This window comes from Cydia fagiglandana, chromosome 17 (assembly GCF_963556715.1).
Source record: "Cydia fagiglandana chromosome 17, ilCydFagi1.1, whole genome shotgun sequence".
Lineage (NCBI taxonomy): Eukaryota > Metazoa > Arthropoda > Insecta > Lepidoptera > Tortricidae > Cydia > Cydia fagiglandana.
In genome coordinates, this window is record NC_085948.1 from 6,481,059 (window position 1) to 6,724,851 (window position 243,793).

Consider the following 243,793-nt stretch of genomic DNA (forward strand, 5'->3'; position numbering starts at 1 on the left):
AAATTAACTTTTTAACCCAATCATTGTTTCATTTATTTATGGTGGTTACCACCTTAACTTTTGGTATGCTTAGGAGCAGATCTGCTCCCATGTATATACTTACCTATATTCAACTTTAAAAAAATGCATTAATTTTTAAAAGTTGTCTTTAAAAAACGACCGGTCTGGCATAGTGGGTATTGACCCTGCCTGCTAAGCCGATGGTCCTGGGTTCGAATCCCAGTAAGGGCATTTATTTGTGTGATGAACACTAATATTTGTTCCTGAGTCATGGGTGTTTTCTATGTATACAAGTATGTATTTGTCTATATAAGTATGTGTAAGTTATTTATTTTATTTTATTTAATTATGATTGATATATAAATTACAAATTTTTGACAGGAGCATACAAAAGGTTAAATATGAACAAAAAGCAAAGACAGTAGGTAATAAAACAATAATATTAAGTAACAATATGATTTATTAGTTTTGGTTTCACAGGCAGCTTTTATCTTATCTAATGCATAACATCTATGTATTCAATGTCCGCTTGACTTTTGTTAATTTCGAAAATGTTTGAAGTCTATGAAGTAAATGATTTCACTGAGGTTACACTGATTCGGGCAAACCTGTCCACAATTTCACTTCACGGTTTGAATCATTACTAACGCTTAAAGTATTGTCTCTTCTGGTCAAGTAAGCCAGCAGTGCATGTCCTTAGCACTGGTAACTGTCATGAAGATTGCAGCGGCAGCTTTGACTGTACTGTACTGCCAACTTGGCGAGGACTTCTCAGCGTGGAAGAAGAGCCCGCGGAGCCCGCTCTTGCCCGCTCTGGCTGCGCCGCCGCCTTGGTTGGGGCTGCGGGGACGACGGCTGTCTGAAATTGTTAAACTTTAGGTCAAAATTATATGCAATTAACAACACACTTTTCAAATATTACACTATATAGAGTTATTTTATCACGAAATTGTGATTAACTAAGTTAGACAAATACCAAAATATTTAATTTGCTTACCGATAAAACAATTATTTTCTCCAAAATTAGATTCGCTGTTCACTTGACACTCTTGACAGCTGACAGATGACGTTTCTTGACGGTTTTGAACGAGAACCACAGACAAAAATTAATTTTTACCGACTTGGCGCGTAGCTTGAGCGTTAACTAAAAAGATTGCCTCTTGGCTAGGTTATTATAAACATTATCGACCAGTCGCTCGCGAACGTAGAGATCGAATCGACACGGAGCGAATGTAATTTGGCTACGGGCCCAGATTACTTAATACCATAATTCTAGCAAATACAATACCATTTTTTATACTTATTTCTTCTGTGAAATATTCACCGCGGTGTCGCACTTTTCGGAGATCTTTTAATAGATAGACCAAAAAAAGTCTGCAGCGATTTTGATAGCCAACGCAATGCAAGTGTTATCTTAAACGTCATACTTTTATGAAATTATGACATATAAATAACACTTGCACTGCGTGGGCTATCAAAATCGCTGCAGACTTGTCTTGGTACATTCCTATTTTTAAGCAATATTTAAATGATAAAACACTCCATCAATGACTTTTTTCGACGTTTATGAAGTTCCCGTCAAAACTGCCACAGGCATGTTTTCATACGTCAGAAGTAAGTCATTTTGTATATATTTTTAACTTACACGAGAAACTGGTTTCGTAAGATGTTTATTGAATTCCTGTCAAATCTGCCACAGGCATAATCTTCGGGAAATGTTTCGATGTTATAAAGTAACATTTATTAATGCATAGGGAATCAGAAGGATTTCATTTTCTCACAGTCTATTACAATATTTTCGACGGTAAGTCATCATCATCATCATCATCTCAGCCATAAGACGTCCACTGCTGAACATAGGCCTCCCCCTTTGGCCTTAGGCCTCGACGGTAAGTAAACTGCTTTAACTTTGTCAGATTTTTGTTTAAAGAGAGAAGAGTTGCAAGACCGAAGTGATCCCATAAATGTTCCGTGAATAAAGTTTTGTACGGAACACTAAAAATTATGGTGGCCAATTCAAATTTACATTCTTACATAAAATGATGTTATGGAAGCGCTGGTGGCCTAGCGGTGAGAGCGTGCGACTTGCAATCCGGAGGTCGCGGGTTCAAACCTCGACTCGTACCAATGAGTTATTCGGAACTTATGTACGAAATATCATTTGATATTTACCAGTCGCTTTTCGGTGAAGGAAAACATCGTGAGGAAACCGGACTAATCCCAATAAGGCCTAGTTTACCCTCTGGGTTGGAAGGTCAGATGGCTGTCGCTTTCGTAAAAAGTGCCTACGTCAAATCATGGGATTAGTTGTCAAGCGGACCCCAGGCTCTCATGAGCCGTGGCGAAATGCCGGGATAACGCGAGGAAGAAGAAGGAGATAAAATGATGTTATTTTAACTTATTTTGTTAAATGTGTTATCATTTGCCCATGCGTCCGGACAAGTAGGAGCGAAATGCGCGCACGAATGATAACTAAATCACAGTGTTTAGATATCAGAATGTAGGTACGTTCAAATCAGACTCGTGACTGCTGCTGTTTAATTATTGTCCATCATATTTTCACGGAAGCGTACGAACGTGTCTTGCTATTTCAGTCAATCTCGGTGCAAAAAGTACTAAGGTTGACTGAAGTAGCATGACAGATACGAACGTTTCCGAGAAAACACGATGGAAAACAGTAATACACTATATCTTTAAATGATATTTAATAAAAATATAGCAACCGCCTCTTCGCCGCTTTTCGTGCAACCGATTGAATTGATAACTTTACAAATATTGACTATGACTTAAAAATAATTGTACAGCATTTGGAAAAGGCCTGAGTTAAATTCAAACAAAAATTCTAAGTGAAATTTACTCTTAAGCCAAATTAAATTTCAAACGCAATTGAATTGGATTGCGCACATAAATTAACTTCTCTAAGAGGCGTATTTAGATTTTATAATACGATTTAATTTTAATAACCTCGGTGCATGTCACTCGGATTCATATATTATTAGTGGGATTATACAAATTATATCAAATCATAATCATATTTTTCAATTCTGATTGCGCTTCTAATTCATTCGATATTCGCAAAAAACAAAATTAGATCATCCCTTTCATTGTGCGGGTTTTCAACGAACACAATAATGAAGGATGAAAATCGCCGAATTTCAGTAAAAAAGTGCTTATAAAACTGACGGTTCAAACGTATTTATATGTAGGTAAATAAATTAATGCTGTGAAATAAAAATCCCATGATTTACAAACATTAATTAGGACGGTTTTTTTAAACGTGTAAATGTTGTGAGATTTAAGGTGACGGTCCATTTCCAACGACAGCTGCATTACTGTTCCTTTTACTATGGAAATTGACAATGACAGCGACGCGTTCAGTGCACCGTACACCGGTAGTGCAACTGCGGTTAGAAATGGAATGTTACCATTAAGATGCGCGCTACGTGATGGTACCTAAGCGGCCGCCATATCTTATGGACGCTTGAAACTCCAGCGGAGTCACATAGGTCACCGACTAAATGAGATTAGCTCAGAACTGGGACAAGTGGCCAACTCGAAGGGATATACTCAGCAGTAGGCGATAAGAGGCTGATATGATGATACCAGGTTAAGGGTCAAAAAGATCACTGTGTTACATTCTTTCCTGTAGACATACACAAGAGTTAAGGGGTATAAAGGTTAATTTTCTTATTTAACCCTTACCCACGTAAAAAGGTCCTCCTTTTATTGACAGAACTATGATAAAATCATTACTTACATGCCCACAAGCTGTTAACTATTGCCCACAGGAGAGAAAAATGTACAGTTCGCGCGAACACGCTAGTTTTCTCTCCTGTGGGCAATAGTTAACAGCTTGTGGGCATGTAAGTAATGATTTTATCATAGTTCTGTAAATAAAAGGAGGACCTTTTTACGTGGATAAGGGTTAAATAAGAAAATTAATCTTTATAGCCCTTAACTCTTGTGTATGTCTACAGGAAAGAACGTAACACAGTGATCTTTTTGACCCTTAAGTGTCAAAACACATGCCCACAGCCAACACAGTGCATACAAATGTACTTAGTGCATAATTATTATCCATTGTTTTTTCACGAAAATGTACGAACGTGTCTTGCTATGTCAGTCAGTCTCGGCACCTACAAAAACTACTGAAGTTGACTTAAAGTGACATTCCATTTCCAACTGCAGCTGCAATACTGTTCATTTTACTATGGAAACACGTCGCTGTCACTGTCCATTTCCATAGTAAAATGAACAGTATTGCAGCTGCAGTTGGAAATGGAATGTCACTCTTAAGCAGAATGACGAATACGAACGTTTCCGAGAATATATTTACGACCGGTCTGGCCTAGTGGGTAGTGACCCTGCCTGCGAAGCCGATGGTCCTGGGTTCGAATCCCAGTAAGGGCATTTATTTGTATGATGATACAGATATTTGTTCCTGAGTCATGGGTGTTTTCTATGTATTTAAGTATTTGTATATTATATAGGTATATCGTTGTCTGAGTACCCACAACACAAGCCTTCTTGAGCTTACTGTGGGACTTAGTCAATCTGTGTAAGAATGTCCTATAATATTTATAAGAATGTCCTATAATAATATTTATTTATATGATGGAAAACAATTATGCACTATCTTAATCTGTACCCACCGCCAACATAGTGCATACCTATACTTGCAAAGGCGTTGGTGGCGTTGACAATAGCTTGACATCAAGAGTAGGCAATATTTGAAAAGCCACATTTACAACTACAACGCGGTCGATATGAACGGATCTAATACCAACAAAACACGAAGGGTTAATTTGACACAATAAAGACCCCTTGCACGCAGGGCGTCATCATCATTACAAAGTAATGATGTTAGTAGCACTTTTTGTTTTATTTCGCTGGGAAATTGTACAATATCATACCAGGACAATCTCGCACAAATCAAACAAGTTTAAGCTAATTTTAAGGATTCACTCACGTGTTTTTGATTAAGCTCAATAACGCTGTATTTTTAAGCAAAATAGCATTGGTTTGAAGTCCCGTCGGGCATAATCCTTCGGAATTAAACATTAAAGATCAATCATTCACGGAAATGACAAAACAAAAGAACATCGATAGTGATCTAAAAAAGCAATTTTGTTAAGGTAACTGGGTCAATTGCGTCTTTGGGTAAATTTCCTTTTTTATTGTATATCAAATTACACAGTTTGGTCATAAAACTTTTTGGCGTTAAGATCTTTCCTTATTTTCTTTCCGGACCCTTGTAAGTAGTTACGCGTGTTAAAACCACCGATTTCCGTCTTTTCCATCACGGAACAATGCTGCTTCTGACATTTGGGAGGCGTACGCTTTTTACACTTAATGAAATACACCGAGGATGCTGCCCTTGCCCGTGCCATCGTAAATATGTAAGTTGCACTTAAAAGAAATTAAATTTGATTTAAAAACTGTAAAAATATACTTGAATCTATCCACAGGTAAAACACCCGTTTTAAGAAGTAAAGGGATGACAATAAATAACATATAATCCTAATTTATTGAGCAAAAAACTTCCTGAACAAAAATTATATTATTATAATAATTATAATTTATTAAAAATATTTATTTCATAAACTCAGAACATGATTTTCCTAGCTTGATAACATTATAACAGTTCTAAGTTATACTGCAACAACAGTGTAAAGTGATTTTTACGTAGGTTCACGTTGGGCGTAGAAAGATGACACTTTCCACCACCCCCTACAAAAATTTCACGTCCCATGAACAGATGGAAAAAATCATGACATTAAACGATATTAATGAAATATAAATTGAAATTAAAAAAAAAACAGAGTGAAAATAAATAGCCTAATTCCATAAAAATATATGTGCATCTGCCAGAGTAATTTCCAGAACTTGGAAATAAAATTGAGTAAAGAATACGTATCGAGCCACTTTGCAAATATTAACCACCTGTGGCTTCATTGTAACGGAAATCAGTGAGTTTATAAAGCAGACAATAGACTGGTTTCTCGACGATCCATTTTGTTAAGTAAACTGACGGTTATCAGAGTATATTAAATTTTATGCTGAGTAGACCATTTTTAAATACATGAATAGGTAAAGTATGCAAAAAATAACTACAGATACGCTCGCTTTTTAGCTATAAGATCGCTGTTTATTGTTGTTTGCGCGCATTAGTATTGTTTTGTTTAAGAAAGATTTTGAGTTGTGTATTATCACAAGGACACCGCTTCGCTAAATAGAAGGAACTCACGCAAAAATGTATAGTAAATAGTCTTTATATTGAACTCTTACATTATGCGCTAATGCCTTGAAACAAATCACAAAAATCAAACTAGAATATATTTTCAAGTCAATTCTTTAAGACCTAAGTTACAGATGGCTCAATAAAATGTTTTTCGTTTCCTTCTAGTTACCATTTTTTTCTGGCCTTACAGCCTCTCCGATCTGTACGAGATTTAGCCCCCTAAGAATTACCTAACTACTTAAATAAATGGTAGAAAGAAGCCTACTGTCATTGTATTTATACTGTGTTGTAGTAGGATAAAGCCGACCACTGACTAACAGTCCGCCGGACGATATCGGCGTGTCAGTTGTTCGGAACTGTCAAATTTTTGTTCTAACTGACAGGCCGATATCGTCCGGCGGCCTGTTAGTCAGTGGTCGGTTTAAAAAGGACCCCGGACCTAAAGTATGGAAAATGTGGTTTCAGTTAAATATCTTGAGATTTTGATATGTTACAGATTTCAGAGTCCTGAACAAAAGTCTCTAGGGGTGCTACCACTGTTTTCAGGTCCCTTTCAGAGTTTCGAATGATTTTGAACCAGAATTAGTGTAACAAAGTATTAGTGTAAGTTCACAATATGAATAGGTATTTAATTAGAAAATTGTATTTTTTAAAAGCGGGGAAAGTTGACCAGTTTAACGGTAGTTAAAACCTTCATGGCCTTCATAGCATATTAGGGTAATTATTGTTCAATTTACACTGGCCGTCATTTATAATAGATAACCATAATTTATGTGTTACACAAACAGCTGAACACTAAATTAATAGCCCATATAAAGCAATAAGGCAAATAATGATAAAAAGGACCATAACATTTATGAGTATTCCATTTCGCGAAGCACCTAATGTAATATGTCAGTTTACTATACATTAAAATCTAACGAGTAAATATTAAAGGGAGTCTGGGCGACTTGCTATGGTGAAAGACATTTATAAAAAAAGTGGGAAAGACATTTACTTTTTTTTGGCATGCATTGTTAATACTTAAACGCCCAAATATATCTAAATATATCAAAGTGACATTGAGTGCTCATACAATATTTTAGATCTAAGTTTTAAGAACAATAAAAGTCAAATGACATTACTAATGAATCCAAAATGAATTGACCCTTGTTCTTGGGATTGAAGATTTGTTTCTACAAACTTTTATGTTTATAATTAAAAAATAAGTAGGTAAATAATGTAAACAATCATCCAAAATATTTGCGTGTCTAAATGGAAATGGTACGGAAAAAAGGAACGTTGATTGCAAAACGGACCTTAAAATTCAACAATGACAGTTAAATTAACCCGTAATCGCAATTTTATAAAGTAGGGTCTTCAAAAAAGGTAAATCGTTTCAATTTATTCAGTTCTCTACAATGGCGCTCTCTCCAAACCGTTTAGTTCGTTAGGCAAACCCGCAGCGTATGAGTGCTCTCCAAATCTGTTTAGGGATTTCAACAATGTTCATGCGGTATTCGTACTGTAGAAACATGTACCTAATTCTAAAATAAAATTATTAACAAAATAATTAAACTAAATTTTTAATTAAATTCTTAATTTCATATTAATTTGACAGTACCCACTGTGAATCATACTTATTAATCTTATTATACATATGCGTGTCAAATGCAGTTAATATCAAATTAATAATGAAAATGGAAACCTAGTGTAGGCTCTTCGAATCATGTCTGAGTGTTAAAAAGGACATGAGCCGTAAAATTAGCTTTATGTTACCTATAGTATTTTTCAAACTCGATCAGATTTGTTGTTTTTAGCTTATAAATTATAAGATGTCACCTGTCACTTTATCCACCGAGTATGAAAACTACTATAGTATGACTCAATGGCAGTTTAAATTCAATAAATGACAAATATCAAATCAAGTCGAAAAAGTTCGAATCAGCCTGCTATTTATACTGCTGTTTGAAATCATTTATTCCGAATTTTACGTGAGTAGTATTTATTTAGTGAAATTGAATGGTGAAATTAACACACGTCGATATTTAAACTAGGGATTCGTATCTGTTTTTATATAAGCATTACTGCAGTCTACGTAAGTACGTATTGGCTAGGTGTACAAAGGAACAATTATTGGCCTTTCGGCTCGATTCGGAAAATGAATTAGATTTCTACTAGACTTCAACAAGTTACGATATGGATAAATTAAAGATATTTGTAAGATAGATATGTCAAATTTGACGTTTCCGCGATTCTGGAGGTCCTCTTGAACGAATTCGACAAGTTATGACTTAGATATCCAAGTCACATCTAGTCGATATCTAATTTAGATCTAGTTGATCTCTATATCGTCTCTAGATCTTGTGATTATCTTGAAATCCGAATAGGCCTGTTCAGTTTGTGTCTATTGCAGACGATTTATGGTGTAAGACATTACACCGCCTGGGATGGAATTAAGGAAACGCAGGGATGCCCTTTATTGTCAAGCACCTGCATTATCCTCTCGGATTTACCGTCTTATCCCACAGGAAAGGCGAGCCAATACGTGTGGAGACAGGTCAGCTGCAGGAATCTGCCGCTTATTTCAGGTTGGACCCTACTCGCACCTTACGGAAAACTCCAACCCGGGTTTTATTTTGGAGTATCCTTCTCCTAGAAAACTGCTCTTGCAAACCAATGCTAAGAGGACTATCTCGTGACGAAATAGCTTTTTGCTTTGTTTGTGGACTTACCCGATTCAAACAAAAACGTCACTTTTGACACTGACACATCTAATCCATATCGTCTCTAGATCCATTAATTGACGTGTATCTTAAAGTTAGAATCAGGCAGGTAGCCTCGTACGACACCCTTATCCAATGTGAGAGTTGGCGCTATTATAAAGCCGGCCACTACACGGCCAAAAGGAACGATAAGATGCACAAAACTAAATAAAATTATTTCAGATTCTGGCTTTTTTTCAGAATTTACAGGTTGTACGTCTGCGTTTGCACATTTACACTAAAATGTCACGTTTATCATGAGATTTTGCAAACGCCCATGGAGCATTCCATGAAATTGTCTACCGTTGTCCCGTACAAACGCGAAGTTTCTGAAGATTTAAAGGTATAAGAGTTTCTTTTTCTATGACAAATGGTCAAAAATACGCACAGAAAAATAATCGCCTGCTTTAAATGCCGAGAAAAAAGTCGCAACACAGGAAATACAATGCGTTTGTACGGGACAGCCCTTGGAATGCTCCCCATAAGCTGTTACGAGTATGGTCACTTACCTGTTAACATCAATCCCCAAGTAACACAACGTAGCTGAATATTGTTTGAATAATAGGGCATGCCGTACTTAATGCTGAATAAGGTAGCTGTATAACAGCTGAATAAGCGTTATACAGACGTTATACAGAAGGTTTGGGCGCAAAGTGGGCAGTGCCCACGCCGCTTATTTCTGAATAACAGTAATGTAATAGCTATATAAGTGTATGCCCACACATTGAATCGCTGAATAACACTTGTATAGAGGCTGTCAAAAGCTTATATACCGCTTTTAAACCAAAGTTATCCAGCTTTGTACACAATGAATCAGTTATTCACACGTTATGAAGCTTTTGGTTCCAAAGTGCATTTTTACAGAAAATATATTCAGATATTTGTGTTAAATCAATGATTTGTCTTCCATTTTAATTTGTGAACTCGTGTCAAAGTGTAGTTTATGCAGTGAAAACTTACAAAATAAGGAGGACATCACCCATATAATTATTTGATGTTTACATAACTTCAATTTCATTGCGCATGCGACTTTACTGTTAATATATATATGCATTTTATTTAAAATTTTAAAGCGCCGCGTAAATAATGCACCGTTTCAAAAGTAAATATAGAAAATTTACTACTCCACATTTAAATTTGTAATTTTTCTGCGGTGTTTAGATGTTTTAGTGATAGAAAATGTACTTTAACAAGTTATGCTACGATAAAACTAGTTTTATAAATGAATAAAATGGGTGTTTCAGTTCATTTTCAATTCCTATATAATTGTAGAGGTTATAAAGTGAGCAACCGTAATGGCGTCCGACTGTGATGAATATAAGCTGCTGCCACAGCTATTATTGTGCTAATTTCTGAATAAGCATTCACATTATTCGCGTTACTAAGCAACATGTTAGATAATAATGGTCTTAACACAACAAGTTTTGAATAACATCAGTATAATAGTAATTGTTTTCTCAATCTTAAAGCCTATTAGGGTTCTATACACAAATAGTAAAAACCACATAGATCCTTACTACTTTGATGATAAAACATTATAGGTATGTAACACGGGCAATATTCAATCCTACTTCCCACTAATATTATAAACGCGATATAATATATAAGTTATATGATAAATCTGGGGGCACGGCAGTTTACACAGTTATTTTTTCCGTTATCAGTTCCGACAAATATGTAGTAGGTAAAGGTAACGCAAAGATGTACGACGTGAGTACGAAGATGTATATAGTATGAGTGGTATGGTTACGAGTATGGTATGAATATGAATATGGTATAGGTGCGAAGGTGAGGGTATATCATTCATTCATTCATATTAGTAGCGGGTATCACGGGTATGAGTACAATTAAGTATAGTTTGATATGGGCAGTATTGTTTAGGTATGATTACGAGTACAGTGTGGGATGGGTATGAGTAGACCCACTTGAAAACTAAAAACAGTCTGTTCAAAATCGACAGGAGAATCGATTTCGCTATGAGGGTGATTATTTTATTTTTCTCATACCCAGTCCAGTCTACAACTTTTTAATGCAACAATATGAATAACTAGCATTTGACACATTGTTTGCCAACTAACAACAACCTTAAATGGCCATTGGTAAACTTTATCTCGTTGCAGTAAGGTATGAAAATGGTCAGTTAACAGTGTTTACGATGGTAACTAGCAATTGTTGTACGTCATTAAAAGTAGAGATGCAACGGATAGTTGTTTGGTCGGATTCCGGATATCCGGCCTGGACACTGGCCGAATATCCGGTATCCGGCCGCCGGATATTCGGCCGGCGGAACTATACCTACATTTCGGTTTTTCAGTAGCGCATTCTGCAGGTTTGACCTGTTTCCTAGTAAACGTTCGCGCGGATTCATTTCTAGGTTCGAAATGAGTGCGCGTGCAAGTCAGTGGAATGATTAAATAGTTTTAAAAATAAACAAGTACGATAATGACCGTGTCTGTTTCTTAAATCCAATTTGTTTACTCCGAAATCATGCAATGTTACTATCCGGTATCCGGCCGAATAGAAGGTCACTATCCGGTATCCGGCCGGATAGTAAAATAGTGGCCGGATAGGCCGGATAGTAACCGGATATCTGGTGCATCTCTAATTAAAAGGACTATGCATCTTGTGTAAAATAACCAATCGAAGAGAATTGTTAAGAAAACTAAACCTCGATTTTTTTAAATAATGGTTGGATTAAAGAATATGCGTATTTATTCTTGATGCGTTCAAAATAAAATAAAAACTCGCTCAAGCTCAAAGCAATCAGACTCAAGTAGCACTGTTGACCGTGTATACAGCTACGGAACCCTCTCCACTGCGCACTTGTTGATACCAAGCAGTAGTTTGAATAGCGCTTCTCATTGCGTTCATTTTGCAGCTTTTAGCAAGAAAATATAGTATATGTGTACTAAAATCGCTATAACTTAAGTATAAGTGTTGTTTTAGTATTTATTATTCAGACGTTATGTCAATAAAAGCCATAATTAACCCATATATGCAGCTACTGAATAACAAATAATATGTGGATTTTATTACAGCTTCCAGTAATAGCGTCCACCTTTATTCAAAAACTAGCGTTAAAACAGAAACTGCAACGGCTTTTATACAGTTGAAAGTCTTCACCGACGCTTCTTTTCAGCATTTAGTAGCCACTATCACATTTTTCTTAATATTGTCTGCTTAAAATCATACAACACAGAATATATACAGCTAATTGCTGCTAATGCTGCTATTATGCAGCTTTTAGTAACCACAAATGCTTTAAGCTGAATAATGTCTAAGTAACTGTGTAAGAAATAAGTATTATTCAGCTTTAATATGCAAAACCGATACTATGCAAAATTTATTCAGCATTTATTGGTATAAAGGCCCCACTAGGCCCACATATTTTCTTATTCCGAATTTAGTAATTTCCACCGCATATACACAAAATTTATGCAATCTTAATTTGAATAAGATGATAATTTTACTCTATTATCCTGCTTGTGTGTTACTTGGGTCAGGCTTAGCTTGTAGCCATCGTTGTGGTATTAAAAATCTAACTATTGAGTTATACCGATCAGAGAGTAGTTTATCTACTCTCTGATACATAAAATATATACCTATACGAAGTAAAGTAAAAACATGAGTACAAGAAAAAAAAACAATTTTGGCAATTCACCAGATACAATAAGTTTCAGCTACAGTTAGTAGCTTTGTACGCAGCCAATTTTCCCGCAATAAAATAGTAGATTACACAGAAAGGGCGTAAAGCCGAGAATAAAATAGGTTAAAAATATACCCGTACTACCTTTATTCCGTAGCTTTTTAATTAAAATAAGAGAGAAGCCAAGATCTAAATAGCAAGACTTCAAATCATACGTTCATAAACGTATGTTAGGTTACAAGCGCTGCTTTTTACTCAATTGGAATCAAGATGTATAAGGCAAGACGCTACATATCTTATATTTAAACATATATTTTTTAATTATTAAACCTTAGAACCTCAACTTACTGGCAATAATACTATTCTGCCTATTGCATCGTCGTATACTTAAGAAATCGTTAAGGATGACTCATGTTAGACCGGGCCGTGTCCGGGTCGGAGCTGCCGGCGCATCGTTTTCTATGGAAAGCATCACGTGATCGCCAGTCCTGTCATAGAAAAGTAAGCGCCGGAAGCTCCGGCCCGCTTTAACGTGAGTTATCCTTTATGCGTTGTAGCACAAACCCATATTTTTAAAACATGACAAGAGAGAAAAGCGGCAAAGACATAAAATCATGCCGTTATGTTCATAAAGCAACTGATTATAACTGCTATAACATCGGCGTGACAACTCGCATAAAACAAAACGACTCCCAGCAATCACCGAAACGCGTGACAACTGCTATGCAATAAGCTTTGTCCCTATCATGCCTTCAAACAACAACCAGCGAGGCGTGAACTACCCGTCACAGGTACTCTATTGACGACAAAGCTTTTTCATAATTGGCCATGTTATATATCAGCTATCTAATTTACAGCGAGCAGTAAAAATGTAACACAGAAAGATAACCAAAATGTGCACGCTTAGGGGAAGTGTGTCAAATACTTGTATTTATTAGTATCGAATTTTACGTTGACTTATGTGGATCAATTCGGACGTTTTTTATTACAGTTTTAGGGATGCTATAAATTGAGAGCCGCCTTTTTTACTCTTATTAATATTTAGGAGCTATGAATTCTGTAACAGAAATTATACGGTTCAATTTATTATGTCGGTCAAAATGTAAACTCAATGTATTAAATCCATTTTCGTCCGAATCATCCATAATTAATGATGATGAACATAAATTAATTCATCTTAAAATTATTAAGCAACGAAATTACTGTAAATATATTTAATTTTCATTTATAGATTCATGTAATAATAGGAGGTACCATGGTGTATCATATCATACCTTCCTGGCCGGTTTCGACCACGGCGACTGTATAGTACTGATTACTGAGAGCGACGTTCGTGAGCTCTCAGGTGGCTGACATAACCGATCTTAGCAGTAAATGTACGGCCACATTCACTGCATGTCAGCACCCCTCCGACAAATTGTAATTGATATATAATAAAATTAAAATATAATATTTTATATAGTAAAATTGTATTGATTATGGTGTATAGGCACAGAATAAATAATAGTACTAGGTACAGAAGACTCACTCTCTAACAAAACGCGTCTGTCACGATCAGCACAGATATGGCCGCTAGGTGGCGACAGCGCCACGGGCGGCTTATGGCAAACCCCAAAATTGGGGTCGAACGGATGGACTTTTAGGTACCTGTAGCAAAGCGACGAAATCGCGGAGTGAGTTACGCCTGGTATGGTAGGTTGGAGAGGTCCAAGCCAAGTAAAAAGCACACTTACAGTCTACTATTGGCACGCAAAATTAAATTGAAATGTCTTTTCGTGATTTTAATTATAGTTCTGTTACCCTATAGTTACCCTTTCCGAAGCCTTATTTAGAAGTGTATTGAAATATATTCTCGTATTCAATACAACGCTCAAGATTCACACTGTACAATGTGCAATGTCAAGCTAAAACCGGAAATAGCTGTCCCAAGCCTTGTGGTCGGCGGTCAGACAGCTAGGCAAGGCGACCGCGAAGAGAACATGTAGGATAGTCTGACAGCTTCCTATGTTAGCAGAACAGTAATACGGCGCAATTCGGGAAATGAGTTAGAGATTAACTAGATACGACATAGTTAAGATATATGACGTCCCACGGGTAAAGGTACCTTATGTCGATTGGCGCTTACGCTATTATTAACGCCGCTCCAATATTATTGCGGCGTTATGTGACGTAAGCGCCAGCCGCCATAAGGTACCTTTTACCGTGGAACGTCACATACCTTCACTATTTCATATCTAGTGAATCTCTAATCCATTTCCCGAATCGCGGCGCCAGCCGCCATAAGGTACCTTTTGTAGTGGAACGTCACATATCTTTACTATTTCATATCTAGTGAGTCTCTAATTCATTTCCCGAATCGAGCCGTAAGTTTAGCTAACCGAGATTTCGATATATGCTAGTTGCATTGAAAAGCTTGAACATTCTGAATTAAGGCGTTCTTATACTCGAGTTTTACGTTTTCAAGGGGGTGAAGCAGACGCAGGGATTTTAAATCCAATACTCAAAATTATATTATCAGGAGTCTCAATACCCTGATGGTACTGGTACTTGGTGATCATTTTTTTATTTATATAATAAGTAATACAGCATTACAGAAAACACAGGCACTGGGAAACTACAAAATAAAATAAAATACAAGGAGACAAAGAAAATCTACTATATATACACAAAAGTATTTAATACACTACACTAATATTTTTATAAATACAAATAAAACCACCTTAAAAAAAGCACGCTTTATTAATACACAATCCTACTTATACTATCACCCCCACCCAGCCCAAAAGTGCCAAAGATTAACGAATTGAATATTGGATCAGAAATGGATCACATTAGATTTTCACGTCAACTTGTGGTAAAGCCACGATATTTTGATGATATCGTTACATCACCAATATCCGGTGTTGACCAACAAAACCGCGATTAGTAGGTCAAACGGGTTCCAGTAAGGTCGAGGTTCCTTTAAATAGTATAGTCGCGGACGGTCTAGAACTAAAAATGACTAGTGTAATATTTTGACTATATCGCTTTTAGTCTACATCGCGAACGCAAAATGACTACTTGCGCAGAATAGGACGTTTTTGCGTTCTAGACCGTCCGCGAATAATTCCTTTAAATAGTATATCCCAGATATTTGCGGTTTTGACAGCCCTGGTCCCGTAGACAACATGCCAATCGCTAACGCTACGTAGCGAAAGAAACGCAACTGTCACTGTCACACTAATATGGAAGAGTGATAGAGAGACAAAGCGATTCGATGGCGAAGCGCAAGCAATCAAGATTACAATCAAACGAATATTTATTTATTGGATAAAGTGGCAGCCCCATGGGCCCTTGCCAAAACACAGTAGACGTAGATTGAAGTAAAACATTTCAAAAGGAAAGTATTAATACATGATACGAACGAATAGAAAAATGTATCTATTTAGTTGACGGATGCTACGAAAAATCACATCGTTGGCTGAGAGTGTAAACCTGCTATATCCATTATAGAATATAAAGCATTTTGTACCTATTTTTAACATTAAAGTTCAAAAATCTTCAATAAATTTCAAAAATGGATTTAGCAGGTTGACATTTACACTCTTAACCGATAACATGACTATTTAAGTTTCGATCGCCATTTTATATAACGATTGTCAACTTGGCTAGGCCACCTCTATCTAACCATGTTTTTATTGTATTTATTTGGGGCATCTTCAGCAAAACACAAAAATAATACATAGCATATATGTGATTCTGATTATAAAACATGTTATACCTTTAAACGAGCAATTCTTGTGTATTTATTTATATATATCGGGGATCTCGGAAACGACTCTAACGATTTTGATGAAATTTGCTATATGGGGATTTTCGGGGGCGAAATATTGATTTAGCTAGTTTTTATCTCTGGAAAAACGCCCATTTTTGAGTCTTTATATGTTTTCCGAGCAAAGCTCGGTCTCCCAGATATTGTTCATAAAATCAAATCTCAAAAAACATAACTTCTTATTTAAAACATTTTAAATCGGGGCAGAGGAAGACCAAAGCGGAGATGGCGGAAAGACCTTGACACATTTTGCAAAGAGTGGCGGGAGTGTGCATCGGATAGGACCAAATGGCGGGAAAGAGGGGAGGCCTTTGCCCAGCAGTGGGACACTCCTACAGGCTAATAAAAAAAGAAAAAAAAATTTAAATGTAAAAGAACTCTGCTAAATTTCAAAGCGTGTCCTTCCGTAGATTTCCCGCAACCGTGTATCTTTTGTTACGCAAGAATTGTCGTAAAAGGACTTTACCGTCCCAGCAAAGGATTTCACGACATTACCTCAAGCGACATGGCGTTGATAACTGTTGCAGTGCTTTTGTGCGTCTACACTGTCACGGAGAGTGCCCGGGAAAATGAAGGTAAGAATATACCGAGAGAAGTCAAAGTCTGTTAAACCATAATAATACCTAATCTGTCTAAAGTAAGAACTGATGCAAATTAATTTTAAAAACTCTAAAAACTTTTTGGATTCGATAATGAAATGAGCTAAGAGTTCTTAAAAGCTTCGTGAAGTGTAGATTCTGAGTCAATATAAAATAATGAATAAAGTTTCTCGTGCAAATCTCTTTTTCACCTCACCATCTCGTAAAGGCTGTCTTTATTCTTTCGGATATTCTTCGTGACAAACTCCTTAGCATATTGCTTTCAAGTCACGTTTTTATAAAACTTCCGTTGAAATTACTTGCAAATTTAATTTTGCTAAACAAAGTAATGCGAAAATTGTTTTTGTTTATCCAAGCTTTGAAAACAAATGACGAAGGCACGGCTTGAGATTACTAATTTGCACCGCAATACCCGCAATTGCGCCCCCTATTGTCGAGCGCCACAATTCTGCAGATAAATGGTCACCCTTCAACTGTCCACTACGTGACGTGACACAATATGACGCGTAATAAAAGCTTCTATTCAAACAAAACACAACTGCAGCTATAGCACTTTGTACCTTTTCTTTACGACCGCCGTGATTAATTTATTACGTCTGGGAAACAAAAGGTATGTGCTAATGGTTTAATAAATGCGAGTAGTTTTCAAAAAGGCAGCACTAGAGTCTAGTAGTAATATATTTAATAACTTTAATGCACAGTAAAAATTGTACAAAAGGCAAATTTAATGCCAGAAGGCATTACCAGTTAACCTTATTTAAATTCTTATACAGGGTGATTCAGGAGACGTGAGCAGGACTAACACTGCGCATTTCGTAAATTATAAGCAACTGTTTCCTATCAGTATTAGTGAGGTTAACGTTAATTTTCTAGTCGTGTTGAAAAAAAAATTTATTTTATTTACGACATAGATGGTCACCCTAACATTAGAATACTAAACTACCGATATTCTGTGTCAAATTGAATGTCATCACTGTCATCCCGGTCTGGTTACTTTTGAAAACTCGTATCTGACTCAGGTTTGACATTTTATTTTCTTCGTAAAAGAGGTTTTATGTTTATTAATTAGGTCTTGTAGGGTGACCATGATTGTAGAGAATTAAATTTGCTCCCCACCAAAAAGTTGAAACATAGGAAAGAGTGTGGTTGTTTCACCTAAATACGACGGTGATCGATCAATTATCAGTTACTGAGTGTGCAGGATTAGTCCTGCTCACGTCTCATGAATCACCCTGTATAGTTCGTTCTTTAACGTACATACATCACTCTTCTACATATAATATGTGAATCTCATTTCGAGCCTTCATTTGGCTGCCGTTTCGGTTTTTGTTTAGTAAAAATTTATTACTAAAGATAACGAGCAGATAATATGATTAAGATCGCCGGTGTACGGGACTTTAGAAGTAATGATAAATGAGGATTTTCCTTATTTATATAGCATTCTGTTTCTCAGAAAATTTGTTTTGTTTTAGAATTTAGAATATCTCGTTAAGAAAGGAAAAGGTTCAAAAAACAAAAATAAAATGTTGGGATGTCCTTCATAAAAGCCTCTAATTACAACTCTTTAAAAAAGAAAAAGATCTCTTCGTGTATTTTTGGATGTGATTAATTGTAGTCACACGTCGCTTCGTAAAAGACTAGAGCGTAAGAACAAAAGAACCGTAGACAAAAAAGAGTGTTCTATTGTTTTAAATGGGATATTCAAGAAAGGAATGTTTTAAACGGTTTTTTTACAAAACCGTTGTATGATTTCTCTGCTTTTTAGGATATATCGCATCTATAGATGTTAATTAAAACAATAAGATACAATAAATAGGTACCTACCTAGGTACTTACTATTAGAATAATTAGAACAATTTTTTTTTAGCCTATTGTAGTGTCCCACTGGGCAAAGGCCTCTCCCCTTGATTTCCACAACTCCCGCTGACCCTTTTTTTTTTTTTTTTTTAGGGGGGAAAATGCATTCCGCATTCCGCATACCACCCGGGTGCGGGGGGTGACCCGAGTGGTTATGTGGGACTCCCGTCTAGGCTAATGAGGCCCACGGTATACCCACTAAAAACCCCCCATATACCGCCTCGCCGCCCTATTGGTGGGGTTACGGGGACGCTTGCGTACTCATCCGCGACCCCACCGGCGGCAGCCGCCCACGAGCGGCTCCTTCGCAAATGCCCGAAGGCCCTTCACGCTAGGCGCGCCAGATGGTTCGACGCGCCTTCCTCCTCCGCCTCCGTTCTGCACTGTAGCGGACCCCCCCGAGCCCGCCACAAGGAAGCTACGGGCACCAGAAAGTTCTCCGGCTCCCGGCGACAGATCAGGTCTATGGTTCTGTCGCAAGACCACAATTCGGCTGCAGAGGACAGGGAGAACGGCACATCGTAACACCGACACTCCTCTTCCTCTGCAGCCCCACCAACGCCGCTACAGCGGAACGGCACCGCCAAGTTCGCAGGGGATAGGGCGAGTGGCGATCGTAATACCATCACGCCTCTTCCCCTGCGATCCCACCTCGGCCGCCGAGGATAGGGAGAACGGCTCACCGCAATACCGACACTCCTCTTCCTCGACGGTCCACCTCCAACGCGTCACAAGCGGGCTTAACAAGCCCACTTGGAGCGTCCTCCTCGGGCCAGCCCGACCGTCAAACAGGCCGGCCCTGGTTGCCTCTTCGCTTCACCGTGGGTGACCAAGCCACGGTTACTAAGCCCCTCCACCACGACAAGGTGAGCAACCCGCGGGAGGAGAACTCCCGCTGACCCTAACCTAACCTAACCCCCCCTACCCCCTACCCTACGTTGCCCTACACTACGATGCCCTACCCCTACCCCCGTTACCCTACGTAGGTAGGGTAGGGTTGCGTTACCCTACGTTAGGACCCTACGTTGTCGATTTAATTATTTTTAGAAAATATTTTAAGTAATTTGGTTGTTGTGTTGTTGTTATTGTTTTGTCAGGCCTTGGTCACCTTGTCATAGTATATGACATTTATTTCAGTTTAAAAGTAGGTACTCACCTAAACCTTACAAATTGAAAATAAATATTACAAGATGCTCTAAAATAATTAAGCTATCCAGTATCCTTCGACATCTAATGATTGCTAAGTATGTATGAAGATTCTTACCTCTATGACTTTTAATAAACATTACTAATACATATAACATTATTTTCAAACACTTTAATCACATTAATACAATTCGAAGTTTTTAAGTCGAAACAAAAATACACATTAGTATCTATTTAACTTATATTATTGCTAAAATCTATACATTTTTTACGGAAACATTTCTGCACAATAAGCCAATATCAAATATTTACCCCGGAAGATGCCAAAAAAACCCATCAAAAGATCAAATATTTATGAAAAGACTACTTATGTGCCGAGGTGGCCTGCGGCGCATAGCAAACATGATTTTTGTTTATGTTTAGGGATGTTATTTTTATTAAAATATCGTTTATATATCACCAACGTTTAATTAGTTCAGCTACAGTACTGAGTACAGATATCCCTACCGGGGCCCCTTTGTTTGACATAATTATTGAAAGTCAAAATCTAATGATGACCATTAGTCATAAAGTCATAATTCTGAAACTGTTAACTTTTTAGGATTTTCGTAGGGTTACCCTATATAGATAGGTTAGGTTAGGTTTGTTTTATAGCAATCCTGAAAAGTTCCGCGTTTCTGAGAAAAACCAAATTATAACTAACGAAAATGTGGACAAACAACACATGACTTAAAACATTATGGGAAATAGTAGAGACCACTACCTAATACATACATATAGTCAGTGTGATATTTACAACCAATATCTAACAATAATCGAGGTGTTTAAGCGAACAAAAACAAACTACTAATGCAGATTTATTTTAGTACAGTTTCATAATGACCGGGTGTTATGTCAGCTTCTTTCGTTATTATCGAGCATCTTTGTTAAATAAGCTTTGCGTCTTACAAAATAAAGTTCATTTTCCAATACAACTTAAGATCTTTTTAGGGGTGCAATAATTTTTGAATATTATTTCAGATATCAGGATCGCTGCACCGTCTATAATACGTTTGTGCCATGACGTCAAACATAAGGTATAAATCTGTTCTGTTCTTATTGCATTATAATGATCAAAAGTTGGTTATTGAGAGAATTGAATGCCTACTCATTGCTGCCCGCCGGTTAACCTACATTTGGAGTCTGTCGTTTCAATAGTACATTGATTCAAAACGATGTGTTTTTTCTGACTCAAATACATACCTATATAAAAATAACAGTCTGTCAAAATAATTTCTTAATGGCGGTAAATGTAGGTACTATACGGAATAAAAAAGGCAAAAAGTTAGTACTAAAATATTTATTTACCTTTAGTAAATCTCCGTGTGTTTGAGCGCTTTATTAAGTCAACTTTCCTGTAGACTGTAACATTTGGAGCATTCCATTAAATAGTCTACCGTCCTCCCCGTACGAACGCGAATTTTCTGAAGGACTTTCCTTTTCTGTGATAAATGGTCAAAAATATGGACAGAAAAATAATCGCCGGCTTTAAATGCCGTAAAAAAGTCGCAAAACAGGAAATAAAATGCGTCTGTACGACACAGCCCGTGGAATGGTCCATTTCAGGTAAAAGTTGACATACAAAAATAATCTTCATTATTAATGGCACGGAATGTTATAAAAATCCTATATAAGTCACGGTAATGAAGCGTTCAAACCCTCAGAAAATTATCCTGAAAAGAAAGCAATGAATCATACATCATCTAGACCAGTACTTTACACGAGCTTATACTTTGTCTGAAGGCCGTATGTAACTATTTTATTCTCAAGGGATAATAACATAAACTTATACCTTACCAAAAATACGGGTCAGTCCAGGCCTGGGCACATTGCCAAGCTTGAGGGTAGCGAATGGCTGCTTCGATTGACAAAATATTTTTCTCCTCTATTATTTCTGTTCTTCGTATTCAGTGCTCAAACGGCGTGTAAACAACCCGTTATGAAAATCGTGGTATAATTTATCATACTTTAGAGATAGAATAAACAGACCGGCACAATATTGGATACATGATGTACTATTTTTAACTTAAGCTACCTGCTAAATAAGGTCGTCTTAGCCAACATTAAACATTAAAAACTTTCACACGTTGAATACATATCTATTAATCATAAGTTTTATCAGGTCTATCGCAGATTTCCTTTAATTTTATGTGTCAGCCAATTATTAATTACATTATTATTTGTTTTATCTTTTCTTAAATAAATGGACTTTAAGCAGGCTTTTATATATTTTAATTATCGTTTCTTATCAGTTTAGTACCCCTCCAATCTTTCCAAAGAATCAAAAGGGTTCGATCTGAGTAATGGACGGAACATTATAATCTATATCGAATCGTGTCTGAGCCCTTATGAAAATTACGTCTTTAATTAAGCGTTATATCTGCCCGCGCCGCATAAATATGAATTTAGACACATTTAAGATATTAAACAAAAACAACCTAGCTTTGAAATAACGGTGTATTAGTGCGATCATTCCGCAATATGCGTTGTATATGTTAAGAGGTGCACAGATTACCAGTTCGCCGGACGATATCAGCCTGTCAGTTGTTCGGCGCTGTCAAAATTTGTCTGCCGATATCGTACGGCGGACTGCCAATCAGTGGGCTTTATAGAGGGCCCTTTAGTAATGCCAAAAATATTGTTTACAGCCATTATTCTGCCTGATCTGCAACGGTTTCGACTTTTCCTGCTTCTCATCTGCGGAAACTACCCAACGACCGACTGAGCCCTCTACCCAACCATCTACTACTGCCATCACCACTGCCGGCACAACTGCCGCCCCTACTGAAGAAGCAATGGAGTAGACATTGCAAATATTGCAATGACCTTTATGCAATAAAAATTATAACATGTATTGCGTTAACGAACGAATGATGATGAAAATGATGAATGATAGGGCTCATTTAGACGATGCGAGAATTCGCATGCGAGTTTCATTACATTGCCGGTTTTGATCGGTCAGTTAAATTGGATGTAACCAACAGTCCGCAATGTAACTAAAAATCGCGTGCGAGTTCGCGCGCCGTCTAAATCAGCCCTTTTACTCGTAGTCTATATTACCACGAAAACATTTCTTATAGTAAATATTTGAAAATAAATATTAAGAAATAATCTATAGCTGTAAGATTTACGGATTAGTTACATACATTTTATAAATATGATCAACGTTTAAATATTGAATAAAACGAGTGAAGATCAGCATTGAATGGTATTTTTTTAGTATTTATCTTCTTTAAAAACCAAAAGCAATACATGTATCAACAAACTACAAACAACAGTTTCATCGTTTATTTGTTAATAGAACCAGCATAATAATATGATTCGGTTACGTTATGTTCTAATGTATGGCATTTTATGGCGAAGACAAACAAATTATACCCCTGTATATACGAATCATTCAATCCCACAATTACCTTTTACATGTATTGTAATAAAAGCATGTATCGGTTTCATATCAATAGCCAACTTAAAAGTATGTTATCCAATTTAATTTTATAACCCCGTACGAACAATATATGTGTGCAGTATGAATAAAATTGTTTACGTTTAAGGTTATGGGCACCGTAAAGCAATAAACTTCCACAGAAATTATGCTGACATTATTACCCAATGTTTACAGAGATATTTGCCCCTTAATTGCCGTTTATTGAAGCCTCTGAGTGTTATTGTGTCTGTAATATCGCGTGGCGAACGCGGATAAAATAAATTAAGGGACGCCAACGCCGCAGTCGCCTAGACATAACACGGTAGAAAGAAAACAGTAGTCTGCACACTACACACTTACACACACACACACTAAGTACACTTTTTTTTTTGTTGAAATGGCACTGACAATCTAAAGACTTAATTCTAATCAAGCAGAAAACTATACTTAATTTTTATAAGTTAAAAGAGAAATTTAAAAAAGGCATAGCAACCGACCTGACCTGACTGAAAATCTAAACAAGTACAATATACATAATATGACTAATAATATTTATGAGTAGAAACGTACAAAGTTGAAGCCCTAAAGGCAGAAGATTGGTGGTGTTGGATTGTACCTGCATTGACCGAAAATCGCTCAGCTCTCGATATTTTTAACTTGACTACTACAGATAGGAGACAGATTCTTAAAAAACCGTTTTAAAACCGTAACACAGGAGATGGACTCTTAAAAAAAATTGCCAGTCAAACTCTTATTTCAACGGGTCGGATTGCTAGTATATTACAATGTTTTATGCCCCTGTGTTAGCCCGAAGCAAAATATTAAACATAGTCTAATAAAACATGGTCTTCTCTTCCCAGAGTGACACAAGCCTACGTCACAATAACATGGCCGCTATATATAGCGCTATCGCATATTATCATATAGCGCTGTCGCATGATGACGTAGGCTTGTGTCAGTCAGGTGACCTAGAAAAGACGGGAAGAGAGTACCAGGCGGAGTATATTATTATACCATGATATTAAAGTAAATGTTGAATCTACCTACATAATATAATAATATTGCAACTACTGATCTGTTCCTACTGTGTTTCTATCCGCCATGTGTAAATACGGTGATACAGCAACGATTTTGTTCCCTAATTATGCTTGCGTAAGAGAATTTGTCTGAACATCGAATAAATAAAAGAAAACCAATATAATATAGACCTAATATGTTACTGTTTCAATATGTTGTTGTATGTTGTTTGTTACGTGTTGAAGCCAGGGAATGATAATTGAAACGCCGGTGACCAATCTATAAACTATAATAAAAATACACAAGTACACTAAATGCTAGAATTCTTATATCTAAATTAAAACTAAGTGTTGGACGCCAAGAGGAGTTTAACCCGCGACGGGTTGGGATTCCTGCTAATCCAAAAGTACGCCGGCTAGCGTAAATACTGATGAAATGCTAACTTGCTAGGTTCGAGACGGTGTTTAAAACCGACCATGAAGGGCATGTCCATAGGCTAAAACAAAGGATTAACTTTAACTATGCCGATGCCGCTCACCTTTTATAAATATTATTTTATAAAAAATGTACTTTGTCTGATTGTTTGCTTAGCCTCTAGCACTTACCCCTTCGCTGTAATGTCACTCACAAACAAAACAATAAATAATGTCTATCATTTCCTTATCCTCTTGGGGTTCAATGTCCTAATACTAGTACAAATTACCTCCAATGAAATTTAAATCTTAATGAAATGGAATAGAGTTGCTTTTATTTTGTTTAGTTAGATTTTAAAACAAAACAAATTCAACTCTATTTTCTAATACGGTAGATTCAAATTCGATTGCCAATTTTCCTTGTATGGTGGGCCGCTAGAGGTTATAACTTATAACTGTCTCAATTGCGATTGCATTTTGCATCACATTTTACATTTGCAATTTCAATTACTCTGGCGGGTACATTATTCGCACAACCACCGTATTTATCTTTCAAAGACATGAGCTGGAATGACTTGCCGAATGTCATGCATCAATATAAGTAAGGTAAATTTCCTTAAAAATATAGAAAAAGATGATGCGCCACCGGGATTGGAACCCTCATCCATCCGATCGCAAGTCTAACGTTATACCGCTGAGCCGTCGGTACTGTTAGTAAATCGCGCGAATTAGTTGACTGCTATGCGCTCCACGTTGCGTCGGCCTAAGCTACGTAACCCATGCAAAAATAAACCTTATTACTTGCTCACTAATATTCGATTTTCTATGACCCTGTTAAATATGACTTACGATAACATAACACGTAATATGTTGTTGTTATGAGTTTTTCGGAAGTTATGTACGAAATATCATTTGATATTTACCAGTCGCTTTTCGGTGAAGGAAAACATCGTGAGGAAACCTGCATACATCTGGGAAGAAATTCAAAGGTGTATGTGAAGTTCCCAATCCGCATTGGGCTAGCGTGGGGACTATAGCCCAAGCCCTCTCGCGCTCGAGAGGAGGCCTGTGCCCAGCAGTGGGACGTATATAGGCTGAGATGATGATGATGTTACTGTTTAATTAGATAATATGGGGCCCGATTCGGATTTTGAAATAGACATCTATTAGATAATCTTTTAGACATCACCAAGGTTGCCGGCTTAAGAATAGCCCACTCCGTGCTTATCCATGGATGTCGTAAAAGGCGACTTAAGGAGTAAAATGACAGTCACCTAAGTCAACTAGGGATTCCCAAGGAGGGTTAGCGTCAGGCAGGCGGCCGGTTGTAAAACTCATGCCAAATCCTTTTAGCAGCATGATTATCGGACTAAATGAGATGAGCGACAGGGCTAGGGCGTACCCCGCAGGCGACGCGCAGGGGCAGCACCCGGCTCCTGTGGGAAATGGACAAGGGTTGTCGCACCAGCCCGGGCGGGGGCGACGTAAGAAGCGAGCCCGGGAACCTAAGTATGTGAGATTGAGGTATGCCAGCTGGAATATAGGGACGATGACTGGGAAGGGGAGAGAACTTGCAGATGTAATGAAAAGACGAAGGATAAATGTAGCTTTTCTGCAAGAAACAAAGTGGAAGGGTGCGAGGGCTAGAGAGATTGGAGAGGGATATAAGTTTTACTACTGTGGGAGTGACGGCAGACGAAATGGTGTTGGTATAGCACTCGATCGCCATTTGAAACAGAATGTCACAAACGTTGACAGGAAGAGCGATAGAATCATCGCTATGAAAGTGATGTTAGAAAACGTCACACTCAATTTAATAAGTGTGTATGCCCCCCAGAGTGGATGTGACGATGTAGCGAAAGAGAAGTTTTGGGAGGATTTTGACGCAGTGACCATGACTATACCAGCAAATGAGGAGATATATGTGGGAGGTGATTTTAATGGACATGTTGGAAGAATGAATGTGGGGTATGAAAGAGTGCATGGGGGTTTCGGTTTCGGAATACGTAATACGCAGGGTGAAGCATTACTACAAGCAGCTACTGCCCTGGACATGGCAATCGCCAATACCTGGTTCCAAAAAAAGGATGAACACCTGATAACCTACAAAAGTGGCAATCACACCACGCAGATTGATTATTTCCTCGTGAAGCGAAATAAGATCAACTGCATCAAAGACACAAAAATAATACCAGGAGAACACCTTACTTCACAGCACAGGCTGCTTGTAATCGATGTGAACATTAAAGTCCAGTCTCGTATGAGAACCGAACTGCCTCCTGCAAAGATAAGATGGCATATGCTAGAGAAGAATGAATGTGCTATAAAATTTAAAGAACGTGTAATAGATAAAATGATAGAAATGAAAGGAATGGAAGGATTGAATGCAAACGAATGTTGGAACGAGATGGCAAATTGTATACGGAGAGTAGCAAAAGATGTGTTGGGAGAGTCGAAAGGGAAAGGTGTGATAGATAAGGAAACGTGGTGGTGGAATGAGGAGGTGCAGGAAGTATTAAAGAAAAAGAAGCAGGCATTTAAAGAATGGCAGAATGTTAAAACTGGGCAGGAAATTGAGAAGGAAATAAAGAGGACAGAATATAAAGAATGTAAGAAGAAAGCAAAGCGTGCAGTTGCTATAGCCAGAACAGCAGCACAGGACCATTTGTACGAGTCTTTAGATAGTCCTAAAGGCGAAAAGCAGCTGTACCGCCTAGCCAAAGCGAGAGAAAGAAGTTCCCGGGATATGTCTCATATAAAATGTGTGAAAGATGATGCAGGTAAGGTGATTACGAAAGATGAAGCGATAAAAGAACGTTGAAAAGCCTACTTCGAAAGGTTGATGAATGAGGAAAATGAATGGAACAGGGTGCTACAGCACAGGATGATAAATATGGGTGTAGTGAAAGAAATATGTATGGATGAAGTAAGAACGGCTGTGAGAAGTATGAAAAATGGGAAATCTGTAGGACCAGACGATATACCAGGAGAGGTATGGAAGTTACTGCGTGAGGATGGATGTAAGTGGCTGACTTTGTTCTTCAATAAGTTGTTGCATTAAGAAACCATTCCCGACGAATGGTGCGACAGTTTGCTGGTGCCCATTTTTAAAAACAAAGGGGATGTACAAGAATGCAGCAACTATAGAGGAATAAAGCTCATGTCACATAGCATGAAAGTATGGGAAAAAGTGATAGAGAGACGCCTGAGAGATGAGAGTGATATAACACAAAACCAGTTCGGGTTTATGCCGGGGAGAGGTACAACAGACGCCATTTTTGCACTTCGCCATCTGTGCGAAAAATACAGACATGCCAAAAAGAACCTGCATATGGTGTTTGTTGACCTCGAAAAAGCATACGACCGAGTACCCCGAGAGGTTTTGTGGTGGGCTCTGAAAGAGAAATGCGTGCCTGGGAAGTATGTAGAGCTAATCCGGTCAATGTACAACCGATGCTGTACACGCGTCCGGTCAGCTGCTGGCACCACCGACAAGTTCAGTGTCACGGTAGGCTTGCACCAGGGATCGGCTTTAAGCCCTTACCTCTTCCTGCTTGTTATGGACGCTCTGTCGTCAGACATACAGGAGGAGGCACCCTGGTGTATGCTGTTTGCCGATGACATTGTGCTTGTTGGTGAAAACGAACTTGAGGTGCGGAGCAGACTTGAGAAATGGCGGCAAAAATTGGAGAATGTTGGCCTAAAGATCAGCAGATCTAAAACGGAACACATGTTCTGCGATTTTGGCGGTCTCTCCAGTTTTGCTGCCATAGAACTCGACGGCGTTACACTGCCGGTCTGCTCCGACTTTAAGTACCTCGGTTCGCTCGTACAGTGCGATGGCGATATTGACCGTGACGTGAAAAACCGGATTAGCACAGGATGGATGAAATGGCGACAGGTCACGGGAACCATTTGCGACGCCCGAATGCCTCTTCGGTTGAAGGGTAAAATTTATAAATCAGTCATAAGACCTGTCGTCATGTATGGATCAGAGTGTTGGGCCCTAAAGGTGACGGATGAAAAGAGATTGCATGTAGCGGAGATGAGAATGTTGAGATGGATGTGTGGCGTGACGAGAATGGATAGGATAAGGAATGAGTATATAAGAGGAAGCCTGAAAGTTGCACCCATAACAGAAAAAGTAAGGGCAAATCGCCTAGCGTGGTACGGGCATGTGATGCGGAGGGATGAAAGTCATGTGACGAGAAAGGTATTACGAATGAATGTGGAGGGAAGTACGAGGAAAGGAAAACCGAGGAAAAGGTGGATGGACTGTGTGAGAGATGATATGAAACGAATGCAAGTGAATGATGAAATGACGGGCGACAGAGAGGTGTGGAAGAGAAAGACATGCTGCGCCGACCCCAAGTGAATGGGACAACGGCAAGAGAATGATGATGACATCACCAAGATACAATAACGATATGTTTAAGATCTAACCTGTCAAATTTGACATTTGCGCGATTCTGGACATACTCTTGAACGATTTCCACAGGATATGACTTAGAGATCCAATTCACATCTAATAGATATCTTACTCTATCTATAGTACAAGTGACATTGGTTGCCCGAATTGCGCTGCAAAAGAGAACTAGTTGATATCTAAACTATAACGTATCTAGAATGGATCTAGGACGTGTCGTCTCTTGTGAATATCTTGAAATTCAAATACGGCAGAAGGTGTTTCTGTTTTGTTGATGATGAAAAACCGTATAATAGCGAACCGTATTTATACTTAATGCAATGATAATTTAGGTACACTTTATTTAAATAATATGGAGGTATGTATTATGAGTTTTCCTAAGCCACATCATTAAACAACCAAATGCAACCACAAAGCGACTGTTACACATTAATTAAAATTAGGTACATCCCAAACGGCGTGATAATTAAATTTTAAGCAAATTGGCTTTAGTTTCAGAATGTCATACTATAAAACCAACCAATTCCAGCGCTTCTGTGACCGTGGTCGCTTTGCTGTCAATGTTGGAAATTTACTGAAATAACGTGCGATGTTTTAATTAAGAGTGGGGTCTGGGGGGCTACCGCGAAAACTGAAATTCGCAAATTGCGGAGATCTTTCTCTTTTACTCCAATGAAGGAGTAATTAGAGTGACAGAGAAATATGCGCGCAATTTGCGAATTTCGATTTTGGCGGTAGGCCAGCTGGCTGTCGAACTACGGACGTAGTGACAGCAGCCGTAATTATATTAATCGAAACATTTTAGGCGTAAACAGGCTACACAAATTTAGGTGACGGCTTTGAGCTGCTAACTATGCCTGAACTATTACTCGTATGTGCATTTGAAGGGTTATAATATCCTTGATAAAGGTCAACTGTAGTTCTACTGCCCTATTCGTACTTTAAGATATGTCAGCTAATATAACACTTTAAACTCTCGCGTTTTGTACACATATTCAATTACACAAACGAGTCTACCGCGATATAATTTCATTGTTTTTACCGGTAGACCCGTTTGTGTAATTGAATACGTCAGCTAATAGATCTAGAACCGATATGGATGTGTCAGTGTCAAAAGTGACATTTTTGTTTGATGAAACGTCACATTTGACACTGACATATCTAATCCATATCGTTTCCAGATCTATTAGCTGACGTATCTTAAAGTTCGAATAGGGCCGCTATTCTTATGACAACAAGCGTGTACGATGAGTGCGCGACAGTCCTCGAAGTACAGCATACTTTTTGTAGGCGACGCATATATGTTATGTGTACTGTACTTTAAGTTTATTATTTTTTATTGCTTTTGGTTAACTTTGGTACTTGTAATGCAATCTAGTGAAAACCATTCTAATTAAAGCTAAATAAAAATAGCGGACGGTGGCATAGTCTATATGTAACCGTAAGGTAGTAATACAGTCGCCTGCAATGATATGTTACACAATGAAGGCCGCTAAAATATCTGACACGATCTTATTTGTAGAGCCATAAGAGCGTGTCATATATTTTTGCGGCCGTCGAAGAGTAACATATTATTGCAGGTGACTGTACATTTCCAAAATTCACACCCGCCTCGTTCACTCCTCGCTCGTACCGCAGTTTAGGCCTTGTATTTTGCGAATTTACGTCTTTTACCTGTCACCTACATTATTTGCCTGATACGCTGAGAGCGTTTCGTGATTAAATCCATTTAAGTTATTTTTAACAGGGACCAATCGTTATTGGCGAATGTTTGAATCATTCACCTAATGCTTCAAAAACATAACATAGATAACGGTGAATTAGAATGTCTTAAGTCGATTGAAAAGAAAAAGACGACTGCGTAACTGGATCACATACATCAAAAGTGTCGTTTTGTACATGAAAGTTGTTTCAATACTGTTCACATTTGTATCACTAATGTTCTACACTTTTGAGAACAGAAAAGACATAAAGCGTCTCGCTGGATACTCTTGGGAACATAAATTCATGACATTGTTTTGAAATTCATCTACAATGTAACTCTAACAGCATGAACTTAGAACCTATCCTATTCCACATTTCCCCGATATAAGGTAAGTACCCCTATTAACGAGGGGGTTAAGCAAGTTTCCCAAAAAGAGCCAAAAATTAAGCATAAACCGGCGGTGTATGGACCAAGACATATTTTTTTATGTTAGTTTGTTAATTAAAGTTTATATTATTTTAGTTTCTGGCCTTGTTTTAGAAAATTATAAAGGAAAAAATAATTATCAAAACCAAAATGTCGAAATCGCCTATTACCGTGGTAATGGACCACTGTTACCCAAATACCGCGGATGTGGGTTCCTTTTTACGAGGGTAAATAACTCGTTGCATTTTTAGTTCCATAATTATGATAAATATTATTTATTTGACAATAATGGATAAAATATGGTATATTCAATACCTACGCTTTTCATATTATAAGACTTATTTAATTTATAAATTTAAAATAAAAATAGTTGGTTCCTTTAACGCTAAAAACATCGTGGGGTACCTTTTACGAGCAAGTGTGATGCTGTCGAAATTCTTGTTTAATTTATTACCTATCTACGTTAAATAAATAGGTACTTAATTATTTCAACCCGACGTGGAGGGCAAATTGCGCCAAAACGTTCAAGCTATCACAATTATATTCTACACAATACATATACAAGATCTGTGTTAGTTAATGTTAATGTTGTGTGTTTGTGTTGTGTGTCTATTTTATATATTTAACATAAAATATATTTTTTAATACAGTTGCTCAAAAAGTGCTACTTTACGTAGCTGTTTAGCGTGCGGAAAGTTGGTTATCTCGAACTAGTGCTTTTTACTTTTCCAATTTTTTTAAATTTATACTTGTTCCAATTCACGACTACTTATTGATGAGTGTTAATATTAGTTTCCTTTAAACGTCGTAATCAGCATAAAAACCTACCGTTAATGTAAGAATACGAAAAATATTACATATTTCATATTTAATTACTTACCTCTTCATCATTATAACACGTTTAATTTTTAATATTCAATATTGAAAATTCCGTTCTTAATAAGTTGACTGAATGGAACGGAATAGCTGTCAAACGCCCATAGATATAATATACTTAAAGACGACGTCTAACCGAGCTGTCACTGTTACCACTTTTGTTTAGTGTACGATTAACAATGTTTTTCTTATTTTTTCGCAACTGTATTAAAAAACGTCGTTCGATACACGTGCGGAAATGTCATTCTTCACTCGTCCCGAGTCTTGCCACTCGCCTGCGGCTCGTGGCAAGATATCTCGGTACTCGTGAAGTAATGACATACCTTCCGCACTAGCATCGAAATGTACTATTTCTACTCCAGCACTTTTATTTGTCGATTAAACTTGAAGCGCGGTGCGTAGGGGGCCGTGTCCTTTGTCTATACCTACTCTATATGATCACAACTATCACAATAGCCAAGAGTTGTAATAAAAAAAATCTATTTTCTAGGCAAAGATCTAAAAACCAATATTTAGTTTGACTTTATATATCATTTTATGTTTGCTGCCTTTTAAAAAATATTGTGTGCAACGGTACAACATTAGGTCTGAAAATTCTCGGGCCTGTCTTCGGCCCTTGAATTTTAAGAACCCTTTTATTATGTACCTGGTATACAAAAGAGTATCAAAAGTATTAGGTATTTTAAGAACCTATTAATTTCGAACCCAGCCAAAGTTTTGGGTGGGTCTGTATTAGGTTCTCATACAGCTTATTACCGAGTGATGTATTTTCTAACCATCGTTAAACGGTTCAATTCAAATAATTTTAAAACTCATTTACGACTGATCAAAATAAATAGCAATCTTGTATTTTTTTAATACTATTAATATGGATGATTGCAAATATTACAAAACAATGGTTAAATTAAACTTTATAACCATACTTCTGTTTTTATATCAATACTTGAACGAGTTTCTTATATAAGGGTTTCTAAGAGAACGTGTGAGAAGGTTTCTAAAATTGTAATCAAAATTAAGAGTTCTTGCATAGATTTCATACCACGTTAATAGCTCTTTAGTTTTATATGTGGTTAAATAATTCAATAACATCAAAAGTCAAGGAAATGTGCATTTATATATGAATATAAGATCGCTCTAATCTAAAATACCGTTTCCGTTATTACCGAGGTATACCTCGAAATTAGGTGTCACACAAAGAAAATGGAACCTAACACCGAGGTTTTTAATTTTCTATTTTTTTCCCTATTGGCGAGCAAATATCGCAAATAAAGTATTTGGGAATCATAAAGATAATAACTAAGAATCAATCTCAAGTCTTAGTCTTTCCATAATATTTACCATTATTACGCTAATCACTAAATAAAATACGCGTTTACTTACTTGAGGTGTTGCGTGTTAATATGGAGCAACCAAATCTTGCGCTCTTGATACGCTAGTTTACATTTTTCGACTTGTTTGTGTGATGTTTTCGTAGTAGTGTTACACTTATTCGACAGTCAAAAGATAAGGCTTTATTTCTGTGTTCTTAGATTCAAAGAAAGTTAATAAGCTTTCTTATTAAACGCTATTTTGTACATACCGCGGTAATGAATGCCAATTTTAATGGGGTCGTTAATAGGGGTACTTACCTTATGATTCCCAGCAGAGCACAAGCCTGAATTATTTGTCGCATCGCACGAATTTGTGACGATTGGCTTGTATTTATTCCGAGAAGAGTTCGGTAGCATACGGGCACGGACTGGGAGTTACAAATAATCCCAGTAGAGGCAAGCACGGAATCGTAAGCGAATAGACTTATCTGTAACAGTCGTGCTTAATGTAACTTTAGGCGCTATTTTCCGCAGCTCTCGCCATCATGAATTTTGTGAACAAAGCTTAGTATAAAGAACGGATCAAAAAGTGTAGAAATGGCGGGTGTAATGAATATAAAGTTTGTATATCTACTTAATTATTTCACGAGAACTGTTTCGTTTAAAACAATAACTTTTGACACCAAATGCGTTTATACCGTGGTTTCAGTGGTACCTATTATTGTGTATGGGCTGTGTACTCGTATCTATAGATTTGTGCACACGTCAGTTGGTTTATTGCCACCTTATACAGTCTAAATAAGTACATTTAAACAGACACATATAACCAAGACAATATACAATTAGATAGAGGTAACATCACATACTTTAAGAATGTTAGGTGATTCGAGGTGATATTATTTAGGGATTAGAGGTATCCCTAAAAACAGATACCGAAAGCTTTTAAAAGTAATCCTTAGTGCCTAAGTATTTAACTCAATATATAGTATATAGCTAATACCTATTAGGCAAAGTTAAGTTAGATACAACATTGTTACATTACCTAGCCAGATAAGAATCATGACTAGAAACTAAAAAAACTCAAAGCGAAGATTAGAAGTTATACACTACTCCAGCGCAGTTAAAAGCGAAATTAGAGTTCATAACGATTGGAAATCAATAATTACTAGAACAATAAACTCTCTAAGGCCTGTAGGTATTGGCGAGAATCAATTTAAAGGTAAGTAATATAAGAGCATAGAATCCGGAGGTTCAAGTCAGACTCGGGCCAATCTTTCTCATCTTTTTCATAAAACAATACAAAAGATCTCTTTAAGCATTAAAATAAAAAGGCAACTGTTATGCACTAAAAATAAAATGTACATGGCATTAAAACGTGGCACGTCGCTCGTCGAAAGAGTCGTTTTAAATATTTTATAACTCATTCATGTACCCGCTAGTTTGACTAGCGTAGCGAGTGCCTGCGGGTATATAAACCTACATTCTGTTTTTCTCGTATAACTATCCCATGTATCTTTAACATGTTGCATAAATTTAAACTTACGCTAAATGCTTACGACTTATAATACAATGTAAATATTGAAAACCTATAGTTAGAAGGAAACTCCTTAAACGAATAAGAAATTTTTGGCGTTTGAATTATTTCAGCGTTAGAATTTCAAATCTTAATTACCCACGCTACAATGACGTGCTTAGTGGCCGACGATTAGTTAATATTCAATCAATTAAATTCATTACTTTATTACCCTAATGGTGAAACCATTAAGCTTTTTATACAAAAAGTTTGATAATCGTTTGGATAGCCCATAGTGATCGAAAATGACATAAAGGATGACTTACGTTAGACCGGGCCGTGTCCGCGCCGGAACTTCCGGCGCTTACTTTTCTATGACATGACAGGTAATCACGTGATGTATAGAAAACGATGCGCCGGAAGCTCCAGCCCGGTCACGGCCCGGTCTAACGTGAGTCATCCTTAATTTTAATGCCAAGGCTAACTTCGGAATCGGAAACGACTATTTATTGTCTCGCGATTTTAGCTTCGCCTTCAAAACCGACGCGCTTTAGAAATGACGCAATGGATTTCTTTTATTTCCGATATTTCCGCACAATTGAAGACAGTTTGGAGGTGATCTAATGCGAAAAGTATTTTTGTCATATAGCTATAATTTGTATCTATGACGTAACTATTGATGTTTTTAATGTGAAAGTATAAGTGATTGGATAGCCTGGTGATATCGAAATTGAGGCCATCCTATAACAACAATTGAAATGTTTTTTTTTTGTATTTTTTCCCATATACTGTTGTCGCATGTCAAACGTCATCTGGCCGCGTAGCCAACATGCCAATGGCTTACGCTCCGTAGCGATCGAAACGCTGTCATTGTCGCACCAATATGGAAGAGTAATAGAGAGACACACAGTGTTTCGTTGTCGTAGCGATAGCGTTTGTCACCGCTAGGCCGGCTGATCTTCAAACCCAGAGAGGAAACTAGGCCTTGTTGAGCTAAGCTCGATCACTTAAGATTATTTCCTTCACGAATGTAATTCACAAACTTTTAATGTCATTAATTAAAATCTAATTACGCGAAGAGGAAAAAAGCTGGAAAACTTTAATAAGCGGAAGCAGAATTAATGAGAATCAGGTTTAGGCACTATTTACTTTAATTATCCGTATTTATACAGGCTTTTCGGCTAATGGTCTAGTGGTGACGGCCGGACCTGGGGTGGCGTCTTGGAGGCTGAAACAAAGAGAATCAATTAATATGATTTAATTGATAATTTTAGCAGAACATGCTCCTGAACTGTTGAATATATTTATGCATTGTTATTAGTTTATGCAAATGCAATTACAATATTAATGAACTTTAATGTAATCAGTTGTGCAATATAAATATTAATATTTTGTATTTAAGGCAGGTGTCAGACTGCCACCGATCAGCGAGTAGCGAGAAGGGATGGGCACGAGTTTTCATGATAAGTACACCTTTTGGACATCACCTTCGCTGCGGTAATTAGTATAACTCGTAATTAACCATACTTTGTATAGGGTCTTTCGACCCCCTACCGCAATGAACATGTTAAAAGTATGGTGTTACGGTTAGATCTTCCACTGATCGTTAATATGCACATTTATTTAAAATGTCAATATGTGTTTCATTCTTAATTCCTGAATACAGTATTAACAGTAGCTAAATAAAACAACGCACATAAAGCGCCTGCCATCCTATAAAAAATACACAGAAGATATTTATAGGTATATAAGGTCAGCAAAGAAAGTGGTCTACCACTTTTCGACTCTATCAATCAGATGATGGAGTCGAAAAGTGGTAAACCAGTTTCTTGGCTGACTGTACATATAGAATATCATGACAGTTCGCGATCAAAAGGATCTGTCGCAATCTAATTGTTGTAGGTACAGTCGACGTCAAAGATATGTTTACACTTTTTGCCTTATTACAAAGTAGTAAGGTGCAAAAGTGTAAACATATTTTTGACGTCGACTGTACATCATATATCGTACAACTTTTTTTGTAAATAGAAAATAGTTTTGACGAATAGTCTCATCTACTACTATTGATGCGAACTGTATGGTATCGCAATACGAATGTACAATATGAATATAATTTATTTGATTTAGCAAAGCAATTAATAGGGGATATTACTGCAATGTCCTGCCGCCAGAGTGCAGCACTACCGACTCAGTATATTCATAGACTAACTTATACATACTGTGCCTTAAACTGTTTTTGACAAGTTTTCACAGACAATCAAATATGACATTGATGCATCAAGGCGGTTTGTTAACAAGGGCCTACCGATAAACGCGAAAATCGAAATTTAGTTATCTGCCTCTTTATCGCTCGAATATGCAAGAGTGATAGAGATTAGATAACGAAATTTCGATTTTCTTGTTTCGCGCTAGGCCATGTGATTGACGTGACGTGTGATGTGTCAATGTGGTTTGTTTACTGTATGTGCGACAAAGGTGCCACCTGCACAGAGCTTTGCCTAATATTCCCTATTCACTGACTGGCGGCTCGATCGGGAAATGAATTAGACACTCACTAGATATGAAATAGTAAAGATATGTGACGTTCCACTGCAAAATGGCGGAAGTGCCGCGATTCGAGAAATGAATTAGAGATTCACTAAATATGAAATAGTGAAGATATGTGACGTTCTACGGAAAAAGGTATCTAATGGCGACCGGCACTTACGTCGCATAGCGCCGCAATAATATTAGAGCGGAGTTAATAATAGCGTAAGCGCCAACCGCCATAAGGTACCTTTACCAGTGGGACGTCACATATCTTTACTATATCGTATCTAGTTAATCTCTAACTCATTTCCCGAATCGGGCCGTGAGACAAGTTTCGATCGCTCACTTGGGTCTTAACTTGGTTTCGTAAAGTGCACTCAAGTCGAGTCATAGCTAGTTTCAACGTAATATCGTTTATGTGGATAATGCACTTCCCTTCACGAGTATCGAGAAAGGCAGATTATCGAATGATATACAGACCTAGTAATATTTTTGAGGTTAAGGAGTGTTCGAGCCGATATAGTTTAATGTCTTAATTTCACCAAAGATGGCGCTGTTACAAACGCAAACTAGGTAACAGTAGTTCATCATGGAATGTACATTTATTATATGTATAATATCAAATTTGTGAATAAATGATTGGTAGAATTGTATTGGTAACTTAGCAAGTTATTCAAACAAGGCGCTTGATGAGCAAAGTGACACTAGCCAAGTCAAATTAGATATTCAACCACTTCTTAGATCATCATAGTCGATTTCAACGTCATTTATGTACAACAAAAATTTACTTATCCTGTAACAGCCCAGAGACCTATAAAAAGGTCTCCTGTTCCATTCTAATTTGAATCTTTGTTTTGACAAAAATTAAAATTGCATTTTTCTTGGCAAGTTTCGACGTCTGGGCGGCTAGAGGATATCATTCGAATTTAGGTACCTACTTGTTTCACTCTGCCTTCTTTACAAATACAAATATATAGTACATTTCGATGCTAGTGCGGAAGGTATGTCATTACATTAGGTATGTTATTAATAAGAATGACATTTCCGCGCGTGTATCGAACGACGTTTTTTAATACAGTTGCGAAAAAATAAGAAAAACATTGTTAATCGTACACTAAACAAAAGTGGTAACAGTGACAGCTCGGTTAGACGTCGTCTTTAAGTATATTATATCTATGGGCGTTTGGCAGCTATTCCGTTCCATTCAGTCAACTTATTAAGAACGGAATTTTCAATATTGAATATTAAAAAATAAACGTGTTATACCTAATGATGAAGAGGTAAGTAATTAAATATGAAATATGTAATATTTTTCGTATTCTTACATTAACGGTAGGTTTTTATGCTGATTACGACGTTTAAAGGAAACTAATATTAACACTCATCAATAAGTAGTCGTGAATTGGAACAAGTATAAATTTAAAAAAATTGGAAAAGTAAAAAGCACTAGTTCGAGATAACCAACTTTCCGCACGCTAAACAGCTACGTAAAGTAGCACTTTTTGAGCAACTGTATTAAAAAAATTATTTTTCACTACACCTATTCGGAAAAGAGCTTTTTCTTTCCTGCTAGGAGGGATCAAAGTGGCACTTTGTCTCCCTGCTAGGAGGGATCAAAGTAACACTTTTCTGTTATTATTACATTTTTTGCACATTATTTTTTTAGCTTAAATAATCTGTTTAAGCATCAGATTTTGTCAACACTAAGATTTTTTTATTTTCCTCATAGTTGATGTGAAAAGCAGTATGTGTCACACGGTATCAAAATTATTTCGTCTTGGGCGTTAACACTTGAATCCCTCATTACGCTCAGGATTCTACTTTAGAATCCATCGGTTCATTCTGGATTCAATGTACGCCCTTGACGGAAATATATCATTTTGATCCCTTGTAATACAAACTACCTACTATATTTGCCAGAATACAGTGGATATGTAGATGGTGACTTAAAATTAGAATTACAGTGTACTCTACTCATAATCAATCCATTTTATTCTTTGTCTGCTTCTTCAAGCCTTTCATATTCATATCATATCCCATATGTTTTACGTACACTTCATAATACATCGGAGTCATAATTCTTTGCAAAATACTTATTTCCCTGCAAAGCTACAATATATTCAAATAAGTGACACTAACTGTGAATAAATCATTGGAGTTGTGATAATACAGGGTGATTCAGGAGACGTGAGCAGGACTAACACTGCGCATTTCGTAAATTATAAGCAACTGTTTCGTGTCAGTAGTGAGTTTAACGTTAACTTTGTAGTCGTGTTGAAAAAAAAGTTATTAATTTATTTACGACATGCATGGTCACCCTAAAACTAGAATACCAAACTACCGATATTCTGTGTCAAATTGAATGTCATCACTGTCATCACGGTCTGGTTACTTTTAAAAACTCGTATCTCACCAAGTTTGACAGTTCATTTTCTTCGTAATCAAAATGCTGTCATTACGGTAAAAGAGGTTTTATGTTTATTAATTAGGTTTTGTAGGATGACCAAGATTGTAGAGAATTAAATTTGCCCTCACCAAAAAGTTAAAAAATAGGAAAAAGTGTGGTTGTTTCACCTAAATGAGGGATGAAAGTCATGTGACGAGAAAGGTATTACGAATGAATGTGGAGGGAAGCACGAGGAAAGGAAAACCGAGGAAAAGGTGGATGGACTGTGTGAGAGATGATATGAAACGAATGCAAGTGAATGATGAAATGACGGGCGACAGAGAGGTGTGGAAGAGAAAGACATGCTGCGCCGACCCCAAGTGAATGGGACAAGGGCAAGAGAATGATGACTACGGTGATCGATCAATTATCAGTTACTGAGTGTGTAGGATTAGTCCTGCTCACGTCTCATGAATCACCCTGTATAAGTTGCCCGTAAAATATTCTATGATACAGGGCTCTCATTTTTGAAATCAGAAATTTCTTTTCCACCGTCTTCATTATCACTGATACTTAAATTATAATGTACGTATTGTACAGTAAGTAGCTAAGCGAGCGAAGTGTTTAAAATGATTTAAACACAACTTAAAACTTTCAAGGAAACCACAAGCCTTATTGAGCTTACTGGGTCAATTTGAGTAATATTGTCCAGTTATAACATATTTTTATTTAAGTCAGTACTGGTCACAGTCACCGGCGTATTATGGATGGCTTTATCCATTTTTATCCACATGTTAAAACAACTGTCACTTTTTAACACTTTAGGATAAAAAGTGACGGACACCGTATTATCACGCTGTCACGTAGATAAGAACGACCATCATATCCGTACTGGTCCACTTATCTATTTCTGCTAACCTTAAACGCAAAACCAAGAAACAGGTGTAACTTTTCAAAAGTTCAAAATATGAATCAACGATAAAATCCATATACCTACCTATGGAAACCCCTCACAAAATATCACCAGAATTGGTTGAGGAATACGAAAGCAATTTTGCCTAAATTGAAACGGACACACGTCGCATCACTCAGTCAACTAAATAAAAGCTTAATTAAAGACTTAATTAATCAGCTTAATTAATTCTTACATCATTGCCAGCTGGAGGTGCAGGCTCGTCCCCGTCAGTAGGCGGGGGTCCGCCGTACTCAGGCGGGACATTAAATTCTCCGATACTGTCCGGTCTTGGCCAATCGGCTGAACTCTCTGGCTCATCGTTGTCGCTCGCCTTCGTCTTGTGTTTGTTGCGGCTCGCTAAAAATTTACAAAATCAGATATTATTCATGTAGAAGTAAATAAACGTTTAAGTATATTCCTATACAACAAAAAATACTATTTAATTCGTTATAGTCAGTATGTATAAGAATTTTTTTTCAATATTTGGAAGATCGCAGCTCAGTTCTGGATCAAATCAGCTCATAACTACTTTACTGTAATTTAATGTAAATTATGTAATTAAATTATATTTTTGAATTTATTAAATAATGTAAATAATATTGACGATCGTAATATAAATTCCTGTAGATTAGTTTACGATAATTTATATTGTAATTTTAGATTATGAGAATAAATATCTTTATCTATACAACTTCCAACCAAATTCATTTGACTTATGTCCCAAGGCGAAACTATAGTCTGAAGGGAAATCTCTCAAATGCCCTCTCTCTAAAGTTCTACAAGACCTCAAGCTTGTAAGCGCTTTATTCATCCAAGCATTTGGTGTAATTAGTGTGGAGCAAACTAAAGTAGGTATTTACGCTCAAGTGAATCTCGCGGGACGGCGAGTTAGGTCAGTCGAATGTTAACACTTGCTAACTTTACTAGACATAAGCTTATTATGTGTGCGAGTTATCACTTAAACGCTTCAAAAATAGGCAATATAATAAGGTCTTATTGTAGCCTGTTTTCTTTGAATAGGAATCAAATGTTCGTCCCCATTTACTAACCATTCGTATAACAGTAGGTACATAATCTAACAGTGTTTCTGTGAGTTGTAGATCTCACGAACCCCAATGACTCCGCAATGCAAGAGAAACTGAATTAAAAGATAAAACATTATATCGAAACTGCTGACAAAATATCGCGAGAATCGGTGTTACTGTAGAGGAGAAAAGTCCATGCTAAAACATTTCGGACGCTTCGTTGGCGCTCTGTCGCTCAAAAATAATTCTCGCGGGTGCTACTATCATCGCACCGCAAGCGGTCATCTTCATATCCTCAAACGTCTCCATATCAATCAATCAATTAATACACCTTATAAAACAAAGTCGCCCGTCGCGTCTGTCTCTTTGTGTGTTTGTATATTCGAGATAAACTCAAAAACGACTGAACAGATTTTCATGCGGTTTTCATCTATAGTTCGTATTTTTAGCATTAGAAATAAGGTAAACAATCTTGACGTGTCTTTTAATTGAAAAACATATTTTAAAAATAAGTTGCGGCAAATATGTAACAAATATGAATATAATACGATCATTTATATTCTTCTGCTTTCATAAGTAATAGTTACTGATTTTTAAAAAGCGTTTTTCAATTAAAAGACATATGAAGATCGTTTACCTTCTTTCAAGTTCTTTCTAATGCTAAAAGAACGAACTATATCAATAGAGTGATTCTTGAGGAAGGATTAGGAGTATAATTTGTTAACCTGTGCGAAGTCGGGGCGGGTAGCTAGTTATAATGTATGGGATGATTGGCATGGATGTTTTATAGTAAGTTCAAACCGTCATCTACTTCAGCCATAGCAGTGGCTGCCATATTTGACTTTACTCGTCTGAGTACTTCCTTACTGCCGTATTCGAACTTCAAGATATTCAGAAGAGACGACACGTACTAGATCCATTCTAGATACGTTATAGTTTAGATATCAACTAAGTTCTCTTTTGCAGCGCAATTCGGGCAACCAATGTCACTTTTACGTTAGATAAGTAAGATATCTATTACATGTGAATTGGATCTCTAAGTCATATCCTGTGAGAATCGTTCAAGAGTATCTCCAGAATCACGCAAATGTCAAATTTGACAGGTTAGATCTTAAACATATCGTTATCGTATCTTGGTAATGTCTAAAAGATATCTAATAGAAGTCTATTTCAAAATCCGAATCGGGCCCTTAGTATTTCCTTATTCTCTTTAAGCTAAAGCCAATTCCTTATTCCTTGGTATTTCGGTCTTATCTTTAAGCTTAAGCCAATTTTAAGTAATATATCAACCAGACTTCAAGAAGTGTTGACTTTCGGAGTGCCACTGAAAGCTGGTCTAATTATATCAAAACAGGCAGCAGGAAGAGGCTAACCTAGTTTATTTCGCGGTTTTATGTCACAATATAATTATTGTGAGCAGTGTTCTAACCTCACGAGCACTTACCTCCCCATGTCATGAATAATATGATTAATATGATAAGTAGGTACATATAGTTTTGACTATGTATACTTACAAAAGTTAAAATTTAATTAAAAATGTACGTCACGTAAAACAAAACAAAATATTAAAAAATAAATCTTTGTACAATATGTATGAAATAAAATTAAAAATTTCTTAAAAACAAAAACTCGAGTGATATTTTAAAAGGCTTATTTAAATTTTACGTCATATGTGTGAAACAAATAGGAGGCTACTAGACTACGAGTAACATCTCAGTAAGTTTGTTTGAAAAAAAATACCTCTTAAAATGTTGACTTCAAAGAGAGTGCTGTGAATGTAAGATAAGTTCAATTTTACTAAGGGCCATTTGCACCATCCCGCTAACCCGGGTTAACGGGGTAAACCTAGAGTTATCATGGTTACCAGTACAATTTGACACTGGTTTAATTGGGTTATCCCCGGGTTAGTGGGGGGAGCAAGTGGCGCTAAGAGATAAATTAACCGTACCATGTGATATAAAAAGTCAAAGTACTGTGAAGTACTACATCGCGCTGACATCATTAATATTTTAAGCTTAAGCGTCAAGAATTTTAATCATGAAGCAGCCACGTTCTTTGAGTACGCGGTATATGCTCGTCATTTAATACACGTCAGTTTTGCCGTAATATGTCTTGAGTGAAGGCAGCGAAAGAGGTAGGTAGGTATGTCAGGATCGTAGCCAGTGGAAATACGCGGTCTCTGCCTACCCCTCCGAAAATAGGCGTGATTATATGTATGCGTGTATGTGTCTCGAGTATCTCAGGTCAGCATAATAAAAAGGAAGAGCATGGAACGGCTTTCTTTTAAGAAAGTCGTCTTCATCTGCCATGAGAATAATTTACTTATACCGTTATAGAGTTTTTTTTTTACCTTTATAGGTATATGAAAATGAATAGGCTGGCTTCTTGTTAGTAATGTTGACGACAATGCGCTAATCTACAGTCAAATAAATGTTATGTATAATGTATATGACCAAATAGTCAGGTCATGAGATGTTACTTTTACAATTCAATCGGGATTAATTCGACCGAATAAGGCCACACAACATCACGAATGCAACGACCACCAGCAGCGAAATTATGACAGACACTAAGTGGCGTACAAGAGGAAAATTCGATTTGTTTATTGGCAGCTTGTGGCAATTCGTGACATGACCGAAGGTAGGTATTCGTATTGTGAAAACGGACGATGTCAACGAAATAAAGGTAAAAAAAATATTGTTCAATTTTGCTACAAATGTTGTTAATAAAGTTACAGCAGAAGGGCTAACATAGTCGGCTCTTTATCATTTGTCGCCATGCCTGTCACGTTCTATCAAATATGTAGGTGAGAAAGTGACACATGGCAAGAAAGGTGATAAAATTGCAACCATGTTACCGCTGCAGTTCAGGCTGATAATACAAATTATTTTATTTATATTTAGCGAATGTCATATAAGGTCTTTATTACTGTTATATTATTTTATATTTATATTTTTTGTCATGCAATATGAAATGTATTTCCAATTTGTCAAAGAGATTTCGTATATCTTCACTGGATCCTTTACACAAAAATGCGAACGGAAATATAGCCTTATTAATAAGGATACCTAGTTAATATGAAGGTTAGTGGTAGCTAAATGGGCAAATAATGTATGCAAAAGACTTGATATCATGTAGTGAGTAACAGAAACTTTAAGAGCACTTTGAATATTCTACGAATAGTTTTGATGGTATGCTTCAGACTCGTGATGTAGGCAGAAATGACATAAGAGTGTAGGTTAGTATCTAATATCTAAGTGAGCGACATGCATAATAATTTAATGATAGTTATAAAATAACAAGAACCAAGATGAAAATGAATTTTAAGTAAGCAAGGCAAACGATTAGTGGTCTTTAAGCTAAATGTATATGTGTATATGTGTGATATATGTAGTAATGTCGGCTGAGTTTACAGAACGCTAATAGAATCATTTATATCATAGAAATGAGAACGCACGATCTCCTACCAACGTAGTTAGGTACTTATCGTAGATTAAAATTAGACCGACACAAGTCTGCAACGATTTTGATAGCACACATAGTGCAAGTGTTACCTATTTTAAAAACTTCGAACTTCTACGAAATTATGATTATTGAATTATGAATAACACTTGCACCGCGTATGCTATCAAAATCGTTTCAGACTTTTCTTGGGATAACACTACCCGGTTATTGCGAACCTTGATATTTTTTTAATGGTTTACCTTTGTGTCCCGCTCGAGGAAGTGCTGTAGCAACATCAAACGTAAGAGTTCTACACTTTTTCAACGCCACGAAAATTGTATTTTGTATTTGTCAGTAACAGTGTGCTTTCCCATACCAAACGAAGCCACAAACAGAGCCATTTGCTAACGAAGTTGCATAATTGCACGATTGTATTAATCAGCTAACAAAGAAAAGCAAACGTTTTTTAAAAGGATGTTTTACCCCATTCCGCAACGAAAACTCTTTTACTACAGGATCAGAATTTATAGGACTTTAAAGACGCGATGACAATCGAATCGTGTATTTATTTAATTGTTTCCGTTAAAGGATTTTCTCTTTATAGGGCACACTGACATTGTATATGGCAAAAATGACCATATTTATATTATTCAGAATTTTTTATTCTTTAGAGTTTTACTTTAAGGAGGCGAATCGTGTATTTTTTCTAATGACCATGAAAGGGTCTTAAACGCAAGAGTGAGATAAGAGTGAGCTAATTTTGTAATCAGTTAATTTAATTATTTTACTACCACTACTTCGCAGATAGTAAGTATCTATCGCTTTGAAAATCGCGTACTTTCAGCACACGTGGTAGGCTGACTCCAATTAAAAGTTACGCCTCGCGTACTGCAAATCCAGATGTTAAAATAGTATATTAAAACGTTACAAGTATTTCAACAGTTAAATATTGTGGTGAGTTGTACATTTAACAACAATTAACAACACGTCCGCCGCTCATTGTTATCATATAAACGACGCTATTAGCGACACGGCAAACAATAATTCACCGCAACTCATAAAAGTGTCACTTACCAGCTGCGAATGCGACAAGCAGAAAGAATAAAACAATTGTCTTCATTTTCACTGTCTATGGAAAAGTGTACAGGTATGTGTTATAGCGAGCCTTTTATATTTTTAGACCGGATGAGTGGAGAATTAGTGAGATAACAAGCGTTTAAGAAAATTACTAAAGTGCAAGTAAGCAGCCGTTTCCTAGAGTTATTAAAGAAAATCGATATTTTATAATTGTAGCTACTAGGTAATACACAGATTTTAAAACAAAAGTTACTTTTCATGTGGATAATAGCTAACAGCTTTTGCGGGTTTAATTAATGATTGTATCACACAGCAAATTTTTAGAACAGGAGTATCCCTTTCTGAGTTCTATTAGAAAATTATGTTTAATAGCCCTTAATTTTGGGATATCCACAGGATTGATGTGAACCTGATTATAAATAATAATACATATTATAGGACATTCTTAGGCAAATTGATTAAGTCCCACAGTAAGTTCAAGACATCTCGTGTTGTGGGTATTCATACAACAAGATATCAGATCATTTCATAAAATCTTGATAGCTAACACTGACATTACATAAGTTCGAGAAAAAGGAACTCTTATGCCGTTATTCTGCACATAATATAACCTCTATTAGATTTACGACGAAATAGAAAGCACCAATATTAGATATGTACCTATACCTGCTTCGCAATGTCGGATTACCTTTCGTTTCTTTTCTAAATGTCAGCAGGAGATTACTAGAGATTTCCCCAATTAGGTACTAATTGCTTGGGGCCCATAATCTCCTCTCATGTGTAGGGATCTACGCGAATTATTTTGGCACAGAGTTAACTAGGTTTGCACCTCACTTTATTAATTGAGTGGAAAACGTTAACATAATGATTAGGTACTCTTCTATTTTTTTTATATTATTAGGTACTGCACATTTAGTTTAGACGTGCCGTTGCTAACTAAATATTTTATCCCGCGGGTTTGGTGTCGAAATTTTTTCATAAGAAGACACAAAAACCTTCAACTTCATTCACAACAAACATTCCCCAGTCATGTTTCCGACCCTTGCCTACCTCAGCGTAACTTCTTTTCTTCTTCTTTTTTTAAATGTATTAATATTAAATTTGTCATCATTGTTGTTACAGTAAATAGTATCTAGTCACCGAAAGATATAAATAGACACCACCTAGATATTACGCCCCTCTTATAACGAGATAAGATTAAATAAAGGAAAACGTAAATTAAATATAATAAAGTTCGAAACTTTTGCAAATTTTTTCGCAGTCGCTTCGCTATGAAAAATCTAATCAACGGAAAGCCACCGACGTTGAGATAAAAATAATTCAAAAATTGTTTCAGTTTATAAATAACTTTTTTAGGTAATTTTGTATATAGAACTGCAAGCCTATTATGGATCGCTTTATCCACATTTATCCACGTGATAAAACAACTGTCACTTTTTAACTCTGCGGGATATAAAGAGACGGACACCGTTTTATCACGCTGTCACGTAGACAAATACGACCATCATATCCGTACTGGACTAGATTAGATGAAAATATTAAAGATTCTCCTCATTTTTATGATACGTAAAAGGATCATGCCTACTAGTATAATATTGAAGTAATTGCCTTACACTGATTAGTTATTTCGGCATCTAGACCCTCATTGTAAACCCACATTAGATGCCAACTTTGAACGGCCTTGAAAGGCACGAAATAGTTTCAGTTTGATCAGAGGTTGACCTAAATCTCTTTAATTTAGGCCTCGGCTGGTAGTCTCAGCTTATAGGCATGTCATCCCAACCAACGCCTAAATAATCACACATCTTGTTCGACTCAGTAAATTTATTTTTTCTTGAGTGTTAGCGGCAACACAAATACACAATCTATGAAACTTAAAACTGTTTACCTGTCTTTTAAGGTTCAGGAAACACAGTAAGACAGTGAAAACAGATAGTTGTATAGACTGACGGCGAGAGAAATTGGTTCCATTTGTCACAGTTATTGGTACGGAACCTGGAATAGTGGCAGCCGTTTAATCTATGTGAATTGGAATATTTTGGAATATATTATCTATAAATTATATGTGTATGGATTAAATACGTAGGATGACCTAGGGAGGGCGACTGAAATGACATTCTTGAGAAGTCCTTTGAGTTAATAAGAATTTCTAAAATAATTTCTCGAACAGCGTCCAAATAGAGATTACTTATTTCAGATAGTTTTTGAGTAATATGTTGTTTTTTTCATAAATCCATGAGAATACCTAGGTACTCATAAGTATTTGTTGCTATGCTACATACATTTGTTTCATAATGTCCTATGTCCGAAAAACTGGTAGTTTAAACTGAAGGACTTTAATCCCTTACTGCAAGTAATAAAAAATAGGTATTTGTTTAAATTTGAACATTGGTAGCTGTCAATCGAGTTGAATATCATATCCATCATATATGGCTCTGTATGCGGTGATGGGTTAAAAGTTAATGTGATTTCGGGGCGGTTCTCGTAGTAAAAGTTTTAGGTACTTTAAAATCATATTCACCTATGAGATTTTCTTAGAGAAGATTCTTCTGAGAGAAGTTTCTTAAGGGAAGAAAGCGTCTTAACCGAGAAAAAAATATGTAAACCCCGCTTAGAAAGCTAAAACATCTTAACCGTGAAAATATGAATACCTACCTATATGTAAAAGGTTTTAATTCTACTGTAATTGAATCAGGTAGGTAGTCTAATCAAAAAGCGAATAGGTAATTGCACCTGGGATACCTCATTCATGAATCTATTAAAAGCCCTTTATTGCTTTGCCCATTTGCCTCAGTTCATAGGTATGCAAATTAAGTCCCAGTCTATTTTCAGGCTTAGAAGTAGAGTAGAGGTTCCGGGAATTGAACGATCAAATTGTCACAAACGAGTACACACCAATAATAACCATATGTGGTCTAATTAAGGTTCAAAGTCAAATGATAAGGTATAGAAACTGTGGGTCAAAATAGTTGGTCGGTTTTCCTAAACGAATAAATTACCGTGGTTTTGTCTTAATGACTAAGATAAATGTATTTACCAATTGAAGGCATTGGTAGTTAAGTTATAAATTAGGTGTCCGTTCTTAATGTCTGCCAATTTGGCGTTTCAGTTATTTGATATATATTGAATAGTCTTCGGTATATTTAAGTGCCCAAAGCAGTGTGAGTAACAGTTTTCTAAGTTGTCTAAGGACTGTGTTAAATACTCATTTAGACGGTGCGAGAGCTCGCATGCGAGTTTCATTATGTACCACAGACAAAACATCCTCCAGACTGAGCATATTCGCGCTACCCCCTCTGCCACGCATACGGTAATTTTACTCCATGTTCAAGTCGAAAGTGTCTTTGTGTGACGTCCGTGTCTTTGAACGGACCAATCACGGCACGAGACTTCGCTCACCTTGTCCCCTTGTCCCCCGCTTTTTTGGTATCATCGGTTGCATGAAATAATTGCTCTAAACTCGGTCTAGAGGATTCCTAGTCTATGTTATGTACATTGCGTTACTTGATCGATCGGCTGAGTTGATGTAACCTCAATGGTCCGCAAATACAGTTATTTTATCACGTGCATAAAACCATCCATAATACGGCAAAAGACCAAAAATTTTAAACGAAAATATTTTCAGAGTAAAAGAGATAGAAGGTACCTAAAAACCCGTGCGACGGCTATAGCTTCCGTCACAAGTCTCCTGCGGCGTGCCATATCTTTTGTTTCTTGTAATTCCCTGCCTTAATGCCCCCCTTTAAAACTAGAATGCCTCCAACTTGGTTTTGCCAAGTGTAACTTAACCTAGATTCTTTGATGCCATAATTAGTCTCTCGCTAAGAAAGGATAATTAAAATGGCTGAAAACAAAGACTCACTGCTTTTTGTTTAGTTTCTTAGCTCGTATAGGGAACTAAGTTTCCTATAAATAAGGTTATTTTATGACTAGTATATAGTTACTTACGTTGCACATAACTTAACGAAGCGCAATCTCAATGGGATTTAGGCATGCGTTTATCAATAAGGGAGTAAAGAATTTATTTATATATACGTATATAAATAAATATCGATAGGCAGCTGATTTACAACAACAATTAACTGGTGACCGAAGAGCTGGCCGCTACCTCGCACAACGTATCAGCATTGCGATACAGCGAGGAAATGCCGCCAGCATCCTTTGTACAATGCCTCAAGGGCCTATTTTAGATTTAAGCTAGTTATTAATTTCTTTTAGTAATACCACTGTATATATCTTGTTTATTTATTTATTTATTTAAACTTAATTGCACGATAACAAAATGTACAAATGGCGGACTTAATGCCTTGAGGCATTCTCTACCAGTCAACCATTGGGTCAAACAGAAAACTTTATAAATAAATAAATAAATGACCTGTTTACTAAGTATATATATAATTAGTTCTACCAAGCGGAAGCGCTGGTGGCCTAGCGGTAAGAGCGTGCGACTTGCAATCTGGAGGTCGCGGGTTCAAACCCCGGCTCGTACCAATGAGTTTTTCGGAACTTATGTACGAAATATCATTTGATATTTGCCAGTCGCTTTTCGGTGAAGGGAAACATCGTGAGGAAACCGGACTAATCCCAATAAGGCCTAGTTTACCCTCTGGGTTGGAAGGTCAGATGGCAGTCGCTTTCGTAAAACTAGTGCCTACGTCAAATCATGGGATTAGTTGTCAAGCGGACCCCAGGCTCCCATGAGCCGTGGCAGAATGCCGGGATAACGCGAGGAAGAAGAAGAGTTCTACCAAATTCTGTTGCTAACCTACGTATGGATAAGTATCACTCGTACCGAAAAGACAAAGTAAGCACTTTGACACTAAGTATGTCCAAGTCCTCGAGAACCTTGGTTACAGCGCCCAAAGCCTCAAACTAACGATGTGCAAACACCGCTGTCATTCTTAATACTTACCGAGCACGGGTGCACTACAAGCCTTTATTGCTGACTGAACTTTTCTTTCCACAGGTAACTAATACCAAAAAGAATAGATAGTATAGAGGGGTCCTGTCATTGTTAATTTTGTAGTCACAGTAAATTTACTGCCATCTATCGACACACGACTAAAACTCAGAATGAAAACGTATAAAATTATCAAAAAAATGTATACATATGGATATAAGATTTTATTATTTTTATATCATTTTGATCCATGTTCATTCACTGATATCTATGTGTTAAAATTGTTAAATATGAAACGGTGTCGTCACGCCATCGTCACGCCACGCCACGTCATTCGACAATGACTTTTTCTTGATTTCCGAGGCACGTTTTTTCCTTAGACTTTATTCGTCTTATACGAAGTTACATATGTCTTTGCTAATACTCATCGAGACAATTCTAAAAACCCATAACACAATTTTATTAGGTACTGGACTCGGCCGGAAAGAGCTGGATGCAACCGCTCAGGATCGCGACATTCTTCGGATTCTTCTATGGCCCTATGTCCTAATTTTTCATATTAAAAATCATGGAGAATGGAAAATATTTAGACGTGGAAAAACATTTTCTCTTTTTGTATGGGCGAGTACGTGCTAAATACTTACTTCTCTCTTTATATACAAGTGTGTTCTTTCCTTATGCATAGTTGTTACGGATGGCCAGCCTTCTGGGCACCCTACCTACGGACCATGACTAAGGAAATTTTTTTATTTAAGTATAAGTTTCAGTGTATTAGTGTGTAAAATGCTATTAAATCAGTTGTTACAGATATTGAGATCACATTATACAATAAGTTCATTAACACATTCAGGGCCAAGAACCCGACTGTCGGGTACACTCTTTGTAGCGACTACGCGCTACATACGGCGAAACCGTGGCTACGTGCTACGAGCGTAACCCGTAGCACTTAGTGGCAATGGATGTGTTAACCTTTTCGACGCCGTGTCAAACCCAAAAGCTGTCACTCAGACGCCACGTCACTGAAGTGTCACTGAAATTGAACTTTATGCATATGCACGTAGGTCTATGCTGCCCTGTGGTGTATGACCGATTAATTGCTGTGTGGATAGGGTTTGCAATCCGGATCCGAAATGTATGAAATTATCCGGATCTGGATCCGGATCCGCGGATCTTCCCGTACATTTCGGATCTGTCGTGCAAACCCTATGTGCGGATATATCGGTCATTGGCGACCAAAAGGTTACAATTCGATTTGCTAGCGCTCGTACATAGTTTAGGAATCGTTTCAAGCTCTGAGTAAGCAATGGAAACAAATGACGGGGCAAGCGCCTCGAATTTGGTAAGATCTAAGTCCACATATCATTTGTCTGGAGAGCTTGGTAAAGAGGTGATATTATTAATACTTGTGGATACATGCGATAGTTTATTATGCTTTTTGGTTGGTACTAAAATATTGAACACCTCGTACTTATTTACAATTTGGGCTTCGATCTATGATAAAAATACTAGAATCAATTTTACATCATAAAACTTTTATTCGCTCTATTTTCATTATATTAACTAACTAGCTTTTGCCCGAGACTTCGTCAGCGTGGAATTAGTGACAGCAGCTAAAGTATGTATAGCGCCTGGATAATGCTAACAGCAATCATTCAATTCGCGCATTGCTTACTTCATTTATTAGGCAATTCATTAACTCTTTCAATTCCACTCCCCTTGCACTCTCTTCAGGGATGATTTCCAACATAAAAACTATCCTATGTCCTTCCCCGGGACTCAAACTACCTCTATACCAAATTTCAACTAAATCGGTTAAGCGGCTTAAGCGTGAAGAGGTAACAGACAGACATACACATTTTCGCCTTTATTTATTTATATATATAATATATATGGATTTAGTATAAGGTATGGATTCGTAGAAATGAAATCTAGTGGCTGATATATGTTAGAGTCCGTCTAAGCACCGATTTGAACAGAACATGAGAGAGTGTCACTTTAAAAGTCATACTTTCATAGAAATTTCATAGGGTTTGTGCGACTCTGTGAGTTTTTAGGATACCGTGTATTTCTCCGCACCGCAGAAATGTGGCCGGGCCCTTAACACTTTCAGCGCCATGAACCCGACTGTCGGGTACACTGTTCTTAGCGACTACGCGCTCCATACGGCAAACTACGAGCGTAACCCGTAGCACTTAGTGCCACTGAATATGTTAATATTGTACGAAAACTAGTAGGTAAGAATCTCGGGAACTCATTAAATAGCTATCAGACTAAAACTCTAGATTATTTCCAAAAAAACAAAGAAATTGTAACTATGATGGATTATAGAAGTTAGAAACTTCTTCGTCGGGTTAATGTTATTACTAAATAGTTGTTCAGCATCAACTTACGAATACATTAATATTATAGTAGATCGTACATATTATTTCATATTCCTTATGTTTTGTAACAAAATACCTACGGAACAAAATGCTGTATTACTGACGTAACGTAATGTGTAAGTAAAATAAATGTGCTGAATAGTAGATTTCATGCTAATCTACTTGCAATTTAAGACATTAAATATAAGGCGGTGTAGGTACTTAATAATACTTAAGACTTATAAAAATATATAATATGCAAATTTTCTCGGATTTTCTAAAAGTACAAAATGTAAGTAGCTATCTATATCGAATCAATTTCATAACCTTCGCATTTTCAATTTGCTTGTAATACCAGTATAATCAAAATTGGTTAGAACCCACAAAAGTGACGTTAAATTTAATTTCGGCAAACATTCCCCTCTCATATGTCGGTAGCCCAATAATAAAATTAAATTAATTCACTAACTTACCGTTGCCATCTTGCGTTAATTATGCGCGAACTTTCCGAGAAACGTTCATATGTTATATGTTAATGTAGTGAAATAAATTGCTTGGCAATTGTTTCAATTAGTGCCCCGTCAGTAAAGGCTTGTTTTGTATGACTAGCTTTTGTTTTAAGTAACGTAAATACTCGTACAATTATTACAAGTACATTCAACGTCAAAGATAATTATATTTAAATTTTTCGCCGTATTATACCATTATTATCGCTGTAGTTCGTAAATAAAAGTTTCGCCTTATAGTTAGCAAAAGACATATAACCAAGCTATGAAGCGTAACAACAGTAATTAAACCGGTTAGAGCGAATATCAGCAAAATTTTAAAATCCACTCAAAATGTTTACTGTAACATTTTAAAATAGATAAAATAAACATTTACGGGCAGTACTGGTAAATATACAGTTTATACGAGCTCGTGAATTGAAAATATCTGACAGAAAAACTCTGAACTAAATCAAAACTACATACTTAATTGTTCCAACCAACACAAATAAGATATAAAGTCTCGCTGGCCAAACATGGCACAGAGAGCAGGATTAAAACAACAAACAATTTAACCCCGAGTTAGTGGCTAACCCTGGATGGCGCAAGTAGCCCTAAGATTAAGCTCTCCTGACAACGCCTTTTGCTAAACTACGTACTAATTGAGTCCGTCTAAGCCATTGACGTATATCTCACTGGCCTTATGGGCACTAAAAATGGTACTAGATCAGCGCGGCTCGATTCGGAAAATGAACTAGATCTCTACTAGACCTCAACAAGTTACGATACGGATAATTTAAAGATATTTGTAAGATAGATATGTCAAATTTCACGTTTCCGCAATTCTGGAGGTCCTCTTGAACGATTTCGACAAGTTATGACTTAGATGTCCAAGTCACATCTAGTCGATATCGAATGTAAATCTAGTTGATCTCTATATCGTCTCTAGATCTTGTGATTATCTTGTTTCCCGAATACGCGTGGCGGACTAGTTGCAACCAATCGCGCGCATGATGCGAACTCATCAACCAATCGCGTGGTAGCGGTGTCACATCGCTGTATTGGCCCCATTCATGCCCTATTCTTATTACCCGTAAGGCCAATCCTGAGATATACGTCAATGGTCTAAGCTAACTTTGAATACAACAAAGTGAGGGAGTGTCGTTATGTTATAAACTTCATAATTTCATAGACATTTCACATCAGTAGTGATCACTCCGCGATTTCGTCGCTTTGCTACAGGTAGCTAAAAGTACATCCGTTCCACCCCAATTTTGGGGAAAGCAATAAGCCGCGCGTGGCGCAGTCGCCACCTAGCGGCCATATCTGCGCTGATCGTAACAGACGCGTTTTGTCAGAGAGTGAGTCTTCTGTACCTAGTACTATTATTTATTCTGTGTCAATAGTGACATTGGGGTCGTAATGGTCGAATCAGAACAATCCACCATCTCAATGTCACCCAATTTCTCTCCGGATATTTACAGTGGAGCAAAGTCATGACAATAGCAGTAAAATAGGGGTCCGGCCAAATTACACGCCGAATTCGTCGCGAGGATTACTCGCGCGTAAAAAAGATATAAAACGAACCTTGATAACACGAGCCTCTAAATACTTTATGATCAATTTAATCACGATACAATGATGCTGGAGCTTTATCAGGGCACTTATTTAGGGCACCAGCTGTTTTTATACATTCATAAACCTCAGTGATCTTGTTTTAGGTAACAATGTAATAAAGTATACGTGGCTACGGTTTTAAGGACCTTCGCTAGCTAAATGTATACCTGCGCTTGTCAAACATAACGATCATAATCGAAATCAGAATATTTTACAGCGATGGCTTGTTTTTTAGGTATTTGGTGAGAATAATTTTATTAATGATTTATTTATATTTGGGATCTCCGAAAGATAAATCCAGGTTGAGTATAAAATATACATAGAAGATAAAAAGCAGGCTAGAAACTGCGCACCAATGTGTTTATACGCTGCAAAAAGTGTACAGCGTAAGCGGATTCGCACGGCGCTTCGGAGTGTAAATGAGGCAGCAATGTAAAGACCTCTTAGCTTAGAGATGCGTGGTACGGAGCACACACGAGTAACACTGGCGTCTTCACTCGGGCTTACCCAAGTTTTTTTATGTCAAAACAGCTAACAGAGACATTGAAGTGATTGAGATTTTTTAAGAAAGTTAAGAATAAAGTGTAATATACGGGTGCATATATAATAACTTACTCAAAAATATGTCACATAGTTCTTAATTCGAGGACATAAGAGCTATGGAATATATTTTTGAGTATGATGCGTGCACCCGTATTTTTACACTTCATTCTACAAAGTGATTTTATTTTATTATTATAGTAATTTATTATACTAGAAGTTACAACTTTATTGTTACATACAACTCCACAAAACTACATTTAGTTTGACTGTGGAGTCTCAGTATACTATAATACTATACTTAATTAAATTTAAAAATTAACATAGGTTTACATTCGTAGTTGAAATAGGTAGGTATATCATGAATACACTATAGGGTAACAATTAGGGGGTAGGGTGTTTTTTATGTTTGTATGTCTTTGTTTTCTAGATGTAATATGTTGTGGCGTTAAATAAATGTATTTTCTTTCTTTCTTTCTTTAACACATCCCCTATAGAGTATTCGGGAGATACCTTTTTAGACTGATTTTAAATCTATTTATTTTGGACTCTTTTACTATATCCGTGGGCAAAGTGTTCAGTAAATAGGGTAAACGTTTCTTTAGTGTCCTATCGCCATAATAACTATACATCCTAGGTACTTCATATTTGCCCGCAGTTAGTGCTCTGGTATTATGTTATTTAATCTCTACTTCGTCCTCCAGATACGAACCTTTATTTACATATTATTATGTAGGTATACAAAATATTATATATAATTATAATTACATTTATTACATATATACGCATGTACTTAAATTAAATAGTAAACAATAAACACCTTATAAATTAAACCGGAGTTTACTTTAGATGGTTTGATTTACTTGGAACAATGGAACATTCGTTTTACTTAGGTATTTCTGGACTATTCATACCCATTATATGTATGTATGTATGTTGTTGCTTTCTTAGCTTTAGGTGTCATACAATACGGTTAATTTATTGGTCCGATGAAACTCCGATGACGGCATAATAATGTGGCATTTTAGTTTCTTCACTCTCGCCATATATATGTTTTGGAACACCACTCAAGGTTTTTATATAACCATAATTATGTTCTTCAATACTCTTTAGTGTTCTGTCGTCATTAGTATGTCCTGAAATACCATTGTGTAAGTCGTCATTAGTACGTTCTAGAATGTTACTCAAAGTATGATCATAGTTGTGTTCGTTAATGCGATTAAGTAATTTGTGGTCATATGTACTGTCTAGAGCGTCACTCAATGTTAAAACCTTAAGTAATTTTATTTCATCATTAGTATGTTTTTCAGTGTTCCTTGATTTTATATCGTCAATAGTTCGTTCTAGCAAATCACTCAAGGTTTTTATATGATCATAATTGTGTTCACCAATGCGATTGAGTAATTTATCGCCATTAGTATGTTCTAAAACGTCACTCAAAGTTTTTATTTGATAATAATTATAGTTGTTAATCTTTTTCGGCACTTTGTCGTCATATCTACCTTCTAAAATTTCTCTCAATGTTTTAGTATTACCATAATTGTATCCGTCAATGCGATTGAGTAATTTGTTGTCATATGTGCTGTCTAGAACGTCACTCAAAGTTTTTATTTCATCATAATTATGTTTGTCAATGTTCTTCGGTGTTTTGTCGTCATAAGTTCGTTCTAGCAAATCACTTAAGGTTTTTATATGATCATAATTGTCTTCGTCAATGCGATTGAGTAATGTATCACCATTAGTATTCTGTAAAACGTCACTCAATGTTTTTATTTGATAATAATTATACTTCTTAATGTTCTTCGGTGCTTTGTTGTCATTAGTGCGTTCTAGAAAATTACTTAAGGTTTTAATATGATTATAGTTGTCTTCGTCAATGCGATTGAGTAATTTGTCTTCAGATGTACTCTCAAGAACGTCGCTCAAAGTTTTTATATGATTATAATTATGATTGACAATATTCTTTAATGCTTTCTCGTCATTGGTGCGTTGTAGAAACTCACTCAAGGTTTTAATTTGATCATATTTGTGTTTGTCAATACCATTCAATATTTTGTCACCAGATGTTACTTTTGGAACGCCACTAAGAGTTTTTATATGATCATAGTTGTGATCGTGTGTGTCTTCAGATGTACTTTCAAGAACGTCGCTCAACGTTTTTATATGATAATAATTATGTTTGTCAATGTTCTTCGGTACTTTGTCTACGTTAGTACGTTCTAGAAAATCACTCAAGGTTTTTATTTGATCATATTTGCGTTTTTCAATACCATTCAGTGTTTTGTCACCATAAGTTACTTTTGGAACGCCATTCAGAGTTTTTATATGATCATAGTTGTATTCTTCAATCCGATTGAGTAATTTTTGCCCCTGTGTATTTTCAAGAACGTCGCTTAAAGTTGTTTTATGATTATAATTATTTTTGTCAATATTTTTCGATGTTTTCTCGTCACTGATGCGTTGTAGAAAATCACTCAAGGTTTTGATTTGACTATACTTCTGTTTATCAAGAACATTCAATGTTTTGTCACCATAAGTTACTTTTGGAACGCCACTAAGAGTTTTTATATGACCATATTTCTGTTCGTCAATGCGATTGAGTAATTTGTGGCCATGTTTATTTTCAAGAATGTCGCTTAAAGTTGTTTTACGATGAAAATTATGTTTGTCAATGTTCTTCGATGCTTTCACGTCATTGGTGCGTTGTAGAAAATTGCTCAAGGTCTTTATTACATTATATTTGTGTTTATCAATACTTTTCAGTGTTTTGTCACCAAAGATTACTTTTGGAACGGTATTCCGAGTTTCTTTATGATCATAGTTATATTCTTCGGTACGATTGAGTAATTTGTAATCATATATATTTTGAAGAATGTCAACCAAAATTTTTATATTATCGCAATTAAAGTCAGCAATGCTTTTCGGTGCTTTATCGTCATTAGTACGTTTTAGAAAATCACTTAAGGTTTTGATATCATCATAGTTGTGTTCTTTAATACGATCCAGTAATTGTTCGTCACATATATTTTTAAAAATTTCAATCAAGGTTTTAATATTTTCTAAATTAAAACTGTCATCATTAGTACGTTTTACAAAATCACTCAAGGTTTTTATACGATCATAGTTGTGCTCATCAATTTGATTAAGTGATTGGTCGCCATATGTACTTTCAATAACGTCACTCAAAGTATTTATATGATAATAATTATGTTTGTCAATGTTCTTCGGTAATTCGTCTTCGTTAGTACGTTCTAGAAAATCACTCAAAGTTTTTATTTGATCGTATTTGTGTTTATCAATACCATTCAGTGTTTTGTCACCATAAGTTACTGTTGGAACGCCACTCAGAGTTTCTATATGGTCATAGTTGTGTTTTTCAATCCGATTGAGTAATTTTTGGCCATGTGTATTTTCAAGAACGTCGCTTAAAGTTGTTTCATGATTATAAAGTTTGTCAATATTCTTTAATGCTTTCTCGTCATTGGTGCGTTGTAGAAAATCACTCAAGGTTTTTATTTGATCATAGCTGTGTTTGTCAATGCTCTTCAGTGCTTTGTCGCCAGAAACAAGTTCTAGAACGTCACTTAAAGTTTTTATATGATCATCATCGTGTTTGTCAATGCTTCCCAATGTCATATCCCTAAAAGAACGGCTTGGAACGCCACTCAAGGTTTTTATATAATCATAGTTATCTTCGTCAATACGCTTCAGTGTTTTTTCACTATTAGTAACTTTTGGAACGCCACTTAGACTTTTTTCATGATAATTGTGTTTTTCAACTCTTTTTAGCGTTCTGCCGCCAGAAGAAAGATTTAGAACATCACTCAAAGTTTTTATATGATCATAGTTATGTTCTGGCACGCTGTTCATGACTAAAATGTTATCATATTCTTGGCAAATGACAGATGCAATCGTAACTGACAGGCACAGAAGACTCACAGGTAAATGCGGCATTGTTGGCCTGAAATTTAAATTAAGGTTAAAATAGGGAATCCGTACAAACAGCTGATAGGAATCACGGCTTATTTTATAATAATTGGCGGTGCGGCCGCCATATTGTTAAATATTTGGTAAGCAGGTATAATCTGTCCGCTTTTCTAAGATCAAGTTCGCCAAAGCAAAGTTCAGTAAATCTATGGTGAACTTGATCTTAGAACCCCAGATAGGCTACAGCATCAGGATGACGAGTTTCGGTATATCAACCGATGGTTATGTTAGGTATATATTCATGTACGTGTAAAAGCAAAATGCCAAATAACCGTATAATTTGAAGGTATACGTTATTCAGTCTTGATTTAAAAATAACAGAAATAAGTTAATATAATATTTTACATGTTCACCTAATTAATTTATTTAATTTAGATATCTAAACATTTCTTTTGGTCTAAAGAAGCAAGATCTCATAAAATAGACAAAAACAGGTACTGGGTACGTTAATTCGTGTGTTGAAATGACTTCCGATTTTGACCTGGGGCCCGATTTTTGAATTTCAATACTAGGCATTTAAATTCTACTAATAGAATTGAAAACGAGTGGTCAATAGTCTAGCAATGTACAAATTGCAGAACATTCCCAAAAAGCGGAAACGTTCTCGAGAATGTTCTCAGAACATTCCTGCAACATGGAAATTATTGTTTAAACAAGAGAATATACTTGAAATAAAGTTTAAATAGGCATAACTTAAAACTAAATGTTATTATGCATATATTATTGTCTATTACAGTTAGCTATTTTGTTGATGTGATAAATTTACCAATAAGTTGCTTAAATTCTCACTTTATATCAGAGAACATTTCGACTTTCGACAAATTTTTCCAAAATTTTTTTTAGTTTCATTAGAATCTAGAGGCCTCTATCTCCCGCCATGCCAAATCTCAGCGCGCTCGGACCAACTTGAATTTTTTTTTTTAAAAAGTCGGCCATTTTGTTTTTTTTTAATGCAGTTTGTTTTGTCTCGGGGCCCTCTATGACATTTGGTCGAGCACCCCCCACCTATCACGCACCGTTTAAAAGTTGCCATACAAAATAAAAGTGGCCACTTTTCCCGCAATTGTAGAATTTTTCCAAAAAAAATTTTTTCATAGGTATCTAGGGGACCCCGAGATTCCGTGACCAAAATTTCAGCGCGCTAGGACAAAATTCAAAAAGTTTAAAAAAAAAGTCGGCCATATTGAAAAAAAATGGCGGCGTCAAAAACTGCCAGGGTCCCTCTATGACATTTGGTCGAGCACCCCCGACCTAAGTCTGACCGTTTAGCCGGGCCGTCATACATTTTTCTGACCGGAAGCGGACTACCAAAAGTCGGGATTTTCTGGGGGTAAGGACTACACCTAAACTATCGTGAATATTCATGGTATAAACTACGATAAATAAATAAATTCTCGTTCTCGAGAACATTCTCAGAAGTTACCGAGAATTTCTCATGTGGAAAGTTTCGCAACTTTGGAAAGTTCTCGTGCGTGCATTGCTAGTCAATACCAATAGATTCCAAATTTCTATCCAAATTCTATTTCAAAAATAAGCATTTCGCCGTTTCCCACTGATTTTCGAGTGGCGAAATCGAGCAATCGAAATTGAACCCCTGAGCACACCTTTTGTGTTTATTAAATAATTTCAGGCTCCCACATATTCCATTGTTGAGCATACGCCTCTTCTTCCCATAAGAACGGTTGTGCTGTAGTCACTACGCTGGTCTAAACTAAAGTGAATCTAATACTTGACATTGTATAGGTAGGTACAGCTTTTAAAATGTTTAACGGATGTAACTATGCGGACTTCCTCCCCCGAAAAGCTGTTAGATATTAAATATACAATCTAAATGTCAAATTAAACTGAGTATGAATTTCACGGATATCTGCCCAACGGTATTTAGGATGACCAACAGGACGGCGTCCAGTTGGTTGACCCAAGAAGGCCCTTTTGGCTGCCCGATCTTCACCCATCCTTTCGAGGTGGCCAAGCCGAAAGTTTTCGGGATACCGCTCTGGACCGATCTCATTTTGGGGACATCGCGCCAACCAAGTAAGTAAGTATGAGTTCCAAATCGATATTGATTTTTATGTGAATAAGAAAATAGATCAAGCATTTGCAGTCTTAAGAACATCACTAACCAATAAATAAATTGAAACATTAAAATGCAATATACTCTTGTTATTCGAGGCAACAAAGTAGAAATGATTGTTCATTTACCTGTGAATGAGTAACTTCCCGCCAACTTGATGTTTGATACTACGATAAATGTCGCTAACTCTTGCTTTTATATTTATAGTGAAATTGGTATGTACGAGCGGGCGATATACAGGGTGTTTGGTACATCGTTTGCCAAATTAAAACGGCAGATAGCTTGAGTCATTTGCTATCTTCTCATGCCTAGAAAAACAAAATTGGCCATGGTTTTTTTACTACTACGCAAGTAAAAAACTGAAATTTACCACCAAATTAAAATTTTCTAGGCCTGAGAAGAAAGCAAATGACTCAACCTATCTGCCGTTTTAATTTGGCAAACGATGTACCAAACATCCTGTATTATAAGCATACAGACCTGAGCACCAGATTTGAACATATAGGTAATGTATTCACCTGCCACAGGTAATGTAGGTATACCTACTGGAAGAACTTAGCCATTACAAATAACCTGTATATGTTTTTCAGAAATAATCATTTTTTTAAGTTTTTTTTTCATTTTTTCATGTTTAACCTACAACTTAATGGAAGAACAAGTACAATAAGGAACTTTTCTATCTATGGTGTAAAAAATTAACTCGAATATCTTTGTTCAGTTTTTAATATTACTCGAATACTTAATACCGCATAGAACTTTGTGGACTATAGTTGTGGTAGTTACTATAGTAGGTTCAGCATTTAAGCGCAAAGAGGTATTTATTTTATGATATACTTAAGTAGTATAAGTAGAGATTAGTAGGTATAAAAGAAACGATGCTTGAGAGTGTTTGGATTCCATCGTATTAATGTAGCACGGGTAACCCTTATCTAGTTTGATGGACGTATTACTTGAGTCACAAATACGCCGCCAAAAAGCGACTCCCATACGTGCGATTTTTGAAGACCAATTTGCTTTTTTGTTTGGTTTTCGTCAATGGCATCTCTACTCTACACTTTATAACACAGTTCCCCGCCGAGTCTGTCTATTTGTAAATATGTATGTTCGCGATAAATTGAAAACCTACTGAACGGATTTTCATACGGTTTTCACATATCAATCGAGTGATTCTTGAGGAAGGTTTAGGTGTATAATTTATAATTCGTTAAGGTTTTGTATAGCCCGCCCGCGGATCGCTAGTTTAAAATACTTACGACCGTAGGCGACATTGCAAAGTCGTTCAAATTTGGAATTTAATTCGAGATGCGATTCCGATTTTACGCTCTCATTTTAAAACAACATGCAAGCGTCAATTATGTACATGATACTTGGCATGAACATACTACGTAACATGTTTGGTACTATTCAAATTACAAGTTTTGTATGTAGTATTCTGTCTTCATCATTTAATCTTAGGTACTCCTATTCGTACTGTCCAAATGAGGACACCGCTTATAAATAAAATAATAATTGTGAAATTGAAATATGATTGTTAAATTGCAAAACAAAACCCATGCATGAAGATATAAAATTCAATCATGTAACTTTGTAATACTTCAATTCGATAAATATATTTAATTGATTTGGTTGTAAGTAGAAAATATATTTAAATTTACTGTGTCATAGTACTCATAGTAATAGTCAATTACCTAGTTTCTGTTTCTTTCGTTTCACAATATAGTTATACGTGTATTTTTTATTTACATGTACATAATTATATACGTGATACTTACCATACTCGTCACTACTTTAAATATCTCGTATCTCACACTGCTAGTCAAAGTTGAAAGGCATCTATGTGCATCCCATTCATGGATACCACATATTTCCTATGATTGACAGAACATAAGATACAAGTTTTTTTCAAAGTAGTGCCGATATATGTACAGTCAAAAGTATCAATCATGCTTTAATAAATGAACAAATTTCGGCATGTCGTTTTTTCCGCTACTATGGATGCTGACTATAGATAGGGTTGCCATACGTCCCGTATATACGGGACTGTCACCGTATTTAAGTATCACCTCCCGTATTTTTACTGGTCCCGTTTATGTCCCGTATATTAGTTTCCCGTATTATGTCGACTGGATTGGCCTAGTGGGTAGTGACCCTGCCTATGAAGAGTATGAAACCGATGGTCCTGGGTTCGAATCCTGGTAAGGGCATTTATTTTTATGGTGATACAGATATTTGTTCCTGAGTCAAGGTTGTTTTCTATGTACCCATTAAGTATTTATAATATATTATAATATATACATCGTTGTCTGAGTACCTACCCATAACACAAGCCTTCTTGAGCTTACCGTGGGGCTTAGTCAATTTGTGTAAAAATGTCCTATAATATTTGTTTACTTATTAAAAGCGCTCTAGAATACCACTGTCCCTTATCAGTTCCGACTAATTATGGCTACCCTAACTATACATCACATCATAGATAAAACCCATAGGTAAACATTAATTAACAGCCAATGGGTAACTTTATGAATAAACAATTTTTTTAATTATTTTCCACTGCTTATTGAGGGCTTTATACCTACTTACTTAACCTAACTACCATTAAGATCATAAGCCGCTTAATTTAAAGCCAAGAAATTACCTCGTGGTGTAAAAGAAAAATAAATTTCACGTTGTAAAACAATTTTATCATGCAACTTTTTTCTTTGTTACCTGGCCGCCAAATTAAAAACGTGAGAAATTTAAGGTGAAAAAGTTGGCAAGGAATGAAAAATACGAGTAAAAAGGGCAAGAATATTGTAGTAGCCTACGTCTTTGTCAGGGGAGAGTTCCTAAACCTGAACCAACGAGAGACTTTTTAGGGCTCCATATCCAAAGGGTAAAAACGGGACCCTATTACTAAGTCTCCACTGTCCGTCTATCTATCCGTCTGTCACTAGGCTGTATCTCATGAACCGTGATAGCTAGTTGAAATTTTAGACGATGTATTTCTGTTGGTCCTACAACAAATACTAAAAATTACGGAACCCTTCGTGCGTGAGTCGGACTCGCACTAGTAAGTAAGTAAGTAAATATTCTTTATTGCACCAATAATTATGCATCTTACATACCTACATGCCACTAGGCCGGTTTTTTGGGTTATTATCTCGAACATATTTTGCTCCTGAGTTATGGGTGTTATCTATTTACTTCTGCCCGCGACTTCCTCTGCGTGGGATGATGATGATGATGATTGATTCAAACTATGCTATGTTCTTCCTCGGTTCGAGCTATCTCCATACCAAATATGTAAATGTTGTTGCATTTAAGGATGACTCGCGTTAGACCAGGCCGTGTCCGGACCGGAGCTTCCGGCGCATCTTTTCTATGAAAAGCATCACGTGATCAACTGTCATATCATACAAAAGTAAGCGCTAGAAGCTCCGGCCCGGACACGGCCCGGTCTAACGTGAGTCATCCTTTACCCGTAGTCTTCATCCAGCAGCGTTCATATTGTGGCTAATATAAATAACAAGACCGAAGTGATCCCATAAGTGTTCCGTAAACAAAGTTTTGTACGGAACCCTAAAAATGATCACCTGAGAAATCTGATTTCACCTCAAATACAATTATCTATATGCAGTGACCCGGCCCGGCCGCTTACACCCAATGGAAACTGAAGATAGATAAACGCCATTAAATAAATGAATTTCAGACATTCTTTGGCCATCTCCAATATCTTAAAAAACCGGGCAAGTGCGAGTCGGACTCCCGCACGAAGGGTTCCGTACCATAATGCAAAAAAAAACCAAAAAAAAAAGCAAAAAAAAACGGCCAACCATCCAAGTACTGACCACTCCCGACGTTGCTTAACTTTGGTCAAAAATCACGTTTGCTGTATGGGAGCCCCACTTAAATGTTTATTTTATTCTGTTTTTAGTATTTGTTGTTATAGCAGCAACAGAAATACATCATCTGTGAAAATTTCAACTGTCTAGCTATCACGGTTCGTGAGATACAGCCTGGTGACAGACAGACGGACGGACGGACGGACGGACGGACAGACGGACAGCGAAGTCTTAGTAATAGGGTCCCGTTTTACCCTTTGGGTACGGAACCCTAAAAAGGCACTCATTTTACGCAAACATAAATATTTTACTCTCATGTAGGTATCTATTTTTCGTCTCAAAACTTTACCCGTCAAAAGTTTCACAAGATTTCATCCGATGTCCTTTAATTTCTGTTTGAAATATAGTCAAAGTTGCGGGCCCGACGAGATACCATCACAACTTCAGTGGCTTACAAAATATCACACAAACGTGAAGTTTCAAGTCGGAATTACTGAAATCAAATTCAAATACATTTTACTTTATTCGTATAAATACCTTTTGAATTAACTACTTTGTCTTGTCTTCTTCAAGTTTGATAACTTTGTTAACATAAACATTATTAATCACTACATGTAAAATAAAACAAAGTCCCCCACCGCGACCTCCTGTTTGTATGTTCGAGATAAACTCAAAAACTATTCAACGGATTTTCATGCGGCTTTCACTTATCAATAGAGTGATTCTCAAGGAAGGTTTAGGTGTATAATTTGTCAAGGTTTACCCGTGCGAAGCCGAGGAGGGTCGGTAGTAATAAATAAATACGATGGGACAATCTTTCACAAATCGTTGTTAGGTTTTTACTAACAGACAAGCCGCCACTTCAATTGTTGTGGTCCCTTATTTGTGTTATAAAACGTAACTTTACTGTGTATTATTACGTTAAAAAAAAATTGTATCTAGGTACTGCCGTAGTTTTTTTATATGAAGGTTTTTTATAAATAAAACATATTCTTATTGCACAAAAAAGGTGGTTTTATTTGTCCCTTTTTTAATGTGAATTTAAATCTTAATCATATTTAAATAAGGAAATGCGGTTCCTCAATCTTTTTAACAGTTCCGCGTTTGGAACTTGAAAGACATTTAAAAACCATCACGAACTATTCTCATATTTCAGTCACGTTCAGCAAATCTTCGGGTTGAATCTGAAAATATTAAAACCACGTAACGCAGAGTAAATATAACCAAAATAAAGGTTATAAAGAATTTCAAGAACATAGACTTAGAAACGTAAAAACACGAGTAAATATATTCTAAAACCTACTTATAGGCTGTTCAAGAAATAATCTGTTCTCATTTTCCGACAGCTTTTAATGAGTCTTAGAGTTTTTTAATACTTTTAAAACATGGCCAGGAGATATTTTAAATGCAAAAATTATCATTTATATTAATAAAGCTTGCTAATTAATTTTATTATTGTCTGTCTTTTACAAAAACTCGGGAATTTTAAGTCAGCAACTTCCACTTTCGTAAGACTGTTCGCCGTTCTAACAATGCAATAACTTCAGCTCAGTTAGGTAATGGAACGAAATAATAACTATGGCAAATAGCAATAAGAACACGTGTTAGAAAATATAAAGAATAATCCTAATTAAATAAATGAACTGATTAGCATAATAAAAAATGGTTCCTATATAATACATTAATTATAAGTAGTAAAAAAATCGGGTCATAATCTAAAATTTGCTAAATTGTTAATCTTCAAAGTAAATCATATAAGTCTAGGAACCTACATTGCATGCTCGCGGTCGATGATTATTATAAATATACAACGAAGGACGTATGTTACTTAATCAATTAGTAACGGAATACCAAGTAGCTAAGAATTACAAAGATTACCTACAATACCATTAGGAAGGTAATGTGTATTTAAGTCCTAAGATTCGAATGTGTTCCGCATTATACTGACAAAGTACATAAGATGAAGACATTCATTATATGTAAGTATTCGTTTTGTTTTGGAATTTATATGAATATACCCACAGGGTGGCTAAAAAATAACTGCATTCCCGTTTGCCAAGGAGGTTTTGGAATTATACTGAGCAACTTTTACTATAGGACCAACCCCGAAATCGTAAAAATAAATTTTTGGCTGTGTCATACATTTTGGCTGGTCCATTTTCTATGGAAAGGTTAATTTTTTTTATATCACCGTGTATAGTACCAATAGATATCGGTACCTACATAATTATATTTGTAATTAATAAAACTTAGCATGCCTCCTTAAAATTGTGTCTTTTCCTAACAAACACAAACGTACTTATACATATTTGGATGGGATGGTAGTCGCTTCCGTAAAAACTAGTGCTTACGCCAATTCTCGGGATTAGTTGCCAAGCAGACTCCCGGCTCCAATGAGCCGTGGCAAAATGCCGGGATCACTCGAGGAAGATGACGAGTTATCCTTACTCGTCATCTAAGTGTGTGAAGTTTAATAAATTGAAAAATGACAACCCATCGGTCAATAAATAAATACATATCTCCACTTAAAATAAATATCTCCACTTCGATAGAGAGGCAGATAAAGAAATTTCGAGTTTCGCGGTAGGCCATCTGTAAACAAACCGCCTTGATGCGTCAATGTCATAGTGAAAACTTGTCAAACAACTGTTTACTAAACAAATTAGTGCTGCACTCTGGCGGCACAACATCGCAGTAATACTATATTGACTTGTGCTTAGGAAGTTATCCGGTTTGATTAGTGCTTTCTCATTGCTCTTGAAAGGATACGACATTCTCACTACGTTTATGTTAGCTCTTAACGTACAGTCAGCAGCAGAAGTTGCTAAGCGGGCGAGCTGTTCAAAATGATCTTGACGCGACTTTATTGTTAAGAGAATAAGAGCGTGTCAGATCAGCGTGTGCCTAATTGTGCCTTAGAAGTCATAAACAGAGGTGACAAATTAATCAGTAATGGTTCCTCTACATGATGGGCCAGCGTCGGCCACTCCAAGGGACGGATTTATGCGTTAGACGGAGCAAGTGATATTGCTATCTCATTCTACCGCAGGGCTGGGTCCCTTGGAGTGGCCGACGCTGGCCCATTGTGTAGAGGAGCCATAATACATATAAAGCTATAAGGGCGCTCGCAAATCGCTAGTGTGCTAGCGCCCTAAAAGAAAAAATATAGTTAACAGGTTTATTACATTTACACGGAGGTCGTTCGTCTTCGATTTTTTAGTCTCCGATGAAACTAAAAACGCGCCATTATCATCCTTCAGCTAATCTCCCACACTATAATCACCACTTTGTATTCAGCCCGGCAAACAGGCGCTTCCGGCGGGTTTCGGCCATTTTTCCGAGGATTTATAAAGGGATCTGCTCTTGTAAGGTTTACTGAAGAAGGCCGAGAATAAATTTGCCGAAAAGTTGTATAGACAAACAGGAATCATTAAAATAGCGAAGGCTTACGGCCCGATTCGAGCAATGCTCATAAAAAAAATAAAAATAGTGCAATAGTGTTTAGTTTTAAGTTTATAAAATACATATGTATGTTAGTCTGTAAGGTATTTGTAATATGGGCCTTGTTGCCTGAATTAAATTTCTAAATAAAAATAAAATGTCACATCGATACGATATCGATCTGTCAGTGTCAAAAGTGACGTTTTCGGTTGAACAAATGTCACTTTTGACACTTACAGACCAGTATGATCTTAAAAGCTTTGTTCGACTAAAAGAAAATTTACACATCACAACGTCCTGCACCATCAAAAATTATTACCAAGTTATTCGCATTATAAACAAACGGAACTCGAAACGAAATTGTCCCGAGTTTACCTTTATCAGATTAGCCAGTGGATACAAAGTTTGTGGTAAGAGCGGATAACAATTTGTAACTCTTGCTGCCGCCTTGATAATGCGGGAGTTTGGCCACAAGTATGCCGGAATGCTTTATGCCGAAACAAGCCAAGAATGTTTTAATTGCTAATGAATACTTTGGGTCTCTAAAGATGAAATATGAATGGTTTAGTACTGTAACATACTTAAACTAATAAATATTTTTAAAATTAATTTTAATCGGCATTTTGTTCTCACAAGTTCAATACAGCTAATTTGTTTTTGTGACTGCCTTAAAATTAACTTTCATCACACTACAATAAATATGCACAATTTCTATTTGAGTCAATTTCAATAATGAGCTAACTCAGGTAAGTAAAAACCACAAGAACGTAAACTTTAAGGCGTAGAATTAAATAGGTATCAGCATCTTAACTTAAACATTAGGAACCATAAGTAACAACCGAATTAGTGCTACTAGACAAATGTCTCCCCAAGAATCTATTAGACGAAAACCATACGGAGCTCTCTCACCTTTGCCCAACGATTTCGACGAAACAAAAAAAATTGATCAAGCAAAAATACAAAACTATGTCACTTTTTGTTGAACACCATCCATCATTTGCTTAAGTATGAGACAGTATAATGGCGCATATTTTAACTCGTGTTAAAACTCGCGAGAGAGGATTATATGCAAATAAAGCTTCACGAACCCTTTTTTGACACCTTGACTTCATTTAAGTATGTTAGTCTGTAAGGTATTTGTAATATGGGCCTTGTTGCCTGAATTAAATATCTAAATAAATAAAATAAATTTAAGTTTACTCTTTCAGTAGTTTTTATATTCCTTGTTTTAGGGCCCGATTCGGATTTTGAAATAGACATCTATAAGACATCACTAAGATACGATAACGATATGTTTAAGATCTAACCTGTCAAATTTGACATTTGCGCGATTCTGGAGATACCTACTCTTGAAAAGAGAGCGCTGCAAAAGAGAACTAGTTGATATCTAAACTATAACGTATCTACATAGTATGGTATGGATCTAGTACGTGTCCTCTCTTGTGAATATCTTGAAGTTCGAATACGGCAGTTATTTTACATATATTTGGGGTTGTTAGTTTTAATTATTACGCGCGCAACATGCTCTCGCGGCGCACCTGTGCTAGGGAGGTTGGAATTGCAAACAGTTTAGATTTACCTATGATGTCATTATCACTAGAATAACAACAGCTAGCTCGAAATAGCAGAACAATATATTCCTGTAGACCAACTACACAGTAGGTCGCGGGTTAATATGTCCATGGCGCACAATATGTACATATTTAGTTCATAAATCATTTATTTGTCTTTTTACTGTCTTTTTCAATGAAATATATTTTTATTATTTTAAGTTTACAGCTTACAGCTTGATTTAATAGAACATTTGCTCGAGTTTATAAACTGATGAATCCTTATACATAAGTAATTATTACCAAGATCCCAATCTCTATTTACGTACTTAAACACTCTATTATATGTGTTTACTAATTACCATATTCCTGCCTACTTTATTAACTAACTCATAAACATTACTATCATATACTACATAACATCTCATCCAACGAAGCAAATAATACTAAATTAACATATAAAATAAGTATCACGCAAAACGAGATCGTAAAAACTTTTGTTTTGATATAAAGTATTTTATGTTGCGTTCTCTAATTTTGCGGGAACACCTTGAAAATGAAAGCGGTATAATTTACGGCCCCATAAACACTTTGTTTTCGCGATAATATTTATTATATTATTATGATTTAAGCCTTTTATATACAGTAGAAGCTTTAATTAGATTTCGCTGTCTGATTCTTAGAGGATATAACCAAATGGAGTAGCCATTAACAGGCGTTCCCCTCTGTCGAAAATAAGCGACCAATGGTCATACACATTGTATGGACTTTGTTTGACATGGCAATTTTTACGTTACGTATATATTTTACGTGCCCCTCCCCCGCAAAAATCGGCAGACTATTTTGTACCGTTTGATATACAGGGTGGAAAGATAAGTCGGGCCCTGGAGGGAAACTACCTTAAATCCTTAAGCTGGGTCATTTTACTTAAAGGAGACATTCCTTTATTTTTAAAAAGAAACAAAACTGCATTCAAAGATTTTCTAAAACTCGCTTGCCTCGCGCGGGACTCGAACCGACTAAAAATTCCAAAAAATAAAAACTCGCAATTTTATTGTACTAGTCGATACAGTTAATGTTAATGATAACATTTCTCCAAGAAACATTAGGTCTTACACTCGTGTGTCGTACAAAATATCCATAAAATCTAATATTTAGTACTTAAGATTTTTTTAGACAAGCCAAATTGAAGAAAAAAGAAAAATACTTTGAATGTAGTTTTGTTTCTTTTTAAAAATAAAGGAATGTCTCCTTTAAGTAAAATGAGCCAGCTTAAGGATTTAAGGTAGTTTCCCTCCAGGGCCCGACTTATCTTTCCACCCTGTATATCCTCTAAGGTCTGAATTGAAGTGGTTTTTGATAAATTTACTTTATAAAAGTAAGTTTTTTCAATACTTAATCATTCAGTCAAAAATTGTCATGAATGTTGTAATATTCACTAAGGGCCACTTGCACCATTCCACTAACCCGGAGTTAACCGGTTAAACCTGGAGTTACCATTGTTACTAGTATAATTTGAGACTGGGTTAACGTTTTAACCGGTTAACCCCGGGTTAGTGTGATGGTGCAAGTGGCGCTAAGTAGATTTTTTTGCAAGTAATAAATAGGTTGTTAACCACAAGCCTTAAGGGAAAGCAGTGAATATTCGCACGAAAGGAGCATTTGTGTAATAGTGGCTATATCTCAAATATGAAATTAAAATAGAAGATATATACAGTGGCAGGTACTACTAAACGAAATCAATAACTAAATACCTAGATTAAATCTTAAATCGGCCCTTGAGGCATTGTACCAAGGATGCTTGCGGCATTTCCTCGCAGCATCGCAATGATGAATACGTTGTGCGAGGTAGCCGCCAGCTCTTCGGTCACCTGTTACTTCACGATTTCTGGGCTATAACCGCGAAAATTGAAGTTCGCAAATTGCGGGGAGATTTTTCTCTGTCACCCTAATTACGCCTTCATTGCGGTAAAAGAGAAAGATCCCCGCAATTTGCGAATTTCGGTTTTCACGGTAGCCGCTCTGCGAACAACTTGTCCGCGACCCATGAACCTAGAGTTTCAACTACAAACGGTACAAAATGGTACTCTCTACCGAGGGTCTTATATTTATTACGTTTTAATATTTCGGCGCTTTGCGCCGCTCGGCCCGCTTTTACATTAGTACGTTGGAGGCGAGACGGTAGCAGTGTATCTACGCAGATAGCATCCCACACTAACATCCGTCCCAAGCTCCCAGGAACTAAGGACACCCCATTAAAATTGATGCATACGTTCATCAAAATTTACATTTAAATTACAGCCTTTAATGATAATACTTTGTTAATTGGTTTCTAAGTGAGTAATCAGCTCAAATAATGGCCTAACTAGGCTTCAATAAAGCCAACTTTCACAATTAGGATATTTTATGAGCACAGATCACTTCAGATTTTTAGGGTTCCGTACCCAAAGGGTAAAACGGGACCCTATTACTAAGACTTTTTATGTTAGATACTGACATGACGAAAGCGCTGGTGGCCTAGCGGTAAGAGCGTGCAACTTTCAATCCAAACCCCAGCTGAGTCAGCCCAATGAGTTTTTCGGAACTTATGTGCGGAACATTATTCGATTTTTACCAGTTTCTTTTCGGTGAAGGAAAACATCGTGAGGAAACCGGACTAATCCCAATAAGGGCTAGTTTCCCCTCTGGGTTGGAAGGTTAGATGGCAGTCGCTTTTGTAAAAAACTTCATACGTCAAATCATGGGATTAGTTGTCAAGCGGACCCCAGGCTCCCATAAGTCGTGGCAAAATGCCGGGATAACGCGAAGGAAGAAGGAAGGATACTAAAATGACATGACAGGACACAGGACAGTACATCGGTTCAGGGAAGACGTAGCACACAGAGAGACTAACAGATTTAAGTACTTTCACATTTATAATATCAGCAGGGGTTTATATAGTGATACTGGAGTCAGTTATGTAACGCTGCCATACATGACCCAAAAATTTTTTATTAAGCTATGAGCTTCATCACATCTGATATTTGAGTAATTCTAAGCATTTCTAGCCTAGAGTGGGGGGAGGGTGGGGTACAAAGAGGGCCGCCACCCGTCATCTTTAAAAAAAATCTATTCTGATCTTGGTGGATACTAGGGCAAGTTTGGTATCATTTTCGTATAAACCAAAGACGTAGAATTCATTGCTGATATTTGTTTTTTTCAGTTTCATAGTAATTTTACAAGAAAAACGTAAAAAGGTGAAAAATTTGGTTGGAGATTTTTGCTACCCGGAGCCGAAACTACAAAAGATAGAAAGTTGAAATTTGCACACTAGACTACATTTATAAAGTGTACAAGAGATGAGAAGCAATTTTGAGAAATTCAACCCCTAAGAGGGTTAAAAAGGGGATGAAAGTTTGTATGGGTTTCAAGTTTTATTTTAAGCTAGGAATTTCAAACTTCGTAAAACGATATATTATTAAAATAAAAGAAAACTAATTTCAGCGTTTTTGAAAATTCATCCCCTAAGGTGGTGAAAAAGGGGTTGAAAGTTTGAATCCATTACAAATCCGAGTAGACACACATTTCTTATTGCCTCCCAGGCTTGAAATGCTTAGAATTACTCAAGGAACATATGTGATGAAGCTCATAGCTTAATAAAAAATTTTTGGGTCAACTTTATAACTGCTTCCGCTATGACTGCCAGTCTTAAAAATAAGCTCATGTTAAGGAGCCTATGTCAATTAGTCTCTGAGTAACTCGGTATGAGTATTGCAGGACCCTTTTAACCCGGGCAGTAATATTTCATGCCCCGGTCACGTAAAGTTGGACTTTAATATATTATCACAGATTTCAGTATTTCAACGCGTGTTAGGTGCTATTTGTTACTTCAGAGAATACATATGACCCTCTTAAAATATGATGGAGAAAGGTAAAATTATACTCTGCCTATTTATCGTATTATATTAAACGATTTATCTGTCTTCGGACTATATCTCAAGAAAATATATATATCGGCGGCCGATCGTAAGATCAGGCACATCGTGAAATTCCTAGGCATATCGTGAAACGTGAAAAGCTTTGACTCGTTCCCTGAGTCGACGGAGCCCCGCAACGCGGGGCTCCTATTTCTGGGCAGTTTGCCCTTCGGGCATCTGAAGTAATATATTGGTTTAATGTAACTATGGTCAAAACATTACACAGGAACATTACGATCTGACTGATCTTACGATCGACCGCCGACATAATAATAATATAGACTAAACTCGACCAACATCTAGAGAGACTCTCGCTGGGTGGCTGGATCAAGGGTCAGATGCAGAAGGCGGTAATTTTGGACACGGCGCGTATAGTACGTCGGTTCCTCACTCTGCGGCCCTGACCACCGGCAGCTTGGGCCCTGCCCCGCTGCCGGCGGCACCCTAGGTTAGGTTTTTTATAATGTGTTTATATGTATTTTTTATTGTTTTGTAAGTGTTTTTATATTTTACTTTTATATACATATTATAAAAACCTAGCCTAAGAAAAATGATGAATAAAGGAAATATAGACTATATAATAATAATATAGACATAATAATAATATAATAATATAGACTATTAAAAAGTTTTTTTTATTTTTTTTTATTTTTGAGGTAGTTATGAGAAAACGCACAAATATGTGACACACTCTTACGGCTCTTATGGACTTTTGAAGTCGGTCCAAGATCATTTCCTGCGTATCCCATTTTGGAAAAGTTTTATTTGTATAAGTGTTAAAGATTAACCGATTTAGAACCCATAAATAAAACGGGGTATAAACAATTATAAATTATCGCTATTATTGTTATTAGCGCTATCTGAGATGGGCTGGATATCTCTTACTTACCCACCTGCCCGCCAATCACTCCCTTCTTGTCTAATAAACTGGTTCAGGTTACTATATAGTTTTTAAAACGTTAGCGTCGACAAGAACAAAGGTATTTCGTTTTCCCCTCGAACTTGTTTTTACCGGTTTTTACCGGTATATTTTAAACCGGTTCCGAGTAACCTAGTAACTAACTGCCAATTACCCATTGAGAGCTGTGCTTGAGATATTTCCAACTTGCAAAGCAAGCGTAAATTATTGACGAAGCAAAACTACTGTAATAAAAATCTCGGAAAGAAGGAAAATAAGCCTTTGTTTCTCACTTGTCTCGAGACATTTCTCTCCTAATTTTTATTGTATAAAAAATTCCAAATGCTCCGGAGATAAATGTTAATAACCATGAGGTAGGATCGGCAGCCGCAAAATAAGCCCGGCCCAGGTTCAACCTTGAAAGACGCTGGGAATATTTCGAATTTATAATTGGATAGAAGAATAACAATCCACGGATTAAAAACAGTAGTGCAAACCCTACGTTTTTCAGTGTTGTTTGAATCATTAATTTATTAACTCGGACTTTGATTTTGTTCTACCATGTGCGTTTATTACAGTAATACCTTAAATAAGGCCTAAGACTATTTTTTTACTATCAGCAACACACGTCCAGTGTACACAATTAAAAAGTAATAAAAACAGCAATAGTTGCTTAAAGGACTCACGTTAGACTGGACCGGGTTCGGGCCTGAGCTTCCAGCGCTTAGTTTTCTATGGAAAGCATCACGTGATCACCGGTAATCTATCATTGAAAAGTAAGCGCTGGAAACTCTGGCCCGAACCTATCCTTCCATCCTTAACTCGAACTCTTCAACGTACCTAGTTTTTGTGTTAGTTCAATTTCAAAGAACGGAAATTTTAACAAGAAGGCTTTGAATCCTAATGATTTTTTTTTGTAAAACGTAACATCCGCTAATCGTACGCTTCTTTTTGAGATTCGTAAAAATGTGTCATTTTGCTACGTACTCCATAGTCTTACTGAAAAATGATCTTTACTGTTACTTTGACGCCCAAAGTTTGTCAGAAAGTACCCAAATAACGTGTGTCGCCGTTCTAAGAGAATGGCAAATGAGATCCTCACGTCCTCTAACTGCGTATTTAGCAGGCATTTAAATAGGCTTCAATGTTAGCTTTTAGACGGTGTCGCGGTGTACAGTTTCTGTATAATAAATTTGGAAACGTTTAATCTACTTTATAGGTATTTTTACTTTTAGACGGCGTACACTTGTACGGTTTCTTTAAGTCTGTATTTGAAGAACTCGGGTGCATTACATTTGTTATAATTACTTTTCATATATTATAGTTTGATATATCGTTATTTGGAATAACGTAATAAATGGCATACTACCGTAATACCTAATTAACGGTATACATAATGTTATTATTTATATAATGATCATAAAGTATATTTACACTTCCCCTAATATACATTGTCATAATGATTAAATACTCTAAAGTGTATTATTTGTTATAACAAGTGACGTCACATAATTATTTGTATGGCATAATAGTTGCATGACATAAATGGGTAAGGTTAGGTTGGAACTGCGACTATTTATGTATAAACGAATAATTACCTAACAAAAGGAGGGTTAGGTTAGGTTAGAACTTTGACCCTCCGTAGAATAAAATACTCTAACAAAAAAGTGGTTTAGGTTAGGTTTGAACTGCGGCCCCCGCAGAACTAAAAACGTGAAAAAATTGGTTAGGTTAGGTTAGAACTGTGACCTCCCTAGGTTAAAATAGCTAGCAAAAGCAGTAGACTTGCGTACTAGTTATAAAAAGTATGTAAAACTTTACGTTATCAGTAAATGAAATATGACACAAAAGGCTATACAATATATGTATTTATACTTGATAAAATTGTATGAAGTATTACGTTATACAAAAATATAATATTACAAATGTTATTATAAAACATGTATTTATAATATTTGAAAATTATATCACATTAGGCATTATATCATGACAATTTAGATGAAATCACAATATATTAAAGGAAACGTATGATAAAAATGACATTATAACATACAATAATATATCAAATGGCGTTATAACAAATGTATGATAGTTTTTTTATAATTATATTAAACATTACACACCCGAAGAACTCAGCTCGTTTTTACGAGACATGGCGCTTAAAAAACTTCTGAGTCTTTTAGGTCCCGAGTCTAGTCTTTTGTTGAGTATTAAGAGCAACTCAAGAGGACTCGAGCCTCCGAATAAATACTCCGTGAACTTATAGGAGTCTAAAAAACTGAATCGAGTCTCAGGACTCAAAGGACTCGAGTCCTACCCAACACTAGTTTCTTTATTAGCCTCGTTTGTAGGTACACGTAATAAGGACTAATAAGTTTGGAAACGTTTCTTGTTCGGTATATTTAGAGCAGCTCGTTAATGTTTGGATTGACAGAATATTAGATGAGGAGATTAGGTAGAGGTAGGTACCTTTATATGCCGATTCGTCGTGATTTCTATAGATAAGTTAAATTTAACTCAATAAGAAGAAATGTCACTTGTCAGGCTTGCCTTAATATCTGAGCAACAGGTGTAAGGTAATAGCTTCTGCAGTCAACCTGTTTAAGTTGATTTTGTTTCAAAGGTTTAAATTTTAAACTACGCTATTATTAAAAAACCGGGCAAGTGCGAGTCGGACTCGCGCACGAAGGGTTCCGTACCATGATGCAAAAAAAGGCAAAAAAAAAACGGTCACCCATCCAAGTACTGACCCCGCCCGACGTTGCTTAACTTCGGTCAAAAATCATGTTTGTTGTATGGGAGCCCCACTTAAATCTTTATTTTATTCTGTTTTTAGTATTTGTTGTTATACCGGCAACAGAAATACGAGTACATCGTCTGTGAAAATTTCAACTGTCTAGCTATCACGGTTCGTGAGATACAGCCTGGTGACAGACGGACGGACGGACAGCAGAGTCTTAGTAATAGGGTCCCGTTTTACCCTTTGGGTACGGAGTCCTAAAAAAGGCACTGTTAATCGCTAAACCGAAAAAGATCTGAATCTGAAATACTTCTGTTTTTTCTTTATAAATAATTTTAGAAGGAATTTTAGGCACCCCGAAATCCTTATAAAACATTTCAACCAATTTGTTTCCCGAATTAGAATTTTTACCATTTCTTTAATAATTCCTTCATCCTTCATTGAACCTAATCCGGGAAAACGGCAGCCCTTAACATTCTGGCGGGCTCAAAATCCAGGTCCTTTATTCTTATTGGTCACACGACTGAGGGTGAGCCAGTGTGACGAGACTCAATTTTATAAGACTTAAGACTAACCCCCTTATTCATAAACCTCTAGTAAAGTAGATAAGCCGGTAATAATCGTTTCTTCCTTGCCGACGTATTGGTAAGATGGAAAGGCACAAACGATTATTATCGGCTTGTTAACTTTAGTAGATATTTACGAATAAGGGGGTAACACTTTACTTAAAATACTCCGCTTCGCGTTGTCCCTCAAAAAATCGGAACTCGTCCACGAATTGCCCTTTCCAGTACGGTTACCATCAGTTTGTCACTGACATAAACGCTGTCGAGAACGTAATTTACTTTCTATACATCCCGTTTGCACTAATATGCGAGTGCGAGCGAGATGTATAGAAAGTAAATTACGTTCTCGACGGCGTTTATGTCAGTGACAAACTGATGGTAACTGTACAGGCCTCTGCAATACCTAATGTCTATTGTATTTAATTAGTGACTCAGACTTCAGTACAATAATAAAGTCTCAATCATCAACTTTGTATAAGTAAAAGATAATGGAGATTATAACTATTTTTTTTTATCTTAACTATGTTTTACGTATTCCATATGGAAAACAAATGAAACTTCTTGATTGCAAAAAAAATCGGCACAAAGGTCTCAAAATTCCAATACTTTTCAAAGAACTATGGACTTCTAGAAAACTAAACATAAACGGACACGTGCCTTCTACATATCGAAACTACTCTTGTTCTGTCAATCAAAAGAAAAAAATGTATCTGTGTATGGGATGCATAGTGCATACAGAGTTACCTTTTTAACTTTGAGTAGTAGTGTGAGATACGAGATTTTTTCAAATAAAAGTAGTGCCGATATGTAACAAGTAGAAGTTACTTAACGTACTTAATGTACTTATACTGGTTTCCCAGAGCCACTGGCTGACTCGTACTTTGAAAGCGATAGCAATGATATAATGCTATTGGTCCCTGGATTAAGGATCTTGTTGGCGTTGGAAGAAAAAATTGCTATTTTTAGTTTCGTAGATGTTTATCACAACAGGATACCTATTTATTTTCTATGTAGTTGTGAGATTACTGAGTAATGTTGACATAATTACATATTTCGATGTGAGCCAACTTCGTCAAAATGCGACCGGTCCATTTGAATCTAAACTAAACTATTACGGCTATTACACAATGCAACCTAATGTCAAAAACGCATATTCTCATAAGTCGATGTCAAATTTTTGCATCTTATTCCTTTGTTTTAAGGCCAAAAATGTAAACATGTTTTTGACGTCAAACTGTAAGTTCCACCATGTTGAATGCCTTCTTTTAGGGTAATTATACGATTGTGTTGTTTTGTTTTAAATATATACAGTTTTACTTATTTAATTAATTTCAAAATTTCGGTGAGTATTTTGTTACTACGTTACATGATGGTGATGAATATTAAGTAATACTCATAAGAGGTTAGGTTCGATTTTACATGACATGTAACATACGTTATGAATAAAGAAATTGAAATTGGATTGAATTTTTCATCATCATCATCATTTCAGCCTATATACGTCCCACTGCTGAGCACAGGCCTCCTCTCATGCGCGAGAGGGCTTGGGCTATAGTCCCCACGCTAGCCCAATGCAGATTGGGGACTTCACATACATCTTTGAATTTCTTCGCAGATGTATGCAGGTTTCCTCACGATGTTTTCCTTCACCGAAAAGCTAGTGGTAAATATCAAATCATATTTCGTACATAAGTTCCGAAAAACTCATTGGTACGAGCCAGGATTGGAACCCGCGACCTCCGGATTGAAAGTCGGGCGTTCATATCCACTCGGCCACCACCGCTTCTCTTGAATTTTTACACACTTATTATAATCATGAGTCCCTGTGCAGTGAGCAGATTTCTTCCGAATTCATCTTATAGTAAACTTCACAAGCCTCAAATATCCTATAGCCTACAAAACGAATTTAACATTCATGCAAAACTCATTTATATTCTGCAGACCTCTTTGATCGCACACAACGAATATAATTAGAATTTGGACACATTAGGATGCTTTGCTAATGGATATTTTATGAGTATGCGTAGCGTTTTAATGTGGGACATATAACCAAAAAACCGGACAAGTGCGAGTCGGACTCGCCCACCGAGCGTTCGGTACTTTTTAGTGTTTGTTGTTATAGCGGCAACAGAAATACATCATCTGTGAACATTTCAACTGTTCACTATCACTGTTCTTGAGATACAGCCTGGTGACATACGGACGGACGGACGGACGGACAGACGGACGGACGGACGGACGGACGGACAGCGGAGTCTTAAGGGGCCCACTGATTAACAGTCCGCCGGACGGTATCGGCCTGTCAGTTGTTCGGAACTGTCAACATTTTGTTCTAACTGACAGGCCGACACCGTCCGGCGACCTGTTAATCAGTGGGGCCCTTTAGTAATAGGGTCCCGTTTACCCTTTGGGTACGGAACCCTAATAAAGGGAGGGTCTACCGCCAATATCTAAAATTTGTTATCTGCCGCTCTCTTAAGAGCATAAAGATATATGAACGACTGAAGTGGTTAGTGGTAGTTTAGGGATGGTGATGTTTTGTAAAAATGAGTCAACCCACATCCATTTTGCAATAAAATGTCAACTTTAATAGTCAATTTGTTGGGTTGACATCTTATTACAAAATTAATGTGGGTTGACACATTATTGCTTAACAGCTTCCAGTTTAAAAGAGGTCTAGATACTAATGGCGTTATTGGCCTGAATTGGCGATGAACCTGTTATTTTTGAGAAAGGGATAAATCATAATTTAACTTAATCAGGCCCTTAAATTTCATGAATAAGCGTGTAAATGCTTACCTGATTAAGCAGTCTACTAACCTTAGAAGACGTTAAACTTTCTATTTTCTTGTGAAGTACCTTGTTGACAAAAATACTTCACGTACGGTTAGTGCCTCCGTGGTAAATACTAAGTTGCACTACTAGTTGTATAGAAAATTGGATACTTATATCAGGGAACCGACTGTATCTAGAGCAAATAAGTTTTTCGCAAAAATTTAATTTTTGGTACAAGCTTTTATCGCTGACTGTACTTTTCTTACGACAGACAACTAATACTCATCGAGACAATTCTAAAAACCCCTAACACAATTAGGTTGCGTTGTATCATCACAGAGTTCCTATGGCCACCTCCTGTCTCCATCATCAGATCAGCTCGATGGTACCATAATATTGCATTGTCATCCGATACATGCATGCACAATGTCAGCTCAATCGGAAACCGGGAAGTGGATCAAATTTTACTTGCAAGATTTGATTACAGACAGACAGACAGACAGACAACGGTCAGGTGAAACTAAATAAAAGCTTGTAAAATATAAATTTACTTCTAGTTTATGAACTTATGCTGTTAAAAGTTTTGAGACCGGTGTCGGAAAAAGCATTTCTCTTACTTAAGAGGACGCAGATCTCTTGTTTACGTAGGCGGGTTTCCGTATATTTTAATATTTCGCATTGTAACGTACTACTTAATAAGTTGGGCATTTGATTAATTCAATTTAAAATATTTTTTCAAAGCACTGATTAAATCTGTTTCAAAGTAAAACATCAATGAAATCGTGAAAAATGACAAAATAGCACTCGTAATCCGTAAACCCTCTTAAATGAAATTGTTTGTTAGCACTCTGGCGACTTGACAATTTAGGCCTTTCAATGTGATCATTTGCGAGGAGTTTTGAAACTTTTGAGTAAATTATTAATGATGAAATAGGAATGCCTATTACCGTCAATACTTACTTTTATGAAAGTACAATTTATTGCGTCTTTTGTGAAACTCGCAAATAAAACATGATATTTTGGGAAACTTGGTGTTCCACCCGTTTTATATTAAACTCTAGAAATGGTGTTCGTAATACGAATATAAATTTAATTAGGTATTTGTTAAATTAAAGCAGTCCAATATTTCGGCTGCAGAATAAAAAACTGGCCAAGTGCGAGTAGGACTCGCGCACAAAAGGTTCCATAGCATTACGCATAAAAGGCAAAATAATCACGTTTGTTGTATGGGAGCCCCAATTACATATTTATTTTATTCTGTTTTAGTATTTGTTGCTGTAATAGCGGCAACAGAAATAAATCATCTCAAAATTTTTACTGTCTGGCTATCACGGTGCATGAGATACAGCCTGGTGCCAGACAGACGGACAGCCAGACGGACAGAGGAGAGGTAATAGTAATAGGGTCCCGTTTTTACCCTTCGGGTACGGAACCCTAAAAATGTACATACTTACCTACCTAAATTTGATTCTATATTGTTTTTTTTAGTAAGCAATTTGGCTTTCGAAAATTTCAAAGGTTATACTGCAAATTGTAGTTTGTGCAACAGACCCTAAATCTATCAAATAAACCAATGTGAATAAACTAATGTAGGTTCGAAAATAATTTTAACAAATCTTTATTATTAAGTACAGGTACCTACTTAGGTCTTTACTTGATGTAAACAACTTCTTTTCCCACGGCTCATGGGAGCCTGGGGTCCGCTTGACAACTAATCCCATGATTTGACGTAGGCACTAGTTTTTACGAAAGCGACTCCCATCGGACCTTCCAACCCAGAGGGGAAACTAGGCCTTATTGGGATTAGTCCGGTTTCCTCACAATGTTTTCCTTCACCGAAAAGCGACTGGCAAATATCAAATGATATTTCGTACATAAGTTCCGAAAAAAACTGGGCAAGTGCGAGTCGGACTCGCGGACGAAGGGTTCCGTACCATAATGCAAAAAAAAAAAAAAAAAAAGCAAAAAAAAAACGGTCACCCATCCAAGTACTGACCCCTCCCGACGTTGCTTAACTTTGGTCAAATACACGTTTGTTGTATGGGAGCCCCATTCAAATCTTTATTTTATTCTGTTTTTAGTATTTGTTGTTATAGCGGCAACAGAAATACATCATCTGTGAAAATTTCAACTGTCTAGCTATCACGGTTCGTGAGATACAGCCTGGTGACAGACGGACGGACGGACGGACGGACAGCGAAGTCTTAGTAATAGGGTCCCGTTTTACCCTTTGGGTACGGAACCCTAAAAACTTATTGGTACGAGCCGGGGTTTAAACCCGCGACCTCCGGATTGAAAGTCGCACGCTCTTACCACTAGGCCACCAGCGCTTTTTTCTAGGCCACCAGCGCTTTTTTACAAGATGTAAACAACAACATAATTAAAATAAACATTTTTTTTTATTCTATCCATCCAATTAATTACAAGAGAAAAGTATTCGTACAAAAAGTGTTACAATTATTTTAAGTCGTATATTTTTACTTTCCTTTTTAGGGTTCCGTACCCAAAGGGTAAAACGGGACCCTATTACTGATATTATGATTATCTGACGACCGGTCTGGCCTAGTGGGTAGTGACCCTGCCTGCGAAGCCGATGGTCCTGGGTTCGAATCCCAGTAAGGGCATTTATTTGTATGATGATACAGATATTTGTTCCTGAGTCATGGGTGTTTTCTATGTATTTAAGTATGTATTTGTATATTATATATATCGTTGTCTGAGTACCCACAACACAAGCCTTCTTGAGCTTACTGTGGGACTTAGTCAATCTGTGTAAGAATGTCCTAAAATATTTATTTATTTATTTATTTATTACTAAGACTTCGCTGTCCGTCCGTCTGTCCGTCTGTCCGTCTGCCTGTCACCAGGCTGTATCTCACGAACCTTATTAGCTAGACAGTTGAAATTTTCACAGATGATGTATTTCTGTTGCCGCTATAACAACAAATACTAAAAACAGAATAAAATAAAGATTTAATTGGGGCTCCCATACAGCAAACGTGATTTTTGACCAAAGTTAAGCAACGTCGGGCGTGGTCAGTACTTGGATGGGTGACCGTTTTCTTTTTGCATTTTTTTATTTTTTTTATTTTTTGCTTTATGGTACGGAACCCTTCGTGCGCGAGTCCGACTCGCACTTGCCCGGTTTTTTACTGGATACATGTATTCCTCAATTATTTTCTTAATTAATTAAACAAAATTTTATTTTCTAAGAAAAGGATTCTGCCTCGTGTGTCACAATCGAGCTTCAAGAAAAAGTTCTTAGAAAATATTATGCTCATGAATGTCTTGCACAAACCGTTTCTCCGGGCCCGATTCGGATATTGAAATAGACATCTATTAGATATATTTTAGACATTACCAAGATACGATAACGATATGTTTAAGATTATACTTAATCTGCCAAATTTTACATTTTCGCGATTCTGGAGATACTCTTGAACGATTTCCACAGGATATGAGTTAGAGATCCAATTCACATCTGATAGATATCTTACTCTATCTAACGTAAAAGTGACATTGGTTGCCCGAATTGCGCTGCAAAAGAGAACTAGTTAATATCTAAACTATAACGTACCTAGAATGGATCTAGTACGTGTCGTCTCTTGTGAATATCTTGAAGTTCGAATACGCAGTCCGTACAAAATGCCCGACACAGACAGATTCAGTAATAAACTGTTCACCTTCATGACAGTACAGAATAGATAATAGAAGGTTCACTGATTACGAAACAGAGGGGCTAGCCAAGATGTTTGTCGACAGAGTAACATCCCTACTGAGCAAGGGCTTGTGCACAAATCACGCGAGGTTCGATAGGGGGGGTGGCCGGGTGGGGTCACGAAAAAATCACGTAAGTCACGTTGGGGGGGGGGGGGGGGGGGAGGAGTCTTCTACAGTGAACGAAACTAAGAAAAAATACCTATAACATTGAGTAGATAAAATCATAAATCTTCACACAAGTCCGCACTTCAAAATAGCGAGCCTTTTAAGAAATTTTGAACCTCGTGGACTTGACCGGTTGGATAGAAAAAAATCAAAAAAATCACGTGGGGTTATGTGGGGGAGGGGGGGTACATAAAAACCTCACGAAATATCACCAAGGGGGAGGGGGCAGTCAAAAAGTAGCCGAAAACACCTCACGCGATTTGTGCACAACCCCCAAGTACCTAGTATGAAACAATCACACAAATCTTTCAATTAATCAAGTATTTAAGTGATGAAACAGCTGCCCATTACTAGCATCCCCAACTTGTTGGCAATTATTGTACCTCGGAACTTGTTGAAACTTGTCTAGTTTGTAGGTTATTACTTTAAGTGCTAGACGAGAGTTAACAAGCACTTTAAGTTAACTTTTGCGCCTCAGCTTTGAGGAAAAATATTTCCATGTAGGCACCTACCTAATTGAAACACATCAGACAAAATAAGTGTATACATATATATAAATAAGATAACTACCTACCTATTATACAGGGTGATCAATCTAAATGGGTCAGTATGGAGAAGTCAGAAACTATAAGAGATAGCGAAATCTGTTCTTAGGAACCATGGCTCCGATTTTAGATTTAATAATAATAGCATTCAATTTTTTTTTTAAATCTATCATACATAACCGGGATTCGAACATGGTCAATATTCTTGTTGTTTGTTTGTATGGAAACTTTTAAACGATGCGTGATAGGTGGGGGGTGCTCGACCAAATATCATAGAGGGCCCCGAGACAAAACAAAGTACCTTAAAAAAAATCAAAATGGCCGACTTTTTTTTTAATTTTTTCAAGTTCAAGTTTCAAGAAAAATCCAAAAGTATAAGTATATATGTATAAGTTAAATACCACTATTACTAATAGTTAGGGAGGCGAATAGGGGAATTTTTTGCAATACTCGAGCGTGGCAGTTTAAGATATGAGAGATACCTTAGACCTAATAGAACAACCTTGTAAAGTATTTAGCTCTATATGTAGTGACGCGCGCCTAGGATAGACGATCAGATTAGTAAAAAAAAATGGATAGTCTGAAATACTCGAGCGCGTCAGATTAAGATATTGGGGGTTGATTTTAGTGTTTAAAGACTAAATTTAACTAATCTGACGATAAGTCCTTGACGCCGCCGAGTTATAGGGTAGCGAACTTGTAAAAAAAAAACGTTAATCCGGTATTCTCGAGCGCGATTTTTTTATTTTTTATTTTGAAGAATATAATCTAAAACTTACTAAAAATACAAAATCTGCCGGTTTCCGCATGACCGGAAGTGTGGAGGAGCCATTTCGTCTTCCTAAGAACGCGTTGCGGCATATAAGTCGCGAACGATACATTTTACAAAAAAAAAGTTTAAATAAACAAAAAAGGTAATTTTATTTTACACAAAAAAGGTCTCTTTACATTTTTGTCCAAAGTTAAAACTTTTTGACTTGAAGCATCATAAAATCGGTCAGATTAAGAGAACCCACCAACATTTTTGTCAGATTAAAAAAATATGCTTTCAGGATACCGAGATAAACCTCCCCTATGAAAATCTGACGCGCTCGAGTATTTCAAAAAAACTTTTTTTTTTGCATTTTCAAAAATTCATCGTAACTTATCGTCACGCCGAAATCGTCAGTTTTTTTAAAGGAAGCTTCCTTGGGGCCTACTTAACACCCCTTCCGAAAATCTGACGCGCCCGAGTAATTTTTTTTTTTTGCATTTTTGACTACTTTATATGCCTACCCCCACCACGCAAACCGGCAGATTAGTATACCGTTGTTATCAGAGGCACTCGGGGCATACGTAGTATGAATATCTGACGCGCTCGAGAATGCCCAAGTAACTGTTTTTTTTTAACATTTTTGAAAAACCGTACACGCCAAACCCACCGCTAAAATGGTTTTTGCCATACGAGCTTTTCTTTTCGAAATTATTTTATCTTTCGATTTTGATAGGTCTCGACGGCGCCGTTGAATTACGCCATTTAGCTACCTCGCCTCCTTAACCATAAGGTTCTGTGAACCCCCATGGATCCGCCATTTTGAAAAATATCCAAACACTTAATCTAAAAAATTTAAATCAAAAATTCCCTCTTTACAGACTTGCTTCCTCATAATTTTTTATAGATGGCGTAATTATAAAACAGGAATTTTAAGAGGTCTTTTTAAGTAACTTACGAGTTTAATCATTTTGATTCAGAATAAAGTGTCACTTATTAGGGATAGTGTCTAAAATAAACTTATTGGCTATCAACCAACTTTACTAACACATAATCCAAAACCCTTATATTCTAATATCTACGCTACACTCGCAGTTTATCTATGACAAGGTTGCAAGTCCAACATAATAGTGTACAAAGTTGGCCCCTTTCCTAAGCAAGAATCCAATCGAAATCGCCCCAGTCCGAATTGATTACGCTCGCGTGCAAGCTTTGCGTGTCCATTGATAATCAGTTTTGTTGTATTGCTGCCTTATTTAAATTGTTGAAAACTGGGTAACAAATGCTTGCCATTTTAAAAATAGATGAGGTTTTTAAATACATTTGCTAGGTAGGGGAGACCGAGCAGAGTTGTGACAGAGGAGAGTTGTGACATCGTCGATTTTTTATTAACTAGAAACTAGGTCGCAACAGTGTGCGTTTGTTAGCTCGTAACTTGAACTAACAAACGCGCGCTATTGAGACCTAGTTTCTAGTTAACAAAAAATCGACGATGTCACAACTCCCCTCTGTCACAACTCACCTCGGTCTTCCCTAATGGTGTAGTTTAAAATGGGTGACTGACATAAGTTATTCAACGCTAATCAGCAGTAATCACACTTCGTTGTTGTCATGAATTTTGTCCTTTTTTTCACGAAAGTGGCACTCACCTGGCGCAATTGGACACTTTAATTATATTTATTATAGTTTAGTTGACAAATGACATACAATTACCTACCTTAATATAATTCTTCCCACAAAAGGTGGACTTTCGAACGGCTGTTTGCCACGTTGTGTTCGATATAGGTACATTTTTAGTTTTTGCCTTTGTGCCTCGACTACGTCCCTTGCTCATATGCACTAGGTAAGTACGTATAATTTTAGCAACAGCCCGTTCTATTTTTATGTTTCATTTGAAGTCAACTCTCTGTTCATGTGTTATCTGTGTAAATAAACAAATAGGTACTTACCTATAATAATAATATACAAATATGTACCCAACTCGGGGATTGCAATCGTTCGTTTGATTAGTTGTTTGTTTATTTTTATTGCAAAAAGTCGAGTCGTTGAAAGTTTTATATCGAATTGGAACAAATTCAGATTGAATATTATTCGCATAAATAAGTACTAATGTAACTAGGTACATTTAACTAAAGTGAAATACAAAATTACCTATTAATTTCCTAAAAACTTTAATAATAATACTCTGTGATAATACAGAGCCACTGCGTGCGTCCCATGACACGGGTAAGGGCAGCATCCGCTCGGTGTACCCCTTACATTTCATTAAAGTGTCAAAAGGGACTCTACGTGTTGGCTTCGGCTCCGCGCACGCCTCCCAAAGGTCCGGAACACCATTGTTCCGTGATGGGAAACACATACAGAAAATAGGTATTAGGTACCTATTTACATTTTACTTATAAATTATTACCTGCATTTCAAAAGTACTTCACCAGTAAAATTGTGATTTTCACCATAACTTATATGGTTGGCAGGTCACGAACGATCACGAATACAAGTCTAATACGCCTCCTGTAGAAAACATAAAATCACGCCATCTATCCACGTTTATACGAACTATTTCATTCGCCAGCGAGCTTATAATATGAACCCGGTCTGCTGACCGTGTTACAATCGCCATCAGTTATATCAGAGCGGCCAAGGTGCTCATAAATATCTAAACATGCCTCTATTGTCAAGGCGTTAGAGTGCGTGTTCAGATATTGTGAACACCTCGGCCGCTCCGATATATCTGATGGCGACTGTACATGCTTGTGCTGTCATGAACAGTTATTATTTATAAAAAAAGTATGGAACAGGTGCCCTTTACAGCATTATTTCCACCCTTTTCAGAGTTCCGTAGCCAAAAAAGGGAACCCTTATTCCTATACCACTCAGTCCACCGGGACTTAGTGCACTAGTAAAATATTTTACCTTTCTAGAATTACCTCCTGGGGGCCAATTTTTGAAATTCGACCGCTCGATTTCGTCACTCGAAAGTCGGTGGAAAACGGCGAAATACTATTTTTGAAATACGAGCGATCGAAATTTGGAATCTAGTGGTATTAACCACTCGATTTCAATTCTATTAGTAGAAATTAAATGCCTAGTAGTCCGCCCCCAGGAGTCCGATTTTTGAATTTCGAGCACTCCCATTCGTGATTTTCCCTTCAAAATATCTCCACTACTATAGGTAGGCATTTAAAATGTACTATAATAGAATTGAAAACGAGTGGTTAATACCACTAGATTCCCTAATATCTATTTCTAGTGTTTCAAAATTATTAATTCGGCGTTTTCGACAGACTTTCGAGTGACGAAATCGAGCGCTCGAAATTCAAAAGTTGGCCTCCTGGTCCCCACTCCCCCTTGTCATTATTGCAGTTTTGAATTTGGAACCTTCTTGTATTCCATTTTAATACAAAATTCCATTTGGATTAAATCCTTTATAAGGGACTCCGTAGGTGGATTTTAATAAAAAAAAATTTTTTATTATTATGAATGGGCTTACTCATGGCCACAGACTAGCCAAGGCGTAGACGTGGCCTACGATGGAGCGAGCGCGCCCAGAAGGTACGTGCGTACGTGTAATAGTACGTGCTACCTGTTTTACAGACGCACTTAGAAATATAGTTGGTCAAGCAGATCTTGTCAGTAGAAAAAGGCGGCAAATTTGAAAAATGTAGGCGCAAAGGGATAGCGTCTCATAGAAAATTTGAATTTCGCGCCTTATTCTACTGCCAAGATTTGTTTGACCATCTATACCTACCTACTATACAGTGTGGAAAGATAAGTCGGGCCCTGGAGGGAAACTACCTTAAATCCTTAAGCTGGTTCATTTTACTTAAAGGAGACATTCCTTTATTTTTAAAAAGAAACAAAACTGCATTCAAAGATTTTCTAAAACTCGCTTGCCTCGCCCGGGACTCGAACCGACTAAAAATTCCAAAAAATAAAAACTCGCAATTTTATTGTACTAGTCGATACAGTTAATGTTAATGATAGCATTTCTTCAAGAAAAATTAGGTCTTACACTCTCTGTCGTACAAAATATCCATAAAATCTAATATTTAGTACTCAAGATTTTTTTAGACAAGCAAGATTGAAGAAAAAAAGAGAAAATATTTGAATGCAGTTTTGTTTCTTTTTAAAAATAAAGGAATGTCTCCTTTAAGTAAAATGAGCCAGCTTAAGGATTTAAGGTAGTTTCCCTCCAGGGCCCGACTTATCTTTCCACCCTGTATATATCTATATTTGGTACATAGGTATCATCATCATCATCATCATCCAGTCAGTCAGAACACGTCCACTTCTAGCCAAAGATACTTACAGCTGTATTCGAACAATGAGATACGTCAATTACTAGATATTGAAAAGATATGGTTTAGATATGTCAGTGTCAAACAAGTGTCAAAATTGACATTTCTTCTAGGTACGTATTCGGTCCGGGGTCCCTTTGTTAGGATTCCGTACCTCAAAAGGAAAAAACGGAACCCTTATAGGATCACTCGACTCGTCTGTCTGTCTCTCCGTCTGTCACGGCCTATTTTCTCGGAAACTACTGGACCAATAGTGACCCAAAGATGGACATGTTTTTTTTATAATTTTAAAATACATAGGTTCGAAGTTATTTAAGAAAATAGCCATTTTTACAAAACCATAAATTGTAGGGCAGAGTGACTCACGGCCAAAAGCAATCAGTCTTTCCACTGAAATACTGGTCGGTTAGCAATTTTCTCAATCTGATAACGAACTACTGGTCTAAGTCAAAGACACGTAAGTAATGTAGACTGTCAGCCTGTAAATGTGTGGTGGGTATTGTTGTAATCGGGCCATCTGATGCTTTCAATTTGAATCCATACTCCGCGGGGTGTACATATACCTAAACGTGCAAGAAAACTTATATTTACATACGCAATGATTACTATTATGGTGTGCTTCAGGTGTCCAATCATATTACTAAACATGAATAAATAAATAAATAAATATTACAGGACATTTTTACACAAATTGACTGAGCCCCACGGTAAGCTCAAGAAAGCTTGTGTTGTGGGTACTCAGACAACGATATATATAATATTTAAATACTTACTTAAATACATAGAAAACAACCATGACTCAGGAACAAATATCTGTATGATCATAAAAATAAATGCCCTTACCGGGATTCGAACCCGGGACCATCGGCTTCATAGGCAGGGTCACACCGGTCGTCATATGAACTGACTGAGAACTCACTAATGCAACAAATCTTTATCAACGTCGAGGGTCGAGACTCAGTATGGATATGTTTTTGAAGTGAAAACTTCTTTAGCGGCGCTGTGCACTTTTTATGATGGGGAAAAAATGTTAAACTCGCGACAGGTAAGATTCGTAAGACGTGACGTCACTGAGTCACGCGCGTTGTCATTGAGTTTTTCTTTATTGATTTATATGCCATCTAGTGAGTTTCCCTTTAACTGGTACTAATATAACTCGAGTACTAACAGTGATGTGCTTAGGGCTTAGTTTCAAGTAATGCGACGAAATAACGCTAGATGGCGTTAATCTCAATTATACATGATGCTGCAGACATTTTGCACTAGATGGCGCTGTTATTAATATTTTGACGTAAGACGCTTCATAAGACGGACACGTGACCTGATCGAAAAACTGTTACAATGTCATTGAGATTTCACTTCTGTCGGCACTCCCGGAGTGCAACTCGTTGTTCTTTTTACGGTTTTTGAACCTGCAAGTAAGGGGAAGGGGTCCACGGTCTCCCGGTTTTTATTTTTTACTGGTCTTTGGTACATGGACTAAATGAATAGCAAAACAGCCTTGAAACGTTTATAGCTGTAGACGGTCAAACCCCAGTATGAAGGTTAGATGCCATTGATTAGGATTGGTAATATTTAAACCACCATTATTATGGTAATAGCTGCTAGTAGTAGGTAGGTACTGAAACTGACCGTGAAAAAGTGACGGTGAAGTAAGAGGGATTTTACAAAAGGTAGTTTACAATTACAAGTCGACTATCGCTGGTATGCTGGTTTTTGAGATATATTGTTTATTAGAGCTCCGTTCAAAGCTTTGTTGGAGTTTTTATGGGATACTTCGGCCAAGCAAATCGGTTAAATGCGATTTATTCTAATTTCATACTATTATAGTCAAGGAAAAACTCAGTTAGAGTTAGACCAAGAAAAGTCTGCAGCAATTTTGATAGCCCACGCAGTGCAAGTGTTATTTATATGTACATCATAATTTCATAGAAGTTTGACGTTTAAAATGACACTTTTGCATTGCGTGGGCTCTCCACTGCAGACTTTTCTCGGTCTAACTCTAAATAAGTGCATAAAGTTAAACAAAATATTGTAGCCGAAGTTTTGAAAGTAGATAGGGATATAGGACGCGGTGCCATGCTTTTACGACAGTTGAATTATTAGAAAAATTTGACAACCTATACCGGACGAGAACAATACTGCTTGTCAAGACCCTGGTTACAATTTGTGGCTTTCCATCACAGAACCTTATGCTTCAAGTGCAATAAACAGTTTTTCGTCTGAAATCCCAATAGAGACTATGGCGGTCAGCAAAATATAATCAGCGCGTGTCGATAGCTTAGTATAGATTAGAGCACGCGCTGATTCAGTTGAGATATTGTATGTGCGCCGCCGATTAGACTTGTGATGTAAAGATAACAGGATGTATAAAACGCCTAGGTATGATTGAATAAATCAGTCTAAGATTACCAGTCAACGGAGTCTTTTACTCACCCTATCCAGTCCGCTAAAGAGACTTTGATAGAATGGTCCGTATTGCATATAAGTACCTATTAGTCTAATTTACGCGTCTTAGTATTCCCTTGTCTATAACGATGCAGACACTGCACATTGTTAGAAACACGACAGAATAAGGGTAACATTCAATTTCTAGTACGAACGCGTCGGTGTTATTGTCAATTTCCATAGTAAAATGAATGGTAGTGCTGTTGTCGTTGGAAATGCACTGTCACCTTAAAACAATCGCACGACTAACGCAAGTCGCGTTACGTGGCAGTCGCGCTTATGAAGAATCCCTCTTAATACTTTTAGACATAATATTATTGTTAATGGGCTGTTAAACAGTTCTTGTTAGTTTCAGTATTATTTGTTTCTCCATTTTGGAATTCACGGGCCTACAAATCCCGGTCTTTTGATAGGCTTGGGGATATAGATCTAACACGTAGAGGCCCCTTGGAGAGCTTTAATGTCATGTAGAACGCCTGCTGGAACCCGTTCACAGGCGCAACAATAAACACCTATGAACCGGTCGCAGCAGGCATTGGGACTATTGTAGAAAAAGTGAATAGTATACCGGTCTATGGATTGAAGTTTGGATGGACAATGAGACTGGGCTATTGTAGAGAAGTCCGGACACCTGCCATAACAATGCTAAAACACGTTATCGAGGCAGGTGGTGACTTGCCGCTGACTAGATGGGCCCCTGAAACTGCCGTCGCGAAGACGACCAGGAGCAACATCGGTGTGAGCGGCTCAGGGGTGTCGAGAGGTGTGCGCCGCTTTCTACCCAGTGGCTGTTACCAGTATTATGATTATTACCTTTGTCATGAATATAATTATAATTTTAAAACGCTTAAACACGACCAAGAATAGTTTATTCGCCTAGGAACGTGTACTTATGTTTAAAAATACAACTAGATTAGCTCAAACACGCATAGAACAAAATGTTTCATTACGGAGTTTCGTTGATAAATATGATTAAGTAATTATTAAACATTTTTATTATTATGTCTGTCTTTTACAAATTCTCGGGACCATGGGGTCCCGGGCATTTGGAAGGCGTGCGTGGGGCCGAAGCCAACACGTAGAGGCCCCTTGTAATAAGACAATTTACTCTAAATGTAATGTGACACCAACCGACGATTATCCCTGTTTGCACTATAGTAGTGCACCCAAGGACAAGCCCCGGTTAGTGTAGGACTATTGCAAGAAAAGGTACAAAAAGAAACCGGGCTATAGCGTTGAGTTGTTAGTGGGCTAGTAACCGGGACTATGGAGGAGACTATGGCACCTGCCCTGCTCATATGTTAAAAAACATGAAAAAATGGGCCAGGTGGTGACTCGCCAACTCACAACATGGGTCCCCGAAAACGGCCGCTCGCACGGAGCGACAAGGGGACAACATCACGTGAGCGGCTCAGGGCGTGGAGAGGTGTGCACCGCTTTCTACCCAGTGGCTGTAAGCAGCCACTGTGCCAACTCGCGTCTTAGGCATGTTTCACTTCCGCCCTGCGAGCATATAGCTCTGACACCCCACTCTGGACGGCCGGTTAAGGCAAGCCAGAGGTGAGAGTCCTGCGGCCCCTGCTCAGTGTTCACTCCAGCCGGCCAATGAAGGCAAGCTGGAGAGAGGGGCCTGACCGACTCTCGGGGGTATGGGACCCAAGGGACGTCACTTCCCATTCAGCTCGCCACAAGCTGCCCTGGGGGCTTATTATTATGAATGGGCTTACTCATGGCCACAGACTAGCCGAGGCGTAGACGTGGCCTACGATGGAGCGAGCTCGCCCAGAAGGTGCCTGTTCACTAACAATTTGTGTACTAATTTGAATGAAGAATACAAATCACCAATCAACTTGGAATAGGTACATACATACTTATATCTTTCTTGGTTACACATAAAGTTTTTCATATTTATTCCTTACTTTCTTCTTAGATTTCGATTAAACCTAAATACAAGTAAGTACTCTTTGATTTGTGTTACTAAAAAGCTTTTCCAAATTGAAAATAGGCGAAATTAGGCAAAAAAACAAAGGCCTAGTAATTACTTTACTTTGAGTGAGGGATGGACTCTGAATGCGGCGGATAGGAAAAGAGTCGACGCGTTCGAGATGTGGTGCTGGCGAAGAATGCTTCGGATTCCCTGGACGGCACGCCGCACCAACGTTTCGATATTGAAGGAAATTAAGCTAGACACACAACAGCGCCTCTCTACAATATGTCTTCACCGGATACTTCAGTACTTCGGCCACATAGCACGTCGGAGTGCTGATAATCTGGAAAAACTCATAATAACCGGCAAGGTTGATGGTAGGCGACCAAGAGGACCCAGTCCCACGCGATGGTCAGACCAGGTCTCCAAAGAACTGCAGATGCCGATGTCACAGGCTCTCCATCAAGCTGAAGACCGCAATAAATGGAGAAGCCTATTGCAACGTTTCCGTCGAAGCCACGATCCTCAGCAGTGACGGAACGACTTAAGGAGGAGGAGGAGTAATTACTTTATAAGAAGTACAAATTTACAGCTAATATTTAAGTAGGTATGAGCATCCAACTGATATTGTATTTAGTTAGACAGACTATATATACACGTTAAATAATATTATCGTTATGAGTTATAAAATTGTTAGTCCAAAAACCCGCCAGCAAATATGTTAGGTATGAATTTCAGTCCAAAATAGATCGTCTAATATTATGAAAGGCACGTTTCCAATAACTCAAATATTCCCTGTAACTTGAAATTCCGAAGTGTCCGGGCCCCGCGGTAAATTCTTAAATAACCAACTTCGTCTGTAGGATATTAGATTTGCGGTGTACCCCTACAAGTCATCAAAAAGTTGAGCCAAAAATTTATTTAGCTTTTCTTGGAACACGGCCAATTTGGGACTAAAATTAATTGCAAAGTCAGATTAGTCAAATTGAGTACTTAGTGATCAGGCTTGCGATCGGTTACCTGAAAGTTTCATTGGCTTTCGTAGATTTTAATTTAATTACAAGTTAATTATGGTCCCGTACTCAAAGGGTAAAAACGAGATCCTATTACTAAGACTCCACTGTCCGTCTGTCTGTCACCATCTCAATCATGAACCGTGATAGCTAGACAATTGTAATTTTCACAGATTATGTATTTTTGATGCCGCTATAATAAAAAAATACTAACAACAGAATAAAATAAATATTTAAGTGGCTCCCATACAAGAAACGTGATTGTTTTGCGTAATGGTACGGAGCCGTCCGTGCGCGAGTCTGACTCGCACTTGGCCGGTTTTTTTTTTCTATAAGTCTGTTTCTTACTTCTGCTTCTTCTAATTCGTAACTGGAGTAAAACCAACCGTAAATGCTGACATCTAAATGTGTCCACTATTAGTGAATATATTTCCATTCTTGTTTATTTATAACCATAAACATAATACTTACATTGGATACAATATTAAAACTAAAGTTAAACTAGAAATAAAATAAAAATACAAACTACAAAATATACTTACCTACAAAAAACCAAACTATAAAAAGAACACCCCGTCCAACTGGTCGGACTGCGGCATGGACCCCATGACACTGGCGGCATTACCTCTCTGTATCGCAAGGGAAATACGTTGAGAGAGGTACGCACCAGCCCTGGGGTCCCCTGTGGTGTCAACCAGCCGCGCCGATAGTGCTCCTATAAATGTTTTCATGTCGGCTGACCAGGGACCCAAAGTCTCAACCGCGAGCGCCGCAAACTCATAGTCGTTGAGCAACGTCGAGTATCTGCGGCGCTTGAGAACTTGGGCCTGGTCAGCCGCAGCGCCGGCCCGAATGCGGGTCCCCTGAATGTGGGATTGCGCAAAGGTGTCGACACATGTTGCGTCCCACACCAGGGCCCTTCCTAACTTCCACGGCACCAACGTGGCTCCGTCGGGACGCTTGCCGTCGTCCCTCGCCATGCCCACGGGTTCTAAAACCGCAGGCACAGACACGGTGGCAAGCGCGCGACGGACCAGATCATTAATCGTGCTGTGGCGGAATATTCGGCCGGCGCTTCTTGAACATGAGAGGCCATGGCGGCCCAACTGGTCCACATCCTTGCCGCAGACGCACGTATGGGGAACACATATTCTGGATCCAAGCCTCAAGCATATTGCTATCCTTAAGCTACTTGGATCCAGAACAGTGCCGACCTGTCGAGATGGTAGAGCTTTTAACCAGTGGCCTGACTCGGGGACCGAAACGGCCAGGATGCGCGCACGCTCAGAATCGTCCGGGCTTTGTTCGATGAGTGAGGCGTGGGCTAACTTTAGACGTGGGGAGTCCCAGTCCCGTTGACAGTGACGGGCAACTGGGATGTCCGCACTCGGGCATGACTCACACCAGGCCTCCCTGGCCTCCTTCAAGTTCTTAGATTATTTGTACTTTCATCGCTACAGGGGACCATCGAGTGCGCCGACATCTGGCTGAAGGGTGTCGTGTTTCGAAGGTTGCAGGGCAAACTGCCGAATCCGACACAAGAGCAGCCGATGCAACGGAGCCACGCCGTTTTGCCGCCTAAATAGTGTTTAGTTTTAAGTTTAAGTTTATATAAACATTATTATGTATGTTAGTCTGTAAGGCATTTGTAATATGGGCCTTGTTACCTAATTTCTAAATAAAATAAAAATAATAAATAAAAAGTGTAACATTTGATTATAAAGGTTTAAAAGATACCCTTCAACGAACCAGATTTAAAAAATACACGTCAAGCCTCATCGCCTCTTTAAAGTACTAAAAGTTATAGGGCGGTTGTTTGCCGTATAATATTTACATTGCCTATAAAAGGTTAAGGTTACTTTAACAAAAACAAAATGTTTTCGAGGGCGGCTAAGGACCCAAAATTATATTATGATTATTATGAATTATGCGATCGACAACACAAACGCAATTCTTCCTATTCGCGATTCCCATACAATATAGATTCCACACAACTGCAGTTAACTACATTCGTGATTCCACACAGTTGCTTTTTTTATACAATCGAGATTATTCCTATTCGCGATTCTACACAATATTTTTTCGACGCAATCGCAGTTTACTACATTCGTGATTCCATACAGGCGTTATTTTAACGCAATCGGAATTCTTCCTATTCGCGATTCTACACAATATTTTTTCAACTCAACTGCAGTTTACTACATTCGTAATTGCACTCAGTTGTTATTTTTACACAAGAATACCTATATAGTGTATAGGAAAATTAAACAAAAGTCCTCTCCTTCACGATTTTCGTCGACATTTATTATTACCCGCGCTAGATCAGTTGCTCATGTACCTAGGCAGAGGGAAAATCGTGCGAATGCCGCCTCACTTCCGTGTTGCTCGAAGGTTGTACTAACGATATTTTAGAATCATGTTTTGATTGCGGCCGAGTCATCATCTTCCTCGCGTTTGTCCCGGCTTTTGCCACGGCTCCCGCCTGATGGGGTCCGCTTGGCATCTAGTCCCGAGAATTGTCATAGGCACTAGTTTTATAGAGCGACTGCCATCTGACCTTCCAACCCAGAGGGTGGGCATTTTCATTTAACTTGTATTTTAAAGCGCGACTTGAGTCGTGTTTCAGTAACGTCTAACCGTTACTTTCCTGACAAAATGTATGGGATTTGACATTGACCGTCAGTTTTGTAACGATTGCTAACCGGCCGTTAAAGGTGCACATGCAGTTAAGTGAAAATGCCCGGGTAAACTAGAACTTATTGGGATTAGTCCGGTTTCCTCACGATGTTTTCCTTCACCGAAAAGCGACTGGTAAAGATCAAAAAAACATATTTAAGTACCTAAAAACTCATTGGTACGAGCCGGGGGTTTGAACCCGTGACTCCGGGTTAAAAGTCGCCCTGTCCGCTCCCACCGCTAGACTACCTACCCATCTATCATCGCCGCTTGATTGCGGCCGAGTTAAAAATATGAATTTATTTAGATGAAACGCTATTGGTATTATTGTGTAAAAATAACAACTGAGTGCAATTACGAATGTAGTAAACTGCGGTTGCGTTAAAAAAAAAATAGTGTAGAATCGCGAATAGGAAGAATTCCGATTGCGTTAAAATAACGCCTGTTTGGAATCACGAATGTAGTAAACTACGATTGCGTCGAAAAAATATTGTGTAGAATCGCGAATAGGAAGAATCTCGATTGCGTAAAAAAAGCAACTGTGTGGAATCACGAATGTAGTAAACTGCAGTTGTGTGGAATCCATATTGTATCGGAATCGCGAATAGGAAGAATTGCGTTTGTGTTGTCGATCGCATAATTCAAAATTATGGGCAGCCGGCAGTCGATTACAGAGAAACACCATCCAGCCAAGCCGTGCCGAGGCCAGACAAGGTATGATTTAATGGCTCATGTAATATTTGCCTATAATAGTGTTATTTAACAACAGAACGCCAAATGTGAAAGTGTATTTGGTAGCAAATACGCCATTTCGTATCTATTCAACTTAGTTGCTGTTCCCGTAGGCTATGTTGAATGTAGGCAATCTGTAGCTTCTACCACACCTGTACGAAGGGGAAATAGGTGGTCAAGCAAATCTTGTCAGTAGAAAAAGGCAGAAACTTTAAAACATTGTAGGCGCGGAGGGTTATCGTCCCATAGAAATTTTTAATTTCGCGCCTTTTTCTACTGACTAGATTTGCTTGACCAAGTATACCTAGTTAACTTTAGTTTTAATATTGTTCCTTTATTCAATTAGGGTCTTAGGTTAGGATTTTACAATGTGAATATAAAAGTAAAATATAAAAACACTTACAAAACATTCCAAAAATATATAAACACATTATAAAAAACCTAACCTAGGGTGCCGCCGGCAGCGGGGCAGGGTCCAAGCTGCCGGTGGTCAGGGGCGCAGAATGAGGAATCGACTTACTATACGCGCTGTGTCCAAAATTACCGCGTTGTGCATCTGACCCTTGTTCCAACCACTCAGCGAGAGTGTCTCTAGGTGTTGGTCGAGACTCTTCGCTATGAGACCGTTCGCTGACACGAATATTATTTTATTATGATTATTCTTGTTTATCCACCAAGTAAAGTACAGTATAGTTACAATATGAACTCGATGGCCTCAGCTGAAAAATCTGCTGTTCCATAGAAAACATTGACATGTGATTCACCAAAATGTATGAGACGGCAGAATTTTTGCGCGATTTCGGGATTGGTCCCATAGTAAAAATTGTTCAGTATGACCTACATATCCACCCCTCAGCGTATGGTCAAACGATTTCACTCTGTACTTCATCATCATCACCATCATCATATCAGCCAGAGGATGTCCACTGGACATACTTAGGCCTCCCTCAAAGAGAGAACTTTGTACATTCTAGTTCCTCACATTAATCAAATAAGAATTGAGACGCCATTAGCAACACAATTAAATGAATATTTTTAATAACAAGTATTACGTGTTTTTTTACGAAAATCATCCTGTACTTGACTAGATACAATTACTGGCCAGACTGTAATAAACATAAAATCTAAAGGCTAAAGGCCACTTACACTACTACCCTAAAACTCAAAGCCAGCCAGTATGCGCTTGGCAAGGCATAGGAATACCCAGAGCAACCGGGTGTGATTTATTGAGGCGCGATGATTGAAGATGCAATGCAGGCTACATCAATCAGGGGGACTAGAAGTTTTGAGTGCGTTTAAAGCCCGCACGGGAATACAAAAGAATAAGCAAAGGAAAATTACGAAACAAAAATTTAATGTCAGGCAATTCCACAGAAAAATCTGAAGTTTTGTATTTCATCAAATTGAGAAAAACGCACTTATTTAAAAAAAACTCATTTTATTATACGATTCTTAGCATTGCCTTATGGTAACATTCCATTTCTGACCGCAGCTGCACTACTGGTAGTGATCGCGTCGATGTTATTGTCAATTTCCATAGTAAAATGAACAGTAATGCAGCTGTCGTTGGACTGTCACCTTTAACTGTAGTGCCTTAACAATAAAAGGTAATAAGGAATTTGGCCTACAATGGGTTTGAATCAATGAGGGTTTACGCGATCGTGATTTTCACTAGATTGGCAGCACCGTGACGAGAGGTCTTTTTGACAGCTGCTGACAACATCCACCAATAATGTTTAACCATGTTTTTTTTAACTGGTGGATTTTGATAGCAGCTGTCAAAAAGACCTCTCGTCATGGTGCTGCCATCTAGTGAAAAACTGGATCGCGGAAACCCTCATTAATACTGCACAAACAATAGTTATTTGTTTTACAAGGGGGCAAAGTTGTTGTTTAACCGCTCGTGCTAATATTGACACCCGAGCAAGCAAAAGATACTAAAATTGAACCACGAGCGTAGCGAGTGGTTCGAAAAATGGAATCTTGAGCGTTGCGAGGGTTTCAAAGCATGAGGGTTAAACAAAATTTGCCCCTAAGTGAAAAACAAATGTTATTAAATATGTATCATCCAAAATCATCATTTAAAAGTCAATTCTACCAGCAAACATAAGAAAACAACTCAAAATTTGTATTTGATTACTTTGCCTCACATGTGAATAAAATGCAACTTTGCTATCCGTTTTTGAAGTGCAAAGTAAACATTTCCGAGCTGGTGTGGTGAAAATAAATTTGAGTAGTATACGGATTGAACGTGAGCCAATTTGAAACCGTGGACAAAGAATTCAATACGTATAAAATTCTAAAAATGTTTATCCATTCAAACCCAGAGGAATCGCAAAAAGACAACGCACATGCGTATTTTTATTCATTTTGCTGCGTTCAGTCAACTATAAATCGAACTCTTTTGGGAGTATAAGTTTCGACAGCGCTCCGAAATTCTAAAGTGTCACGTATCCGCAAATCGTTAAGGGACGCTCGAAAGGTATTAAATACCTACACTAGATGTAGAAGGAAAATGAACTCTATTGATCTGTCATTTAAGATTCAAATTTAATATTAGAAATCGAGAATCGAGACTGAAAACAGATTTTGCTTTCAGGCGGATTAAAAATTTATGCATGTATTTGGGAGTTTGTCAAAACTTTTGTAACCAACGTTTCAAACATCAATCGTCCTCGTCCATCATGTATTTGTAAGATACTTACGGCCATAGATTTAGTTTACGCTTACGGCCCGATTTGCACTTTAAGATACGTCAAACATAGTCAAATATTACGGCTAAGAATATACGATATGGATTAGATATGTCTAGTGTCAAAAGTGACGTAAGTGTAAAGATATTTTAGTATTTTAGAATTAAATATACGTAGCGGACGTATAATTCTAAAATACTAAAATATTTTTTAAATAATGTAAGTACGTACCTATATTATACAACAAAAAAATGTTTTTAAAAATAAAGAGAGTGTAAGTTTCAACGTTTCATTTTAATTTGATGGCCTTCGTCGTTTTTACAGAAAACAAAAATAATTATGTGGAAGAGATATAAGCAAAAATTTTAAATGTTTTAAAACATTTTTTCAATATTTTGTAAACCGAATGAATTGACAAGATGCATGTAGGTATGTACCTACGTGAATATGAAAGAAATGGCAGGACAACGTAAATCTAGTTGAAAGAGAAATCAGCCGAAGCCAAAGTACGGTAACGGTAAAGGTGACTTGAGTAGGTATAACATTTTGAAAAAAAAAAGGTAACCTAACCCAACACGTCTCCCGCGATTTTAATCGTAGGGCATAAATGAGGTAAGTATGAATATGAGAAAGTGGTAGGTAAAACCTGTACAACTGTCGTTTCAGTGTCAAACTTAAATTCACACCCTAAAAATCAATATAAATTGTCACGTTTTTAAAAATGCCCATACAAATTACGCATTTTCTAAGCTCTCGAGTGTACGGTCGGTCGGTGCCCCAACTTAATGTACCCACGTCGCCATACTAATTGTATGGAAAACTGAATACTTATGTTAGGGCACCGACTGTACATTAACATAAAGTGTGCACATGTGTAGCGGCGGTCGGCATGCCGCAGTGTGAAAGGGCGCGCTCTCGATATTATTGCCCGGCCGCACGACATGCTATCGTATAGTTCGACTGCAGTATTTCCAATAATTATATACCTACTCATTTACAAAATAAGAAAAACTGAAAAAAAAAAGGTTTAATTACCTACTGGATTACAGCACCTAAAGTTATTTCAAAATTAGAAATGAAACTTTTTTTGCGTTTCTGTAAGTATAGTGTAAGTATACTATTAAAAATAAAAAATATTATTAAAGATATTTCTAAGTATAAATCTATATTAAAGACAACATAGAGTCAGACCTAAAACAGTCTGCAGTGATTTTGATAGCCCACGCAGAGCAAATGTTATTTAAACGTCATAATTTGATATTAGCGGCTTGACGTTTGAAATAAACCTTGCACTGCGTGGGCTATCATCGCTGCAGACTTTTCTTGGTATAACTATATTTTAAACCCATTATTTCCAAAGCAATTAAATTATGTAGATTAAATAAAATAGTATCATATTTAAAACAAATTAACAATGTTCATAGATAGGACTAGCTTTTCTGGTTCAGCTTATTTTAAGATATGTATCTATATATCTATTTAATAAAATAATTTACAGAGATAAGTTTCACGGAGGCCACATTTTTGTGGTCTTTTTTAGATAGATTTCAATAGAATAGAAATAAGTAATTGGCAAGAGGATCTTCTATGATCGTTAAATAGCAAAATGAAGCCAAAAAATATATAGGTACATATATATTTTTAGCAGATGAATGATATCATTTGCCCACCCTTACATTTTTTTATCATTAAGCCAAATAATAAAAAGTTTTGAATTAAAATATGTTTCGATTTGTCTATTTCACTAACTCCTAGCCGCTCATAGACGAATATCACGTCAGTCGTCTAACGCCCACAATATAAGCCTTATTGAGCAAACTGAAGGCCTAAATATATTTGTGTAAGATACAATTAATCCCCAGTACGGATATGATGGTCGTATTTGTCTACGTGACAGCGTGATAAAACGGTATCCGTCTCTTTCTATCCCGCAGAGTTAAAAAGTGACAGTTGTTTTATCACGTGGATAAATGTGGATAAAGCGATCCATAATAGGCTTGCTGGCCTTTATTCCTTTTGAGGGTCAGCTCTCTTGATACTCTTTGGCCACTTTTGGCGCTTTTCTGTCGTTTCCGGCGTTAAGCCCGTCGTCAGAAAATAATTTTGGACTGTTCGCATCCAGGTAGGTGGACGGCCGCTGCCGCTTTTATGGTCAGAAAGCCTACCGCGAAAATCTAAATTCGTAAAATGTCACGATATTTCTCTTTTACTCCAATGAAGGCGTAATTATAGTGACAGAGAAGGATGCCCGCAATTTAAGAGCTCATTTAATCGAATTAATCGAATCATTGTTTGCGGTCCTCCTGGGGCATTACGTGGCCAAACGTAATGCCTCGAAGTGTAGGTATAGTATAGTTTTGTGTAGGATTGTACCATAAGATTTATTTTATTTAGGTATAAGTCAAGTCTAACACTTTAAACTCTCGCGTTTTGTACACATATTTAATTACACAAACGGGTCTACCGCGATATAATTTCATTGTTTTTATATTTAATTCCGACCTTTAATCCATTTTTATAAACTAATTTCGGGTAGTTTAGTGGTGTTTTATTTATATCTCCGTTGACATTTGTTGGGACGTTAGTCTTTCCGTGACCACAGCTGGTGCAGTTCAGCTGAAACGTCGGAATTAAAGGTAAAAACAATGAAATTATATCGCGGTAGACCCGTTTGTGTAATTAAATATGTATAAGTCAAGTCGCCCTACCTCTATAAGATGAGGTACGTAAGAAACAGAAGCAAATGCAATGACGCTAAAGCTCAACTCGAGTCACGCGAGCCCCGCTGCTTGCAAACATTTACTTATTCACTACTAGAATTGACAAAAATTAAATATTTGGGCCGTTTTTATTTAGCTGTCGAATTTTTCGTCAGATTTCGATAAAATTTAGTGGATGGATATTATTATGTACAATATACATAGGTAAACGCATTCTCACCGTATGTCCTTAAAAAATCCCCGGAGTTACGAAAAATTGTATTTTCGTAAATCAATTATAAGTATGAAGCTGACACAAGTTCAACAATTTACTTCCCTTAATTTTTACAATTATACATGCATGTAGGGTAGGGTGGTCTAAGACTGCGCGGTCGATAAGAATGCGCATACGTCATAACTTAGATTCAAAGTGAAGTTCGTGGCTAACTTCAGTGTTGTTTTAAAGTGTAATGGCACTTGTTCTTGCCCCAGGAATTAATTTAGTTTACTGTGAAAATACGACACTCTAGGTGAGTTTGAAGTTTTTATCACATGTTGATCTTATTTTTCTTCAATTTAAATGTATTGTCACTAATTGTCTTAAGTAAATTAAAAGATGAGATCTTGAAATTGCATCGCGTATGCGATTGCGCGTTTGAATGGGAGTCGCTAGTTCACGTTCTTTTTCATAGGTGGCGTTACCAGTATGCTTTAGTGAAAATGAAGGAATGTGTAAGAATGCGCATGGTACAACCGTGTAAAAATGCGCGCGCAGTCTTGCACATCCATTTCCACATTAATATGAAAAATGGCTCAGAAATAACCCAGGAAGAACTATAACTGTATTCCAAATGTGTAAAACCTTCACACCAGCTTGTCTCAAAGCTGCAAACCCCGCAGATGATGCTGACAGTTTTAAAACTACACGAATATAGCCTTATAATCCTGAGGTATTCACTGAAGCCGATTTCTTGGCTAATGTTGTAATCGATATTATAGAACGATATAATGAGGCTAATTTTGCTGAAGGCAAAGATACACATCAAGCGCCATCTACAAGCCAAGATATGTTGCTGTAAATCATGTTGACCCTCTTAGACAAGCCCGTGATGTGGCGAGATCTATAAAGATCCTATTACTGAAGACTGGATCGCGTGCATCGCTTGTAATGAATGGTGGCATAAACAATACACAACGTACACGGGTGCTGCCGCTTTTGCTTGTGACTTATGTAAATAGTTATAGCCTTTTTGGGTACCGCGCATTCTTACCCTACCCGCGCAGTCTTACACATCACGCTGCGCATTCTTACAACACAGGTAGTGTAAGAATGCGCATTTCTCATTTTTCAATTATGCTGTAATATATCAAGATTGGTTGATCCTATCTACAAATAGTGTTTAAAATTATGTTGTCTTGTTATTCGGGAAGAAAATAACAAAAGTTGATTTCATTTATACCGTTTGTTTTTATTTTATCACGTGTCAAACCTTAAGTGCGCAGTCTTAGACCACCCTACCCTATGCCTACATGCCGAACTTTTCCTTCAAATAACATGAAAGTAGGTATTTATTTGCAAATGAAATTTTTATGCTTATAAACATAATTGACGTAGGCAACACAACGCATGACAATGATGTTTCTAAGCATATAAATTTCAGGGTCCAGATTACATAATGCATTTGCATACGTTGCGTACGTGGGCTAAGTGTACCCCTAGTTGGAGGATCGCACATTCCACACCTGAGCCTAAAGCAGCACCAATCCTTAGTAGTAGTCGTTATCTAACACTGTAATGCGTGCAACTCGGCTAAAGGCGGTACCTAAGCCGAGATTCGTAGCTGCCGATTCGACAAACCGATTCATAGTTGATTTCGAGTCATTTTTCATAGCGCCTGTTGCGTATATGCAACGTTTTATTGTGTAAACTATAATGGAGTAACTAAATGCAGCCGTCGGGTTCGGCTAGTACCTATTGGGAGGTTTTTTCTCACCAATGGGAGGTATTTTCTCTCATACGCTATATCGAGGCCAATCAGATGTACCTACATTTAAAACTATTTGAACTTGTTCAATATTATTTGAGTCGTCGAAATCCTGATCTGCACGGTGGCTACAGCATCTAAAGATAAGCGGAAAGCTAGCTAAACAGAACCTGTTTTGCATTGTAAACAAGCGCGGTGATCATTAGCGATTTTGTGAAGGCATTTTTAATGGAATGCGTTGTCTATATATATTCCGTCGTTGTTCGCCACGCCTCATTCAAATCACGTTCCCCTCAAAACGTTAAACAAATAGCCACTTCTGCGAGACTTGCGGTACACAAAAGCGATTCCTTGGTCGCTATAACAACCACCAACCCCCATATTTACGGGCCGAAGTCAGCACGAGAACAGTAACGCACCACCTTCGAACACGAGCACCCACCAATACCGAAACTGTTTCAAACAAATGCACATCGAATTCGAACGATTCTATATTTGAAAATAAAAAAGTGTTTGTGTTAGTTTTATTTTTATTGTGGCCAGTATTTCAAACATGATTTGCGTAGCTTTACTCTTGTTGACAATAAACTTAGTGCTCTCAGCTAGGGAACCACAACAGATCACTCTAGTTAATCAAGGAACAATATCAGGAGTGTATATGACGCGTTTTCGTACAAAGAGAATCGCCGCGTATCTAGGGATCCCTTACGCCCAACCGCCGGTTGAATCAAGGAGATTCCAGGCACCAGATTACACAATTTTGCCGGCTTGGGAGGATGTGAGGAATGCAACGACGTTTGCCCCTGATTGTATGCAGAGTGACCCTAAAGAGAAAGAGGGAGATGTGCAGAGAGTGCAGTTGAGTAAGCATGATAAACTGTTTGCTACGCTGCTTGAAGATCAATTGGAGGAGCCTAGGAAGAAGGAATTCAGTGAAGATTGTCTTTACCTGAACGTTTACGTTCCTGATGGTGAGTTGAAACTATTTTGTTGTAAAATCATCTTTTAATTATATCAGGAAGATATGGGGAAAATTTGTGTGATAAGGTTAAATATAAGCTGGATAGATGGCCTTTTTACAGACCTCTGAGCAGCAAGAGGTTATAGAAACTAAATATAGTTTTGAATACATGCGCGTTCCTTACGGATAATTTTCATTGTTTGTGTAAGGCTTGATTTTCTGAGTAAGTATTATGCACAGTACTTTTTATTATAGAACGCCCTATCTTCTTATTATGAAATATAGCTATGAATCGTCAAATAAATATGCGATTTATGTAAAATGAAAGACCGAAGCAAAATAAGTTACACAAATAAATATTGGTTTACTGCCTTTTTGCTGTCGACATATTATTTATCTCACGTAATGCTCCAGATGCCGACGATTTAAAATTTGCTTGCTCAAATACAATAAAAATTACAGTATTGTACAATCTAAAAGCAAATCAACTAAAATAATAAACCAAAGAAATAAAATCGATTCATGCAATTCAACTTAACGACAAAGGAAGGCCCTTAAATTAAAACTATAATAGCATAAACTGAAATAAAATTTATTTCAGTTTATAATTTATATAGTAGTGTTTCTACTTGTTAAAAAAACAAATGAAAATATTTCCTGGAAAATAATTTAATTTGTTCAAATACTTCATTGTATAATAGCATAGTTGAATTTAACAGCAGCCATAACTTAAGCTATAATTACCTTCGTCGCTAGTGTGCAATTAAGTAAAATTGACGTAATATTTTTCCGACTTATAAATAATGGAGGGGGGTTACTCTTTTTCAAGCGTATGTATATATTATTATGTAAGTATTTGGAATTACATTTCACAGATTAAGAATATAATTTTATATTTACAGCTTATCAGAACATGTCATTGATAGGTATGTAAAGTACTCAACCCGCTCTATGCCAACGTGAGGCCTTTAAGTATAGCCCATTGCAATCATTCTCGTATAGGAAAGTAGGCCCTAAAACATAATCTTTTTGTATCTTTGTGCTACGCAGAATTTTTAGGACTACGAAGTGTCAATAAGGCTTGAATTTTGAATTTTTTAAGTTTCTTCTGCTAAAATTTCACCTAAGACTACTACCTACTTACTAATACTTAGACTAAACGTCAAATTAGACGGCGAAAATCTGACTGATAATCATGTCCGTTAATAAATTAAAGAATTTAAATACCTAACTCGTTCTTCGTGCAGTTAATTAGGGCTTAGACTGAGCAGGTATATAAATTAGGCTCTTAAGGATATCTTATTTGCGTCTTATAATAATCTCTGAAATCCCTCAAGCACTAAATTACCTAAACAAAAACCGGGCAAGTGCGAGTCGGACTCGCGCACGAAGGGTTCCGTACCATAATGCAAAAAAAAAAACGGTCACCCATCCAAGTACTGACCCCTCCCGACGTTGCTTAACTTTGGTCAAAAATCACGTTTGTTGTATGGGAGCCCCATTTAAATCTTTATTTTATTCTGTTTTTAGTATTTGTTGTTATAGCGGCAACAGAAATACATCATCTGTGAAAATTTCAACTGTCTAGCTATCACGGTTCGTGAGATACAGCCTGGTGACAGACGGACGGACGGACGGACGGACAGCGAAGTCTTAGTAATAGGGTCCCGTTTGACCCTTTGGGTACGGAACCCTAAAAAATACCTGACCCTTATGATATGACTAAGGGATTAGCTGCATAATAAGTTGGCGTGACGATATATTTAAATACACGACAATATCACTCATAAATAATAAAATACAATAAAAATGGGCATACGTAGTCCTTCATTAACCTAGTTTTCAAAATTCACAAGGTTCCCCCTCGATCAGATAAGACGGTCGTTTTCTAGGCCCGATTCGGGGAGGGCCATTTTGGTCGCATTTTGCTAGCTACGAGTGTGGCGACTTGCGTAGCTTTAATAAGTCTTGGTAGGATTTAGGTATAATAAGTTTTGGTTATTTGTAGTAGAACAACTTAATAAGGCCTGTCTCGTAAAGTTTGATTATGTTACGCTAATTGGTTTGCTTGTTATTTATTTGAATCTTTATGGCGGAATAGAATTAATAAGTGCCTGTACAACTTATTATTTTTGCGAATAAATTCTACACAATATGTAACTATTACTTTACTCGTGCACACTGGCACACACTCGCACACACTCACATACACTCGCGCACTTTTTGTGCACAACCATGATTTTATCAACAGTCTATCTATATACTTAAATATTTTATCCATATCAATTACTAATAATTTGTTAGTTATTTTTCAATGAAATCAACCATCGTAATCAAAATCTATCATATTTGCATCATTTCTATTGCACTCTACTAACCACAGATTTTTTCAAACAAACATTCGATGACTCATTCTTTCGTCATTTTATTAGTTATTTTAGACGTGGTAAATTGTAGTTAGTTTTAGCTGGTTGACTTTTATGAACTGAACATTTTAAAACTTTGTAGAAATTATTTTTTTAGCATCGTTCGCAGACGTTTCTGCTCGTTAAAAAATTAAAAAATTGTAGAAATTATATTATAAACCATGGCCAAATATTACACATACACAAAGAAAGCTTTGTTTATTCAAAATATTGTTAGCCATAAATCGTTTCGTTCGAGTTCGAACGCGCTGCCCCCGGCCAGAGTAGGCAATATTTTACACTGATATGCTTATATTTTACCGCAGTGTCAAAGTGCTTGGAATATTGCTTTTAAATCTAGAAAATTACTTTACCCTTTTAGTGTAATAACTAGAAAAAAGGAGAACTTATCCAAAGAGTAATGAATAGCATTGACCTATCTGGCACATTAAATTTATTAACAGACGAATGTTCTCTTCTTTATTCGATATTTTTAGATAGTAAAAAATTTTGACTTCAGAAGTCAGTAAATATCTACACGTGCTTTTTAATTAACTTTGTTGAAGTGAAAACTTCTTTAGCGGCGCTGAACACTTTTTGAGGTAGGGAAAAAAATGATAAACTCGAGACAGCGTAACGCGTAACGCGCTGTCGTCATGCATGTGTGACGGACAATGTTATTCACCAAAGAACTTGTTTTATTTCTTTTTCACCTATCAATAGAGTGATTCTTGGGGAAGGTTTTGGTACATTTGTTAACCCGTGCGAAGCCGGAGCGGGTCGCTAGTAAGTATTAAATAAACTTTCATATTTGCAATTACCAAGACGATTTCAATGGACTTAAACTCAATGACGATGCGTTTACCTTCGGTCTCCATCACCATACCAGCTTAATGATAGAACAACACATTGTCATGTCTATGCTTATGCGTAAAGTCGGTGTGTCAAATCTATTTAAGTTGTAAGATTTTTGAAAATAGCTCGTGAGCTGTTACGCATCCTTTAAACGTACATTTTGATTCAATTTTTTTTTATGAAGTTCATGTGAGATTTGTTAAATAAAAAGCAAGTATTCGAATTATCCGTTTTATTCGTATAGTAAAATTATAAATATTCGAAATATCTGGATACAAAAAATGGACGGATAATGCAAGCCCTAGAGAAGTCACAAATCGTTAATTATTCATAAAACTGTATTTAGTTAAATTATATTTAATCCCTTTCTTACAAAATATATAAGTCAAAATGACAGATAAAGGCAAACGATTATTAGCTAATTGAGGCTTGTAGTGTGTTTATGAATAAGGAAGTTATTTACCACGTATTTTGTGTCCGTGTGACGTTGATTACTTCGTAATTCATGGGCGTCGATTAGCGGCCATCGGGAGCCCGAGCATTTGTGACTAATTGCCGGGACAAAGGCAATTGGAGAGTGCAGACAAAAACATGCTAACGTGGGATTTAACGTAACGATTGATATGTTTTTACAAGCTTTTGTTTTACTTCTAATGATCTTACGTTACTTGGGTTTGTTACAAATTGCTTCTCTGATGTTGCTAGTAACTGAAATTTGATCTTAAGTATAGTAACGTTAGGTAGGTACTTTATTTGGCATTAGCACGGGCTAATTCACAAAACAGGATATAAGGTCTATCGGGCTAAATGCAACTTTGGGCAAATTTGGGTCTACTTCATATTTTTCGAATATGGTTTTTCAGGACATCCTTTAAGTTTTATTTCCAAGTACCTCAGACTTTTATCTCTATATTTTGTTTTCTAGATTTCCGGAGCTCTTATAATTTTATTAATGTTGTTTAAAAAATAACTAGATAGACGCCGCAATAATCCCATTGTTGCATTTATCCCGGTTGACCTTATCTCCGGATTTGTACGTATCGTTCGCAATAACATATTCGTCGGGTGACAAGCAAAAGTCACTAACTATTAACACCATTGAAATTATTGGACAATAAACCGTATTACAAGTGTATTAAAGTGCATTGTTACTTTAATTTTTTGATAGTACTTAGTGACTTTTGCTTGTCACCCGACGATATAAGCGTCATGGAAGGTCAGGTATAAATCTGTGATGCCTACCTCAATGTCTAATGTCTACATAAACTTTAGTCGGGTAGTTAGGTATACAAGTTTATCTGTAAAAAATATATATGTTGAAACGTCAGTTGTCAGTGACATTATTATTGAAACGTGCGTTGGAACGTGAACAAGATAGATTCGTTACTCCTTATCAAGTATTTCTTTTAGCTCAAAAATTCTACAATTTTGTTCACGTTATTTATTCAAGCGTAAAACAGATTTTCAAATGCCTTTTCAAAACAATTCTCATTTTATAAATATCGGGTTTCGTAAATTTATTCCCCGTGGAACTTATCTCAACCCTTCCAGTCCGCTTTGTCCCACAATCTGTGATAAATGTGGGCAATCAAAGGGCCTACCGCGATCCACGTTCGACGTGTTCCCTCCCTTTCACACTTACGTACGAATATACAAGTGCGATAGAGAGGCAACACGTCGAACGTGGTTCGCGGTAGGCCCTCAGGCGCCCACTGGCCACTAATTGACGGCCATGAGTTACCGCGGTCTTCATTTATATTGTGCGGGTTGCATTATGCACCTTAAGAGCTCGTTCCCACTAAGTCGGATGTCGTGGCGATTTTTAATCGTACGTTCCACTGGCAGAACATTTTATATGAAGCTGTTCACACTCGTCCGACAACGATTTTGTGTCGGATACGACATAAAATGTCGTGCGTTTTGCCAGCCCTCCCAGCCCGGAAAAAAATCGTGTCGTGTCTCGCTTGCGTACGAGTGAATATAGCGCTGTTCACATTTTGTCGGATGTCGGAACGATTTCGCCCGCGCCGCCCGCGCGGCACCCCCTCACACACCCGCGCGTCGCTGCCGCGTCGTTGCGATCGCTCGCATCTTACCTTAAAAATATGGACAGCCTTTCTTCAGTGCAAATGCAGTCTCTAAATACTGTATTTTTGTAGTTTATGCATCCTGATATCCGAGATAGTAGATCGTTGAATGTACTTATAGACATTCTAAAATAATTGAAAAATTTCACTTCATCACTTCTTAATTCAGCTATCAAATTCTGAAATATTCCTAAGGTAAATCTTTCCCTGAGAATTGGGTGTACCCAATATCTCCTTTTTTTAACTGCCTCTAATCGTTTCTTTCGCAAATAATACAAAACCACAAACATTTCGTCAACGTTCATCTTGTACTAAGCCTCGCTACCCACTCGAAAAATACACGCCAGCTGCGATCGTGCACGACAGACGACTAGTGGGAACAGTACCGCCGACACCCGATTGAAATCCGGATCCGACATCCGACATAGTGAGAACAACGGCAACGACACACGATTAAAAATCGCCACGACATCCGACATAGTGGGATCGAGCTCTTAAGCCCAGTCCAGACGGGACAATTTTTCGCCAATCTGATTAAATTGTCCGATCAAATTAGGTCGCCTATTATGACCGATATTATCGATAAAATGGAGGTGCGGATTCAAGAATACTTACCAATTTGTTTGTGTGTAATATTTTCGTTTGAGAGCATTTTTTTTATCAAAATAAAGGCTTAAATTTCACTATGAATCTAAAATTGGAGATTGACGCCAATTTCATTTCTGATCGAATCGGTTGCGTTGATCATCTCATCTGGACTCCATTTCAGCTAATCTTATCTCGTACTCGTATACGTACCTAGGTACTAGTTTCTGCCCGCGACAGAGATATTTTTTGCATTTATAATATTAGTATAGATAGAGTTATGTTGTGATATGGATTGAGAAAGCCAGAGTTTTTAACAGGGGAATAACATGACAAGTATCAAAGAAATTAGATTCGAAGTCGGAAACGACGCTTGGAAAAGTCGAAGCGACGTCGCGTGTCACAGGCGTGTCAAGTCAGCGAATTAACGAAATTCCTCTTGACGTACCGTGTCATTTCGCGTGATGTTTCATATGTCGTGTAAAGCCCGGGCTACATAGTCGGCTACGTTACCTACTTGAGGTCGCTGGCGATATGCTGCCAGACTTTTCAACGTCATCATTAAGATGGGGCGGCGGGTGTTGTGGGCATAATTGTCTCCCATGTTATCCATGTTTATTTATTACTAGTGACCCGCCCCGGCTTCGCACAAGGGGTCATCCATTAATTACGTCACACGAATTTCTAGGTTTTTTGACCCCTCCCCCCCTCCTTGTCACACTTGGTCACATTTGGCAAACCCCTCCCCCCTAGTGTGACCACAAGTGTGACGTCACATTTTTTCTACGAAATCGCCAAATCGAATTAAGTAAGTAACTAAGTATTATTAATATTTTTTCAAAATATTTTTGACGATATAAATATTAGTAATTTTATAACCCAAAACTGCTTAGGAAAGAAAATTAAACGAATAAAAACGATTATCGTTTTAAAAACTTGTTATTTAAATGTACCTACAGCGAATAAAATAATTTAAATAAATTTTCGGTTACTGATGAAGTTAAAGTGACGTCACAAAGTTTGTGTCTCCCCCCTCCCCCATGTCACAATATGTCACATTTTCTTGACCCCCTCCCTCCCCCTAAACGTGTGATGTAATTAATGGATGACCCCCAAGTTAACAAATTGTGCACCTAAACCTTCTGCGTGAATATCCGTTCAGAAGTTTTTAAATTAATCGTGAACATACAAACACACAAACAGACAGACGAGGCGGGGGACTTTGTTTTATTTGGTGTAGCGATAGTGATGATAGTGATAACGGTCACAATTATAACATTATAACAATTGAATAGAACGAATCATATTAAGGTGGTGGTACTAGTGCTCGACATGCTAATGCCCAATAGATGACACCCTGCTGTCACCTCTATTGACAATGACTTTAAGTTTCCTCCACCACCTCATCAGAAACATTTCTAATCATATTTATCGTCAGTAGTTACCAAAAGTGGGGCTTAAGTTGCGGATCATTATAAATATAAATTAATTCAGCTTATCTATTTTAAGAACAAAACTACCTTTAAAAAGAAAATATATTTTAAGGCCAAAATACATATTATCACTTTTTTGGTTAGCGATTTTCTCATCGGCTTAGCATCGCCTGAATCGGACCATTATAACGTAATCTTCGATAACGCGTACGTAATGGATCTAGGGATCTATTAGACGAATAAACCCAAAAACTATATAGGCTGCCCTGTGAATTATTGCTTAATATCTGCCAAGATATCAAAGTCCTGACCGTGATTCGGGAACCGACACGTTCGCCCGAACGTCCCCAAGTTTACTTAGGCTTCAGAGGGCCTACCGCGAACCACGTTCGACGAGTTGCCTCCCTGTCACACTTACGTACGAATTCACAAGTACGACAGAGAGACAACACGTCGAACGTGGTTCGCGGTAGGCCCTCTGTAATTTTATTGTTCTTCTTAGTGCAAGTCACGAGGTTGACAAGGGACTCGGAAGCCATTTTGATTATAGGAAAATTGATACGTCTTACGTCTATTTAAGTTTTGCATGAATATTGGTTTCTATTATATTCAATTGTGTAATCAAAATCAAAGCATTTTGCTCAACGCATTAGTTATAGCCATACAACGTGGCAATGCGGCCAGCCTTCTGGGCACACTGCCCATCGGCAGTGACTTGGAGGACGTTTTTTATTTATAGGCTCTTTATTTTAAGTTTATTTAGTTTAGAGATAGTTTGTATTATTATTTTTAAGCTAATTTAATGTTTTATATTTATTTAATAGTGTTATATAATTAATAAAATTAATTAATAAATTTGAAAGTAACTTTGGAGCGATGGAGACATCAGTGTGTGTGTGAACTACTACTATCAACGTTTATTTTAAGCACAAAGTCTACACACACATAAAAGTTGATTAAAGATTATTAAAGTGCATATCATGTCATAATGTGATTAGGTATCTAGACACGCGGCAGCGTGTCAAGCCAAGTTCAAGCAAAGGAACTGGCTAGCCAGCGCCGAGTGTAATATTACACGAACCACTTGGTGCCACTTTTGACCCTTCTATAACTCAAAACATCTTTGACGTAAACACATAAAACTACGTGTGTTTAATTATATCCATAAGGATATCTAGAAGCCCAAATTTCATGAAGCTAGCTCAAACGGTTATAAAGGTATGAAGGTCAAAAAGTCGTAAATTTTAAGACTGACTTATGACTTATAGTACCTAAACCTAACCTACTTCCAGATGACCTAGAAGGATGAAATTTGGAATCCAGCTTGGTTATTGTGTGTAACCGTAGGAAAAATCTAAAAATAAAATAAAGTTAAAAAATAGGGGGGGTCCCCAATTCCCCATACAAAAAAAACACTTTTTATTGGGACTGACATATAAGTACCTAAACCTAACCTACTTCCAGATGACCTAGAAGGATGAAATTTGGAATCCAGCTCGGTCATTGTGTGTAACCGTAGGAAAAAATCTAAAAATAAAAAAAAGTTAAAAAATAGGGGGGGTCCCCATACAAAAAAATATTTTTTTATTGTAGCGTTGGAACCGTTACAAGCAGATATTTGAAACTACCCCAATATATGTATTATTATATTTGCTATATTAAAATAAAGTTTAGTCAAAAAATAAGTGGTGTCCCCATACAAAAAACTTGTAATACGCTCTAAACAACCGGCCAACGGTGTGTCGTTGGCGGAGCGCGGCACCACATAATTATACAAAGAACAGAAGTAAAAACCATACAGCGGAAACACAAGAAAAAACATTAAATCTCAATACCTGCCTAGTTTTCTTTACAAAAAGTATTGATATGCCACCAAAAACATAAATGTAAAAAAGGAGAGCCAAGTTCAATACAAAAATTATGCTTGGCTGTGGGGCTCGCCGCAAAAAGAATGGAGATCTAAATGAGTGCCACTGCCAAGTTCTATGCAAAATCCAAATACAGTGGAACCTGGATAATTGCAATCTCAAGGGACCGGCCAGTTTTTGTCAATTAACCAGGTTTTTCATTTAAGCAGGTCGTGTCAATTAACGAGGTTCAAAAAATCGTTGTGTCAATTATAGAGGTTTACATTATTAGAGGTTGCGTTCTGACAAATTTCTTTTATGGAGGTGCAAATAACCATTTAAAGTTGATTTACACGCTTACGTTCTGGGTTTCTGGTCTATATATTGCTTCTGACTATACTTGCACTTTTACACTACATTAATTATCGCTTTATTTTCTTATCATTTGGGTTTAAAAAATTCCCTTGAATTGTAGAAGAAAGTTTTATTAGAATACAAAAAGCATACTTTGTTTTTTATTGATCAAAACTATTTCACATAGTACAGGCTGTGATAGATACCCAATGAATAAATTGAATTCTGGATGGAGATATAAATAAAATGATCATTGCTATTAAAATATTGTTTCTGCTGTCTACATTATTTCAATTACAGAGTTAATAAGTAAGACTCGTTTCAATAATAGAGGTAAAGACAAGAGCAAAATAACGGATTTTTTAGCACAGTGTCAATTATAGAGGTCTTAAATTGCGATGTGGTCAATTACAGAGGCAAAATTATGAAAAGCACTAAAATCTAAATTGCAATTATAGAGGTTCCAAAATTTCAATTATAGAGGCCTTTGGGTCTCATGGGACCGGGACCGGACTTTTGGTTGCAATTATTGAGGTTTTCCATTTATCCAGGTGCCAATTAACCAGGTTTCACTGTATGTATTTATAGGAACAAAATAACATTATAAACAAGTATTAAACTCTATTTCTTTGCTTTATTGGATACCTATAACAATTGCTGTTATTTAAAAAAATGTGAGATCTTAAAGTAGGTTAGATTTGGCTTGGCCAGGTTTTATCAGAATTACAATATATATAAAATGATTGATATAATGAAAACTGGCCAAGTCAAATCTAACCTACTTTAAGATCTCACATTTTTTTAAATAACAGCAATTGTTATAGGTATCCAATAAAGCAAAGAAATAGAGTTTAATACTTGTTTATAATGTTATTTTGTTCCTATAAATACATATTTGGATTTTGCATAGAACTTGGCAGTGGCACTCATTTAGATCTCCATTCTTTTTGCGGCGAGCCCCACAGCCAAGCATAATTTTTGTATTGAACTTGGCTCTCCTTTTTTACATTTATGTTTTTGGTGGTATAACCTACAATAATTGTCTACATTTCGTTGCGTGCTGCAATTCTTGGACCAATTAAAGTAGATTCCTGGAAAATTATTCCGTTTTTAAACCTCTAAGTAAAGTCGTCTGTCCTACACAGAATTTTCTACATGCATGTGCCTTGTTAGCCTGGTTAAGGCGAATGTATGCACGTAATTGCTAAGGAATGTTAGCATTTTTGTAATTTCTTGTTTAGTAGGGCAACGTAGCTCGGGTCTCGTTAATGTATGCACACTACATTGTTTGCTTTGAGCTTGAAGATAAAAGTTAAAGTGACATTCAGATTGCGACTGCAGCAGCTTAACTGCGACGTTACTCTTCTGCAGCGTAGATCGACGCGGGTGGTGTTATTGTCAATCTCTTTGATAAATTGCTAGATTAAAAACAATGTAAATTAAGTACCTAAGAACTTCTTAGTTATAGTCCTAAAGCTCTTAAATATTACTATCGTCCAAAATTAACTGCATTTGGATGTGAATATTATTTGCATAGTATTCGAAAGTATCAAAAGTTTACAATGATCGCAATTTTGGTTATTATTATAATGGAAACAAAAATAATTTGTTAATTAATCACTTATGACTTACTAACAAATAATGTAAATTAAATTGGTTAAAATAGAACCTCGTTATCTATCTATACTATCGATAAGTAATTACAAAAATTATAATGCATAATTACTAAATGATGTGCCTATATAAACGTAAAACGATAAATATAGCCACAAAGTTCTGTAGAAATTATCGCTACTGGAGGATCGGTAATTCGTTTTGCTGTCAGCATGAAATATTTCTGGAGCGAAATTTAATTTTCCGATATTCCTCATTGGCTTTCCAGCGTTCTTTAAATTTAATAAAGAGTGACAAGGAATATCTTGCAGACCTAGTTTTGGTTTTACCCCTCTTTTCTTGTCTTTTTTATTAAATGTTTCTTTTATGCATATCTCTTTTAGGCATTCGAACATTATAAATTGATCTTTACATTGATATTAGAAATTGATATGTAAATGTTTTATCTCGTGTTTATACATTAGGTATATGATGAAAATGATTACGCAAATAAGAATGATGTCAAAATTTGATAGTTGTAATTTTTTTTTTATCATTTATTTACATACAATTTATATACAATGGTACAACTAAACGAAATTAATAACTAGCTTAAATTTGATTGATTTTATTCGAATCCCGCTCCCGTACTAAATTTATTACTGAATTTGAAAGCTAACAATAAGACCACGGACTAGCAAACGCAGCGTAGGACGTCCAGCCACAAGATGGACGGACGACCTTGTTAAAGCCGCCGGAAGACGCTGGATGCGGGTGGCTTCCAACCGGTACGAATGGAAGTCCAAGGGGGAGGCCTATGTTCAGCAGTGGACGTCTTATGGCTGAGATGATGATGATGATGATGAATAAGAACCTTACTTTTAAAGGCGTCTGTATTTTGGTTAGGTTACGTTGGATAGAACAGGACCTAGTGCAAAATTTCCTAGAATGATCTTTTTCACTTTTTAGGGTTCCGTACCCAAAGGGTAAAACGGGACCCTATTACTAAGACTTCGCTGTCCGTCCGTCCGTCCGTCCGTCTGTCACCAGGCTGTATCTCACGAACCGTGATAGCTAGACAGTTGAAATTTTCACAGATGATGTATTTCTGTTGCCGCTATAACAACAAATACTAAAAACAGAATAAAATAAAGATTTAAATGGGGCTCCCATACAACAAACGTGATTTTTGACCAAAGTTAAGCAACGTCGGGAGTGGTCAGTACTTGGATGGGAGACCGTTTTTTTTTGCTTTTTTTTTGTTTTTTTTTGCATTATGGTACGGAACCCTTCGTGCGCGAGTCCGACTCGCACTTGCCCGGTTTTTTAAGTGCCTCTCCGAATAGTAAAACGGTTACGCTACGCATAATTATGGGTAAAAAGAGGTATAAGAATTCACTCACATTTTAATCCCGATCCATTTTCTAATCTAATGAGACCACAATTTCATTCGAATACAGTCTTTATTTTTCTTAACAAGTCTTCACATTATTATCAGTTGTAAATTATGTTATGTTACGGCCCCGACACTATCATTAGCAATGACATGAAATTTCATGACGCTCCAGCGTTTGGTCCAGTCAGGTCATGACATTCCTAAATCTCCCCACACACTTATCAGTATTTCTATCAGTATTTTCATCATTACCTTTCACGGGGAATTTTAAGTTATTATTTTCCTAACCGTTCTTAGTTATGTTGTAGTGTACGTTTTGAAGAACACAAAACCAAGACATTATTCAATCATCGATTCAAATATTTCTAACCTGTCGTAATACTCGTAATTATACTATGTACTGTGGCAACTCTATGCCCGATGAGCCAGAAAAATGCAGAAAAAGAAATAGTTAATTAAAAAGAATATTTATTTGTTTCAACCTTTTCGTGCGTGCATGCGCCATGACTGTGTGAAAGATTGGTAGTTAAAAAATGTATCCAAATATATTTTTTTATTCTTACCACGAACCGGGAATCAAACTATTCTTAAAGTACAATCAGCATCATATAGTAGGTAGCATCCAAAGTACCTATTCAAATAGTTCGGTACGCAATACATACCTATTATATGATGTACCGAACTATTTGAATACTTTGGATGCTACCTACTATACGACGCTGACTGTACCTACTGGATTCTTCTGTTATGTAAGAATGTATACGTATTTGGTTAAGAAAAAAGGTACCTGATATGTAGGGATTGCAATCCGTTCCGGCGGATCCGGTAATCCGGCCGGATCCAGCACATTTTTCAAGAACCGGATCCGGCAAAATTCACCGGATCAAATCTCGGATCCGGTAAAGTGAATCAGAGCGCTAAAATATAAAATAACAGCTTAAAACACTGCTAAAATTTAAAAGTTCTCGCCAATATTCGAATTTTCTCGCTCGCAAACAGCAACACAACAACTTGTTTGTTAGTTGACGCCCGTCTTCTAGCCGACGAAATATGTGTAGTCGTAGCGTTGAGATTTCCGTGCACCGTAAGTACTGGATTGGTTTATATTCAATTTATTGTGTAATTTCATTGTAATTTAATGTACATGTTCTTTCGTTTTATTTTGTACAAACCATTATAGCCCACTTTAAGACACAGGTTTTTGGGGTATCCGAAATACTAATACTTGTACATAATTATGTTATATATTAAAAAAGTGGTTAGGATTTTGCTGATTAAAACTAGTCGGGGTTTCTGCGGTTGACCTGACGTTTAGTAAAAACAATATCTGTGGAGGTTCGAAGTAAGGAGGTATAAAAAAAAGAGTCCATCATAAAGCAAGTTCGAACGGGATAGTCTTATATGGAACATTCAACCATAAACACTAACTATTCATTCTCAATTAGTCGTAAAACTTTTTAAGCTTTACAGGCCTGATTTAGTTAATATGTTTTATCCTTCTTACAAATACATAAGTCAAAATGAGAGATAAAGACCAAAACGAGAAGATCAAAACTATATTCATTGCTAATTGGCCAGTAACGCGTTTATAAATAATGCCATAAACCAGAGAGTTTACTTATAGGATAGATGCATACTTACAACATGTTATTATATAAGGCCACATACAGAATATACAAAATAGGGATGTTGACCATATTTTTAAAAAAATATTGAACTCCATGCACGAAATAAAACGCAAAAGGGAATATTACGCAAAAGTCGGCGTAGGGTCCACTAGCAAATTCAGAGGGTCTACTTCGAAATGCGAAAATCGAAATTTCGTTATCAGTCTCTAACGCTCGAATACGCAAGAGTGATAAAGAGGCAGAAAACGAAATTAGTATGTGCTAGAGGCGCCCTCAGTATGTGCTAGAGGCGCCCTCAGTATGTGCTAGAGGCGCCCCCTAAGCAGAGTATTGCTTAATATTATTCTATTTCCCTGAATAGGGAATATTACTCGAAACTCTGCGTAGGGGGCGCCACTACCACAATCCATCACAATCTGGGGGTCTACCGCGAAACACGAAATTTCGTTATCTAACCTCTCTATCACTTTTCATCATCATCATCCTCACTTTTGCATATTCGGACGATAAAGAGGCAGATAACTAAATTTAGATTTTCGCGTTTCCCGGTAAAAATATAATTAAATTGTTGTAAACAACATAAAATAAAAGGTATTTAATTTTTATTTCATGTATGAAAACTTTTAGAAAGGGACAGGGATTTTCTTTGTGCATCGTATTCTGCATGTTTTCCTTTTTTCTTAAGAGTCAAGTGAAAATAAACTTTAGAGCAATGATAATAGAGTAGGTATACTTCACTTATTGATTTAAATGCCAGTAATGACTCTTGTTAGTATAAAACCTTCTTCTAAAGTACTTTAAATGACGGAATGACGCGCGCGGATGCGCTCCACTCACTATCAGTATAATGTCATTATTTTGACATTTCTTCAAAAATATTAAAAATGTTTAATAACTACATTATCGTCCATCATTCTTTCTGTCATTTCTGATTCCATCATTCTAACTAGTGATGTACCGACTATTGATTTGGCCGACTAGCCGACTAGCCGACTAATCGGCGCTCGGGTGACCGATTAGTCGGCCGACTAGTCGGCTAGTCGACCGGATCATAAGTTTTGTCTAAGTTCGGTTCAGATGCTCTTAAAAACAACCGTTTTACCCTTTCGTCGCGCTATTCATATAGTACAACCAAGCAATTCATTATAGTAGTTGTAGTCATATTATAAATAGTAACGCTGAAAAATAAAATAAATAAAAAAATCCTAAGGCTATATTTCATACGACAACCGGACAATTCAATAATAAAGCGACCAAGCGGTCAATAATTCAAACAAAAGTTTTTGTAAACACCCTAAATAGGAATTTGGGTAAAATCGGTTAAAGCGTATGGTAAATGTTTGCTGTTTATATCTTTATGCCCCGTTTTTCAGTCACTTATAAAGTGCCGACTAATCGGCCATTTTTGCCGACTAGTCGCCGACTAATCGCCGACTACAAATGAGGCCGAATAGTCGGCTTTCCCGACTAGTCGGCGACTAGTCGGTACATCCCTAATTCTAACCAATTCACTGTCAGTATAATGTCATTTCTAGTATCATTACTTTGACATAACTCCAATACTGACGGAAATTATTAAAATAAACTTCATTACTTGCCGTCATTCCTTCATGACACTCCCTACACTATCACTAAAAACGTCATTCCGTCAAAGTAATGTCAGTATCCATGATAGTGTCGGGGCCGTAATACGCCATTTTGACATTTGTGTTTGTTACAAAGGAATAGAATTTTAAAAACGTTGCTAAGTTTTATGAATACGGGGTTAACTAGATATAATTAATAATAAAGGCAACATAAACGGCAGTGGATTAGGGAACCAGATTATTTTGAAAATCGCAAATGTCTACTGAACTAGGAGCATTCCTATATCAGCGAAGACAATTATCAAGGTTGATAAGCTTTGCAATGCCGTAAATTTTGCCACAGCATAGTTAAATTAAGTGCTTATAGTTTAGCGATGCACTATCTAAAAACACGTCACCCGAAATAGGAATTTCCAGCCTTGTGTAAGATCAACAACCAACATCTCTATAGGCAATGCCATATTTTCCGACCTTTTAAGTAATCTGCAAAATTAAGCCAAGTAACCATTATTAATTTTAAATTTATTTATAGTTTATTTCTATCAACTTGTGCTTGCAAAGCTTAAATTATAAACACGATATAATTTGCAAAAAAACATTACTTGTAAATAGTGTCATAAGAATTATGCAAAAATTGACCGAGTGACCTAATGACTTGGTCAATAATGACGTAACGTTCTTAGAACCACATCGCCAGCAAATAGGCTTCACGGCTCGTCGTTAATGCAAGTATTCCGTGCCAATTTACTTAACCCTTCGTTATAAACCACTTTACTGGCCTTAATCCCACTTGTGACCTAAATATGACGTGTAGGCTGTGACTAGGGTTGCCATACGTCCGGATTTGTCCGAACATGTCCGGATTTTTGACCCTTTGTCCGGATTGCGGCCGGACTTGGCATGTGTCCGGATTTTTAGGAAAGACCTTATAAAAATAAAATGCGCGCCCGGGGAGGGGGCTACGGGATCGGGCGAAGGGAAAGGGAAAAGTAGATCCACGATACAGTACACCTCAGAGAGCAGCGCGCCACCGGGGCGTCGATCAAGCTACGCCAAATCCCTGCTAGAAGAAATGTCCGGATTTTTAGGGTGATGTCCGGATTTTTATCAGGACATTTAATTCTTCCATATGGCAACCCTAGCTGTGACGGAGTTGTAAATGTTGGTATGATTAATTTGACGTTAAAACTCCTGACGAAGTTTTAGTCGCCATTTCGGGCATGTGTCATTTGCTAATTGCGGGGACAATTTTCAAAGCTACATTTATGCCTAGATTAGGTCCTAGGTAGTTAGGGTTCAAATTCTGGCTCGTGTAATGAGTTTTTCTGAACTTATGTACGAAATATCATTTGATATTTATCACTACCTTTTCGGTGAAGGAAAACAACGTGAGGAAACCTGCATACGTCTGCGAAGAAATTAAAAGGTGTATAGGTGAAGTCCCCAATTCGCATTGGACTAGCGTGGGGACTATAGCCCAAGCCACAGAATCTAATAACTAATAGTACTAGGTACAGAAGACTCACTTTAACAAAACGCGTCTGTTACGATCAGCACAGATATGGCCGCTAGGTGGCGACAGCGCCATGCGCGGCTTATGGCTTTCCCCAAAATTGGTGTGGAACGGATGTACTTTCAGCTACCTGTAGCAAAGCGACGAAATCGCGGAGTGAGCCACGCCTGCCCAAGCCCTCTCGCGCATGAGAGGAGGCCTGTGCCCAGCAGTGATTATTATTGTATTTAGTAATCAGTGACGGATACTTTACTATCATACCTACAACTACGTACATTCTACATACTAGTCATCCTACATACTAGTCGTAGGTATATTATATTTTCGTAATAATAATAATTTTCGTTGGGGTGTGCAACCTCATCGCCAGCAGGTTTTTCCAGTGCAATCACAATTAGTCAACACAGGGCAGCTTGTGGCTGCTGTGTTTTGTCGATGACTGTGCTTTTCTTGCAACAGGCAACTAATACTCATCGGTGCAATTTTAATAAACCTAAACACAATGAGTTTACGTTGTTTCATTACAGAGTTCCTATGGTCATCTCCTGACCCTCCTGTGTCAGATCAGCTCGATGGTACCGTACCATTGTATTGTCACCCAACTTACATAGTATATATGTGAAGTTTCAGCTCGTTTCATTACAAGTTACATAAAAATTACATGAAAATGTGTATCAAAAGCTTGTAAAAATTGTGCTGATGATACTGGCAATATAATTGAATATGATACGTTTTTGTTTCAGGTTTCAAAATAGAAGGCGGCTATCCTACGATGGTATGGTTTCATGGCGGCAATTTCATGAGAGGCAGCCCCAACGATTTAAACCCATTTCAATTGGTCTTATCACAAAAAGTAAGCACATATTATGCACCTATCATTTAATTTTGATATTAGGAACTTTAAAATAATAAACAACAAGCTCACACAAACTATTTAACCGCAATTCCTTAATTTCAGGTGATATTTGTCTCGGTAGCCTATCGATTGAACATATTCGGATTTTTTTCGACATTAGACCAAGAGGCCACTGGAAACTACGGCATATTAGACCAAGTCGCTGCTCTGATCTGGGTGAAAAACAACATCGCAGCATTCGGCGGTGACCCGGATAATGTTTGCATTTTCGGACACGACGCAGGAGCCGTAAGCGTTGGACTGCACTTGATTTCATCTTACTCATCAGGACTGTTCCAAAAAGCCATAGCGATGAGTGGAAATGTCTTGTCACCAGACACAGTCAATACACCTCGAAGAGAAGTTATAACCGTCGATAAGGTTGCTACAGCCTTCAGTTGTTTCCGAAAACCGTCCTACCAACTACTAGGTTGTCTTCGGAGAGTGCCTTTTCAAGCGCTTTTACAAGAGGGAGAATATCTGACGGAATGGAAACCAATTGTAGATTTAGGATTTAGCAATGTCACCACACCGTTTCTACCTGACCTGCCTAGCAAATTGTTCAAAGATGAAATGTTTAGTCCAGTACCAGTATTGACCGGTTACACTAATATGGAAGATGCACTTCTCCTTGCTAAGGATAGTGACGATACTGGAATAAGTCAAAAAGAGTTTGATGCAATGAGAGAAGAAATAGTCTTAGCTGATATAACAGTAGACAATACCTCATGTTTCACTAATCAGCATCATATTCAAGACGCAGTTTCTTTCTTTTACAAGCCCATCCCACCGACGTCGAATGAAACGATACTGAGAAAGCTGTTTTTGGACTTTTATACAGATAAAGTACACGGGGCTACTACTTATCAGTTGGCCAAACATCTGAGCCAACATGCGCCCGTCTATCTCTACCGATTCGATCTAAAACCCTTCTCTGATATGGCCAACGAAGGTATCCCGGACTGGATTTCGGTGCCACACAATTTCGATTTAATTTTCACTTTCGGCTTACCACACTTAGCTCAACCTAAGGATTTGAACAAATGGGATAAAAGAGATAAGAGTATATCTGAGATAATTATGAAAATGTGGTCCAATTTTGCTTGGTACTCGCACCCGACTAACTCAAGTGTAAGAATTGAATGGGAAGCTTTTGAAATGGAAAAGCCAGGGTATTTGATAATAGACAGGAATAATTTCACGATGAGTACCCCAGAAACGATTAACTATAAAGCTTTTGAATTTTGGACTGATTTTTATCCGAAAGTTGTGGAGATTGGTACGAAGTGTTGTAAGGAACCAATAGATGATTCGGGATCCACCTCGATATTCACCAGGGGACTTTTCCAAAGCTTGCTTACGGTTCACATTATAACAGTTTTAGTATCGTAGCAGTAGTAGTTTAGATTATTTCTCCAAAAATCAACGCGTTATTTTTATAAAGTCTATTAACCATAAAATGTTTAGTTTATTTACTAATAAATATTATTACTACATGTTGAAATGCAGAACCTATTTACGTCTAAGCAACTTTTAGAAATAATTAATATTAAAATTATTTAAACTCGTTTTATTTAATCTTTAGGTGTATATTCTCAGAGTTGTGTTCCTGCCGGTGAATAAGGTTGCCGGAGCTCAACGAGGGTCAATTAATAGATTTAGAAAAGATATGGATCAGATATGTCAACTGTGGCGTTTCTTCAAACAAAAACGTCACTTTTGACACTGACGTTTCTATGTCTATTAATTGACGTACCTTAAAGTTCGAATCGGGCAGTTATTAGGGTCGGCAACGCGACTGATGTAACTCCCCTGAAGTTGCAGGCACACATAGGTTACGGAGACTACCTACCATCTGGCGGGCCGTATGTGTGTTTGCCATCGTAGCTATAACAAACAAATATGTTTATTGGCTACTCATTTAATATGGAATCGTTGCCTAAACCGTAACGATTACACAAACTTCATAAAGTCCTAACCTTTGCTTGTGAACGCCAAAATGAATCAAGTACTTACCTGTTAGTTTATTTCTGTCTCCAAAATGTTTACTTTGAGATAGTAATTTACTCCTTAAAAACCCTATTTGCATTTATAAAGTTCAATGTGTTTGTCCTTGAGACTAAGGTACAGTCAAGGAATTTAAATTCCAACCCATTTCGTACTTTGTCACAGTGACAACCGTATGAGGTCTCTAGCGGCTTTCATATTGATTGTCACTGTGACAAAGTACGAAATGGGTCGGAATTTAAATTCCTTGACTGTACATAGTATTTTCGTTACTTACAGAGGTTTTACTAAAGGAAGACCGGTGAAATGAGAACTCTGGTTAACCATAGTAATTACAGTTCCCTGAGTACTGGGGGCCTAGCCAAGATGACAATCATTGATAGAAAACGCCAATTGAAACTTAAATAAATGTATGGAAACAATCACGTGACTTCTCGTAGCATCTGCCATCTCGAGACATTTTTACAAGCTTTTATTTACTTTCACCTGACCGTTGTCTGTCTGTAATCAAATCTTGCAAGTTAAATTTGATCCACTTCCCGGTTTCCGATTGAGCTGAAATTTTGCATGCATGTGTAAATCGGATGACAATGCAATATTATGGTACCATCGAGCTGATCTGATGATGGAGACAGGAGGTGGCCATAGGAACTCTGTGATGAAACAACGTAACCTAATTGTGTTAGGGGTTTTTATTAGAATTGTCTCGATGAGTATTAGTTGTCTGTCGTAAGAAAAGTACAGTCAGCGATAAAAGCTTGTACCAAAAATGAATTTTTTGCCAAAAACTTGTTACATTTCGTATGGCATGTAGGTACTATCAGTCTATCACGCTCCGCGATTGTTACGCCATTTAGGGTCCTTGCTAAATTGGTTGTTCCATACTTACGCTATAGAATGTCCAATTTAGCTAGAACCCTAAATGGCGTAACTGTTCGTACAGTCACGCTCCAAGTCGTCGACAGGCCCCTTGGCACAGGTCAGGCATTATACTGGTAAGACTTCTGCGATTCTAAAGCAGTATAAATAACTAAAAACCCAAGGTCAATTGGTCAGGCGACCTTCAGTTTCGTCACGGTACCTGGTAAGCTCGATTTTATCTTGACTTTTATACAGCAGCTAGCTGACACGAAACTATATATTACTTTAGTATTCTAGAATAATTATAAGATGTAGTGATTTATTAGAATTACATATTATTGGACCTTGACACCGTTGGACCGATTTCCATGGAAGTTTATTTCTTCGGTAAGTTTTTCTTGCAAATGAGTGTGCCTTTCCTATGAACGAAGCCAAAAGAAAAAACTTTTTCCGGTGCTATGGGCAGTTCTCAAACACGAAGTAGGGTAGAAGTACTAGTGCTCGACGCTGCACTAGTATTCGACATGGGCACTTTATGTCAAACTGACAAGGATTAAATTTGAAAACAGAAAAATCTTCACCGTTCAAATTTAACCTATTTTACTTTGACATAAAATGCCCATGTCGCCCATGTCAAGGGGGAGGCCTATGTTCAACAGTGGACGTCTTATGGCTGAGATAAAAATGCTCATGTCGCATACTAGTGCAGCGTCGAGCACTAGTACCTCTACTTAGATTTAATTGCAAAGTAGGTAATATGTGAGTACTTCTACTTAGATTTAATTGCAAATATAAAGGTGGACACCCTAGCCCCGTCTCATCTCCACGGCACTACAGCAAAAGCCGGCGCGGCTGCAGAGGCGGCCGAAAAATTAAAAAAGAACAAATATAGGGGTCTCGGCCCCGAATATAATTTCGTACCTTTTGGTGTCGAGACCCTTGGCCCGTGGGGTCCGAACGCGTCCAGCCTTTTTAAGGATCTATCAAAAAGAATAGCTGACGCCACCGGTGACCGTAGATCTGGCAGCTTCCTCGCGCAAAGAATAAGTATTGCGATACAGCGAGGAAATGCTGCCAGCATCTACGGCACCATGCCGCAGGTGGATATTTTGTAATCATTTATTTTAAGTTTAGTTTTATTTATTTTTAGATATAGTTTAATTTTTGTAGGTTAGTTATTTAATTATGTTTTTATAAGTATGTATATTAAGTTCGAATGCACTAATAAATAATTGCAAAGTAGGTAGGTACATGTTTAAGATTTTTTTTAATCCGTCGAACGACCACTTACAATAAGTTGATGCAAAGCAATATGACCCATGTTGATCTGTATTAACACAGGGGGGTGATTTTTGAAATTCGATCGCTCGATTTCGTCACTCGGAAATCCGTGGAAAACAGCGATATACTTACAAATTTGTGGAATACGAGCTATAGAAATTTGGAGTCTAGTGGTATTGACCACTCGTTTTCAATTCTATTAGTAGAATTTAAATGCCTAGTAGTGGAGATATTATTTAACGAAATACATCGAATTTCAAAAATTCGCCCTCAGGTTGTCGCGTTACGTGCTCTGCCAATGAATTGGTAGAGCACGCAACTGAGCAGCTGGAAGGATGAAGGGTGAAGAAATGAAAAGTAAAGACTCAGGGGTAGGTAACGTTTATTTTTCCAGGTATAAGTGGTGGGTCAATATGGCACGGCTGGGAACTTAAATTGTCCAACAACACCGGGAAGTTGTAGTAGCGTGGTAGCACGGTGCTCCGGGGTGCAGCGCCTGGGAAACGCGTTCCCACGCACAGGCGCGCGGCGTCAAGGAGGGCGCGATCAGGCGCTCGGCGTCAAGGAGGGCGCGCACAGGCGCGCGGCGTCGAGGAGGGCGCGCACAGGCGCGCGGCGTCGAAGAGGGCGCGAACAGGCGCGCGGCGTCAAGGAGGGCGCGCACAGGCGCGCGGCGTCGAGGAGGGCGCGCACAGGTGCGCGGCGTCGAGGAGGGCGCGCACAGGCACGCACAGGCGCGCGGCGTCGAAGAGGGCGCGAACGGGCGCGCGGCGTCAAGGAGGGCGCGCACAGGCGCGCGGCGTGAAGGAGGGCGCGCACAGGCGCGCGGCGTGAAGGTGGGTGCGCACAGGCGTTCAGCGAGGGTCACCAAATCAGAGGCTTGTAGTAGATTTGCGTTTGTAATTTATAGTGAAAGTATTTATATAGTAAGTTACGCCAGGAAGAGGAGGGTTTCTTGAAGGTGCGGGGCCTCACTTGGCCCCGCACGGACCCTTAATTTCGAAAATGCTCGGATGAGAGCTGACGAAGAACTGAACAGAATGACGGTTGTTCCGCTTTTATACCTGATTCTTTAGAACATCTAAAGAATCAGATTTACAAGATTTGAAATTTAAAAATAGTCGAGTACCAGTTATGATTTTACCAAAATTTTGAATAACCTTTGCCGAAAGTATACATACTAGTCTTTTTAGTGGTGAAATCCGAACAGTTGAAAGCCGATTGACGGGTTACGTCAATCATCTTACAAAATGTAAACAATGAAAGAATCCCGAAAAATACAGCGATAATATTAACAAAAATCCTCTAGATTTAAATAAAATAGTTGGAAAACCCTAAAGGTATGTATTTAACCCTTTACCAGGCCAAGGGAAATATTCCACCCACATCTTATATCGGTTACCGTAGTCAGGTTTTAACTCCAAACCACCTACAAAATATTTTGTCAATCCCTGAAAATATTATTTTATGATCTTCATTCACAACACGCTTCTAAATTGCGTAATATATCTTTGGCAGCCATTTCAATTCACTTGAACGCTAATTTCAGCAAACTACGGAGAAATTCGAACACTTTCCATAATTTCTATGAAACAGAAGTACATAGATCGAACAATTTTTTGATATTTTGTAGATTTTGAGTGTTGAAAGCAAATGTAATCGTAAACATTGCTAAATATTCATGCATTATTGTGTATGACCAGAATTAGGATGTGGGTTGACATTATCCCATGGCCTTATTAGAGTTTAACTGTGTGGGAGCTATTTTTCCCATGGCCCGGTAAATTGTCTTGTCATGTCATAAAAACTCACGTAAGTAATAAAACAGTTTTTGTGTTCAACCTAGAGCGAATTCATGTGGTTCGTAGGAGATTTGGAGTTAAACCTTGACTATTATAACCGATATAAGATGTGGGTGGAATATATCCCTTGGCCTGATCAAGAATATAATAAGACAAAATCTAGTATGACAGTTCATTACTTAGACAGGCGATGGGATAACCGTAACCCACATTTTTATTTCTGGTTTAGAGGAAGATCTCCGACTTTCATAAATACATTTTTTACAAGGCGTTCAATACGGTTGCAACAGCATATAAAGTACGTATTAAGACACGCTGGTTCTTCGGGGCCTGGTAAAGGGTTAAGTGGCTTAGGGCCGTATTGCATATGGAAAGTTATAAAAATAATAGCCCAAAGTAAACCAGGCAGAAGTCCCAGTTTTCCATGCATCATGAGGGTTGAAAAGGACTAAGAGTCTTATTAGAGTCTGTAAATTTCAGATACAATTCAAGAAGTATTTTGATCAGAGCCATAATAAGCAAGTCAGAATGATCGGACTTGGAAGCTACTTACTGGAATTGAAATAAAGGAAACAAAAAAAGGAAGGAGGTAATTCCAAGGTAAATGCTACATTACCCCAAAAACCTCGGAAAAAAAAACTTTGACGTAGTCTTTAAGGCAAAGTTTTTTTTTTTGTTTAGAGAGAGAGAGTAAATTAGAGGTTGGGGGAAAGTAGGTAAAGTGTGTAAGTACAGTAAGTCAGTTAGTCAGAAGAAGAGTCGAGAGGGAAGGAAAAGCAAGCTCGTAGTGAGTATGAGAAGTGAGGTGAGAGAATGAGTGATAGAATGGAAGAAGAAGATGAAAAGACCGAGGAACTTCTGTGCACTCATACATCACCTATCATAATCACACATTCAAAAATCTCTGTCAAAGGAAGGGGATGTGGTTCACATTCTATGACGCACACTCCTAAGAAGTCCTCGCTATGACCTAGGCTTTTTTATAGAAGGGAGTAGTCAGCCGCTCCACTGGAAAAGGGGTGATGAGATGAAATGACCTAAGGCTTGTTTAGAGAGTTGGCCAACCGCTCTGTTAATATGTACAAGTACCCTAGTCGGTTTAGAGCCGATTAGAGAGTAGGTTTAGAGAGCCTACTTAAGTTTGTGGTAGGGGTAGACCTACCACAGTAGAATTAGTGAAGTATTTGACCATAAGGCTTATTTTTTTGTCAGAGTTGGCCTACCGCTCTGGATGAAGAAAATAAAAAGAAACAAAGAAAAGGGGCACCTGGCGGATAAGCCACCCTAAGAAATGGAGAAATATTTACAGGATGAGCACACACACACGTAATGGAATACATGGAAAATGAAGATTAATGGAGGATGAAACGAGCTTGGAGAAGGGAGAGGGGAGAAGAAGGAGCCGAGTAGAAGGCTGATGAAAGAAAAATATGATTAGTAACAAAGTAAAGAACTATAAAAAATACAAGTTATAAATAAATAAAAGTGTTAAAAAAAAGAGTCTCGCCTAAGTTATTTAGATTAGATGTTAAGGTAAGTGCCATATTGACTAACAGACAGTAAAAAATAATAATTTAGAGTTCTAAAATAAGGCCAAAGGGTTTAAAATTTTAAAACACGGATGTTGTTTTTAATTTGGAATTTTGAAAAAGTTAAGGCCTGGAAAATATCTATTGGGCGCCAAAACTGTCGCGTTACGTGCTCTGCCAATGAATTGGTAGAGCACGCAACTGAGCAGCTGGAAGGATGAAGGGTGAAGAAATGAAAAGTAAAGACTCAGGGGTAGGTAACGTTTATTTTTCCAGGTATAAGTGGTGGGTCAATATGGCACGGCTGGGAACTTAAATTGTCCAACAACACCGGGAAGTTGTAGTAGCGTGGTAGCACGGTGCTCCGGGGTGCAGCGCCTGGGAAACGCGTTCCCACGCACAGGCGCGCGGCGTCAAGGAGGGCGCGATCAGGCGCTCGGCGTCAAGGAGGGCGCGCACAGGCGCGCGGCGTCGAGGAGGGCGCGCACAGGCGCGCGGCGTCGAAGAGGGCGCGAACAGGCGCGCGGCGTCAAGGAGGGCGCGCACAGGCGCGCGGCGTCGAGGAGGGCGCGCACAGGTGCGCGGCGTCGAGGAGGGCGCGCACAGGCACGCACAGGCGCGCGGCGTCGAAGAGGGCGCGAACGGGCGCGCGGCGTCAAGGAGGGCGCGCACAGGCGCGCGGCGTGAAGGAGGGCGCGCACAGGCGCGCGGCGTGAAGGTGGGTGCGCACAGGCGTTCAGCGAGGGTCACCAAATCAGAGGCTTGTAGTAGATTTGCGTTTGTAATTTATAGTGAAAGTATTTATATAGTAAGTTACGCCAGGAAGAGGAGGGTTTCTTGAAGGTGCGGGGCCTCACTTGGCCCCGCACGGACCCTTAATTTCGAAAATGCTCGGATGAGAGCTGACGAAGAACTGAACAGAATGACGGTTGTTCCGCTTTTATACCTGATTCTTTAGAACATCTAAAGAATCAGATTTACAAGATTTGAAATTTAAAAATAGTCGAGTACCAGTTATGATTTTACCAAAATTTTGAATAACCTTTGCCGAAAGTATACATACTAGTCTTTTTAGTGGTGAAATCCGAACAGTTGAAAGCCGATTGACGGGTTACGTCAATCATCTTACAAAATGTAAACAATGAAAGAATCCCGAAAAATACAGCGATAATATTAACAAAAATCCTCTAGATTTAAATAAAATAGTTGGAAAACCCTAAAGGTATGTATTTAAGTGGCTTAGGGCCGTATTGCATATGGAAAGTTATAAAAATAATAGCCCAAAGTAAACCAGGCAGAAGTCCCAGTTTTCCATGCATCATGAGGGTTGAAAAGGACTAAGAGTCTTATTAGAGTCTGTAAATTTCAGATACAATTCAAGAAGTATTTTGATCAGAGCCATAATAAGCAAGTCAGAATGATCGGACTTGGAAGCTACTTACTGGAATTGAAATAAAGGAAACAAAAAAAGGAAGGAGGTAATTCCAAGGTAAATGCTACAAGGTCTGATACTGATTGTGAGTCACTACGACCCAAATTGAGTTAGTATCACACGTGTAGGGATTGCAATCCGGTCCGGCGGATCCGGTAATCCGGCCGGATCCGGCACATTTTTCATGATACCGGATCCGGCAAAATTCACCGGATCCGGTCCCGGATCCGGTAAAGTGAAATAAAGCGCTAAAATATAAAATAACAGCTTAAAACACTGCTAAAATTTAAAAGTTCTCGCCAGTATTCGAATTTTCTCGCTCGCAAACAGCAACACAACAACTTGTTTGTTAGTTGACGCCAGTCTTCTAGCCGATGAAATATGTGTCGTGAGATTTCCGTGCACCGTAAGTACTGGATTGGTTTATATTCAATTTATTCTGTTGTTACATTGTAATTTAATGTACATGTTCTTTCGTTTTATTTTGTACAAACCATTTTAGCCCACTTATAATAAGTGTTATCTGCATTTAAAATATAATGAATAAATATTTATAAAATTAAATAGAGAAATATATGTTGACTTTTGACGACCGGTCTGACCTAGCCAGTGTGTAGTGATCCTGCCTGTGGAGCCGCGATCCTGGGTTTTCGAATCCCGGTAAGGACAATTATTTGTGTGATGAGCACAGATATTTGTTCCTGAGTCATGGTTGCTTTCTATGTATTTAATTTTAAGTATTTGTATATTATATATTGTTGTCTGAGTACCAACAACACAAGCTTTCTTGAGCTTACCGTGGGGCTTAGTCAATTTGTGTAAAAATGTCCTATAATATTTATTTATCTCCTTCGATATCACGGGCCTATAATCCCGGTTTTTTGATAGGCTTGCGTGGGAACACAGATCCAACACGTAGAGGCCCCTTGGAGAGCTTTAATGTAATGTAGAACGCCTGCTGGAACCCGTTCACAGGTGCAACAATATATTATTATTATTTATATGTTATTTTGTTATTATTATGCTACTAAATGTACTTGTATAGGTATACACGTTTATTGATTTTGTTTGCTAAAACTAAAATGGTTGAATTGAGAGCACCTTTTTTTTGGAAATGTGGGTTGGGCTATAGATATTTTAAGAGAAAAAGAAGATTTTATTTGTGGTTAAGTAATGAAAACGTTGATTTTTGAAACTTAAAACAGCCGTCATCGAATTAAACTGTTGTGAGACATACTAACATTGAATAATTTACGGTTTAAACTCACTTGTTTTTAGTCACTCGCGCGACATGTTTCGGAGAGCCTAGGTCTCCTGTTAAGACACCCGTTTTATTAATCCATTAAAAAATATCCTTAACTTCGCATATAACGCTAAAAACATGATAAAATACGTGACTTGATGAATTTTTTATCCGCAATACCAATCCGGCCGGATCCGGCCGGATCCGCCGGATTGAGGCCAAAATCCGGCCGGATCCGGCCGGATTCAAAACCAGTCCGGATTGCAATCCCTACACACGTGTGATACTAGGGCGGTCCACGGGTTACACATGTAAAGCTGTTTTAATTAACTAGGTATATAGGTATGTATATGATAGTTTAAGAAATGTACATGAACAGGGGGCCGATTTTTGAATTTCGACCACTCGCTTTCGTGTATTTCGTTAAATAATATCTCCGGTACTAGGCATTTAAATTCTACTAATAGAATTGAAATCGATTGGTCAATACCAATATACCAATATATTCCAAATTTTGATCGCTCGTATTTCAAAAAGTAGCATTTCGCCGTTTTCCTCCGATTTTCGAGTGACAAAATCGAACGTTCGAAATTCAAAAATCGCCCCCCTGCAGGGGGCAGAAGCCACTGTCGGCCAGGGCCCTGGCTTTTTCTCTCCCCTGTGTCAGTCATGTAACCGACTAAGGCCCACTTGCGCCATTCCACTAACCCGGGGTTAACCGGATAAACCTGAAGCTACCATGGTTACCAGTACAACTTGACACTAGGTTAACGGTTTAACCGCTTAATCCCGGGTTAGTGGGGTGGTGCAAGTGGGCCTAAGATATTTTTAAATCTACGTCAGGTGTATTGCTCTCTCGTTGACAATAAAAGTCCCTTTGTCGTTTAGCCCAATAGGTCAGGAAATGAATGCTCAAAAAACGTTGTAGAGGGAGCATGCCCTAACAGCTTCACTAATGTAAATATCAAGATAAAATTGAAAGCCCTAAATAAACTTTCAAGAGTGGGTATCTCAAAAACTATTCAAGATATCGAAAAACTTGACTGGATAAAACTTGTAACTAATTTTATCAGCTTTCGGTTTGTTTTAGTAGTCATGTCGCTAAGACGCAAAGTTTCCAAGATATCAATGAAAAACCGAAAAATTCGACCTTCTTACCCCCCTCTACCCCCCAGCACCGGGGCTACGGCCGGGGACTTTTGATATGTTCACCTCCTAACTAGTCCAAACAAAGTTACGGAGTCAAAAATTGTGTTCCTAGCATTTCCCTCTATACCTTCTTATTGCTTGGCCTACAATGGGAAGTATGGGAGCGTAGCTTTTTGCACCAAAAGCTACTGTGTGGCACGGCAGATCACTTATTTATAGATGGAGTACCGTAAAACTACCCAACTACAGTCGAAAATCGGGACCAACCATGGTCCAAATCCAAAACTAACTCTTTTTGGTGAGACTAATATTTGAATTAGCCAATCCTAAGGGGAAATATTTTCATAATAATTATAATACTATTTAGCGTATGTCGGCGTGCACGTGCATTTGATAGGTCATGAAAAATGTTTTAAGGGTTTATAAGAGAGTTTTTGTATGAAATGAATGTTTTCGAAGATATTCGCAACATAGGTATATTGCATATTTTGACCTGAAAAAACTGAAAATCTATAATGTACCTGCACAAAGGCGCGGAATTTTAGTGATTCACAATACGAAATCTAGGGGACGTAAATCTATGAGCAACAGCAATGAGAAAGAGCGAAACTCGACGTCATACTCCGCCACATTTACTTACGTCACTTTTTGCTACCGGGCACAGCAATCACGTCTGCTATTCAAAGCTTTTGTAGCGGATTTTTCGCGACAGTGAAGGTGCAACGAGCGATGGAGGTACCTCAGGTAAATGAATTTCAGACGAAAATGCATGTGTAATTGCATCAACGGTATCTTTTGTGTCTTTTTTGTCACATCGGTATTCTGTATTTCTCCAAGATTCCCACGTTACATGCTGACCTATTTTCATATTGTGAGGATCACTGTACCTACTTCTCTTTTGGAGTGCTAATTTCTTGAAATAAATCTATTTATAATTTTGAGTTTTGCTAGGATGAGTAGATAATATTTGTTTTTTCAAAAATGCGCAGGAATATCTTCAACAAGTACGTAACATTGCGGGCCTAGGCAGGCAAATGACCTTGACCGCATGTCACGCATCGCGCCGTACATTGATTGACAGGTTATAATGAGGTTTTGGTTGTATTTCCACGCAGTTTTTGAGATAAACACTATATACTTCGGCCGGGATAAAATTTTCTTGGCTTGTGTTCATAAAATGGCCGCGTTTCGTTCGGCCCTATCATACTATTATACCTATTTGTTTATTTGTTTATTTATTAGGATCACCAACAGAAGATACAATTTACATACTAAATATAAGTAACATACTAAGAGGGCACATTTATTATTGCTCCCCCACTTACAGGCAATCACAGCATGCATTAAGTATTATAATGTATAATTTACACATTTAAGTTAACACTCAAGAAAAAAAAAAACTATTATATACATAATATCAGTCAGCCGGCAAGTTCTTAGTTCCTGGCCTTTATGTTGTTTGTATTGTATAGTAATAAGTATGCGACCGTATGTGTCTATTAGTAGTTATGTAGGTTTTGGTAATTTTATTATATAATTCAATATTATATATATCAATGTAAACCTTACTTAAATCTATGAGACTATGTATGTACCTACTACTTAGTCTTACAAGTCTTCTTGGTACTGCGATGTGGCCATTACAACAAAGCGTACTTACTTATTTAGCAAAATTAGGTGTGCATGTACAAGCTTTTTTTATTTCCAAATGACGGCATGTTGAAGTCGAAAGTGACAAGCTTAAGTTATAAACATAGAGTTATATAGGATTCTAGGTCCATGGTTATAAATAAAGCATATGTACCTACATACATTACATATTTGTATATTTTCTTATTTTACTGGCGTAGCTTCGTGTTTCACCTCCATTATTTATACAAATTATTGTCGAACGTCAACCCGACCGTATGGACGATAAGGCCATGGCAAATTTAACGGCACTGCATTTTAACTCTATTTATAAAGAACTATATGACACCTGTGCATGTTTACATTCATTTAGCACTTTTGTGTTAATTAATATGGAGAAATAAACCTATAAGCAATATAAAACAGCGCATAAAGAAATTAATATTAATTGTTTGTAGAGTTAAACCAAGAAAAGTCTGCATAGATTTTGACAGCACACGTATTATTTAGTATGCAGTTATTATTTTAAATGTCAAACATCTACGAAATTATGACGTTAGGGTAACATTCCATTTCTAACCGCAGCTGCATTACTGTCAATTTTACTATGGAAATTAACAATGACAGCGACGCGTTCAGTACCGGTAGTGCAGCTGCGGTTAGAGATGGAAGCTGCGTGTACTGTCAAAATCTCTGCAGACTTTTCTTGGTCTAACTCTAGGTAGAGAAGAATTCTAGTAAATAGGTAAGTAAACATCGTAGTAAAGATACGGAGAATCCCTCGTTGCTTGAAGTAATTCCAATGCCTTCATTCCGTGCTTATTTCCTGTAAATCCCAGGAAGCCAAGAAACTCAAGCAATGATGCATTTCCTGGCCGATCCGCTATTTGATCAAAATTAAATAAAATTGTACTCCCCTCGCGTTGAAACGGAAATGGAAAGTTTCCTAGATGGGAGAATTTTCCGCGTTTGCAGAATTTTATTACATAAATCTTCATTGGTACGGCCTGGCAAAAAAGAGTAGAAATTAAAAAGTGACAACACTGTAGTGCCGTCCCGCTCTCGCTCTCTTTTTATTTTCACCTCTTTTTTACCAGGATGTAATTTAATCTAATCTTATGTTGTGCAATGTTTGAACGGTCAAACTGAAGCATCTTCTATTTAACGGAATTAGAGGGAAGTTGAAAGTAATTTCCTGAATGGTTTCGAGGAAAAGATGATACGGCAAAGCCGTTGTTGATTTTTGCTGTACCGTAAAATGGGGTGAGTTGGGTGAAATTTGACTTTCAAACCTCGATAAAATTTTATTTTTACAAGTGAAAACTGAATGGTGTATATAATAAGTGGTTCGGACGTTTGTATTTTAGTTTGTATTTTATTTTGGGTAGTTCCATTTCATAACTTTGACGATAAAGAGAAAAACCCACCTCACCCCGTAGTGCCTCGTATTTGGGGTGAGAGGGTTTTTCATACAAAGGAGATTTTGGAAGATTGTTGGATCGTTTTTTTTTTATTATGCGTATTACTATAGCCCCATTTTAAATTGGAATACATTATTTTTGTAGCAGTAGCCTTAAAATCCCTTCTCACCCCTCTCTCAAACCTTCTCTCCCCATTCATAACCCAACTCTCCCCGCGAAACCTACTCACCCCGTTTTACGGTACTAAGTGCACTGCCGTACTCAAAGTCCTAGAAATAAATCTTTAAAGGGTTTATTGAATACTGAATACCTATCGATATAAAAACGAAGTAGAAAAATCGCATTTACACCCCTTTATACAAAACGTGAAAGAAAAAACCGGCCAAGTGCGAGTCGGACTCGCGTTCCAAGGGTTCCGTACATTACTAAATTGTTAACAAAATATATTTTATATATATGTGAAACGCGAGTGAATTGCCTTTAAAAAACCCGTAGGGGTCAAATCAAAAACTAAGTAATTGGTCCGACTCACACTTGACTACATATTTCTAATAGGTTTTCCTGTCATCTATAGGTAAAAACCACTTTTATGTATTTTTTTCAAAATTTTAGACCCAGTAGTTTCGGAGATAAAGGGGGGGAATGGTCATTTTTTATCTATTTTCTTAAATTACTTCTAAACTGTTTACTCTAAAATTATAAAACAAATATATTTGAGATTCTCACATTGAGCTCTTTCATTTGATATGTAACGCGATATAGTTTGAAAAACATTATTTTTTGATTTTATCATTTACCCCCCAAAAGTGGCCCCCATGTTTAAAATTCATTTGTTTACGATACATGTCCGTCTTTGGGTCACAAACTTACATATGTGTACCAAATTTCAACTTAATTGGTCCAGTAGTTTCGGAGAAAATAGGCTGTGACAGACGGACAGACAGACAGACAGACAGACAGACAGACAGACAGACAGACGCACGAGTGATCCTATAAGGGTTCCGTTTTTTTCCTTTTGAGGTACGGAACCCTAAAAATGGATTTCTTTAACCGCAAACGATAATCGTATTAAGTTAATATAATAATGATAGGTACGACACAAGACACAATAATTGTGACAGCTTAATAAAGGCTCTTTAGCCACAATCCCTAGCGGTTCGGAGTACGGCAGATGTGTTATTAATGTGGTGAAAACCACAATGTCATACCTTATAGAAAGCAGAGTAATTGAGATATGAAGCACAGGTTAATTTATTTCCGACTGCTCTAGAGGAAATTGTGACTTTACACTAGAGAAGGGTCTTTATAAATTAAGTTGGATGGAATTTCTGTTGAAATTTCAAATTAATTGCACTTGAAGCATGAGGACTCTTCTGTAATGGAAAGCCACAATTATGTTGGTATAGGTATATGCTTTACAGTACTTAGTGGTCTAGCTAGATAAAAACTCGCTCATCGATATCCGCTGGTCGCGCTCGGTCTTACATGCGAGCAATCTATAATTATCTGCAAGCGAATTTTGGAGGGCTTTATTCACTTCATAAAGTAAGTATCACTTTTTAACACCACACGATTGATAGAGACTGACACTGTATTTATCACACTATCTCGTAAAATACGACCATTATATCCGTAGGTCAAAGAGAGATTGTCGTCGACTGTGCAATTGCGAATCCTCAAATTCTTTGGACACATCACTCGTAACGAGGACTCCATGGAACGCTTGGTGGTGCAAGGGAGAGTCGAGGGCAAAAGATCTCGTGGTCGCCCGCACGCCAACACGATGGACAGACCTTATTAAGTCCATCACAGGAAATACAGTCAATGATTGCTGCCACTCCACCAAAAACAGAGCCACATGGCGACAGATCGCAAGAGCTGTGGTGGCGCAAAGATCGACCGTGACATGACCACGACCACTCTGTCAAGAGTGCACTACTACGAAGGATAAGTATCCGTAGGTAATAAACGTAGAACTCCTAGAAGGTGGCATGCGTCGGTAATTTACGATTATACGCAACATTCTAACGTAAAGCACCGACGATTAAAGACGACTTGAACCTTAGTCATTCCATACTCTGTAATTATACGAAACGGTGTTTCGGCGTAGTAGATAAGTGTACACAGAATTACAATTTCCACGTCAAAATATTGACTTAGATACAAATTAATTTGACTCCGCGCAGTAATTAAGTAGAGTTTATTAGGTAAATTGAAATATTAAAATTTATTTCGATGTAAGGGTACCTAAATATTTCAATAAAATTAGGTAATTTTCTTAGCTTTAAAATTTTCAATACAAACCAGCATACCTAAAACTAAACTAACCTAAAATTATAATCCACTATAGGTACATCACTTACAAAGTAGTCCATTACGTGATATGTATATTATAAGGTACATATAGGAAAACGAATAGTTAACAGTATAGGTACAACACATTTAAAATACTACAGTATAACAATGCCATAACTATATAATAATATAGAACAAAGCCCAAGTGTTCAAATGACTAAACAAGATTAAGACCCGTTTAGCGTTTTCCTCAATATAAACGTAGGTAAGTTTTTATAACGGGTTGAATAAACCAGTATTCGCATCGGCGATCTTCGCAGTGGTTGTGTCCAACAGATTATATATAATCTGTAAAACTCATTAAAATATAGTGCGAAATCAACGTGTTCTATAATATCAAGTAAGTTTGTAAACATGATAATTTGTGGATGTAGGTACGCAATCGTTATCTTTTGAGGTTGATGTATATTGGACAAGTTTTGTTTTGGTTTATAATGTTTTTGTTTTTGTGAGCCAATTTAATTTAATTTAAATCAAAGCCACTTAGCATCAAATAGTTTTATATTTACTTGACCTCTATTTATGTATGTTCACCTTTTAAAAAGAGACAAAGAATTTTAGTATAGGTACCTAACTAAAAAAGGAACACCTGATAAAAAACAGTGACTCCAAATGAAACATCTAAGTTCCTATTGTTTTGGATTCGTGCCAAGCTTCCACTGATTAAGGCAAGTCTAGCAATTGTTTTAAATTATTATTATACAGACAAAACATTATTTGACCAAATGATAATTTATTTCATAGGAAAAAAACAAATAAATAACTTATGAACTAAATACATCTATAAATAATACTAAATTAAAACTAACAACCCTAAATATATCTAAAATAAAATAAGGAATATAAAAACTACTCAAAGAGGCCTCCCCGCGCTACCCCCGGCGCAAAGGTGCCCATCACACTCGCTGCGTTACCGCGTTGAATTGCGATTTGACCAAATTGAGCACTAGTTTTAAATTAAGTAAATTCTTTGCACAAAAAAAGAACATATCCGGATGTACACATCGCATAGACAATTAGGGCTGAATATGATTTTAGTAAAAAAATATCGAATAACTTTTGATACCTTTATATATTCTCCGATTACTTTAGATTGTGGATCAAAAAGCATGCATGTAAGTATTTAACGTTTAATTAACAGCCAAAAGCTGTCTCAAAATATATTATGAGACTTACAAATCCGTACTTAGCTAAAAAAAAGTATGGTTTTGGAAAAAAATGCATTCGGACAAACGAAATTTCCACAAACGATACAAAAACACCGGATTGCGGAACAAAGATAAACGTATATATAGTTATCCATTAAAAATCTAGATTTTAGTAGTACCTTGTAGTACAATAGTAAAACACTTTATTGTACAAAAATCAAAACAAAACAGGAAAAATAAAATTCATCATTAATACAAAGACTAACTTATCCCTTTAAGGGATCTCTTCCGGTTAACCTTTGAGCAATTGAGGGAGAATTGAAGACGGTAGACATCCGTACTGTACCAACAGCGTAAATAAAAGAAAAAGAAATAAGAGAAAATAATAATAAGCTTTTCGCAAAAATTTAATTTTTGGTACAAGCTTTTATAGGTGGCTGTACCTACTTTTCTTACGACAGACAACTAATACTCATCGAGACAATTCTAAAAACCCCTAACACAATTAGGTTGCGTTGTTTCATGACAGAGTTCCTATGGCCTGTCTCCATCATCAGATCAGCTCGATGACACCATAATATTGCATTGTCACCCGACTTACGTATGTATGTAAAATTTCAGCTCAATCGGAAACCGGGAAGTGGATCAAATTTAACTTGCAAGATTTGATTACAGACAGACAGACAGACAGACAGACAGACAGACAGACAGACAACGGTCAAGTAAAAGTAAATAAAAGCTTGTAATAAAAATGAAAAGTTTTTTACTTTCACGATTATTAAACATTATCAAACTGCACAACGGGACTTAATCGCGTATTTAAGTTTTAAGATTTACCTCCGACGTTTCGAGGACGGCGTTGTCCCCGTGGTCTCGGAGAAGACTGGCTCAAGTTGACATCAACATCTTCTAGCCGCGCGAGTTTTTCGAACTACCCGCACTTGGTCTTGTTTATCAGTTTGAACGTTTTGCGCACTAGGGATGTCACTCTGTCGACACACAACACTAACGATATTCGATTTATCGACTGTCGATATTCGTTTCCGCTTACATTTACTAATGACTGGATTCCATGTGGATGAGATCTTAAAACCCTCGTCCCGATTAAAATTGCAATGTTTTTTGATTTCAATGGCTTCCCGCACTTTTCTACTGTAGAAATGGCGATCCGTGGAGAGGATTTTAGGGTTATGCAGCTCAATCCAGTGGTTTGGTCCTGACTCCAGCAAATGCTCAGCCACCGCAGACTTGTTGACCTGACGATTTTTGACAGCTGCGATATGTTCCTTAACTCTTTCTGCTATGGTGCGCTTAGTTTCTCCGATATAGGAACTACCACAACTGCAATCTATTTTATAAACGCCAGGTGACTGGAACGGAATAACGTCCTTCGGTGACCTTAGGCTCCCTGCTACTTTGGATAAAGGTGTGTACACCGTCTTTATAGAGTACTTTCCAAGTACTGTGCCAACTTTATCCGTTACCCCTTTTACATACGGCAAAAATGCCGGCTGTCTGGAGACATCAGGACGTTTCCGCCTTGCCTTTCGTCTGGGTTGCCACTTTTTTACCTTGTACCCGTTCCTCCTTAGTAACTCCTGAATATGCGACATCTCGCTCTCTAAATATTCAGGGTCACACAGATCATGTGCTCTGTTTACTAGCGAGGTAACCACCGATTCTAAGTGACGAGGATGGTGGTGAGAAAGGGCGTTCAAATACCTGTCAGTGTGTGTAGGTTTCCTATAAACAGTATGAGTTAGGGTTCCGTCCACTCGACCAATCACTTTCACGTCCAAAAACGGCAAACTGCGCTGTGATTCCAATTCATACGTGAACTTCGTCTTCGGATGAATTGAATTTAGATATCGGAGTAGTTGCTCCACCTCCTGCTTCCCACCCTTCATAATACAGAAAACATCATCCACATGTTTTCTGTATTATGAAGTCCTCGAAACGTCGGAGGTAAATCTTAAAACTTAAATACGCGATTAAGTCCCGTTGTGCAGTTTGATAATGAAAAGTTTTTTAGTTTCATTATAATATAGCAGCTTACCTAGATTTTATCAGTGTTTCTAATCATTTTGTTTACATTTGTTTGCAGATAATGTTGACCTTTCACGTGGTTATCGTGGCCGCGATGCTGGCCCTCGTGTCATGTCAGCGGGGCTCGTTCGCAGGCAAGAGACCAATCGGCTACCCTGAACTACTCAACAGGACTACCACTACAGTTGATCCACTAGGGAATCGGTAATCTTTGTTTACTTTTATTATAATGGTCGTAACCGCGATATGGGGCCCATTTCTCAAATGCTTGTAACTTGTAATACCTGCAAGTGAAAGTCCCTTCTAACAAAATCTGTCAAAAACAGACATCCGCTTGTATTACAAGTTACAAACTTTTGTAACTTGTAATATGGGCCCCATATTATGATATATAGTGCAGCAGTAATGCGCATCTTTGCGGACCGGAGGCCAATCGGTATCCCATCTATGAACTAGATTACTTACTACAACGGTCGGACCCCCTTTGAAATCAGTAGGTCTGGTAATATTTTAGGCAATTTCACATCTATCTTAGCTTCTTCGTAAACAGGAGGCCAATCGACATCTTTTAACTACAATACCACCTTTGATGTAAGGTTATTGCGTCTATTTAAGTTAATTAAACAACGTTAGTTACTACCTACAGCTCCTGATATTTAGTGATAAAGGTTTTAACTACTTGGAGGGCAACACGTTACAGAAATTGGGGAGGTACGATTGTTTATTAGAACAAAACAAAATCAAAAAAACATTTTCAAGTTATATTTTCTCTCTTACTGCATTACAAACTTAGTTCACAAAGAAAGTACTGCCTGTCATTGCCCTTTGAGACTTCAAGCAAATAAATATACGGATAAGGTTCCATATTATAAAAATGTCAACCGCACAGAACATCAGGTAATTGCATAATTTATTTGTTGCCCGCATCGAGTTGGCACAAAAGTAATAGGTATCTACTATTTAGGTATGAGTATCTCATATTCGATAATGAATGACCCCTAGAGTCTGGCCAGCGAATCGTGTCACAAGCTATTTTTTTAAATTCTTTATATGGCAACTTTTTTTCCTATCAAATAATGTGTCAGTTTCAAGCTGTCATTTAATTTCATAGTAATTTTATTGCCAGGTGCGGTTTTTATTGAAATTCCCGCGTTTTTTTGTGCCACGATTCGCTGGCCAGACACTATCAATCAAGTAGATATCGTTGTTTAAATGGAAAAGTTTTTTATTTTTACAACTCTTGAGGAAATAATAAGGCTCTTAAGGAAAATGCGTCATAATATGTGACCAACATTTAGGTACCTATAGACACAATGATCGATAATCTGGCCCCTATTCAAATGTGTAGATAATGTCGGTTACTGGAAAACTTGGAAAACTATGTTTTGCGAATATTGAATAGGTAAATGAGCTCTTTAAGGAAAATGCATTTCGTTGGATTGTCCCCTTTTTGCGTCATAACATAACCCAAGAAGATAAATATACCTAGAGTTAGACCAAGAAAAGTCTGCAGCGATTTGCACGCAGTGCAAGTGTTATTTAAAAGTAATAATTTCATAGCCCCTAGCCGGAATACCCAACTGGCGCGAAGTGGCGCAGAATAGGGCAGAGTGGCGCTCTCTTGTGTCAGAGACCAGGATCCTTTTTGGGTCACTGGGCCAGTGATGTATGTATGCAAGTTTGACGTTTAAAATAACAATTACACTGCGTAGGCTATCAAAATCGCTGCAGACTTTTCTTGGTCTAGCTCTAGGTACCTACTTAGTATCATGTTGAAAAAAGGCCAGCAAGAAATGATAAATTTTATGCCGAAATTAATAGATTAGTTGACATACAAAGAAATGTTCATAATAAATGCGTCAGGCCTGTTTAAGGGTTTAACAGCTGTGATAACGATTCTGAGCGAATTATTAGTGATCTTTTTGCATTATTCGAGAACGATTTTTTTCTACTATAGAGTATGTAGTACCCTGCCAAATTACGAAAAAAAAAAATACCCTCCCATAGAAAATGGACCAGCCAAAATGTTGAAACAGCCAAATTTTTTTTGGCGATGTCGAGGTTGATCCCATAGTAAAAGTTGCTCAATATAATCCCAAAACCTCCCTGGCCACGGAAATACACTGATTTTTTGGCCACCCTGTATAAGTAGGTACAGTAGAACCGAGGTTTGAGACCCCGATTATTTACCCACCTACAATGTTAAGTTGTTCATTAACAATTTCTCGCTTATGAAGTCATATTTATTGATGACTATGAAACTGTGACCACCGGTGGACGGGCAGCAGCGTCCCTCAAATTCGGTGTACTCGACTGCGATCGCCAACCCGCCTGCCAAGCGTGGCGATTATGGCATTCACCCCCCATAAGGGGGAGGCCTATGTTCAGCAGTGGACGTCTTATGGCTGAGATGATGATGATGATGAAACTGTGATCGAGTAAAGTGTCATTCTATGGAACTTGCTAACTATGTACACAAACTTCATTAGAAAATTCATCATCCTGAGACAATTTCAATATGGCGGTTTGTTTACATAGCAAATTCCTTAGAATGACAATCTATGTTCTTTTGACAAATGAAAACTGCTGTGCTGTTTTGTTTTAAGAGTGACATTCCATTTCCAACTGCAGCTGCAATACTGTTCATTTTACTATGGAAACGCGTCGCTGTCATTTTCAATTTCCATAGTAAAATGAACAGTATTGCAGCTGCAGTTGGAAATGGAATATCACTTTAAGTCATACAAATATTTCAGATCCGCTTCTTTCCTCTTCCGATAACAACTATCAGTACGATTAAAAATAATATAATGTTTTCGAGTCAGTCATGACAGAAATTAAGTTACATGCACAAAAGCTGTTAATAATTATTGTCCACGGGAAAGGCCGCATGGTGTTTTCTGCTATTCATAACCCAATTTTACACTATTTCTATTTACAGCTTCGGCGAAGGCGACAGCACCACAGAAAGGTTGCCCGTAGAAGCCAACGGTGACCGCGACTTGATCGACAGAATCAGCAAGTTTCCCATAGACCAACAACCCTTCTGGTACCTCAATTGGAAGGCGCTAGAAGAACAGAGGAAAAACCCCCAGACATTCGCGCAACGGCCGAGTCAGTTCGCGGAAACACCGAATTTCAATGCCGGAACACAAAATTCTAATGCTGGAACTCTCAATTCTAATGCTGGAACTCTAAGTTCTCGTTTTGGAACGAATTCTAATCCTGGAACTCTGAATTCTAATCCTGGAACAACAATTAATAATGTTGGAACTCATTCTAATAGTGGAACTGTAAAGGGAGCAACTAATTCTAATATTGGAACTCAAAATTCTGGATTTTCAAGTCTTGAACATGACGATGGTGGTTTTGATACCGATTCTGATACTGATATTGATGTTACTCATGTTAACAAGGGAAGACACACACAACAAAAACCACAACAACAACAACAAGGATACACTTCTCGGGGTTCTCATTTGTAAAACCGATCTTTGGATAAAAATGTCTTTTTTTGTTCCAATCACAAAACTCTCCAAAATATCACTAACAGGAACCGATTTTTTTTATCACTATAAATTAAACTTCAATTAAATGTAATAAAACACATATATTGACTTTTAAATAAATAAACCTTATAGACTACTTAACCTTAAGATAATAATTATACATAATAGCAAAATGCAATGTAGGTATACAACTACACAGTATGACTCAAAAAACATTACTTATTCGTTTCTTGGGTACGTATCGATTGAGTACACAATTCTACAACTATGTTTAATAGTTTCATAATTGCATTGTTTTTTTTTTATAATTGCATTGTTGTTCAAGTGTCATCAAATACATATTTTTAATTTATATTACAATTTACGTGCTACGTTATTGAACTTAGTTGTAGAATTTGATCTAAATAGATATTTAACATGCACAGCCCTAAGTGATTGACAGTGAAATACATATGTCGCAGAAAAAAAAAATCTTCAAAAAATAAAAGTTAGTCATTGTAAAATTACACCATAGTGCGTGAAAGTATAAGAATTTACTAAAATAAATACACTGTTGCTATTAGTTGGAAATATTATGCACTATTGGTACTTGCTTTTTTCAACCCATTCGATCAAACTAAACTTTGAATTAATAGGAACTTATATTTGAATTGGTCCGTCGTCAAACTGTCCAGGAGAAAAACTGATCAAATGAATTACAATTGTATAGGTACATACCTACAGTTCGTCGGGTGAGAAGCAAAAGTCACTAACTAACACCATTGAAATTATTGGACAATAAACCGTGTTACAAGTGTAATAAAGTGCATTGTTAAGTACTTCTTTTTTTTGGATAGTACTTAGTGAATTTTGCTCGTCACCCGACGAGTTATAAGTCTTAAAATCAATAATTTTTTTTTTTGGATAGTACTTAGTGAATTTTGCTTGTCACCCGAAGAGTTATAAGTCTTAAAATCAATAATTCAATATACGGCTTAGATCAAAAATGTCATACATTTGTTAACGGAAATATTGAAAAAGTGAAATTTTAGTTGTACAAAAATATTGTTATCCCCTGTGACATTTTTATAACATTATGAAAAATTATAAGACACAATACGACTAACACAAATAACAATCGCAATTTTGTTATCTACCCTTACAATTGCAAACTTATTTCATAAATGCATTATTTTATCAAAGAATAGGCGATAATAGTACCGAATTTATAAAAATCAGTCATAATTATAAGTCTCCAGATTTATCGATTAGTTCTATCAACGTCCAAGCAACACTAAGTGTAACTATAGATTATTATAATAATACCAAGCATTTGGTATCGTTACTCGCCTTAAAACAACTACGTAAATGTACGTAAGACTGAATCGTATGCCGACGTGTCCATGAGCAAAAACTCATAAGTACAAAAATCACACAAAAGTATATCCACATTCACTCCATCATAAACATGCGATAGAAATCCCGAATAGGAATACATTCTTAATAATTTAACACACGTTCGTCGAAAAATGAAATATGTTTCATACAAACTGACACCATTATATTAGAAAACAAATTGTTCGTAAGTAAATTTAATAAATACTAACATCGTAGTAAGTATGAGTAAAACAAAATCATCCAAATCTTACAGATTGGTAATTTATTATACACAAAAGACTGACTTGACTCGACTTCTTATGTAGCAGATATAAGATGTACTAACTTTAGGGATCAGAACTAAACTTAGTCAAAAACTAAGCAAAGTATTATTTACGTCTGCTTTGTAAAAGTCTCCTAAATTGATACAGATATCTGTCCTAACTTTATATAGAAGTGATAAATCTAGTCTTAAGTCTTTTCCAGATTTTTGCAGTAGACATAAACAACTCAAAACGAAAAACAACAAATCATTGGCCTCGGTGTATTAGAAAATACAATTATTTTTTTATTACCGCGCGACTATGATCGCGCATACAGCCAAGATGGCGGATATGACAGAACTGCTCATGCCATTGGCGGATTTAGTTACGGAGTTCTGTGGTAGAACGCTTTTGTAGTTACACGACTTCTCTGCCGCCTCGTTGCTGACCAGTTCCACGTAGTCAGGGTAGTTCTGGATTTGTATTGGCTGAAAAAGAAAACAAATTACATGATTATTATGCCTATATTTTTTGGTGGAAACTCAAGGTCATGCCACGTTAGAGCTACCATCAAGATAATTAGTGCAATGAGTTCATATTTCGCATCTCAACAGAATGGCCTAGCTAGACGGAACGTCAATTTGAATGTAGGTCCTTAGGCTAATAGGTTCAGCTGTATGACTGATATTACTACATCATGAAATATCTCATAGGCAACTTTAGATAAAAGTTTAATTGTCAATTCATACCTCTGTTGATACATGATTTCCCAGTACACATGGGATGGGCCTAGCATTCAAAAGAAGCTCTGCCTCTAAGCCATTCCGTTAGATCCTTTCTTTCTCGCGATTCTTTTGAAAGCACCCATCGAGCTACTTTCTCACTTACTAATTGAAATAATATCTTGTAAATACATACCGCTCCCCAATTATCATCCCTCTTCTTGCAGAAGGTCATATGCATGCCCTTATATAAGGTCTTCTCAATCTGCTCGGTCAGCACCGACTCGGACCACGGCATCTGATTGAGGTGTGCTAGGAACGTCTTGTTCTGGAATTCGGTGGGCTCACGGATTATCAGCTCCTCTGGAAAGGTGATTTGGGAATATTAGCCATATGTGTTGGGTTATAAGGTTTATATTTGGTTGGGTTACTATTAATTATAAATCAACTTTGCAGTACCTCAAATGTAAGTAACTGTAGCAATATTAACAAAGTGTGTGAGTATGAGCACTATGAGCAGTGTTTAACTATGTTCAAAGACCATTAGGCCGCTTGGCCCGCTTGTAGACGTCCGGTGATTTCGCTGGAGGATTATTGTTCGTGTTAGGCAACGATGTCTTGTTTTCTTGGGTGTAGCTATCATTAGCCACATACAAAACTGGATGTAGGCGCGTAAAAAGGTCCGTTGTCCGCGATAAGCACCGGACGCATAAAAGCGGCCTAGGGCAGACGGGTAAGCTCTTAAAGACGACTCCAGTTATTAAATGCTCCAAGGCAGGTGGTGACCAGCTTCAAAGGTAGGATCACAAACAACTAAGCTAAAAAGACCGCTAATTAATAAAATATGCTCACTCATGAGTCCTACGCCTTGGTCATCGCCCTGCATAGCTTCAGATTCAGATGCGTGTTGTCTTATGTCAAACTCCATCTTTGGTGGTAGATTCTCCAAATTCCTGCAAATCAATTTACATTTTGTAAATCTTTCTCATATATCTATTTTTCTCATAAGCGCCACTTGGACCATCCCACTTACCTGGGGTTAACCGGTTTAACCGTTAACCGTCAAATTGTACTGGTAACCGTGGTAACTCCAGGTTTAACCGGTTAACCCCGGGTTAGTAAATGGCGCAAGAGGCCCTATGAGTGGCCGGGAGTGACCGTTTTAATAACCTATTCTGATATAACAAAACCTCCGTGAAACTCGGACAGACAATACCTAAATAAAATAGAACACGTCGGTCCGTTTTGTTGGCTGATCTGAGCAATAAATAGGTAAGTTTTAAATGTCATTTCGTAGTTTGGTGGTAGGTACACGGTATTGATCTGGGAAGAATTGCATGATAAAATACAAGCTAATACTATTAGTTATTTTACATACAAAATCACAAATTTAATTATGCAATAGCCCATTAAAACGAACCTGTGGTTGGGAAGCATATAAAACTATTTCAAAGCAAGGTTTTTCACAATTTAGGAATAAGTATAATAACATGCAGATTTAAACCTTAGGCATGGAGCATTAGGTTTTTGTTTAAGTACCTAAACATCATCAAAAAGTAAAATGCCCTAATAAAGCACTTATACAAACATCATCAATAATGCATTCAAACGCGGAGGCGGAGCGTTATGTGTTATTGATAACTTTGGCTTTCGAATTTTTTATTTTAATAGGACCATAGAATAACGATAATCCGGCAAAAAGCTTTTACCATTTTGTACTTTAACCAGCTATAAATAAAGTCCAACTTACCCTGACGATAGGAAGATGTTTTCGACGTCGGTCATACTAAGGGTGTAGAACTCTCTCACACCAAAGGTTTCGAAAAACTCTTTGACTGGCGTCATAGAATAACATCCCGCCAGTTCAGTGCGAGGGTAGTATAGCACGAACGATAGGCACATTTCCTGTAGGCAATAAAAACACAAATTAAAACATAAAAATAACAATAAAATAACATTGAGAGATTGACATTGCAAAGGGTGCTTTTCTTTGCTCATTCATTACGTACCTACTTCAAACAGTCCAAACAGATAATAAGGAAAAATATCGAAATGTTTTAGAAATAATGGTCATATACCTAGTGATACGCCCAAGGCCAAAAGTATGGAAACAAGCTTATACTTTGATAGAAAAGTTTGATTTTATATTATTCATTGACGATTTGAAAACAATATGGTAAAATTAATAATAGAACATTTGAATAGTAAATTACTCAAATGCTGGCTATGGTAGAGAGGAGGATTTTTATATGGCGTCCATAGAGAAATAAGCCCTTATGAAAATACTGTCCTCAACTATCATCTTTGTCCTAACTTTTTTTTATCTTTTCGACAATATTTTAGGATATTTTGACATGTAGCGGGAATTTTTAATATTTTGGGGTTGCCCAATGCAAATTTTAGGATCCAAATATACAACAAAGATAGATACATGAGACATTAAAGAAAACAACGTTGTTTCCATACTTTTGGCCTTGGGTGTGTATTGCCAAGGAAAACAATAACCAAGGAAGCAAAAGTTAGACCAAGATAAATCGCTACGAGTTTGACAGCACACGCAGTGCAAGTGTTATTTTAAATGTCAAAGTTCTATGAAGTTATGACATATAAATAACACTTGCACTGCGTGTGCTATTAAAATCGTTGCAGACTTATCGTAGTCTAACTCCAGCTGCTTCCTTCTATTAACTCAAAAATAAACTCCTTTTGATCTATAATATAAGAAATAAAGACTGGCTGGCTGACTTGACTTTATGCACACAAGTGACAGTTAAGAAATAGTTATATAGTAATGTCAGTTGGTGCAGTCATTGTATTAATTAAAACAAGCATTATTGAATTGAATGAGTAACGAATACAGTTTTCTCTTTTCCAAGCGCTTCGTGAACCATATTATATAGTGCGCTTATTGGCAATACAGTTTGTAAAATGATCAGTGTGACTAAAATAGTGAAGTGATTCAAAAAGTCAATGTACCAAAACATGCGAGACCCTATAAGACCGGTAAGTACCAACAAACACACCGTAAAGGGACGCAGCCATGCGGTAGAATGAGACAGCAATATCACTTGCTCTCTCTAACGCATAAATGCGTCCCTTGGAGTGGCCGGCGCTGGCCCATCGTGTAGAAGAGTCATAACAACATCTGTACTAGGTACTTACCAGATTACTTAAATAGCAATGATATTTTCTTTATAAATAGCTAGGTTACGTCTACACGTGTGTAGCCAAATAAAGAATAATCTATTAGTGAATCCTTGGAAAACAAATCAAATAATGTAATATTGCTCTTTATTTTTTCACGTATTAAGTGTCCCGGGTCCATTAATAGTACATTTCGATGCTAGTGCGGAAGGTATGTCATTACTTCACGAGTACCGAGATATCTTGCCACGAGCCGCAGGCGAGTGGCAAGACTCGGGACGAGTGAAGAATGACATTTCCGCACGTGTATCGAACGACGTTTTTTAATACAGTTGCGAAAAAATAAGAAAAACATTGTTAATCGTACACTAAACAAAAGTGGTAACAGTGACAGCTCGGTTAGACGTCGTCTTTAAGTATATTACATCTATGGGCGTTTGGCAGCTATTCCGTTCCATTCAGTCAACTTATTAAGAACGGAGTTTTCAATATTGAATATTAAAAAATAAACGTGTTATAATGATGAAGAGGTAAGTAATTAAATATGAAATATGTAATATTTTTCGTATTCTTACATTAACGATAGGTTTTTATGCTGATTACGACGTTTAAAGGAAACTAATATTAACACTCATCAATAAGTAGTCGTGAATTGGAACAAGTATAAATTTAAAAAAATTGGAAAAGTAAAAAGCACTAGTTCGAGATAACCAACTTTCCGCACGCTAAACAGCTACGTAAAGTAGCACTTTTTGAGCAACTGTATTAAAAAATACATTACACTTGTAGTGAATTCACCTACACACAAGCCAGGCGAAATTGAACCTTATTTCAAGTCACTATTAACGACCTCGATATGTGAAAGTTTACGTTTAAGTTAAGTTTACTTTACCTGTGATGCGGAATAACCCCCCAAAATAGGCTTATCGCGGCTGGAACTATCGTAAGTGCACTCTGTGATCAAAGTGTCCCCTTTTAAAAACCTTCTGCCTCCTGGGACTATGCGGGATTGTTGATAGCGGACATCGTACGAGTTTTCCTGTAAATAAAATAGTTTATAAAAGCGCCATCTAGGAAAAGCGCTACGTACTAAAATGTCGCCACTGAAGAGAGCTGTTTTGCTGTCGACGGGATTAAAAAGTGCTTATTTCACACGACAGATGACACTATTAGTTTCTATCACTTGACGAACGAATACATAATGATACTTTTTTCTCAATTTTGTAAAAGCTGTCGGTATTATTACAAAAATTACAAGCCATGGTAAGAAGAGTAGTCCTCCACAGTATTATATTTTCTTCGTATCAATAATAACCGCTATTTAATTTCACTGCCATCTAGTGACATAAATCCGAGGCAAGTTGTTTTCTTCGCAAGTTACAGACTTCGCGTGTAGACTTTAATGCGCTTGATAGCGCGGCAAAAGTTCGTAACTGTAATAATAGATGGCGCACCGTGGGGATGTGTTGTAAAGCGGCTACTAATTTCAGCTAGTTCAATTTTAATCTTATTTTTTTATTATAAATGATAGCTCAAAAGTACGAACCTCTGATATTCTCGGTAGTTCGTTATTTCCTCTGACGTGCTTCAATGAAATCTTCCTCGCAGTACCATGTGCGTGGAGAAGGACGGATACGATGTTAATTCCTTCTTCGGGCATGGTCTGAAATAGGGGAAAAAAGATTATGTATTAGAAAATGTGAGCAGTCTTTTAAGACTGTGTTTTGGATAGTATGTTATCATTAGTTATTAACACGCGACCAAGATTAAGTTCGAGTAAAAACACAAAAAATTAAACACATCAAAAATTCTAAATCCACTGGTGTATAAGTAAATTTCATTATTTTGTAATCATGAGGTAAATTTCAATATTTTGCGGTTACAAATGCCAAAGGTCCTCTTTTGTTTAGGCGGATTCAAATGGAGCCCATACACCCCCACTCCGGCCCCTAAAAGGGTCTCGTCTTGCGCTCACAGGGCTGGTGTGTAGTGGATCCTTATAGAGTTGTCTACCAGTGTAAATGTAATAACATTAACAAATGGAAACTTACACTATTCGTACACTCAGGGCTACAAATGCCAACGGTCCTGTACTGCTTCTGTTTAGGCGGGATCACATGGAGCGCTGACACCCCCACTCCGGCCCCTAAAAGGGCCGCGTCGTGCGCTCGCAGGGCTGGGGTGTAGTGGATCCTTATTCCGGAGTTGTCTAGCACTAAAAATAAAATGTTATGTTAATAATATACAATTAAAAATAGAGTAATTAGAACTGGTTCTATAAGTTCTATTATATTAACAATACCTAAGCTTAGGTAGCTAAGGTTGGTATTCCACCTGTCCAATTTCTTGGTCCAACGTGCATTGCGTCTCAGTCTCCCACTAAGCAAAATGTGAGACGCAAATACACATTGGACAAAGAAGTTAGGACGAAACATAGGTTTCTTTGAAGTTGATTTGTGACTACAAACTTTTGCAAGAACAGTTGACATTTTAGCGCTTTCTCAGTTGCCGTGAGGTGCGTTTAGATTTGACAAACGCTTAAGCCATAATACTCGTACGTATAACAGGATGGTATTGTATCGCGAGTTCTTCTAGTTTTCATCAAAATTGCACATTCAAAAAAACTTCTAGGAATTTTCAAATATCGTAGTACTATTCAAGTATCAGTTTATTTAATCACGATCCTTCTCAGTATCGTGGGACCATTACCGTACCGTGGGTTCTCGCGAGAGACTCCATACATCTAACGCGACTTCAAGTCCATACTTGGAGTCGCGTTAGATGCGTTACTCCATAGTAGCGCGCGAGAACACAAGTCATGCTAGCAGGTCTGACAAATTACAAACAAATTAGTAATGTAAACAACAATTAATGAGCCCACCTTCATGCAGCGCCTGATTGTCGTAATGAACCTCCAGCATGTAGAACGACACGCCGGTTTTCTCGCCCAGCGGGATGCCGACGTTTTCCGGAAGGAATTCGCCTGGAATTAACATTCAATTACCACTAAAATACACCTTAAATCAGAGCAAGAAGGTTGCAAATCCAATGAGGTCAGAGGTGTAAACTGAAGACACTTGAATGATCATTTGTTAAAGTTTATGTACAATTAGATTTGCAAAGTAGATGCGGGTGGTGCGATCAATATTAATTTCTCGAAGTGTAAATCCTTCGTCATCGTGGTAACATTTACAGGATTTGAAACCCGAACATTAGATAAATAGAAATGTATAAAATAAAATGGATTTCCTAAATATACTAAAGAGGGAGTGACCGAGGTTCTCGGTGCCCGATGTTGTTAGTGTGTCGACACTGCAGGCTTTAATATAACTTTATCTATGCTTTCTATATATTTTAAATGCTTTCTACGTTAAATACACATCTAGAAATTTAACAAAATAAACAGTTTTGACTTATTCACAGTGTTGGTGGTAGTAGTCGCTATAACTGTTCCAAATTTTAGATATCTCAAACGGTCTCCGAGAAAAATCGCATTTAACCGATTTGCTGATTCCATAGGTGCTCCATGAACAAACATTTGTACGAAGCATTAAAAATATAGTTTTTATTTTTAAATAAAAAATCGACTGATTAACAAACTCCCATCCAATAATAAATCATAGAAGCCCTGTCCGTCGTTCCGGCCACATTTATTCGTATTCACAACCAAAAGGTCTTACGTATAGGAGCTTTTAATGGAATTTAGGCTGTTTTGGGTTTGAATGTCGGAATACCTGATTGGTGATGCCGGAAACCGCACTGGATGCAATGGCTTTGTGGTTTGTCAATCGTTATTTTATACTAAACGCCACAAACAATTGGATATTTTGAAAATGTTATGCAAAACCACGAATTTATGTTGGTGAGTTTCATAATGCATATTCCACTTTAACGCCAACTAAGTTATTGTTCCTGGCTATGATTGACAAAATGATCAACAGTTTTTATTTTTTTAATTAACGAATATAAGCAAAAGTCGCTTAAGACTGCAACATATAGTCAAATAGGCAGGCATCGTAGACACAAACTTTCGCATTTATAGGTATATTAAAAACGTTTCTAACGCAGCTTTTTTGTGTTACAAAAATAAGAATATTTTAAAATATCTTACCTTTAGACCCAATAGCCCAAGCAGCAACCGGCGTAACACAAGTCGCCCATTCACTAGGCCTACTCGGCCCATAGAACCCATCCTGATTGGCCCATTCCTTCCACAAATGCTGATCGGGATCCTCAGCACATTCGTATAGAACCATATGATGAACGGGGGAAAGGCTATTTTTCTCTAGCATCGGGACGCCGTCTCTGATTGGTCGACTGTCGATCAGCGGCTGGTAGCCTACGATGTGGTGCTTCATGGGTAGGTCGGGTGCTTTGAAGATCTTGCACCAGAATAGAGTTGCCATGTCGTGGGGTATTGTGAGCTGGAAAGAACGTTCAAGAATATTATTGAAAAGTAGGTAAAAATTAAAAGTTAACATAGCTGATCCAATGTCAAGCCTCGGCTGGTCGCCTTGCTCAGCGTTCTCTCAGTTTGCTAACTGACAATAAAAACAAATGATATTTAAAAACACTGAACCCTGAACTCCACACATTTTTATGAAGTAAATAATAACTTGTATGTATTTAAGAAATGTGATTTCGGGTTACCAATATAATGTAACTAATCCATAACAAAATACGTTTATCATTGTCGAGGGTTTTGTTAGGGTTCCGCACCCAAAGGGTAAAACGGGACCCTATTACTAAGACTTCGCTGTCCGTCCGTCCGTCCGTCCGTCCGTCTGTCACCAGGCTGTATCTCACGAACCGTGATAGCTAGACAGTTGAAATTTTCACAGATGATGTATTTCTGTTGCCGCTATAACAACAAATACTAAAAACAGAATAAAATAAAGATTTAAGTGGGGCTCCCATACAGCAAACGTGATTTTTGACCAAAGTTAAGCAACGTCGGGAGTGGTCAGTACTTGGATGGGTGACCGTTTTTTTCTTTTGCTTTTTTTTGCATTATGGTACGGAACCCTTCGTGCGCGAGTCCGACTCGCACTTGCCCGGTTTTTTTTACATAAAGTACTCGTATACAGTTATAACGGGTACGGAGCCCTAATACGTTACTTTATTATTTGTTTCCTCGAGAACATAAGGAAAAACATAACAAAACAAACTAGTAGTAATTAGGGGTCGCTGAACTAATTGAATGATAGGACTTGTATTTGTACTTGTTGAGAGAACAGTATTATACCTACTTACAAAACTTTCGACATTTTGTCTAACAATAGGTAATGTTAAAAAAGATCAAACTTGACAGAACAGTCATGCCATCATGGATATTCACCAGCAGTTCCAACTAACCACATGGTGCTTCCCGAGAGTAAATACAAGAGTAACTATAAAATACACCCAAATCGCTATAAGTGCCTATTCCTATTATATAATATGTGATGATCTACCTTGATTTTGTCTTTCTGGATTTTAAGAGTGACCCAGGAGACCGTAAGCATGACAACTAGTGGCAAGAAAAAGTCAGAAATCAAGGCAACTTACATTATTTATCCGCACGTCCCAATGCCTCAAAGGTATGGTCTCCGGCTTGGACACGGGCAGCAGGAGCCTGAGAGGCCTGGAGCCACTTTTGACGTGTCTCGGCAGCTCTCCGTCGGAGCCGTCGGGGCCAAGCGCCCAGAGTTCTTGCATTGTGTCGTTCTGGATTTTAAGAGTGACCCAGGATACCGCAACCATGGCAACTAGTGACAAGAGAAAGTCATAAATGAAGGCAACTTACATTATTTATCCGCACGTCCCAATGCCTCAAAGGTATGGTCTCCGGCTTGGACACGGGCAGCAGCAGCCTGAGGGGCCTGGAGCCACTTTTGACGTGTCTCGGCAGCTCTCCGTCGGAGCCGTCGGGGCCGAGCGCCCAGAGCACTTGCATTGTGTCGTCCTGTTGAAATATAATAAAGATAAAACAACCTTTTCTGACGTTTTCCTATCAATCTTCGACGATTCCTTGAATCGGATCACCACATGAAATGAAATGAAATGAACACAGGTCAACGTAGATGCAGACAAAGATAGTATGATTCTCTCTATCTGTATGAAATGAGACAGACCTTTGACAAACTATAGGTCTAAACCGCACTTTCTTTTAATAATTAATCATTAAGAACACATGGGTTCGATATTTCAACAGTTCTGAAACATAATGACAGCAAAAAACTTCGATATTATAACTGTCGTAATTAATTAATGCGTGACTGAAGAAGTGATGACAATATGACTTATGATAAAAAATTAGATGATGAATTCGATGTTTCTTATGATCGGTTGGTTTTTCAGGGTTCTACAAATGAGACTTTGGATTTTACGATTATTTAACAGTTTCATTTTATCCGTCTTTGATTTATATTTAGAATGCATATTTTTTGGGATATTTGTAGTTTGAATGATTTTCCAATGTAGGTATGTACTATGTAGATTGTTTGAGACCCTGGAAAGGACATAGGGTACTTACCTACTTTTTATGAATTGTGCGCGAATGTGGAATGACATTCCACGCAGATGAAGTCGCGGGCAGAATATATAAAATCGAAAATTCAAAAAGTTGTATTTCGTCTAAACAAAATGTTTCACAAATTTAACTGCCAAGCCTGATTGATAACGCAATTACCTAAGCATCTCAGACAAAGTGAATCTTCGCAGATAACGACGAAAGCCTGATTTGCATTCAGAGCATGATTTACTATGTAAGTATAACAGAGGGGAGTGGGCTAATGACTCTGCTCTTAATTTAATTTGGTTTACTGAACACTTGTTATTCATAGATGATATCAAATTGTTCGACAAGACACATGCATCACAATAAGCCTTGCCACCTCTAAGGCTCTTCGTAACACACACACATTAAGCAACGTTCCCTCTATTTCACGACTCGTCGCTATAAAATGAGTCCACATTGTCCCGCTGCCTTCTTTATGGTTAACCTCTGCTCTGGTCATCTTGTACTTTTATATCTCGTTACAGATGGGCAAGATGCGAAAATTTTCATAAAAGTTGGTAAAGTTTTCGGGAATTTCAGAAAAAGAAAACATAGTAAATTAAGGAAACTTTCATTTTGTAAACGGTCAATTTAAGTCATCATCATCATCTCAGCCATAAGACGTCCACTGCTGAACATAGGCCTACCCCTTGGGCCTCCATTCGTACCGGTTGGAAGCGACCCGCATCCAGCGTCTTCAATTTCAATTTAAGTCCCCATACAAAAAGATGAGGGGCTTCCGAAATTTTTCAATGCGCGAATTTCGGAATTTTGGTAACTTTCCGATAGCACATCACTGTACACTTTTATAGTATCAGGCATGTTATTTCAGGAAAGGAAAACATCCTGAGGAATCAACGCTTTGCTTTTAATGAGATACAATTTTTTGAAATAATGAGATACAAATTTAATTCCATTCCTAATGTGCCTATGCAGTTTCGCAGCTTGTTGTACTCATGAACCTTGGCTTGTGCTGTTGATATTTGTGTGTGAAACTGATTTGTAATTATATTTGTTCTTTGTATACCTACTTAATTTTTATAAGTGAGAACCTGTAATTGACTCTGTAAATCTATTTTAGTTTTTAGAAATGTTTACAGCTGTTGGTTTTCCATGTATGTAATAAAAAAAAAATACTTACACCAATAACGAAGTCCTGTATGTCACACGTGTCCAGCATCCTTCTGAACTCGACAGTGGTGTGCGTGTTATTCTGGTAGCCGGAGATCAGCTCGACGTTCTGCACTTCATCGGCCACAGCTCTGTCTTCGAACGCTAGTCCGTGGCAATCCTGAAAATAAAATAAGATATAAGAATATGTAAAAACATTATTATGATGAGCCCATGTTGTCCCACTGTTGGGCGAAGGCCTCCCCCTTTTTCTTCCACGTATCCCTATCCTCAGAAGTCTCCCACCAGTCTCTGTCAAAAGCGTCAATCTCGTCCCTCCATCTCCGACGAGGTCAACCGTGACGCCTTACAATTTGTGGGACCCAACGGGTGGCTGTTTTGGCCCACAGGTCATCCGGCATACGGCTGACGTGTCCTGCCCAATCCCATTTGAACTTGGCGGCAGTTACATACCTAATTATGTATTTTTAAGTGCAAATGTTCAAATCCTGAAATGTCCACCTGGACCCTTTTTGCAAAGCTAATATTAAACAGAGTTAAATACCAGTATTGGTAAAACGCGTGTAATTCTCAATTTTGTTGCCAGTTTTATGTAGTCTAATTTTACCCATTTTATATGGAGCTATCTAAAATAGGACCAGTGTAGATTGAATAATTTTACGGTTTAGACTCACTTGTTATAAGTCTTTCGCGCGCACCAAGGGAACAATATATAGACAATAGTCTAGATAATGGAAAGCAGGGGGTAAAGGCAAGGGACCGCATATTTTGACAGTATTTTAAGACTGCCCGTGTCCTGTTGGTATATAATAGTATTTTCTTTACTACTTTCTCGATAAAATGATGATAAACATAACATTTTATGTGAGGCCCTTCGTTTTATTCATAAATATTCCTTTTCATAGACCATTATACTTTCATGGGTCATATTTTTTTCTATTTGGGAGATTATATCACATTTCCACAGGAAATTGAAGTCTGTTGCTAAAATATGACTAGGCGTCACGTCAGACAGGTGACGGCGAAGACGAGTTCCGTACATTTCCGGACACCCTATAAGGATCGTAATATTTGAATTATATTGAATGAACAGTTTTCTTGGCGTGAACTCCGACAATGAATGTGCAGTGAAGTAGTCTAATTTATTTTCATTATCTTTTATTTCCACAGCGTTCAAATACTGGACATGTCTATAACGTACACATACATAAATATATACATGTATTTATCTTTATTGTTTTGGGATAAAAAGAAATATGAATCATATTCTATTGCCAAATTTATGAAAGTAAATTAATCTAAACATAAAACCACTGTATCACCTAAGTAACTAGACATCTTTCATTACATAATTGTAATTCCTTCTTAGGCCCACTTGCACCATCCCACTAACGCGGGGTTAAGCGGTTAAACCGTTAACCTAATGTCAAATTGTATGGGTAACCATGGCAACTCCAGGTTTAACCGGTTATCCATGGGTTAGTGGAATGGTGCAAGTGGGCCTTAGTCATAACTAAATAAACAACACTCGAACGCTGATGACTGTTAGATGACATTTCTTTAAACCATTTGTTTATTTATTCAATAAAGAAACTCTTCGATAATTAATTGTTCTCAGTCTCTACTCTAAAAGTAAGTGCTCTCGACTCCAACGTCAAAAACAACCGTATTTCAAGATTATTACAAAATAATAATTAAAAAAAATATTTTTAATAATAAGCCTTTTATTTCTTGAACATTTTTAAAATTTGTTTACATACCTATTTTATTAATATAAAAAAAAAAAATATTACAATATAAAACTTGTAAATTTTGGCTGACTCAAAACCACTGTCTTAAAATGATTAACAGCTCACAAGTGACTATAATAATAGAATAAATACTAGCAACCCGCCCGGCTTCGCACGGGTTAACAAATTATACACCTAAACCTTCCTGAAGAATCACTCTATTGATAGGTGACAACCACATGAAATTCCGATCAGTAGTTCTTGAGATTATCGCGAGCAAACATACAAACAAAGTCTGTTTAAGTATAAGGTGTAGTTATTAGGTTATTACTAATGGCGTTATTCCTAAACGCGCTAGAGGCTTCAATTAGCTATTAATCTTATGTCTTAATCTGTCATTTGGAATTCTATATTTGTAAGAAAGAGACAAACATAAACTAACTCTAATTGAAGCTTGATAAGTTTTATAAATAAGGGGGTTAGGTGTTGAATAATTAATTAGTGCTCAGTCTCAAAGAGCTAGTTAATTTCAGATTCATGTTGTAGTTAGAAATATTCGTTTGTGAGTAAAAAATAAATACTTATTTTAATTATTACAAAAAAAAAGTTTTCTGTGTTTTATCATTAAATTCTCTTGGTACCTATTTCAAGTTGATCTGATTAACCGCGAAACGAGCTTCCTTAAAAATACAGTGCCGACTTTCAAAACTCAGTCTTACCCTATTTATGATTATTCTTATATTAGTCTAACAGCATTTTTTCACGGCATCTCTTTTGCTATTTTTAATCCATTAAAGTAAACTCTTACCTAAAGCCACCCAAGTTTAACCAAAATTAAAATTTCAGTCAAGTATTAAAGGAAAACGTTCTTATTCATATATATGTACTCAAGTGTATGCACAAGTGGCGGCGCGTCCACAAAAGCCGATTCTCACCAGCTTGCCTGTTTTTGGACGTTTGAGCAGAGTTGTAAAGGAAATATGTAAGCCAAATTAGCCCCGGCTTGCCTATGGATATGTTTGACGCACCCCCACTGGTATGCACGCATGTTTGTAAGAAAAACTCATGCGATCAAAGAAATATATATTAAAACTTAACTTCACTTGGAATAAGAGCATTAAAGCATAATTTACGGCGCTTGCACGTGATCCCGAAAGTTAAAATGACTATTTCACAAGAAAAACTGGCAGAACGAAGGACCCTCCACTCCATTTACTTGCCCTATCTCTAACCCCCCGACACCAACTTAAGATTTGTGCCTTAAAAAGTAATATTACATTCCTGACAAAGTTAAAGGATACTTTATTATTTATAAAATACTTGACCAGCTAATGGCGAAACGGGATAAAAGAAAAACAGAATTTTATTTCTGTTTCCAAGTTTATTTGTATTTGGAAACTCAATAAAAGATACGGAAACGTCGATTAAGCGTCCGCAATTGATCGAGAAGCAAACAAAAGTTTCAAAGAGTCTGAACAGAACATTTCGGACCCGCAAGTAATAAAAGCAAAGCATTTGGAAGCAGATTACTTAATGCAGCAGATAAGCCAGGCGCGAAAAAACACAGCTCTAATCATGGCCCGGTCCACGACATGCCATAAGGCCATTAAATAATTACAAATACAAAACTACAAATTTGTACTTCAGGCAACATAGTAAGTAAAAGTAGACTTTCTTAATTTTTTTAAAAGGGTCGGCAACGCGCAATGTTGGAATTGCAGGCGTCCATAGGCTACGGGACCGCTTACCGTCAGTTCCGTAAGCTATTTATAGTAACTTGTTTGTCACCGACGTGGTATAAAAATGTTTTTCTTAAAATATGTAAAGTAAAATACGTGGGTGAAGTTAAGTAATCCGTGATTTGGGTATCGAAGAAATTATCCCGAACCGACCTCCATCCTTTTTGTATTCGAATCGCTTAGATAAAAAGCAATACCTTCGGTAGCGGCAGATGATATTGAAATAGGCAGATGTGCAAGTGTGCAATAAAGATAAAGGTATATTTTTTTGCCAGCAGATGTCTACGCACGTGCCACATGTCGGGCACCTGGCGTTTGTAATGATACCAAATGTCAGTTGGGGTGATGAATTTTATCTTGCCCTTTGTCGGTTGTAGTGTTGTTGGTTAAGAGTCGAGTCCTTTGAGTCCTGCTTCAAGACTCGACTCAGTTTTTCAGACTCTTAAAATTAAGTCTAAACTCGAATTCTTCTCAATTTGTTAGAGCTGAGTCTTTTGTAGAGACTTGAGTCCTTTTCAAAGAACTCATAAATCATACAATAACGCCTAATTTCTTTACTGTTATTTAGGAAAAACCTATAAAATTGTTTACGGAGCCTTCATTCGGAGGCTCGAGTCCTTTTTAGTTGTTCTTAAAAAAGATTCAACAAAGGACTAGACTCGGGACTTAAAAGACTCAGAAGTTTTTTAAGCGCCGAGTCTCGTTAAAACGAGCCGAGTTCTTCAAAGACTCAAAAGGACTCGAGTTTTTACCAACACTAGTCAGTTGTCGATTGTCGACCTTCTGTTCGATATCTATAGACCTCAGACTAAGAATAGAGCATTCAGTTGTTAATGCTAAGACCGAAATGCATGTTTTAAAAGGGCTGACAGACTGAGGTATCTACCTATTTATTATTGTCGTAGTCTTACTTTTCTACGTCTTTGTCTGTTTTTACCTCTTCAGGTTCATTCCACTGTGAACCGATTTAGATGAAATTTGGTATGAAGACATTGTAAATACCTACCTAGTTTTTTATCAATCATTACCAGTATCACACCATTTCGCGCAGACGAAGTTGCGGGCATAAGCTAGTCAACAATAAAGGTATATAGTAGACCTACCTAATAATTAAATTCTTATCACGAAAATATAATTATTTGTCATATCTATAAACTGTTTTGGAAGCTTTTATAGAAATAAATAAAATGGGAAGTGTTATAAGAATACCTCTCCCCGCTGCTCTTAAAATAGTCATGTTATGTTTAACTAATGGGTAAGCGGTGAGTGATATGAGTTTTTAATAGACATCGGCCGTGTAGCAAAATAGAATGGGGATCCTTTTATAAACGCCACAAGGGTTATTTAAAAGAATCATTCACTATCGAAAACTTAAGATTCTAAATAACTTATAGGTTCTATTATTATCCTGGGTATAGCTAAAAAAATAGCAGTATTTTAACAACTCGCCTGATCATCTTAAGTTCGGATAAAAGTCAACGCGCTGCAATATCGATATCGAATATTACAATGGCAGCGTGATAGAGATAAACGCAAAAGTAAAATAGGAGATCTCGTGTGAGCAAATACTCATTTAGAATAAGTAAATCAGCATTACTGCTGCAGTAATCGGCGCGACAATACTGCCAAGTGCCAATGTACAGTCAGCGCACAGTATGCGTCATAGTAGTGTAAGCCTAATTTCCACACAATCCCTTCTGCCTCTGTTCTTTCTTGAAATGGCAGTAAATAGAACTTTAAACAACCGTAATAAGAGCCACGTGGTAATGTAATCGGTTTGGAAACTTCCAATCCAATCAATTTGCATAGGAACAGATAGGAAAGGGCAAATAGTTCAGTGGTTTTCCGTAGCTTTGTGATAAGGACCCTTCACGGACTATTAAACTATTGAGTCCTTGTTGTCTTTTCTAGTTGATAATTTGACTTAACAACTGGAAAAATATTACTGAAGCTTGAACAAAACACGTTAGATAAAAGCTGTATAGTTACTAGTATTGTTAAATTAATCTTGTGTTAAGCAGATTCTACAGACGATGCTTATTAGGAAAAATGGAAATTTCACTGTCTCGGGCGTGACTCGCAACGCCAGGATACCAGTCCCCCGCTCTGCTAACTGAACTACCGAGTCTCGAATACTACCGGGCCTCTAGCGAGACAGTTTCAACTTTTCCAAAACTGTTCTAAGCATTATTCGTCTTTTTTGTGACGATAATTGTGCTAACAAAAACTTTAAGGTAATACAGAAGACTAAAGCATTTAAGTCGCCTGGCAACCATCAGTTTAATAAATCAAACACCAAACCAATAGACAATAGCAGACAATTACGTAGGTAGTTAAACTGGTGTAGAATCTTAAATTACGAAGGATATGATATAAAAAGATCGGCATTGTATCGTGGGAACGGACGTGAGGCGTAAATCTGCGAATCTCTGCTAAACCAGTTTGTTGTAGGTATTTCATACGGCACAACTATCAAGATTTATGGCAGCCTCTACTTTTGGGTTGGCGGGTGAACTTGTGTAAATACTAATATTTTGGAAGGTTTAAAGAGAGTAAAGGGGCCCACTGATTAACATTCTGCCGGACGGTATCGGCCTGTCAGTTAGAACAAAATTTTCACAGTTCCGAATAACTGACAGGCCGATACCGTCCGGCGGACTGTTAATCAGTGGGCCCCTTTAGGTACACTAGGCCCGGCATGATACATGAAACATCAGGGATATGAGTATTTCAAGGATATGTCATAAATATTATCTCTTTTGTACCTCAACATTTCTTTCTTTATCTGACATATAAGTATAGAAATGATCATAAGTCTAAACCTAAATTAGCCTGAGGCATTGTTCCCAGACACAGGCCGGAGAACACAGTGAGGCGGTTTTTGCGCAAAAAATGCCCCTGCTCGTAGGTCGCCAGACACCCAGGCTAGTTTGGTAGAAATTTGTTTTCTTTCTTAGTTGAAAATAGAGTATTAAATAAAAAATAAGGGTGGAATTACATCTATCAGCACCGAGCCGCATTTTATATATGACACATTGCCCGTTAGTATGAAGATGCGTACGCATCGGAAAGCTGAAAGCATGCGATTCCACCCTATTCCAACAGTGTCGTAAGTGTTTTATACTGCACAATAATTTTAAGATTTCCATGTTGAGCTTTTGCTGGATCTTGGAGGGTAATTTTTCCACAAATATTTTGTTAGCTTGTAAGGAGTAAGGACTACGAGTCACATAGGTTTGACGAGGGAAGTGTTAATAAGGCACGGCATAAGACGTCTGACTGAATATTTCAAAGAGATATATCTTCAATATCTTTTATACCTCAGCAGTCAAGATTTATCCCAAAATGTATGTCAATTGCTATTACCTAATCTTATCTTTGAAGATTTATTTCTCTCTGTAAAAGACAGATGTCTACAGGTGAATCCCTTGATACGTAGGATTAATTAAAAGTAAGTACTTACCTATCTACTTATAATATTTAGAGTATTATGATTTCCACTAGATATAATCTAAGTTGAAGGTAAGTTGCATGAAACAATACTGTAATTAGTTAAAGAAAAATACGACAGACATGAAGGTTTTAAAATAAATTCCATTAATTTAAGCTAATCTTTTGTTTTTCTACCAGTTATTTGTATAAATGCTGAAATTGTTTTCCCGATAACAACTCTATTTAAGCCAGATAAAGATTATTCTTGAAAAATATTCAGTTTCACTGTAATAATACCTAAGAAGTTTTTTACGATGAATCTTGGGTAAAATTTGATGTAACTAGCGTAAAACTAGTCTGGACCTTAGACAATCCACTCATTTTTACGACTTCAACCGCACCTTCATAAATCCTAGATTTTGCGGCTTCTTGAGAAAAACGATCAAAATGGGATCAAAACGTTACGCAATTCTATTGTGTAATAGCAAGTTCAAGCGGAAACATTAAAATTCTTTGTACGTTCACACAAAAGAATAAGTTTCGAGAATCAGCCTGGTGGTTTGCGCATGAGAATCGGGGGACAATAGGCAAGCATGTAAATCGACGTCAAACGCTGATGTTAGGTCTGCCGCAAGCAAGTGATGTGTTGTGTCTTGGATTCTAAGACTTCATTTACAATATCCTACACCGGTCGACATTTTAAAAATAAAAGCCACACGCGGTAAAAATCAATAGAAATAGTCAGGTTTCAGAATTAGAAAGAGCAAAATTTTGGGAAATTAAATGTGCCGCAAATTTAATGTAGTATGTACCTAGAAAAGACCCGCATGCGGCTCGAAGCCGCGGTCGGCGCGGTTAGACGACGTCTGGCCTGTCAAGATAGGTATATCAAAAACGATTTCTAGACAACCATTGTGTATATTATGTATCGGACTTCAAGGTAAATATGACAGTGTGAAAGTGCTCTAAGAAATATTTCTCCAAAGACCAACTTCGCTATGCTTCTGTGCAAGTTTTAGTACTTCTAATAAAAATAATAGCGTAATATTCGCTGAAGAATGCAGCATTAAAGGTCATAAAATAGTACAGCTTTTAATAGCTCATCTTTATGAGAAATCTTAGGAACAAGTTCATCGTCATCAATTATGTCGGTCTAAAACAAAAGGCAGGTACTTAGTTACTTACCACGTTGTTCGTTGGCGTTTAGGGTTAGAATTCTATAAAACTATGAATACAAGCTTATTATGATATTAGCGACCCGCCCCGGCCTCGCACGGGTTAACAAATTATACACCTAAACCTTCCTCAAGAATCACTCTATTGATAGGTGAAAACCGCATGAAAACCCGTCCAGTAGTTTAAGAGTTTATCGCGAACATACAAACAAACACAAACAGACAGACACGGCAGGGGACTTTGTTTTATAAAGTGTATTTACACTAGGTATAACGGTAAATATTAAGATTTGATGAATGCAATATTATGACCAGAGCTCGGATAGGGTGAGCTATTTGCCTTATATATGACATAAGACATGTCAAATTATAAGGCAAATAGCTCACCCTATCCGAGCTCTGATTATGACAAAAACAAATGTAGTAGTAGTACTGTAACTATGAGAACAAATATCTCAACATCTAAATCTATATTATCACATATATCACATATTACAAAGAAAGTATTCAAAGCGCTCAATAAAAAGATATCCCTATTCTTTTTTTATCTATGCTGTTATTACGCAATTGAATCTCTGCTATCCCTTAATCATCCTGTCAGTTGAATATCACCCATATGGCCTTATATTTTAAGCTTTTAATATTCTGTATATATGTGAAACAGCTACCTGGTAAAGAATGTAATTTCGGCAACCTTACATGTTTCGCGTTAGCAAAATGGTAGTCCTAATCAGGCATTTGTAATCTTCGCGGGAATGCGAGATGTTTTCATAATGTGGGTACAAATGGGAGTTGGTTTCAAGATTTATCGCTGTGGATTTGAGTCGACTATATCGATTTGGAGAATCGTTGAAGACGTGTGCAATTGAATACGCAAATATGAGAGCAAGGGTTAATCCATACTTAAATGCGAAAGTAACTCTTGTTGTTACCTGTGCACGCTTTAACCTCTGAACTGAGATGGATGAAAGACATAGGATAGTTTTCATCCCGGAAATCATCCCTTGAGGAGGTGAAATGGAGGGTGGAATTTATAAGGATAAAGACCAGCCAACAGGAGAACAAAGGAAAAATGTATGCTGAGTTTTTTTTGTAGTTTCACTAACAACTTTGCACAATTAAAGAGATTATAGTAGTTGAATAGAATTCTAGATTCTAGACTAATGATCTCAAAACGACGGCTCACAAATTTTCAATCCTCTTGTGACCGGGTCAAAAAGTTTGGAGACAATTTGCCATTCTAGGTCTAGGTGCAGAGATAATCATAGTGCTGGTTGAGATTGAGAGTAAAAATACCATAGTGTTGACCCGAAACATAAATCACAGTTTTACCAAAAAGCGTTTGTAGGTATTAATACCTACTACTTTTAATTAAATTTAAAATGTAAGTATATGTAACTATGTACGACGTTATCTCATTAGTTTCCATGCTGCAAATGCAAATTCCACTTACCTACAACGCAATACGTGTCAATATTCCATATCAACATACTTCCAACGACCATTAAACCCATTTACAACTCAGTTGGTAATGTAATGAAAATCAAATCAACCCTGTGGCTGGATGTAAACACTCGACGTTCATTAAATAAAACATAGTGTTTGGGCTGCGCTTGATTGGACCCATCCACTAATTATTGGCACTAATTATTTACAAAACCTCATATGTAACTCAGCCATTGCAAAGCCAACTTTATATTTTGCTACAAAGGGTACATATTACAATGGCAGCGACATAGAGATAAACGCAAAAGTACAAGAGGAGATCTCGTGTAAGCAAATACTCATTAAAGGTACCGTTCAGAATAAGTAAATCAGCATTACTGCTGGAGTAGGTAATCCTTGCGCGATAATACTGCCAATGCACTGCTACCCCAAATTCATAAAGTTTAAAAACCCAGATGGTAAGTACATACATAGAAATAGAACCAGATACACCACAATATACATACTTATATTATCAAATGAAAAATAATGGCGTTTTAACCGCTCTTCATATCGTAAACCTTGTGACATGAATTTACATTTTTGTGAGATTGTTAGATTAACTAAAGGAGTGAGTGCTGACGACACGAAAGACACGAGGAGAATGGAAGAGAAAAACATGTTGTGCCGACCCCACATGACGAGGGATAAGGGCAGGGGAAAGAAGAAGAAGAAGTTTTATTACTTAACTACTACTTTCTTAACAATTAACACTGTTCTTAAAACTGTCCATATGGTCGTCGACCCACGAATCGTCGTTAGGACAAGTCAAACATCACCTCACTATGTCAACTGATTTTATTCCCTAATTCACACCTGGGACGTTGATAAAACGATCGTTAAACCTTCGAAAAATACTCAAAATTCTCGCTTTGACTTAATAACGTACGGCTAAAGATTAAACCTTTGAAACTATGTTAAAATACTCAAAATTCTCGCTCTGGCTTAATTATGGGAGTAGATTTAAATATCGACAGTAAATCCAAGAATTCTCGATTTGAATAAAATAAAATCGATCTTTAGTTTATCATTGAATTCTGATCGGGAATAACTTAAAGCTCCACAAGGTTTTGTGGTCGCTTTTGAGATGCTTTAACATTCGTACGAAGAAAGATAAGATTAGTTAGCGAATGAAGTATTTTACGTCCAATTAATCGAACATTGAACTTGCCGCGAGAAATACTTTTAATTTTAAAAGTCGACTTTATTGTCTTTTTGATGTGTGATGCGATGACCCAGCTGGTATTTGTAGAGAGTTTGGCTTAATCGTACTACTCCTTTCCGTTTCCTATTTTGTTGATTTGCTAGGTATTTTTCATAAATCTGTGTTGAATTTCCATCTCATTCTATGCAGTAAATTGGTTTGACGTAAATAAATGTATTTTCTTTCTTCTTTCTTTCTTTCTAAATTGATATTGACACTCTTCGTTTAAAGAATTAAAAAACAAAAAACCCCGGTGCAGGTCAACATACGCCCGCGTTTCTTTTTAATTCCTCGCACGTTCGAATACAATAACATCAAAGTGCAGGTTATTCCCAGCGCTTCACCGCAAGCCAGAGTTCGCATGTGGTAACCAGTATCTTTATACTGCCCATAGGTTACCAGTTCGCCAGACCATATCAGCCTGTTCGTTAAACGCAAAATGTGACAGTTCCGAACAACTGACAGGCTGATATCGTCCGGCGAACTTGTATCTGTGGACCCCTTAAGAGTGAACTCCGAATATCTTCGCATAAGATATTTTACTTTGTACGTAAAGGTATAAAATAATTATAATTGACTTATTGCCCTTAGAAACGGAAAATATTTACCGTAAAATCGAAATGCGGACTCTGTGCTCTGAAGCTTCGAATCATTCGAAGGATGGCACCGAGGATAAGCGCTAAGATTTTGAAAGAGAGATTGACCATAAAATGCCATCACCAACATACCGCTTAGGGATTCTGCACGTGAGTTTTAATTGTGAAATTTAAAAGCGTTTTAATCTATTTAGAACGGCTATTCTTATTTTATTACATATTTTTATTATATTTAGTTATTTTCTAAAGGCTTTAAATACCAAACGTTAAAATCAGGCACATTATAACACAGTAAACTTTTAAAATAAATATCTAGGCCCTGTCTAACTAATATACAGTAGTCGGTAAGCACTTGTTTGTAAGGCTGCAGGTGTGCAGGTGTCCCCTATGCACCTTGCTCACGCACCTTGTTTAAAAATGCAATGTCCGAAGCGGGCTTTACAGTTTATAGTAAGTAATTAGATTTATTGAGGTATTTATACCTTGATCGGTTGATCAATAGCTTGAAAACAGAAACTTTTGAGGACCTGTTTAGTCTAGTGACTAAACACTAGTCGGTAAGTGACCCTACGCAGCTGATAGACTCTGCGTTCAAATTATGATTACAGAGCTTTCTGTGGGACTTACTAAATTTGTGCAAGAATTGTCCTACAATACATTTAAGACCAATAAAAAGTCATGACCATTACTCTTATAAGACTATAGTCTTATTTTATCGCATTTTCGCTGAATCATTTCTTCGCGTAGGCACATATACTATAACTGTTAACAGAAAAAGTCATAAGACACACTGAGCTCAGCAACATTAACAAGATTGTCTTGTCACGTTAAGATTGAGACAATTATACAATACATTATAAGAAAAAAATACACGAAAAAGAATTCGCAAGAAAAATCATTCAGCGGAAAAAAATATTATGCCAGTAAAAGCTGTAAAAATATTATTGAAAGAATTCTCTTAAAGGCGTTACAAAAGCGTGTATTTTTGTTACTTTTATTCCCGCCATTAAATCGTTTTCCCTCCCGTTAATGAAAGTTAAAATGAAAACCAATTTCGTGTTCGACGCAGTTTTTGTATTGGTCTCTTGTTTTATTAACATTTAGGAAAGGAGCGGACACGTTAATTTAAATTTCTTTGTTGCGAAAAAGCAGTTAAACAATCAATTCTTATAGCATTTTCTTGATTAATAACTACCTTTTAAAAGCCAGGTTTACTTTCGACAAAAGCATAATATTTATTAAAGTTACCGGTGTATTTCTTTGCATCAAATATTATTAAATCCTGTATACATCCCTTATCTTATAAAATATATTGATCACGGATATAAATAATTGAACAAGCGTTAAAACCGGAGTAACAAGACAAATTACAGATATCACGAATAACGTTTACCAATTAATCACGCGTTTCGTTGTAACATTTATTATCATTCACGGTTTTGTGCGTGTCATCCAAATTTTACCAATTCAAAGCGCGTTTGGATGTGTCGGTAACACACATGTATAGGTATGTAGAGGCCATTTAAAATGCTGCAGTGTTGAAGGAATTTTAAACAGACCGATTTGGACGTGAGAGGGTTAATCAAATTGGTGACCCTAGACCGTATGGAGAATTTGTATCAGTCTTAGAAATGGTGTCTTAAACTCTCTTGCTTGCATTCCTATAGGGCTTACAGGAGTAAGAGGCAGGTCGAGACATATTACATTAACCAATACACGTAGAACATATAACGATTTTCATAAAAATTTATTACAAAATCTTAGAGTTTATTCAGTAGCTAGTACTGTATATAGTAATATAGTAATATTACTATATACATTGTACAGCATAATAATACCTCGAGTTCCAATACATATTAATCTATTGTTTTCTTTTGAGCCAGAGTTGGGAGCTCGGCAGGCAGATAGTCAAATACGAATTATTACTATTTTGTGTAGGGTGTTAAATAACATTTTTTGCTGACGGTTAAAAAGATATAAAAACTCATTTAATAGAGACAGATCAATCACCTAAAGGTGTAGGTAAAACTTCATTTACTTCTTGAAACTCAATTTTAAAAAATCGCTACTTGAACTTTAGTTTGTTTATGTTGTAAGTACCTACTACTCCTTTGTTGAATTAATATTTGTTAGGAATAGCCATAATATAGCAAATAATGTAACTAAATGCGACCCCAAAATCCGAATTTATTAACCAAGTTGAATCCAGATAGATAGATAGATAGACAGATTTAGATAGGTACGTTGAATCCAAATATCCAGTATGAGTTCATCGTATGGAAATTCTAGTATTAGGAATGTTAATTTACATAGCAATGTAATCTAAAGTTACGTGGTTCGGTGCAAAGTTTTTATTTGAATACCTAATTTAATCATGTTTTATTATCTTATGCGTAATATAACTAAAATGGCTAATTCGTCGATCAATGTCATTGTCAGTCAACGTGTGGATATGGAGATGGAGCTGCAACGCAATTTCCAAATTAATTTATATTAATTTTATTCCGTCAGTTTTTTTGGATGTTTAATCCAATAAAACTGTCAGTTTCTAGGTATATGTAACTCAAAAAAATCTGTCAAAAGTTTTATTTTCAATAAATGCTTTTATCTCCGACAGCATTCGTACCGACTTTTCAAGTTTTATTTTTTATTAGAATTTTTCTGTCAGACTTCCGCCATTTTTGATTCCTATACTATTATATGTATAATTGTTATAAAACTTAAAAAAATTAATAAAATTCATTAAACTATAACTTACCTCACAAACTTAAAAGCTTGTTATCTTTTTTTTCACTAAGAACTTTCAGAAAACCTAACCATAAACTATATGTGGAATCGTAGGCTTATCGTGAATCGATCTACTCATCACCATCAATTTCGGTACTGTCAGTCAATGGTCCCTTGGGCGAATGGGGAGCAGTAGGCAGTTAAGATTCCACATCGAAATCAATTCCAAATCTTATACAGCGTTGATAGGTATTTAGACTAAAATTGAATGCGTATTAGTGGCTGATTACCGCCCGGGGTGCTCATAGACATTAATTCGATCCTCTACACCCAAAGCTTTAAAACAAAACCAAGATAGTGCTGTTCCTTTCATTTGATACTGTTTAATTGGGAGTTAGAGAGGAACAGAGCGATCGCGATTAGGTTTAGGACTTCGGGGTATCCCAAGGATCGATCATAGATTATAGGCCAAGAAATAAGAAGTTATAGAGGGAAATGCTAGGAACACAATTTTTGACTCCGTAACTTTGTTTGGACTAGTTAGGAGGTGAACATATCAAAAGTCCCCGGCCGTAGCCCCGGTGCTGGGGGGGAGAGGGGGAAAAGAAGGTTTCATTTTTCGGTTTTTCACTAATATCTTGGAAACTATGCGTCTTAGCGACATGACTACTGAGACAAACCAAAAGCTGATAAAATTTGTTACAAGTTTTATTCAGTCAAGTTTTGCGATATCTTGAATAGTTTTTGAGATATCCGCTCTTGAAAGTTTATTTAGGGCTTTCAATTTTATCTTGATATCTACATTAGTGACGCTGCTAGACCGTGTTTGGTATCATTTTCGTGTAAATCGGGGATGCTGAATTCATTTTTGGTATCACATTGACGCCATTCCTAAGAAAAAACATATAAACTTTAAACAAATAACTTTTTTTTTAAATTCCTCTTCACGCTTAAACCGCTCAACCGATTTAATTGTAATTTGGTATACAGATATTTCGAGTCCCAAGACAGGACATAAGATACTTTTTATCTCAATAATCATCCTTTAAAGTTGTGAAATGGAGTATGGGGGGAATTCAACTTCATCGACGAAACTGAATTCCTGAGGTTCATACTGCTTAAGGTAAGGTTTGAAGTCATGTTAGGTATCATTTTTATCTAAATCACAGATGTATACCATCCTAACTTTCACCTAAACCGGTTCAGCGGTTACTGACTCCCCATACAAACTTCCACCCCACTTTTCACATCCTCAAAAGATGCTTTTGGTTATAAAAACTATCCTATGTCCTGTGTCGAGACTGAAACTATTTCTGTACCAAATTTCAACGAAACTGGTTCAGCGGTTTAAGCGTGAAGAGGGATTTTAAAAAATATATATTTTTTTATTTTTGTTTTTACTTCGGAATAGTGTCAATGTGATACCATAAATGAATTCAGCACCCCCGATTTATACGAAAATGATGCCAAACATGGCCTAACAGCATCACTGATGTAGATATCAAGATAACATTAAAATCCCTAAATAAACTTTCAAGAACGTCTATCTCAAAAACTATTCAAGATATCGAAAAACTTGACTAGATAAAACTTGTAACTAATTTTATGAGCTTTCGGTTTGTCTTACTAGTCATGTCGCTAAGATGCAAAGTTTCCAAGATATCAATGAAAAACCGAAAAATTCGACCTTCTTACCCCCCTCTACCCCGCAGCACCGGGGCTACAGCCGGGGACTTTTGATATGTTCACCTCCTAACTAGTCTAAACAAAGTTACGGAGTCAAAAATTGTGTTCCTAGCATTTCCCTCTACAACCTTTTTTGAGCATTCATTTCCTGACCTATTAGCTTCACTTCCTGCTTCTAAACCAATTTGGAATTCCGAAATGCCTATTACCACGTTACATTTAATATGTTTCGGACATGTGGTTGTAGTATTTTGAGTTTTGTTACGAGAGCCGGAAGGTTGAAAATGGTTTACGAAGCGTAGCGGTGTGGTTAATGTTATGGCTTTGGCGGTATTGTTTTGTTTTTACACAAAAAAGATTGCCCGCTGATTCAAGAAAGCTTGGATGAAATTACAGCCGTTGAGCTGTTACCTATATTGATATATTGTTACAATTTTTATATAAATTACTCACAAGGTTTTAGTTATGTGGAGGTTCTAGTAGTAGGGCATGAATACCAGAATTCCGAAATCCCGAAACACATTGAGTCAACTTTTTCGAATTTCCTTAACAGATTTTTCAGAAGTAATTAATAAACTCTCCTTCTTCGTGGTCGTGACCTCATGTCTAAGGGACGTGACTCCTATGGGTTATTCTTCCTACCACTGCTCTCCAGGCCTCTCGATCTTCGTCCATCTGCATTCGAGTGAAGTCTGGGTAGTATTTTGGACCACATCTGACCATCTACTGGGTGCACGCCCTCTACTCCTTCGTCCGTCGACACTCCCGGTAATAATGCGCCTTTCTAGCGTGTCCGTGCCGCATTAATAAACTATTACATCCCAATAAAACTCAGACTTGTCGCCCAATAAAAAGGTGTAATTATTTTAATAAATCGCAAAGCCTTTAAAAGCCCACCCCACTCTGGCCGTAAGCCTGCCATCTGTGAATTACACATGTATGACAGTATTTGGGTCGATCCAATTTATCGGACGGACCTAATGGATCTAACACATCACTGTATTAATTACTTTAAAAAAAGGGTCCGATTTAACAGTCACTTTTTTCATTATTTTTATTATCATCACAAAGTCTGTCAGTCATTATAGAATGTTTCCTATTTACATGACATGTCTTACGTTATGTAGGTACCTATTATGAAAATACATCTAGAATCGAAAAAAATAAACAATATTTTTATTAAATTGTAACTATAGTTCGTTTTTTTAGCATTAGAAAGAACTTGCAAGAAGGTAAGTGATCTTGACACTTATGAAAGCAGAAGAATATAAATGATCGTATTAGATTCATAATTGTTACATATTTGCCGTAACTTATTTTTAAAATGTGCTTTTCAATTAAAAAACACATAAAGATTGTTTACATTATTTCTAATGCTAAAAACAAACTATAACTCGAGCAAGCTTTTTATTCACAAAAACGAACACATTCGCAAGAAACGATTTTTTTTTTATTATGAATGGGCTTACTCATGGCCACAGACTAGCCGAGGCGATTTGCACATTTCATTGTACTAAACTAAAGTGTAAGTGGTGTATAGGTTTATAGGTGTAGGTACCTACGTAAATTTCAATGCAAATTTATTCTTCCTAAATCAGTCCAGTATAGACAACCACTAACGTGCTCTGTTTACAGCTTTAGACGCCTCGAAGAATTTATATTAGTTATATTACCCATAGACTAGTGCCATTATTTATAAGTATAGCACCAGTCTGACTCATTCTACGTGACTGTACTGCGGGGTGAAGGGCTTTATGCTGAGTAGGTACCATAGACTAACCTCCTATGGTTTCCGCGTTTTGAAGCTTTTACTACTTGTGGTGCTAATCGATGGTGGTGCTATTTAAGACTCTTGGTGCCAGATGTGCCTAAGAACAAGACATTAGTGTCCTATATATTATACTACTCTTGGCTAACAAGTCACTTATGCCTTAAATTGTTTCATACTTATCCCATATTCACTTAAAACATTTTTTTCTTATATGGTTGTCGTTTGTAATAATAGCGGAAATCTCTTTGTAACTCATTTTATTGACTCCCGCTTGTTTTACAAGAGACAAGCAGATGTATACTGATTTTAACATGTTGTGAATTAGATCTGGATTCCGATCCGTAACGGAATGATCAGTGTCTTAAATGATATTTCTTCAACCAAAAATGTCACTTTTGACATTGACTGATCAAATCCATATCCATCTTGATCTAAATCATCATAACCTGTTATTAAAATCAGAATAAGCAATCAGAATATAGATTAAATGTTGAAGGGCTCTTTGTTTTAAATGTAGATGCAAGTGCAATGAGCAGTTGCTGCTCTCATTATAAATTGGTACGGGAGTATCGTCTTGTTCTATCTAGTGGGTGACTGATCTGTGGTAGGTACAATCGCGCGGGAAATTGGTTTCCCAATCGTTGGGGAGTTCCTTATCCCAAAACTGCGTCGAATTGACGTTTTCGCGGAATACGTAATGCATATGGAAGCGACTTGATTTATTCGAGTACACTGATTTGTTTATTGGTATTGAGGAGAAAGGAGTTTAGTTGTTGGATATTTTGGTTTTTATTTTCTTCGTGTGATGCGAAATAGTTGAAGTGACTATAACAGAGGAAAACCAAACTGACGATCGGAGTCGTAAAACTTATGTATGACCCCGGTCGTCAGTTTTGTTTGCGTCTAATATCTATCCTCGTGCCGCCCACCATACAAAATTATAGTCAAGGAAGTTAGAATCTTGTTGTATTTTCAATTGGGTTGAATTTCATTTGTTCGAAAGTTATACGAGATAAATGAAATGCTACCTACTTTGTTTTTAATTAAGGTTGACATTACATCGAATCTGAGTGTACATCCTAATGTACATTGGGCAGCACGAGGCTATACAACTTTGTACGCCAAAGCTGTATTCAGGGTTGTTTTTGTTACCACGTAACATTTAATATGAATATCCTATTATAAAGGAATAATAGGATATTCACATCACAGCCACAGGATATTGCAGAAATTATACTGTTTTCGATTCAGAGATCGCAAGAAACTCGGCTTAAGCTCAATGGAATCACACAATCGAGATGGAGCTTGATTTATGAACCGAGAATCCGCCCCTGAAATATTACGACAGCGGAATAATGATTTTAAAGCAGTGTTCCTGCCTGCAAAGTGATATCTTCATTCTCTAAAATACATTAGCAGGATTCACAAGAGCCTAAATTATACTTTCACCCAAAGCGCGGTATACAGGACCCCTATTCGACAAGCGACGTTTGACGTATTGTGTTGATCTCCCGTTGATGTGGGAAAAATCATAAGTTCTCGAATACGTACAATGTCAAAATTTGACATTAACAATCCACAGTTAGGGTGACAAGCAAACCAAACCGAACCACCCTTAGTTTAGAGTTGAGTTTTGGTTGTACCAAATGATATTGACACCGTTGATGGAATCAACACTTAGTATGCAATAAAATCAACTGTTGATTTGACGTGGATGCGAAATCTGACAGTTGTACATGTCGAATTTGGCCCCTGGCAGATACATTTTACTTGAATAATATATTGTTGCGACGCTTCTAAAATGGGAGCCGAATATATAAAGGGAATAAATAATTTCAACGCCCGTTCTACCCGAATGTACATAATACCGCGCTAAAACCAAATTAACATTAGACTCTAAGGGCTTGAAAATAAAGTTTAAAATAAAACAATTAGCTTTTTAAGCAATAAGTAACGGACACTTTAAGCAGGGATTTAACACGGGAGTGGTTAACCATTCGTTACGTTAAAACGTCAGGGGTGACATTTGTATGGCGTGAATGGCGTCCGAATGAGACCTTATTTATATCCTTAGAACGTATGTAAAACAGAGATTGCTTGGGTCGCCACAATTTGAAATTGAGAGCTAGGGTAACCTGCCTAAATTTAGTCCGCCTAATGGTCTAAAATAGGTGTGAGACTGGTCAACGTTAGGACAGGTTACCCTGCAAGGCTATTCAATTGTACTTAGCTCACCTAAACAGATTTATCGACTGCACTATATAAAAACTCCACTCAGATAATAATAGATTCTATCTCTCTCGCATTGCAGGAAACGGAAAGAGATATATTACTTTAATTGCTTGGACAATAAAGTGTTTCTCAGCTGGAAAAAATGAGTATTATGGCCATCACTGGAATTAAACCCACCAAGTCCGTTTCAATTATATACTTCCATGAATGTCGAGAGCAAACCATCATGAACGAACCACAAGTCCCTATAAGAATAAATTTATTCCCAGTAACAGTAGTAAGGTAGAATGCAGTAGAATCTTTACAAATTGATCTCAATTCAATTTCACCTGAATTGCATCTCGCTCGTAGCAACGCAACGTATATACACTGTGGCTAAAAAATAACTGAATTCCTGTTGCCAGGGAGGTTTTGGGATTATACTGAGAAACTTTTACTATAGGATTAACCCCGAAATCGCGAAAAAAAATGTACTCTCTCCCATAGAAAATGACCAGTAAAAATGTATGAAACAGACAATTTTTTTTTGCGATTTCGGGATTGGTCCCATAGTAAAAGTTGCTCAGTATAATCCCAAAACCTCCCTGGCAACGGGAATGCAGTATTTATTTTTTTGCCATCCTGTATATATACCTGCATCTGTGCAAGTGAGATAGGCTGCGAGTGGTAGTAAAATATGTCAATTGTCGAAATTAAAATAACGTTACTTTTTAAAATTTTCAGAAAATCATACTGCTTAATTTTATAATTTTTAAAGCTGTGATGAAGAAATAAGGTTAACAGATTCTAGCTGTTTTATTTTCAATGGTTACTGTGTTTTATTCTTTCAAGGTTTGGAGCGGTGCGTTACACTCCAGGGCATAACAACAAAACCTACATTCGTTACTTTTGACAACGACTGTACGAGTGTACGTGAATACAATGGTGCTTCACATGAGGTGAGAACAAGTTGTATCCTTCCTCTTATCAGGGCTGTTGTTATCATCGCTTTATACTTACTTACTTGGTTGGCGCGATGGCCCAAAATGAGTCTTGGCCTCCAACAAAAGAGCACGCCACTTTGATCGGTCCAGAGCGGTATCCCGCCAGCTTTCGCCGACGCGCCGAGCTCACGGAGATCTGCCTCCACTCTATCTGCCCAACGGTATTTAGGACGTCCAACAGGACGGCGTCCAGTTATTCGACCCAAGTAGGCCCTTTTGGCTGCCCGATCTTCACCCATCCGATTCCGATCATCGCTTTGTAAGTCGGCTTTTTATGACCAGTAAGGTGGTGGTGCTCGACACGGTCCCAGTACATGTCATCTTGAAACTTAAGTCATTGTCAATAGAGGTGACAGCAGGTCATCTATTGGGCATTAGCATGTCGAGCACAAGTATCATCACCTTAAGTTCCTCGATATCTCCTTTTCCTTGTGCTTCGCTGAAGATTGTGAACAAGTATGGATCCTCTCTCTACGTCTTAGAACCATGGGCTGCCGCGACTGGCTTCTTGACTATTTCGGATCGTCTAGGTGCCCTAATATTTCTTTATTGAGGAATAAAGGCCTACGTCGCTGAGCGAGGATGTCGGCTTCTTATCATGAACATACCTCATCCCTTTAGCCTAATATGTTCTATTTCTACAAATCATTATTTGAGCACAGCATAATCTTTATAAGACAACAGCAACAGCAGCTCATTTATAAAAAAATTTGACGACCTTTGTTGTGATTTCAGGTTATTTTATGGTTCGCAACGCGTACAAGTAGATCAAATTATATTGGTGGAGTCAAAAGGTAAGCCATGGGAATAAGGCCCCGTATCCGCCCGATTAAAACTTCGGAACAGCATTGTATTTCTAATGGGATCGTATCATTGTCTTTTGTATTCATATCGAAGTTGGAAACGCTTTGTAGGGTGATTTAAGTACGTAGACTGAGATTGGTAAATCGCAACGGCAAAGTTATGGGAATTATATTGCAATCATTGTTGGTTATATTTGGGTCTAATGTCAAATGGCTGTGTCGCGTAATTGCAAGGTAACTAACATACTCGCTTCGCTCGTTGTCGTATATGAGCGTGTAATAAAAGCTAACAACAATCATCCCCGGCAACAAGCTTCCTATTCTCGTATCTATCGTTAGAAACCAGCTGCATATGTTAAGAAATATATGTACCTAAAGACATATTTAATGTTAACCACAATAAAAATAGGGATCTTTTTGTGGAGCAGGTGTAATGGAACCAGGAAAATGCGCATATTATATGTATGTTCATACATGTACGTACAAATACGTCTGAGGGCAGACGAGACTAGCATCTGGCATAAATTTAGCTTAGCATAGTGCATTCCGTATGCAAATATTCGTGCAACTTGCTGCGTCTCTAATCTCCAAAGTTTTAATCTCAGGGGAGCTCCTGGGACTGTTTAAACTTAGGTGCTGGTGGGAAATGGAATTAGTTCAGTTCATTGTGAACCTTAGAGTGAAAATTTATATGTAAGTAAGCACTGTTTCCTTGCTTATGCAATTACATTTTAAATCCAGCATTTACGTGAATTTGCTACAAACCAGAAGCTCAAACTACTTGTTCAAATGAAGTCTAATGCAAGCACGCGCGACTAATCTCTTGTACTTCTTACAACCAACGTAGCGGCAGCTGACGTCCACGAGAGTACATTATACATCTTCCTTCAACACTTTACGAGCCCGCGATCTGATGATCGACGAAATTTTGACGTGTGTCATTTCGCAATTTACACTTCATTCTACTAATTTACGTAAGTACCTACCTAACTATTTAGATCTAAGCTTAGTGAACTGTCTTTACCTTAGTAATTTTTCTGAACTTGCACATAAGTAACATCTGTTCGACAGCAAATATAATTGAAACAAAAACAACCTGCTGCGCACGCTACGCACGAACGCGAACCACGTGATGTCATTAAATCTGTACGAATACACTGAAAAGCAATAAAAAGAAGTAACTTTGTATTTCATTTCCCATGCAAAGTGTACCATATTCATACTTCTTCAGGAGCGTTGTAGCCATATGTTTGTAGTTTAGTATATCTGACGATTTTGATGTCTTAAAATGGCTGGTAAATTAGCTATACTTCGCTTCGCACTACGCACATCTGTCATTAAACCATTTAGCAAATTAATAGGTACATTACATACTAAGTAGCCCAAAACATCACTTTTACCGCTATGAAAACTAGCGTAGCACGACATAGTGCGCAAGTATAAATTATGTCAAATTTGTAAAACAAGAGGCAAGACGCGCCGTCAAGCGTTCCGGTTCGATTCCCAGCCGTTGACATGCCTAACGAAACCGCAGACCATTGTCTTTTTGTACCTTTAGAAAAAAAAATGCGCTCCATAAACACCCTTATACCTCCAAACATACAGATGATATTCCGGAGTGAGGATGGCAAAATCATTTTAGCAACTGTACCTTAGTAGGCCCGGTTGCTCGTTTCTCTCAAAGGATAGAGACATTTTGATGTCGAACAGCTTTTATGGAGATATCAGATTACGTTAAGTTATCAGATTCGCCAGAGTCCGATGATTTGTCTTCGTTATTCAACGTCACGTAAGGTAGAGATAGTAAGCATGTATTTCTATAATGCGTTTGTTTTTTTGATATACGAGACCATTTTACTCGTAAGGGGCATTGGGATTATTTTGAAAGCGAGGTAATTTTAAAAATAGCAAATACATATCCATAAAACTAGAAGCACTTCACACTGTAGCAACTCTTATTATACTCCGTAGATTCGTATCACTATTACAACGCTTACCTAGGTATCTTGCATACTGTTACTAAAATAAAAAACTGCTTCTAATCTAGTAGATATTTCATATTCAAGATTACCCTGCTTTAGAAGTCACCCCAATGGACATTATATTTAATCTTAGCACAGAATAAATAATAGTACTAGGTATATACAGAAGACTCACTCTCCAACAAAACGCGTCTGTCACGATCAGCATAGATATGGCCGCTAGGTAGCGACAGCGCCACGTGCGGCTTATGACAAACCCCAAAATTGGGGTCGAACGGATGTACTTTTAACTACCTGTAGCAAAGCGACGAAATCGCGGAGTGAGCCACGCCTGATCTTAGTGCAAATTTACTCACTATGAGTAGAGTAGTAAGACAAATAATCTCGGAGCAGAACAAGTTAACGAGCGACACATATGTATTAATTAAACGTACATCACGCTGTTTAATCACCCCAAAACAAACTTTACGACATAATCCTTGAATCGACCACCAGCTCCGTGGGAATGGGACGACAGGTGCATTTTACCTACCAAAACGTGTGCTTGATTATTTGAGTTGAGTACATATATATTGGAGTATTAATGACTGTTTACATTTAGGCGATATGAATATGCCCTTTTTAGAGATAAATTGTAAGTTTTTGAATCATAACGCCCATCCAAATCTTGCGCGGATTTTTAAGTGCCTATCGCTTGAAAGTGTCTAAATAACGCAGCGTCATATCGTTTTGCGTTATATTGCGAGCTAATAGAATTCACTAAACGAAGTTATCAATGATTGATGTCATTTGTTTGTTTGATTTTATCATTGTCAGATAATTTCGGTAAAACCAACGTCTATAAATAATAATTTGGAAAGATTTTGACAGACAACCTTTAGTCACTTAGGTATTCGATCAGTTCACGCCATCTTTGATGAATTGTGTTGTGACTTGTCGCTTAATAAACCACCTACAGTACGTGGGATAAAGGTGATACATTGCAAACTTACCAAAACATGCGCATGATTGTTCCTATCGTCAACCCAGGCGACGAGTAAATCGGCCCCTCGCATGTTTCTCGCAGAGTTGAATCCGATCCCGACATAGCCACGGGTGCGCGCCTCAACCCTAAAGGTGATACTCGAATCTGAGTTCACCCATCGGAGCACTACATCCCCGTTTTCATCTAGGCGCTCCGAATGTGCCCATATTAAACTAGATTCGTTGTAGCTTCTCGAATCGAACACATCTCGCCTATGCCTCGGCTTATATTCGTTTACAATTCTACTAGTTTTAGCACTTTTCGCTTGGACGTCTAATAGTCGCAGCGCTTGGGAGTTTTGCGTCGGATTTGGAGGCAATTCATTTGGTTGAATGTGGCTTTTATGTGTCGGTAACTTAGCGTCACATGTCAAAATCGCAGCTAACGTGATCACTGTTTGCAGACGCATTTTTCTTTTATACTCGCTCGCTCATCAGTCCTGAAACAAAAATAAAAGCAAATAAATTACGGGTTAATGAATTTGAAGGTGAGGCTTGTGAGAAAAAAACCTGTATCCCGTAAAAAAGTGAACTGATACGCTTAAATTAAAACATGGCCCCCAAAACCTGATGATACGCAACTAATGTAAGATAATAAAAATTATAACACGCGGATGTAATCATTAAACGGGTATTATTTCCTGAGTAAGGCCCCTACTAGGGTATTAACTCGTGATTACATTGGATAACGAGGCTGGCAGCAGGAGGTAATGGCCTGTTTTAAAGATATGGCGTCCATATGGTCAAATTTGTGGATTAACTTAACTGTGAATATATTGACATGAATTTGACTGTTATTATACCTATTGTAGAGAAAAATCAAAAATGTAAATAAGTTGAGGAAAACAATGTAGGAGTCATAATTAAGTTTTGAAAAATGCTTGCTTTTGCAAGTACATACCTGTCTTCGAGAATAAGTAACAGACCAATCGGAAACCTAATTGCAACGTAATGTAGACCACATTACGTTGCAATGCAACCAACGCCTACTTAATTAAATTTAGGTCCCTTTACTCTTGCGTGTCTAATTACGCTTTCTAAAAAAGTACATTTTAAAGGGAGGCGTGCATTTCCAAAGAATATAGTTATGTATTCGTGTCTTTTTTGTAATAAACACATAGTAGTGGTGACTAAACGCCCATTAGCATACTAGTCACAATTCGGCGCCTTTCGTCCGAGTCATTGGTCCCATAAAACTGAGATACGCACACAACTCTCAATTAGGTGTTTTATGTTTTATTCCTTGTTCACAGTTGGATGTTTGCATTTCAAATGTATTTATAGATGTGAATGGATTTAATATATTGTAAAGAAGGTTATATGTATTTGTTTCATTGGCCAAAACGATTTTTCACTAATACAGAACGAAGCTAGAATAGTTCCGCCACACTAACTATAAAAATACTTTTTTTCTTTAAATCAATTACGCAAACAACACATAATATCCAGCCTGCTTTTGTCCCAATCCATATACAGATATAATATAAACATGTACATATTAATTAAAAAATATTGCTCCCAGTAATTGGAACCTAAACTCATAAGCTGCGAATATTTACAATGTGATCTCAAATTAATAACTCAAACAAATTGCTAAAACACGTGTTAAAAGTAAACATATCGACCCGTAAACCCCTTAAATATTTACCTGCGTTCAATCGCTATTTGCTAACCAATAAGACCAATCCGAACGGCAAATAGTCCTCCATAAAAACATCTTGCTTCAAAGAGAGTTTTATGCAAAAACAGAACAGTTATAAAATCAACGTAAGCCTTTTGCCTAACAAAAACGTAGCCCTTTATGCCCCTTTCTACTTTCAGGATGATAATAAAAAGGCAGTGAAAATATACGGAATAAATCTAAGTGGAATTCGGAGATGGCACTGTAAAATGTTTTTATTGTGGAATTGAAGGGGTGTAAAACAAAGAGCGAATTTTTTTTCTTAAAATTTGACGAACTCAAAACGGACGACAGACGGGTCAAAGTTTGGGGGATAAGACAAAAAACTTTGATAAATTTGAATCAGACTACGGATTTTTGAACCTACTCTTTTTTTTGGATCGATCAAAATGTAGGCCAAATCGCAACTCAGGTGCAAGCTGACAGCCCATTTATCAAAATCGGCTTAAAAGTTTCGACGCTACGGTGAACACATGAGACATACAAACCACATACTTATAGACACATAGACTGCTAAAATCATCGTCCCTTTTGGTTTGACCGTAATTGGTTAAAAACGCGCTTATCGCTTTGATTTTGACAAAACCGGTTAGTTTTAAGTTATTTATATAGCTTCCGCTTACAATAAGTATTCAAGTTTTTGCTTGAACTTTAAATCAAAGCAGAGGTTTGCAGAAAATACGCAGAAAAGCGCGCTCTGTTAAGAACTCCCAAGGTTCCGCAATATTGTATATTATCGATTACCTAATTTATAATTTAATAGATCTTCAACCTCGCGTTATCCCGGCATTTCGCCACGGCTCATGAGAGCCTGGGGTCCCGCTTGTCAACTAATCCCATGATTTGACGTAGGCATTAGTTTTTACGAAAGCGACTGCCATCTGACCTTCCAACCCAGAGGGTAAACTAGGCCTTATTGGGACTAGTCCGGTTTCCTCACGATGTTTTCCTTCACCGAAAAGCGACTGGTAAATATCAAATGATATTTCGTACATAAGTTCCGAAAAACTCATTGGTACGAGCCGGGGTTTGAACCCGCGACCTCCAGATTGCAAGTCGCACGCTCTCACCGCTAGGCCACCAGCGCTTAATAGATAAAGGTACGTATATTATAACATTCTAAGAATGAAATATGAGTCGTCATTATCATCATTCACTTGCCCTTTTCCCATCACTTGGGGTCTTTTTCCTCCATACCGACCTCTCGGTCGTTCGTCATCTCATCATTCACCTGCTATCTTTTCATATCATCTCTCATTCAGTCAATACACCTTTTCCTTGGTTTTTCTTTCCTTTTACAATGAAATGTGAGCATGATAGCCATATCTACATTTGACATATGATATGATATAATATTACTTCAAACCAAAGATAAAGGGAAAGTACCTACGAAGTGCTCTACATATTTTGATCATCAACACCATCAGTCACTGCTCCACTTACCCACATTAAATGCACATTTGCGCCATTTGTGGTTGAGTTTCCCCCGTACCGCAACTCGTGATTTAAGTGATTATTTCTGGTTCGCATTGCTCGTACATGGAATTCAGAGATTTAGACCTCAGATTGAAACATACAGCTTTTGACATTTCAAAGACATTTACAGTTACCATCAGATACATCGGAGCGGCTAAGGTGTTCACAAATAAGTACCTATCTAAAAAAAACCTCAAAGTCAAATAAGTATCTAAACTTTATAGTACATGTTCAGATATTTCTGAGTACCTTGGTAGCTACGATATAGCTGACGGCGATGGTAGGTACTGAACCATTAAGCTGCATCGAACAGCCAATGTCAAACATGAATCTACCTTACCCCAGTTTTAAGGCAAAATATACCAAACGCTCGCTAGTTTATACCAGGCTCCTGTCATAAAGATTAAAATTAGAACTAGTCCTTACTGACAACCAAGTGATTTCAAGGCTTTTTTTTCTGAGACTATAAGAACTGAAATGGAACGGGGCTGGTCATGTCTGCCGAATGCCGGACGATTTGTGGGCCAAGTTAACCACAGAGTGGGACCCACACGAGTGTAACCTCGTCGGCGATGGCGGGATAACGGACTCTTTCTTGAGAGACTGCCCAGGTATAGCAGTAACCAGAGACGAGTGGAAGAAGAGGGCTTTGCCCAGCAGTCGGACAGAGTCGGCTCTGAATAATAATAATAAGAACTTTTCAACAATTCATTACGGGTCCCTAAACGAACACGCTCTCATTTCGAGCAAAAAATCCCACGCTCCATCTGTTACCGAGGCACCTTGGATGGCGCGGTTTGCAATTGTATCTCGTATCTCGGGGATAAATCATATTAATGTCCCATGTGTGATGTACGACTTCTTGAATAATAAAAGCGGTCAAATTCCAAAAACGAGAACTGCAGCTTTTGATGAAAAAATAAGAGCTTTACATACTGTATAAGAGACGCAACTGCGTATTTGTTTATTATATTGTATTGTATAAAGAAAGAAAGAAAATACATGTATTTATATAACATCGTAATTTGACTACAATATTATAAAACAAACGCAAACTAGATGCTAAACAGGATCCCCACTCAGCGTAATGCCACAGATTATATTGTTAGCTACAAAGTCTGCAAACTGCTGACAACGCAACGCGACCACCCAACGGGACCCCTTCCTCAGGCAGCGAGGACTGAAACTCAGCCTATTTGGCCGTAGACGCTCGTTCGATTAACATCATACATCCTTAAATACTAGCTCAGAGATTTTTATTTTTATTTACATTTAAAATTTGAAAATGTGTACTTTAAAATCTTAATTTTTATTAAATTGTATTTAATTTTGGTTTCATATTTCATTTTCACAAAATAACCGAATAAATTTATTCAAAGTTCTTCCCTAAGAACTAAAATCAGAAGCAGGGATTGAACGCCATTATGAAACCGCTTTTTGCCATTTCTGATTAGATTTTGCGTTGTAAATTCATGTGAATTGAAAAACGATATTCGTGAGAGCGCGCGTCTTCGCCAGCTTCTTTCCCTAATATAGGTGGATTGGAAGCAACTTTGGCGGTGATCCTGAACCACCCTGGCGCTGGCGCTGGAGGAGCGTGCTAGCACCCCAGCCTGTGTGACGTGGTTCCTGGCGTGGACCAGGACGGGCAGACTGTGCCTCGAGGACCAGCCAACAGTATCCTGAGCTGTGCCGCTGCGAGTGACTTCAGCGGACATGATCGAGCGTCTTATTGGAGATGGAGACCTACTCCCGGTGAGATCAAATCATTAATATCTTTGTGTTGATCTCTGTATTTGTGATGTAGATGCGAAGTTTTATTTTGTATTCGCAAAATTAGTGACATGAAACGATATAATTGCTCGTGCGCATTGCAATTGAAGTTATAAATTCAAAGTAAGACCTCACAAGTCTCATTAACTTTGCAAGCTAAGTTTTACATGTGATGAGTAAGCGTCTAATATGTATGTAGGTACATCATCTTAGTATGAAACCAGTACTTGAAATTTTGTTTACGAATGCTTATTTTGAAAAGCGTATTTTGTCATTTAACGTGATCAATTGCGGCTTACAGTAACCTCTAATATGGAGGAGCCGTCACAAAAGTAAAGTTGAATCACAAAACAATTGTAGAGTTCTTGTCATATGTCATTTTGATTTATCCGTTAAGGCCCAGTGGGCTTAAGTTCTTATTCTTTCACTCTCACTGAGCGTAAACGTGAGCGAGATGGCTGTGCGAGCCCGGAATCGCGAATGTTATGATCTTGAAGTTTAATTTCGTCCTAAAATAAAATTACGCATTTTTAGAAGCAGTTAACAAATTTTTAGCTTTTTTGTAGAAAATGTTATAAATTTTAAGGTGCGTTTTAAACCTAATATGTTCATGATTTCTTTTCTCTAGAGCGAAAGTCAAGAAATCAGGTACTAGAGAAAGGCCTCAAGATGGTACTTAATTAGTTAAATGTTTGTCAACCATATTGTGATCTAAACAAGAGCTACAATGTTTCAAAAATTCTGGCTGGCTGAACCTACGAGTACTGTTCCTTAAAAAGAAATTGTGATAATAACAATGTTCTTAAATACGTTTGGTTTAAAAAAAAAATATAACACTGAGTTAGAGAAATAAAATTGATGCGAAAAAGATAGGAGTATTTTGGGAGTATTTTAGACTAAGTAGAGATAGTCTAAAGTTTGCCACTGGAGTTGTGTGTTCGTTTTACAAAATATATAAGTGACATCTAAGTCAAAACAACGTTGCAATGCAATGCGTTTCTCGTTCAAGTCGATGTGTAGTTTCGTCGCGTTTGTAGATATAGTTAAAAGCTGAAATTGCTTGATGATGAGCCTACCAATGAGATTGACTGCGGTTTGAGACTGTAGTACCTATTAAGTCCCTATATTTTTAATTTCTTACTGTTACCTAAGTACGGTGAACTCAAAAGAAAGGGGAACGATTTTAAAACTCTATTAAAGTTTGTTTGTTAAATATTTGTTTTATGAGAAAAGTTCAGATGTACGCTTTTAGGCGTAATAAAATGCAATCCGATTGTTCAGTAACTTCGTCAATAAATTTTGGTGATATTCGTTTTGAGGTTGATCTTTAGTATCTTCACGTTATATTCCTGTGCATCCCGTACATACTAGATGCATCAGTATGGAGTAGACACCAAGTACATTCGTCGTGTGTATCTCAGTAAACTTATCTACCTACTTGATTTGGTATATGGTTCCCATGTCAACTATGTAACACATTGTAACAAACCGATTACGCAGCTCAAACTTAATCAACACGCTGTTGTTCGCAGATGAAAAAAAAACGTTTGACTTAAACAAATGCTCGGATTACTTCCTGTAGAGGAACAAAGTGTACAAATGTAAACATAGATGAGATTCAGCTTAATAGTGAGGTGCCTACCTACCGGTTAAAAATAGATCTTAAAATAAATTCACACGCATATGAAATGCTATTGTCCATAGGCTATACAGTAGTCCTTAGCAACTGCTTAGGAATGAGAGGGCGTTATGTTGGCATGAGATTGTCAATAGTAATAGAATTTAATGGTCAAAATTGAGCATCAAAGTAAAAGTATTAGGTACTCAAGTTGAATTTTAAAGTTTTGATGACATACCTGTCGAAGAGTTAAATACCTACTCAAGATGATTTTTGTGTTTAATTGTTGATGATTCTGGATGTTTATGATCATAATATCTTGCAATCTGAGTATGATTTCAATGAAAAAGAAAATGACTGATCGAACAGATAATCAAGTTAAGCTGTCTAGCATGATAGTAGGACTAATTCAAAATGGTTACTGATATAAGTTGTTGATTATTGAAACTGTTGAGATCTATTTCTGCTATCAGATTTACAGAGGTGAACATGCATGCGTCGGTGTTCTTAGTAAAACATTGCGTGTTTTTGATAACTAACTGGCATAACATCAGAGCAGAAAATAAGTGTTGTTTGTATTGGTACTGAACAATACAATTTTCCATAAAGAGCTATTACTTAGTATTTTGATGGATTCTACTTTGAAAAGTTTTAACAAACAATGTTTTTGCGTAATTTTACTGAAAAGCGATTTTCATACTATTAGACTAGACATAAAAATTCAAAATCGCTCTCCTTCTTGATTCGACTGGCAAATCATATTACTTTTTGACCTAATTAGACCCCGCTGAATCCGAATTTGCCGGTTGCTCGATCGAAATCATGACCGGAAGTGAGATATTTGACATTAAAGGTCCCTTTTTTTAGTTTTTCGTAAATAACTCTTAAACGGAGGCGCATAGCAAAAAATATTCTATTACATGAGTAATCTGCATAAAATTGCTTACAAGAAAGATTCAGTACAATTTTTCGCTAGGATCAATATTCAAAGAGATATTAACGCGGGAAATTTAATTATAATCACTTCTGAGGTCCCTTTTTTTAGCTTTTCGTAAATAACTCATAAACGGTGGCCAATATCAAAAAATGTTGTTAAACGATAATAATCTACACAAAATTTTGAACAAAACAGATTCAGTACACTTTTCGCAGGGATCAATATTTAAAAAGATAATAAAGAGGGAAAGTTCTAGTATAATGAATTCTAAGTTTCCTTGTTTTTATTTATTCGTTAATAATTTGAAAAGTATGACTCATAGCAAAAAAAATCTTATACCTAAATAATAAACATAAAATTTCCTACAAGAAACACGTAGAACACTTTTCGCTAGGATCAATATTTAAAAAGACAAAGCAGCGGGTAAGTTAATTATAAATAATTTTAAAGTCCCTTTTTAGTTATTTGTAAATAACTCGTAAACGGTGTCCCATAACAAAATAGGTTTTTAAAAATAAATTATCTACATAAAATTTCCTCCAAAAAATATCTGGAACACTTTTCTCTAGGATCAATATTTAAAGCGATATTAATGGAAGAAAGTTAATTACAATCAGTTCACAGGTCACTTTTTATTAGTTTTTCGTAAATAACTCGTAAACGGTGGCCCTTTGCAAAATAATATTCTACATAAATATTAAACATAAAATTGTCCACAAAAAAGGTTCTGTACACTTTTTTGCTACGTTCAATATTTAAAGAGGTATTAAAGGGTGTAAGTTAATTATAATCAATTTCCAGGTCCATATTTTTAGGTTTTCGTAAATGACTCGTAAAGTAAGGCTCATAGCAAAATAAGTCCTTATTGTTCTTGTAAATAAAAAATCGGCATAAAATTTTCTACGAAAACATAATGAACACTTTTCTCTGGGATAAATATTTGAAACGATATTAAAGAAAGAAAGTTCATTACGATCAATACACATGTCACTTCTTTTTAGTTTTTAGGGTTCCGTACCTCAAAAGGAAAAAACCGGTCAAGCGCGAGTCGGACTCGCGTTGCAAGGGTTCCGTACATTACCCAAATTTCAACAACGTAATTTTTATATGTGAAACGCGAGTGAATTGCCATTAAGAACCCGTTCAATAACTAAGTAATGTGCGACTCGCGCTTGCTTGCATATTTCTAATAGGTCTTCCTGTCATCTATAGGTAAACCCAGTAGTTTCGGAGATAAAGCCCCCCCCCCTCATAGCCAAACAATGACCATTCCCCCCCCATTTATCCGTTTACGAGCCATTTACCAAAACCTGAAAATAGGGACTTGGAAATTCATTATTATTGATTATTGAACTTACCCCCTTTAATGCCTCTTTAAATATTGATCGTAGCGAAAAAGTGTACAGAACCTTTTTTGTGGACAATTTTATGTTTAATATTTATGTAGAATATTATTTTGCAAAGGGCCACCGTTTACGAGTTATTTACGAAAAACTAATAAAAAGTGACCTGTGAACTGATTGTAATTAACTTTCTTCCATTAATATCGCTTTAAATATTGATCCTAGAGAAAAGTGTTCCAGATGTTTTTTGGAGGAAATTTTATGTAGATAATTTATTTTTAAAAACCTATTTTGTTATGGGACACCGTTTACGAGTTATTTACAAATAACTAAAAAGGGACTTTAAAATTATTTATAATTAACTTACCCGCTGCTTTGTCTTTTTAAATATTGATCATAGCGAAAAGTGTTCTACGTGTTTCTTGTAGGAAATTTTATGTTTATTATTTAGGTATAAGATTTTTTTTGCTATGAGTCATACTTTTCAAATTATTAACGAATAAATAAAAACAAGGAAACTTAGAATTCATTATACTAGAACTTTCCCTCTTTATTATCTTTTTAAATATTGATCCCTGCGAAAAGTGTACTGAATCTGTTTTGTTCAAAATTTTGTGTAGATTATTATCGTTTAACAACATTTTTTGATATTGGCCACCGTTTATGAGTTATTTACGAAAAAGTAAAAAAAGGGACCTTAGAAGTGATTATAATTAAATTTCCCGCGTTAATATCTCTTTGAATATTGATCCTAGCGAAAAATTGTACTGAATCTTTCTTGTAGGCAATTTTATGCAGATTACTTATGTAATAGATCATTTTTTGCTATGCGCCTCCGTTTAAGAGTTATTTACGAAAAACTAAAAAAAGGGACCTTTAATGTCAAATATCTCACTTCCGGTCATGATTTCGATCGAGCAACCGGCAAATTCGGATTCAGCGGGGTCTAATTAGGTTAAAAAACCCGGTTGCCAAAAAGTAATATGCTTTGCCAGTCGAAATCGTTTTGATGAAAAATATGACCAGTCTATATCGAATTAGAGTTTTCAAATGCACCAATTAGTAGAGGTCAGGTCGGCCGAACGAAAAAAAAAATAAGCTGACATTAGCTGAGTGCTTAAGATGTTTTAGCAAATGAGGCAGTTTTAAAGCCTAGTCGATTGTTTCAGAAGGTGTGTTCCTGTAGTTGCTGTTAAAATAGGCGTTATTGTTTGTAAGGATTTGGGAGTTCTATAAATGAGTGGAACAGGGACAACGCACAGAAGAAGTTTCTATCCAAATCTTAACTGGTGAACTGAAACTGATAAATCTGTAATCCCTTGAGTTGCATGGAGTTGGTAAGAAACGAAATGGTAAGGCAAAATTATATTATGCTACTTCACTGTATAATTTGTTTCGTCGTGATATCGTGTAAGGCCCGCCGTGGCATCGATGTTCGTATTCGCGTGTAAGGCCCGCCGTGGCTTCGGAATACTGTTGTTGGTGATCGTGTAAGGCCCGCCGTGGCATCGATGTTCGTATTCGCGTGTAAGTCCCTTGAGGCTTCGGAATACTGTTTGAGATCGTGTAAGACCCGCTGTGGCACCGATGTGACTATTTTCGAGTAAGGCCTGTATGGCCTGTATATTAACTAGATGAATGACGGAAGAGGAGAATTGCTCAATAGACACCACGATGTGCTCCATGCGGAGAGTACATTCAATGTATCACTGTACTTACGTATGTACTTATACTCCGCAGATGGCGAGAGCCCAGACCCAGCAGCAGCCCAGGAGCCGGAGCCTGGACAACCCATGGACTGCATCGAGGACGCTGCACGTCAGGAGAGGCCGTGTTAGCTACAAAGTCTGCAAACTGCTGACAACGCAACGCGACCACCCAACGGGACCCCTTCCTCAGGCAGCGAGGACTGAAACTCAGCCTATTTGGCCGTAGACGCTCGTTCGATTAACATCATACATCCTTAAATACTAGCTCAGAGATTTTTATTTTTATTTACATTAAAAATTTGAAAATGTGTACTTTAAAATCTTAATTTTTATTAAATTGTATTTAATTTTGGTTTCATATTTCATTTTCACAAAATAACCGAATAAATTTATTCAAAGTTCTTCCCTAAGAACTAAAAATATAATATACAGGGCGTCCCACGGCGATGCCACATGGAGGGAAAGTACCTTAAATATCATAGATAGCATATTTTGCTGAAAGAAGACTTCATTTTATTTTTAAAACTTAGTTAAATTGCATTCATACTTTTTTAATTTTTTTTGAAAAAAAATGTATGGATAAAAATGATCGCGTCATTGGAGGAAAAGTACCTTAATTATTGTAAATGAACATCTGACTGAAAGAAGACATTATTTCGATTTAAAAAAACAAGTTGAATTGCATTTTAAATAATTTCATGGTTAAACCGGGAATCGAACCCGCTACACGAGAAAAAAAAATACCTTGTAGCTTTGTCATACCGATCGAAAGGCTTCAATGTGAGAATTATTTTTTTGGTACAAGGTATTTTTTTTTTCTCGTGTAGCGGGTTCGATTCCCGGTTTAACCATGAAATTATTTAAAATGCAATTCAACTTGTTTTTTTAAATCGAAATAATGTCTTCTTTCAGTAAGATGTTCATTTACAATAATTAACGTACTTTTCCTCCAATGACGCAATAATTTTTTTCCATACATTTTTTAAAAAAGAAAATTAAAAAAGTATGAATGCAATTTAACTAAGTTTTAAAAATAAAATGAAGTCTTCTTTCAGCAAAATATGCTATCTATGATATTTAAGGTACTTTCCCTCCATGTGGCATCGCCGTGGGACGCCCTGTAGAGTGCCGTGGCAATACACAAGTATTGCCACGGCAATGCAAGCTATGGCGGTGATTTTCTTGATAACTATTAGGTAGGTACGGTTAATGGCAAATTGGCCCGCTGACTGATAAAAACGGCAAAGCTTGCCGGCAAAGACCGCTGACATCGAAAATCTAAATTTTGTTATCTGTCTTTCTATCGCTCTTGCATAGTCGAATCATCACTATTTCAAACTCGTTTTAACTATTTCAATAATATGTATGTATGTACATATATACATTTTAGGGAACAGATGATAAGCCAAAGCCGTACTTATCCCAAATTGTGTAGGTGTCACCAACGAGTAAGGAACAATACCATAATAAAAAAAAAACTTTAATTCCAATAATCGCTGCGTAAAGGCATACAATTATGGTTGCCAATGGAGAGCAATTTCGTGAAATTACTGTCATAAGAACAATTATCCCTTGGCGAGAATGAGACCCGATATCTGTCATTAGCACTTCAACTGTGAACAAATTAATGAACGAACCGGCGTGCGCTCCACATAATAATATACTGGAAGACGTAAAAGTACTACCTACTTTCCAAGTTGTAACATGACATTAACCATTTGCTCGCTACTTCGTGTCATTGACACTTAGATATGTTTATTACGGCTCGATTCTGAAAATGTATTAGATCTCTACTAGACCTAAACAAGTTACGATATGGATAATTTAAAGATATTTGTAAGAAAGGGTAATTTATTCAATAACAAAACTTATACAAACTATTATTAAAATTAGGTATAAACTAAATAAATTAAAACTAAAACTAATAAAATAAATAAATAAAACTTACCCACCTACCTTAGGTCCCCCAGATCTGTCCCCTGCGGAAGGGTGCCCATAAGGCTGGCTACATTCCCACGCTGAATAGCTATGCCTATTCTTTGGCCTAGGAATGAGCCAGCCCTAGAGTCACCCGTGGTTTCCAATAGTCTTTTTTTTAGGCCCTTAAAAAGATTGTGAGCGTCACGACACCACGATATTTGTAAGATAGATATGTCAAATTTGACGTTTCCGCGATTCTGGAGGCCCTCTTGAACGATTTCGACAAGTTATGACTTAGATATCCAAGTCACATCTAGTCGATATCTAATGTAAATCTAGTTGATCTCTATATCGTTTCTAGATCTTGTGATTATCTCGTTTCCCGAATACGCGTGTTAGTCTTATAAAGTGAGATAAACTGATAATTTTTCAGTTCACGCCTGATATTCTTAAAGACCTCAGACACGTACCTAGTTACCTACAACGAATTGCTGGTAAAAAGTTAAACAAACTAGTCGTAAATGCAAAAGTTCACATGAAGAAACGCGTTTTAAATATTACCCTATGTTAAGTTTTAAATTGGATGAATTGGATTGGATGGATTGTGTGAAAGAGGATATGAGAAAGGAGTGAGTGCTGAGGACACGAAAGACAGAGGAGAATGGAAGAGAAAAACATGTTGTGCCGACCCCACATGACGTGGGATAAGGGCAGGGGAAAGAAGAGAGAGAGAGTTAAGTTTTAAATTATGTGAAAGTTTTAAAATACGTTTGAGCTTACTATTTTCCGGAGGACATTGCAATAAGATGTCTCCTAAACACCAATTGAGCACTTTATCCTTTAGAAGTTCTAAACGGCCTTTTTATTAATCAAAACCACCGCCCACTACTTAATGCATCAAATTAAAACACATTTGAACTCCATTATAAACCGGCAAATAAATTCACTATGGAAGTGGCAGCAAAAAAAACTGGAATGTAATGTAAACTGTTTCTGGTACATTTTGGGCAAGTGATTAGTTCACACGGAATTTTAATTACACGTACACGGGTTCCAGAGAAGTCGGGTTTTTAAAGCTAAATTGGTAAATGCCACTTTTTTGTTAAAGTCATAAATACCTTTGGGTGATATCATAAAAATCTATATCGAAATCAATAAATCCGCAGTTTTGATAAAAAAAACACAGTTTTAATAAAGTTTATGTTTCGCTGTATACTAAAGAATACAATTAGGTACTTAATATGCCTTGGAACTGGCACTGTCCGATTTTTAATTAGCCGGAGAAAAAAAATTGTTTTAGGCAAAAGCACATTTTTCGGTTGTTGGTTTTGGCGATGTCTGAATAGACAATAATGGAAGTAAGGACTTATTTTCAGTCCATGTATCCTAAATCTACCTAATAAAATAAAAATAAAAGAGAAAAATTGCGTTTGTAAACTAAACTAAAATCACAGTTGACTCGTTTCAAAGAATTACCGTTTCAAATGTCTTGAGCATCTTGTAAAACTACAAGAAAACGGATTTACGATTTGAATTGAAGTTTAATTGCAGTTGCAACAATCTCCGTCTCGGCTTCATTTCAAATCTAATCTAATTTTAATCCAACTCCACAATCAATTCCACTGCGACCGTACACTTTGTAACTGATTTTAAATCTCTTGGAGTTTTATTTTTGTTTATTTATAGATAGTGAAATGAGCGGAGATATTCGTAACATTTGAAAATTCCACTATTCAATGCTTGATCTATTACTCACGCAGACAGGAATAAAGGTTAGGTACACGTTGAATACCTACGTGTAAATTTAATATTGGATTTGGGATATTTGCTTTTATACGAAATCTGTGGTCTCTGCCTACCCTTCCGGGAAATAGGCGTGATTATATGTATGTATGTATGTACACGAAAATTAATATTTTAAAGCAATTTTTGCGTCATAAATGTATTTTTGGGCACAGTAAGTTTTATGAGCATAATTTTACCAACAAATACAACAACTTTAAAATTCTCATTCAAGGCCCATATGGACGCGAACTAAAAGCGGTAAGAAAAATATAAGTTTCGAAGGGGCACAATTCTATAACAAACTGCCAAAATGTATAAAAGAATGCAAAAGTTTTAATTTATACAAACGTAAATTGCATCAATACGTAATTTCTAATATCTAAGTCCGGCCCTGGGAGTTTGGGACTTGACAACGAAGAATGCGCGATAAGCTCATGCATTCAACTGCATTTTTTAGAATTGTAAATTTAAACGTTTCGTTTATAAGGTTGAAATTAGAACACCATAGAATTTGCACTAAGTGATTAGCAACAGTGGACTGGTAATTAAAGTATTTTATGTTAACTCTTACGTTTTGCAGAATACCCACTTAAACTTGAGTTGTGTTTAAACTTGTGTATATTGTAATGATTGCTTAGTTAATAGCTATAGGTATGTATTTAATATTAGTTTTTTTTTATTATATAGATATAATAGTGAGTACCTACCTACTCATATAAACTGCTCTTTTGATGCTCTAAGATAAATATACTTGTATTTTATGTAATTTTTTCTCATTAAGTGAAAGGTAATTTCTTTGAGAAAATAAAGTTCTTTAAACCTAAACCAACAAAAATGGCCCGTTTACCGGAGCGGTTTTCAACTTCCTCCCTGTAAGTGGATAATGATCTCCGATCTTGTTCTGACCGATATTCCCATCTCTCAGTCAAACCATTACAGTGAGGCGTCGAGATCATTAACAACTATACACGATTGGGGATCGTAGTTGAACTGGATATTATGAGTTGGTGAGTTTGGAAGGTAGTTGAATAATATCCCTTGTTCAGGCCGGTGTGCCAGCAATTGGCAGTTTTTGTGGCGTTTCCGCTCTATTCCTAAGACATTGGACGTGTTGAAAAAGCTCGAGAAGCGGAACAGGTTTTATAGAATAGCTAAAAATGGGCATTAGTATTTGTTATTATGTTTTAGTGACTAGTATGTAGAATGTATTATAAATGAATACTTAAAATTCTCAGAGCCTTGGCAGACTTAAGCGTCTTTTTCAACTTATATCTTACGCCAGCGATAAACTTTACCATACAACTCTTTTTTTGAGCAGTCGTTTTTTGGGAAGATTAAGTTTCGCCCGTTCTTAAAAGTCGTTAAAATTTTAACACCTTATATCTATATTTTTATTGAAGTAGGTACCTACCTATTTTATTACTGTATCTCCCTTATTAAGAATAAGCGTGATTCAGACGTATGACAAATGTATCTAACTGTAAATTTTTATGTCATATTAAAGATACGAGTGGGTAACTTTATACCTTCTTATGTGAAGAGAAGCGATCTTATTTATTTATCCATACACATGCCATTTACCTATAGACAATAATTTTTCATTGTTCACCGTATCGTAACCACTTCTCTTCCTTTTTCGCGGTTTAAATTAACGAAACGTGCGATTTAGAGTGACATTCCATTTCCAACTGCAGCTGCAATACTGTTCATTTTACTATGGAAATTGACAATGACAGCGACGCGTTTCCATAGTAAAATGAACAGTATTGCAGCTGCAGTTGGAAATGGAATGTCACTCTTACATTTACCTAATTAGTTGCGCACGGGTGATCATCAGATAGGTTTTTATCCGTACTAAGCTGTGCTTTCAAGAGGTCATATTAGATAGATGCAAATATCCTGAGATAGCCTATTGTGAAAGGGATTGCAACTAGGTCTGCAGTTCGTTGTCTTTGGTTACATATACCTAAAGCTTTGTATTTTAATCAATTTATATAGGATTTATATACCTATGTAACTATACATACCTACATATATTATAAGCTTTTCAGATTGTCAATTTTCAGATTTATTCTTTGACCACCCAAATTAAAACGCCAAGACTTAAAATGCAATTTTGATTTGTTAAATTGAAGATTTAAAATACAGTGGAATAGGAGACTTTTTTCTATTTCAATTAACATACTTAATTTAGTTATTTTGAATGCAATTTTCGATTTAATATGTTCACTTTTTACCCGACTGTTATAGCACTAAAATTTCTTTATATTAAGCGTTTCACATACCTACAAACAACAGGAGTTTATAATATCACTATAGACACAGACACAGGTGATATCACATTCAATTCAAATAGTGTAATACACCTAAAGAAGAAAAGAATGGGCCAATATGAAGTTATGTGGCGTAATACGTATGTAAATGTTTCATTGTAAGCGAGACACACCAAAGAATTCATGTTTGCATGCAAACTAAAGTACCAGTTCCACGGATTTCTGGGTATTGCAAATGTCCTTCTAAATATTTATCCACCCGAATAATAAGCGCATTGATAAAGACATTGCCCTCTTTGTATATAGACGGTTATGGAAAATAAAATGACTACAACTCGCATTTCCGCCAAGACGAGATTTTTTTAAGAGTTCTACGGGCCCGATTTGGATTTTGAAATAGACATCTATTAGATATCTTTTAGACATCACCAAGATACGATAACGATATGTTTAAGATCTAATCTGTCAAATTTGACATTTGCGCGATTCTGGAGATACTCTTGAACGATTTCCACAGAATATTACTTAGAGATCCAATTCACACCTAATAGAATCTTACTCTATCTAACGTAAAAGTGACATTGGTTGCCCGAATCGCGCTGCAAAAGAGAACTAGTTGATATCAAAATTATAACGTATCCAGAATGGATCTAGTACGTGTCGTCTCTTGTGAATATCTTGAAGTTCGAATACGGCAGTATCAGTGTGAGAAGTAGTTCAATCTGTTTTACGTTTTGGTTGATATTTTACGCCATTAAAATTTACAATTGTACATTAATCACGTGATAAATTTAGATATCGGAATTTAGTAAATGAGGTGAAATAATACTCGTAGGCCTTAATTGCTAAATTGCCTTTAGTAATTAATTTTACTAGGATTAAGGAAATTTGTGTCGCTTAACTTCAAACTCGGGTAAATCCATTCGACCCTCTCAGCAAATAGACTACTAGACTACCTACCTTTTCTAACAACATCGCATAATCTGACAGATGGATTTAACCGAGTTTGAAGTTAAGGGACTCATTTGTCATTGTTTCAAGTGTCATATTTTTTATTAAAAATATATTCCATTGCATAAAATCGTCCTGACCCGTGATAAATTTGCTTTACTAGCAAAATCAGCGAACCACGGAACCCTTAATGTAATGAAACTGGCTCTGTTTTGTCAGAGCACCATTGTCTTATATTCAATATCAAGTAACCCGATGCCTTTTTTCTTATAAAAACAAGTATGTTTGATAAACAAAGTCGTATGTTATCTTTGTACATTAATATCGGAGTCGGAGCTAACGAAATTATTGGTCTGACACCAAACCGGAGCCTAAGAGCGTTTTCACATTGCCCGACCCGACATCGGATATCGGATGGAAGTAAAATGTATGAAATATGTGTTTTTCTTTATTTATTTATTCATTTAGGAAATTATTATGTAAAAAAAATAGGTACCTCTTAAGAAAGACGAACTTTAAGCCACATAGGACAAACAGGGCAGTCTCTAACAACTGTCTTTCTTATAGGGGTCATCCGACATCCGATATCGGATTGGCACTTCCGATAATTTCAGACATGTCGGACCGATAATTTTTGTTTGCGTGCGTACCTATAATATCCTACGTATACGTAAGAGTATAAGTGGGATCCTACATATGATATGTGATCGGACAATGTAAGAACGCTGTTATTCGATGCTATAATGTATTGCGATGAGAGAATCTTGTTGGTTTGGGAGCCTAATATCCTTGCACCCTAAGGGTAAAGATACAATATTTGAATAGGCACGTTAGAAGAATTTTTATGAGAAAAATCCACTCGCTCCATCGTAGACCACGTCTACGCCTGGCCATGAGTAAGCCCATTCATAATATTAAAAAAAAGTTCACCCTTTTTTAATCAATTCTAGGGAACTACGTTTTAACATCGACATTGTATCATTGTATTGTAAACACTCCGTTCGACTGTACATAACAGTTCAATAATATAACTGTAAACAATAGATAATTATTCTGGCCACGTCTGCCAACACGCATAGCTTTGGCGCAAAAACACATCCGCTATCAATCTTCACAGTATATTATCTAGTTTAGTGCTTCTAGAAACGCGCATACCAAGGCTCATTTTGAATTAAGTATTATGATGGTAGCGGACATGTAAATGGTTTGAGTGGTTGCATAGGCAAAATAATTCTTATTATTACTGAGTTAAGATTTTGCAAAGTACTCAGACGGATTTAAAAGCTGTAGGTACGACACGTCATACGTTTTGTAGTAACTCGACTGTTAACAGTAAAGTACTTTGAATTTTACCGCTTGGGGGCTATTCATAAATTACGTCATTTCAAATTAGGGGGGGGGTCTGGACATCGGATGACGGTAGCATGAAGTAGGAGGAAATTGGGTAATTTGAAGCATGAATTTTGGATGATTATAGGGGTCAAAAATCGTCAAAAATCGATGACGTAATTTATGGACAGCCCCTTGACAACAGTTACCTCGTGTGATGTGGAGCAGTGTACTAACAGTCGTCATCAGATACATCGTAGCAGCCAAGGTGTTCACAAATATCTGAACACGCCTCTACTGTTGTCAAGGCGTTATAGTGCGTGTTTAGATATTTTTTAGCACCTTGGCCGCTCTTAGATATATCTATTGACGACTGTACTAGGCTGTCAAATCTGCGACTACAAATTTTGAATTAATTTAACGTGAATTACCAAAAAGTAAAAAGAATTTTGCTCCTAGGTTTGCCATATTGAAATCGTAGCATTAAATTACGTACCTTGATCCCTGAAGATAGTATGTAAACAAATACCTAATATCAGCTATACTGCAAAACGTAATTCAAGACCAAAAAAAGTAAGAAATGTTGCCACTTTTTTACTAGCGCGTCTTGTATTTATGTACAAATAAATAAATAAAAGTACTTTTTTAAATAGTAGGAGTAAAATTACTAATTAATAAATTATCTTAGCGTGATTATTTATCAAAAGGAATTTACAATTTTAGAAACAAATTATTGCAATGGCAACACTGTCTTACTTTTTTTGGTCTTGAATTACGTTTTCTATGCGGCATCTATGCGGTACCGTGTACTGGGACTGGGAACCATGTTCGTGTATTCGGTATCGTGCTAATACTGAGGTAGATAGTCCATAACTCAGCAAATTACCGTGAAAGCTCAATATGCACAAATACCGCACTGCAGGCATTACCTAGGTACTGTTCGTGACGACAGAACATATCTGCATTTTTAGTAGGTATGACAAGTGACATCCGATAGTTAAGAGCATATGTCGCTGTCGTATGGTTTTCATTTGAAAACAACAACTTGTAAGCATAACCGAATTGTATTCAATATGCGCAATAAAAATAATACCTAATAACCGTTAACATTAATTAAATATCCACTTTTGTTTAAAAGCTCTGGAATAATTAACTTAAGTTGCATTTAAGTAAGTAACGTTCTATGGCGTTGTTCATAATTCATAAAAAGTTTGTCAGATCTAACACACAGTTGATAATCGTTCGTCCCTGTTCGTCCTTTGGACATTTCTGTTTTTTAGGAAGAGACACAACTTAAAAGAGGTTTGCAACAGGTTGCTTAGTTTTATGAATACGGGGGTTAGTGTCCAAATTGCCAGGGGTCGGTAAACCGCAACTCTAACTCTCATCATTAGGGTGCGCCAAAGTTCATAGAAAATTGCAAATTCGATTATTGAAACTCCGAAAATGTATCTCATATAATTTTACATCCTAATGATCATTGTACATTTTCATTTTAAACAATACTCATTGGAACTTCGAATTTATTATATTCATAATGTCATTCTACATAAATATCTCTATTACTAAAATTTATGCATATATTATTACTCGACATGTCGATTTTGACATATTTGATTTTATTTATAACAGCATGCACCTGTAGGTCAAGTCAGGTTAAAATCCTGCCAGAAAGGTGGGTTAGGTTAGAACTGCGACCCTCACAGAACCGAAATGCTCCCAGAAAGGTGGGTTAGGTTAGGTTAGAACTGCGACCCTCACAGAATTGAAATGCTGCCAGAAAGGTGGGTTGGGTTAGGTTAGAACTGCGACCCTCACAGAACCGAAATGCTGCCAGAAAGGTGGGTTAGGTTAGGTTAGAACTGTAACCCTCACAGAACCGAAATGCTGCCAGACAGGTGGGTTAGGTTAGGTTAGAACTGCGACCCTCACAGAACCGAAATGCTGCCAGAAAGGTGGGTTAGGTTAGGTTAGAACTGTGACCCCCACAGAACCGAAATGCTGCCAGACAGGTGGGTTAGGTTACAACTGCGACCCTCACAGAACCGAAATGCTGCCAGAATGGTGAGTTAGGTTAGGTTAGAAATGCGACCCCCACAGAACCGAAATGCTGCCAGAAAGGTGGGTTAGGTTAGGTTAGAACTGCGACCCTCACAGAACCGAAATGCCGCCAGAATGGTGGGTTAGGTTAGGTTAGAACTGCGACCCTCACAGAACCGAAATGCTGCCGGAAAGGTGGGTTAGGTTAGGTTAAAACTGCGACCCTCACAGAACCGAAATGCTGTCAGAATGGTGGGTTAGGTTAGGTAAGAACCTCACAGAACCGAAATCCTGTGACCCTCACAGTGAGCGAGCGTAGCGAGAGCAAATGCTCGCTTAGTCTTCGAGAAATTCTTACAAATAACATTATGGGCACAGACACATTCTCAGTGACAATATTATGAGTAAAAAAAAACGGATTATGTATCGTTATGAATAATGTAGGTAGTAGCACAAAAAACTATTAAAAAAATATATGAGTAACAATTTTCGGAGAAACGATGATTATGACTACAAAGCGGTAGTATTAGAAATATTCGAATAATGAATTGTATATGAGCCAATATGGACCCCTCATCATTATCATATCAGCCATATATCGCTTGATTGCTGATCATACCTCTCTTCTAATACGGACTAGTCCCGGTTCTGAGCTAATCTCATCGACAAGTGACCGGAAATCTAAGAATGTCATCCACCCAACACGAGCCAATTGACTCTTCTATAAGTAGTAAAGTACTGTTTGTCGATACCACGCTAGACTTTGCGTACGAGCTTCGAGGAAGCGAAATGAATCCGTCTCGATCACCACACTCTCCCGAAAGCCGAAGGAAGCGGGAGCCTCGCCGCTACCTTCAAACCCTCTGACGTCAAGTAGGTACAAACTGTCGCCTTGACAATAAACAACGCAATGTAGAAGTTACAGACATTACACAAGTCTTAATATCTCGTTTATTTAGTTATGAAATCATTATAATCCTAAACAACGAAGACTAGACATCTAGCTCCCACGGTATTTTAACTTGTCAGACGAGACTAAAGTTTAATTCTTTGCGCAGAATTGTTTTACGACCAATTGTTTGTAACGGGTTTTAGAGAACGGCGTTTTAATAATTGTAAAACTTGTTGTCTAGACTTACATTTTATTAGTACCTAAATCATAAACTCCAACAATTAACTAAAAACTGATAACAATCAAATTAACCTTCGAATTTCGAACTGAGAAGGATTTTTCGAGGTAGATAATTTAGGCCCACCTTGCACCACCCCACTAAGTTAAGAGGTTAAACAGTTAACTTAGTGTCAAATTGTACAGGTAACCATGGCAACTCTAGGTTTAACCGGTTAACCCCGGGTTAGTGGAATGGTACAAGTGGGCCTTAGTGATCTAGCTAGACTCTAGATAATCCTGGACTATATTGCAATGGCCAAGTGTAGATATTTTTTAACAATTTGCTTTCTAAGCTGACTTCACAAGTGCCTCTTCAAAAAAGGTCCCCCATTAATACTACAAGATATATGCATTATCTTTATACCCAAGACATCAGTCCTGAATGCGTTCCCTAGACATTATGTCCACATGAATAATATGATCCTTTATATCCCAAGAAATTATGTGAACGACTTAGTGGCCATGCTTAGCCATGTAATATACTAACTTAATAACACAAAGTAAGCATTCATATGTTTGTACCTTATATTACAACAGTTGTGACAAATAATCTTCTTCTTAACTGCAGTATATTAATAAAAGTCGAAATATTGTATAAAATGATACTTAGTTTTTTTTTTTTTTATTATGAATGGGCTTACTCATGGCCACAGACTAGCCGAGGCGTAGACGTGGCCTACGATGGAGCGAGCTCGCCCAGAAGGTGCCTGTTCACTCTTGATTTGAGTTTGAAATCTGAATACAAGTGTTATGTTGTATTGTGTGAAAGTTTTAATTCTTTTAAACATACGAAATTGATGGCATAGAACATTGACCTCAAAAGTGATCTTATCTATTATATTATTATATTATTCATTATGATGATATGAAAATACTTATACAATGATATCTACAAGTTTGGTAACATTTCGAGTAAAAATTGAACTACGTCGAGTTGATTCCGTTGACTGTGTCAATTCAATCAGCTAAAGTGGTCATCGATTATTTCATACTTAAAATTATCAATATCAATAGTGAGGTAGACAATTCCGATAAATAAACACATGGATTTACATACCCATGAGTGGAGCCAAGGTTACCCACGTTTCAATTGTCAGTGTCAATTATACAACGCGCATTCCTCGACGGAATTACCTTTGAAGCTCACGTTACCCGTAATAATTATGAGAAAATACGAAACAGCTGTGTGAAAATCTGAACAATAGCTTTCCAGACGTATTGATTTCTTCGTAGCTCAGCTAAACGTGAACTTTGAACTGAGAAGAAGCCGAAATATAGACAGAAACAGAAAATATATTAAAATTCATTAATACAAAGTGAAAGTAAAACTGTTATGTGAACGAACCGAGACAAAGTGAATGAGCAAACGTTATCTTAGAAAAAATAACAATATTAACTTTTATTCCACTTTATGCTTGCTTAAATTAAATGTACAAGCTAATAAACATATGTAGAACACGCTTAATACAATCATCAGACCATTAGGTACCTACTTATAAAAAGATTTATTAATTCATATCGGCATTTAAAATAGTCCCGTCAATTTTGTTCAATGACTCATCACGTTGAGCGAATCGAAAATGACATTCTTAATACTCGTACTAATCGTCAAGTACGAACCTAACTAGTTGGAAAGTATTCCGTACAAAACGACTTCTACTAAAGATTGACAAAGTTTCCGCAGTTTTCAAAAGCTTTGTCGTCTAGGACAAAATAGAGATACTCTAGATATATTTGAAATTAAACCCTTCTAGACATTCTGAGTCGCTTGAAATTTTCAGAAATAAATAAGATTTCTTCTGGGTGAATACAGTTCAGTAATTCCAGTATCCAATGATATGAAAGATGAAACAAACACCCAGAAGACTGCTATGTCACGGGACTCTCGTAAAAGTTACAGATTCAATATGTTGCTAACTTTGAAATATTTCGGGCTACTCGGAGCATTCCGAATTCCAAGACGCATCCATCTGTGCTCTCGCGAAGTTGCTGATGCAACAATGCAACATTGTGCGGGGATATGAATAATCTTCGCTTTGCCATGAATTTGCCGCTCGGAGATGTATTAACATCTGTTTTGAATTTGTAGCAAATAAGGAAATTAAAAAACAACATATAGCCTTCGCCTCTAGGCAGCTTACAATTTTAGATAGGGATTTAATAAAGAATTTAAATACTACTAGTAGGTTTATGACAAGATAATATTGAAAAAATAAAGTGTGGAAAAGTAAACCTCCTAGTTCTTTGAAAGTTTGTAAATAAAATAGAAAATACTACGGACTTATAAATAAGATGAATGTCGCAAAACGCATTATCCTATCCCATAGTTTCCGCGCCCAGTCCTCTCAAAGCAGTAATTCACCCTCAAGTACACTTTAGGGGCTCGTTTTGTCAACGGAACCCTGAAATCAGAAGCGCGTCCGATTGCGGACTCGGCACGAGTGGCACCGCGAAGGGAGCAACGCCCGTGCACCTGCCGTCACGATCAGACATTCCAGCATCCGTTCCTTCGCGAATTCGGAGATCTACGACGACGATTTGTTGAGCGATTTGTCCACCGATCCGTCTGAGAACTTCGGATGTGTATGCACGTATGCTCTCTCTGAGAGATGAAATATGAAGCTTGAGAATGGGCTAAAGTAAATTTTCCGACCGATAAAGGACCGACCACACCGAACGACGAAATAATGGGTCTTAAAATGTTGCGTTTTTGTCATAGGTTTTGGTGCGTAAACATCGTTTTGGCCGATTTGATGACATTTCATTAAATAAGTAGTAAGATTAAAGAACGCACCTAAAACCGCAGTTGGCACTTGACTATTCGCTCCAATTATGAAGGATTTGAGCCCCTGAAAGAGCTTAGCGCACACGCCACAATTTCATTTAGTAAGGCTAATAGACACTTTGCGTGCACTGCAGCGTTTTACAGCGTGAGTTTTGCTCAATTTGAGTCGTTATAACAATTTAATGGAAATTAGAAATTCCTCAAGTATTCTTTGTTTACAACTAAATTTTAAGCGTTTTGGAAAACATCTTACTTACTGTGGTTTGAAAGCTGAAGATATTTTATACGAGTTCGTATACCTATTTATACAATTTTGTCGGACGACTTACTATGGCAACAAAAGGTTTCTTTATAGCCGGTAACTTTAACTAGTAAAACTAAAATCAGCGAAGTAAAGAACAAACTTTGACAAGATGATCCACGAATGAATCTATTGTTTCAAACTTTCCCTTAGAAACTCAAAACTAGGCGTTCGTTAGCAGATATCGATCTTGAAGATACAAATTAAATCGGTCAACACTTCGAAACCGACACAAATCCATTAAACCATATCCACACAAAAACATTTGCACTAGCGCTCAAGAAGTCTGTTACGAAAGGCGCCGCGGACCGTGAACATTCCACCAGTCACCGGGCATGAGCCAACTAGAACACACAAAAACAACAATACACACTTTTATCTCGCTAGGGCTTTCTTCCAGATAACAGAAAAGGCAAAAACCCATTCAACATTACGGATCAATGACTTTTTTCTCTACCCAAAATTTTAAATGGAACATATTGTAAAGATCGCCAATGCAATCAATTCACATGACATGTATCTATTTAAGTTTGACTTCTATTACTTTCAAACACGAACTTAACAAAACTAAACTGCTACGGTTTTCATGACACGTTAGCACGGAAGGCTATGGAAAACTTTTGTGGGTTAGTGACAAAAATAAAAACGCGATGATCTGAAGTGGTTCGTGCGTTCAGCTGTCTAGTTAGTTCCCAAAAAGTGTAATCTCTAGTATAACTTAATCTCCAGATACGTGACAACTATTCGTAACCTAAGATCACCCTAATACTGGTTTGCTAGAGGCGATATGCCCAGTAAGCGTAGCTGGGAGAATATCTCCTTTGCTTACGCGAGCGTTGTTGAGTCAAGTACACGCACTAACCAGAATGACATGATCTATAAAGCCTTAAGAGCTATATGTAACATGACAGCGTGCTTCTTCTGGTTTGTCTAAACCTTCGACTCGCTTGAATTTGAGAAGCAATTGTAATTCTACCCCTGCTCAGAAGTAGTCCGTGCGTTCAGGCTGCACCGCGCATGCTCCATCCAACCCATTCTTCACGGGACCGTTAATGACCGGCACGGCGTCCGTGGCAAAATGGCTACAATGATTCCGTAATTAACACTATTCGGAGCACACCGCTGCCACGGCCTTGTTTCCGATTCGACTTGCTCTATCGTAAATCGTTTCACGAAACTGACAATAAACTGAGGGTTAATGGACAGGTGCGAGTGGACGATCTCCAGGTTCAATCGCTTTGTGGTAGGATTGGTATTCATCATCATCATCATCTCAGGATTCGTATTAGGTACTATGTTTTTAAGCTGTGCTGTTTCTTTTAAGTTTTGCAGCACATAAGAGCGAATTCTTAAATATTTTAAACGGTCTGAAAAGCGCATGTGTGAACTCTGAAGCTGCAAACGAATGCAATCTGACATAATTGTACAAAAAGCAGAGCTATCATTTTTAAAGAACATGTATGTATGTATGTATGTATGTATGTATGTCACTTTATTGCACATAAACAGGTTTACATAAAATGGACAAAAACAAAACAAAAATAAAAATGTTATGTACAAAGGCGAACTTACCGAACATAATGTAGAAGACATACCACAAAGCCTTATTTATATTCATAAGCCCGATTAACAATAAATTACTTCATTAATTCTTGATTACAAGAACGCGTCATTAGTGTAAGATGTTACAAATAAAATATGTACAATCAAAAATTTTCAAACCCAAAGGGAATCGGGTTAGATAGGACGAGCTAAATTGTGATTGTACGGTATATTCTTATTTGCCTAATCTAAAATTCCCAGCCAGTCGCTTTCCATTTACGAAAGGTTTCTCCCACGGGGGACAGATTCAAATGATTCGTTAAAATATCAGAAAAAATGCGCGATGCTATTGCTAAATTGACTCTGTATTTCATTATCTTTTTTCACGATTCGAAATAACCAAATTATGGCTTATATTTAACTGCGTTATTTCTGGGCTCTTCTTTTTAGATTTCAATAAAATTCGTTGAATAGATAAATAAATTTTCCTATTTATTGCAATATCAATGGTTTATTTCATTTTCAAATTCTGTTTTTGCATTGTATATTTCATATCAATTATTTTTATCCAATTCTGGCGAAATGAGATCAGTAATAAAATAAAAACCAGCATCGATGTGCTCCCTAGAAACTGGATCGTGAAACATCTACCAGTCACGGGTTATTTTTTGTTAATCGATGAACGCTTTTATTAGACATGCGATAAGTGTATCGATGTTCCGCAGACATTTCACTTCCTTTCTTTTTGTCCGCATAATGCAAATGCCTCCGATCGTTCATCCCACGTCCGATGTAGCTCCGTTCTTAGTTGTACCAACTTCCTTCACATCTCTCTTCAACTTTGAAGGTAATCTAAACTTTATCGTGTACAGCTCAAAGTTTCTTATCGAATTTAACCCTTGAATTTGATATGAGCATTGGAAAGTAAATGGCCTGTTGCGCTGCGGCATTTTAAATATCGGCAAAAGAACTTGGTTCATGACTGAATGCAGTGATGTCTTTAGTAGATATCGGATTGTACTGATGATTGTAGATGAAGAAACAGGATGCTCTTGGTCAGTCGTAAAATTTACAGACTCATTCAAGTTTGTCGTACAATATATAATAATATAGCATTCGCTATTGTTGAAAGTTTCACTAAATTAAAAACCAATGTATTCATTTCGTTGGACTAACGCTTAGAGAAGTATGTCTACTATGTATAGGCAAGGATTGTGTCACGTTCCTATAGGTAAAAGTCTAAGCGTAAAATAATCTCTTTGAAGACGGTTACTTGTCACTATTTTTTCTTCTTACACTCACCTATTATTTCTTTTCTTTATCATTGCCTTTCTATTTATTACACGGTTTGAGGATGTTAGTTTAATTTACATACAGGATAATTTTACAGCGTCCGAAAGTATGTAATATATGTATATACCTATACTTAGTAAATGTCAGTAAAGTATGTTTATGTTTAATCTCTTAGAAAGTCATATCACTTTTACATTACCAACGTGAGAAATAGGTATCCGATATCTCGGAATTGAAAGCATACCCCGTAGCGTGTGAAGATTATTGATATTGTATACATTGATAAAATGGTTTCTGCGGAGCAAAAATGTACTGCAGGTATCATGAGAAATTCAATCATAAGAAGAACGCTATAAGTTTATGTGCAATAAATATTTAACACTTATGCCGCAGTCGCTTGAATTCCATTCTTTAAAACTACGAGCAATCAAGCAGAATTTTTAACCGTTGCAACATATTGTAAGGGAAACGATCCATTCATTCTTACTTTTATCAAGCTAATGGGGGTAAGCGATTTTCGGCAGTGAAACATAAGTCTAAGGAACAGTTTAGCTTGTACTACATGGCGCTTGTGCCTGTCTAAATCCTTTTCAAAATGCGGGAACGGACGTTGAAAAAAAGGGGCACGACGGGAACACACCTGACAGTAGTGTTGCCAGTTTTTGAAAGGAACGAGTGAATGGCGGCTGAGCACAATAACTTGTTTGAATTTTGATTCTGAAAGAGATTTTTCCGATGTTGATTGGTTGGCGAATACTCTCTCATTTCTCTGTAATTTTCCTGCAAAGCGACAAAGATAATTATTAACATTTCCCGAGTTCTCGAGTGCAAGTTGCTAGTTACCGGTAAATAGCTATCACCTTATTAATTTCTAACTAGGCTAAGTAGTTTGACCGCTCCAACTTGTTAACGTGCAAACTTCAAACAACATGAATTAGAGCGCCATTATAAACGTAGGTCCGCACTTACATAATTACCATGTACTTATAGTTAAGTCATTGTTTGCTAACGGTACCCTAAACTTGTTAAGGCACTCAACGGCATATACATATTTGTCTTGACAAATTATAGAAAACAGTTCATAAAAAAGATATGTCATCACCAATTTGAATAAGGTAACATTTTATTCAACATTACCATAAGCTTATTTAACAAGCGTCAACGTAATAGACGAGTCATTCACATTGTATCTCAACATCGTTACATCATTCAGTTCAGTGACAGATCAGTCAACCTTTACTCCTGCCTCCTGCGCACACCGTGTATTATCATTTGAATCACGAGCGCAGGCGTATCTTGTTTTTAGGCGTACCAGTGTGAAGTGACCTCCATACCCTTAATATCTAAACTTAATTGAAAAGGGCTCTTATACTGGATCATTCAAGTAACGATCCGATGCCCGCGCTCTGTGAGCTATTACAATGAACTCCTGCGCACCATTCATTCGCCCACACCGACCGTTGCGTTCCTTTCCTAAACTCGTTCTTTATATTTATTTTAAAATTCGAACCGTACCTTCCGTCCTTTTTTAGGAACATACTTGGCAATACACGGTTGTTACACAATATTTATCGAAAAAAGATTTTGGTAGTCTCGTCCGATCTTGTAATTTATATTACAGGAAGAAGTAGCCAAATTTAACCAAAATAAATATATTTATTGTGCCAACACCAACATTCGTGTTGAAAATATATCCAACGATAAAGCTCGATAAATGTTTATGTTACACTCAGTAAATTAAATTGATCTGAATTTATTCCATCATGGGAAAATATTGCTTCAGGCTTCGGCCATAATTTCATTATCCAACTAGAGGGGGCTTCGACTTCGAGTATGGTTTTCCGTGTTTCTGAAACAACACCCGGTGATTGTGAAGCCAGTATTCCGCGGCCGTTCGCGGTATTATATTATTTGCATAAAGCTTACCTTAGGCAAAGAGAATTTGAAATAGAAGAATATTGTCAAAGTAAATTAATATGTAGTCATAACATTTACTGCCATCTTTCGATACAAATGATTCAAACTTTTAGGACGCCATTTGACTTTGATCCTTATTTTTTCACTGATATGTGTTAAATTTGTTAAATGTCAAAAAGTATCGCCATCTAGTCGAGAGTAGGCCAAGAGAGTAGAGGAGAGTAGGTGCCATCGCTCGAAAAGTTGGCACCGTACCTTCGGCCTATCGTCGAATATAAATGTAATGACTACATAATTTGCTTTAACAATATTCCTCTAGTCCAGCGGTCGGCAACCTTTTAGCAGCCAAGGGCCACATAGCAGTTAACGAAGTGGACGCGGGCCGCACTTTGTTCATATTTATGACTTTATCAGACTGCCAACCGCTGCTCTAGTCTAAATTATCTTTGCCTTGAGAGTGGAGGGAATCCTTAATCAGTTTTCGGTTTAACATTGTGAGTATTTATTATTATAAATTATAAATTATTGTTGTGGGGATTTTATTTCTGATACCTCTCTAACTTTGAAAGCCCCCAGCCAATGTTTTACCTCTATTCGTACTTTACCTGCAGATTGATTTGATCTTTGAAGTATAGTGTGTCACAAATCAAAGATCTTGCAAAGATAACAAAATACCTGCGACATCCAAAAGTTCTTTCCCAAATACAGTTGATATGAAAGAGAATTATTTGAGACACTTTGTAAAAATCAACAGGCCGCATAAATATAAGAATCATTCAAAGTAACACAAACTACTTTGTATTCCAAATAATGCGCTGTCCTGAGTCAACGGACATAATAGAGCGGAATTTCTGATACTATCTATAAATCTATTATTATTCTTTTTGTAAATGACTCTTAGTTAGCTTGGCTCGTATGCCAAATATATCTGAGTTATGTTATAGTATCAGTCTAATTTCGCTAGAATATGCCTCATTAATTTTGTTCGTCTTGTGGGAAACCCACAAATGAATTCAGAATAATTTAAAAGGCACACGACTTGAATTAAACAAACACATTAACAGTGAGTGCCGTATCGAATTTAAATAGTCAACTTTGTATCGACTTGACTAAAATAAGAAAATAACAGAGGCAATTATTTTGTGGATTTCTTCTTTTATTTATTTTGATGTTCTCATCACGCTTTGATACCTAGTCTAATAAGACGTACAAAACATTATGTTTATTTGATCTTTAGTGACCTAGATGACCACGAATACGAAAAGGAAAATATGAAACATTTTGGTTTAAGTATATCTTTATTGCCTTGTATAACATTAGCTAACAAATTCATGACATCAGACACTTACTTTTAATACAAAGTGAATCCCAAAGTAAAGCAAAAAGTTGTAACGATTTCAAACCATCGTTTCGTCTTACCAGTTGGGAGCCAGTCGAGGCGATCATTAAATGAAATCTCAGCAATCATTCATCATCATCTGTGATTTGAGGAGCGCTTAGCCTGCCAGACCGAGCTGCTGTAGGTAGTAATTGAGATAAAAAAAGTTGTAAGCATTATATGGTATGCAAAGTTTAGGTTCCGCGACAAAATCAGACAACGGCACTAATTTAAAAGGTGCAAAAGATAATATGCTGTCAAAGAAAACTAAAATTATAACTTTTGAAAAACGATTAAAGTAATAAATACCCTTCTTATTAGTTGAATTCATTAAAATGAAAAGCGGAGTGGTATTTTATTTACCACTCCGCTGGACCCTAAAGTCGTTCTACGTTTTACTTTTATTTTAATTCTGCCTTAACATACACCACAAAGTTGCAGCCGAAATTCAAGTCGATTATGATTGATTTATGTTTTTATGATGTCGATTTTGAGTTCTTATTTCAAAACAAAATTGAATCGACAGCCGAATTCATTTCGAGCTCTAATTGCTTTGGAGATTGTACCCCGTCGATCTTTATCACGCAAGTAACTTTAAAAGCCGATCAGTAAGTACCGTTCTCATGTTTAAATAAACAAACATACACAGATATTGCTGAGATTCTGAGTCCTGAGTAATGAAGTACTGTAGGTATTATTAAAAGTAAGTACATCTTGATTAATCTTCTAATAATCGCGCATCCATTTCTAAGTAAGCAAGTTTTTCCCGTAACTTTAACGTCATGCCATGTCAATCTCATTATGTAAGTAAGACAATTAATGTAATTAGATCAAGACAAATTGCATCAATAATTAGATACTTGATACTTACGTACAAGTGCTTCTCTCAATGTCAAGATGTAACAAAGTATCGTCTTATTAGTTACAAAAACACAGGTATATTGCAAAAATAAACTTAAAAACGGCACGCGAACCTAAAGGAAATTGCTAAAATGTGCTTCTTCGTTAATGTTTCCCTTCATTTTACTCCGAGTGTAATTTTAGGCACGCGAATGAAGCCCTTGGGCAAAAAAACCAAGTAAACGGTAGCCATTCGATATTATTAAACATGCCTTTTTGTTTCATGTTATCATGTTCATATGTAGAGGATATCCGTTCGGACTCAAGGGGTCATTACAGACGGAGCAAGCCATAGTTTTTTGCTGGAATATCCTTGCAAATAAATACATTATGAGGAAATACTGGCGCCTTGGGTATTCAAGACATTAATTTATACCACTAACAGCAATAAACAAGTTGATAAGTGACTGGATTGTAATTTATATGCAAGTTGTATCAAACGACGACCGTGAACCGCAAAGTACATTATGCTGCAAATCCAAATTGACGTAAGTCCTCAAATATATTTCCGTTTTGTATCATTTAAATTCTGACGTCATTTCGCAGTTAAGCAAATCAGGGGCCTACCGCGAACCACTTTCGACGTGTTGCCTCCCTGTCACACTTACGTACGAATTTACAAGTGCGACAGAGGCAACACGTCAAACGTGGTTCGCGGTAGGCCCCTGATTTGCTTAACTTAAACCTATATAAAGGAATTGTCATATGCATGATTTAGTAATACGAAATCATTCGATTACTATTAACAACGTATTAATAGAACGGTTGTCAGATAACTAAGGTCAATTGCACTTAGGTATAATGAATCAGAAGCGGTACTGTCGATCGGAGTTATGTAAGGGAACTTCCAAAAGAATTTACAGACTTGCTAAAGTCATAATTTTTAAAGATTGTTAGTTTTTCTAAGGCTGTAAATAATTTAGCTGAATCTGAAAATCAATCTTAAATTGAGACATTGGGGCGTCTTACATAACAATACACAGTTCCAATTAAATATTCTAACTCAACGAAAGCAACGGCTCTGTTAATTCAACTAATAATAACAATCCATAAACTTTCAGACGTCTAACAGTATAGACAAGTTCGTGACAAGTACTAACAGGTCACGACATGTCTCCATTTAGAGTCAAGATGTTTAGTTGTGAATAAACAGATGAGATGAGTCAGAGACACAGACGTTTGTAATGCCCGACGGTAATGTTTCATTGCTTGTTAATTTATGTTATGACTGCTTGCGCCGACTACATAGTTAGCACATGTTTTGGGCTAACCAGAAGAATTGCAATATGATCTGTCATGTAGAAATCGGAGCTGAATAAATTTTGGCGATGCAGAAAACGCTTCACCGGAATTTTGACCGGACTCGAATAGATTCACAGACTTTTTAGTTTCTTACATTTCCTCTACACAATTATCTTAAAATCCATATGTTGAACCTTTTTATTTTACCCTTATCTTCAGTAAAGCGTCATATCTTTAAGGATATTTCTATTGCCTTGGCTACTCTGAATAATACGTCGTACTGTCCTGACGTTCAAAATTAAACTAAACTATAATGAATTTGGTTTATTCGGACCACAAAAGTTTTACTAGCACTAAATAAACAAGCCATTGGAAATAGAATTCAAAGGAAACCGCGCCATAGTTACTATAGTAATGGTTTCTGGTAGATTTGGATAGAATATGCTTGTAGTGGGATTTAACAAAGGTTGATTGTTTAAACAATTTAACTGTTTCTCTATCTCATGAATTCTTAAAGTCATTCCGCAAAGCAGACTTGGAAGGTGAATTTTCCCGAGACAAAGGAAGTTTCGGATCTTTTATGTCAAGTTTAATGGGAGAAACAATTAACCCGAATTAACCTATTAAAACAGACCCCTAAAGATCTTTACGATCAAAAAGCCTTACTAATACATTTTACTTGAATTCACTCTTCTTTCTTTGATTTTATAAGACATTTTGTTTTGAATTATGACATGACACAATATATCTCTGGTATAATATCATATCATATCATAGGAAAAGAACCCAAATTTTAAAAATCTCGCAGAATTGCTGCCCTCAGTTATGAAAAAGGGGAAGCAAATAAAAATAGTAGAGTAGAATGCTCTGGAAGCGGAGGTTCGTGTAATGGCTGTATATTTTTTCCTTCAATTTAGTTGGTAATGCGGGTTATGACATCTGTATAGCAGTTCTATAACATAACATCATATGTGTGTGAGGGTTCAACAATGTATGTATTATCTTTTTATACTGGCGCGGTATTAATGCGCTACATTTGAAATCCCCCTAACATAATATCGTACAAGTTATCTACTCGACCTCCACGAAAAATATGTTTAGTTTTTGCAGTTTTGCATATTTATACTCTTCTAGCAATTTATTTTATCTATAGAGGAGCAGCAAAATCACATAAAATAGTTAGACTGAGTAAATATTTAATTTGATCACTGATACTCATCAGAACCATCACCCGGGCATTCTTTGACTACATAGATTAGAAGACAGACTCAAAAACACTGTAATAATCGTTATGTTCGATACACACCACACAGATTTTCGTTTATCTGAATAAGGAAGGAATGCACCAATCAGATCTATAAAGACCTTCCTAGTCCCACATGACGCGCAGTCCCTGACCTATCCTTCATACTTTTTAGTAAAGCTACTCAAACTTTAATGCTGTTGGTCTTAATTAGCGCCTCCCACACTCCCACGGAATATTTCCAAACATGCTCCTGTCTGGGAAACATTCTGTTTGATCTCTACTCTTATTTGACATGTGCTAAGTTGGAAACATTACTGACTGTTACGTTTTGAACCTGTTCTCATAATGTAAACGTGTACATTTGGCTTTGCAGATTCGCAGAAACAGAAATGTTACCGAGAAATCAGTTGGTTTAACACTTTAAAGTTTCCGTACGTTCGTGTGAAATGTGTGTGCATATGTAATACGAAATGTGCAAAGCCTTTAAGTTTGCTATTAGGAATTCAGCATCCTTTTTCAGTATAACCCGAACCACATGAGAAATGAAATGCCGTAAATACTTAAAAAGGCCTCGTCGATAATGAAAAAGCTACAGTACGGACCTCTTAACACTTGAATGGCATAATATCGATACTACGAGTATTACAAACCATGAATAGATGCCAGTAAAAACCCTACAACAATCGAAAAGGTCTACTATGGCCATAAAAGACCCTTGAGACAATAGTAAGGACTGTTTGGTCAATAGTCAATACAGACAACGGAGAGTCGAGAGCCTCACTATCTTTTGTTTTATTGTTTGACTTGTTATAATCTCAAGTGTTTGCGGATGCATGCGTAAAAGGACAGTGCGAATCGTTTAAAAGGATTACGAAGACGCTAATTTAAACCTTATGGAAACGGGATAAGGTAAAGAATTTCGTTCTTATTTTCTGCCACTGCGAGAATGCGGATGTAGACAAAAAAAAATTGTTTAATTTGGTTCATTCGGGATGCGTTCATCAAAGTTTTCATATCGATTTAAGAATCTTTTGGTACTTCTTTCCTCATCATATCCTGCCCTCGATCTTCACCATATCAATAGTTAGTATTAGTACCTAAATAGTAAATTACATAGTCATAAAAGACATGGTCTATTCATGCTTCGGATTTCTTGAAGACCAGCCGTTACAAGTTTCGTTAGTAGGGATCCAAAGGGATCCAAAGTTGGTTGAAATTGATAGATTTAAGTATTACTAAGGACTTTTTGACAGTAAATTCACAGAATGGTTTAAAAGCTGTTCTGGTTTAAATACTGTCGTTGAAGCTTCGACTCTGTTACTGTACTTATAAGGTTTAAAATCAATGAAAAAGGGTAGAAATGTAATTGGAAGCCAACCCTTTGCGCCGGCGCAGCTGACCAGTGAGAGGGTCTCATTGTTAACTTAGTAAGTGGTTTCTTCTTGTTTATTAACGGTTATTTTAACTTTCATTTGAACTTTTAGCAGCTGTTAGCCTGCTTAAATGTATTAGTAGAGTCGTTTGACTGTTTATGTTTAAAAATAAACTAAGAGCGTGTTTACATTGGGTCGACTGTATCACTACAACTTATAAAATAAAGTCCCCCGCCGCGTTTGTCTGTTTGTAGGGTGACGGCACCAGTAATGGACACGGCACCAATTATGGACATTTTTTACGTTGATTGAATTTATTAAGCAACTGTCCCAACATTTTTCAACTGGCAACACTAAAGCATAACCAATAGACGTTTGAGCTGTCATTTTGACACATGTCACCAAAATCAGCCGTTTTGTTCTAAGATGGCTGCGAAGTAAAATCTCGTTGCGGGCGGTGGTCATAAAAATCCGTTATTGTTGTTGAAATCGTTAAGAAGGTGAGTACATATTTGTGCATGGTGTTATCTTGTGTTATGTTGTAATGAGATTTAATGTTATTTTTACTGAATAATACTATATTGCAAGTAAATTGAGCTAAGTTGAATATGTCCAATCACAGCAATAAGTTTTTTGTGGGGTTTGTTCATTACTGGATTCGATATTTTATGAAATTCAGTAATGGACAAGTGTCCAAGCTTAAGCTTTTTATTACTTTTTTAGTTTATTGTGTTAAATTATTTAATTTATTGCACTAAACATTTGAGTTGGGTTGATTTTGTGATTGCTCTTTATTTTCCAATAATAGACGATGTCCATAACTGGGTATTTTTAGTTGTCCATAATTGGGCTCTTTGTTTTGTCTTAGATGGATGGATAAATGTGGTCGGACTGCAAAAACTGCCAGGCTAAGGCGAGGCCGACCAAGCCATACGTCAACAGGTTTATTTTGCTATTATAATCCGTTTTTTATTCATCCTATTTTTCGATGAGGCAAATAATAGCTGTCACGTGGTACCACAAATTTGGTCGGACTGCAAAAACTGCCAGGCTAAGGTGAGGCCGACCAAACCATACGTCAACAGGTTTATTTTAGCTATTATAATCCGTTTTTTTCATCCTATTTTTCGACAAGGTAAATTATAGCTGTCACGTGGTACCACAAATTTGGTTGGACTGCAAAAACTCGTAGCCTGGCAGCAAAAACTGCCAATTCTATTTCTTGATGAGGTAAATTGTAGCTCTCACGTGGTACCACAAATTTGATCGACCCAATCGCCAATCGGCCGGCCAATACAGGATTTGGCCGACCATTTTTTTTACTGTCCTCAAAGGCAGCTATCGTACCATACAAGTTTCATACGATTTTTCGATAAGATTTTTTTGATGATTTTTTTAAAACTGTGGTCGGACTGCAAAAACTGACTGGTTATGGTGAGACCGACCAAGACACGTCAACAGGTTTATTTTAGCTAAGATAATCTGTTTTTTTCATTCTATTTTTCGATGAGGTAAATTGTAGGGATTGTAGCTGTCACGTGGTACCACAAATTTGGTCGAACTGCAAAAACTGCCAGGCTAAGGTGAGGCCGACCAAGCCATACGTCAATAGGTTTATTTTAGCTATTATAATCCGTTTTTTTCATCCTATAGGTAAATTGTAGCTGTCACGTGGTACCACAAATTTGGTTGGACTGCAAAAACTCGTAGCCTGGCAGCAAAAACTGCCAATTCTATTTCTTGATGAGGTAAATTGTAGCTCTCACGTGGTACCACAAATTTGATCGACCCAATCGCCAATCGGCCGGCCAATACAGGATTTGGCCGACCATTTTGTTTTACTGTCCTCAAAGGCAGCTATCGTACCATACAAGTTTCATACGATTTTTCGATAGGTCTTTTTCATGTTTTTTTTTTATAAATTTGGTCGGACTGCAAAAGCTGTCAGGTTAAGGTGAGGCCGACCACTTTTTTTTTTACTGTCCCCAAGGTCAGGTATCCTACCATACAAGTTTAATTCCATTTTTCGATGAGGTATTTTTTTGATGTTTTTTTGTCCAACGTTTTTGCCATTTGTACAAAATCTGCCAGGTTAAGCCTAGGCCGACCAAGTGCGTTGGAAGGTACTAAATGTCAGGTACCTCTACAGGGTAGGTATATTCTATTTTTTGATCAGGTTTGTTTCATGCAGCCGGCAACCGGATTAGTCCTAGAACTCTTATAGTATAACTTAGAAATCTAAATGAAAGTTCAAATAGCGTTAATAAAAGTTGATTTGTGACATTATTTGTTTCATTTATGTGTTCAATACAAAAGTGTCCATTAATGGATGTTCATAATTGGGTCCATGTCCATGACTGGGTGTCCATTACTGAATTTTTGATGTCCATCAATGGTGATTTCGTAAATTTCAATTTATATATTTTTTATTAATTATGTATTAAACATACAGAATTTTTGGTTTTGTTTAAATGTTCCTCATGTATTTAAGTGCCGAAAAAAAAATCACCATTTTTGTATCGTCAAAAAACATCCCATTTTTAAACGAAATTCTAATTTAGTGCGCTTAACATGTCCATGATTGGTGCCGTCACTCTATACTTTGTATGTTCGCGATAAACTCAAAACCTACTGAACGGATTTTCATGCAATTATCACCTATCAATAGAGTGATTTGAGAAGGGTTTAGGTGGATAATTTATTAATCCGTGCGAAGCCGGATCAGGTCGCTAGTATTATTACAAATCGATGTCCTGACGTATAGTAGAATGTAGGTAACTGTCCCGTATAATGACTATGTAATTACGCGAGTCATCGTAGAATCCGTAGATTGACGTCACAATCGAAAACCTGGCGCTAAATGATTAAAACTTATTTCATATAATAGTAGCTAATGTATTGGCTAACTGTCTATATGTGAAGTGCATGGGGGAACAAAAATCGAGCATCGGGCTAGTGTAAAATGTGAACTTTCATGAGCCTAGATTTTCATACTCACACCTATGTATTTTATATAGTCTGTCAAAGAGGTAATAGCTGTACACCCCTTAGCCACCAAGTGAACGCTTTCGCGCACACATAATACGACCATTACATTCACAGTGCAATTCGATCGGCAGATCGTAATGTTCCTGTGATTCAGTCACATTAAACCAATATGTATATAGGTAGGATAGGTTCGTTAGGTTGCTTCAAATGCCCGAAGGGCAACCTTCCCAGAAATAGGAGCCCCGCGTCGAGTCAGGGAACGAGTCAAAGGTTTTTCACGTTTCACGATATGCCTAGGAATTTTAGGATATGCCTAGGAATTTCACGATATGCCTGATCTTACGATCGGCCGCCGATATTCACATTGGATGCGAATATAACACGTAGAGATGTGCAAAGGAGAAATCGCTATATACATGCATAGCGCTCTCTCGCTCGTACACCGAAGCGGCGTGCGGATCCGTGATAACCGCGTAAACGCGCCCAAGACTTGTGAGTCTATTTTTATACAACATGTGGACCGGAAGATCTATTAGCTCGACGCGGCCTCGACCCCAGAGACCCCTATTGTTTGCAGTTCATAATGTTCACATTGCACTTACGAGAACGGTGTAGGTACCTACTGTAGTAGCACTATTACTAATTAATTTAAAATTGCTATGTATCTATATACATACATGTAGATTTACAATGTTTACAACGCACTGTAAATAGTTAATTTTGTAATAAACTCTAATGATTGTTTTTATATTGCTTAGGTATTTAATGTATTTATAGCAGCAACTTTTCTGCCAAGAAACCAGGTGGTGTCAGCATTTTGTATGGAAATACCAGTACGGTTACCATCAGTTTGTCACTGACATAAACGCCGTCGAGAACGTAATTTACTTTCTATACATCTCGCTCGCACTCGCATATTAGTGCAAACGGGATGTATAGAAAGTAAATTACGTTCTCGACGGCGTTTATGTCAGTGACAAACTGATGGTAACCGTACAGTTTGACACTGAGATATACGCTAGCGAGTGCGTAACTTACTTTCTACGCATCACGCTCGTACTCGCATCGTAGTGCGAGCGAGAAGAAAAGTAATAAATTTCGCAGACGTTAACGAATATGTCAGTTTTACGCTGCTAAGGCTATAATACATGCGAAAACTTTTAAGTTATACCGGGCGAATTAGCAGTAAGGATACTACTCGTGAACTAGTGTATTTCGTTTAAACGATTACGCTTTTTATTTCTAAAATTGGCTGATGCTCAAATATTATTGACTCATATAGATATAGTCGTAAACCTACTTACTCATAGTCTACTCACTCTGAGTCATGACTTCATGAATAAGATAGGAACTTCAATGAATACTTGAACTATTTTGTAAATCACGTTTTATTTGTTTTTGTCGTGACGCATAGTACTGACTAATAAATAATTATTGAGGTAAATAATACGTGTTTAATTACGTACTAGAAGTATTCGTACACCACATATTCTTACGCTAGTTATCTATTGATAACTAACTATTTATTCAATTGAAGATAATATTTTAAAAATAATAGCGATGTTTATTCCTTGTCGAGCCTGCGTAAGATAAGCCTAATTACTTTTTTTTAACAAATTATGGCTCCTCTACACGATGGGCCAACGCCGGCCACTACAAGGGACGCATTTATGCGTTAGAGGGAGAAAGTGATATTGCTATCTCATTCTACCGCATGGCTGCGTCCCTTGGAGTGACCGGCGCGGCGCTGGTCCATCGTGTAGAGGAGCCATAACACTTCCCTTTGGTATTTGCGCAAATTAAGCTGTGTCAGTGTTTAAAAGATAAGCGACACAAATATTTCGGCATATAAAGTAGTATAGCATTTTGGGCGCTTTTACACTAAAGGCGGGATTCCACCAGTGTGCGGCACAAGCATTTATGTCCCACCTTAGGTAACTGTCGCATACGGCAGTCCACAACAGTACACGAATGTAATAAAAGTGCTATTAAGCGACTCGAAACGCGTTTCTGAATTTCCAACAATAAATCTATTCCTATTTTGTAAAATCCGGTATAAGAAAACGAGTTCATTTCCAACGGTTTTTTGGCAACCCTAGTCATAAATAGGCAACTGGCCGAGAAGTAGGGTGACCTCATTTTAATACTAGAATTGGCACAGGGCTCATTGTTAATTCCGCACCCCAAATTAGTGGCTGACGGGAAATTACAATCAAGGTCGCTAATTTAAGATAATTATTAGGCATACCTAGTTGATATAATTTGAGATTTGCTGTTATATTTTACAAATAAACTTAAGACTTGCTGTTATGTTGTTCTGTGGTTATATTTTATCTTTGAAAGAAGAATTGCTAAGTTGTTTTTATTCTTGGAATTATTAACTGTAGTTACTTATTAACTGTTGTCTATCTGCAGTTACATATTAATTGCAAGGAGGTTTAAGGCATAAATTTAATATGACTTTTCAATGGATTTCTAGCACAACTTTGCATCTTTTTATTGATGTCAGTTGAAAGTTATGCCTAGGTTCATAACTTTACAAGTCATGCATGTATGATAAGTACCTATGCTTAATTTGATTTAATATGCATGTAGACTTTTACTTCCCGTCTTTTCTAGGTCACCTGACTGACACAAGCCTACGTCATCATGCGACAGGGCTATATGATAATATGCGATAGCGCTATATATAGCGGCCATGTTATTGTGACGTAGCTTGTGTCACTCTGGGAAGAGAAGACCATGTTTTATTAGACCATGCCTATACAGCTTTGTCTTTACATGTGTATGTCGTTTATTCGTCCGAGATCGCACTAATCTAATTATTGAATAAACAGTGCTATAAAATAATACAAAGCACAAATTGTATGCAAATGTTTAATTATAAAAGTACAGTATACATTTTTATAAACGGATTAGGTCAAATCAATTCATCACGATCACGACCTTCATAAATTCCGAATTGCAATCCGAGTCTCAAGAGTTTTATTTGCATCGGATGGATTGACGTTTGATCTAATTTTATAACTACAAAGACAGAAAGATACAATCCCAAATATAGTTTAATTGGTACCTACAGTATAGTAATTTGATCTGTATTTTTCATGTTTTGAATTCGCGTTTTTGGCATCTAGAGTATTTTCGCAAATTTTGTACCTACCTACTCGTCGTAATATCTCTGTATTTACGGAACTTAATCTTTCTATTATCGTATAATCGCAAAAGTCGCACAACAATTATGTTTCCACTTTACGTGTTGGCAAGTATGAAATGTACGAATACGAAGATCATGCTACAAATTAGCAATCTGTTCTTATTAGGCTTAATGGAAAATCAAAGCGTCTAGACGGCCTTTAAATGTTAGGGCACATGTAGGAAACCAGAAGACAGCCATCCATTAAGTTACTTACAGCGTTTTAGTTATTTTTTTAATTTCTCTAACGCAGTTTTATTTATCTCGAGGCACGCTTTTTAAGTGGTTTAATTTTATGGATTGCCTGTATTATTCTTTGTTACTGTCTTTATTTCTTTGTTATCCAGACAAACTTATTGTTTGTTATGAAACAGTTTTAAATTGTACCAATGATTATGTTAGGTATGGAGTGTGACCTCTTAACATTTTTTATACTTATGTTTAATCAAGTTAAGTACTTACCTAATACCTCATTCGATGAGTTCCTCCTGTCTTATCTAACATGTCTATTATTGTATATATTTAGTATGTATGTATTTATGTGTATTTCAGTAATTACTATTACATATCTCAGAAAGAGTTTCCTAAAAAAAAATAGGCATGCATACCACTCACATTAAAATTCTGAATTCGAGACTATCCAAAAAATAATCAAAAGCATGGCAACACTATTGAAACGGAAGTGCCTCTTTAGCTTATCTGGCGCGACGAGTTTGAGGCCCCACCTGCTTTGCATTCGTATGGAAAACCCTTTAATTACAAACACAAGGTGGCCGAAAATAATCGTTCAAGCAGACTGTATTTTTTTCGGTCCTAGGTCCCTAGGTATAAGTGTACATAGTTGGTCAAACCAAATTTGTCGGAAAATAAGATCAAAAAAAATATACTGGTCCTTTTTTTTTGGGTGCTAGTACTAGTGTAAGACAAAGATAATATGATTCTCTCTGTCTATGTTTGAAATGAGACAGTCCTTTGCCAAACTGTATACCTATAAGGTGTTAGGTGCCAATTGATGCTTATTTTATTTAAAATCAATTTTTTTACAAGAACATGCGGTTGCCACCGCGCATTTTGTCACAAATTATGGAGGCCTACAAGGCTAAGTTGTTCATAAATATCTGTACAAAGCTTATTATCCAGACATTCCAGTTTTCCAGTACATCCAGACTTCAGTTATTTTTGAGCATCTTGGCCGCTCTGATAATTTGATGAGAGTAGGTACTGTATAATTAAGAAACGCTGCTTCCACACAATTTAATGTGTAATTTAATTTATCAAAGTATGCTGTCAGTTACTGTAGTATTGGTACTTTAATACTATAGGTAGGTACTTAAGTACTTACTTTGCCTAACTGCTCACAAAATATGTACCTATCTGATTTGCAACACTACTCACTACTCGCTACGAGTATTTAACCATTTTGCACGCAATGTTTCGACATTATGTAGGTAACTTCCCCGGTGACTCAGAAAGCTAAACTTAGACATTAAATTTTGTTTTAATATGGTAAATAGGTACAGTCAGCTATCAGCTGTAACGTTTTTAATATTTGATTAAACAAAATCTGGACACGAAGCCTTGGTATAAATAAAACATTCAACTGAAATTTCTTATGTTAATTTTGCTGCTGGCTGTACCTAGGTACATAGAATACTCTGTAGTAGCACTTACTAAGTCGTACCTACCTACCTATAGTAACTATAGGTACTTATTAACTACACAAACAAATCAATTTAACCCGCAAACCTTAAGGTTAGCGCTTAAATGTGAGTAAATACATAAATAATAATATGTAATTTAAAACATAAATTACTTCAGTGATTATAACATCTTATCGCTAATTGAATTCATTCATAAAAGTACGTTTGCAAATTAAATTTGAGTAAACAAACCACTTAAACGATCAAATGTTGACCATTATAATTAAATTAATTAAGTTCGCTTTTCAATTTATTTATTGCAAAGAAACTGTTCGAATACCATCGCTAAATCGTTCCCAGGCACACAATAAACATTCCTTGTCTACTAAAATAAAATTAGCACTCAGATTCATTATAGTTGGGTTGCTAAAATAACTAAAATTTTTCGCCGGCCGGCTTCGGTCAAAGAAGCATGCAAAAAGCAAAAACAAACGAAACTCACTTGCAATTAGTTTACACACTCCCACTAAGCACCAACTAGTTCACAATATCCAAAGTTTTCATACAAGAAACTGGAGAAAACTAAAGTAGTTTATCACAAAAATTCACTCGTTTTGTTTACGTTCGATGTCATGACAGTTCGAAGTTTGCGCGCATGCGTAGTAACGCCCGATCGGCCCGCCGACGTAGGACTGACTGAACTCGAAATGAACGAAACGGAACGAACGGCCGCGCTCGGTGTTACCCGCTTTGGCTTAATAAAAGTCCCCAAAATTTAATAATGCAAATCTGAACCTAGTTACATTTGTGATTCATTCAGTTTTAACGTTGGTGTTTATAATGATTTTCTACTAGGCATAGAATGTTTATTTATTTGGGAACACGAAAGTACCCTCGCCAAGACGCTTAAAAATAAAAAAGTCTTGAACACATTTTTACATCTTTATTAAAAATATAGTAATAAAAATAGGTAAGTAAACAACAATTGATTTCATTTCGTTTATGTAAACTAAAAAGTTGAATCAAAAATAAATAGTTTACACACGAATGTACTTAGTAATGAGTATTAGTACCTACTTAGGTTCTTATCAGTTTTTTTTGACAGCTCGTTATATTATATTTAAATTTAAAATGAGTAACGAAAATGTCAAATTGGCAACATTGTGTGAAGGAGAAAAAATTGTAGATACTTGCAGCGGTGTGTTAGTTGAAGGGTGAATTGTGGATGTGTGAGTATGCGCTTACGCATCTGTCGGGTCGAGAAAGGTGTTTGTAAAAAACATCAATGAACCCGAATAGTTGGGCCTTATTTCGATAGCATAATTTATATCCTTGCGGCAAAAATTTAATAACCAATATGGCAAAAAAAATATGACTGAAATATAATGTAGAAAAGTGCCACAGAAAACTTACGTGGATACCCAATATAAGTAATTATTTTGTTACAAAATAATTAATGAGATAATGTGATCCTCAGCCCATGATCGTACGAAATCTACTATTAAACATGTAAAATACACTTAATAAATAAAAAACACCTCAAACTAGGTAATATTTAATTAATATAAGCTTTACATAAAACTGTTATTTTTTTCAACTGTTAATAACATAAATACATAGGTACTGAGATACGTACTTAAATAATTATCGTGTCTTTTTGATCACCGTTGCGTTATAAAGGACAAATGGATTAGTATGAGGGAAGTAGGAAGTCTACAAACTTCGCTAAACAATTTCAACAACGAAATTCTATTTAATTAAATCACCTAAACACGTAGGAACAGGAACGTTGACATACCTACCAAGCTATATCAGACTAGACACTTGCCAAGAGCAATCATTACCGGCACCTACCACATTGCACAAAATTCTTCCTTCATCCCCACCCACATCAATCGAAAACCAACCGTACGTATCCGCGATACGGCTCATTTCACTTCCCATCATTGTTTTATAGGTAGGTTACTTATAGGTGTGGGGATGGTCTTTTATTTTCAAACAGGATATCCTGGCAGGCGTCCCGTCGGTCGTTTCCGAGCATACGCTTCGTTAGGACGCGGTACTATAAAAAACTCAGCACGTGTAACGGACAAGTGGGGTTGAAACGTAGACATATCTATGCCTAATCAGACCACGCAAAAGGGACAATTGTTTCAATAATTACGCTTTTCGCTTCATTTGTGATGATTTTCATAATTATTTACCATTTTTAATCGTTTCGAGTTCTGTTATCTGTATGCCCAGCGACGTAAAAATCTACATGCATAGAGTTACACTAAGGCCCACTTGCACCATTCCACTAACCCGGGGTTAACCGGTTAAACCTGGAGTTACCATTGTTACCAGTACAAATTTGACACTAGGTCAAGCGTGTCTCACTCCGCGATTTCGTCGCTTTGCTACAGGTAGCTAAAAGTGCATCCGTTCGGCCCCAGTTTTGGGGTTTGCCATAAGCCGCGCGTGGCGCTGTCGCCACCTAGCGGCTATATCTGTGCTGATCGTAACAGACGCATTTTGTTAGAGCAGCCATTCTCAAAGTGTGTTTCGCGGAACCTTAGGGTTCCGCAAAGCCTCTGTTGGGGTTCCGCGAAAATACACTTGTAATAATAAGGAAAAAACCAGCTCTTCTATAGGTATATCTGGTCCACAGTGATGAACGAAAATTTTAAATTTGGGGTTCCGTCAAATATTTCGCTTGCCGAAAGGGTTCCGTCACCAAAAAAGTTTGAGAACCGCTGTGTTAGAGAGTGAGTCTTCTGTACTTAGTACTATTATTTATTCTGTGACTAAGTAGGTTGACGGTTAAACCGCTTAACCCCGGGTTAGTGCGATGGTGCAAGTGGGCCTAAGCTACGTCGGCAGCGATTTAGATAACGCAGACTGCGCAAGTGATATTTAAAAGTCATAGCTTCATAGAAGTTTGACGTTTAAAATAACACTTGCATGGGCGTTGATGTATTTTCTAATTTATTTTTATTTTATCTAGACACGCGGCAGCGTGTCAAGCCAAGTTCAAGCAAAGGAACTGGCTAGCCAGCGCCAAGTGTAATATTACACGAACCACTTGGTGCCACTTTTGACCCTTCTATAACTCAAAACATCTTTAACGTAAACACATAAAACTACGTGTGTTTAATTATATCCATAAGGACATCTAGAAGCCCAAATTTCATGAAGCTAGCTCAAACGGTTATAAAGATATGAAGGTCAAAAAGTCGTAAATTTTAAGACTGACTGACATACCTATAGTACCTAAACCTAACCTACTTCCAGATGACCTAGAAGGATGAAATTTGGAATCCAGCTCAGTTATTGTGTGAAAGCGTAGGAAAAAATCTAAAAATTAAAAAAAGTTATAAAATAGGGGGGGTCCCCATACAAAAAAACCATTTTTTATTGTGACTGACATATAAGTACCTAAACCTAACCTACTTCCAGATGACCTAGAAGGATGACATTTGGAATCCAGCTCAGTTATTGTGTGAAAGCGTAGGAAAAAATCTAAAAATTAAAAAAAGTTATAAAATAGGGGGGGTCCCCATACAAAAAAAACCATTTTTTATTGTGACTGACATATAAGTACCTAAACCTAACCTACTTCCAGATGACCTAGAAGGATGAAATTTGGAATCCAGCTCGGTTATTGTGTGTAAGCGTAGGAAAAAATCTAAAAACAAAAAAAAGTTAATAAATAGGGGGGGTTCCCATACAAATTTCTTTTTTATTGTGACTGACATATAGTACCTAAACCTAACCTACTTCCAGATGACCTAGAAGGATGAAATTTGGAATCCAGCTCGGTAATTGTGTGTAAGCGTAGGAAAAAATCTAAAAATAAAAAAAGTTAAAAAATAGGGGGGGTCCCCATACAAAAAACCTGTAATACGCGCTAAACAACCGGCCAACGGTGTGTCGTTGGCGGCGCGCGGCACCACATAATTAATACAAAGAACAGAAGTAAAAAACATGCAGCGGAAACACAAGAAAAAACATTAAATCTCAATACCTGCCTAGTTTTCTTAACAAAAATTATTGATATCCCATCAAAAACATAAATGTAAAAAAGGAGAGCCAAGTTCAATACAAAAATTATGCTTGGCTGTGGGGTTCGCCGCAAAAAGAATGGAGATTTAAATGAGTGCCAAGTTCTATGCAAAATCCAAATATGTATTTATAGGAACAAAATAACATTATAAACAAGTATTAAACTCTATTTCTTTGCTTTATTGGATACCTATAACAATTGCTGTTATTTAAAAAAAATGTGAGATCTTAAAGTAGGTTAGATTTGGCTTGGCCAGTTTTTATCAGAATTACAAAATATATATGTTGAATAACTTTATAAAATGACTGATGTAATGAAAACTGGCCAAGTCAAATCTAACCTGCTTTAAGATCTCGCATTTTTTTTAAATAACAGCAATTGTTATAGGTATCCAATAAAGCAAAGAAATAGAGTTTAATACTTGTTTATAATGTTATTTTGTTCCTATAAATACATATTTGGATTTTGCATAGAACTTGGCACTCATTTAAATCTCCATTCTTTTTGCGGCGAACCCCACAGCCAAGCATAATTTTTGTATTGAACTTGGCTCTCCTTTTTTACATTTATGTTTTTGATGGGATTTATTTATATTGGTTGGGCATTGTATAAGTAAGGCGACATTAGGCGTCTAATAACGCTTGTCTGTGGTTTTAAACGATCGTCATTAGAAATTGAACATATCTCCAGCGTGCTTCATCGACATATCGGACTAATGGATTCTGATGTTAGTGGTCGAATAGTTGGCAACTAACAACCGAATGAACCGAACTAGAACTAGGGCGAAATGACAAAAAAATCCGCTTTGTCCGTTTCAACTAGAATCCTTTGTTTGAAGTTGGCAAAAAATTTTGAATCTCTAAAAAAGTAGACTAGCATGGAACAACAATAAATAAAGTAATTCTAATAATACTTATAATTACATTCTGATTCAATGCCTTTACTCAAGTTTTTTTATACATATATATTACTAGCTTGATTAAATTATCATACCAGGCTGATATTCTGGTTATCTATTGATATCGCATTATTATGGTATATTTGATGGCGATTGGCAGGCAGAGGACCTACCGCGAACCACGTTTGACGTGTTGCCTTTCTGTCGCACTTGTAAATTCGTACGTAAGCGTGACAGGGACAGGGAGGCAATGCATCGCAGCCATAATGTGATTTGTAGTGTTTAGTTTTAAAATATATTTTTATAATATGTATGCTAGTTTTAAGGTATTTATGTATGGGCCACTAGTTGCCTGAAATAAAGATTTTCATTCATTCATTCATTCATTCATTCATTTCATTCATTCATTCAATACGTCGAACGTGGTTCGCGGTAAGCTCTCTGATTTGATGACGGACGTCGAAGGTGGCGTCGAAGGTGGTGGTGGTGGAAGAATAAGTACATTGACTTTAGGCTCGTGCTCGTTGGAATCGATTAATGGCGAAAGTTAGGTGACTAGTTAATAAAAAGCACATCTACTGGTAAAAGCTAATATGAAAAAAATGATTTTTAGATAAAAACTTATATTAACTCAATCCAGTGTCTCTTATGGTAGCATTCCATTTCTAACCGCAGCTGCACTACCGGTGCTGAACGCGTCGCTGTCATTGTCAATTTCCATAGTAAAATGAACTAGTGCAGCTGTCGTTGGAAATGGACTGTCACCTTTATTATCCTAAGGAACCAATAAAAAAAATACCCTTTAGGACTAAAATTATGTTTGCACTTTCAAAAATCTGCACTTTGCAACTTTTATCTTTTTGTTTTGATTTCACTCAATATTCAACTTTTGAACACTTTTGACACGTTATGCATCAATTTTACCCCTTATTCAACTTTTGAATCCATTTCCTATGGCAACACCAAATATGCACTGCGCAAGTGCGCACGCGCGAACGGCGTAAACGCATCATTGAATACGCCATCTTCATTTAAAATCAGTGGGAGCAGTTTTGCGTTTCGGTTTTTTTAAATGGCGTACTGTAAAAAACCGAAGTCGTGTTGTGTTAATTGCAAAATCTAGTGGACATGAGACTTCTATTTATATAGGTATTTCAAAGGTGCATTGTGTATATTCAAAACTGTTATTCGTCTGTTTCTGTTCGATTCGACCCTACTCTCACTGTTACTCATCAGACGGAACAAAACCTTCGGTGGTTGATGTGTGTCTGAAGGGAAACGGACTTCACCTTCCCTTTGACCTTGAACTCTTTGAAGATCAAGATGCCCTGTACTTAGCAGTCAGTGCGAAATCTTCGCGGGCCGCATACCTGAGATATGGAATTTGTAATTTCTTCGAGCCGTGTAGTTATAGTTTCAAGACCGCTGCTGGTATCAGGAAGATTGGTAGTCCTACCAACGCCTACGAGGACATAATTGCGCCGGTGGTGGAAAGACTGGTAAGACGAAATGGTGAATGGAATATTTGAATTGAAGTCGCCGTGTGCCTGGCGTGTCGTCTATATCAGGATTATCAGGTATGCAAAATATAATTTAGTTTGCTTGTGATACGCAGGTGTTTATTTATTACAATATTATTTTTATTTAATAAGTAGGTACAGGGACATTTAGGTGTGTGCACGGATCCGCTCGCGAGTTCTGCTGCTTTCTTTGGTTTCTCCTTCATCTCCTGCTAAAGTAGCGTATGGCGATGGCGCTGACAGCGTGATAAAGATACCTACATGAGATAGGTAGTAGGAGATGAGTAGGTTTAATGTAGGTAAACGCAAGACAACGCATGAGGCGCCACGAGCAGGCCTCCAACCTCCGCCGTATGTGGACGCAGGATCCTCTCTCGCATAGGACTATACAGCCACGAACGCAAGTGTCGTCACCAGGATGCTGCTTAAAACATCTGACACAGATGAAAAGGCCTATTATTATTATAACATTTAAATAACGAATTTCGATATCGCAGTGTCTACGCAACACTTTCATCGAACACCTATTTACAGCGAAAAAGCTTCTAATCAATGTTTCTACAGCTCACGAGTCTCGAGCCGAAGTATACAAATAAAGAATTTGTACCCACTCAAGGCAAGGGCCTCCACAAAAAGGTAGCCCTAGGGACACACTTGAGGCGCAATTATTAGCCCGATAATGGGATTTCACTGCCACCTTATTCACAAATACTTTTCCATTTTAATTTGGCCTTCATATTAGTAAAAAAATTGTTGGATTGGGGATCTAATTTTAACTGGTTGAGTTGGGAAACGGTCTTGTTTGAGCTACCGAGTATTTTTTTAGGATCTTGAGGTCTCAGGTAAACAGTTAAACGATTTTTGGGTGCTGGTTTAGGCAACGTGCCTTTTTTATACTAGCATGTTGTAAATAAGTGCACAGCTCTTCTGTCAGCCGTCACCGTAGGTAGTATGGACGTTTGCGTCTGCAACACTATCACGAGTAAATTGCTGAGATTTTACGTGTAGCTAGATAGGTACAGTCACAAAATAAATAATAGTACTAGGTACAGAAGACTCACTCTCTAACAAAACGCGTCTGTTACGATCAGCACAGATATGGCCGCTAGGTGGCGACAGCGCGCGCGGCTTATAGCTTTCCCCAAAATTGGGGTGGAACGGATGTACTTTTAGATACCTGTAGCAAAGCCACAGATTATAAGCGACGAAATCGCGGAGTGAGCCACGCCTGGTGTAGGTAGATAGGTACAGTCAGCTGCAGAGATAGCTTACCCCCCTGCATAGAAATTTGTTTGAAGGGGGGTCAACTATCTCTGCAGCTAGCGGTACCTAGATTTATGTTTTTAAGTCATAATAGGTACTATTATTTTTCTTAATGGTATCGATGTTGTGCCTATATCATCGCCATTTAATTTAGATCCATAATGCCTATAAATGCGGAAGGAAGAAATCGTAAAACAAATAACGATGGAGATTTGATGACTCCATAAAATTCGCTTTTTATTGATCGATTCCATAAATTTAATATGCTTATATAGGCTTCCCTTTATCTTGCATAATATCGATTGTCCGAAATACACTTCGCATAGCAGGTTTCGCAGAAACATTTTTAACCGAATGATAGTTTTGCATAATTGTATAATTAGCATAACTGTCATGTCGCATAACATTCATTTGGCAGAATTTTGAATAGTAGAATACTACTATCGTCGATTTTACATACGCAGAATTGTATGTAGCATAAATTACATTCCACCGAATTTCTTAAGGCATATTGCTCATATTGTAGACTTGAATTTCGCAGAATGTTATGCAGCAGAATAAAAGTTCTGCCGAAATTGTTACCGCATAATACTCATGTCGCTGACTGAACCTACACAAAAGGAATTGCTGCCAGAACTACAGGTTAAGTTAGGTTAGAACTGCGACCCCTACATAAAAGGAATTGCTGCCAGAACTATAGGTTAGGTTAGGTTACAATTGCGACCCCTACACAAAAGAAATTGTTGCCAGAACTGTAGGTTAGGTTAGGTTAGAACTGCGACCCCAACTCAAAAGAGGGTGCGTAACGGTCCATATAACAACTTTTGATATATTTTTAGTCGATATAACGATTGAGGGACATAATGCACTTTTGCTATAACAATACATGGTATATTCTTAAAGAGTCTAACTATCGTCAAGTATAATGAACTTGTAATATAACAACTTCTAATCTAACATTAACAGCGTATATAATTAAGTTCGATATAACGCTCAGTTGGCATAATGTAGTACTGGTATAATTTGTAATATTTACTACTATTATAACAACCTACGTATTCGAACTTAAGGCAGGTCTCAGTTAGGTACGACGACGAGCGAAGCGAGGAGGAGTGTTAGGTAGAACTGCGACCCTACAGCGCGCGAGCCGAGCGAGCGAAGCGAGCGTGCCGCGGTAGCGGCCGGCGAAGCGCCAGAACCGACTTTTTTTATTATAACCTCAACTTATTATTATACATTTGAATACATTACTTTATACGAAAGTACTATAACATAAATCGAATCACAATCAAGAATTAGCAAAATATTATTCGATTTTATATCTGTATGCGATACCTATTTCGGCGAGAAACTAACTATCCATCAAAATATTATTCTCATCAACAGTATGCCAATGAATTATTGTGCCTAAGGAAATTGTGCGAAAAGACAGTATGCCAAGTACATATTATGCGACGCAATTTTCGGCAAAACAATTATTCGATTATAGTATTATTCTCCAAACTGAGATTATGCCATTGCATTATTCTGCTTTACAAAATTGTGCGAAACAACAGTATGCCATGAAACTTATGCAAAAAGTAATTCTGCGAAATGATGATTCTGCCAAGGGTTGCTATGCGAAAGAAAAATATGACAATAAATTTTATGCAACATATTAGTAATCCGCTTATATAAGACCTCCCTTTTATAATGATGAAATCTCATCCTTTAATTTGATTTACATTACACCAGGCGTGGCTCACTCCGCGATTTCGTCGCGTCGCTACAACAAGTACATGCGGCCCACACCAATTTTGGTGTCTAGCCAAAGCCATACTAGTTGCCGCTCACCGTAATGCCAGAAGGCTCAAGTAGAGTGTATTAAATTACTAAAATCATAGTTAGTTTTTTTAGCATTAGAAAGAACTTTAAAGAAGGTAAGCGATATTTACATGTCTTTTAATTGAAAAACGGTATTTGAAAATCAGTAACTATTACTTATGAAAGCAGATATCAACTATAGTAACAGAGATTATATCAGTCGGTATTATACCAATGTTATCTTCTTGTAAAGGCTGTAAATCCTGGCATACCCTAGTTAGTGGCTTTGTTACTTAATGCAAACATTGCAGACCCATTATATTTTCACAAACAAGAGTGTACCAGGCATCTCTGTCTCTAAATCCGTTTGAATCCTCCGGAAGGCTCCGTGTTGGGAAAATCTGTAACATTTAGATTGTGCGATGGAGGGTTTACTAGCTTATTCTGCAATCTCTATATTATTCTTCCTATCCAAATCCAGAAAAACATAGATACTTTATAACCAGCAGGACGGTGCCGTCCTTGCCACAAGTTTAGAGATATACTTAGTCTGTCAAACAACTTTGTCAGTAGAAAATGGCACTACTGTTCTTCTAGGGTAAAAGTGGGATAGATGCCTCAGTTTACACGTAGTTAGCAAAACTTATATTTTCTCATCTTATATTTTCACAGTAGGTAATTAAGATAAAGGTAAAAACCCGCGCTATGGCCATAATCTTCTGTCGCAAGATTCGCGTGGCACGCCATATTTCGCTTTACGTCCTCTAATGTGCTCTAAGGGCTGATTTAGACGATGCGAGAACTCGCATGGGAGTTTCATTACATTGCGGTTTTGGACCGGTTGGTTGAATTGGACGTATCCAACAGTCCGCAATGTAACTAAAATCGCATGCGAGTTTGCGCGCCGTCTAAATGGCTGATTTAAGTCGGTTAAAAATGAGAATAACCCTCGTCCTCGTACTTATCCGCCCGCCCTTGCCTTGTTGAAATTCTGTTGCATCTTACATTTAATTTTATGCAAGTTATTAACTTGGAAATTACTTTGCCCAGTTGAAAGCGTTTTAGATTATTCTAAGATATTCTATTACAAAATATCAAGGGTAACTTATTGGAGCTTTTCTTGTTAAGGTGAGGATTTTTACGCCGTTTGTTTTCGCGATTAAAACCATTTGAATACCTAAAACGCAATAGTAAAATATCTGGAAAATAATATCTATTTAGTTTTCAATGTTTTGCTGTCCTTTTTACACCCTCAAAATGTATTAATTTGTACTACCTATAATTAAAGTCTACTTTTACACAAAGCGTTTGACTTTGCCTCTCCGATCTCATAAAATTTTACATCAAATTGAATTATTTTGTCAAAGGCATCCAAATGCCAGACTCTTAGCTATCCTGCTTTTAGTATAATACGCAATTTGGGTCACTCCTTGGAATTCCCGACCTTCTTCGATTCTCCGACGAAATTTGCTGAATGAAACACGAAATTCAAGATGGCCGGTCCAGGTAAAAACTCTTTGTAGTCCTATCATTGTATAGATCAGGCACTATTACACATTCTTAATATTGTCACGTGAAATCGCCTAAATACCTATCGCATATTTTATCTTTTTAATTTTCTATGCATTCACATAATATTTAGAAAGCTCTGTTTTTCACAATATTAACCTATAGAACATCACGGGAAACATTTTGTCTCAAACAAAGTGAAGTTTGTACCATGTGAATCGGCATGTATCTGATCAATATGAAATTTTTCAAAATTATCCCGCTTTCGGAGCTATCCCAAAGCACATTACCTATGTATGGTATTCAAAATTATATAAAATAGGTACATTCAAACGACTTGTATAAATATTAAATATACATACAGTAATGCAATGTATGTACCTACCCTCGGAGTAATTAACAATGGAGCCGCCATTAACAGGCGTTCCCCTCTGTCGAAAATAGGCGGCCAATGGTCAACCACATGTCAACCATATGTATGGACTGACGTTTATCTGACATGACGTACCTATACATTTGATGTGCCCCTCCCCCGCAAAAAACGGCAGACTATTTTGTACCGAAAATTTTAGACATGGCGTCTCCATTGTTAATTACTCCGAGTACCTACCTATAAGTATGTAATTGACTTTGGAACCTGGAACCACAAAAGCTACGTAAGCAGCATTATAACCAAAATGGTGCCTGTGCGGCTCATAGTCAAAGTCG

The 243,793-nt window shown here is 37.1% G+C and overlaps 3 protein-coding genes and 1 long non-coding RNA gene across 5 annotated transcripts; 1 reads left to right on the forward strand and 3 right to left on the reverse strand.

Annotated features, from left to right (window-relative positions):
* Positions 1-442: 442 nt before the first annotated feature.
* On the reverse strand, positions 443-1,236 carry LOC134672696 (uncharacterized). Its single transcript, XR_010099371.1, has 2 exons — positions 998-1,236; positions 443-859 (listed from the first exon to the last, which is right to left on the reverse strand). It is a non-coding gene; the product is annotated as an uncharacterized LOC134672696 (long non-coding RNA).
* A 56,253-nt stretch (positions 1,237-57,489) lies between these two features.
* Positions 57,490-62,742, reverse strand: LOC134672831 (uncharacterized protein PF3D7_1120600-like). Its single transcript, XM_063530786.1, has 2 exons — positions 62,701-62,742; positions 57,490-60,472 (listed from the first exon to the last, which is right to left on the reverse strand). The coding sequence occupies exon 2, from the start codon at positions 60,463-60,465 to the stop codon at positions 57,490-57,492; it is 2,976 nt and encodes a 991-aa protein (XP_063386856.1). The 5' UTR covers positions 60,466-60,472; positions 62,701-62,742.
* A 45,440-nt stretch (positions 62,743-108,182) lies between these two features.
* LOC134672404 (fatty acyl-CoA hydrolase precursor, medium chain) lies at positions 108,183-150,621 on the forward strand. The gene is made up of 5 exons (XM_063530287.1): positions 108,183-108,942; positions 126,958-127,067; positions 127,173-128,412; positions 147,078-147,216; positions 149,954-150,621. Exons 1-5 carry the CDS (start codon positions 108,525-108,527, stop codon positions 150,495-150,497), a joined length of 2,451 nt encoding a protein of 816 aa, XP_063386357.1. The 5' UTR covers positions 108,183-108,524; the 3' UTR covers positions 150,498-150,621.
* Positions 150,608-232,732, reverse strand: LOC134672388 (MOXD1 homolog 1-like). Of its 2 annotated transcripts, none has more exons than XM_063530261.1 (13): positions 232,550-232,732; positions 188,213-188,683; positions 163,686-163,835; positions 161,792-161,950; positions 160,118-160,430; positions 158,888-158,989; positions 158,058-158,221; positions 157,553-157,669; positions 156,899-157,045; positions 154,613-154,767; positions 153,715-153,815; positions 153,059-153,225; positions 150,608-152,628 (listed from the first exon to the last, which is right to left on the reverse strand). In XM_063530261.1, the coding sequence occupies exons 2-13, from the start codon at positions 188,651-188,653 to the stop codon at positions 152,449-152,451; spliced, it is 2,196 nt and encodes a 731-aa protein (XP_063386331.1). In that variant the 5' UTR covers positions 188,654-188,683; positions 232,550-232,732; the 3' UTR covers positions 150,608-152,448. The 2 variants fall into 2 exon arrangements, with proteins under 2 accessions (XP_063386331.1, XP_063386332.1); XM_063530262.1 differs by lacking the exon at positions 232,550-232,732 and adding an exon at positions 191,372-191,465.
* Between the last annotated feature and the right edge of the window lie 11,061 nt (positions 232,733-243,793).

Bases quoted from the DNA above. Each gene is read 5' to 3' on its own strand.
- LOC134672831 (XM_063530786.1), bottom strand. From the start codon at position 60,465: ATGCCGCATTTACCTGTGAGTCTTCTGTGCCTGTCAGTTACGATTGCA.
- LOC134672404 (XM_063530287.1), top strand. From the start codon at position 108,525: ATGATTTGCGTAGCTTTACTCTTGTTGACAATAAACTTAGTGCTCTCA. The intron at 127,068-127,172 runs GTAAGCACATAT...CCTTAATTTCAG, and splicing joins AATTGGTCTTATCACAAAAA to GTGATATTTGTCTCGGTAGC. The intron at 128,413-147,077 runs TAGATGATTCGG...TGCAGATAATGT, and splicing joins GAAGTGTTGTAAGGAACCAA to TGACCTTTCACGTGGTTATC.
- LOC134672388 (XM_063530261.1), bottom strand. From the start codon at position 188,653: ATGCGTCTGCAAACAGTGATCACGTTAGCTGCGATTTTGACATGTGAC. The intron at 158,222-158,887 runs GTGGGCTCATTA...TTTTATTTTTAG, and splicing joins CAATCAGGCGCTGCATGAAG to TGCTAGACAACTCCGGAATA. The intron at 153,226-153,714 runs GTGAGCATATTT...TCACCTTTCCAG, and splicing joins CCAAGGCGTAGGACTCATGA to AGGAGCTGATAATCCGTGAG.